The 264,400-nt window shown below is 41.4% G+C and overlaps 7 protein-coding genes across 13 annotated transcripts; 5 read left to right on the forward strand and 2 right to left on the reverse strand.

Moving 5' to 3' along the window:
• The first annotated feature begins 22,152 nt into the window (after positions 1-22,152).
• Positions 22,153-56,487, forward strand: LOC115787427 (F-BAR and double SH3 domains protein 1-like). Of its 3 annotated transcripts, XR_004020501.1 has the most exons (22): positions 22,153-22,273; positions 31,371-31,468; positions 31,632-31,677; positions 34,231-34,304; positions 35,392-35,536; positions 35,638-35,774; positions 36,501-36,564; positions 37,890-38,018; positions 38,416-38,538; positions 39,882-39,977; positions 41,587-41,703; positions 44,557-44,661; positions 45,990-46,145; positions 47,511-47,636; positions 50,954-51,037; positions 51,129-51,273; positions 51,658-51,758; positions 52,479-52,616; positions 52,707-52,866; positions 52,943-52,998; positions 53,078-54,851; positions 54,974-56,487. XR_004020501.1 is itself a non-coding variant. In XM_030740129.1 (21 exons), exons 1-21 carry the CDS (start codon positions 29,428-29,430, stop codon positions 55,022-55,024), a joined length of 2,151 nt encoding a protein of 716 aa, XP_030595989.1. In that variant the 5' UTR covers positions 29,339-29,427; the 3' UTR covers positions 55,025-56,487. The 3 variants fall into 3 exon arrangements, 1 of the variants encoding a protein (XP_030595989.1); XM_030740129.1 differs by lacking the exons at positions 22,153-22,273; positions 53,078-54,851 and adding an exon at positions 29,339-29,448 and having other exon boundaries at positions 52,500-52,616; XR_004020502.1 differs by lacking the exon at positions 22,153-22,273 and having other exon boundaries at positions 31,383-31,468; positions 35,466-35,536.
• A 198-nt stretch (positions 56,488-56,685) lies between these two features.
• Positions 56,686-75,132, reverse strand: rell2 (RELT like 2). Its single transcript, XM_030739144.1, has 7 exons — positions 74,999-75,132; positions 73,358-73,564; positions 72,299-72,361; positions 71,120-71,183; positions 69,823-69,999; positions 68,158-69,727; positions 56,686-59,718 (listed from the first exon to the last, which is right to left on the reverse strand). Exons 2-6 carry the CDS (start codon positions 73,548-73,550, stop codon positions 68,161-68,163), a joined length of 2,064 nt encoding a protein of 687 aa, XP_030595004.1. The 5' UTR covers positions 73,551-73,564; positions 74,999-75,132; the 3' UTR covers positions 56,686-59,718; positions 68,158-68,160.
• Positions 75,133-83,654: 8,522 nt separating this feature from the next.
• Positions 83,655-98,781, forward strand: trappc11 (trafficking protein particle complex subunit 11). Its single transcript, XM_030739836.1, has 30 exons — positions 83,655-83,997; positions 84,534-84,762; positions 84,949-85,118; positions 85,237-85,307; positions 85,464-85,578; positions 85,663-85,762; positions 86,802-86,875; positions 87,177-87,273; positions 88,307-88,440; positions 88,886-89,027; positions 89,216-89,309; positions 89,927-90,006; positions 91,381-91,459; positions 91,703-91,757; positions 91,982-92,127; positions 92,503-92,564; positions 92,779-92,911; positions 93,212-93,342; positions 93,819-93,944; positions 94,020-94,213; positions 94,297-94,445; positions 95,616-95,737; positions 95,825-95,944; positions 96,053-96,118; positions 96,705-96,861; positions 96,966-97,077; positions 97,166-97,257; positions 97,396-97,529; positions 98,185-98,352; positions 98,445-98,781. The coding sequence occupies exons 2-30, from the start codon at positions 84,559-84,561 to the stop codon at positions 98,487-98,489; spliced, it is 3,372 nt and encodes a 1,123-aa protein (XP_030595696.1). The 5' UTR covers positions 83,655-83,997; positions 84,534-84,558; the 3' UTR covers positions 98,490-98,781.
• A 7,436-nt stretch (positions 98,782-106,217) lies between these two features.
• spdl1 (spindle apparatus coiled-coil protein 1) lies at positions 106,218-118,152 on the forward strand. The gene is made up of 14 exons (XM_030739788.1): positions 106,218-106,351; positions 108,062-108,223; positions 108,368-108,544; positions 108,820-109,014; positions 109,504-109,653; positions 110,079-110,177; positions 110,328-110,438; positions 110,528-110,668; positions 114,041-114,147; positions 114,856-114,976; positions 115,972-116,038; positions 116,132-116,314; positions 116,436-116,511; positions 117,862-118,152. Exons 2-14 carry the CDS (start codon positions 108,062-108,064, stop codon positions 118,007-118,009), a joined length of 1,737 nt encoding a protein of 578 aa, XP_030595648.1. The 5' UTR covers positions 106,218-106,351; the 3' UTR covers positions 118,010-118,152.
• A 2,137-nt stretch (positions 118,153-120,289) lies between these two features.
• On the forward strand, positions 120,290-194,847 carry sil1 (SIL1 nucleotide exchange factor). Of its 3 annotated transcripts, XM_030739824.1 has the most exons (13): positions 120,290-120,422; positions 120,612-120,895; positions 121,086-121,189; positions 122,027-122,180; positions 122,721-122,826; positions 122,975-123,080; positions 123,229-123,315; positions 123,448-123,543; positions 123,965-124,086; positions 192,943-193,039; positions 193,141-193,305; positions 193,462-193,629; positions 193,708-194,847. In XM_030739824.1, exons 3-13 carry the CDS (start codon positions 121,091-121,093, stop codon positions 193,903-193,905), a joined length of 1,398 nt encoding a protein of 465 aa, XP_030595684.1. In that variant the 5' UTR covers positions 120,290-120,422; positions 120,612-120,895; positions 121,086-121,090; the 3' UTR covers positions 193,906-194,847. The 3 variants fall into 3 exon arrangements, with proteins under 3 accessions (XP_030595684.1, XP_030595686.1, XP_030595685.1); XM_030739826.1 differs by lacking the exon at positions 120,612-120,895 and having other exon boundaries at positions 120,319-120,422; XM_030739825.1 differs by lacking the exon at positions 120,290-120,422 and having other exon boundaries at positions 120,474-120,895.
• Positions 194,848-198,659: 3,812 nt separating this feature from the next.
• On the forward strand, positions 198,660-243,481 carry uvssa (UV-stimulated scaffold protein A). Of its 3 annotated transcripts, none has more exons than XM_030739444.1 (15): positions 198,660-198,905; positions 199,276-199,387; positions 200,187-200,340; positions 203,492-203,668; positions 205,807-205,927; positions 206,050-206,562; positions 208,458-208,567; positions 209,240-209,368; positions 225,386-225,497; positions 233,002-233,209; positions 233,542-233,673; positions 233,771-233,954; positions 234,050-234,161; positions 242,504-242,681; positions 243,065-243,481. In XM_030739444.1, the coding sequence occupies exons 2-15, from the start codon at positions 199,278-199,280 to the stop codon at positions 243,156-243,158; spliced, it is 2,334 nt and encodes a 777-aa protein (XP_030595304.1). In that variant the 5' UTR covers positions 198,660-198,905; positions 199,276-199,277; the 3' UTR covers positions 243,159-243,481. The 3 variants fall into 3 exon arrangements, with proteins under 3 accessions (XP_030595304.1, XP_030595306.1, XP_030595305.1); XM_030739446.1 differs by having other exon boundaries at positions 233,545-233,673; XM_030739445.1 differs by having other exon boundaries at positions 198,660-198,846.
• Positions 243,482-245,600: 2,119 nt separating this feature from the next.
• Positions 245,601-254,765, reverse strand: nkx1.2lb (NK1 transcription factor related 2-like,b). The gene is made up of 3 exons (XM_030739956.1): positions 254,030-254,765; positions 252,197-252,416; positions 245,601-246,813 (listed from the first exon to the last, which is right to left on the reverse strand). Exons 1-3 carry the CDS (start codon positions 254,348-254,350, stop codon positions 246,071-246,073), a joined length of 1,284 nt encoding a protein of 427 aa, XP_030595816.1. The 5' UTR covers positions 254,351-254,765; the 3' UTR covers positions 245,601-246,070.
• Positions 254,766-264,400: the final 9,635 nt, after the last annotated feature.

Below are 264,400 nucleotides of genomic sequence, written 5' to 3' on the forward strand. Positions count from 1 at the left end.
GTACTTGTAGTCACCATGAGGTACCATGGTAAAACCATGGTTATTGCATAAATAGGAAACCATAGTGAATTTTCATAAGGGGAGGTGCAACCTGGCAGCATAACATTGTTCACAGCTTCTCCAGACTCTTTCACGTCACATGAGCTCAGGCTGAACCTGCTCTCATCTCTGAAAACCACGGGGCACCAGTGGTGGATGTCAGGCCCTCAGGCCATCCACATGAAGAATGTTTCTGATTGTTTGGTTGGAGACGTTCACACCAGTGGCTGCTGGAGGTCATTTTGTTGCTCAGTCAGTGCTCATCCTGTTCCTCCTTGGACAAAGGAGCAGATGGGTTGAGGACCTTCTACAACCCTGTCCAGCCCTCCTAGAGTAACTGCCTGTCTCCTGGAATCTCCTCCATGCTCTTGAGACTGTGCTGGGAGACACAGCAAACCTTCTGGATATGGCACATATTGATGTGCCATCCTGGAGGAGTTGGACTACCTGTGAAACCCTTCCTGTTTTGGGGGTTGTCTCATTGTTGCCCCTCCTGTGCACCTGTTCTTAATTTCATTAACACCAAAGCAGCTCAAACTGATTAACAACCCCCCCCCCCCCCCCTCCCCTGCTACTTAATTGACCAGATCAATACTCTAGAAGTTAAATTAATACTTGATATCTTGATACACACACACACACATTCCAAGGTAAAATATTCTTAGTGTCACCCTTCTGACCTCCCACACTGGAACTCCCCCACCTGGATAAGTTACACACTGAAAAGGGGACTCTTAAGATTCCATATCATCAACGGTCTTTACTGCAAGCTCAGCGGTGAGGTTGTCCCATTACACTCATAGAAAGAGCAGTGGTAAGATAAGCTGCATTACTTCACATTCAGCTCAACATGAATAGTTCCTGATAAGATTGTGAAAATTGTGTGACTCTAAACCTGGAACATACTTAAAGTCAATTACATCACTCAAATCTTAAGAAACACCTGTACAGTCCTCAAGAATTTGAGTTTAGTTGTTAATGTATCTGTTACAACTGAGAGACACAAAGAAGGCAGTGGAAACACCTCAGATCTCAACAAGTTTAAAGACAGTGAGAAAGATATTTCTTGTGAAAAGAATTCACTGAACTGTGGATTGTTCAGAAGAACATTGTGATTTTTCACTTTCAGAAACAGACCGGTGGAAAACCTTGTGCTGCTGCGTTCAAACCAGATGAGATAAGACAACCCAGCTGCTCTCCTCTCTTCCTCTTCCTATCTCAACCATCACATTGGTCAGGCCACACAAATCCCTTTCCACCAATAAATTAGTCAACATTTCAGAACTGAGAAATAAAGACCTTTCTCACTTTTCAGATTGACTGACAAGTTTTTCTAAGGTGTTCCACAGTAGCTCAAATCCTGGAACAAGTCAGGCTTCTGGAGAAATAACAAAAATAGAGAGAAGACTGAATTTCAGTGAAAGGAAATAGGTTAGTTATCATGAATCTACTCTATACTGCCAGAATGAATGAAGGCATTTAACAAGGTTTAAGCTTCACTTCAAACATTTCAGCTGTGTTGCCAAGGACCACAGTGGGAAACTGTAATCACATCAATGGTCAGACATATTACATTTACTGGCACGCTTTAATAAATCCATCAATTTTCTTCCACTTATCCAATTCAGGGTTGCCGGGGGGGTGGCACTTATCCCAGCTGCCAAAGGGCGAGGGGCAGGGTACACCCAGCCTGTCGCAGGGCTAACACAGAGAGGCAGACAACCATTCACACCCATGAGCAATTCATAATCACCAGTTAACCTAACCCCACTAACTGCATGTCTTTGGACTGTGGGAGGAAGCCCCCACATACAGGGGGGTAATCCAAACTCTGCACAGAAAGGCCGTGGGAGCTTCCTGCTGTGAGGCAGCAATGCTAACCGCTGCACAGAAAGATTGGAAACTGACAGAATTCATTTCACTGAGTGCCTTTAAATTGAGACTGCAGACTTGTGTGGCTGATTCCATAACTTGTACTTGTTTCACTTAATTAATGTTTTAAAATTTTAATTCTTTTATGTTTTTGAACATGTATTTTAACTATGTAATTTTTCTAACTGTTTTACTTATATTCTGTTGCTGCCTATCTTGGCCAGGACTCCCTTGAAAAAGAGATTTTTAATCTCAACGGGACCTTCCTGGTTAAATAAAGTTTAAATAAATAAAAATAAATGGACCAATAAATTGTAACTGAGGTTACAATTCGCACAGGCTCACCAAAATTGGATGACAGAAGATTAATAAATGTTGCCTGGTCTGATGGTAAGGTCAGAATTTGGTGATTAGCATCATGGATGTGCAGCCAACAAATCAGCAGCAAATGTGTAAGACTATGATGCCAATGAGGATCAAAATCTCTGAGGGTGATAATAATCAAAGACAGTGAGACAGGAGGGGAAACAATACACTGGTAGCCCACCGGGTAACAAGGAAAAAAGACGTCCTCCAGAACTTCCTGATTTTCAGAGCTAAGATACCTAACTTGAAATTTTTTTTTTTTTTTAATTTTGACTTCTTAACCCAATATTTTTTGAGTTATGGATGGCAAGTGTTTTTTTTTTTCAGTGGTAGAAACAAGCTTCTGTAGGATGGGACAAGAAACACAGAGGCTCTAACACAATACCAAGAAAATACCAAGGAAAGACACAAAGATGAAAATGTAAACAATAAGCAAACTAAGAATCAAAAAGTAAATATCTCATAATAAAACAGAGAGAAATTAAAAAACAACACAGAGAAGTCTTAATCATAAACACTGGAATAACCTGTTGCTGATACTTTAGCAGTCATTTGATGAAATTTGAGATAAATTGAGATCTTGGATGTTTTGCTTTGATAAGCTGGGGTTGAAATCAGAAAGCACTGAGAGTAGATGACATATGGAAACTGTCTCTAGCACTATTGCATTGGTAATTAGAGCAAAATGAACCTTTTCTTCTGCCAATTATAACCTTATGATTCTTGACTGGTAACTTTGGCTCTATAAGTCTCCACCTTCCAGTCCTTCATAAAGTTAATTATCACCAGGGGTTAATTAACTAACTTTGCAGACGTTTCTCTGCCAACCAAAGCAACAAATGGCAATACAGTATAATTTGTGTCTTCTGATTTGCATCATTATGAGACTCGATTTTCTGTAATTGTGTAATTTGATGTTAAAACTTTGCAGACCTGCCACAAACAGACCCAGTTCTTCCTAACACTGTTTTCAGCTCTGAGGGTTAAAGTCAAGGACCCTCAGAAGGACAACTGAGGCACGGAGAACAATGTAGGCTGTTAAAACCATATGGGCAAACCATCAGGTTTTACACAGATTTACACATAAAGTTTGGATATTCACAGCAAAGTGTAAAATATACAAGTTTACTTCACTTTCAGATCTTTTCAGGTCTTTGGTGCTGGTCGGTGAGGCAAAGTATCCGCAGTAGTTTTCTTTCATCTTCCTGAGCATAACATAAAGACACGGTGCTATTTATAGTTACAGGCACACAGACTTGGTGAAACCCATACAGCCCAACTTGTTCTATGGACTGAAGGTGGGACGACTGCAGTCTGGCTCTGACAGGTCAGTTAGGGAGCTCATTTCAAACCTGACAAGCAACTCCAACTGGACAGTGTGGATGGGAGCAGCTCTGCTGGCCACAAGCCTCCAGACTCTGATGTGATTGATGGGAGATTTACAGGAACTTTCTTTCATTCACTTAATGGTTCCCAGAGTATTTATTGTCAAGACACATGGATTCTCAGTTTGTTCATCTTTTGGAACAACATCCTGAAAAATATGAAGTGAATTGAGACTCTTCCTTGGACCTACAAATTAAGCGAGGATTACGTTTTTATATTCTGACTGTCTGCAGAACGACAAAGCAAAGCCAGCTGAGAGAATTGTGAAAAGCAGCAGCCGATTTAAGACGCAGAAGAAAAGCAGATGATGGGCCTTTGCACAAGCAAATCCACCGTCACCCTGGAGCCCAGTGTTCACAGTACAGGCAGAGCCAGCAGAGCAGCAGCAGGGGGAGTCAGCCCTGAAAGGACCCCCATTTCGGATGATGGCATTCTGATGGTCCATCCCATCAAAAGCAAAGGTGATCGTGGAGGAGGGATAAAGAGTGATGCAGCGGTCAGCCTAACAGCCAAGGGTTACCTGGAGCTGGGCGGGAATAGAGGAGGAGAGGGGAAGGCCCAGACATCCCAGGGGGCCGAGGGGGAACATTTGGAGACGGAGGGTGATGAGGCGGAGGAGCTGCTCAACTTCTCTGACAGTGACAGCAGCCTGAGGAGTGAGGTCCTAGAGTAGAAATGAAAAAGATGAGAAGACAAAAGGAAAAAAGAGAAAGAGACTCATGTCTTTTTTTTTGTGTGTGTTAATCTGATAATTACTGAATGATTTAAATAAATTTGACTTTCTCCTGTGGTGCTGCAGATGTCTGAATCATTTTGTGCTTCATTCATTCACTGCTGAATTATATTTTCCTGCCTAAAACTGCCTTTCTATGCACTTCTATTGAATGTGTGCACATATAATTTTATTTACAATACAATCCAGCTTAACTCTTTCAAAGCAGCCATTAAATATTTGTTTAAAAGTGATGGCAGCCCCACTGCTGTTATAGCTTGGATGCAAATATCTCATAAGGAAGCTACTTCTTCTGGTTCTCCCTGGTTGATGTCTTAGGTTCTTTCCTCACATCTTTGCCAATTTATTTTGTATAACCACCTTTCAAATGCTTTCTTATTGTGTGTGTATTCCTTTTTTGCTTTCTGCTGTATATTGTGTAGTTTGTGTTCCAGTGGATGGAGCACAATTGGATATGTGCTTAAGAAAATGAACCAAACCACCGTCCAAAATTGCAGATTGTAGTTGTGAGAAGATGATTCAAACAAGGCAACAGCAATTAGGCTACAACTTCAAAGCAGGCTTATTTAGGTCGCGCTTTGCCTTGAACATAAATAGTGTTAAATCAAGAGATAACGTACTGTTGTGGCCTATATGTTATGAATTTCCCGCTGTTTGTTGTTTCCAATCATCAGTATTTTCATATATACTCATATATATCTCATATATAAAGAATTATAAACCAATAATGGGAGTTAAAAAATTCCCATTATTGCTGATAATTTTTTTTTTTTACTTTCACAGAGAAGCAAACATTTGATTGGTTTAGAAGAAGTGCCTAAAAGTGAAAATCAAGAGGAACAGCTCTTCCTCTGTTCAAAGTTAGCACACTCGAATTCAAACCCTCTTTAATATGACAAAGAATCCAGTGACTCCAAAGTTACCCAGAGCCTGAGTCAGCAAACGAATAAATAAATAAAATAATAATAATAATAATAAATCCAACATACTTTAGAGCTTATATGAAGTTCTTTCCCTAAAAAACTTTCTTGCTTTGCGAGAAACGTGTCTACTATACTGCCACCAAAATAAATAAATACTCTTTAATTTAACTTCACAGAGCACATTAAAGGACTTCCACTTCCTCTGTGTTCACTGGCAAGCCTTTTTCATATGTTCTAATGTTTTGGTCAAAGGCTTTTCCTGGTATGCTTCCTATCTTTTAGAGCTGTTTGGATATTGATGATATGACATACTTCAAAAGAAAACAAAAGCTCTCGTTGCCAGAGGTGTAAATAAGGCACGTGTCTCTTGACACACCCTCAGTATGCTGTTATTCTTGTTATTACGCTCACCTTAATCTTATATTATCATGTGAAATGTGAAATAATTGCAGTTTCTACTTAAACCTATTCAGATTATATAAAATTACTGCAAAACTGTGGTCATTGTCTTTATTATATCTCTATTATCTGCTGTTACTCTTTCAAAGAGGATAAAGTGTTAAGGCTACTTAGTTGTCCATTTTTGTAAAAGATAAATTTTCATTCCATTTGTGTTCCAAGAAATCAGAAATTCCAACTTCTGAATTTTCAACTGGAACATCCCTCCTCAAGTTGGATTTACAACTCACAAAGTTGGAGCAACCTGACCGCGTGGTATCTGCTCCTTTGTGAGAGCAGGAGCAGGATGAGCAGAGCAGAGCTACAAAATGACCTCCAACAGCCACCTGTGTGAATGTCTCTGACCAAACAATCAGAAACAGACTTCATGAAGGTGTCCTGAGGGCCCGACGTCCTCTACTGGGCCCTGTGTTCACTGCCCGGCACCGTGGTGCATGACTGGCATTTCCCATAGAATACCAGAATTGGCAGGTTCACCACTGGTGCCCTGTGCTTTTCACAGACAGAGAGTTCACCCTAAGTACATGTGACATCTGTGACATCTGTGACAGGGTCAGCAGAAGCCGTGGAGAGTGTTTTGCCTCATGTAGCGAGAAAATGCACAAAGAAGATGAAGTAACTGATCCCACTGAGTGGCCCCCACACTCGCCTGACCTAGAACATTTTCAGGCCATCCGATGCTGCCAGGTTGCCCCTCAGACTGTCCAGGAGCTCCGCGATGCTCTGGTCCAGATCTCCCAGGACACCATCCATCGTCTCATTAGGAGCACGCTCCGACACTGTCGGCATGCAAACCAGCACATGAGACTGCATCATTTTTTTTTCCACTTTGAATTCAAAGTGCCTTTGAATTCAGCCTCTGTAGGCTGATAATTTTTATTTTCATCAAACGATGTGGCATCCTTTCATTCCTAACACATTACCCAGTCTCAGTATAAAAATATAGCTCAATTTTTTCCCCATTGAGATCTGATGTGTTTTCAAAGAGTTGCTTTAATTTTTTCTTAAGTTAGCCAAATGTTAATGAAACAAATGTAAAACGCCTGAATGTCATCAACAGCAATCGCAGTAAGGACCTTTGTGTTTGTGCTCTGAAACCAGTTTAAATAAAAATCAAAGGGGCAACTTTAAGCTGTTTGTGTTTGCCACTTGCATGTGTTCTCTTCAATAGTGCGTGCCTACCAAGCCTTTTTCAAATTAATACATTGTAGCTCAGTTAGTAATATCAGCCCTGTCTCCCCTGATGGACATCACCTACTGAGATGAACAGGTCTGATCTTATCCTCTGACGCTGCGCAAAAAGTGGAAAAGAAGTATTTTCCCCCAAATGTCTAAACCAGCAGTGGAGGTTGCCTCTTACTCATTTCACATCCTTTTGTATTTATATAGCAGCACTTTCATGTTTGCTGGAAGAAGTGGTTAACCTCAGCTGAAAAATGAGGTGTGAATTACTCATAAGATTGTTTACAAAGTGTTTCTTCTACATGATGAATAATTTTGATGACCCCTTGACAAGGTGTCTTATAAAGAGTCCATGCCCTGGAGTTTTTCCTTGACCTTTCTTGTATCTGCAACATCAGACCAAAAGTTCCACATAAACAGAAGAATTTTCAATGTCTCGCGGAACATTTACAGTGGATTTGCAATAACGAAAGCCTCTGCAAATCAGAGAGCAAATCTAACACACATTTGCAAACTTTACTAGAAAACTCAACTTTCCTTTTGCTGAGTCGGAAACACAACTGCAAAGTTTTCCTTGGCTTTGCAGCAAGGCATAGGTGAGGTGTCGCTGCATGCTGATGATCTGGCTGTTGCTTTTTGAGCCATCATCTTCTACTATAAACAATCAAACTGTGGTGCACACAGTATACAGTTAGGACCTTACACATTTGTACAATTGTACAGTTTTTACACACAGACATTTTTATACTTAGTCCTCGTTTTCAGAGGCTCAAACAACTGACTGACATGGCAGATGAGGCCGGTTCCCTTGTTAGTCCAGGACAAATTAAACAGATAAAAGATCTGGAGTTGAACTTGCCTTTAGTAGCTTATCGCTCTTATAGGAGGTCAAAGAGATGTTGAGTGAAGGAGGCCGTAATTATGCCGAAAAAGCAATAGTACACAAAAAAGTTGGAGAAGCTGGTGGCAGTGTGCTTAATGAAAAGGACTATAACAGGAAGTTATTTGTCCACAGAGGTAACTGCATGCTTGGATAGTGACTGTTTGAATGTGACTTTTGAAGCAGATTCATGATAAAGTGGAATTCAATTCAATTTTATTTTATTTATATAGCGCCAAATCACAACAAACAGTTGCCTCAAGACCCTGAAATAAATAGAAACCCCAACAGTCAAAACGACCTGCTACGAGCAAGCGCGCTTGGTGACGGTGGGGAGGGAAAACTCGCTTTTAACAGGAAGAAACCTCCAGCAGAACCAGGCTCAGGGAGGGGCAGCCATCTGCTGTGACCGGCTGAGGCTGAAAGACGTGCTGTGGACTGAACTGAAATAAGCATTATACACCAGGAGATGTTGAGGAAATGCTAAAAATCAACTTGTTGACAGTGATGTTAGTAACGCGTTACTCTAATCTGACTACTTTTTCTCGGTAATGAGTAATCTAACGTTACCTTACGTTTGCAGTCCAGTAATCAGATTAAAGTATCGAGTCACTGCGTTACTGTTTTTGTCATCTTCCTCAGTATTCCTCGGTATTTGATTGCATGCAATCAAAAATAATTGCCTGTATTTAAACGGCTGTAAATGACTTGTTGACCTATAATCTGTAAAAGATGTATCAAACATATCTCTCATGAATGATATCAGGTCATTTTGAACGAGAAACAGCATTTCTATCACAATGTGGAAGCTGCACTCAGTTTTTGGCAAAGTGACTTTAATACATTTGTTTTTTTTTTTTAAATCAAGGTAAAAACTGTCACTGACATTAAAAATGTCTTTTTAAACAGAAATCTGGTTCAAAAAGCTGCAGAAATCTAATATATACTAATATAACATCACAGTTATATAAAGATATTTGAAGTGGCCTAAAAGCACTGGATTGATTATAATGTAGGTACAATAACACAGACTCCTAAAGATTGTTGAAAAACAGGTTATTTCTTCATTTTATATATAAGCCCTTCATAAATCATCCTGACTGCACTCTATTTACCAATATAAGACATTACACATAAAAACACACAGAAACATCTGAATGGCAGTCGATTACCGGCAGCTGTTGAATGTAACTAATAAAGTAACTTGTAATCTAACTTAGTTGCTTCTAAAATTAAGTAATCAGTAAAGTAACTAAGTTACTTTTAAAAGGAGTAATTAGTAATCAGATTACTTTTTCAAGGTAACTATGCCATCACTGGTTGCTGATGTTCTAACTACCACACAGCTGTCTGGCGGCTCCGCCTGCACAAAGTGCTAAATTGACTGCCCACCTCTGACCTAGAATATTTTAGGCTTATTTAAATTATCTTGCTGAACAAAATGTATGATAATTAGCTAATTATGATAAACTTCTATGTCCTACAGAGATATGGTATGTAGTTGTAAAGACCATGCGCCAACTCTGATACAAGATACATACAAGACAGAAGGTCACTGCAGTAAACAAACGTATTAGTTAGCGGTTAGCTTTTCTTTCTCCCACACCCTTTCTGGCGACTTTGTCAGCTCACCTCCCTGCCTCTTACATTCTGCAGCATGTTAGGGTGTTCCTTTGCCTTCCTTACTGTAAATGCAAACCTTTTAATTAATTGTATTCTTACTGCAATTTTTGTCTTTTTCTTTTGGCCTCCTTAACATTCATTATAGCTTCCAAAGCAGCCATTCTCACGATCATGATCAGACGGAGGATCCTATCTACACAACACAAAGACAACTTAAAAAGCTTTAGGAAGCCTGACTAAAATCTATTGTTGAAATAAACATAAAATAATGCTCTGCTTGTTTGGTGACACAAGTTTGTCACACCAGGGACAAACTTAGTGCTAAGGTAATGCGGGGTAGCCTCTGGGTTTCCCTACTTGATGTGCTCTTCCATTTTGCATCGCTCACTGATAAAGGAGTAAGTCTCAGATGTGGCGAGGCGGTTTTACTTTCTAAGAATCGCTGTTGTGTTCATCTGCGTCAGAAACTAACAATAGGTGAGGAAAAGCTTTTGATGTGAATATCTGCTAGATTTATCTGTTTGGCTTGCCGATGGCATGTTTCAGAAAATCATCTGTCTTTTTTTTTTGTCTTATTTGTTTCACAAGGTAACTAACAAAGCTTCAAAGGAAAATAAGTTTCTGCAATTTTACTCTTTTTTTTGTCGATGAGCAAAGGTCACAACGGAAAACAACGTAGTATTTTTATAAATTTAATTCATCAGTGGAATTCTGTACGAGGTTTGCACCCACATTCTCACCGTCTAGGTGTCTTGGTTGGTAATTCCAGGGGAATGGAATGGAATAATTGAACAGGACGACATCTTATGACAAAAATAATCATGACAAGCAATCAACCAATATGACACCTGAAGAGGAATATTTCCCTCTGGGTCCATCTTCGGTCTCAAGCTTGTTCAAAACCGCACCACACCCATCTTTGCTACACTATATTGGCTACCTGGTACTGAACTAATGGGAGATTATTTATTACTTTTACCTAACCCTAACCCTCCTAACTGTTCCCACAGCCCACCCCATTCCAAAACAGAAGACCCGAAATTATCAAACTCAATCCTTGCTTTCTCAAAATGTATTTCTACAGAAAGGCTTTTTACAGTAATATTTATTTTTAGTATTCACTCTTTTCTTTTATTGCATATTTCTAGAGTACTGACAGGGACCAGAAAGAGAGAGCATATTTCTCCCATACTGACTTCACTTTATTGGCTCCCTGTTAAATCCAGAAAATAAAATAAAATAAATTGTTAAACTTTATAATTTCCCCCCAAAACTTCAGTGAGTCTGAGTCTTTTCTCAGTTAAGGAACTACAACGTGGTACAAATAATGAAATGAAAATGGATTGTTGTTCACCCACCTTTACCTGACATGTTTTACCTTACCAAACAACAGCAAGTCAAGTGTCAGTCACTTACATCACTTTCCAGGGTGTTAATAGGCCAGATAAAAGGACAGGATTTCTCTTTTTTTTAACTCATCTCCACGATTTTCCTCATGACTCCTTTGGTCGTTTCATGGCTCGTACTGAGGCCCACACCGGGACTGGTGGCTTATGGCTGGCTCTGAGCTGTGGTTAGCTCAGCTTTAGCCATTTTCCCAATGTTAGCGTCTTTAGACCGGACACATTCAGCTGTGTGATGGTGATTTAAGTTTATCATTAGGCAAACTTTGCTTTGCTCACAGGTGACTGTGCAAGTGACTATTTTCTTGTGCTTCTGTGCACATGTTGCGTGCGTCGTGTGGCTTTAATGCTTCAGTGCAGTTAATGCTGAATATGCTGCATATGTCTTACTTTATGTATTTTATACTGGACGTTAAACATCACAGTTTAGTCTCACTCATGTTATAGAGCATTTGAGTCCTAACTGGCATTGTGAGCATCATGGCCGACCAGACAAAACCTCAGTCTCTGCACGACCTTGGTTTTCTCTGCTGCTGTCATGTTATCGGGTCTTCAACCCAATGCTTTGAGTTTGAAGTTGTGTTGGCTTTTACAATTTGAGCGTTGTTGTTTCTCATTACGCTCTGGTTGTCAGATTCCTTATTTAGTATTCAAACCGTTGCTTTTGATATTTTGTTTGCATTTATTATTTATGTTCTCAGGTCTTCTTAGTTTAATTTTCTGGGTTCTCTTCAGATTGAATTCTTTGTTGTGTCAAGTCTCTGTCTGATATTTTTTTATTTCCTGTTTTATTTTGCTGGCCTTTCGTCTTGTGTGCGCTGGGTTTAGTTTTGCTTCCACTGACTGAGTCTGTTCACCTGTTTGTTCTCCAGCTGTGTTGTGTTTACCTGATTGGTCTCCTGTGTATTTAAGGCCTTAGCTTTCAGGGCTTCTTTGTTGTGGCGTCTGTCGTTCTTGCTGTCAGTTAGGTCAGTCTGCCTGAGGCTAACCCCGGGGTCTGCTGTCCACTGGATTTCTGGACTGTTGAACTCATGTTAAGCATAAAACAAAGGTCAGTTTCTATTTAAATCCATTCCACTCTCTTAGCTGCATTTGGGGCCACATTTCCACCACACGATATGGCAGCTATACTGAAAAATACCAGACTGCTCATTCAGAACTGTGAAATCTGGGGATGGATCACAAAGAAGGCAGAAATCTATTACACAGAGGCAGAATATGATTCGTAATATAAAAAAATAAATAAAAACTTCTTGTGTCTTCAGTCTTGTGCCCATGTAGGTGCAGGTGAGGGGCCGTTCACCTGTGCCCAGTGATTATTGGTGGTTTCACAACGGCTACAAATGGTCACTCATTTAACCCACAACAGACCTATTCGGCCAAACTAGAAATACTGGACATGCCTAGCATAAGTGTCCTTATGTTCCCAGTTCTAGCACAGTGTTACACACCAGTCCCAGAACTGCTGGCAGGATAAAATTTATTTCAGTCCGCAGCCACTGAACAACAGAAGAGAAATTATCTCACTTATTTTCCTCTGTACAGTGACGGCTATGTCTTCAGAGTTGAGGAAATGCCGCGACAGTCATAAGCAATGAGATCGCGCTGATATGTGGCTAGCGTGAGTACAAACACTGCTGTATCAGACTTGCCACCATATCAGGGGCCTATTAAGGATATCCTGTGTGGTAGGATGAACTAATGGACAAAAAGTGTAGGGATTCCCCAAAAGTTTGGAAATGTCTCGACCTGGTGTATTAAAAAGCTGCAAACCTCTCGCGTATCCACTGACAAAGACTCAGGAGAAGGTTTATGCAACAAGACCTGAGGAAGACTGAGGGGGATAAACAATTAGCTGTACTTTTGCAGTGACCTAATCAGAGCTTGAAAATTCAGCTTAGATTAAAAAAAAAAATACTAATTTTGAATTAAAATATTGGCTAAAAATCTTATTTGGACCAAAATAATTGACTGTAAGCTAGCAGGTCTATCATTATCATCATGACTGGATCCTCCACCACCTCCTCTGCATGGATGCTCCTAATGCCTCTGGCACTTTTGATCTTTTCATCTCCCGGTCACATGTCACGTCTGCCCAGAGAGATCAATGAACTTCTGTCCACACAGATCATCAAGGAGTTGAAGGCTCTGGGGGTAAGACAACAAACCAGCAAACTGAAGATTAGTAGTGAGTCATTATATGTGGTGGCACTTAAGAGTTGTAAAGAGAGTCATCAAAATTATGCACCAGGCAAACTTTTTTTTAAAAAATCCAGTAAATTGCAGCAGGTTTTGTTTTCTCTTTCAAACTTAATCTTGTACATTTCAGCAGTTGTTGCAGTGTTTTAGTATGTCCAGGGTTAAACTTGGTTTGGAGAAATCAAAATCTTTATAGTGCCACTGACAAACACTGAAGGCTCTTCAGTGATTTTAGTTACAGCTACATAGAAAACTGATCATCTGTGTGGGTGAACTATGGAATAGAAATCTGATCAAGCAGCGTGCGTCGATGCTTTAAATGCATTTGACATTTAGGTTGTTTTTTAATGCTGCCGCTGATCTGATTGCACTCTTTCTCTTTTTGACAGAGGTGTTCAGAGGGTTTCAACAAAACTGTAAGTCTGCCCCTTTTTTTTTTTTTTTTGTTTTAATTTGACATCTTGTGCTGCTTAAAGCTTTTGACTTTTTCCACCACCTCCTCTGTTTCCTGTCGTCTTTCATTCATTAAATTAAAATTCACAAGCATGCAGAGCATCCGCTCTTTTTTTGTTTTGAACAATGTCTCTGCTCCTGCTTCCTGCGTTTTCATTGGCAACACAATTGCACTGCACTTACCTTCGTGAGGAACCACAGGAGAGATGATACTGAGCCATGAGTCGAATGCAATCGTAAGCATATTTATGGACAAATAATTATTTAAAAGCCTTAAACAGCTGTGGTATTTTCACGTGCTTCCATCTGCACGTTGTGATGTAAATGTTACATAATAAGAGGGAAGAGGTTGGACTGCACACAGATTGCTTTCAGATATAATTTTTACATATTTCTTTAAAAAAGAAAATTCTAAAATGTGAAAACAGAATATAGCATTAGGTTTCACACAAGGCAAATGTGGTGTATACTGTATATAGAAGAAGATAAACATACTCATACTTTTTTTGACTTTCACTAAAATTAAAAAAAAACAAAAAAACTCACAACTGCACTCTGTGTCATGCATGTACGACTTTGTTGCTCTTTTCTGCATCTTCACCACTTCCTCTTTGCTTGGCCCTTATCTGAACCAATTTCAGTTATTCATGCGAGGCTTTGTAGACTGGAGGATGCTGTCATTTTTTCTGTTTCCTTATAAAATGCGCACGTAACTTGTCCTCCTTTGCAGTAGGTGAAAGCAGTAAAACGAGCTATAATGCTTCAAATGTTCTTGAAAATATTTAATTGTGGAAGGGAACACGACAAATGCTGCTTTACTGATTCAAAAATCTGATGGCTCCTCACTGTTTTCTCCTCAGCACCAGCTCAACATCTCCGTACCACAATCGGTAAGTTAGAATTATCATTGACAAGTGTGATTATTTTCTTAGTTTTAGATGAGAAGAAGGATTATTTAGATCTCTGAGCAGAAACGGCAGGTCACTGGATGTTGGCGTGACCAGATCCCAAGAAATTAAATGTGAAACAAATTCCTGGAGGAATGAGAGCTAATTTATGAAGTGTCATCATTTAAAAAGTCCTGTCTGTGTTATTAGAGCAGCCCGCAGCTCTGCTGTTCTGTGACCCCAGGAAACACTGTCCCAACAAGTTTATGGTCTCGTAACTAGTTTCACATTTTGAGTGAAACAGGATGTTTGTTTTTCTCAGTTATAGTTCTCTTTAGGGTCCAAATGGAGCTGCTTTCAAAAATCTAAGATGATGTTAATGAGACTCCACTAACAAATGGGTGATGTTGTGGTGATAAAGAAAAGCAAAGAAATAAAAAAAAAAATGTACCAAGTTTAATCCCTGGAATAAACCAAATGAATAAATAAAATACATTTCAAAGAACAAAAACAATATGAGTAGGATTCCCAAAGTTTGTACTAATACTGGTGTTTCTCTGGAAAGGAATGTCCCTTTCCATATTTTATCGCAGGGATCAAGTCTATGAACTGCGAGTCTATGAAAATACTCACTGGGAATCTGCTCAGACGCCTGGAATTAGTGAACAACATGTGTCACGTAAGTCATCATGGCTGCTAATTTATGCAGAATCTAAAAAGAATTTATTTCACTTCATAACATGAATGTATGATTCCCCCACACCCCCCCCAGGTCTACAACAGCAGTGAATGGACTTACGAGCCGTTGATCACACGAGTCACACCACAAGATTTTCACAAGAGCCTGACAACCCTGGTGCAGCAGTACAAAAGCAGAACTACAACCTGGACAACCCTCAAGCACTGAAACCTTTGATATTTTGACATTTAGCTGGTTGCTGGAGAGCATCAGCATTTAGGAAAGATGCTCTCTCAATTTTACTGGCGTCCAGATAATTCTGAAATGTTTCTATTCCTGGAAAGTCTGGTAACTGAACTCGATTTTATAGCCATTTCCTGGAGCCTTTAATGTTAGCTTACAGAGGAGGAAATTGTGTTAAAACTACTTTTTCATAGAAAAATACAATTGTTAACACTTAAATTATATTTGCCTTTTCCACTATAATAGAGACCTGTCCACATATTTAAGTAGACTATGCTGTTTGGGAAAATAATGAGCTCCTGTGAAGACTTCTCTGCTATGAAGGAAAGAAAACAAGTAAACTGAACTGACCTGTAGGTCCCCGTACATCATCTATTAATCAGTAATTATTTAATCAGACACTATCTCAGTATTACTGGAATTCAACTTACTGACCTTACAGTTTGACCTGTTTTCAAATATGTTCTCATGTTGCTTCGTATTTATGCTATTTATTATTAATTTATTAAAGTATTAAAGAAACCTGTTCGCGAGTCATTCATTCTTTCTAATGTATAGAAATGTGCAACATTATTTGCTCTGGAGCAAATAATGTTGCACATACCCTGCTCAAAAACCCCATTTTATCTATTATTATGGTTTGTTGGCACTTCTTACCCCAACTAGCATTTACATGTACAGTAAATGACAGTTGATTTCAGAACGCATTAATGAGTTGGACCTAAATAAACCTAAATCTGATATAATAGAATTAAAATTGTAAGATCGCAATGAACAACGTAGGGTTTCCCCAGATGAAAACCTCTGGGGTGTATCTCAGACGCCTGGCTGTCTGAACATGAAAAGTAAAAAAATAAAACAAAGTCTTCTAGGAGAAAATCAACTCTTTTAAATGCGCTGCCTTTTTGTGAGGGAGACCTGCTGCTGCTTTCTACAGAAAACAGATATTCCTTGAAAGCATAACTGAGAATAATTTAGCTGTATGGGAATGCACCTTTTCATTCAGATTCAAATTTTGTGTGCTTTCTGGGACAGTACTTAATACTCATCATACTGTCTGTACAGCATCAGAGACTGACTGATGATGATCTCGTTCTTCCTGTCCAAAAAAGGCTGAAAAGAGGTGCTGGCTCCAGGACATGTGCATAGCAAACAAGCTCCAGACCTTGCTACAGTTACTAGACACTGTAAGTTAAACATGTGAAACAACAGAGGGGCTGGTAATAAAAATGTACCTTTCAAACCAGCATGCACACTGGACTCTGCTTCCCTCTATAGGCTTTCAAGACAAACCACAATCAGAAAGAGAGAGTTGCACATTAGTGAAACTACTAAAGAAGTGAGAGTGCACCACAGCTCAAACAAATGAATGGCAGAGAGCGGACACCATCAGCATCCAAACATGCAGCCACCACCTACAAAGGTGAGGTCACAGTAAATATCTAATGTAGATTAATGAATAAAGGAAGTGCTTACTGCTCACTCCTTTCATTTCTCTTGCATATGCTGACTTCTTAAGGTTGTTATTCATTTTCCTGAATAAATATCATATACAGTATCTTTGTTGTGTATATTGCATGCTATGTAGGGTGGTTCCACAGTGTAGTGGTTTACATTTGTGTTTGGTAAGCAAAGGTTTGTTGGTTCAATTCCAACTGGAGTCAGCGCCCCCCCCGCCAAATCTAACATTTCAAACTAGGATTTATGATTATAGTAAGCTTCATATATTTACACCAGAGGACTACAGTAACTTTGGCCTCCCTCTTGGCTCCCCTATGTGTACTCTTCCATTTTGCATCTCTCTCTGATAAAGCAGCACTGTAAGTCTCAGATGTGGCGAGGTGGTTTTACTTTCTAAGAATGGCAGCTGTGTTCACCTGCATCTTGTCACAAAGTAACAGTAAGTAAGAAAAGCCTTTAGCTGTGGAAATCTGCTCCTTTATCTTTTTTGTCAATATTATCTGCTTGAGAAAAAATATCGTTTGATATTAGCTATTAGTTTGCCTTAGCTCTTTGTCATGTTTGTTTTCCTGTGTGTTTTCCCCATTTGGATTCATGGACTTTAGCTTCAGCTGCCTTTTTTGGACTTCTGCACATCTAAATAAAGGTTCATCTAACTCTAAATGCATGTTGAATAATGCTTAAGGTATAGCTGCCACTACATTGTTAGTGCAGAGAGAAATGAAAATATCACAAATCAACTATCAAAATACAAATGTAAAATAATGCCAGTATTTGCGCTTCTTTAAATTTACTTACATTTTCCATAACAGCAATAAAGGATAAAGACATGTCTATATAGGATATCCTTAGTGTTGTAGTACTCGAGATCGGTCTTGGTCTCGAGACCGGTCTCGAGACCGCTTTTTGATGGTCTCGGTCTTGTCATGGACTCGACCGCATTTGGTCTCGGTCTTGTCATGGACTCGGACCTTGCGGACTCGGGATTTTATTTCAAGACCAGTCAAGACCACAGCTGTGGAAATATCACTAAATTGCCAGAATACTGTCCAATTTATTTGTTAACATCTTTGCTTTTATTGGATGCAAAACGTACTGATTCAAATCCCACAAATATTGCGCTCCTCTGCCTCTCAAAGGAGCGCACCTCACAGACTCCGCCCCGGCTAGGTCGCTGCTATTATCGCTGCTTACGCCTGTATCATTTCACCGCAGTTTGCAATCTACCACAGAGCACGGACAGTTTCATTCACAATGTGTATGTTTGATCTCACTATGGTCACGCGTGTGCTGCATAAATCGAAATAACCGCATGAACACGAAGAGAAGTAAGAGGGAAAATGAAGATCAAAGGAAAATTTCAGGCTTCCGATTCAACAAAAAAATCCCAGCATGAAAGGTAAATACCAACCTTCATGTATTTTGATACACAAACTAAAAATTTAATGCAAGTTTTAGGGCTGCAACGATTCTTGGAATAACGCAATTCGATTATTAAAAATCCTCGACACAAATTTGTTGCTTTGATGTTTGGTTTCAGCTCTGCAGCTCAGGTGTCTCCGTGTAAGCGGAGCATTTCCAAAAAAACAAAAACGAGCCTTTAACACGAGTGGATCGCTGAGATGTTTTTTCACGCCCCCACTTCTCTGTGCTGTGAGTGCGCATGTTTGAATGTGCGCGTGTTGTGCAGAGGATGTCAGCTGTTATTTTTTTCTTTACGTCAGCTGTAGCCACCAGAACAGATCTATAACCACAGTGTACTGGGGAAAGGGGGGCTGCCATTAGCACTAGCAATCGTTCGGTGCCCCCCCACCCCCTTCAGTACAGAGGGGCTCCTTCAAAATGTTTTTATCAACCACCTGATCAGCAACATGAAGAACAGAGAACTTTGTAGCTGCTCCATCCACCCTGTTTGTTTCACACAGAGAAACATCTGCAGTACGGAAGTTAAAATAAGCTGATGAGTTGTTAAAATGAAAAATTATTTCTTATCCAATTACTTGATTAATTGACGGAGTAATCAATTAAATACTTGATTACTAAAATAATTGATAGTTGCAGCCCTACTTGTATTCAGAAAGCCATAGTCAAACATTAATTTTCAGCACCAGTAGAGCTATGAGAGGCCTTCAAGAATAAAATACTACAGTTCCCAGCAAGATGATGTCACTTCCTATTGTTGCATTAAAAACATGATAGTTTATGCTCACAATATGGTGGCTGATATTCAAATGTAGGAAATGCTATTAGCAGCCGAGGAATCTGGATTATGTTTTTGTTGTATATTTTTTTATGTGATTTCTGCAAACACAGTGGAAGGAAACGGCACTCTGGGACACATTAAATGCGTGATGTATAAATGTAACTTTTCTGGATTATATGTAAAAATGATCATTCTATCAATCTAATAAGGCCTGATTTAGAGTTCTGCATTGATCCTTTGTGTATAACTGAAAATCCTCTCTGAAGCAAACCTGACATGCACCTCGAGAAATGTAACTACACGTCCAAAAAAACTGATTACTGCTTTCTGGTTACGTCTTAGACCCCATCACTCAATTAACAAGTGGGAGCGGCATTTAGTGGTTAGTATTAGCTTACTAATTAGCATTAGCATTAGTGCTGGGGTGAGAAATATTTCTTGCTAGAACCCGGAAGTTACCATGGCCACCACCACTGGTAACAGCAGAGAAGTAAGTAAGTTGTTTCTCCGCCATCAGTACATTGAGCTAGTGGTGGGCAGATTGATCCTGATATCGATAATATGGATGCCAACGTTGTATTGGTATTGATCAATATCAGTGTGATGAGATCGATACTTTGGCTTCAGTTTCTCTCCTGTATGCAGTGCTGCAGTATCATCAAAGATGCGAGCTGACTGTCTAAGTGTCGCTCCTGTCACAGCACAGAGCACTTTGCTCCTCCCCTCCCCACAGTGTTTTGTTATACTGTCATGTGATGTATAACATATTTTATTTGGGAAAAAAAAGGATTTTGCTATGAAACATTTAAATCAAATTTAAATGTAAATTTGTAGAAAATTAGTGAATGAAGGAACATTTTTTATAAAAAATTTTTATTATACTTTCTGAAAAATCTACCTGGAAAAAAGTTTGCATTTGTTCTTGAGTGATGATTTTGTACACTTAATTTATGAAAAAAAATTCCAGACATCAATGTATGGGGAAAATTGTTTTATTCTATTGTTTCAGAACAATAACTTTTATTTTGATAAAGTATTTTCTACTTACATATAAACTTTGCCCAATTCTATCCTGGGTTTTAACTAATTAATGATCCAAAGGAAAAAAATCTCAAACCAGTTAAACTTTATGGAAATTCTTCATAATTATTAAAAAGTATTGGTATCAGTATCGGTGATAATGGCCCTGTGGCATAGGATCGATACCAAATTATGAAGTGTTGCACACAACTACATTGAGCAGCAAACACCAGGAGTGATTGACAGTGCTAAGACCCTCCTCCTGGCTCTGACTGGTTGTTTTTGACTGGGAGCGGTTCAGGGAGGAGGTGGAGGAGCTCCATTTTTTTCGCAGATTATCGGTCTCATACTGTCTGACATGGTGACAGTTTTAACAAATATGTAAAAACCAGATTTTTTATAAAAGTTACATCCTGCAGCTTTAATCTGTATAAGATTAAAGGCTTTAGTTCTTACTGTCGATGAGTGTTTGCCATTTTTTCAGTTTTACACATTTAGCTATGTGGTTTTGAAAAAGCACCCATTTTTACAAAGGTTGTTGGTTTAAAAACAACACAACTTTATGCATAGTTTATGAAAGGCAGAGAATAGTTAAGACTATTGTGATGAACTATGAATAATTGTTTTACATTCTGTGATAAATGATCTTTATTTAATGCCCAGGAGTATTAAATAAAGATGGTTATATTTATTTGAGCTGTGAGTTTTTAATATCAGGGTAATTTTATGGGAATGCGGATCTTTCAGATGAATTTGAGAAGTGATTTTGATCATTTTTCACATTTTATTGTGTCATGTAGTGTCAGGCACTGGTCTTGGTCTTGTCTCGGTCTCGCCCCCCCTCGGTCTTGGTCTCGACTGGTCTCGGACCCTAAAAGTCTTGGTCTTGTCTCGGTCTCGATACCCTCTGGTCTTGGTCTTGTCTCGGTCTCGGGTTAGGTGGTCTTGACTACAACACTAGATATCCTACGTCTACATGATATGTGGTTGCACCAGCTATATACTAACACACAAACGTGGGCTTTACAACACCAACTTATCAAAATGTCACTAAAATATTTCTCTATAGGACTTCCGGGAAGGATATGAAGAGGACGGACGCATAAACTTGCAGTTCCACCAGACCCACCAACATATAGCCGACAAAGTAATGAAAAGTGATAAATGAGTACCAAACTGAAGGGAAAGGGCTCAAGAATACGGAGTTCTAGTCAGAAGTCAGAAAAGAACGACATGAAGGCAGGTAGAAAAGACGACGTTATAACAGGCTCCAAGCAGCTAACGTTAGCCGAAGCTACACCGTTGAAAGCTATGGGAGACGCCAGCGGGGAAACAGCGATGCTAATGGAATTAAGAAAACTTCGGCAGGAAAACACTGACTCATTTCGGGAGCTGAAGAGCTCTTTACACCGGGTAGAGTCATCTATGGAGGACTTGAAGAAACGAATGGAGGGGCTGGACAGAAGAGTGACTGAAGCGGAGGACAGAGTAAGTGCAACGGAGGACAGAAGCATACGGCAGGAGAGAGCACTGGGATATTTGCTGGAAAGAGAAGCTCTCCTCACGGCTAAATGTGACGACATGGAAAACAGACTCCGCCGTAATAACATCAGGCTGTATGGCGTTCCAGAGGGAGCGGAAAAGGAAGACATGATAAACTTTATCACAGACCTCCTGAGCACCTCTTTAGAGTTCCGAGAAGAAGTTGTTATTAAATTAGAAAGAGCACACAGAGCACCAGGTCCGAAGCCTAAAGCCGCAGCGGCGCCCCCAAGATCCATCATAGCCCGGTTTTTGGACTTTAGTGTAAAACAAAAAGTGCTTTCACAAGCTTGGAAGCAAAAAAACATACGGTACCAAGAGCACACGATTTATTTCGACCATGACTACTCACCGGACTTGCAGAAGAAGAGGAAAAAAGTCAGAGAAGTAATAAAAAAGCTAAAAGAAAAGAACATCAGGGCCCAGTCACCATACCCAGCCCAGCTGAAACTCTTCCTGAAGGAGGGCACAAGATTATTCCCCTCACTTTCAGCAGCGCATTCTACACTGAAAGAACTCGGCATTGAATCATCTTTGGAGGACGGAGAGATACTGGAACAGGAGTTGACACGAGACGGATGGACATCTCAGGGAAAGAAGAGAAAGAGCCAACAGCTGAACCCTGCTGAGATCAGAGCCATTATCCAAGGTGATAACAGAGAGAAGAGAGCCCCTTCCTGTGAATGAGATCGCCATATCAAGTCTAGAAGTGCATGAGAGGTAAATAGAAGCTAAATTTGTGATGAACAGTAAGGAAGATAATAGACAATAACAATAGAATAATAGTAAATAAGACTAGACATGCAAGGGAGTGTCATTTATCATAAAATATTGACTTCAACATATAGATTCAGGCTATAAAAGAAGTGTTGAAAAATAAGCTACGGGACGGTGGGGAAGGGAGGAAGAGGAGGACTGGATGAAGCAAATTTTACGATTATGGCGGTGTGAGGATACCTTGGGGACATCTTGGAGGACCATCGCCCAGGCACTTTGTGCACACCACCCAGAGAGCCCCATCTCTCTGCCCAAAGAAGATCGGGGGTGGGGACCCCCTGACTTTAGTTGTAGGGTTGTGTTTGTGTTCACCTCATTTCAGGGGCAAACCACCGGGTTATTGGAAGCTCACAGTTGTTTTTCATGTTCAGGAAAACTTTTTTGTTTCTTTACCATTTTGTGTCTCTCAGCAAACAATATTTTCTATGTAATTGCAACTTTTGACTTCACTCTGATTATAATTAAGTACAGTTACAAGGGATAAGCTACAAGAATGGATACATTAACAGTAATCACTTATAATATAAACGGAATAAATAATCCCGTGAAGAGAAAGAAAATTCTGACCCAGCTGAAAAGATTGAATTGTTCTATTGCAATGCTTCAGGAAACCCACCTTAATGAGACAGAACATAAAAAACTCAGAAGGGAGTGGGTGGGGCAGGTTTATAGTGCTTCATGTGAAAGGGGTAGAAAGAGAGGAGTTGCCATTTTGTGTCACAGATCACTAGGTTTTGCCTTAGAAGACATGTATGAAGACAAAAAGGGACGCTACATCTTGGCTGTGGGTACAATTAGAGGGGTGAAAATGTCCCTCTTAAACATCTATGCGCCTAATGAAGATGATCCTAGCTTCTTTAAGGATATTTCAGCCCTTTTGACAACCAAAGCGGAGGGATTTATAATAGCAGGAGGTGATTTTAACTGTGTGATGAACCACAGAATGGACAAACATCCTTGTGAACAAAGACCAGTGCCCCAGAAGGCTAAAATATTGCCTAGTTTGATTGAAGAATTGGGGCTGATAGATGTATGGCGTCAAAGTCACCCCAGGGAGCGTGATTACACCTTTTTTTCAAAGGTTCACGGAAGTTATTCCAGAATAGATCTCTTTTTTGTCTTAAGGAGAGATGTACATAAAGTCATAAATTGTCACATCAAACCAATAACAATATCAGACCACAGTCCAGTTGTCATGACAATAAACTTAGAAAATGATAAACAACCAAAACAGTGGAGAATGAATGTTTCGCTTCTGAACTGCCCAGAAGTAGTTCAAAGAATTAAAAAAGATTGGAACGAGTATATGGAAAAAAATGATAATGGGGAAGTATCAGTGTCTACTCTTTGGGAAGCTGCAAAGGCGGTAATGAGGGGCAAGCTCATTTCTCTGTCATCCCAAATTAAAAGAGAAGGCAATAAAAAACAGGTAGAATTAGAAAACCGCATTCAGCAATTGGAGGAAGAACATAAAAAGACAAATGATGAAACTATTTTAAAATCTCTCAGCGAATACAGGCAAACGCTAAATAACTTGTTGACATATAAGGCTGAGGGTGCATTACGGTTTGCTAACCAAAAGTACTATGAATCAGGTAATAGGGCTAGCAGGCTATTAGCATTTCAGTTGCGTAAGAAACAGGCAGATCGCACAGTGGAAAAGATAATGCATCCTTTTACAAAGAAAACACTGTCCCATCCTAAAGACATAGCAGAAGCTTTTTCAGCTTACTATGAGATGCTTTATGAATCAGAGGAGATAGACAATAAAATAGAGAAGATTAAGAAGGTACTGGGTAAAATTACGATACCAAAATTAATGGAAAATGACGCTAGAGCAATGAGGGATCCAATCACAAAAGAGGAAATTGAGGAAGCCATAAAAAATTTAAAAAACAACAAAGTGCCAGGAGCAGATGGGTTCCCTGGGGAATTTTATAAGTATTTTAAAACAGAAGTCACACCCCTATTACAAAGGGTATTTAATTATGCCCTCACAAATAAGGACCCCCCAAAGTCTTGGTCAGAAGCAATAATATCTATAATTCCCAAGGAAGGCAAAGACCCCACAAATTGTTCATCCTACAGACCAATAAGTTTGCTTAACTGTGATTTAAAAATTCTGACTACAATATTGGCAAATCGAATTCAAAAATGTATCCACACAATAATTAAACCGGACCAAATAGGATTTATAACGGGACGTCTAGGGATAAATAATATTAGGAGAACCTTAAATGTGATCTCTGTGGCAAAACAAAAACAGGACCCTTCAATGCTTCTCAGCCTTGATGCTGAAAAAGCATTTGATAGGGTTGACTGGCAGTACCTGAGACACACACTAGAAAAAATGGGATTTCATAGAGATTTTATTAATTGGATTACTGTGTTATATTCTGGACCCACATCCAAAGTACGGGTGAATGGATATTCCTCAAAGAATTTTAGTTTAAAAAGAGGGACTAGGCAGGGATGTCCTCTTTCGCCTCTACTATTTGTAATTAGTATCGAGCCCCTGGCGGAAAGCATACGGACAGACTCTAGAATTCATGGAGTAACAGCAGGAGGAGTCACTCATAAAATTTCATTATACGCGGATGACATTATTTTGTATATTTCTAACCCTCTGAGTTCGATCCCCAGGCTCATGACTGGTTTAAGAGATATTGGAGAAATCTCAGGCTACAAGATTAATGAAACCAAGTCAGAGGCTATGATGCTGGTGGGCAAATGGCCAAAAAGTTTAGATAAAGAGGTCACTTTTAATTGGCCCAAAAGGGGGTTTAAATACTTGGGTGTGATGATTACACCACAAACCTCGCAACTATTTAATGGAAATTATGGTAGACTAATCACACAAATAAAGTCGGACCTAACCAGATGGGAGATTCTTCCTCTGTCCTTATTGGGCAGAATAGAAACAGTGAGAATGAATTTTCTCCCACGATTAATGTATCTATTTCAGGCACTCCCTATTTGGATACCTGCCTCTGCTTTTAAAACTTTAGATAAAATGACTAATAACTTTATTTGGCAGAGGAAGAAGCCAAGGATTAGGCAGAAACTACTATTCAGCCCAAGAGAAAGAGGTGGTCTCGGTTTGCCTAATTTGAAGTTGTATTACTGGGCAGCACAACTTCGTGTCGTGGTCGAATGGCTTGTACAAGATGAGGAGACGAACTGGATTGGCCTGGAGAATAATGCGTGCCAGTTGGTACCTCTTGAAGGGATCCCATTTATGGAGGGAAAGAAATGGAAAGATTTAAAAGTTGAAAATGAGTGGATTATCTGTACGCACAGGGTTTGGTCCTTGGTGAGGAAAAAAATAGTTCATTACACAATGTCCAAGTGCACTCCCGACCAGTGGGGTGGCAATGTCACCCTCTGTGCAGCCATTGGTAACCACCACCTACATGTAGAGCCATACAACACTGGACATCTCCTCACATTCCTGGGTGGTCTACAGGACTGCTTGGAAATCTTTCCTCCAATATTAGGAATTCTGCTTGCGATCAAGGTGTGATCTTTGACTGAGTTACCACGGTAGTTCACTCATGCTACAACAGACAAATATTGCAAAAACTGTTTTAGTGTGTCCAGGGCAGGGTTATAATAGATTTGGATTTTACATTATCATTTAGTTTTAGTTATTTTTTACTTTTTTTTTCTCTAATTCAGTTAGTTTTAATTAGTTTTCAGAGTCTTTTTGCTCGTTTTTATTTTAGGTTTAATGCGTGGTTTTAGTTTAATTTCGTTAGTTTCAGTATTAGTTTTAGTTTTTCATACTTTGTCAGGTGCAAGATTCAAGGCACAAGAGTGACTATTGTGCAATAAAAACTCAACAAAAGATACATAAAGAAATATATTCAAGAACCAACAGTTCACAAGACAGCAGCACTACGTGCTAAATGTGTAATAATTAGGACACACATGAACATCAACAGGGAGAAACAAAGAAAAATATGGACTCCGAAACTCAATAAATTCTACAATAAACTCCCAATAAACTTCATCGTCAGTGCAGTAGATTAACAACACCTACATGTGGTGTGTCACAAAAACAAACTCTTTGAAGGAGTCAAAGCTCAAATCCAGCTGCATCCTGATGTTCTCACCACCTGATGCTGCTTCTGTTTTGGAGCTAGCTTGGTTAGATGCTCTAATTAGACTTGCAGGGTCTTTGCGGCCTCTATATACAACCTACAGAAGTGTCCGACCTCATGTCCACATTCATGCTTGTGTAGCTGGATTGTGTGTGTGTTAATTAGCTTGTGGTCGGTGCCGGCAGGGACTTTTTTTTTTGGTCCCAGCTCTTTGTGCTCAGTTGTTTTGGCTGCAAACATGTGTCCCTGTTTTTTCATTTTCTTCATTCCCTCACATCCATTCAACCCGCCAGGAATTTGCTGACATTTGTGAGTCCTTATACTGATGCTTTGATTATTAGTCCTGATTGTTATTCTCTGACTGATAAAGTAGCCAGAAACAAACAAGGACGGAACAGGTTAATCACAACCCTGCGGCTGCGTGGACCTGACGAATAGTCACATTTCTCCAGAGGTGAACATTAGGTTAAGTCGGTTCAGAGCGACTCTGCCGTTTTCTCGTGCACACGCAGGCACACAGCTGCCCGACGGCGCTCCCAGCTTAAACTCGGAGAGAGCGGAAAAATGATCGATCCACGAGGCTTTTAAATAAAATGACAAACAAGGAACAGGTAATTTTATCTATATTTTCAGTTAGTTTTTTAAACTCACATTACAGTTTTAGTTAGTTATCTTTTTTTCCTTTTAATTGTAGTTCTTATTTATTTCAGTTAACAACAATGTTTTTTCAGTTTCAGTTTTCGTTATTTCGTTCGTTTTTGTTAACTATAATAACCCTGGTCCAGGGTAAAACATGGTTTAGATCAATGCATCCATATCATTGAAATCAAAAGCTTTATAATGTCACTGACGGACACTAAAGACTCATCTCAGGCATTTTAGTTGGACCCTTCTCATGCAAGCTACAAAGAAAACTGATAACCTTGTGTGGGTGAGGTGTGGAATAGATAACTGATAAAGGAGCCTGTGTTCATGCTTTGAATGCATTTGACATTTAAGTCACTAGTTTTTCTTGCATTGCAGACAGTCTTTAGTGTCATGCTCTAGGACTGTTCAGGGTTTTTTCCCCCTCTTTTGCTCTCTCCTCTCACCTTCTAAAAGGAAGGGTATACCTTTCCTTTGCTCGTATGTGCAGCTGGGCATGTCCCACTGTGGGCTCCGTCCACCGGCAGTCTGCTGGTTTCCCACTCTTCAGCCAACTCACCTGTTCCTCATCAGTTCGTTGCCTACCAGCATTTATGGACCAGCTCGAGTTACACTCTTAACCAGACTATTGTGGTAATCAGGCTCTCTGATGCTAGTTGAAATCCTTAATGAACTTTCTGTGCTAACATCACTTCTGTCTCTGCTTCACAGCAGCCCACCCTATTCATGCAGGGTTATCAAACCAAGGTGTGTTGCTCGGCCAACATGATCAGAGCCCCGACTCTTTGCTGCTCTTTAGTCGAGCAGCAATGAGGGACTCATCAATGCCTCGATCAGATATGCAGTATGATCCAGTCAGTTCATGCTCAGCTGGCTGAAGCTCCCACAACTGAACGAGCTGCTCCAGCCTATTCATCAAATCTTCCATCATGTGACCTTCTGTTCCCCAGAGCCTTAAATTTACTGAGGAGTTTAAAAAAATCTTTGCTCATCCACTCTGTGAAGAAGATGCTGCCAAGAGTCTTTTAAATCTAAAATAAAAGTGCAGTGGACCTTTTTAGCAGAGACTGGGTGAAGTTTGAAAGCTTTGCAAGGGGCCTGCCTTCACTCACTAAACAAGCAAATAAAAGCAAATAGGCTTCCCACCTCCAATAAAGCTTTAGTGTCCCTGGTTATCGGAATTGATAATAATTGTTTTATGAGACAAATCGAGAAAAAATAACTACAAATCCTGACAGCACATGCTCACCTGTAGCTCTCCACTGACTTCTGCGGCTCGTTCCCCTGAGGTCTACCGCAGGACCTGCAGAGTCACACTCCCCCAGGGAAAGAGCGCAACGTGCAAGGCTGCCATTACTCATCTGACACAACCCATTTAACTTACTGTCTCAGGAAATCATGAGTACCTTAAGATCTCTCATTATCCTAGGTTACCCTTGTTAGAAAGAAAATCCTCATATCAACGGGTCAGACCAAATTTGCCACTTGGCAGATTGAGTCGCCCCATTGCAACTCTCCAGCTCAGAAAGTCTTGTTATTGGGTTGGAACCAGGCTCTAAGAAGCTGTCTCCTACATACATTAGTCCCTATGAAACTGAAACTGTAATTAGCCTCATTGCTGTTCACCTTAAACTTCTGTGACCCAGCAGCCACATTTCTTAATGCATGTTTATTCTAAATGTGCAACCATGTTTTGGAGGAACTGCTGCTGCTTTCTACACAAAACAGATTTTCCTTGAAAGCACAACTAAAAATACAGTTTAGCTGCATGGGAATTCACCTTGTTCTGTTCAGATTTTCTACTGTATCACAATACTCAGTACGCTCTATGCTGTATGCATAGCACAGAAGAGACTCGTGATTTCACTCTGTCCAAAAAGGCTGCAGAGATGCTGTTTTCTAAAGGTATTAAATGCGCATGATGATGGAAAACAAAATGCAGGCCTCAGTAAAACTACTAGTAGGATTTGATTGTCACAACTCATGTCAGAGCAAATAATCTAGACCAGGAAACAAGGCTGTTTTCTAATGAATAATCAAAAGAAAGATTAATACTTAGACTTAACTGAAGAGGTCCAATTTCAGAGTTTTAGTTCTTTTTCAGGGAGAGAACCCAGAACCTCTGCCAGGTCCAAGTTGGAACAAAATGACTTTTCAGACTAGTCTGGGCTCTGGACTCTGCTGCCCCCTATGGGTGTTCAAGACAAACCACAATCTGAGAGAGAGAGAGAGAGAGAGAGAGAGAGTTGCACATGTGCATTGGTGAGACTATTAAGGAAGTAACGGTGCACCACAACTGAAACAAACTAACGCCATAACGGAGAGAACGAACACTATCAGCATCCAAACATGCAGCCACCACCGAGAAAGGTAAGGTCATACTAAATATCTAATCAGCAAAACTGAAGATATTAACTCCGGCACTGTGATACTCCACTGCTTTGTTTCCTGTTGCATGAGAAATATTACATACACACATCATGACTCTCACAGACTACATTCACACCAACATGGAACTGGCACAGGTTAGTTTTTTGTTTGTTTTTTGTGAAAAATGTCACTTTTAATGTTATTTACTGTGTATATTACATGCCATGTCAGACCTTTGACATTTGAGACTTTTTATTTTTTGACAGACTTGGAGAACTGAATGTTTTTTTTGTTTTGTTTTGGGGATTTTTCTGCAACTCAAACCTAATGAAATGAGAGAGAAGCTGCGATACTACCTGGTTTCTTTGAGATGAGGTTGTTGACTCACAATTTTAAGTGTTAATAGTCACTTCAACATGTAACTAAGCTGACTGCTCAAACTCATAAACTTGCTGCTAGCCAGTAATGTGCATTACTTACTCATTTGTAACCTTTGATCCTACTTCCAATAATTGGAAATGTAAGTTAAGCTTACTAATACACTGCTCAAAAAAAAAAATAAAATAAAATAAAGGAACACATTTTAATCAGAGTTCAGCTTCAAGTCAGTTAAACGTCTGGGATATTGATCTGGCCAGTTCAGTAGCTAAGCAGCAGCAACCTGACTGCCATTAGGATGAAGTCCTTGGACCCACTGTCAGCCCCTAGGCTGGTGCAGTGGGTCCTGGGTTCCTCCTGGTGCACGACAATGCCCGGGCCTCATGTGAGGAGAGTATGCAGGCAGCTCCTGGAGGATGAAGGAACTGATGCCATTGAATGGCCCCCACACTCACCTGACCTAAATCCAGCAGAACACCTCTGGGACATGATGTTAGACTGTTAGGCATGCATACAAGCATGTGGGGGCCATACATACATACATACATACATACATACATACATACATACATACATACATACATACATACTACTGAGTACCAATTAGAGTTGCTGCAATGAAATTTCAGTAAAACAGACGAGGCTGCTGCATCATTTTTCACTTTAAATTTTAGGTGTCTTTGAATTCAGCCCTCTGTAAGTTGATCATTTTTATTTCATCATCCTTTCATTTCATCATATTTCATTTTTTTTAGCAGCACATTTGCTGTTGTTCATTGGTTATTTATTTATTTTTTTAATTCCTGAATATTAACATGCAGAGTACCGTCTGATACATTGAAAAGGTTACCACTGTAAAAGCTGTCACTTATGGATTATTAGCATGTTAAGAGTTATGCAGTATGCTCAGAAACAATTAAAACTGATGCATACTTTGCATACTCGTTTATAAAATCAGACAGTGATTCTTAGCAGTTAGCTCACCGTTGCACAGACTGTAGAAGAGGTTGCAGAAGATGAAGTAGCTAACAAACAGCCAGCTAGGATAGTTGCTTTGATATCTTCAGATAGAAGGTACTATACTTTTATAATTCTGAGCTTTTTTCTTTTATACAGCAAAAACAATTATATAAGCACAGGGCTACCAACAACCAAAAATGGCTGAACATTATTTAATAAGGTTTAGTTATCCAGTTCACACTGAGAGGCAGTTGTATTTATATGAACAGGAGCTTCTTGAAAAAAGCCTTATTCCCTGCAGCTTACTGTCTGTTTTAATAATCTCTAATATAGTGTTCTGTATGCAGTTTGGGTTATCACAGCATAACATGCAATAAAACAGCATGTCAGAGCAAATATTCTAGACTAGTGAACATGGCTGCTTTTGAATCATTAATATCTGGATTAATAATCAGACCAAAAACAAACACAAAAAATGCAAGTGAATCAAAACTGAATGACAGGATTCGGTTTGTTTGTTTTGTTTTTTTACCAATCAGTAAGATGTACTGTACAGCTGTCCCTGTGTGTGTGTGTGTGTGCAGGTAAAGGAGAGCCAGCAGATGAAAGTGGTGTTCTCAGAGCAGCTCAGCAAGCTGCAGACCAAACAGCATCAGGACACCGAGCTGCTGGAGGAGATCAGGTATTACACACTGTTTGTCTCACCAGACTGCATGAAGTCCTCCTGTGGGATCCTTTGGACAGAGGGTGATGAGCAGGGAGATCAATACAGAAATGCAGAGTGAAAGTGGGCATTACATTACACATGTGCTGTGTTTTTTTTTTTTTTTTGTGCCTTCCCTAAGGTCCTTCAGTAAGCAGCGTGCCGCTATAGAGAGAGAATATGGTCAGGTGAGTAAACATGATCTATTCTAGTCCTGTTTGGCTCTGTTACTGACACCTTTCATTGTTTACTGGAAATGCGCAAAATGTATTGATTTGAGGTCGCACATTAGCACCCGAGTGCTGGATTGTGTTTTGACTTGTGTGACTCCTACACTACAGCAGGTTTGTGAAAGAAAGAGCTTTATTTGTCACATATATATACATGCAGTGAAATTCAGTCTCTGCATTTAGCCCATCGCACATGGAGTATGTAGCAAGCACACGTAGCGCAACGTGGAGCAAGGGCGCAGCCAGAGGGTGCCCGGGGAGCAACCTGGGGGGGTGAGGGCCTTGCTCAGGGACCCACAGTGATGCCAGCCCAAGGATTCAAACCAGGGTTCTCTCAGTGATGAACCCTGCAGCTCACTGTCATTTTAGGCTGCAATAAATTATTCAATGTTTCACTGTTGCAACAACCATTATTTTTCCTCACAAACTGTTTTCCAACTGATTTGGAGAGAAACTGATTAAAGTGCTATTGACACAAGTCAGAGTGCAGTGCCCATCTTAAATTGTGATTGTCAGTGGAGTAAAAGATTTTTTTAGGTCATTGAGGTTTTAAAGCATCTACCTGGTGGCAGTAACTAACAGTAGTGTGGGTAGAAGGGGTGACTTGGTTAGGGGTTTGATGCTGAGGTGGTGACAAGAAGATACTTGTGTGACTCTAGCTCCGCTCAGCTCCTGCCTGACTGCACTGGTGACAGTCAGATAGGCCATGTCCCCTGGTATATGTCATTCCTTTACTACTGCTGCACTCTTGTTAACTTCTTAACATCTACCAGGTCGTCAGCAAACCACTCATGTGTTGGGGCAGGGTTGGGCTGTGTTTTAACTGCATGCTAAAGCACAGTTTCAGAATGAGATCTTACATCTATTTTGGCTCTGCAGGTCTATTGTCATAAGACTTACATGAGGGTATGCAGAATAGGTAATAAATCCATATAAATGTAAAATTAAATGAAGTTAGTCTAATAGATTAAGGTGTCTTCATTTACAGTAATCATTAACAACATGCTGGCCAGGCGTTCACACACTCTCTCTGTGCCTTTATACAGCACTGATGTAAAGGGAGCTAGCCTATAGCAGCTCCACACACTCTCAGAAACAAGTACACAGTAAAAGTCTTTTTCCCCCTACGGGTACAACCTACGTGCATGACTAATTACTAATCAAATAATAACTCAAGTCAATAACAGATGTCCAATAGTTTTTCTGCAATGTCATGTACAGATTTTAAGGTGCAATATCAGGTGGTGCAGCTCAGCATGAAGGTTCTGGCTTTCAACCTGCCTTTGTTGCAGCTGAATTACAAATGCCATTCCACTGTTTTTAATAAATAATATTTTTGTTTCATTAGATTAAGCTACAAAGTTGTGGCCAGATGTTCAAGGCTAGTCTCTGTAAGGCCGTGATTCTCAACTCCAGGCCTCGAGGTCCGGTGTCCTGCAGCTTTTAGATCTTTCCCTGATCCAACACACCTGAATCATATGGCTGAATGACCTCCTCAGTGTGCCGTCAAGTTCTCCAGAGTCCTGCTAATGACTTCTATATTTCATTCAGGTGTGTTGGATCAGGGACACATCTAAAAGCTGCAGGACACCGGACCTCGAGGCCTGGATTTGAGAATCACTACTGTAAGGTAAAACCACAAAAGTAGGTTTTGTGTGGATTGTCTCAGGATCGAGTCACTGACTGTTTGTGCTGAGAGCTTTGACATTGGTTACCATGGTTTCAGTAAAAAAAAATAACTGCTGAGAGCTTCATGTGTTTTTACACCATAGTGGAGAATGTTTCACAAATGTGTACATGACCATGTGTGTGTGTGTGTGTGTGTGTGTGTGTGCATGCCTTCCTGCCTTTGTAAGGGAGGACAAAGCTGCTGAAAAATGAACACTGATTATTGATCATCTTTCAGCATTTACAGCTTTTTAAAGCAACCTGAGCTGCCCAGTGGACACAGTTGTTAGGAGGCGTTGGAGCCAAAGGCAATGTGTGACAAATCTCACCAAGCTGGCTGCTTTTTGGATTTGCTCTGAACCGAAAACACAAACTGAAATTAGGAGCTCATCCGCCGTGCTGTACACTGACATTTATAAGAGATGTGAGTCGCTAGGGAAGTAATTATCTCCAGAGAGAGAGAGGTTGTTTCACCTTTTAATCGGAAGGTCGGTGGTTTGATCGCAGCTCATTCGTTCCACATACTAAACCCTGAATTACCCTGATGCATCCACTGGGGTGTGTGTGTGTGTTATAGTATTTAAAGGTATAGATTAAAGTGCTGTATGAATGCATGTATGAAGGGGTGAATGTGACATGTAGTAAAAAGCACTTTGAGTGCTCATTTAGTGTTCTGTATAAGTGCCAAGTAACAACAAAAAAAATATAAAGAGCCAAGTTTTATGAGATTCTTGTAGGATGGTAGTTGGTTAGTAAACTGTGTTTACAAAAACTCAGTTCTCAATAAATGACACTTTTTTGCTTTGGGTTGTAATGTGTGGTTTGTTTGTTTGTTTTTTTCAGGCTCTTCAGAGGTTAGCTATCCAGTACCAAAAGAAAGACTGGCAGAGAGGAAATACAGATGCTATCACTTCTGGGTAACTACGCAGCTTTACAGCACGCGGCCTTCTCAGCAGCTCTTACTGGTTTCTGAGAGTGATTTTAGTTTGAAAAACCAATCACTAGATTTTATCGTTTTGCTGTCAGTTTTGGTAAGTTTGGAAGTTACATCAGCAAAACAGTGGAAGTTAAACAGAATGCTGAGAAAAATGGAGGATTGTAAGAGTACTTATGCCAAAGTGTGTGTGTGTGTGGGTGAGTGGGTGTTGGTGGATGTGTACCATTAAGCAATGGCAAACCAAACACCAGGGCCATTTGAATTCAAATAGGGACACTTTATCCATCTCATCATCTGTTGTTCAGCTAATTAAGACGTGATATCTTGATATAGAACAAATTTAACTTGTTGGACATTTGGGGAACCGTGTTTGGATAACGTACGTAGGGCAGCATGAGTAATATTAGATGTAACTCTATCAACATACGAACAAAAGAAACAAGGTTACAAGGCCATCTCCAGCTCTCTACAAAGAAGATAGAGATAAAGAGCTACAGGGATACGTGACCATGGATGGAGGTTAGACCTGCTAGCCTGCTAGATGAGCCATAAACTGGATTTAAAAGAAAGATGTCACCACTGGTTCATTCCCAGGATGTCAAATACTGATTTGTCAAAGCCAGGGTGACTCACAGACATGGGCAGAGTGTTCTTTGGTGTTCATGCTGTGATGCTCTGGGTGTAGGTAGTGGAGAGACAGAAACCTTTTGGCATCACCGGTAAACGCACTGATGTTTGAAGCCTTCAGTGTTTGAAGCACTGCTGACCGCTTTGGTGTTACCACTGCCATCTCACAGCAAGAAGGTTCCTGGTTTGAACCCTGGCTGGTTCCTTTCTCTGTGAAGTTTGCATGTTCCAGCTTCTTAATGAGGACATTAATGCACTTTAAAATCTGTGCATTATGTGTCTGTGTTTATTAATGCTGTGGCTGGTGTGTCAGAGCATCAATACATGGTGGCACCCTGTGTGTGTGTTAGTAGTATTTGACACCCTGGGATTGGTGTCACGCCTGTAACTGAAAAGTGTGTGATGATTGTGATATGAATGCAGTGTGTGTGTGCTTTCAGGAGTGTGTTTAGTGTGTGGCGGTCTGTGGTCGATGCTACAGCTCAGACTGCCGCATCACGACTTTTTGCTGCAGAAGAATACCGCCGGCTGATTGGACAGGTCTCCAGAAGTCTCCACAATGCAAAAGATGTCCGGACTAAGAGAGTGAGTCAGCAGACACAGATTAAATACTTCAAATGTTCAGCTCATTAAGTGCATGAAATGGCTGAATGTATCACTTTGGGTTGTGTGCGTTTGTGTATTAGGGCCTGGAACAGCTCCAGAGAGTGCAGGCTGAAGTGGTGGATGCTCTACGGGAACTTCACAGGGTCAAAAAGTGTTACTACGACTTTAGTCACATTGCCAATGTGGCCCGTGAGAAAACTGCAGATGCGCAGACCAGGTCAGTGTTTCAGTAAGGAGGTCAGAGTTTCAGTAAGGTCAGTGTTTCAGTAAGGAGGTCAGTGTTTCAGTAAGGTCAGTGTTTCAGTAAGGAGGTCAGTGTTTCAGTAAGGAGGTCAGTCACTCTTATTGGCAAAATCAAATCATCTTCTGAGAGTGTTGGTGACATGACTTTTAACTGGCATTTAAACTCTGGATCTCACAGCTCATCCCATCTCGTTTCTTTCATCTAGCAAACACTGCAAAAGTGAAAGCTTTACTATCAACCAACAGCTTTTAATACACACTAATGTCCTCTAGATTATTAAAACTCCCTCCTCAGCCTTCACTAATGCATCTTCAGTTGGTCCAGAACAGCCAGGCTGCGTGATTATACATCATGTTTATTCTTGCCTCCCTTTATTGGCTTCCAGTGAAAAATTCAAATTAATTTTGGCATTTTGGCCAGGTCCCTGCAGCACATGTGCTCTGTAACAGCCACTGGCTTCTCCAGTCTGATAGAGACATTTAACTTTTCCTCCATTCTTCTTTTAAAATAGTTTAATAGTAATAGTACAGTAAGATGTGCTTGTTGTGCAAAAATATACACAACATGGTCTGGTGTAGAATAAATAGATGCAGCAGGTTTTGATATATATTTTTTTCTCTTTCAAAAATAATATTTCAGGGGTTGGGCATGGGTGGGTAGGGTGACCTGGCCTTAATCTGATTTGACTTTGTCTTCCAGAGCCAGAAAGAGTGAACATGGAATTTTTCACTTCAAAACAGGACTACATAAAATAACTACTAAGGTATGGATCTGAAATGAGCTGTTTGGTTTTTATTTTTCTGGTGAGCTGTGTACTGGTCTAAGTTGTTTTCTCCTCTGTTTATGAACAGCTGAAAAAGAGTTGTCACAGGATAATCTTCTACTATTCTGGGGGTCCTTTCCCCTCCAATTATATTCCAGTTTCTCCCAGATCAGACTAAATGTTTAACTTCTCGTGAGTTCTGGGTCTACTCTGGGTGGTGTCCTCTGGGATAGTCTGAGGTGTTCTACTGGATTTAGGTCAGGCGAGTGTGGGGGCCACTCAGAGGTATCAGTTGCTTCATCCTCCAGGAACTGCCTGCATACTCTTGCCACATGAGGCCAGTCACTGTCATGCACCACGAGGAACCCAGGAACCCACTGCACCAGTGTAGGTTCTGACAACAGGTCCAAGGATTTCATCCCGATATCTAATGGCAGTCAGGGTGCCGTTGCCTAGCCTGTAGAGATAGCAGGCACCGTAACGTTCTCCGTGGCTCCTCCAGACTCTTCCATGTCTGTCACATGTGCTCAGGGTGAATCTGCTCTGATCTTGTGAGGAGATCAGGGCCCCAGTGGTGAACCTGCCAATTCTGATATTCTATGGCAAATGCCAGGTAATGTGCACAGGGCCCACTAGGGGATGTCAGGCCCTTCTCGTGCTCCTGAGACTGTGCTGGGAGACACAGCAAACCTACTGGCAATGGCACGTATTGATGTGCCATCCTGGAGTAGCTGGACTACCTGTGCAACCTCTGTAGGGTCCAGGTATGACCTCATGCTACTAGTAGTGACACAGACCCTAGCCAAATGCAAAACTAGTGAAAAAACTGAAAAGACGAGAAGGAAAACTATGTCAGCGGCCTCCACCTGTAAAACCATTCCTGTTTTGGGGGTTGTCTCATTGTTGCCCCTCTTGTGCATTTTTTGTTAATTTTATTAAAACCAAAGAGCCTGAAACTGTTTACCAACCCCCTCTGCTACGTAACTGATCAGATCACTGTGCCAGAGGTTTAACTGACTTAACGCAATGCTCTGATTAAACGGGGTGCTGTGGCGGCTCAGCGGTTGAGCTGCATGGCTGTGGTGCAGGTGGCCCTCTCTCTCTCTCTCTCTCTCTCTCCCCACTTTTCTGTCTTCACTGTTCACTATCCAAAAAATATCTTTAAAAAAAAGTGTTTGACTTTTTTGAGCAGTGTATCAGAACATAATTTTCTAAGATTTACATTTATTGCTTTTAAATGAACCCATATGAATGTGATGTTTCATAGTTTCACTTGTTTACATCACTGTGTGTGTTTGTGTGTGTGCGTGTGTGTGTGTTTGCAGCTCACTGCCAGACTCAAAGAGTGTGAAGACCGTTTGGCTGAAGTTCGTAATGAGTATCTGCTGACACTAGCAGCAGTCAGCGCTCATCGACAGCACTACTACACAAATGACTTACCATTTATCATGCAGGTAACACGTATACACTAACACAGTCACAGGCCAGTACACTGACACACTTTTATTTCCTGAAATGTGACATTTTTGAAGATGGAATGGACCACAATCTCCTGATGCAACATGTTTGACAGCTTCTTCTTTTAATGAATGAGTGTCAACACAAAGTGCTTGATTGATGATTTTGCCGTGTGCAGTTTAGTCTGCTGTATTTGACAAGAACAGGGAGCCACAGAAAGCACACACACCGTTGGTGAATAGGGTTCAGTAGGGTCTTAATAGCAACATTTTGTCTCTGGAAAATGTTTATCTGGCAGTTCAAACTGAGTCATAACCATAGTGTTGAGAATATATGAACCAATTAGAATTTTTTTTTTAAAAACTGACTCTTGTCCCTTTCTTACCTCATCAGCAAATGGATGGTGATATTTATGAGGATCTGAAATGCCATTTCACCTTGCTGTGTGGGACCGAAATGGATTGCTGTCTGACTACACACAAACAGTACAGCAGAGTGTGGGACAGTGTTGCAAAGGTCGGTATTGTATATATGAATGCACACAAATGAGAGATGAAGGGTTCTCCCTCTACATATGCAGTATATTTACAGTGTGCAATTAGCTACAGAGGGATTCCTTGGTGATTATTCCCATTTAAAGTAGACCTATTCTGCTTTTCCTGGTTTTCTGTTATGTTATATATAATACAACAGTGTTGGATGGTCATACATGGCTTCTTAAAAATAGATTTTTATAAAGGTGTTGCCTTGTTTGGAAAATTACAGTGTGACTGTACCCTATAGGACTAATCAGGAACTGAGACACAGGCTGGGCAGAAGATGTGTTAAGGAGGGGGAAAGGAACTGAAGTGCCAGGGTTTGCTGTGTGCAGAGTGGGTGTAGTTTTGTGCACCCAAAGGCAGTTCACAGGAGGCAGAGGTTAGCATAAGGGAAGAGTCTTTAATGAAAGTGCAAAAATAAGGAAAATAAGTCAGAACAAAATGAAAACCAAAGCCAGCCAGGACTCACAAGGAATGATCACTTAACTGGGAAACACTCACAGCAATATGCAACAAGTCAACAAGGGCGAAGGGGAGACTGAGAGGGTAAATACAAGAGGTACCGAGGCATGTGATAACAGGCGAGGAACACAGCTGGGAAACATCGTGACAGACTCAAGATAAGAACCTTCTTGGTGTGAGGCAACAGTGTTTACCACACGTGTTTTGACCATCCAGATACTTGTACAAATAAGCTCACCATGTAACACACAATGGGAACGCAATTTACATGTAGATGTATAGAAATGACATAAACAGTGAAGTGTGTTGATGCTGTCTGCTAGTCTAATTTACAACCAAATAAAATCTCAATCAAATGTCATATAAACAATAAAAAAACTTCGATTAAATCACAGAAATTACACATTGTTTTAAAGGCTGGTCTCCCACAGTAGCTTTGAAACCAGACAGAGGACGTCCCTCACCTCTCTGGAGGAGGTGTGATTAGTGTAGACTGGTTACAGGGGGGGGGCAGAGTTTGGAGGGAAAGAAGGAGGGAGGTCAGGGCAAAGAGTTAAATGAGAGGCCTGTGTTTGATATTAAAGTTGTTCAGAGAGAAGCAGAGAAGATCACTAGTACACCCACAAGGCCAACCTCTAGAAGAAGCTGGAGTTTACAGAGAGAAGGTCAACAAATACACAAAATGTGTGAAGCAGCGGGAGAGTGCAGGCTAACGGGGACGCTTCCAGAGTTGTTCCCTGGACATTTTGAGCAGTTAACGGACATTTGACCTTTCATGTGTTCATGTTTTGTTCAAGTGGAAAGGGCCTTTCGGAGGTGTAAATGCTTTTGTTTAATTAGTTCTTGGTTGTGTTGCAGGTGACCAGAGAGAGAAATGTTCAGCAGTTTCTACAAGAATCAGTTTCTTTCAGCAAAACTCCTGAATTTACCTTCCAGCCTGCTCCGCGTGACAAGGTGTGTCTGTGTCAGAGTGAGCACACTTGTTAGCTTTGAGACACACCCTGGTTTTTATGGTCACACATTCAGGATAGAAGTGCCAAGTTTAGATTGTAGCAAGAAGTCTGGTAAGTTTTAGGGCATGCATACTGATGGAAAGTGCTGAAAGTGGACACTTCACACACTATAGTGGAGTTTTGTTGATGTTACAGCTCCATAGTGTAGTGATTCACATATTTACCTAAACAAGCAACATGCTGCTGGTTCAGTCCCAGGAGGGAACACAAATCCTGTTAGGGTTCTGTCAGGGAGAGCGTCCACTGTCAAGTCTGTCAATCCAAACACTAAAAAAAAATGTTTGATTTTGCAAACACTGGCAAAACAAATGCATATAAAGTATGAGAGCAGCTAAAAGTGGTTCTTTCTTCTTCTACAGTTGGTTAAATAAGGAGACGAGCTGCACTTGCCCTCTATCAGCTTTTTTTTCATTATAAGCCTCATCTGTCAACCTGTCCCCACCTTGAACCCACCTGTCACTCCTACAGCACACCTCACCACTGTCTCACTGTCCTCATACATGTCCTTCACCACCCTCAGATACTACTCCTGCTGACTCTCTCTATACTTCTCTATCAACACCTATGTTGTAAAGAAAATACTGCACCCGTAGTGCTGTGTGATGAAGCCATGCTGCTGTTCACTGATTGTTCTCACTCTTCAGTAACTCTCTCCCATAGCTTCATAGTATGGCTCAGCAATGTTATCCCTCTGTAGTCACTACAGCTCTGTGCATCACCCTTGTTCTTGAAAATCTGTATCAGTGCACTGCTTCTTCATTCCCGAGGCATCGTCTCACTCTCCAGCATTGTGTTAAACAATCTGGTTAAAAAGTCCACTGCCCTCTCTGTCCTAGATATTTCCACTCCTCCGTAGGTATGTCTTCTGGACCAACAGCATTTTCATTCTCTTCATAGCTGCCCTCATTTCCTCCTTCCTAATCCTCTACACTTCCTGATTTACTAACTGTCCTCCATCTGTCCTCTCTCTCTCTCATTTTCTACATTCATCATCTCCTCAAAGAACTTCTTCCATCTTCTCTCTTCTCTCGTTATTACATTTCCATCTCCATCCTTAATCACCGTAGCCTGCTGCACATCCGTTCCATCCTTTTTTGCAGTTTCCGTGGACATTTCTTCAGTTTCCACTATTTAATCCTTGCTTCTGCCGTCACTCACTTCTTCTTTTTGATTTCCAAAGTCATCCTACAGACTACCATCTGATGCTGCCTAGCTACATTCTCCCTGACACCACCTTGCTGTCTCACTTTCAGATTGCACCTTCTGCATCACCCCAGTTCTCTTCACCTACATTTACATAACACTGCATTTAAAAAGATTCTGTTCTGCAAAATCTCTTTCTTGTAATAAACTAGAAAATAAAGCTGTTAAACATTTAGTGAATTAGAAAGGGTTTTTTTTCACTGAAATGTAATAAACTGGAAGTATAAATAATACAAACTGAAAATACTGCAGTAAAGTACAATTACTTCAAAAGGTATCTGTGTACATTATCATTGTGGCCACCACCACAAATAAAGTATATGGATGTTTTGCATTCCTCTTCATAGGTGTCTACGCTGCAGGAAGTTTGTGCTTCAGAAGAGGAGGGCTGCCTGGTGAAGGAGGCTAAGAAATGGGCTGCCAAGGTGGCTAAAGATCACAAGATTGTTGTCCATGGAGAGAGGGTGAGAAACTGGTAGAGAAGTACTGTGATGATTGTGAAATAGTGGGCCCTCACTGGTTTTCTGTATTACTGTGTCTTTATTCTTTAGGCCTCCATCAATCCATCAACAGCTTTGCTTTAACGCTCAGCTTTTTTTTTTTTTTAACCACAACAGACCAGCACAGCGTCCGCATCACTGCAGGCACAGCCCCAATTGATCTGCCAATCTCCAACTCCCTTTCCCCCTCCCTATAATACTTTAACTGCTCCACTTGGGGCAGCAACTCATCCCCCACCTTTTTCCAGCTGAGGACCATGACCTCAGACTTAGAGGTGCAAATTCTCATACCTGCCACTTCACACGGCTGCAAACCGCTCCAGTGCGAGCTGGAGGTCACCACCTGATGAAGCCAACAAAACCACAAAAAAGCAGAGATGAGATTCTGAGGCCACCAAGGCAGAAATCTTCTACTTAGTTATGCCTAGAAATGAAATGTACATAAAACTTATGACTAGAATCTGTGACAAAGGGTCTAACACCCACCAGAAATGAGTAAGACTTACTGCCAGCAACACAGACCAAGCTCTCAGTGCAGTTGTACAGAGAATGAATGGCTCATAACAGTGGGCCAGACACCCCGTACTCCCACAGCACCTCCCACAGGATACTCTAAGGAACGTGGTCGAATGCCTTGTCAATGTCCATGAAACACATGTATACTGGCTGGGCAAACACACACTCAAATGTCCTCGAGAGGATAAAGAGCTGGTCCAGCATTCCTCTTGAGTCTGACTGATGAATGAACTCTCCTTTCCAACACCCTGGCATAGACCTCCCTGGCAAGGCTAAGCAGTTTGATCCCCCCGACAGCTGGAGCATACCCTCGTGAAGCTGGTGAACCACCACCCCAGTCTGCCAATCCAGATCTCACGTGATGCTGCAGAGGTGGGATTAAGGAGGTCCTCGAAGTATTCGTTCCTTCACCTGACAATATCCTCAGCTGAAGTTAGCAGCACTATACACCGTGTGGGTAGAGCACCGCTTTCCTGCTTTCCCCTCAGCCTGATGGTTTGCCAGAATTGCTTTGAGGCAGTCTGAAAGTGTTTTTTCACCAAACTCCTCCCACACCCGAGCTTTTGCTTCAGCCACCACCCAAGCCACATACCGCTTGGCCTGCTGGTACTCATCACCTGCCTCCAAAGTCCTACAGGCTAGCCAAGCCTAGTAGGACTCCTTCTTCAGCTTGATGGCTCCCTTCACCTTTGGTGTCCACCATCTGGTTCAGGGATTACCCCAGGGCAGGCGTGAACCACTTTGCAGCCGCAGCTCCAATGTAGCAGCCTCAACAATGGAGGTGTGGAACATGGTCCATTCAGACTCCATGTCCTCAGCCTTCCTGAAAGTTCTGTCGAATGTTCTGCTAGAGGTGGGAATTGAAGATCTCATGGATTAGGGCCTCTGCCAGGTGCTCCCAGTGCAACCTCACTATTTGTTTAGGTGCTCTAGATCTGTCCAGCCAGACAGACCAGGTGGTGATCAGTTGACAGCTCTGCTCCTATCTTCACCCAAGTGTCCAGAACATACAGCCACAGATCTGATGATACAATTACAAAATCAATCATCAACCTGTGACCTAAGGTATCCTGGTGCATGTGCACTTATGCACATCCTTATGTTCAAACATGGTTTTAACTATAAGACAAACTGTGGTTTGTACAGTAGTCCAATAACAAAACGCCACTGGGGTTCAGATCAGGCAGGTGTCATGCCCCACCAGGTCTCACTGTTTTTGCCCACTTTATGCCTATTTTAAAATATTTCATCTCTCATTAAATTTCCTCTAAAAGGTGAAATAAAAATTGATAGATCTTGGAGGTCAGGGGGCCTTATGGTGTTTGAAAGGATTTAAAGTGCCCTCCATAATTTTTGGGACAGTTTTTGTAGTTTTGCCTCTGTACACCACCACAGTGGATTGTAAAGCAAGAAATGAATATGTGACTGAAGTGCAGACTTTCAATTTTAATTCAAGGGGATATACAAAAATATTGCATTAACTATTTAAGAATTACAGCCATTTTTATACACAGGCCCATTTTCAGAGGTTCAAAATGAATGGGACAAACTAATATAAATTTAAAGACTTTTTAATACTTGGATGAAAAAAACCTTTGCAGACAATATTTGCTTGAAGTCTAGAACCAACAAACATCGCCAAATGTTTTGTTTCCTCCCTTGAGATGCTCTGCCAGGTCTTGTTTGTTGGTCTTTCTGAATTCAGTTTTGAATTAATAACTGAAAAGCATGCTCTATTTGGTTGAGATCAGGAGACTAACTTGTCCAGTGTAGAATATCCAGTTTCTTTACCTTGAGAAATACTTGGGTTACTTTTGCAGTATGCTTTGGGTCATTAATCTCACTGATTTAGAAGATCTTATTTAGCTTGGATAAGAGTTTGTTGCTCTATTTAAAAAAAAAAAAGCCCTCCTTAAAGTTATTCATCACTGACTGAAGAAACTAAGAACAACCCCCAGGTTTCTTTTCAGCACTGTAGCCAGGCTGACAGAGTCTGTCGTGGCTAGTGTGTGGCTGAAGCAGGGAGACCCCAAAATGCTGGACTCGGAGATGATGAGCTTCCCATATTTTATTAAGCTAAACATTTATGTTATACGAGGATAAATTTGCACCACTAAAATGTTATTTGAGGGAAAAACTGGAATCCATTTTAACAGATAGACGATAGAGAAGCTAGAGCTTAATGTACGATTGTTTATTATTAAAATAATTGCTCTTAAAGTCCAAAATAATGGTGTTTTAGGTTTGTACTGATCTTCTAATGAAGATGGTATCGTCTTTTCTTCTGTTTCACTGCGTCAGGCTCTACAGATGTTGGAGAGCCGGCTGAAGCTTTTGTCCGGGGAGACGGCGCTCAGTGTGGAGCAGAAGATGGCAGAGGTTCAGGACGGCGTCAGGAAGGCCAAGGTGCTTGTTTGTGAATGTGACTCCATCCTAAAGGTTCAAATCTAGCATTAGCCTTTCTCATTGTGTTTTGAACACACCGCTATTGTTCCTACACAAACTTCACTGCTAAAGATATTTTGTTACTGTGTTGATGCACGTCTCATCTGAGTCTCACAACTCATTTAAAGAGTTTGTGCTTTTGTCCATCAGACCTTCAGTATTTCACAACAGTGAGCACACCCCTCACATTTCTGCAAATATTTTATTATATCCTTTCATTCCTGTCATGAGACAACACCATAGAAATGAAACTTGGATATAACTTAGAGCAGCCAGTGTGAAAATAACTCAACAGACAGCCATTAAAGCCCAGAGAGTGACACTTCACAGTGAACACGTCCAAATTGTGTCCATAGTGTCAGTATTTTGTGTGGTCACTATTGTGATATTGTTAAACCCCGAGGGATTAGTGTGAACAGATCTTACCCATACAAATCAAATACAGTACCAGACCGCAACGCCCCATAGAAATGCAGCAGATCTTAGACATAAATATGAAAAGTGGCAAAAGTAGTAGAGTATGATTTTTTTTTAAAATGTTACTCATGTTTTATTTTCACTTGTCTTGCAGTGATCCATCCAGAGTTAAAAAACAAAGTAAAACTAAAAGTAGGCCGTGTGTGTCTGAAACCTCTCTGTGACTTTGCACAGCACAGAGCCACAGTCCTCCTCACAAACACACACAGTAATGGATTACAGCTGCAGCTGTTTGCAGTTGCTGCACATACATGTACACACCTCGCAGAGAAAAAGAGTACATATAGTTGAGTGCGTGGATGTGGTTAACACACTGTGGATCTGTCACCGAGAAAGCAGAAGCATCTTTCTTGTGGGTGTTTGATGATGACTCTGTACGTGACGCTACAGTTTTGGTTTCCTTTATTCTGTTCCGGTTATAGAAGTAGACAGTTGGCTTCATGCAGCAATTTTCTTTCACTTGATTATTTTAATATTAAAAAAAACTTTAAAGATATCACTTTTGTGCATGTTTTGCAGTCATGAAGGAGGGTTTTTCCCAATGATTTATATGTGATTTACAGGTGTGATGTTTAACAATAGCCTCTGGAAATCTATATCACACTGAAGCTGAAAATATGCACACTGTCATGTCTGTGTATTCAGATTTAACTCAGAAGGATTGTAATTTTTGGTGTTTATCGGCAGTTTAACTGAGGCACACATGGTCAGATTGCTTTCAGCTGTTGGCCAAATCAAATAGTATCAGCGTCATTTCTGAAAATACTGCAGATATGTCTGCCTGTGTGTAACTAAGTTTCCCGGTTTCTCAGCTGAGCAGGGCGAAGGCAGAGGCCCGCCTGGCACTGCTGTCAGAGAGCACGCCAGGAGCAGAACAATGGCTTCACAACACCATGAACCAGGTGGAGGAGGAGCTGGAGAGAGAGCGACATCTCAGCGAGCAGAGGAAGTCTACTGAAGACTTTTCAGTATGCAGACACACACACACACACACACACAGAAACAAACTGAGTGGTGTTTTTATCACAAAGATAAAAGATAACTTATATTTTAAAGATGATAGCTTCTGCACATTTCCAGCATTGTTTTCATTCCTGGCCTTAAATCTTTCTTATTATCTTATTCTTGGCCTCGGTGTAGCTGTCAGTTCATCCTCTGTGAAACATTTTAGCTACTCCTCCTTTAAAGGTACTTTTGTTATTGTGGGCAGCATTTTTTCCTGCTGGTGTGTCAGAGTGTGCTTGGTGTGCTCTAAAGCCACATTATAGATTACAGCATTCTTCATTACTGACCTAGTTAAATGAAGGTAACACTGTCTCGGTGCACCATCTTCTGGTACAGATAGGTACTACATGAACATACGCTCCATCTGTAGTTCAAATTCAGCAGAGCTCTTCAGTGTCTACCAAGGAGCACTTTTTAATCAGAGTATAGCATCAAGTTCTGGGTTACTGATCTGGTCAGTTTAGTAGCAGAGGGGGTTGCTAATCAGTTTCAGCTGAATTGTTGTTAATGAAAATAACTACAGGTGCAGTAGCGGAGCAACAATGAGACAACCTCCTAAACAGGAATGGGTTTACTGGTGGAGGCCTCTGACATCCTCATTTTTCTCACTGTTTTTTCACTAGTTTTGGTGGGGCTTCTGAAAAAATTAGGAATATCTCCCTTTTTTGACTTGAGGGGATTTCTTGCACATATCCTGACCTCACTGTTTGAAACTGTAGCATTGTTTATTATAAGCATCCACCACTGGAATAGTATATATGTGACAGAAAGTAAGGAAAAACAGAATACGTCGTCTTTAACCTGAACTTTGCCCTGACCTTAAACCCAGTCTTCAGCCTGTAAGAGTTACAAAGGGACTTGCTGTTTGTCTACAACAGGAGGACAAGTCCTCACAGTGTGACAGAAGTATGACCCCATACACACACACACACACACACACACACACACACACACACACACACACACACACACACTCACTGCTGTCTTGGTTCTGTCAAGCCAGTAAGAGTGACTCATTTTTAAAGATACCTGTCAAAATCGTTTTTTGGTTCCTTTATAAGTTTGTTGTTTAGCAGGATGTGGGGACTTTTCTACAAATCAGTTGTGCAATCTTGAATATATATTTAAGGCTGTTAGTCAATTTGTTATTTTGACATGAAGTATGAGGTTGGCCATGTTTTGTATTTGTCCAATTGTGAATAAAGGCATGTACTCTGTGGCTGTTAGCCTCAAGCCAAATGGTCTCTACTGTAGACATAAACCTTTAAAAAGGACCCACAAATGAAAAGAACTTAACTATTTTTCTCCAACAATACTTTGTTTTCCAGGAGGATGAGTTTGAGCTGACTGACTTTGAAGACTGTGGAGACAATGGAGACATCTTCACAGATCCAGTGTCAGCATCTGGAGTGTGTGTTTACCCTGCAGCCTGCAGAGTTATATACAGCTATCAGGTAGTGATCATTAGCACCCGCCACAGCACTTCAAATATTTGTATAGTTCTGTTAAAGTACGTGGAGGTATTGTGTTCAGACTAGGATGGTTGGACATACATAGTGACCAGCTAGCAACAAAAATCATTATGCCTCAACTGAAGGCCATTACTGGTGTGAAGGCATCTGTTAGTAGAAGCAGTTATTATGTTGCATACAGTCTGACAGGAGATTTACTGAAACTTACTGTGGCCCAGGGTAGCATAGGACAAGGGTGGGCTCAGCCCACCCAAATCTGATTCTTGCCCACCCAATCAAAATCTCCCATACCGCCTGTGGGCAGCGAAAGGTACTCCCATCAAGCTACGCCTACAATAGTTTTTATTTTCCACACTTTGACTTTCTCACACTCTGATTCAGGGCTGCACCCCCCTCGTTTCGTGGTTTTCCTTAATCTGGGTCACACTCTAGTTTCCATGTTAATATTTTTACTTCTTTTTACCATGAGCTTGTATCGTCTATCAGTAAATCTAGCACTGGGGTATCCCCAACAGCTCCCGTCCCGCTGCTGCCCATGCTGAAATATCTCCCCCTGAGCGGGTTACCTGCTCCGTCTCCTCCTCCTCTGTCCGATCAGCAGACAATCTGCTGACTAGTTTCTCTGCATGTAATAGCACAAGCACCCCTGATGCTAGTCCCACTCTAGCCACATCCCCAGACCCAAAGCAGGTCCTTCCTCTGGCCGTTTCAGCGCCAAGTCCTACCGTTGTGGACCTGAATAGCACTGTGCCCACACAGCCAGTGCTAGCTAACTATTGTGCCTTCGCCAATACGTTCCACACTAGACCTTGGCTGGAATACTCTGCGGCTCGGGACACATGTTTCTGCTTCCCGAATGAATTTGTCACAAAGTTTGCCCAAAAAAACGGAAGACTGATTCTGTAGTTTTTCACATTTTGCATTTTTTGCAGTTGCTGTTCTCTTTCTGTTGTACTGTTGTATAATAAAAAAAAAGAAAACAAAAATAATTAAAAAAAAAAAGTATATTCCAGCCACAGAAGGTCACAAATCTGTGTATTTTCTGTGATGTCCCAAACCCAGATAAATGGAGAGGGTATGTGTATATCTTTGTGTATTCAACTCCCAAAAAACAAACAAATATAGCCTAATATTTTGTGTCATATATATATATATACTTGCCCACCTACATTTTCAGTCTGCCCACCCAACTACAGTGGGCTAGAACCGGGCCTGCTGTGGCCCGTCACACACCTCCCCCCGGTGATTTAAAAGAAAAGTGTCCAGGCAGATTTAGAGGGTTTTGTAAAATCTACAACAAAAACATCTTCAGAAAAGTAGATTTTTTTTAAAGCCTGTCATGTAACATCTCATGTAACATTTTGTTTCCCGTGCTCATCATAACTATAATGAGAACTGCGCACAGTTGCAGTGTCTCCGTAACAGAGACGAACATGTAAGTGCAAGTCTTGCACATCTCATCATTAAAAACAGTATAAATTTAAAAGGAAAATTAATATATCAAATGATAAGATTGAGGGCTTAGAGCCAAGGGTGACGTTTCATCAACGTTACAGTAGAGCCAAAACAAAAAATGACCATAGTTTTCTCTTTTTTGATATACTGATTTTAGTGGGTTTTTTTAAGCATGTTTCTTTTTTATAAATTTATGACACAGTGCTTAATGAACAATAATCTTGTCTTTGTCATAAATGCACTTATGCCCTTTTGGCACCAATTTCTTGTGTGCATTCAGAGTTAAGTATTTTTGTTTTTTTGTTGAATAACTCTATTAATATTTTACTTCAGTAATATAAAATCTCTCTCAATTATGACCAAAATGTCAGCTACACCCCTCAATATATTACTTAGGATACAACATTAATTTTACTTTACTTTACGAGAGCATCTGGCCCTCACACTGTCTGCCCAGAAAAATTCTGGCCCTTGGACAAATGTAGTTGATGAGCCTGGACTTAAAATATCAACAGACCTCTATGAGATGTTGAGGTTTGGTCAAAATGAAGACCCAAATGCAGGACATGACAAGCATGTGCAACAAACAAAAAGCAAGCTTGAGCTTGTTACTGCCAGTGTTGCCAGCTTAGCAACTTTGTTGCTAGATTTAGCGACCTTTTAGACCACTTTTTAGTGGTTACTACTTAGAAGAGTTTAGGTTCAGTAGAATCCAGATGAAAGAGGTAATTTAAAAAAAAAGGCATCTATGCAAGGAAACACAAGATTTATATCCTTAAACTTAGTTGCAGCACTTTCAGAAGGGCATCTACTATAATGAAATTTATTCTCCACTGCAGTGTAATCCATTATTGTAAATTTAAATGTTAAGAAATGATCAGACAAAATAAGGTTTTCAGGGAATACTGTTAAATGTTTGGTTTCTATGTCATAGATCACAAGATCATTTTCAGTATCTCATATATAAGAGAGATAAGATAGTGTTTATTTGTCACATGCACAGTTATACACAGTACAATGCACAGTGAAATGTATTTTGTACCTGCAACCATATATACACACACATATAAATAAGAAGAATAAAAATAAAAAAAAGTAATTCACACTATACACTATACTCTATATACTATACACTATACACACTTTTTAAATTATAATATTTACATTGTGCAATAATGGTCCAGTTAGGGCTCAGAGTTGAGCAGACGGATGGCTTGTGGGTAAAAACTCTTCTTCAACCTTTCAGTCTTAGTCCTCAGGCAGCGGTAACGCCGGCCTGATGGGAGCAGGGAGAAGAGAGAGTGTCCGGGGTGGCTGGGCTGTTTTAGGATCTTCATGGCCCTCAGCCTGCACTGCTTGGTGTAAATGTCCTGCAGGTTGGGGAGGGTGGTTCTGATGGTCCGTTCAGCTGAACGAACCACCCTTTTTAGGGCCATGAAGTCCTGGTTGGTGCAGTTTCCCATCCAGGTGGTGATGCTCCCACGCATGATGCTCTCGATGGTGCAGGTGTAAAAGTTCCTGAGCACCTTGAGTGGGAGCTTGAAGTCTCTCAGCCGCCTGAGGAGGTAGAGACGCTGTCTGGCCTTCTTCACAGTGATGTTTATGTGATGAGTCCAGGACAGGTCCTGTGAGATGGTCACTCCCAGGTATTTGAAAGTGTCCACTCTTTCCACCTCAGCACCACTGATGACAAGTGGATGGTAATGACAAGTGGATCTCTCACTATATCATAGAGTAACATTGTTTTACATTCATACAGCTGTTTAATATCCTGCATTAACAGGTTTGAGGTTGAATAATAATTATTATATTTTAATGCCAAATGCCTGTTTTATCTCTTTTAGGCTAGCCAATCAGATGAGCTGTCAATCAAGGAAGGGGAGGAACTCCAAGTGATTGAAGATGGAGATATGGAGGACTGGCTGAAGGTAACAGCATCATTTTGCCATTTGAATTAGATAAAAATGCAATAGTGATTAACAACAAGACAGAAAAGTCACTGTGATGTGCTCTGTGCAGGTGTGTAACTCGTGCGGTCAGGTGGGATATGTTCCTGAACGGTATGTGCAGTTCCTGTGTCTACCAGCAGAGGACAGCACTCCGCTGGACAGTTCATACAGCTCCAACTTATCCACAGGGAATAAAGAGATGCCGAGGAGCAGAGGTCTGTGGATGTGTTTACACCTGCACCTACACTTGTTACTTACTGTACAGTTTATATGCCATTAGTGCTGCAGAGGGGACGTATTATCCATTATGTTGAAGGTGTGTTTACTCTTCCTCTGTCCCAGGCTGTAGAAATCCTTCCTAAAAGTTAGCTCAAGTCTATTTTCAACCAGTCAGTGAAATTCACAAGAAATAACTGAAAAACTAACATAAAATAAGAAGATTGCACTGATTAGCATGAATATTAAGATACTCTAATGTACCAGTGTGATCTGTTATGATGATGCTTTCAATGATATTTGTTTTAGATGTTTAAAAACTGAATACAAATGTACATGCTGATAAGATGATTATGTTCAGAACCAGCTCTGATGTGTCTCAGGTGTAGCCAGGGCTCTGTACTCCTACCAGGCTCAGAGCGCAGAGGAGCTTTCCTTCCCAGAGGGGGCACTAATCCACCTGATACGCCGTCCACGTGGAGAGGTGTGTGTGTTCTACGCTGCAGTGCATTTGCTTCGGAAATTGGATGTCACTCCCAAGTTTGAGCTCCCAAGTTTGTCTTTTTTAGCATGTTACATATGCACAACAGTGGCAGTACAGATGACAGGTTTTACAGTTTTGCTAATGATTATGTGCACTGCTGCCACCTTGGATCATGAAATCAAGGCTTCAAATTGCCGAGTTGGAAGTCTGTCTTGAGGGGGTGTTCCAGTTGAAAATTCTGACTGGGAGCTCTAAAATTCCAGCTTTGACTTCAAATTGAATGCTCCACCAATTCAAAGCTGTTTCTAAATAGGCCAAATATGCTCACAGAAAAACAGCCTTTCTTGACCACTGGGGAGAGCAGAACATGCTCCGCTGTCCTGTTAGCAGTCAGTGTGTAACGTCATCAACTCAAACCTAACACGACTCACCTGTGAGGTTTAGCTGTCAGTCTTAATTGTAACTGTTTAGACTGCGCTCTGCTTTCTGCCTCAGCTTGACATCAGTCTTCTGGTTCAACTGTTAAATGGTTCACATCAGAAAACATAATATCTCACAAGTACTCTTTCAAAGCTACACAGGAAGAGATGGGTCCACCTGCTTTTATCCATCAGCATTGTTCGTTAAACTTAAGTCCCTCAGGATGAAGGCTGTGAGAGATGCTTGGAAGGTCTGCAAAAATCTGAGTGAGTGAGTTTGCTGTGTTTTCCTGCTGTTTAGCCTGAGGGTGGCCTTTTTCAGGTGGATGATGGTTTTTGGGAGGGAGAGCTGAATGGATGTGTCGGTGTCTTCCCCTCACTGGTGGTAGAGCTCATTCGTGATGAAGGGGAAGAGAAGGAAGAAATTGAAGAGGATGCGGTGAGACTGGATTCTGGTCATCTGAATTCAAGATTCTGATTTTTTTTTTTTTTTTAGATCAGTTTTTCTGATGCTTATTTTTCTCTCCAGACTCTTCCAACTCCAACCATGCCCCCTTTCTCACCCCCCTTCCCCACCCCCTCAGCTCCTAGCTGTAATTCAGAACTGAGTGCTACTCCCCCTATCAGTGTGGATGACAAACAGCAGGCTGCTCCCATGGAAGGATCAAAGCTGGCAGGAAATCAATTAGGTAGACCGCAGTTTTGTATTTTCTCTCTAAAATGTGTTATTTGAGGTGTTTTACTCTGTGTCTGTTCCACCACCAGAAGCCGGAACCAGCAGCCACAGCTCTCCTGAACTCTCTAGCAATCGTCCAAGACCAGTAGGTGCTTTCAGAAAATAAATGCCTACCTCAAAATATATTTTTAAAAAAAAGTATTTATTGGAATATTTTTTCTGAGTTGAGGGTTGTGTCAGGTAGGGCATGTTTAGGGGGCAGCAAGAGACAAGGAAAGGCAGGAGTTTGGAGTGAGAGTAGGAACTTTGATTACGGGGACTATGACTGGTGAAGAGAGAAAGCAGGAGACCAGGTGTGAGGTGAGCAAGGCCAGGACCATTGGAACTGGTCCACCAGGTGTAGATAGGAAGATAAATGGAGTAAGGATAATGCTGAAGGAACAGCATTGTGGAAGTGAAGAGTGTCAGACAGGGCTGATGTTGAATGCTGTCAGTGTGTATGCCACAAAGGTTGGATGTGAGAAGAGAGAAATTCTGGAGTAAGTTGGATAAAGTGGTAAAGAAGGTACCGGGAAGGTGGGGGGGGGGGGGGGGTAGATTTTAATGGACATGAAGAGGTGTCAGGTAGGTATGGGGTTAAGGAGAGAAATACAGAAGGACAGATAGTAGTGGATTTTGTGAAAAGGATGGTGATGGCTGTAGTGAACATGTACTTCCAGAAGAGGGAGGATCATAGGGTCACGTATAGGAGTGGAAGAAGGTGACCACAGGTGCACTCTATCTTATGGAGAACATGCAGTCTCAAAGATAAAGGAGGGAAGCTTGAAGAGGGAAGAGTGTTGCACAAAGATCAGGGAGGAGCTGAGACAGGCTGAGTTACCAGAAGACTGAGAAAGTACAGCTGAGGGAAACTTCCAAGAAGGTGTTGGTGTATCCTCTGGACAGAGGATACACCGAGAGAACAACGAGACTTGGCAGTGAAATGAGGAAGTACAGGAAAGTATTCAAAGTAAGAGATTAGCAAAAAGTGGGATAGGGAAGATGAAGAAAGACAAAACAGTAGTCATGGGAGGCTAGGAATACAGCAGAGAGAGAGACAAGGCAAAGGAGACAGCTTATAGTGAGTTGTATGTGAGGCTGGACACTAAGGAAGGAGGAAAGGAGATGAGCTGGAAAGGATGGTTGTTAGGGTGGTTAAGGATAGATGGAAATGTAATAACGAGTAAAGAGAAGATGGAAGGAGTACTTCGAGGAGCTGATGAATGAAGAAACAGAGAGTGAGGACGACAGATGGGATGGAGAAGTCCTGGTACTGGTTTTCAACAAGGGTGCAGAGCTGCAGCAACCACAGAAGGATAAAGTTGATGAGCCATGCCATGAAGGTATGGGGACGAGTTGTTGAGGCTAGGCTAAGAAGAGAGGTGACGATCAGCGAGCAGCAGTGTGGTGAGAGATGTGGTGATGTTGATGGAGAAGTATAGAGTAGGTCAGACAGAGTGTGTCTTTATGGAGCTAGAGAAAGCATATGATAGGGTACCAAGAGAGGAACTGTGGTACTGAATGAGGAAGTCAGGAGCTGCAGAGAAGTATGTGAGGGTGGTGCAGGATATGTATGAGGACACCGAGACAGTGAAGAGGTGTGTGGTAGGAGTGACAGATGGATCCAAGGTGGGGGTGGGATTACATCAGGGATCGTCTCTGAGCCCCTTTTTGTTTGCCATGGTGAGAACAGGTTGATGAGGTCAGGCAGGAGTCTCCGTGCACTGGGATGTGATCAGTAGTGAGAGTAGGGAGTAGGTGGAAGAGAGCCTGGAGAGGTACAGGTATACAGGTATGCTCTGGAGAGAACAGGAATGAACATCAGTAGAAGACGTGTGAATGAGAGGGAGGCAGGCGGAAAGGTGAACATGCGAGGAGCAGAGAAAGCCAGGCAAGACAAAAAGAGGAAGACCACAGAAGATTCATAGATGTAGTGAAGGAGGCCATGCAGAGGATAGGGTGAGAAGAGCCACTGTAGTGCCCCCTAAAGGGAGCAGTCAAAGAAGGAGTTTGAATATTTTTGAGCTAAAAGGAATCAGTGCTTAATAACACACATTCATCATCTCTCTGCATTGTTTCAGTGTCGAGCACCCCCCCCTCCTCCAACACAGAAGTCTTCAACTCAGACTTGAGGCAGACTGGAGTCACAAGGGTCTTGTTGTAGCCAAAGCATTACTGATTTGCGCTATTTTGCCTGTTGGTTTCCTTGGTCATGTGGGGCATCACGCAAGTACAGTATTTGCTAATAGAAATGTGTGTATTACCCCCCCCTCTTCATATTATTACAGTCAGTAGGTTTGTAGCTTCAGCAGGTTATCAAGAAAGCATTGCAGCTTAGAGCCAAAGCAGTTTTTGTTTTGTCAAATATTGTGAAAACACCATTAGAAGGAATATTTTTTTAAAAAACAGCAAAATGCAAATTTTATTTAACCAACTAATAATAATAATAATCTTATCTTATTTACATATTTACAGGAGCTACTGCAAATCATGTAAAAATGAGGTGTAATACCACTGGTAAAAATTAAAGTTGGTGGCAAAAGTACAGACATTCTTAAGTAGAAGTACAGATACTTGGGTTAAGTACTGATTCAACTTCTTTACCAAAGTAAAAGTGAAAAAGTACAGGCTCTGAAATGTGAAAGTATGGAGATACTCTTTGGAAGGCATTTCTACCAGATATTTCTGTGCAAAACTTACTGAACCTTGTGCTATATTAATACAGTAATATTAATACCTGGGAAAACAAACTCTTTTTTTTCCAGTAGATTTTCTTTGTGTACCAGCTGTGATCAGCTGACCTGTGCTTTTTGTGGTTTTACTCAAATGAATTCAAGAAGATGGAAGCAGATGTTTGACAAGTTATCTGATTTCCACCATTCACTGTTTATACTGTCTTTATACTGACTGCATACAGCTGGTAAAAATGTTGAATTCAGAGAATGAATTTAAGCATCATCAACTTAAATTCAAATTTATCTCTGCTGCACTTGATGTAACCCATGAACACCACAGCCGCTGTGCACCAGCCCAGCACAGAGCTTTACAAGCAAACCTGTTCATCCTGCACTAACCTGCAGAGCATTTGAATAACACAAAGTTAGTGTACGTCAGTTTGTTTTGCAGGATGTTTCACAATATAAAAAAAAAAACACAACTTCACATCACATGAGGATCCAAGAAAATTCTACTCAAGTACAGTAATGAAGTATCTGATGACAAATGCTCACAAACCTCAATGACCTGAAGCAGCTTTGTAGAGCAGAGTGGGCCAAAACTTCTCCACCACACAGAGAAACAGTTACAGTTGTTGCTGCTAAAGGTGGTTCTACAAGCTACTGAATCATGAGGCCTACTTATACTTATAAAAAAAGCTTTTCACAGGCCTGCAGCCCTGTGAAAAGGGGCAGGTTTTGCAGGTTTTGCAACTGCTGAGGCAGTTGCAAAACCTGCAAATTCTATTCTTTATGCTGATAATATAATTCTATTCTTTATGCTGATAATATAATTCTATTCTTTATGCTGATAATATAATAATAATATGAGGCTTGTGTCATAAAATAAACTATTTGCTTCTGGATTTTTGAAGTACCCTCTTGTGTGTAACTGTTTTTGTACTGTATGTCGTTGTGGATTAAATGAAATTGCTAAAAGTGGAGGTTTGCTTGATTATATATGCAGCTCGTTACTACCCGAATCGCTGGTCTCATGTCGCAGTGCCGTCTAACAAGGAGGAAAAACACACGGAAATTTAAAAAAAAAAAAAAAAGCATAGACCAGAGGGTGGTTTTGTTTTCTTTAATTGCATCAGAATATATTAGTATACATCTGCTTATTTACACTTGTGGCTTCTTTAGTGTTTGTATAACAATACTCTACAAATATTCAAAGCTCACATCAGGACACATCTCTCAAATTCACAGCATACTCCCAAGATTTGCCCGAGCTATTAATAGTAATTATTTGGGCTTGGTTGTGTTTTTTTATGGTTATGCAGCTTTCAGTGGTAGCTCTTATCTCAATGAACCACACAGATTCTAAGAACTGGTTTTATCATCTTGTCAGCCTGAAAGCAGAAGGCAAAAAAAAAAAAAAATAGAAGCAAGTAAAGCGGGCAGTGGATGAGGGTAGGTCGTTAAAACTGGATTTGTCAGTATTTAGACACATGCTGTCTGTGGTACTCACTAAGATACAGCTGAGAAAACAAAGTCAGACTTGAGGCCATGGAGTTTAGACTTTAACGTGTTTGTATCCAGCTTCTCTCTAGTAACAAATATCAGCAGTAGACACAAAAATTGCAGTTGTTTATTGTTTATGTAAAGTAGACCTGCCATTATTCTGGTGAATAGATAATCTGACTCATGCATAGAAAGACAGCAATCTTTATAAGGTCACCTTCTGTGCTGAAGCTAGGAAAGAGATATTAGTTACAGATGTTTCTGAATAATTTAATTTAATGATGTAATACAGTAAACTTGACTCATGATTTCATTAAGCTATATGAACCTAAAACAGATTAAATGTTAACTAGTAACGTGCTAACTAGACTTTAGTTGTGGCCTCAGTGTTTGCGTCATTTCAAGTTCAAATGTAAGAATTTAGGAGCAGCTTTGTTCTCACTGAATACATTTATTTAATGAAGGCTTTACATTGAATTAAGTGTTGTCTTTATTTGGTGAATCATACTGTTATCGTCATAATCAGAATAGCTCTGACACACCATAAAACTACTTCTCTAGTTGAGTTCTATCTTTAGTTGTATCTAGTTTCAGTGGAAGGTTATAATGTTAGAGATAATTAAGAATTTGACGTTCTCATGTTCAGCCCATACCTCAACTTTAAAAATGAAGGAGGAACTAGAACATCAGTGAAGAGAAAACAGAGACCTATACGAAACAACATGGCTACCAATAGCTGCTCCATTAAGACAAATCATACAGTTTCATGTTGTTTTTTTATGTTTTCAGAGTATATAATGTATATGATTGTTTGAGTTAACGGTTATTGTCTATAGTGACTGTATAATAAGTAAAAAAGAAAACACAAAGTGTGTAGAACAAACAGACGCGAGCATGTCAAATATGTTAATACTGATCTAACAGTTTGCTGTACTGATGAAGGTGAATGATGGAAATACACATGAATATGCTGTGTGCTCATTCATCTACAGTGATGGATAACATAAATATTAATGGTGACACATGATGAAGACACAAGGAAGCCACCCAGCCAGAAGATGGAATGAAATGAGAAAGCATTGGGGGGGGGGGGGGACTGGGACAGCAGACCTCCTGGTTTGTTTCTCATGAGGACAGGAAATAATGTTGAACTCTGAAATGGACACAGTCTGAAGTGAGTCCCCAGGGATCAGGAGCACACATCTAAATACAGATTATAGCTACATCTCTGAGAGCTAAAAATGAGATGAAACCCCAGCATTTTATCCTACTTCTTATTTAGATTTGGTTTATCTCTGTTGCACCAATATGGTTTATGGAAACAAGCTGGTTAGCGTACAACCCATTCTCTTGTTCAAAGATGGCCAAAACACTTAACACTGTGGCTTAAGAACTAGTATGTTGTGCTTCCTCAGAAGAGGTGACTGTGCTTAAAAGGGAGAGCAGAAAGCTGTGTATTAACATTTCACATTCAGTTTTCCCGCCCGTTCTCCCTGCAGCTTTATGCTAGTGAGACCTTTGAGCCTTTATTGCGAGTTTTTTCTTTGTCAAAAGAAGCAGAAGGAGGTTTTGTATCTATTGAGAGAAGCAAGTTTGCTGTATCGAAAGTGGCATCATAATGTAGTCAGACAGTTACAGAAGCTTTGGTTATTTTTGCTCTGCCTATATTATTTTAGTGCCTGAGATGTAATTATATAATAATGGAACTAAGTTTGTAAAAGAAAAAGAAACTAAAAGCAAATAAAACCCATTCTGCCCTCTTGAATATCCAAGACTCTGTAATTGAAGCATGTAATGACCTTGTTACTAGCAGTAGTTATTAAATTACAGAATATGAAGCTATAAATGTTAAGTTATAAATTAATATTTAATGAATAACATTCTTCACCTTTATGACAAACAGCTTTTCCTGCATATGTTGCTAGTTTCACAGCTATGACACAGCAGTCACATCTTACAATCAGTAAGTGCAAACAAAAAAGCACATATCAATGGAGAGCTCCATTCATCACTTAAAATAATCCCTTTATTTTATGGGATGTAAAAACTATACACATTGAGGTTTAAAATTTCCATCACCTTTAAAATGTACTTTACATTGTTTATATTTTTATGGTTCATAGCCTTAAGTATAGTTTACTCGGTGGAAGTTTCATCACTGCAGTTTGATAGCATCTAGGGTTGCCACCTTTCGCCCACCACAGCTTCTCAGGACTATGACCAACACGAGCCAAGTCGCCCGACTCACATTTTGTGTTTTTTTTATAAACGGGTGATCGAGAAAGCAATAAGTCATACATAAAACTAAATACTTTTTTAGCAATGAAGACTTTATTGCTAAAGATTGCTGCATGTAAAGTGCTGTTAAATAAGGCTACATTATATGCATCCCTATTTAAAGACCTCACAGCTAGAATGACATCTAAAAAAGGTCTGGGTTCGATTCCACCTTGGCCCGGGTCTCTCTGTGTGGAGTCTGCATGTTCTCCCTGTTTCTGCGTGGGTTACCTCCAGGTACTCCGGTTTCCTCTCACAGTCCAAAGACATGCACTTAGGTTACTTGGGGGTTCTAAATTGCCCTTGAGTGTGAATGGTTGTCTGTCTCTCTGTGTCAGCCCTGCAACAGGCTGCAGACTGCCCCACCGACCCTGAACAGGATAGAGGATGGATGGATGAATGGATGGATATATCAAAGTGCAATGACACACAACTTGCACACAAGCTATTGCACAATTAACTTATTAAATGATATACTGTATGATCTGCAGCATGACAGTAGCACCATCAAAGTCAAGCTTTTAACTTTTCATTTTTTTTCTCTCTTTCATTTTTCTGAGATATTTCATATTTTAAAAAGGCTTTTAAACAGTTTTTCATCAAATCAAAATTATCGAATCTTGTCTTGGGACAAATCATTTTGCGGGTCATTTTATGATATGTGGGCATATCATATAAATTGCTAAATAAAAACCATGATATTTGTGCCAAAATCCCCCAGTTATGTTTTATGAACTTTTAAAATTAATATGCAAATGGAATTTGCACCTTTTTGGTGGGATATGATTTTGCCAAAGTCCCATGAATCAGAGGTTTACTCTTAATCTATTGGCATGATTTGTTCTTTCAATGGCCATATATGCTAATACTACTGTATATTCAATTAATGATCATTCAGACTCAACACCCTAAACTATGGAATTATATTTAGGTCAAAAGTCAGGCACGAGCAAAAACACAATCCGCGGAAATAATTTAATTTCACGGGCGCAGGAATGCATTCACATTCGCTCAATGAACTTCCGCGCGCCTAGAACTAGTAGCCACGCGAAAAAAAGAAGCCAGTGCGCATGCGAGACTGTCTGCTGTGCGCGCGCGCTGCAGCAGTTTCACGCGCCCGCACGCGGAACAAAATTCTACGCGAGTGAAGAAACAGACTTTTGACCATCCGGGGCGGAGCCCAAAGGATTCACAAGACCTCACATGATTGGTCACTTTTAAGTCGATCACGCCCACAAGGCGAGGGCCTTAACCTTGATTGACAGCAGTTGTTAGGTAACATTGCACAACTGTTTCTTCGAAACCAATACCATTTGTGAATGTTATAGAGGCCTGTAGTCAAAATAAAATATACTTATTTCATTAAACCTTATTTTTCTAGCCGAGGTGATATTGCTAGCAGTGGACGCTCATTACCTTATGGCGGTAATCCAACTTCGTCTTCCTGTAACAACTGCTGTCAATCAGTTAAGATCCCCACTGACGCTGTTCAGCCACAGATGTGCGTCTGCCCACTCACGTCTGTATCTTTGCATACGTTTTCGTTTCTGGGGGCGCGGTGGAGTGTCGGGTGTAGTAACGGACATTTTTAAAAGGCGCGGGTGTGTGACGTCTGTCGCTAGGAAACGGCCGGGGGCGGGGGGGAATGGAATGCCGGCAAGAACTGTTACGTCAGAATGCGGGCTTTGATGTCTCTGATGGGTTTTAGCTTTGAAGCGTAGCCCTTAACCCCTTAACTGGCAGCAAAAAAATCACCTGACAAAAACTACATAACGCCTTCTGGTTATTATTGGCTCTGAACAACCCATTTCATAGCCTATAAATCGGCTGCGTCTGGTCCGCGGGCCGAATGAAGTGCATTTATATGGCAGGCTAGACCCGCCCATTTTGACTGACACCTCATTCGGCCAATCATGTTAAGAAATGGGTTTCCCAGAGCCAATAATACTCAGAGGGCGTCACGTAGCTTTGTCAGGTGATTTGGTGCAGCCAGTTACATGATTGGCCGAATGACGTGTCAATAAAAATGGGAGGGTCTAGCCTGCCATATAAAAGGGACTACAAACGGCCCGTCACCGGGCCCTTGCCAGTTAAGGGGTTAAGTAGGGGAGCGCAAACAGTAGAATTCAGTTCAGCATCGAGTAACGAACATTTGGAAAGACTTGAATCCGTAGCAGTGAAGCAAAATAACAAAATGTCTCAACACTTAAGAAAGAGCAATAACGCCAACCTCTCTGACCGGGATGAGTCAGAAATCCCCCGTGAATGGGATGATTACCCCTTGTACACGGGTGAATGGGGTGATCTGCCAGAAATCCCCCTTGACCCGGAAGTCGACACCCATTACTGGGGTTTTCGGCAAGATGTCTCAGACGACACTGACGACAACCCCCATGACAGTGAAGATCAGCCTGAATCCATCAGAAGTGGATCACATCCCCTGCACACTGATCACAATATGCAGGAGGAGAAACGTCATGTTGACGAATATATGGGCAGCAAGCTCCAAGTCGCGGAGAGAAAAATCCAAGAGCTGCAATCCAAACTCCAAGACATGGAGAAAACAAAAGACAACTTGCAAGAAATGTTTAACGAAGTCCTGACAATAAACACACAGATGCTTGTACATCAGAAAAAACAGGATGCCAAATGCACAAACTTGGAATCACAGCTCCAAGGCATGGAAGAAGAAAATCAAAGCTTGCAAAAAATGCTTGAGCAAGCACTGGGCCAAAAAGCAAACATTCTGAAAGAGAAGAAGCAATTGAAAATGAAATACACAGAAGTGAATGCAAAACTTGAAGAGAGTGAAAGGAGGCACAGGGAGGTGCAGGCCGAATTAGAGGACACGATGGGACAAAATAAAAGCTTCCTTCACAAAGCCCAGCAAGGTAATGCTGATGTTCTGGAAGACAAAGAGGCTAAGTACAGATTATTGCTCCACAAGATGCAAGAAAAGCACACAAAGACCGAGTGCGAACTCCATGAAATGGAGAAAAAAAATGCACAAGTCCTGAAGGAGAATGAACAACTGACCAAATCGCAGATAAGGCTGCAAGATGTTCTCGAAGACTCCAAAAAGAGAAACATAGAACTCATGGAGAAAAGCAAAACACTGGAGCAATGCAAGGAAAGGTTGGAGAAAAAGTGTGCACTGATGCAGGGCAGGACGAACGCTATAATGAGCAGCAGTAAAGGACTGGAAAAGCTTGTCCAGCACAAAATAATTGAACTGCACAAGGAGAAGCGACGACAAGAGAAAATGCACGAAAACATGCTTCAACAAGTGCAGAGGCGATGTGAGCATTTACAAGACGTGAATCTCCACATGCATCAATGCAATGAATACATGCAGGAAGCGATGAAAATACAGGAAAGGAAATATAAACAACTGGAAGAAAAGCATGAGATAAGGTGCAAGAAACTTGAAGAGGAGAATGCAGAAAATATCAGAAATCTGCAAAGCATCATCCTGCAGCACAAAGAGCTCTTCGAGCGCTGCCTGAAGAAGAAAAAACACTTCAAGTTTCTCCAGAAGAACGCAGCTCCTTATACATCTCAAGGACAGGTCAACTTGTCTGCCACCAACTTTAATAAATTTCCTTGACTTTGACGTCTCCTCTAGCCATCCTCTCCATCAGCTTCCTCTTTCCCCCCTCCTTGTTCTTTTCCTTTCACCCCCCCAACCAGCCTTGGCAGATAGCTGCCCCTCCCTGAGCCTGGTTCTGCCGGAGGTTTCTTCCTGCTTAAAGGGAGTTTTTCCCTCCCCACAGTAGCCGAGTGCTTGCTCACAGGGGATTGTTGGGGGTTCTCTATCCCTTTCTTCTCTCTCCTTCCTTTCTCTCTCTTTTTTTTTTTTGTAATATAATTGGATACTCTAAATTTTAAGATAATAAAAAAGGCAATCATATTGTAATTGAATTTAATTGGATTCACTAAAATAATAATAAAGGCATTCATATGCCATCTAAAATTACTTCTGTTTGTGGATGTTCACTTATTTATTTTTGCTTACAGTCTCTGTGCAAGATTAGCCTAAATGTTTACCACACAAATATGAAAGTTGCATCAAACTTGTAACCACAAGTTTGATGCAACTTTGGACCAGAAAGCCAATATACCAAAACTGGTCCAAGGTGCACCCCACCCTGGCAGCAGGGATAGGCTCCAGTCGCCCTACGACCCTGCTTTAATATGCAGTAAGCACACGGGAAAATCAGTGTTTGGCGCTGAAGTCCGTGAATGATGGCTCTTGGAGGACGACTGTTGCCGTAAAATACAGAATCGTCTTTTATTTGGCAATTAAATGCTGCGTCCTATATTGAACCGATACGGGACATCATTTGTTCTGTATTTCCAAAAATCCTCACCTCTGTCACACACACACACACACACACACACACACACACACACACACACACACACACACATCAACACTAAATGTAACAATTAAGCACAGAATAAAATACAGGAAATACTAAGGCCAGCAAAATTGTTGTGAATGGCGCTGCTGTCACCGTTTCCTACCGACAGACGTCGCACACCTGCACCTCTTAAAAATGTCCGCTACTACTGAGCTACAGCTACTGGGTGGCTGTAGCTCAGTAGGTAGAGCAGGTCACCTACTGATCGGAAGGTCAGCGGTTCGAATCCTGGCTACTCCAGGCTACATGCCAATGTATCCTTGGGCAAGATACTTAACCCCAAGTTGCTCTCCGACCGTTCTGTTGGAGTATGAATGCGTGTGAATGTTAGTTAATTAAAAAGCACTTAGCTTCGTAAAAATGGAAGTGCTTGTATGAATGGGAGTGCATGGGTGAATGCACAGGTTGTATAAGCGCTTTGAGTGCTCATACTGAGTAGAAAAGCGCTATATAAGAACTAGTCCATTTACCATTTACTAGTATTTTAGGAAGAAAATACTGATTAGTCGTACGTTCATCTACTGCTCTGCTTATTGTTTTTGCATTTTCATGCAATTAGCAGCAGCATTCATTTTAATGTTGAAAATAATACGTTTGATATTTATGTATATGCATTAATATCAAAATCACAGAAAACTAAACCATGGTATGGGGTTGAAGAAGCTTGTATCTGCGCTGTGTGCTGTGGGAAGCTAATAAGGGATCAAGTCCTTAATGTGGCACTATTACTGACAGGGCACCTACAGAGGATTGTAGATCAGCAGAAGGCATCACTGACTCTCTAAGAAGGTTCTGCTCTCGTGGTTACAGCTTTTTGTTGTGCTGCTAATGAGTCACACACGCTCCCAAGAATTAGAGTTAGCGGTATCACATTAATGAATTTCCAGCTACCCACGGGGTCATTATGGCTCCATCTTACTTCACATTCTAATGGATGTGTTATAAATAATAATGGTTAGCAAATCCTTATTTCATCAATCAGTTAATCAATCTAACATCTATAGCTCAACTTACTAGCCAGCACACTGACCCACTGATCACATTAAAGCCATCAGTTAAAGGATATCACTTGTAAAAGAGATGGGTGTTGCATTAAGCCATACACTAATCTTGCTATAGCTATGGCTAACCCTAACCCTGGTCTTTAAGTCTGATGTCATTTCCGGGTCCAAAAGTTGAGGCAAACTTAAGTAAAATTGTTATACCACACAGAGTTCAACAACATAAAATTACAACTGCAGCACACATACAACCATTCTTTGTTTGAAGATCTATAGTAGTCAGTAGTGAGTTTTAGGCCATTAACAACAAATCATGACAAGATTTGCAGGCCATCTTCAAAATTTTGGATAGCTTTTGACTTAAGGTATTTATCAAACAACCATTTCTTTAATGTTCATTTCTACATGGTATGAAATCTTGAAACATTCTTGATTGTGTCAAGTAAGACACTAAACACCATCTGTTAATGCTGAATATAAAAGCAAACTTAAAATCACACAAGTCAACACTCTTCAAAAATTTGCAAATTACCTCTGAAGTCAAAGTACATCTGAAGCTAAAAGGAACATTGATTTAGTGTAGCAGCTAAGGAATTATAAACCACAATGTAAAAGAATGGCATTTTTTGACTTGATCATATCTAGAAAAACATAAATTATGTGCCAAAAATATCAAGGTAATCATTCTAAAATATATAGAAATTTCATTCAAGATCACAAATCTATGGAAGCTTGTTTCTGACGCTGAAAAAAAAAAAAGCCTTCCATAACCTGAAATTTCAAATTACTAAGTTGAAATTTTAAGAAAATAACTTGAAACTTCACGTTAGCTCTAACAATCAAGAAGCTCTGTGAAGGACTAGGGTTTAATCCCGGGATCCGGGATTCCCGGGAAATGCGATCAGAACCATTTCCCGTTTCCCGGGAAACGTTAGACGGGAAACCGGGAAAAAAGTCGCGCGCGTCGATTTGACTTTCAGAAAGAAAAGAAAGCTTCAGAAAGTTAAATTTAAGGAAATATTGAGAGAAGGGTTCGTTTAATGCGAAAAGCATTACTCTTCATTTCAGGCACGTTCAGCCTCCGTTTAAGGCTTCAGCCTTCATCTCAAGCGTTTTAATAGAGGTATTACACAGTTGTGCTTTTTTCCTCTTTAATTTGTTGAAATCGTAGGCAATGTGTTTACCCTAAGGTATTTTGTATTATATAATTTTATATTATTATATATTGTTATATTGCATTATATAGCCTATAAAATATGCCTGCCCTGAACAATAAAGAAATATCTGTTTAACTTCGAGTGTTTCTTTTCCTCGTTTGCAGCCGCTTACTAACAATCATGAATTAGGATACGGGCCTAATGTGTGAAGAAATTATCATGAAATAGATTGCTTTAACATATTTCGCTTTTAAAATGGAGTTGAGTAAAATGTATATTTTTTAGGCTATAAGGATTGGCCAGTTTTTCAAAAGACGATTCACAGCGAACCTACTTTAACCCTCAGACACGGTGTTATAAATTTGCTGTTGCCAGAATGGCAATGACCAAGTCGTAGTGCATTACTCGAGGCCCTGTGTTATGCCATATTATAGTGTAGTACGGTAGTTAACTTTTCAATGACTATTACAGCATTCCACTGGTGGAGATATATTGCAACAGATGTCGCCACAACAGCGTGGCTGAGCCTTTATCAATGCTGTGGAGATGAACCGTATTGTTTTGCACCAGCAGTTGTAAAATATCTTGGTATAATTCCATGTACAATGGAGGAATATTCTAATTATATTTGTTAAGGGAGTGTTGAGGAACGATACAACACCGCATAGCTCGAGCACTCGAATGTCGAGATGTAGGTTTTATTGCGTTAATCAAGCCGACGTTACCCCCTACTGGGCATAACAGGACATAGCTGGAAAGCTACCGCTACAATATCACAATAGGTTAAGGCCGACACAGGCTACAGAAGGCCTAATTAAAATAAATAAATAAATAAACTTTTTCCCGGGATTCCCGGGAAATGGCTCGTCATTTCCCGGGATTTGATTCATGTCATTTTCGGGAAAAATATTAAACCCTATGAAGGACCTCATTTCCTTGTTCCCCAGAAGCAGATGGCACAGACACATGCGCACTCAAAATCACATAATGACAGCATCAGTGAGCTTACAGGTAAACGGGCACAAATTGGTGACTGGCAGAGCTAACCCGAAATTTCAAGTTATTTTCTCAAAATTTTGAGTTATTAACTCAAAATTTCTCACAGATATGGATGCCATTTTTTTTTTTTTTCAAATGGGGGAAACAAGCTTCCATACAAAAGGAGATCCTCATTTTAGCTCTTAAAAAGAATAAGCATATGGCTAAAGTCATTAGGATTTATCATTTGGAAACCATAAATGTCTGACAAATGTATTGGGTGACTCTATCAAGCAAATGTAGAGACCTTGACGTGCTGGTGATACTAGAAATGCTTGAAATGCTAGGTCATCACCAAGTTATTGAGATTCATTCAGAGCTTCCCCATGAATGTCTGCACAAAATTAACAGAATGACTGATCCATCCAATTTTTATATAAATAATTTACTGGAAAATTGAAAAAAAAAAAAAAATTAACATAACATGACGTAAAACTTTTGAGAGTTTTGAGGTAAACTTGGCTGTTCACCTGTCATCTTTTGTGAGATTTCCAGCTAATACATTACTTCAAAGTTCTGTATTAGCTGGTCAGTGGTTGGTAATATAACATCACCTCTTGCTGTCCTTTATGTTTTTGTAACCCTGTTCCAACCACCTTAATTTCTCTTTACATTGTCTCACTGTGAGGTGGATACCTATTAGCGGGTTTAGAAAAATTGTTCGACAAGTTTTTTTATTTTTGAATGGTCAAAATCACGTCTTTACTTTGCTGTCAGTTCTCTTTACTGTGTTTTGTTCCATTTTGAGGGCCAATGTTAAGAGCTGTTGTTTGTATGGCTAATGTTTTACCAGTGCAACGTTCATTTCATTAAGCAAACAACATGAATCTATATCTAAATCACAAAATACCCACGCCAACCAAAGTTCCTATGTTGAGAGGTATGTACTCCTAGAGACCCTACAAACACAGATCTTGGGGATCTGTGTTTTGGGGATTGAGGATTGCATTTGGGGATATTAGATACTGAGGTATTTTAGTCTGGGCCAAAGTGGTGAACTGACCAACATGACATGCCTAAAAAAAAGAAAACAAAAAAAAAAAAGGTTTTGCAAGTGGTTATCTATTACCTAAAGAAGATGTAATTGGTGGCAAACGAAATGGTCTGTTCCTTATGTATTACTTATTCTACTTAGTGGTGGTAATAGTCATTTTGATAATCTTTAACTTGTCAACATTTTGCGACTTCACCTCTCAGTCCTTTTCCAACTGTGCTCCTTCCACCACCATCACCTTGCAGTCTCTAATATCTTCCATTTCCACCATGTCATCCTTCTCTTGACTCAGAGTTGGGATAACCTCTACTCCAGAAGTCTCTCCACTCTGACTTTCAGGTTGTCTAACACCTGGTACATAGACATTTCCTTCTTGATCAGCTGAACCAGTGACCCTGTTTTCCAGGTCAAACTCAAGTTCATAATTGTCTTCTTTCTCGTCTTCAGTAGTTGATTTCTCTTCCTCCACCATAGTGACAACAGAAAACTCCCTCTGGCTGTCAGGGCTGGCTTTAACAATGGTCACACTACTTACTCTGCCACCTTGAGGCGAGGATGGAGACAGGCTAGAAGGTGACAAAGGTAAACTGCTACATCTGTCTTTAAAATCAGAGGGAGAGGAAAGGGCAGAGCCTTTAGAGTTCCCTGCTGCAATTGGTAACAGTTTATCTTTTTTAAGGATTCCAGGTTTCTTAAATTCTGACTTTTCTTCACCTTTGGGCAATGGGGCTACTTCAAGCTCTTGTTCCAGAGATCGGGCTTGTGATGGACTAGAAGTTTGTCTAAAAGATGAATATGAAACAGGTGACTGTCTAGCCATTTCTTGGTGATGTGGGAGTTTGGGGCTTGGTGTGAGGGCATGTGGAAATTCTGCTCCTGCAGCTTCTGATAGTACATTTCTTGATCCAAGTTTGGGGCTTGCTGTCATTGCTAGGGGTGAGGTAGGAGTTTTTAATGAAGAGACTGAAGATGGGGTCTTGACTGGCAAGGACTGGTCAGGGGGAGTTTGAATAACTGGAAAATCTGTGCTGGAATAGGTGTCAAGCTGACCAGTATGGCTGACAGGAGTGAAACCTGGGATTGATGTGGGCATGGGTACAATGGGTGTAGACGTCTGTAATGGTCCAGATTCAGGTTTTATCCACATATCCTCAACATTTACTCTCTTCTCAAGTGGAATAGGCAGGGAATTTGGGGCAGAAGCTGCTGTACTCCCAGAGGATGACTGAAACGCAATCTTTGTGCCAGGTTCAGGACTGAGCCCAAGTTTAGTGCCTTCCTCAGGGCCAACGCTAGTGTGACAGGCCTCTTTCTTACTCTGAGAAGAAGGAGAATTAAGAGAATCTGATGTTTCAGTCTCATGTTGAAGCTCAGTTTCAAGCTTGGAATCTGCTTTAATAGCACGTTGAGGATCAACTTTAATGTTCTCAGTGGACACAGGCTCTCCCAGCACTGCAGGTTGCTGCTGAACAGCAGTTTTAACCCCTCCAGTGTCCCAACCTGTCCCCTCCCCTACCTTAATACCAACAGGGTCGCTGCCCCGCCTTAACCCAAATATGGTCACACTCTTTTTTTGTCTTCCCACATTTGCAGACACCCCACTGGCACTTTCTGAAGGTTGACGGACTTCCTTAAACATGCTTCTCAGGTTGTACCCGCCATCCTTCCGATCATCGCTATCTTGGGATTGGTCCAGCTGGTCCCCTGAAATGGCCATTGGATTAGAACTTCCATGGGACTTTTTATCAGTGTGTGTCACCCGGAACCTGAAGGGATTTTAATAAATTAATTATAAATCCTCTTACTGGTTGCTACTTTATTTCCGTGTATTTCACAAAATGACTCACTTCTGCGTTATTACCTGCCGACAGAGAAGACAGTCTGTTCCCCAGGTCGCTGTTTGGCACGGAGGGTTCTGCTTTGTCTGCGGCCCTTTTTAGATTTAATCTGGGCACAGAGGTGGCAGGAGTTGTGGTCGGTGCCAGAGTGGACTGTGTGGAGATGGGGAGGAATACCACCGATGGACTCCTTACGCAGCCTGGCCATCAACATCAGCAAGGTTTTGAAATTAGATTAAGTTGTAAGATGTTATAAGCCTGATCTTAATATGTCATAATTTTTTATCCTACCGAAGATTTAAAAAAAAAAAAAAAAAGGTGGTAAGATTAACTACAGTTAAAACACTGCTCAGCCAAATCAATATGGCCATATCTGCTGTTAATTCTCCCCCTGCACAGTTCAAACCTGTCAATAACTAGATTTTACAAGAGACCCGACGCTATCCTGTGGTATCTGACCCTAAGGTAACTACTGTAAATTCTGTAAGTTGTGTGATTGAGGTGCTGTGGATCAGACCTATTCTAGAACATCATCCAACACCATGTCACTATTTCAGTTTTCCCCTCCTTCAACTACTACTACAACCTTGCCCTTGAGGTTTTATGAAGATTTTATAACCCTATCATGAGGCTATACAAGTGTTTACACTTGGCCATTTTTTCAAGAATTTCCTCACAAGAACTTCACTAGACCAGAGTCTAACACTAGGTGTGATCTAAAGGTTCTATGACTTCACCTGTACAAAGGAAACACTGTAAATGATTTATATTTGGCTTCTATCTCCTTCAGGGGAAATCCACAGCTCCCTGTCATCATTAGTGGTGGGTTTCTGTTTTGTTTTTTTTTCCATTAAATTGTTCTCCCAAGTTTTGCCAATCAGGAAACAAAGAAAAGAATCATCCTGAGTGAAAAACATCAAAAACTATTAGCATTTTTCAAAGAGTCAGTTTTGTCTTTCTCCAAAATTTAGGGTTAGGGTAGGGTTAGGTTGACTTGGACATCAGAGGGTTAAAGCCAGATTGGACAGTAACATCCTCAGGCATCTGACAAAGCACATTTGATGCAAATTACCTGTGGTGTATGTACACTGAAAAGACTTGTTTTTAACTGCACCAAATGAAAGTTCAAAGTGCTGTTATAGACATGTCAGCGAACAAGTGTGCATCAAGATTTTCAAAAAACTTGACCTCTGACCTTTACCTTTAGGTCAGGGTCATTGGTGACATATCCATTAAAAAAAGTCAAGATTTCAAAATCAAATTCAGTTCCTTTCTGACATCATCGTGCAGTGTTACATAGGTTTAGCTGAACGACTATACCTGCGGTCATGGCGCACACAGACATTGTGGTTTCCCAACATCTCATTGAAGGCTTCCATATTTGCTGCAGGACAAAAAATAGAAGTAACTGGTAAACTGGTAAGATTAAAAGGACTATATGCATATGGTTTACACATTTGACACTTGTATGTATTGCTGGCATGAAAATGGTTAAATCCAGGAAAGGTTTTAAGCAGAGATTTTTACTCAAAATATATCTATATCTCAAGACAGCATATCAAAATATATATGATGGGAACATTTAAAGAGATGCTAAATTAAAAGACAGCTGAAGATTAGGTCAGATAAAGCTCTATAAAGTTGAATTTTAAAGGACATGTATCATGCTTTTAAAACCTTTTTTACATGTAAATCATTCACTTGTTGTCTATATAAAGTAGAACTGCAATGCTTTGGTATGAATTTCTCATTATTGTAGCTCCATAGACCCCTCTTTTACACCTTTTTTGAGGGGCGTCTTAGCGCAAACCGTTTTGGTGCGGTCTCTTTATATGTGAATGTGACATTTCATGCCCCGTCCCTCTGCAGGTCACACAGCGGTCAACTCCACCCCATTCTGACATTTTTGTAGTTTGATAGCAGCGATATGATTACGGGCGATACGACTACCGGCAGAGCAACCTTTTATTCACAAGTTTATCAACAACGTCAACAACGGAAGAGTTATCCATCCATCCCTATATGTTTGAGCCAGAGTCTGACCCAGAGCAGGAGAATGAAGATGACGAACCTACGTGCAATTTCGGCATAACGAAACTGAACTACAAAATCACTGCATGTAAAAAAAACAAACAAAAAAAAAAATTAATGGCGGATTCACGAGATTGGTTAGCCGGATGTCCATGCCCTTGTTTAGCAGTTCCACAGCAAGTACTGTGACGTCAGAGGACAGAAAACGTCACAGAGACTAGAGAAAACTGAACAGCCTGAAAAATATGACCCAAAAAGAATTTAAAGATATCTACGCAGCACCGGAACAGAATGCATTTAAATTTCCTGCACTGCTACACACTGAAAGTACACAACAAAATGTATTTAAGGGCTAAAAAAAAGTGGATTTTGCATGATATGTGTCATTTAAACTGAAATAAATTAAACCCAAATTTAAAAGAATTCATTCAAAAACATAACACAACTATTGATCACTTCTTTTGTCACCTTCATTTTCAATGATACATTTCAGAATCTGTTCCACTGTGTCCTGGTTCTCGTCATCGTCATCTGAAACAGAGTAAAACACATTCGGACAAATTAAATTCACCTTATTTACTCTGTTTATACTTCACTCTGCATTTAATCATTAGTTATTATTAATCTCTGGCTATCTTCCACAGCATATCTTTTGTCCGGTCTCCCTCCCCTCACCCCCAACCAGTCACAGCAGATGACTGCCCCTCCCTGAGCTGGTTCTGCTGGAGGTTTCTTCCAGTTAAAAGGGAGTTTTTCCTTCCCACTGTCGCTAAATGCTTGCTCAAAGGGGGTAATTTTGACTGTTGGATTTTCTCTGTATTATTGTAGGGTCTTTACTAAAATACAAAGCGCCTTCAGGCAACTGTTGTGATTTGGCACTATACAAATAAAATTGAATTATTTGAACTGAATTAAACTAATAGCTTCCAGAAAATGCAATGATCCCAAACACACCAACTGGGCAATGAAGGAGTGGCTCTGTAAGAAGCATTTCAAGGTCCTGGAGTGGCCTAGCCCGTCTCCAGACCTCAACCCCACAGAAAATTTGTGGAGGGAGTTGAAAGTCCGTGTTGCCCAGCGACAGCCCCAAAACATCACTGCTCTAGAGGAGATCTGCATGGAGGAATGAGCCAAAATACCAGCTACTGTGTGCGCAAACCTGGTGAAGACTTACAGGAAATGTTTGACCTTTGTCATTGCCAACAAAGGTTGTGTTACAAAGTATTGAGCTGAACTTTTGTTTTTGACCAATTACTGACCTCTCATCTTTCTATGTAGGAGAACTTACACAATCAGTGGCTCACTAAATACTTTTTTGCCCCGCTGTATGTTACCCACAGACTGTCATAAACATCAAAAATGCTGGATCATATACATACTCACAGTTCTCTTAAAGTAATCTTGTAAAAACATTAAAGAAACATATTTGTTGTCACATGCAAAATAATCTCTGAGGCCAACTTAAACCTTAGACATTTAACATTCTGTTAATTGATCTCCTTGATTTGATTTTTCTCCTCAACCCACCATCTGCATTTTCTCCAAGCTTCTCCTCCTCCTCCTCATCCTCCACGTCTGTTCGACAGTGGTAGCCCTTCTTCTTCAACAGGTGGCAGATGAGGAAGCCCAGCAGTCCCGTGAGGAAGAAGAGGAAGACCACCAGAAAGATTATGTAGGGCGGTGGATGCTCCCCTGTCCCCAAGGCTTCTAATTCAGTCATAATGTGGTTTTAACCTGAAACAAGACAGAATTCATGTCATCCTTTACCTCCACTGTTTGGGACAGTAATGATCTAAGCAAAATGTTTTGGAGGCAACAAAATTAAGTTAAAGTAAAGAGGATAATGAGATGCCTCTACAAGAATTAACTGAGTGAAACAGACCAGGAAGGAAAGTGCTGTCATACTATGTGCATGCCTCATCTGTATCAGTTAATGCTATGCTGTTTGGTTTTAAAAGATGAGAATGACAGGCAGCTAATACCACCCAAACATCACAATATTTCTGTAAGATCTCTAAGAAGAAGGCAAAATCTTGCTGTTGTCTTATGATAGTTAGACTGTGAAGCTTTCAGGGCTTCAGCATGACTATCATTTAACAGGGACTATGATTTATAAACATCTGTATGTTTACTATTGTTCATTAGTTAGTTTAAAATTCAAACAACCCCTGTGAGAGAAAGACAGTTCACCTTATCCAGAATAGGGTTACTGGTGCCCCACCCTGGAGCCAGGCCTGGGGAGGGTGCTCATAGAAGAGCGCCTTATAGTGGGCACATCTTTCTGTGATCACAGTGGAAACACTTTCACATGTAGTTTTTGTAACTAAACAGCAATAGTGTTTTACATGTGAACTTAGACATCTAGACATGCTTTTAATTTTCCACACATTTTCAGCCCTGTGTAGAAATCCTAGCATAACCACACCAGGCATTTTATTGGGGAAAAGAAATTGCATAATTGAAATGGACTCTATCCCAGGCCAGCTCTGGCCCCCTGGCCACAATTTTAACACCCTAAAGGACATCAGATCCAGCTATTTAGTTAAATATTGGCAACTGTGTACACCACAAGGCTGTGGTGCAGGCAGCCTGGGTTTGCAATCGACCTGTGGCCCTTTCTCTCTCTCCCCACGTTCCTGTCTCTCTTCGCTGTACACGATCTAATAAAGGCAAAAAAGGCCAAAAATATCTTTAAAAAAAAAACATTATGAAAGGGAGAGGAACATTTGAAGAGATCCTGTTTATTCCAGAAAAAGAAATCTCACACATGCATCCATGCAGTTCCTGAAAACTAGCTACAAAGCTGTGATTGGAAGGTCTTTGTTTCCTTTTTTTTTTTTTTTTACTATTCAGAAGACAGTTTCCCTGATTCACAATATGTCCAGTAGATCTGGTACAAACACCTTAAAGATGTTCACAATATACAGCAGCAACATATGACAGCATGCTCTTCAACAAAAGAAAGCCGTGTCACCGGCAAACATCTCAACCACTTTTAATTTTCATTTAACATACTTCTTGTTATTCTTCAATTATTTGATTTTAGTTATTATAAACCCTCTTAGCACTTTGCCCAAGCAACAATTTCACCTCCAAATGCACATGAGCCAGAGTGTAGATTCAGAATATTTCTTTTTGTCTGTTAGCCAACAAATAAATACTTCTTACCGGGTTTACTGCCTGCCAAGAGTGGACACATCGGAGCATGTGAAAGTCTGTAGTGTCATTATAAAGCATGCTAACAAAAACAAAGCAAAAAAAAAAAAAAGTTGTTGAGATTTAGCTGACAGACAATGTGAAAATGAAGGTGTTGGATAAGAAACTATCATACAGAGTGTACCCCTCCAGTCTGGTTTCCCTTTAGCCCCACCTTTTCTATCTCCAGACAGAGACGGAACCACATCCTTTACTACATATTATAAAGTCTTTTAAAAATAAGTTTAACACTGTAGTACAGCTCTTCCTTTACTTGTAGTTACAGTATAAACTGTATAATAGAGTAATTGAAAGATTCATGTATTTGTAGTATTATATATATATACTCCAATTAATATAATTATGAATAACATGCTTACATACACTCAGTGTATGGTGTAACATATGACTGCTTATCAGTGTGACCCTCCAGCTGGCTTATCAGCATCCAGTAACGCCCCTCACACTCACACACACACACACACACACACACACACTCACACACACACACACACACACACACACACACACACACACACACACACACACACACACACACACACACACACACACACACACACTTATCAGCATGTGTTCTCTTTGAAAATGTTTTTTGCAGTGATAGCAGTGATAGCAAATACCACCAGGAGCCTCTAAACAGCTTCAAAACAGCACATCTTTGTGAAGTACACGTTTCCATCACGGTGAATGGTCTGATGCTGCTCCCAACACTTTCAATACACAGAGGAAACCTCGGGTTAAATTAGCGAGTTGATAACCAGGTTTGTGTTTCTCCTGATTGCCAGATAATAAAAATATGAATAAACTATATGATAAACTAAACTACACAAAAATCTGTTTTTTTTCCAACAAAAGCCCCAGAAAGTAAAAAGTCTCTCTCATGCTTTTTTTTTTAAGTCCTTTTCCACTAAAGTTTCTTCCTTCCCTTCTCATGGAAATCTGTTTAACAGCTGTTTTTCAGAGTGAAAACTCCAGGGACTAAAAGGTTTATGTGTTTGTTTGTTTAACTAACTGAACTACTCATTCTGTTGATTTATCTGGCTCTCTCATCTTTTTCATGTAGAAAGATGTGCATTTAAGATGTACCATTACAACAGTCGATTACCCAGAGAAGACCATAAATGGAATAGAAAGATAAGATAAGATAAGATAAGATAAGATAAGATAAGATAGTGTTTATTTGTCACATGCACAGTTATACACAGTACAATGCACAGTGAAATGTATTTTGTACCTGCAACCTTATATACACACACATATAAATAAGAAGAATAAAAATAAAAAAAAGTAATTCACACTATACACTATACTCTATATACTATACACTATACACACTTTTTAAATTATAATATTTACATTGTGCAATAATAGTCCAGTTAGGGCTCAGAGTTGAGCAGACGGATGGCTTGTGGGTAAAAACTCTTCTTCAACCTTTCAGTCTTAGTCCTCAGGCAGCGGTAACGCCGGCCTGATGGGAGCAGGGAGAAGAGAGAGTGTCCGGGGTGGCTGGGCTGTTTTAGGATCTTCATGGCCCTCAGCCTGCACTGCTTGGTGTAAATGTCCTGCAGGTTGGGGAGGGTGGTTCTGATGGTCCGTTCAGCTGAACGAACCACCCTTTTTAGGGCCATGAAGTCCTGCTTGGTGCAGTTTCCCATCCAGGTGGTGATGCTCCCACGCATGATGCTCTCGATGGTGCAGGTGTAAAAGTTCCTGAGCACCTTGAGTGGGAGCTTGAAGTCTCTCAGCCACCTGAGGAGGTAGAGACGCTGTCTGGCCTTCTTCACAGTGATGTTTATGTGATGAGTCCAGGACAGGTCCTGTGAGATGGTCACTCCCAGGTATTTGAAAGTGTCCACTCTTTCCACCTCAGCACCACTGATGACAAGTGGATGGTAGTCCCTCTGCTGCTTCCTGCTGAAGTCCACGATCAGTTCCTTTGTTTTGCTGACGTTGAGCAGGAGGTGGTTCTCCTGGCACCAGTTCTCCAGGCGGGAGACCTCTCTCCTGTAGGCTGTCTCCTCATTGTGAGAGATTAGTCCCACAACAGCAGTGTCGTCAGCAAACTTGATGATGACGTTGGACTCTGACGTGGCCTCGCAGTCATGGGTGTACAGTGAGTACAGCAGAGGGCTGAGCACACAGCCTTGGGGGGATCCAGTGTTGAGGGAAATATTTGTGCACTGACACTGAATCCTGGGTGGAGACATCTATCTTAGGACAAGTTTTCTGTAGACAGCTGGACCTTCACTTGCTGCCAGCTATACTGTTGTAACCTTGTTTCAGTGTGGACTCAGTCGTGACATGGCCTTCCTGGATGAGAGATGCTTTTCCTCCTCAGTTGCTTTTTCTGAAGTTTCGACTATTTTTTTTTTCCTCCGTTAAATGGTTTTTTTTGGTGAATTTTTCATTATCAGAATGGAGCATCATGATTGTTCATAATTTTAGGATTTTGTTCAACATCTCATTTTGGTTTTGCAACATAACTGTCATGTCAGAGGAGTTTTAATATCCAACTTGACAACATAAACATCCATATACGCAGCTGAAAAGTTTTAGAGAATGTTTTTTTTTTTTTTAAATTGAGGTAAGAAACATAAAACTCACTCACACGGGCCGCTCCGTGGAAATTCAGTGAGTGCCTCCTACCCGACTCCCTCAGAATCAGCTGATTTTTTCAATGCTGTAACTAGATTTGATGAGCCACCTGTCCCACATGGTGGTATGACCCTTTAAAGGTTACATAAAAAGCACTACTCAGTTTTTCTCAGTTGAATTATCAAAAACCTGGATGACTGAGAACCTGCACAGAACAAAAAAAAAACAGATAAAACATCCATCCAGGTACCAATACTTGTTTCTGTTCCTCTACATCATAGACATTAAATTGGTACAGTCTTGCTATTAAAACTGTGACATATCCCATAATACTGATGCTCAAAGTCAGTCATGGACAAGTGTCCTGAAATCAGGTCATCTGATTCTGACGCTTGGAGTGGATGTAACATTAATTTGCTTTTTTACCAGAGCTTAAATTTGTTTTTCAGCCATAAAAATGTCCACGTGGCTTTCTCCTGTAATTAAGTTACAAGGTATACAAAATTCAGCAAAAATAAAAAGTACTCCTGTGTACTTTTAATCAATATTCATGGATAAAAAGGTCAACCTTGCGTGGCTTAATTATATGTACTGTACAAAAAAAAATTGTCACATTCTGAGCGCATCAGGTGGGACTTTTTCTCAGACTGATTTTTTCCTGTAGTGGACAAACGATCACACTAACAGCCTGTCTCCCCTCTCTTTTCCACCTTAAAGACACAAAGAGCTCAGAGAAGCAGAGCGATGACTCAGCATCATCATCACCTCCATCGGATCGCCTCCCTGTTTGTTTTTTATTATGCTTGCAGTGCTGCCGGTCCTTACGTCAAACAACTGTGACATCACCAGGATCTGTAACAGTTTGCATGTGTCACGCCAGCAGAGAAAGTGGGTGGGACTGGAGGAGGAGGAGGGACAGTTCTACACCACCGTTCTATTCTGCAAGGTTATTAGATTTTATCCAGTTAAATCACTTAGCTTTTAATTTGTTCATCTTTTGCAGGATAAGGTTGTAAAAACTATAAATGGTAATGCAAAACAAAACAAAAAAAAACCCAAATGAATGAAAACCAGCCGCCAGAACTCACAACAAACACCTATTATACATTATTTTAAAGCACCAAACAATAAACTGGCTCGTTTAAGGACTTCTCATTTATGTTGCAGAGCACACAAAGAAGAATTATGGAAAGCTGTTAAGGTCATAATTCTTCCCATTTTTCACTGCCACTCAGCAGTTAAATACCACCAACTGCTGTTTAAAAACACAGTTAAAAGCTGTTTTTGCTGCATGAAATCAGCAGCTGGCAACCTGCTTTCACTTTGCAGACCTAGAAATGATCTCAAACTTTTGTATAAAGTCCATCTTTCCAATATTTGAACTCACCAAAACATCATGCATTATCCTGCTAGAAACAGCCATTAGAATAATGAGTATTCAGCATCAACCTTTACATGAAGCTGCTATTTTGTCCAAACTCGATCTCAGGAATGCATATCACCTGGTCCGCTTCAGAGAAGGAGACTAATGGAGAACCGCTTTTACCACCCCGCTTGGTCATTTTGAGTATCTAGTGATTCCTGTCAGCCTGACCAATCCCCCTGCAGTTTTTCAGGCCCTGGTTAAAGATGTTCTCAGGGACTTTTTTAGGATACTTAAGAGTAGAATGAGAGGCAGAGCCTTCAGCTTTCAGGCCCCTCTCCTGTGGCACCAGCTCCCAGCTTGGATTCAGGAGACAGACACCCTCTCTATTTTTAAGATTAGGCTTAAAACGCTCCTTTTTGATAAAAACTTATAGTCAGGGCTGGATCAGGTGACCCTGAACCATCCCATAGTTATGCTCAAGGCATAACTATGGGGGGTTAAGGTCTCTGCCTATTTATTAAATCATTTACTTTTCTAAAAGGATTCAGGAGATTTTGGGTTAACCGCATTAGAAATACATTGTAATGCTTTTACTATGTATTTATTTAACTTTCTTTGCATTTACTCTGCACCTTCAACTCTGCACCTTCAACACGTTTTGTTTTACAACCAATTTTGCAGCCCCTCATTCCATTTTTAAAGAAACTGTTTTAATTTGGCCTGCCAAATATAATAAATACAATATTTTACAGCAGTCTGTTCTCCACTGAGCATTAATGCAATCTTTACTATTAAACACATTCTGCAGAGAAAAAGGTTTTAACTTGATGTGTTTAAAATATAATGAGTCTCATCCTGGACCTTTCTGGTACTCTCATCTTCAGTCCTGTTATCAGTACTAATATTAGTTATTAATAACTAAATACATAAAATGTTATGTGTGTATTCATTTGAGTAAAACTATATACTTGTTTAATGAGTTTAGTTTATTACATATTACAGGTATTGTACTGTGCTGCGTGTGCACTTTTATCTTATTTTTCTTTTGACTCATTGTCAGATTGGGGGACCTACCAAGCGCTTGCTCATAGGGGGTCGTTTTGATTGTTGGGGTTTTATTATTGTGGGATCTTTACCTTACAATATGAAGCACCTTGAGGTGCCTGATTTGGTCCTATATAAATAAAACTGAACTGAATCAATTTTGTCCAAACCCCTCTAACAACATCAAAAACATGCTCGACAGATCATCCGGATACTCCTGGAAAACTGACTCTGTATAAAGGTTTTACTGATGATTTTCCTTACACTTTTTAGACCCAGTAATGAACAGCTCATGGCAGCCATTTGGATTCATTCATTTACATCCAACTACTGTGTACACAGCCTGAACTATATCAGCATGAGTGCTGTCTGATAAATATTTGACTAACTTCCTGTGGAGACGCTGGGAATTCTCCCACTGCGATATTTTTTCCTCCGACAAAGCCCGATACTCTACATACAAGAGGAGGGGATTTATTATTTTGGACCCGAGAAATCATTAATCTTATCCTAAAGTCATTAGAGGCCCATTGGAGCTCACCTTTTAGCATCAACCACACCAATTTGCTGTTAGCACCGATTAATAACTACGCTCGGACATCGCCCTGTGACTGTAGTGGGGTCCACGAGAATCACACACCAAACATAATTCAGAAATGTTCAACTTTTAGACCGAGTGTTTGTTAGCACCCACTCCGGCCTTAGAAGAAAAACTCTGCAAATAGTTTGTTGAATCAAAGGCAACTGTCTTTTAATCGGCTTGCAGAGGATCCATATTCCTCGTTTGCGGAGTGTATCGCCAGCCCACTGCCCGAGAATAGTGCCTGTTTTGTGAATATTTGTAAAATAAATTTCACACTGAGATTAGAATATTTCATTGAAACAAAGTCAGCCGAATTCATAAGTGCTCTCAATACATCCCTAAAATGCCCTGTATTATATTTTAGTCAATAAGTGTACCATCTGACAAGACACAAAACTTTAAATTACTGTGATTCTTAATAGAGTTTGGCGTGTCGTGTTTTTAGGCATGATAGGGTGGGCTACAGTACGGCATGTTCGATACCGTCACCTACTGTAGCGCAGATTCACTCCATTATCCACTTCACCTGGTCTATAGCAGCAAAAGCACATCAGCGTCCTCATCACTACGAGCACACTGCGATAGCCCAGAGTACAGCGGTCCTCCCCATCCACCGCGAGGCGTCTCCTGAAGGTTAAATACTCAACGAGGCAGCATTTTAAGGTACCACAACACAGACACACCTAGTTAGGATCCTCACCTTTAGTCAGTCAGGCTGTGACACAGCCTGGTCCTCTCACAGTCAGTGTTCCCGCCGGTGGGATACTGTCCCATACTGCAGCCTTCTCTCCGTGTCCTCTGGCCCGAAGGAGAGGATGAGGGCTGCTGTCTGCCGAGGAGAGCAGAACGACAGGAAGCTCGGAGGCATCTGTCCGTGTGCTCCACAGGCAGCTAGTGCTGCAACTTTGAATTTAACCTTTGTGTATGCACGCAGAGTCAGCTCAGACGCAGGCTGCTTCAGATTGGCTCTTTATATTGTGGCTCTGATTTTTCGTTAGGTTTTTCTCCTTCTCCGCGTTTAGATACGTTATCAGGTGGGCACATTCTTTTATTATAGAGGAGAATGTTAAAAAAAAGTAGAAGGCCTAAAGTAAATACGATATACATACTTCCACAGCAAAAGGGTGTGACTGGCTTTCAAGGCAGTGAGCCAATCATCAGATCGGATAACAGCAATACCTGGGATCTCCTGATGGGCTGTCTTTCTTCACTCTGCAGCTGTTCCATCTCACTGTGTCTTCTTGTGTTGTATTATTATTGTATTATATGTATATATATATATACTATTAACACAGCTAAAGCTTCCAATAATGAGGTCCAGGTATCCAGGTATGTATCCAGGTATGTACATGTAATTCCTGTTAGCCAAAAGCTCAGGCTCTAAACACTCAGTGTCATTGTTTTTTTCCATCCTTGGCTATCAGTGAGAGCTGATATCCCAGTGTGATCCTGTCACATTTGATATTATACTGCCAAAAGTATTCCCTCATCCATCCTAATCATTGAATTCAGGTCTTCCAGACACTTCCATGGCCACAGATGTATAAACCAAGCACCTAGGCACATCATATTAAACTCTATGGATTAAGAATAGGATGTCACTCAAGTTCATATGTGTGTGAAGGCAGACGAGCAGATATTTTTGGCATTATACTGCAGCTCCAGTTAAAAGCATGCCCACCTTTTGTTTATGAGAAGCAGCCAATCAGAAGGGAGGGAATTAAAATGGCTCGCTTCAAACAGAGGATGAACTGATGGGCTGCACCAAGCCCCAGTATAAGATGAACAAGGATTATTTTCAACTGGGAATCAGGCAAACATTCTCAGTGTAGTTCAAGAATAGAATATGGAGCTGAAAATGAGCAGAATGGCTTAACTTTAATGATTTCGATGCTCTCTGTCACATTTACAGATTCCCTGAAAATATTATTTAAATCTGTTACCTTGTCAAGTTTCACTGGCACAAACCATGACCGATTTCTTTACTCTTGCTGTTGCCCGTGCAGCCATCTGAACCACTACCCTTCCCTTCCTATCCTTACCTGCACAGGAAATCCAAGAATCCCGCTCCACCTGAATATTGGCTCCTACAGATTTAGCTTTGCTGCTGCACCTCATTTAAGTTTAATTTATAAATGTGTCATGTGCTCCAAATTCTTCATCCCTCCAGGGGTCATCTCATCATCAACTGCTGAGGCTTTGGCTGACATGGGGAGATCCATTAGATTGTAAAAGTGATAATGTTTTGAGTTCTTCTTACAAAGGAAGTCCAACATAGTAGCTACTCTTTAGGCATAAAAAGTGAGGTCTATGTGAGCTATAAAAACAACAATAACAACCCCAGTCTGGCTAGAATCAATTAGAGCCTGTTCCAGTTTTAGGTAGTGCAGTGTAACAATAAGATTCTAAACATCATACTGTTAACATGTAACAGAGAAGTACGTATGTGGGGGTGACATGAATGAGGACAGTGGGACAGTGGTGAGGTTCAAGGTGGGGGCGGGATTGCATAGCACTGAACAGGAAGACAGGATCATAAATTAGAAATAAGAAAGCTCAGGTTGAGCGGTTTGGAGACAAATTTAGAGAAGCAAGCCTGAGCTGTTTTGGGAATGCACAGAGGATATATTGGGCAAAGGTGGAGCTGCCAAGCAGGAATAAAAGAGGAAGACCACAGAGAAGGTTTATGGATGTAGTGAGGGGGACATGCAGAGGTTTAACAGAAGGATGGAAGGGATAGGGCGAGAAGGAGAAAGATGATCTGTTGTGGTGACCTCTACAGCGAACAGGCGGAAAAAGAACAGCGTTATCATATAAAATATAATGCAAATAAAGTAGTTTATTTTCTTCAGCTAAAATGTTATTTTCTACTATAATATATAATTCGTTTGTATAGGTTTTGTAAAGAGTCATGATTGGTATCCTTAGATTAAGATTAATTCTTTTTCTCATTCGCTTTTCTTGTTAAAAGTCAGCAGTTTCTCAATGGAACTTTAATTTTGAAAAGTCAGACCGGAAGTGATATGGAACTTCTGGTAGACCGCTAATTGGATAGAGTTTGTTATTCCTTCAGCAATAGCTACTAAAGTAGCTGTTTTTTTCTAGTTTGTCGAGGTTGACACATCGTTTTCTTGTGGTGACCGGGGGAAGAATTTAGCTATAAAGAAGTCAAGCAGTGCGAAACGAAACCTGGTTGATGTGTACTCGGTACATTTGCAACCTCGCCCACTGCCTAGCTAACGCTAAGCTTTACCTTATTAGAAAACGCTAGCTTGCTATCAGTCCATGAAGTGCAGTTAGCTAATTCAACCAAGCTTCCTGAACTCAGCGCCGTTGCCAGTTTATTGGAAGTGATGCACTGAGGTATGCTGTCGATTCACGATTCTGCACAATCACAGTCTTTACTCCGGACGCTAAATGCACTGTCACTAGCATTAGCCGGGTTGTTTCAGTTCCGCTTTCGTACTATGGCGTCTGTATTTATGCATTTTCTGACTGTCAAAATGTATACAATGCCGATCGTATGTATAATCGATTATTTTTTATATAAATGAAAGACTTTTCTTTTTTCAAAAGCGTCGAGCTGCATTTAATATAGTGTAAACAGTCGAACTGTCACGAGCTGCTTATCTGAACTCTGCCGGGTCAGTGCTAAAGTCTTGTGATCTGCAGGTCAGAAGCTCCTGTGTTCATCTTCAGTGGGTCTTTTTGAATTTTGTTGCGATTGCGCAAAATCTGTTTAATTTTTTGTCAGAATACATTTTAAACTAATTCTGGAGATATCTTCCTACATCATCAAACTGTTAAAACACGACAGAGCATTGATAGGAAATTATTAACCATTATTGATCGAACTGTACGCTTGATGTATGAGGGTATTTGTTGCTATTTTTGTGTAGGTCTATCTATTGTTGAACCATCACAATGACAGGGTCCCAGTGGGAGCTTCCTCCGGAGCTATGTTGTCGGCCCATGGCTTTTGTAGCTTTGACTGGTCTGGATGTGGTGTACAATGCTGTGCACCGGGCCATCTGGGATGCCTTCTGCGCCAATCGCCGTGCTGACAGAGTCCCCATCTCCTTCAAAGTGCTCCCGGGAGACCACGAGTACCCAAAATGTCGCACTAAGGTGAGCTGCAGATTGAGAAATCTCTGAGAAGTTGAAGTTTACGCTCTATTATATTCCAACAAAATCCAACCTATCACTGAAAATTTCATTTTCAAACTACTGCTAAATAACAGCATCACTTAGAATGTAGAAAAGCACTAACAACCACCAACAATACTTTTTTTTTTGCTTTTTCTGTGTATCTAGCGAACATCATACGAGTGGTACATCCCTAAAGGCATCCTGAAAACAGGTTGGATGAATAAACATTTAAACCTGGTACCTGCTCTTGTAGTTCTGTTTTATGAATTGGACTGGGATGACCCACAGTGGAAAGAGAAACAATCTGAATGTGCAACTAAAGTGGAGATTGTCAGGTGGGTAATATCTGTGAAATGCTCCTTTTTTTTTTTTTTTTTTTTTTTTTTTTTTTTTTTTTTTTAAGGGAAATATGTAATACGTTTTATATGCTGCATTGCATTTGTGTGTCTTTAGGACCAGTCTTCAGAGCAGGAACACCAAAGTGGCCGTGGTTTTAATCCAGAAGAAAACTCCTCTGCCTCCAGGTAGAGGCCTCTGTAAAATCATAGTTAGAACTTATAAGAATATGTGCTTATGGGAGCTCTTTACATTTCACTGTCATGACTTCCAAGAGTACAAAAAAGCAAAACATGCTGTAGACATTACAGGGACCTGCAATCTGTTGTTCTCTTTTTTCACAGGAGAGGACCTGGTAGCATCAGAGAGAGCATCAGCTCTTTGTCATGCCTGTGATCTGTCTGGCAAGAGCCTCTTTGTTCTGCCTCATACTGACCACTTAGTGGGCTACATTATAAGGTACCTGCAACTGACTGAAGCAGGGGTGCCCTGATTTTAAAATGAGAACTGTGACTTGAATATTCTCTTGGTGTGATTCTAAAGGTTGGAGAATGCCTTCTATGAACATGCTCAGACCTACTATTACACTGAGATTCGACGTGTCAAATCTCACAAAGAGTTCCTCAACAAGACGACCCACCAGGTATGAACATGTGTGGCGCCCACAAACAGTGAGTGGACACTTGAAAGGCCCCAGACTGTAGAAAGTAAGATTTTGGTGTCTGATTTTATTATGCAGCAGGTGTAGGTGCTGTTTATACATATTAAAATGCTCAGTCCACAGAAAACTGCACATACAGGATGTATTCAGAAACTATACCTTTAAATATGCTGCCAGGTTTTTCAGTGTGATTCAGATTATCTGCTGAAGCGATATGTTTTATACATGCAACCTGTTGAACTGTATGCTGGAAATAAGCACTGAAGGAAGCCACGGAGTGAAGTCACAGCAGTGCAGTCTGTATGTGCCACATTGTCATATGTGTTCAGTTGGTGATGCAGAAACAGTATAAATATGTCTTGTGCTTTGTCCTGATTTACTGCCAAGTAGGCTTTACACTGTGAAAAGAGCAGTGATTAGAAAACTGATTCACTTTGATTTGATTTGACCAATAACCAAAGTTATTAACACACCTCATGTATTATGTGACAGTGTCAGTGACTTCTTGAGTATCAGGTTTAACTGCATCCATTTTAATGTTGTAGCAGCACTGCATTTTAACATAAATGTTTAAAAAAAAAAAAAAGGTTTTGTTGAGCCAGCTAACTCAAAGAAAGCCTGGATATTTTAAATCTAATTCCTAGTATACTCCTGGTAACACCATTGTAGGAAAACATTGTCCATAGTATAATGAAGCAACTTTTTTCCTGGCTGATCCGTGGCAGTGGCTTTGACAAAGAGGTGTCACATGAGAGGTAATAAGGCTTTAACGAGGGGCATCCAATCATTGTAGAATGAAAGATGATAGTTTGAACTGAGACCTGACAGATGCATCCTTGGGATGTGCAACACTTGAATTATCTTTCTAAAAAGATGTGTTCTGTGGGATCTTTAAATATTTCTTAAGATTGTCACAGTTTATAAATTTGCTCGGGATGAAAGGCAAACGCAGAGTTTAAGAATTAGCTTTAGACAAACTTTATAATGTCCCCTCTTTCTCTCCCTGTTTTGCTGTTCCCAGCTTCTGTTTGTCAGGCATCAATTTAAAACTGCTTTCTTCAGTGAGCTGAAGCAGGACACTCAGAATGCTCTCAAGTAAGTGTGTCCAGAGGTGATGCTGAGTATGTTTGCTGTTTGCTGTGGTAACACAGTAAGGCTTTTAGGAAAATTTCCAGAAACTCTCTGTCCTTTTTAATGACTCGTTGTAGTATTTCTGAAAAATAGAGCCACGCTCTTGGTAAACGTCCTAAATCTGACAACCTTGTTTCTTTTAATAGACAAAGCATTTAGTGGCTGGTAGATGAAGTTTGTAATGTTTCACGTGTCTGGTGGAGTGGACAGTTAGAGGGCTGGAGTTTGTCCTGATCAGTTTTGCTTTGTGTGTTGGTGTTTGTAGGTACTACAGAACTGCCTACAGTCTTGTGCATGAGCTCAGAGCACATGAAACAAACATGTTGGAGATCAAAACTATGGCTGGATTTATCAACTATAAGGTACATTTGTGCTTGCCTATATTTGTTAACTGAAAAACATCCTTTGATTAATGGCAGTGGATCTGACTTTTTCATGTCTTTAAATTAATCAACATTAGTAGGGGTACAAGCGTGTGTATTTGCATTAACCTAGTAGTGTGTGGCAAACAAACTGAGCAGCATAATCAGCTGTGTCTGCAGAGAGTCATCCTGTGAGTGACCTCTAACTCCACTGTCTTAGATTGCAGCTGCCAAGCTTGGCTTCGTAGCACATGAACTGGTTCGCCATCTAGTGCAGGTTATGGCCCTCCAGCTCACAGCTAATGTGAGCTAATGAGCAGAACAAGGACTGCTGTCATTGCTGCAGTCAAAGATGGTGGAGTTTGTGTGTACAGCCGAGAAGGATAACAGAGAGTGCCACAAAAGCAACCTACACCGATCAAGCGTAACATTATGACCGCTAACGTGAAGTGAATAACACTGATTATCTCTTCATCACGCCACCTGCTAGTGGGTGGGATATATTAGGGAGCACGTGAACATTTAGTCAGACAGTGACGCTGGAGAGTTCCACTGCTAACATACCTGCTAACATAATTTCCTTGTTCCACCGTGAGAATTAATCCGATGTTCAACGTTTGTCCCGCATGGCTTTTCTCCCAGGGCGCTTTCGCCCCACAGTTTGAGAAACACTGCTATAAACTAAGCTATATTATTTTGTGACACTGGAGATAAAGATACACAAGTGGACTACATCTTGCAGTATTATTCACAACACTATTTGAAAGCGAGTAGCACGATTTCTATTTTCATCAGTTTTGTAGCTGATGATTGTGAGAAGAGGTTCAGTTTGTGAAAATTTAGAGCTGGCTGTCGTGTGCTCATCTGTTAAGTGTTGCGATTTGACAAAATGTAATTCAAGTTGGGAAATTCTGATCTGATGATTTTAATTAGTAGGCAACTAAGAACCTAATGCATGTCTGCACATATTAGCCATGATAATTTACCATTTTTTCCTCTGTTCTCCCTTCATGTTCCTCTTCTCTCTCTGTAGATCTGCCGCCTGTGTTTCCAGCATAACACTCCTCTCGATGCTATAGCCCAATTTCGAAAGCACATTGACATGTGCAAGAAGAAGATCGGCAGCGCTGAACTAGCCTTTGAGCACTCTGCATGGATGTCTAAACAGTGAGATATGCTCATTGCAAATGAACACACATGAATTGGGCATATATGTGACGTGGTCATGAATAAATACCCATCACACTGTATGTAACAGCGTGTGATGGTATTTAGCAAGTTGTTGGGATCAAACCTTAGGAATAAAAATATATTAATTCACAATGGTGAAAATAAATGTTTTTGACTGAAAAACCCACACAGGGAACAGGAGAGATCATGTAAACTCCACACAGAAAGGCCCCAGCCAGCCAAGAGGTTCAAATCCAGAGTTTTCACATGTGCAAAAAAAAAAAAAAAAGGCTGTAATGTGAGCGCAGTTATCCTCAAAGGAATGTACATAAACACACAGTAACTTATACAAATGACACATTTACCCCGATTAAGGCAGACCTGTACTTTAATAATAAATGTCCATATACCATCACTGCAGATCTTGACTGTCTGTTCACAGGTTTCAGTCATTTGGGGAACTGTTTGATGAAGCCATAAAGTTGGGACTGACTGCCATCCAGACCCAGAACCCTGGATTTTACTACCAGCAGGCTGCCTGCTACAGTCAGGACAGGAAGCAGCTGGCACAGCAGCTCTGTCAGGTGATAGTGCTTCAGTTGTTTATACGCTGAGTGTACCAGCAATACGAAAGATGGCATCAGTTCCATGAACCTAAATCACGCTTGCTGTTTTAAAATGTGAATCATAATTTATCTTAGGAAGCTTGTATATTGCATGTTACATATAAAACACCACTCAAATGTTTTATTTTATTGGTCGGTTGTTCCAGGCTGGAGTAAATTACCCCTCCCCTGATCCTCTGGACACCCAAAGTGGAGGGCTGGATTTCTATGGCCAGAGACCTTGGAGACAGGGACACCAGAGTATGTTCACAGAAACAGGCACATACCTTTCTACACCCAGACATGGAATACACAACACTGCTGGCTTTAACCATGCTATGTTAGATTGTCACACGTAGACATAGAAAGTGATTGTATGAATGGTGAATGAGATGTGCTGTATAAAACTCATGTAGAGTAGAAAAGTGCTGAATAAGAACCAGTCCTTTTATGTCCGTCTTGCCTCTGAAAGCTTATGAAAGGATCGTGCTGCTGTCTGATGCCACATGTAGGCAATAAACTCAGAGAAAAGACTTCTCGAAACAGCTGGAAGCAGCAAATTAAGTTCACCTCCTATTAGTGTTTGTCAAAACTGTCTGAGAAACTCGGTGCTTGACAGAGCTGGCATGCTTTTAGATATGTTAAAGCTAGAAAGAGTGGTGTTTATACTTTTTATAGAAAAGCTGGAGTGCACCTTCAGACAGAGGCTGTCAGATTAACGAAAAGAAGTGCGTGTCTATAACAAGCTTATCACTGTGAGGACCGTTATTGCCATAATTTATTTTCATACCTCTATACTTAACTCAAGCCTGATTCCAACATGGACCCTAAAACCAAGTGTTTGTTCAGTAATCATGTCTGTATTATTTTACTTCCAGGTATTGATCCTCCAGATGCAGAGAAGGAGAAGACCGGGATTCTGGCCCTGCAGATTAAAGAGAGAGATGTTCCACATTCTGTAAGAGTGCACAACAGCGTTTCACTTTTTTAGGGTTCCAATTATTTTCAAGGAACTCGGATTAACCTGAGAAAAAAAACCCGTTATTAATCTTTAGGCATTTAGCATTGTACATAAGCTTGGATATGATTTTCCCAGCTATATTATTAGCACAGAAGGTACAGTTAGCCATTTGGCTGAAACTTAGCTACACTGTGTGGCTCCAGTCATGTTGAGTGGTGGTAGCTGATAAAATAATTTGAAAATGGCCGGCTTGGTTTGTGCAGTAGCGTTCCATGTTAGCATGCACACTGGCATTAGCTAACAGCTCACAGTGTTCAGCTCAGGGGCAGATTCAAACCCAGGCCTCTGCAATAGCTCTATGTATGAGTTGCCCGCTCAGCCTGGTACCCCATTGCTTGATACTCAACATAGCAGCTAGCTGGCTAATCTTATTGTGGGATTTATACTTCTGAGTTACATTGATATCTTAGCTATGTGATAACAGCAAACCCTGAAAGCCCCACACTGTAACCTGATGTGCACCTCCCTAGAAATGTCACTGCTCATCCTGTCCACTTAGCTGTGATTATCCTGTTTGGTACTGTCACCTCCTCCTACACATTTCCAGCTACTTTTTCTTCTGTTGCCATTTTTTCAAACTGACTGGAAGAGAATTGATCAAGTCAAAGACAGTTTTGGTTGTGTAATTGCAAAGAAACACAGGCACACCACGCACAGTAACTGCTGTCAGCAGTGTCGGCCACTTGTGTAAGCTGTTGTAGGCTTTACATACACTCAGTGCAGAAGGATAAATTGATCCGGATCCTTCACGTGCCCACAAAAGTCAGTCCACAGGCCTTAAGAACTTGGGAAGGTCATCCAGACATTGTCAGAAAATTTGTTCAATTCATGAAAAAATTTTACTTAACTCACCTTAAGGCAGCAGTTCTTTCAAATTAAATGTTTTTTTGTTTTTTGTTTTTTAAAGAATTAGCCAATTCCTATAAATAGCATCTGTTTTTGATACTGTCAAAGGTGGGGATATCAAAAATAAAGGCTTTATACACTCAAAGGTATAGAAGTGCCAGCAAGAAAATGTAGGAATTGTATGTACTTGCTTTGTGAGGATCTAAATATGTTCACACAGTCACATTGTGAGGACCTGCCTCCTTTTTTTTAGAGAGGAAAGTTGGTAGTTCTTTCCTGCATGTGGCGCATCACAGCAGCTTAAAGCAGAAAATGCTTCACACAGAACTGAAGACATAAGAACATTCAAAGCATTGATTCTTTGTTATCATGGTCCCATATTCAAAAATGTCTCAATCTGTCTGCTTCCTCTAGTTACCATCAGGTTGTGTTTAAACATGATTCTCTGTGTGTCTGCCACTACAGGAGCTGATAATAGCACTGCTCAGTAATGCTGTTGCCCAGTTTAAGAAGTACAAGTGTCCTCGAATGAAGAGTCACCTCAGTGCGTATAATTTGCATTTTATAGTCACTTATAGACTCTCCTCTTCATTATTGCATTATTGCTTTCTCACAGTCAGACATTTTCTTATCTTTAGTTTTCCCTTCTAGGATATAAAGAACATCGACACTGATGATTTTATATGAACACACAGCATAGTTCATGCAGCTCAAAACCACATTGTGTTGCATGGAAGGGTTTTATTTGCACGTTGTTACACGTTTGTCTCATCTTGTTCTTTTGTAGTGGTGCAGATGGGAGAGGAGTACTACCATGCAAAAGACTACACCAAAGCGCTGAAGTACGTCACACTCCATATTCACAGGACACTCCAGTCTCATTTTAATCTCAGACTTGGACACATTACAATCTTAAAGATTCTTCACACTGTACAGTTTGTCATAGTGTGTGTGTGTGTGTGTGTGTGTGTGTGTGTGTGTGTGTGTGTGTGTGTGTGTGTGTGTGTGTGTGTGTGTGTGTGTGTGTGTGTGTGTGTGTGTGTGTGTGTGTGTGTGTTCTTATCAGGCTGCTGGACTACGTGATGTGTGACTATCGCACAGAGCGATGGTGGGGTCTCCTGACAGCCATACTGACCACAGCTCTTCGCTGTGCTTATCTGATGGCCAGTATTAAGGACTACATCATATATTGCATGGAGCTGCTGGGCAGAGGTAAGCATCAGTTTTACACTCGGCCGCTTGTAGAAAACTGGGTGAAAAGAACGAAGCTTATTATTGATTACACAATAAAAACCTTCCGACGTTCTAGATATACGTTGATATTTTATTTAATTAGTAGTGTGGAATAACGTTCTCTTATCGACGCATGCAAAACATATTTTGGTGTCCCAAAATAATCACCTGAGCGAGCTGTAAAGCATAACACAAAATGAACAGTTAAAGAAGAAAACACACCGTCTTATTACTTTCACGTGATAAATCTGAAAAAAATGACTTTTCAACTCCTCTAAGATGTGAAAAATATTAAATATAAATATTGAATAAGATTAGATTGAAAAAATAATGCTGATATGTCGTCTGTTTTAGCGTCTACCTTAAAGGAGGAGCAAAAGTCGAGGATTGAGAAGAATCTCATCAAAGTCCTCTCAGTGAGTTGAAAGATTCAATCAAATGATCGTCTTTTGGATTTAAAACATTTCAATACTTGTGGGAAGATTAGTGTGTGCAGGAGGAGGAGGAATTAAATGCTTAGATGCTGCTGTTTGTGGTTGTGTTGTACAGCTCATACATCAGCTGCAGAGGTCAGCGAGGTCACACACCAAATCAAGTCCATGCATGTTTTTATTATCCTCTGGTTTTCAGAACGAGGTCCCAGATGCTGAGCCGGAGTGTGATCCGTCTTCTGCCAGTGCAGCCAGGTCACTGTGGAATGACCGCATGGCTCTGGCTGGATCAAATGAGCTAACGATAGAAGTGCAAGACTACATCCCATTCAGTTAGTAAAAAAAAGGTTTTAATTTTTCTGCTTTATCGTGTACATGGCAGGAAGTACAGGAGCGAGCCGTGTTGAACAGTGATGTAGAGTTTAAGAAGAGTTCAGTGTAAAGTGAACCTCTGGATCTTTTCTTTTCCTTTTTATTACAGTTTGGATTATTAAAATGGAAGCGTTCAAGGCTTTGGGCACGGGGTGAACGATTAACCTCTGTGCAGTGTTTGGTGTGGCATGTGTCCTCAAAAATAGTCTTTCTGCTGTCTCAAAGTGGGTTCTAATAACTGTTCTCCTTTCTTACTCCAGTCCAGTGTAAGGCCAAATTCCAGTCTCCCAGTTTCCACGTGGACCAGCCAATCCAGCTGCAGGTTTTCCTCCGAGCCGACTGCCCCCATCCCGTATCTTTCAACAAGCTGGCGGTCAGCCTCAGTAACCAGGTACACGCTACAGAAAAGGCAAATGGAAAATTCATCTACGGCACAGAAAGCTTCAGTGATTGTGTGTTTTGTGGTTGGTACTGGAGCCTGACTAATACAGGATTTTTAAGATGGTGACCAATATTGGCTGACTTAAAAATTCAATATATCTGCTGATTTTGTTTTTAAATAACTATACATAATAAAAGGTGAGTGTTGGACAGTCAAGACAAAGGTTTAACTAATCACGTTTTTGAATAATAAGACTGTAAACGTGAGTTTGAGGGACACATAAAGGACAAATGACAAAAACTGCATTTTATTTTAATTGCCTTTCAGATGTAAGAAATGTATTTCAAGTTTTATGTGTTTTATGTGTTTTTGTGGGAAATTGAACCAGATTTCTAACCAATTCCAAGGAAAAGGTGAACAGCTGTCAGGCAACACATCTGTAAGTTGCTGCAGCTGTATGTGACAAAGGTGTTTTGGTTTTTTAGGAGTATAACCAGTGGTGTGTGGTGGAGAGTTCAGGCCAGGACAGTATGACTGTGCTGCCAGGAAAAACCAAATGCTACAATTTCAGCTTTGTGGCAAAAACTGAAGATGTTGGTAAGAAGATAGAGGTAAGGTGGTTTGGTTTTGTTTTGGTAACTGTGTGTGAGAGAGAGAAACGGTGATTAACATGTTTGTTAACGTAGATGACGGGGATCGAGCTGATGCTGGGTAGCGACAGCGGCCGCTGTGTGTTTCTGAGCTGGAGAGGTGCAGGTGGAGACGCTGCCTCTGCACATGAAGCCTTGCAGGCCAGCAGGTCTTCACGGCGTTGGGGCCGCAGCATTGAGGCGCATCAGGAGCTGGACTGGGACAGCCTGACCACGCAGCACAGCACCATGTGAGTCAGAGTCATTACTAACCTGTCAGTTAGCATCCACACGGCGATCAAATCAGCACAAATGTTTCTTCACATGTGTTTAGGATCATCTCCAGAGTCCCAAAGATCTCTGTTCAGCTGAGCCACCAGCCTCCTGCACTCACCAATGAAATGTACTGCATCAGCCTCACTGTCCAATCACAGGAGGAGGCTGTGGCTAAGGATGTTAAACTAACAGCTGGCCTCAAACCAGGTACATCAATACGGCAGAAAAAAAAACAGCTTGTAACTTATCCCAGGGCCACAAGGTTTTTTATTTCCATCTCTTGCAAAATGTTATAGATTAATTTTTACACCGGTTAGCTAGATTACATCCTAATTCCTTACACAGATATGTACATGTGGCTGGGGCACCGGGGCTTGTGGGATGCATTTCAGCCACTAACATCTGCCATCTCTATGTTTTCAACTTATTCTTATATACTGTGTCAGTGTTTGTGCTGCTTTTTCATCTTCTTATGCAAAATATGCCAAAACTAGGTTACAGACAGTGTTTCTCAGGTGAGATGTTTTTACAATATTTAATTGGCGAGAACTTGTTTTATTTGAAATATCAAAAATAAGAATTTGTTCAGTTAAACTGACTTGATAAGCTTATTGTCTACTGACGCTAAGATAAGGCTGCCTTATATCAGGTAAACAAGGAATGAGCATTTCAAATGTAGCAATGTATCAGAAAGATGTTGAAAAGTATTATTGTTTTAAGTAGTCTCAGGTTATCAGAATTATCTGCGTTAAATTGGCACACGTTGCTCGTACATCGTTGTTCAGATGGACAAAGTTAGATTTGTGTTCTGCAGCCCTGAGGACACTTTGACTTAAACGACTCATTCAAAGCACTCATTTCAACTCAGACTGAAATATCAGGTTTTTATAGCAGTACATCACAAAAAAACAGCTGCACAATTTTAATATTAATTTTTTAACATTGTATTTTAGAATCTTACAGTTATTTAAACAGGAAAAGTATTTTGGTATAAAACCCTCTTTTTTTTTTTAATTACATTAGTATCCTTTATTATAAACAGTTTTGGTTGGAAAATCTAGTGTGTGTGTGTGTGTGTGTGTGTGTGTGTGTGTGTGTGTGTGTGCATGCATTCAGAGACCTGGTCTCATTCATGTATTGTTCAATGATCAGTGGATGACCGGTGCTGCACCTGTGGAGATTTTTATGCTATGCTAAGCTAACCGTGTGTAACGTAGGCTCTCTACTTAAACCACACAAGTGATGCACTGTTCACAACCACATTAACCACAATAGTCAGAGTAAAGCTCTCTGTCTGGTATAATTCTAATCATGTGTAATTCCACTCCATTAGCAAACAGGTACTAATTTAGTGTTCATCTTGGTTGGTCTGTTCAGGCCAGGATGCCAATCTAGGTCAGACCACTCACGTGACGCTCGATGGCTCAAAGGTTTGTGATGACGGTGCGCCTGCTTTGCTCCCTGATGTGCCTCTGGGAGAACTGAAACCCGGCGAAAAGGTGACACGTTCACAAAGAAATCTCTCAGTTTAGCGTACCACATGCCAATTGTGAGTTTTTGAACTTTGTGTGTGTGTTTGCCTCTAGTTGGAGAGATGTGTGTATGTCAAGTGTGTGTCGACCGGACCCAGGGTCTTCCTGTTCCACGTGGCCTACAGCATCGATACCGCAGTGGAAGGACGGCACATCGTGTGCAAGTGTCATAAGGTAGAAAGCTCATCAGCCCTGCTCGTACAGTCGGCTCAGTGACAAATGTGTGTTTGAATCACAGAAATCAGCCTCTGTTTTACTTCTGTCACTTTTTCTGTCCTCCAGGACCAGACGGTAACCATAGAGACGCTGGTTCCATTTGAAGTTTCGGTCAAGTTTGTATCCACCAAGGTGTGCAGTTACATTTACCAGGTTTAATGTTAGCTGGTGCGAGGGGATCTTTGAGGGGAGAGGAAAGGGCTGGAAGGTCAAGATCACTAAATACTACAGTAGTAAATGAGAAACACTTCAAGGGAAAGATGCATACGGTTTACTGATAAGCTTGAATTTATTGTCAAATGCAGGCCTCATAGAGCCTTCTCAAGCTGTTCAACCCTTGTTTGAAAAAAAAAAGCTTATATTTTATTAAATGCAAGCAATCACATTTATTATTTATGATTGTTGTACTGTGATTACAGTTAAAGTAAGCTACGTACAACCACCTCAACAACCTGACTGATGCTTTGAGTGTGGGGCGTTTAAACATAATCCATCTTGATGTTAAAGTAAAATAATGAATCTTTTGTTCCTGTGAAGACTAAGATTATGGTAGAACAGTTACAGAAATTCTGTTTTTAGAACGTCTGTGTAGTGGTTATTATTATTATTATTATTATTTTATATTGCTGATTGTACTATTTTCTTGCTGCTGTAACACATTTTCCTTGTGAGATTAATAAAGTATCTGTGGATCGTCTCTGCTCGTGTGCTGCTGCAGTTCGAGCCGTTGGACCGGGTATCGGTGGACATTCCCTTTCTGTTGATGACAGACATCCTGTCATCATCTCCGTGGCCTCTTCTGCTGACCTCGTCTTCTCTGCAGCTGCTTACTGTGACCAGCAACACGCCACGGCTTCAGTCACAGTTACAGGAAGGTGCCTGGATACTTACAGTACTCTAAAAATCATTGAAACGGAAAAGAAAGAGGAAAAAAAATAAACCACATGGCTGTAACATATTTGGTGTGTGTTGTGTTCAGTGGTTCTACAGACGGGAGAGTGTGCCGGTGAGTGCTTCTGTCTCCGATGCCCACCACAGACAAATATCAATAACACAGTGGCTACAGGACAGTACCTGATATCATGGAGGAGGTACGTACACAGAAATAGATAGTTTTGGTGCTGTTGGGCTTTCAGAGGGCCTCAACGGGCTTCTTAAGGTTTGAACTGTGTTTAACAGAAAGTCCTCCAGTCCAGACAGTCCTCTCATCCAGACTACAGTCACTCTGCCACATGTCGTCCTGGAGATGGTCCCTCTGTACATCCACGCTGGTCAGCATGCAAACAGCACACGCAGATGATATTTGGCTACGCTGTGTAGCATTTAAAAAATGTTCACATTATTTTCATTTGATATTTTTGAACCCTGGTAACCTCTGACCGTTGTTGCGTGTTTCTGTTTTGCTGTAGAGTTACCCTCCTTTGGGCGAGTCAGGGAGTCTCTTCCTGTGCGCTACCACATAGAGAACAGAACGGCTCTGGTGCAGGAGGTGGAGATGGCTGTGGAGCCGTCTGATGCCTTCATGTTTTCTGGACTCAAACAGGTAGAGCTACGCTAACTGTCAGGATCACGTTTTAAGGACTGATGGGTCCTGTTGATTGGACTGACTGCCTTGATTTGAGTACCATTTGATTGATCCATTAACATCAAATTATATTTCAGTGACACACACACAGAATTTACCAAGGCAGACCATACAGGCATATTAATGGCTGCACTTTTTTTATTTTTGGCTTTTTTGGCTGCAGTTGGTTCATGCAGAGCAGCACGACTGCTGTCACAAGCTGCAGTTCAAGATGGTGGAACTGGATAGGATGAGAGGCAACCGATTTATTGTTCTTACGATGGCAAATACTCTTTTAATCATTCCTTTTTGGATGAAATTCCTTTTGTGTGCACACTTGCAGCACCCCTACTAAATCACCACAAATTCAATTCTGATACACTTGGAAAAGGGGAGGAAAAGGATGCAAATCTTCTAAATGTATTTTAGTTTTACAAAGGCTTTCTTACTGTGTGGCCTCTGCTTTGAATGTGCCAGACAGTCCAGGGTCACCTTAACCTCATTCAGGCTTTATCTGGTCTACAGTATGTGGACCTTGCCTGATTTCAGACTGAGGTTTTGAATTTGAATAAAACTCTGTTGTGCACATGCCTCCAGATGACAAATGCATTTGTGTGTGTGTGTGTGCGCGCAGGTGCGTCTCCGTATCCTTCCCAGTTCGGAGCAGCAGGTGGTGTATAACTACTACCCACTGATGGCTGGTTACCAAACACTACCACAGCTCAACATCAGCCTGCCACGTTGTCCCAGCTTCAACACTCAAGCTCTGAGACGCTTCCTGCCTCAGCGTATTTTCGTCAAGGTAGCACAGACACACAAACCCATAAACACCACTAAGGTAGCACTCACTGTTCATGTTGGTATAAAGCATCGTGTGTGTGTCTCTCTCCACAGCCTCAGGGTCGACAGCCGGACGACGCCTCCATTGCTGCAGCTTGAGGAGAAAATTAAAGTGTTCCTTGTAAATAAAGAGAAAAAGCAACATTGTGTAGCTTGTTCTAGGTATGATACCAGAGATATTATTGACACTATTTACTTATTGTTCTGTAAACATGCAGAGAAGATCATCTGTTGACCGAATACCAGCAAGCACTGATCATATAACAGCTGAGATCTTGTGTGACTATGATGTCAGCTTTGTGGACTTAAAGTTTAATATATGAATAGGATGTAACGAAGCTTTGATTAAACTGAAGTGAGAAATCTGCCGTGTCCACAACAGTGGGAATGTGAGACTTACTTAAAAATGTATTCTGTCACTAAAGTAGAGCTTCATCTTAATGCTTGGGGGGGGGGTTTGTAGTTCACTTTTCATTGCTGTGAACATTCTGATTTAAAATATACAAAGACAATGAATTCTCAGCAGTAGTTGTTTATACCTGAGTACCAAATTTCATCACAATAGATGAAAAATTCAAATTTGCGGTGATCTTGACCTTTGACCTTGAAAATGTTCTTGGCCCCCTAAAGAATATTTCATCAATTTTGATTCAAAAATTTTGAAGTGATATTGCTAACAGACAAATGAACACGGGTGAAAACGTAACCTCCCTCCACCGTCAGTGGGCGAGCTAATAACTGATAGTGGAGATAAAAATGTTTTGGGTTGAATTGTCATTGTTAAGGGCATGGGAAAGTGGCTCTGTAGTGTACTGATTTACACATTGGCCTAACAAACAAAAGGTCCCCTCATCAGGTCTGGGAGGTGACAAATCCCTTTGGGCTTGCATCAGGAAGGACATCTGAGGCCTGGGTCCTGCACTATGAGGAAAGTTCAGCATACCCAGGGTATCTGTCCGTTATCTGGATTCACTTATCCTAACATTGGCAGTCGGAAGAAGCGCTCACATGAAGCTGCTTACCAAGTGGCTACGTTAACCCAGGGTTTCCCGATCTAAGTGTGAGTGCGTTCACAAAGGGAGAGGGTGGCACTGGCAACATCAGACCAGTCACACAGTGTTGAACTGGCAGCTGATTTTACCAAATAATATAACACAAGTGGTTACACTCATGAATGTGTGCGCGCGCTTTGAACGTTTGACTGGAAGAGAGACAATTACATGAAGAAATTGTTCAGTTGCCAATGTCTTTTGTTTCTTCACATTTCAATCATCCAATCCAATAAACTACATCAAGTCCGTAGCTGTTTGGCATTCGCAGACAAGATTTGCCAAGTTTTTCCATGAGTGCAACTCCTGCTCAACTCTGCTGCTCAACCCGTAAATGTGGCCCCATTTAAAGGGAAATAAATGTCCTTTCCAATCATAGAAGATTTATTGCCAACAAGTATTGTTACAACAAAGAAATGATTGGCTAAACACAGCCTTACTTCTTGTACTAAGTTTACTATATTAATAAAGTGTAGCCTCAGGATGAACACAACCAGCCAGACCACAGGTCTGTACTATGAAGAAGGGTTTTGGCTTATCCACGTAACTTTAGGCTTAAACCTGTATTTTCTGTACTTTGAAAGCAGTTCACTTTGTGCCCGGCTCAATCACCACAGTAAAAAGAGATCAGCAGGTATGAAATCACTGCCTACAACAGCTTTTTTCAGTAGCGTCTCAAGGCTTTGTGCTTCCCTGATGAGCATCAGTAATAAATATACATTCATTTTTTTAATCTGTTGCCAGCAATTTTATAATCCTAAAACAGGCCGCCTACACTGTACTTGCAAACCTCATATCACATTTGCACGTAGACTAAGCCTATGTTTGAAGTCTCTTTTTTTTCTTAATCTTTACTCTCACACAGCATTGACTGTCTGGAGCACGTCAGCGTCTCCTTTATCAGGCTGTGGGACGGTAACCTTAAATGTTTTAATGGACCCATTTTAAAGTTTCAGAGCTCTAATGTGCAGCCAGCACCTCAGAAATAAGCAGCAGCACCGAGAGATGAAGTAATTGACTGGAATTAAAATGCTTATTTTTTCTGCTCTGTGTGCTAAATCACCAGATTAATGACTTAATACAGCATTCATCTCACTGCATTTTACTGTTTATATATATATATATATATATATATATATATATATATATATATATATATATATATATTATATATATATATATATATATATTATATAATGTTGGTTATAGGTTTGTAATCACCATTTGATCATTTTTCTCTGGTGTTGGTGTCATAGGGATCAGGGATCGTCAGATCACCTGTCAAACATCCCTTTTCACAGTCACAACCATCGCAGTCATGCTGCTTACTTTCAGCGTTACTCGATGCACTGAGGTGTTTGTCGCTAGTAGTCAATTAGTTTATCTCCTCTGTCAAAAGTGTCTCAATACTGCAGTATGTATTTATTTAGAGGTGCAAAAACTGCCTATGTTGACAGGCAGGACACAATTATCACTGCATTTTTGGACTAAATGACAGTGGAAACAGCTCTCCCAGCCCCCACAAACACAGACATTCAACCCCAAACATTCCTTTTTAAATTTTGACATTTTTTCATCAGTGTGTCTTAAGATGCAGTAAACACCTGACGCCTAGCCTGGCTTTCATAAGACTGACAATAAATAAATTAGCACATTAATAATATCATTTATAAGGGTTATATAGATCTTCTATCACCAGTTTTACAAATCATTTATGGGCTGCATCATTTTAAAATGCAGTAAACTGCCTGCAACAAACCACATTCTTATTCTTTTAAATATAAACTGTGCACGCACAAAGCGGCGCTCAAAAAAACAAACAAAAAAAACAAAACAGTGTCCACACCTTTGGATAAAATCAGTTAATACTGCGTATCTCTGATAAATCATTACAGTCATTTTAAGGCAAAAAACTACCTTTACACACAGCTAAGAGTGTGAATAGTGAAATGTGAGAGCATGGACTCTACTCAGGAGAAATTGGCCGCAAAAAATTAAGCAACAAAAATTGAATATCAACTTGGAAAACCTTCAATTAGGGAATTCACGCAGTAGTTTAGATGCCATTTATTGCTCTTCTAATGTCCTGTTTTCTGGAAGGCACCATGAGCTTTGCCACCTTGGTCACATTTACAGTACAACCTTTTCCCTGCCTCCACAGCCATAAAGTTAGCACTGATCTAATCTGCTTTCATTTGGTGCTTCAGTACTCTGTCAACATCTCTAATTTCTTTATATTTAACAGGAAATAAATGCAGACATTTATTTAAAAGTGCAAGCATACATGGAAATACAGTTTATAAGGTTCAAAACGGACCTTGAAAATCACTATTTGGTATGACCACCTTTATTCTTCAGCAGTCTGAACTCTCTGAGGCAGCTTTCTCTAACCTCTTTCAGTAGTCTTCAGGAACACTTCTCCAGGCTTCTTGAAGCTCTTCTTTGGATGTTTCTGCCTTTTGTTCCCTTCTCTGTCACGATGCTCCCACGCTGCTTCAGTAATGTTGAAGTCTGGGCTCTGGGAGGCCACTCCAACACTGATAGTGTTCCAGTGTGTGTTTTTCTATGCAGCCATGTTTTTACTGCATTGGCAGCGTGTTTGGGACTTTTCTGTGATCAGAAATTCATTTTGACAACATCTCAAGCACCACTGGCTGTAATGCAGTGTATCGTGCAGTGCAAAATGTCTGAATGCTTAAACTGACTGTAAAGTTTTAGGCATCTACTTGACATTTTCAAGACATAACTTTGAGTAAGCTTTTATTTTTTTAGCAGGAGACAATATTTCTGCATAAAACCTATCAAAACAACTTCAAACTGTTCAAGTCAAAGTTTTTGTGAAGAAAGCGCCATCTCTTGGTGACACTCTGGACTCACCACACTGACTGATTTGACTTTGACTGATACACACACACACACACACACTCAAAAAAACAAACCAAAAAAAGGGCCAATGATGTATTAAAAGACTACCAACCAACAGATACCCCAGCCTGTAGCTGATAGCATAAATGATTTTTTTTCCTTTTTCAGTTTCCTGCCTGTTTACGCTGCATGCCCGGGGTACCTGTCAATTCTGACCTGAGTGACCTGGAGCGGTGAGCTCTAAAATGTACAGGCAGCTGGTGCAGGGAGGATAAAGCAGCAGGAATGTGTGCTCTCTCTTGGTGAAGCAGTTAAAAGCCGTGTGTCAGCATTTTGGTCCATCTGAGGAGGAGACAGGGAGGAGTGGCTAACACCAGCATACAGAGAGCTACAGTAATCCAGCAGAGTTGTCACAAAGCCACAGATCACTGCTTTAAAGAAAATGTTTTGTCTCAGCTGGAAGAAGCTGGATTTGACCCCTGCGCTGACCTGACCCTGCAACCTAAAACTGATCCATCATAACAATAATGGAGCTTGAGCTGTTTAAACTGAAGCTCTGAGCTTGAGCTGCTGCTGACAGGTTAGTTTGATCCTCTCAGCTGCAGACTGACTGCTGTTTGAGGGTTTCAGAGGAAACATGCTGAAATGTAAAAGTGAATTCAAACACAGGCACAGTGTGCACACACATCTGATCTGAGGTCAGCAGGTACAGGTGTTTTAGGATGAGATATTAATGGTTACAGAACAATAAAACAGTAAAAGTGTTTGCTGCCAGCAGAAGAAATACAAACATCAAGGATTAAAGTTGTGTCTAAAGTTGTGACTTTAGGCCCGTCTCCAAGCTACCATTTTTGTCAAAAATCCTGGAAAAGATTCTTTTCACCCAACTAAAGACTTTCCTGGATGAACATGCAATTCTGGAAGTGTTACTGTCTGGGTTTAAAACCCATCACAGCACTGAGTCCGCTCTGTTAAAGGTTTTTAACGATATTCTTTTAGCAACCGACTCTGGTGACTGTGTGGTACTTGTGTTATTAGACTTAACAGCTGCGTTTGACACTGTGGACCATGAGATCCTCATTTCCAGGCTGGAGCAGTGTGTGGGCATCACAGGTGCAGCGCTCCAGTGGTTTAAGTCGTACCTCTCAGATAGAAGTTTCTGTGTGTGCATTGATGATTTCGAGTCTGCCTCTGCTGCCCTCCCTTGGGGGGTTCCGCAGGGCTCCATTCTGGGACCTCTCCTGTTCTCTTTATATCTGCTGCCACTTGGAACTATTTTTCGGAAGCATGATATTTCTTTTCACTGTTACGCAGATGACTGTCAAGTGTATTTTCCACTGAAACACACTGGTTCACGCTCTGTCCAGCCTCTCCTTGAATGCCTTAGAGACATCAGGGGATGGATGTCATTAAATTTTCTGAGTTTGAGTGAGAAAAAGACAGAAATCATGTTGTTCAGACCCAGTGGCACCAGCAGTACCCCCTGTGTTGACCTTTCCTCCCTGGCCCCATATTAGAAATCCATTATCACTAATTTAGGTGTAAAAATGGACCCGACTTTAAGGCTTGATGCTCAGGTGAACGCAGTGGTGAAATCCTGCTTCTTTCAGCTGAGAAGACTGTCAAAAATCAAGCCTCTTCTTTCAAAACCTAATCTCGAAACAGTAATACATGCTTTTATAACATCTCGTCTTGATTACTGTAATGCACTTCTGACTGGAATTAGCCAGGCCTCCATTGCTCGCCTACAGCTGGTGCAAAATGCTGCTGCACGATTTTTATCTGGTACAAGCAAGTGAGAGCACATCACCCCAATTTTAGCTTCTCTTCGTTGGCTTCCGGTTCATTTACGAATCCATTTTAAAATTCTTTTATTTGTTTTTAAGTCTCTGAATGGTTGTGCCCTATTTTATCTATCTGAACTGCTGCACCCATATGTTCCATCTCGCTCCCTTAGGTCAGCAGACCAGATGCTTTTACTTGTTCCGAAGTCGCAACGAAAACTCAGAGGTGATCGAGCTTTGCGGCTCCAAAATTATGGAATGGTTTACCGCTGTATGTCAGACAGGCTCCTTCACTTGCTGTTTTTAAATCTCGTTTAAAAACACATTTTTATTCCTTGGCCTTTGACCCAGTGTGAGACTCTGACTTAAATCTTAACTTTAAGATTAACTTAATTAATTAATTAATTAAGTTAATCTCCTTCACATTTGTTTTATTTCTATATCTCATTGCCTTCTGACCTGTTTTTGGTCTTTTATGTGTGATGTTTTTGTACAGCACTTTGGTCAGCCCTGTTGTTTTTAAAAGTGTTCTATAAATAAAGTGGTATGGGTATGGTATGGTGTCTATGATACTAAAAAAGCTCAGAGCCTCCCAGCCAGGAGGACCTATCGATTCCAACCCATCCCCGAGCCGTACTGCCCCCAATGCCCACATCACCCCCAACCCACCCACAGATGCAAAAACGGAGCCCCCACACTGTCAACATGACACCTCCCCACCACCACTACCACCATATCAAGCCACCCCTCCGGAGAGACACGGACAGGTCCACCAGGCCAACATCTACCCTGGGGAACCACAGAGGACCGGACCCCACCAGCACCAGGGAGGAGAGAGACAGCAGGGGATAGGAAGAAGAGATGCAGGGGGCCGCAAGCACTGCCCCAAACCCCCCAAGAACCCCCCCACCCCCACCCAAAACCTAACCAGCCCACCTGCCACTCAACCCCTACCATAGTGTTAATCACCCATACATTCCTTTGAATATTAAATTAAATAATTATAATTTTTATATAAATTATAATTTTACCAATTATCATTACCAATCCAGCCTGCTCCCAACGCCTGTAGTGAGATATATAGTGCTCTACATAGATACAATTATTATGAATCTTATGTGTGTGTGTGCTAAGCTAGTGCTGTGCATTAAAAGAAGAGTGACAAGTGAAGCCAATCCGACCCTGGGGGGAGAACAGAGGGGAAGGGCAGCGCCAACAATGGTATTCGTTGACAGGCAAAAATCAGGATTAGAGTTATATTTAAAGAGTTAATGAATGGAAACCATGTTTCAATAAAATGTGTCATCCTGTTTTTTAGGGAGGCAGAAGCTCTTTCCATTGATATGTGCTCAATCAGGAGATTTAACCAGTGATTAATATTAATCAATTGTTTATCTTTCCAATTAACAAGTATTGTTTTCTTTGCGGTGACGAAAGCTGTGAGTGTGACTTTAGCTTGCTTGGTTGGAAGACTGGTTGAAGTTATTTCACCTAGCAAGCACAAACGAGGAGATAATGGGATTCTGCAGCCCAAGATAGAGGAAAGTTTTTGTGTAACTTCAAGCCAGAAGTTCTGGACGGTGAGCAGAGCCACAATGCATGAAAAAAATAAGTGTCTGTGGTGTTTTGAGTACACTGAGTACAAATCTCAGACTCTGAGAAGCCCATTTTATTCAACATGTGCTGTGTGAGGGTCGTGTTTATAGTAGAAGTAGACACGCCCACCTCTTCATCACCTACAGTAGCCTGAACAACTGGTATGGCTCATCAACTTTATCCCTCGTTAGTTGCTACAGCTCTGCACATTGTTCTTGAAAACTGGTACAGTACACTTCTCTATTCCTCAGCCATCCTCACACTCTCCAAAATTGTGTTAAACAATCTGATCAAAAAGTCCACTGCCCTCTCCCCTAGACATCTGTGGAGGAGGCAGGTAAGGCACGCAGTTAAAACTAAACATTGAATATTTGACTTTTAAAGAAATGTACAAAGATTTAATTACATGTACCTCACTGTGGTGTACAAACTATTGTAGATCTCTTTTCTTTTTTTTTATTACAAGTTAACATTAAAAAAAAAGTCAGTTTATCGCTTTGTATTCACACATTCCAACTGCCTGCTGAGAACTTCCGGGAACTATCATAGGTCATGAACCACGTGCACCAGCCTGACAAATCACCAAAAACTCTCGTTGAGCCAAGCTGTCGCGATAACTGGTGGGGTCTGGATTCAAATCGTGGCGGCTGGACTGATCGTTGACAAGGTATCTTAATGTTTTCCTTTGCTGCTGTCGGTGTTTCTATGTCATAGCCACTCTGGGATCTTCACCAAATGATGCTCAGAGTTATCTTGTTGCTAATCAAACGAAAGTGTCACTAGTTATCGGAGTTTGATATATTCAAATTCTTAACTCGGCAAATAATAGACTGTGTGGATGAATACAAGCAGGAGCTAGTTAGCGTAGCGTGATTTGTTGATCTTTTGTCGCTGATAACATTATGCTTTTACCAGCTGTTGTAGCAGTTGGATACTGTCCCTGTTCAGTGCCGACACCTTTGCTGCTATGGCAGTCGTTAAAATTGTTTAAAGGTGGAACGTTGGCTTTTAATTAATTTGAGGGAAGAAAGTTGTAGTTGTATTGTCTAACGCAGAGCTCTTCAACTCCAGGCCTCGAGAGCCCCAGTCCTGCAGGTTTTAGATGTGTCTCTGCTTCAACACACCTGAGTCAAATATAGAAGTCATAGCAGGACTCTGGAGAACTTGACTGCACACTGAGGAGGTAATTCAGCCATTTGATTCAGGTGTGTTGGATCAGGGACACATCTAAAACCTGCAGGACAGGGGCTCCCGAGGCCTGGAGTTGAAGAGCCCTGATCTAACACATAACTAATTCAAACACGATGTAAACACATCCTAAAGGGCTGTTTTTCTGCCTTTCGTGCAACAGACAGCAGGAGTCAACTATTTCAGATTACCTTTGTAGACTGTCACTCAGATGAGTCCAAGTCTTGTCATTTATTAATATCCCTGTTGTTTCTGAATTGAGCAGTGGAGCTTTTTCTCTTATAAAACATAAAATAAAAACCTAAGAAAGACTATATTGAAAATACAATCCCCCAAACAGAACCCTAATTTAACAGCAGCAAACCTGTTTTACACTGACAGGTTAAAAAAACCTGTGACCACTGAGACTAGACCAAGCACACCTGTAAGTTTGAGTTAGCCTTAATGCATGAACGTTATTCGGCTTCCTTCTTGGAGAATAAAGGATTTGGCTGCTGCTGTGCGGGTGAATTGTGATGGAGAACAACTTTAGTACAAGAACTTGGTTGCTATCTCAAAAATGTCTCATTATTATTAAAGATGATAATTTAGAATTAGGCTGCATGGCGGTGCAGTAAGAGCACAGCAAGAAGTTCCTGGGTTCGAATCCAGTCCGCGGAGCTTGCATGTTCTCCTTGCGCCTGCGTTGGTTCTCTCCTGGTACTCTGGCTTCCTCCCACAGTCCAAAGACATGTGTAGGGTTCTAGCCAGCGGTTGTCCAATCCTTCGATCCTCCAACCTCCTGCAACCATGAATTGGATACGTAGAAAGTGGATGGATGGAATTTAGAATAAAAACAATGTTGCCAAAATGTAAAATTCTGCCACTTTTACACTACAGTGAATGTCTCCATATGATGGTTACAAAATAAAAATATAAAAACACAAGCTCTGCTAAAGGAATTGTTCTCTCTGAGATAATTCACAGTAATTTTTAACAAAGTATGAATGCTGACGCTGAGCAGCTCCAATCTCGTATTGCCATTTGCTCTTAGATTTTAGAGGACCTGGAAATACATTCAGTAAATGGCTGTGAATGCCACCACTTAGCATTTGGGATGCAACTGTTAAGCTGTTGAGCTGCTGGGCTATTTCAGTGACGACTGAAGTGTAGCACAGGCTCTAACACATGTTTCTCTGTCCCTTTGCAGATGGCAGCAGAGGAGGAGATCAAGCTGCTGAGGATCCAGCTCAGAGAGAAGGAGGAGCAGGTCCATCAGGCTGCTCAAGCTGGCCTGGATCTCCTCAACCAGCAGATGGAGCTGCAAAACCGACTGGATGAACAAAGAGTAGAAATGACAAACGCTCTTGAGGTCTGTTCTTTGCTTTTGTGCCATCAACCAAATCCAGATCTTGGTGTCAACAGATAAAAAAAATTCTGCCTTGATGGTCATCAAACTAACTGGATCCTTGTTTCAAACCTCTCTGCCTGTCTTTGTATGATGCGTGCCCCACAGGCTCTTGAGCAAGACAAGTACTCCTTGCAGAAGGAAGTGGAGCTGAAGACTCGGATTCTGGAATCACTGCAGTCAGACTTCGAGTGTGTGAAGAACCAGCAGAAACGGCAGCTCCAAGAACAGCAAGAGCATCTGGAGAGGACTCATAGTATGGCACTCAGTGAGCTTCACAACAAGGTACAGCAGTGTGTGGTCTAATGTGAGACCTGTACTGTGGAGTGACATCAATGGGTGGAAGTATGTTGAACCTACAAAGTTTTCAGTGTTGCGGTGCCTGCTCCCTTTATCTGGATAAATGCACTGTGGTAGCTTACACTCACCAGTAAACTCCCAAATCCTCGAGTGTTTTTTTTTTTTTTGTATCAAAGAAGAGTCAAGTTACACACGCCTCTGTCTGATGAGGGTTGTTAATTAAAGCATAATTGCTGTGATTTTTGTTTGTGTTGTCTCAGATTCTGAGGTTGCACTCTGCTCTGGAGGAGTCCCAGCTGAATGAAAAACAGCTGAAACACAAACTGGAAATGCAGACTGAGACGCTGAACAACAAGCTGGAGGAGCTCCGAGCTCTAAATGAACACACACAGAGTTCCATGACGTCTGAGATGATGGAGGTGCAGGTGAAGATCACAGAGCTGGAGAACATTAAGGTGAGTGCAAAGGAAAGTTGTACAAAAGGCTCGTTCTCGCTGACTGTGTGATAGGACGTGATTTTTAATCGGCACCTTCCTGAGCTGAGCAGCAAGATTAGCAAGCTGCATGTTTGTTTGGCTTAGTTGAAAAGCAAGAAAATAGTTCCTGCGTTAAGCTGTTCACATCAAGGTTTGTGGATTTATTTATTTTTTTGACTAGCAAGGTCATAATTTACAGAAAGAGACAACGCTGTAAAGTTTGTCCAGATGTTTTTGATGCTTTGAGCAACACAAAGCCGGTGCCATCTGTTTTGATTGTGTTTTAGGGCAGACACATTTCCACAGCTGAAACAGGGCAGCTAACACCAGAAATATCTAGATGGATAAATGCCACGAAAGGCACGAAAAAAACCCCCAAAAACATCAATCTGACTTTGGGTGAACTTTACAGCTGAGCCTGTGTCGACTGTAGCTCTTCTTTTACAGTGAGCTGTTTTTGTCTGCCAGGATGAGCTGGAGCAGGAGCTGCAGGAATCTCAGTACAAGGAGCAGCAGCTGGAGCTGACCAACAGCAGCCTGCAGCGGCAGCTGGAGCGAATCACAGAGGAGAAGGAGGAAAGGGAGAGAGAGGCCGTCTCCTGGTTTAATGCATTAGAGGTAAGCTTGTTACCATATTTGTGGTGTTGAAATAAAAACTGTAAAATGTTGCAGTCCTTCTGTTGGTCTCTGTATTGTGTACACTTTTAAGCTGTTTTCTTCATGATGGCTAATAAAAGGCTGTTTTACTTATTTAAATTTAATTTACCTGTTTTGTTTTTTTCCCTTATTGTTTCTTATTTACATACTGTTGCAATCATGGACGCTTACATTAAACATAACCAAAGTTTAAAATAATGAGCTCGGTGTATAAATAATGATCACTTTAGTTTGTTTCAGTACGTTAACCACATCACTGAGCATTTTCCCCCATACAGTTACACTGTTACATTTTAATGTGGATTTCCACAGCAACAGAGTCATCAGCTTAGTTTAAAAAAAAAAAGTCAGTGTGTGTCGTTATGTCTTTGTCTCTGTAATGACAGAAATCTCGTGAGGCCAACAGGGATCTGCAGATCCAGTTGGATCAGGTTCTTCAGCAGGCCCAGGATCCAAACAGCAAAGGAAACTCTCTGTTTGCTGAGGTAAAAAAAAAAATGTCTGTGGAAAGCTTATATTACACCTTTCGTTGAGAGTAACTCTCTGAAAGTCCAGAGCTTTGCACCTGAGAACCTGATTTTAAATCGAACCTGAAAGCTCAGCAGGAATGTAACTGTGTCTGTGTGGTGCTGCAGTTAGAGGATAAACGGGCTGAGATGGAGAGACAGCTCATCAGTATGAAGGTCCAGTATCAGTCACTGCAGAAAATACATGCCTTCAGCAAACAGCAGATGCAGCGCATGAAGGTACTGTGTGATGGTACATTGGGCGTAAACATGGTCTGCTGTTCTGTAGAACTGGCTGGTGACAGTACGGACGTGCGTGTTTTGTGCAGGTGCAGATAGCCACTCTGATGCAGCTGCAGGGGTCCAGGGCTGACCCTGCACAGCTGGAGAGACTGCAGTCGATGCTGTCTGAGAAAAACGGAGAGATCCAGAATCTGATGACCAAACTGCAGAGACTGGAGAAGGTGGAGGTGAGAGAATAACTGAGACAGTGCAGTTGGTTAAAAAGCTGATTGCTAGATGATTCACAAAAACATGATGGTAACCTGACTTGCAGAATGACTTCATTTTCATAAATGATGAGGGCTGTTGGATCAAATCTATTGTCCACCATTGATGTAACATGCATGTGATTACAATGGAGAGTGTTCGTGAGAGAGACTTAACATCTGTCCTTTCACTTACGTGTGTTTCATAGATTTACACAGAATTTTTTTTTTTTTTAAAGATTTATTTCAAATGTTGCTCCGACTTACTAGAAAAAATCCAACCGGACAATTCAGAGGTGCCATCATAACCTTTATCAATTAGCTGTATATTTATAAGTCCATATTTCAAACTGCCAGGCCCAGATATACCTATATTTCTGGTAGTTGGTTGTCAATCCAGAATGGGTGGAAATAAAGGCTTTATATTGTGAAAAAACTGAGAAGTCATTTTAACATTAACTGCATTTTACAGATGCAGTACTCAAGAATTTTTCTATATATTGACAACTTTTGAATTTCACTCAAGGAAAAGTATTTAATTCTTCAAACAATAAAGAAACACTTTGAAACACATCAGATCTCAGTGGGGAAAAAATCATGCTGGATATATGTGCTGATATGGACCAAGTAATGTGTTAGGAACTAAATTATGCCACATCGTTTGATAGAAATGAAAATGATCAACGTACAGAGGCTGAATTCAAAGACACCCCAAAAATGAAAAATGATATGGGAGGCTAGTCCATTTTGCAGAAATTTGATTGGTACTCAGTATATCCTTCCTCCTCCACAAGACCCTTTCACACATAGACACTGGTAAGGGGAACTATGTGAGGGTGCTGTTTGTAGATTACAGCTCAGCATTCAACACCATAGTTCCCTCCAGGCTGGTCTCTAAGCTGCTGGACCTGGGCCTGGGCCCATCCCTGTGCAGGTGGGTTCACAGCTTCCTGACCAGCAGACCACAGGTGGTACGAGTGGGTCACCTCACCTCATCCTCCCTCACCCTCAACACTGGATCCCCCCAAGGCTGTGTGCTCAGCCCTCTGCTGTACTCACTGTACACCCATGACTGCGAGGCCACGTCAGAGTCCAACGTCATCATCAAGTTTGCTGACGACACTGCTGTTGTGGGACTAATCTCTCACAATGAGGAGACAGCCTACAGGAGAGAGGTCTCCCGCCTGGAGAACTGGTGCCAGGAGAACCACCTCCTGCTCAACGTCAGCAAAACAAAGGAACTGATCGTGGACTTCAGCAGGAAGCAGCAGAGGGACTACCATCCACTTGTCATCAGTGGTGCTGAGGTGGAAAGAGTGGACACCTTCAAATACCTGGGAGTGACCATCTCACAGGACCTGTCCTGGACTCATCACATAAACATCACTGTGAAGAAGGCCAGACAGCGTCTCTACCTCCTCAGGCGGCTGAGAGACTTCAAGCTCCCACTCAAGGGGCTCAGGAACTTTTACACCTGCACCATCGAGAGCATCATGCGTGGGAGCATCACCACCTGGATGGGAAACTGCACCAAGCAGGACTTCATGGCCCTAAAAAGGGTGGTTCGTTCAGCTGAACGGACCATCAGAACCACCCTCCCCAACCTGCAGGACATTTACACCAAGCAGTGCAGGCTGAGGGCCATGAAGATCCTAAAACAGCCCAGCCACCCCGGACACTCTCTCTTCTCCCTGCTCCCATCAGGCCGGCGTTACCGCTGCCTGAGGGCTAAGACTGAAAGGTTGAAGAAGAGTTTTTACCCACAAGCCATCCGTCTGCTCAACTCTGAGCCCTAACTGGACCATTATTGCACAATGTAAATATTGTAATTTAAAAAGTGTGTATAGTGTATAGTATATAGAGTATAGTGTATAGTGTGAATTACTTTTTTTTTTATTTTTATTCTTCTTATTTATATGTGTGTGTATATAAGGTTGCAGGTACAAAATACATTTCACTGTGCATTGTACTGTGTATAACTGTGCATGTGACAAATAAACACTATCTTATCTTATCTTATCTAGTTTGTACATCGCCCACGTTCTGATATACGTTCTGCTCCTAATGAGGCCACCAAACTGGTCGTACTGAACAATGTTAGAGGCAGCATAATGATCTCCACAGCTTCTCCAGATCCTTTCACGTCTGTCACACATGCTCAGGGTGAACCTGCTCTCATCTGTGAAACACTCAGGGCACCAGTGCTGGACCTGCCAGTTCTGGTATTATATAGCAAATGCCAATCAGGCTCCACGGTGAGCACACAACCCACTAGAGGACATTAAGGCCCTCAGGCCACCTTCATGAAGTTTGTTTCTGACTGTTTGGTCAGAGACATCGGTGGCCTGCTGGAGGTCATTTTGTAGCTCTGGCAGAAGCACATACCGGTTCTGCTGATGGGTTAAGGACCTTCTACGGCCCTGTCCAGCTTTCCTAGAGTAACTGCATATCTCCTGGAATCTCCTCCATGCTCTTGAGACTGTGCTGAGACACAGCAAACCTTCTGGCAGTGGCACGTATTGACGTGCCAGCCTGGAGGAGTTGGACTACCTGTGCAACCTCTTTAGGGTCCAGGTATCACCTCATACTACTGACCCTAGCCAAATGCAAAACTAGTGAAAAAACTGAAACGATGAGGAGGGAAAAATGTAATTGGGCTCCACCTGTGAAACCATTCCTGTTTTGGGGTTTTTCTCCTTGTTGCCCCTCTTTAATTAAAAGCAAAGCAGCTGAAACTGATTAACAACCCCCTCTGCTGCTTAACTGACCAGAATAATATCCCAGAAGTTTAACTGACTTAAAGCTAAACTCTGATTAGAAACAATATTTAGGGATTATCAAAATCCTTGAATTGGTCTACAACATCTTCTTTAGACTACTCAGAAAGTTGTACTGTAGAAAATATGATTTTGAGTTTCATGTTATCACTGAAGAGGGTTAATGCTTTTCTTTCATTATATGACATATAGGGAAAAGGGAATGATGTGGTATGCACCCCAAGATCCTGGCTTTCCTCCAGGAAGTTGGAACCTTCTTGTTATGAGAGTTCAAGTTTTAATCAGAGCTCTGTGGGAGTCTAAAATAACTATAGCTCACTACATGCATACATACACACTGACTGACTGGGAGCTCAGCTAAGCCTCTCACATAACTTTAGTCCAGCCTGTTGAGCTATTTTACTTGTGAAAGATGATACATGACATCGATATTCAGACACAAACTGAGTGGAGAATATTCAGGTCTATGTAATTAATACCCATCCTAGATTCAGGCACCGAGTCACGTATTGTCTTCTATCCTGTGTGTGTGTGTGTGTGTGTGTGTGTGTGTGTGTGTGTGTGTGTGTGTGTGTAGATGTTGTTAAAGTCTCAGCCAGCTAATCCAGCCACAGCTGACGGCGGTGATGGCCAGGATGAAACGTACTACACCGACCTGCTCAAAATGAAGCTCAGCAACACTGTGTGAGTTTGGCTGCTTCTCCTGTGTAGAGCAGCACCTCGCTTCACTCAGCTGGAGTCTGTCTGAGTCTGTTTTGTGGCAGAAATCCTTTTGAAAGGTGTCAAAAAGCAAATGAGCACGGGCCTTCTGCTGAGCCTAATCCACGTTTAAAAAGTATTCTACATGTTTTATTTTTGTATTATTGTGTAACATTCAGAAATTGTCACTTTTGCAGTGTGAAGTTGTTCTGTTAGTGTGTGCTCAAATATGGGACTTTGCTTTTTTAATATGTACAGTACCAGTCAAAGGTTGTGACACATTGCATATAATTTAACTAGCCAATATTGTTTGATGTATCTATAAGTAACCACATTAGATTCTGATACGTTATGATGGGAAGAAAAGCCGGTGAAAGTTTCAGGCTTTTATCTGTAAAAGATTTTAAAGTATGAAAAAAACACGCTGGAAATGAGTCGATGGGCCATAGAGCAGGGCATCTAATAATAGGAAGGCTGGTGGTTCGATCCCTGGCTGCTCCAGTATCCTTGGGCAAAATGCTGAACCCTGAGTTGCTCCCGATGTGTTCATCAGAGTGTGTGTGTGTGTGTGTGTGTGTGTGTGTTAGAAAGCACTTAGATGTAGAAAGTACTTGTGTGTTTAGAGCATTCCTCCAGTGTAATTCCTTTGACGTGATGGAGACACAACTCTGTGTGTGTGTGTGTGTTTCTTAGTAAGGATGCAGAGCGCCTGGGAGACGAGCTTTCCCTTCAGAGGATGAAGTCTTTGTCAGAGAGTCAGAGAGCTCTGGAGCTCGAGAGGAAACTCTTCACATCTGAACGGCTGCTCAAACAGGTAACGGGCTGCTGTGCCCACCACACTTTCCCAGCCTGTGTTTCACTAACTTAAGTAACTAAGTGCAGTTTCTCAGTCAGCATTTCTTTCACATTAGTCGACATTCACTTGCTTGCTGTTATTTGATTTGATTTATTAGGTTATTTACTCACATTATTATTTAACTGCACAATAAAGCGCACAGTATGTGTCACAGTGTGTGTCACCTGTAGAATAAAAACAAAAAGCAGCTGATTTAATAACCCTACAGTATTAAATATGTTTGATTAATCTAGCACTGTGTAGGAGTGCATCTCATTCTTCCATCTCAGCATGTAATAGTGATGTGAAATATCTGTTAATACATCACATGCTTAACAGCAGTGAACAATATAGTCTCAAGATTATATCAAGGATATTTCAAGGAAATTTGTAATGATATTTCTGGGAATTATTGGGGGGAAATACTGAATGGAAATACACACAGCATAAATGAAATATGTTTTGCAATATAACACAACTGCTTAGTTTAACAGCAGCAGTAACTACAGTAGCCTGCACAGTACTGTCACATAATAACATTAAAATCAAAAAAATATTTTCTACCTGGGATGTTGCAGCTCGAGTCGAGCTTTTTAACCAGTTTTTACCCCCATCAACCACATCAGTAGGTTCCATCCGTGGCTTCCTGTCATATGAAGGGCAGCTAGCGAGGTGTGTGCTTGTTGTTGGTTCTCCGTTGTGCTCTGCGTAGCTTCTTTCCTGACAGTCATCCTTGTGCCATCTCTTTTCTTTCCAGTGGAAGCAGAACAAATAAGACAAAATTTAGCTACATATTAGCCCTGATTTTTAGCCCCAAGCTAAAGAAAGTTAAAAGTATTCAGTCATGCAAACAGATGCAAATATAGCTGGTTGATGGAGCAGTGTCTGGATACTGTCGCACACTTAATGAGCTTTGTACAAGGACAAAGCATTTGTAGAGCTGTTTGATTGGATATTTCCATTTCCTGCTGCAGGCTCAGAGTGACAAAATCAAGTTGCAGTTGCGAGTTGAGGAGCTCCAACACAAATATGAGCCAAAAGGTATGTAGAATAGCAAGCTCACTCTTTGCCCATTGTGCGCCTGTGTTGTTTCAGCTCTGTAAGTGTGCTGTTTTCTTCCATTTCTGCCTGCAGAGGCAAAGAAGAATCTCATCCAGAAGAGGAAGAAAGAGAAACTTCCCGTTGACATCACACCATCCTTGGAGGAGACACCGCTCGGCAGGGCCGAGCAGGTCGTTGCTGTGATGACGGATGCAGCTGGTTGTGAGACTGCAGACCCTGAGGCTGACACATGTCCTCCACGGAGCTCCACAGCAGGTGTGTAGGCTGGGAATCGGTCACAGTGACATAAAAACAAGTCTTGGAATTTAGTTCAGTACCATTTCCGTATTCTCTCTACAAGGACATTAAATGACAGAAGCATCATTCACTGTTGCAGGTCCAGAGGCTGAGCCGCGGCCTGCCAAGTGTGTGAAGATCAGTGGAAACGAACCTATTGTGATTCCCAACCCCAGGTATGTACTGTCAACACTGGGAAGCAGTACAGGGTGGATGATGCTCCCAGGATATGATGCTTGGGAAGGTAGCTTTGGCTTTAGCCGTGGCTTCTCACAGACATCGAGGTAGTTCATGTCTTACTTTGGTACGTCACTGCCAGCTGGAGCCATATTTATTTATTTTGTTTCCTGGTAAAAACTGTAGGAGAGATTTTGAGTTTGAATTTGGCTTATGAAGTAAAAATACTTTCATTTCCATTCTTTTGTTAGTCCCTCATTTAACTGATCTTTACTTGATGTCCATATGTGACATAAATGATGCTCCTCCTGCATGCTGCAGCCCGACTGCACTGATCCAAAATGGTGAATCAAGTGCTTTTTGTGATTTAGGTGTCAAAGAGCTACAGTTTTCCAATCATATCCCGTGTTGTGATTCCTCTTTTTAATCTTTTTGTTTCCTTCTGGAGACGTCAGCTGGAGTTTATCGCTCAGTAACATTTCCTTTGGTTGGAACAGCTTAAAGTTCCATGTGTTGGTGAGTCCCTGCTTAACTGAAGAAAAGACTTTTGGGATCATTCACTTCACTATAAAATCTATTGTGCCTCACTTGCTGTGTACTCTACATACTCTATGACAAAAATCTCTAAGCATTAATATATATTTAGTAAAAATTAATGATTATTGCACATTTATTGCACTTGTTGTTTAGTTTAGGTGAAATGAGTAAAATATGTTATGTCCAGTCAGTTCTCTGGGAAAATAGTGTCAGAGACCATCTGATGTGTTGGATCTGAGAATTTGATTAAAAATGTTCCACAAATGAATAAATTCTTTAGCTCAGTTCAGTGATAGTTTGGTTGATGTAACTCACAATAGACTAGGATCTATTTGATTAGATATTCTGCTGATGTGCTGAGAAATAGTGTTGGGAGTTCAGTGCTTCTGGTCCACAGTGTGATTCTTGCTTTATTGTATTGATGGGGCAAATTTGGGTTTCTTGATTATTTTTTTTTTCTTTTATAGCAGAGGGCAGGAGTTGAAGTGACCACCTGCATAAGGACTTTGTGCTGTTTGTTGTATTCCTTTCATTTCATGTTCTGTCATATTGCTGCAGTGAACGTAAGGACTGGGAGAGGGGGCGTCTTTGTCTGGTTCCTGGTGAATTGTGAAACTTTGATTATTGTGATCCGAGGTGAAACGCGCGGTGTTCTTATTTGTGGAGGGTGCTGGATGGAAATGTCCTGTTTACTTTGTCAAATGATTTTTCTTCGTCTGATGATCGTTTAGGTGACTAAATAGAGACAAAACTGTAACATCAGGTGCCGAGCGAGCGGTAACTGGATCGTGTTTGTGTGTTTGTGTTCTCAGCTCTCCTTCAAGCGACTGTAAGGAGAAAGAGACGGAGGAGAACCAGCAGCAGAATAACCGAGAGGAGAGGAGGAGGAAACAGAAAGCAGTTGAGATGATCCACGTCAGTTCTAACAGCAGTATGGAGAACCAGTGCGCTCAGCAGTAGGACTCGTCTGGCCCGTACTCGATACTATAACACATGTAGATGCTGCTGCTGTAACAGCTGATATTCTTTTAAATCTGTTCTTACCAATAACATGTTTTTGTTCTACAGTTGTATCCACACATTTAACTCTATTAAAACAGTTTCCAGCATACGTGATCTGAATTTTTTCCAAAACATTATCTTCTAATTTATGTTTAACTTCAATAAGGATATCCTCACATCATCTTCTCACTTTATTATGCAGCGCTCATAGCTGAGTCAGTGACTGTAATGCTGAAGTACCTCAGAGCAGGATGTTTCCAGCAGTGTGCTTCAGTTTCCATGAAGCTCTTCTAAACACTAACTGGTCCGCCCAACAGTTAAATGATACATTTTAAAGCCTCAGGTATGAATTTATATAAATGTGAGTTAATGCCAATTCACCAAACTCGTCTAACAGGCATACCTATAAAATCCACTGAGAAATATTTAGGACTCCATGTATCCAAAGATTCTGTTGAAGGGGAAAATAGTGTGGAAAGTCATGGATAACTGCCAATCCAAACTCAACTCTTGGTCATTACGTGATATCAGCTTACGAGGTAGAATCTTTCTAACTGAAACAGAAGGTATTTTAAATTGTATCTACACATCATATCAATGGTAATCTGTAAGAGAGCCATCCAAAGACTTACTCGGGTAAGTTTTGATGGTATTTGGAGAAAGAAAGCTCACATAAAGTATTGTTAACCAAGGAATATAAGAAAGGGGGCCTGAAAGCTACTGACTTTGATTTTATGAACAGAAAACAAAGTGGTCAAGACCCTTTTTAAACACATGACCTTTGTTGACCTCTGTGTGATTTCATGATTCAGAAGCTCCTTATTAAATGACCTCTCTTTCACCAGCAGGTCCTTCTATATGGGAAACTTCTTTACCCCTCATAATACACCATCACGGAACAATAAACACGAGATACAGTATGTTACTGTCAGGGGCAGATTGCTGTACAACAAAGAATGAATAGATAAAGGCATGTAGTCATCAGTTATTTGACAGCACTTTAATATCCCACAGTCCTGTCTCTCCTCATCCTCCAGTAATCTTAATCAGAGGCCGAAGTCACAGCCTTCAAACAGAACACTCACAAATGTCTTCATCACGTCTCACAAAAGCTCAATCTCACAGAGCTCTCCCAAAAGTGCAATTTATATTTTATGGACTAAAAACCTGAAAGCTCCAGTTTCCCCAAAAGCAAAAGAAATTAATTTAAACATATTAAATGGAATATATCTGTTCAGTGACTTGTTGCACCTGCAAGATGAAAAAGATTATTTTTTGGTGAACATTATTCTGATTCCAAGGAAAACACACAAATCCAAACTTATGAACTTGATCCCCAAATTCTGTGCAAGTTTCAATGAGTTTCTATCATATATGTTAAACTGTTAAATACTCCACGTATGTTAGAGCACAGGCATCAAACCAGTGTATTTCTAATGTTTTTACAGCTAACGATGTTTGTAATTGTTGCTGTGATGATAAATGTCTACAATAACCAGATCCTGACATGCAGATATAACATCTGCAGGTTTCTGAATTAAAAACATTTTTTAAATCAATTTAAGTATTATTGATGGCAATGTTTAAGACAAAAAGAGCAAAGTTTGCAAACCAAAAAAATATACTGCAATAGACACTGATCTGCTTCATTTTCTTTTCTTTTTTCTTCGTTTACTAAAATTATAGATTCATGTTTTAGTTTTTATATATATATATATATATATATATATATATATATATATATATATATATAAAAGCTATTTCCAACTTTTGTGAAGTGCTTTCTTTATAAATTAAAAACAAAAACAAGGAGGGCAAGAAGCACAAATGCAAAAAGAGACTGATGAGCAGACAGCGGGCAAACAGAAGGGCTGGAAGATCAATCAGTCTTTATTTGTACGGCACCAAATCACTTGTCACAAGTACACTGAGAGCTCACCCTGACGCTGACTGGCAGATACAACGCTCAGCTGATCTGATGAGCTTTACTGCACCCTCAGGAGGAATCATCAGCCCTCTTTTTTGTTTTTTTAATTATTATTTTTTAGCGTGATCAAGTTATGCGGGTACAGCATCAGGCAGCAAACTACCACGACACGCACGGCTTTTTCAATACTTGGCAAACAACAAACCCTGAGATCTAAATATGAGCATTCGCCACAGGGTATGTATGTATGTCCAAGTACATGTACAAGTTAAAAAAAAAATAAATAAAAGAACGAAATAACAAAACAACGGAAATGTTTCCGGGGAGACAATAACGTGACGGAACAGCTGCGGAAGAAGGACTGCGCTCATCTATGACTGCGCTGAGATACACGTAAAAGAAGCGGAGGGTTCTTCAGTGTTGTGAGGGGAAAACAAGATGCAGGTGATGCTGTTTTGTGCTCTTGTTTGTTAGTTTTTGAAGCGTTTTTTTTTTTTTTTTAATTGGCCGGGGCTTTCTTTAGTGCGTGTGTCCCCTCAGGGCCACCGTATTTTGCCTTTATGGTCATAGCAAACTGCGGTTTTAGCTTAATGTTCTTTTTTCTTTTCTTTTTTTCTTTCCTATGTTGAACAGACTTGTGCCGTCTCCGTCTGACTGTAGGCCACCAACAGCTGCGGTATCATATTACATATTACACTGTGTAGATATATAACACTGGACATCAGCAGGTGTCATAAATACTGCAGCGCAAAGAAGACAGCTTTACGTGGACCAATGAGCATTAAGCGCAAAGTGGCAGAAGCTTTCGGATGTGTGCGGGAACTGTCAGAGTGACTGCGTGGGTTAAAGGGGGTAAAGATAGCGAAAGCAACGCGCATCGCTTCTGTTTCGCTGTGACCCTTTAAACACCAGAACAGGTGCGTTTATGCTAACCTCAAACTGTGTCGGGAACAGTTAACTGTCAGCTTATAGTATTACTTATGTACTTGTGTGTGTCGCTTAGTTATATTTGGTAGCCAGTCTGTGATCTCGCCGCTCACGCACAGCCCTGTCATATGAGGACAGCTGAAAGTAGCTGTAATACTGACATGTTTTCCTGTGTTTCAGTCACCATGACGCTGATATCCTCACATGCTGGAGGAGCCTCATTCATCATCGTGTTCCTCGTAGTGCTGCATTGCTGTCACATAGCTAGCATCCTTGGCCAAAAGGTACGTTAAACAGATATTCAGGAGGATGTCATGTAAAAGTAGACAGAGACATCACCTGATTCTCTGCACCTGATTTGGCAACAGGCCACAGTTAACCCCGGTATTCTCACATGAGGGTAAAATCTGAGCTGCTGGGTCAAAGCTGGGTTGTAGAAAAAACTTTAATGTGCACCTGCACACTTGATTCAGCTGCAGCTTGGATCTGACTGAATTTTCTAGTATGATTAAAGCTGTTACCTTTTAACTGAGATCGCTCTCACTGGTAACAACCAACTGCAGAAGTGGAGTCATGAGTGTTTTCTATCCCAGAACAGCCCAGTATACCATACACAGGAAACATTTCTCAACAGTGAACCCTTCAAAGCTGTTCTTGCAGAGTCAAAGAATAAAAATAAGAAGATGCAAATGAGCAGAATGTGTCTCCTTGTTTTGATCATGTCTTTTGTTCTGTGCACTGGGTTTCAACCTCATGGCAGCCTGAGGCCTTACTGGTCCGAGCTGCGTGTTCTCCATGTACTCATGTGGGTTCTCTCTGGTTCCTCCAGCTTCCTCCAATAGATCAGTCACATGCTTGTTAGATTATTTGGTGACCAAACTGGAATTACATGTGAAAGGGAGATGGAAAATCCCTGAGACTAAAATGCCATACATGCTTGTGTCTGTGTGTGAAAAGGTAGATGTGACTTGTATTTTGAGTTGCTTTGAGTGATTAGTAACACTAGAAAAGTGCTCTACTTCATTCCCATGAAGTCTACAAATGAAGCATGCAGACTCTTTGCTTGTCATTAAACCAAGGAGGTGCTTAATTTTCTTCCCATCCTGTCTCTCTGTTTCTAGTCTGGAGGTGCTTTAATTGTGGTGGAGAACACAGAACATGAGGGCAAAGGAGGTGATGAAGAGGAGGAGGTGACAGTCGGTGATAGTGATGATGATGACGAAGGGGATTTAGAGGTGGTCCAACCTACTGAGCAGTGGCAGACACTTAAACCAGGTAATGTCCTCAGTTTTTTTTTTTTTTTCTGTTCATTTCACTTTATTCTCTGGTTCTGAAACCTGCCATTCAATTCTAAAGTAGATAAAACTCTGTATAATCCAGTGATCCACATAAAGATCGACCATATGTGTGAAATTTGCTTGTGCTTTCATGTAACCTCACTATAAGATTTTCATTTTCTCTGATATTATGATTTAATATAGTTTAATGCCAGTGTTTGTGACAACAGTATGTGCCAGTTTGCCCATATTGCTGTTCCATTAGTGGTCACTTTAGGCTGGTTCCTAAAGCAGCAGTCCCAGTGACTGTCTCCATACACATCCATGTTACTATTTAAAATTGGTTCTTTGCTAAGTTGTAAAATGATGGGGAAAAAAAAAAATCCAAAAATGATGATGCTGCTTACTTATGCTGTCCATTTTCTACTGCTTATCTGGGTGGCAGAAGTCTAAGAGCTTATAAATATGACAGTCTTCAGCAGTTGTGTAGTTATTTTGAGTAACCTGCAATTTTAGACTTTTGTGTACACACACACAGGTCAGGCAGTGCCACCAGGTTCCCATGTGAGGCTCAATCTGCAGACGGGTGAGAGGGAGGTCAGACTGGGAGAAGAGCAGCTCAAATATTGGACACAGGAGCACAGGTGGGAGTTCAGGCTCACTCTGAAGATAAAAATGACCAGAGGAGGTAGTTTATTCAGCTGTGCTTCTCCCAGCAAAGTGCGCTCAGTAGGAGATAGTGGCAGGAAAAGACAAAATAGGAATGCTGGCAGTAAAAGTGTTTGTTTGCAGGGAGAGAGAGGAGATCCAGTCTGCCATAAATCCTGATGAGCTGAAACGAGCCATGAAGAAGATAAAGGAGGACTTGAAGCTTGCAAGCAAAGACACAGACCAGAAGGTAGCAGCACAGCTCATGAAGGAAATGCCGCTGTTATACTTCTGCTTATGTGTTGGCAGCAGCTTTTAGAAGGAGAAGTAACAACACATGCACCTTTGCACATATGATACTTAACTATGTGTCTCCTCCACTTGCTGTGTGTTTGTAGGACTCTGTGGCTTCTCAGTTTCGTACAGTGGAGGAGTTAAAGAAGGACATGGCTCAGCTGGACCTGCTGATGGAGACGGATGTTCAGGTACACCAGTAGGATATAGGATTATAGGATCTTATGTATGTTTGTGATGTGATTTTTGAGAGTGCTTTTATTGTGAAAAGTTACTGCATTTAGTTTCTGCTCCAGTCAAATGAAGTGTGTTGCACTGTTTAGATAATGAGGCGCCTGCTGGACCAGTTCAACAGCAGCAACTCCACTACTGAACAGAGACTGAGCATCCTGATGGAGCTGGAATACCTGGTGCACCAGGTAACACACACACACACACACACACACACACACACACACACACACACACACACACACACACACACACACACACACACACACACACACACACAAGTGTGTTTTTCTATCTTTGTGGGGACTTTCCATTGACTTCCATTCATTTCTACAGCCTAAACCTTACCTTTACCCTTTTCCTAACCCTAACCATCACATACCTAACCCTAACCTAAACTCAATTCATACCTTAGCCCTAACTCTGACCCCTGACCCAAAAACAGTCCCCACAAGTAGCAATTTCCTGACATATACTACGTTGTGGGGACCAAATTGTCCCCACAAGGTATTATAAACATACACACACACACACACACACAGTGATCCTTCCCATTACGTTTAACTTCCAAGTCTCTAACCCTGTATACATGCTTCTGTGTGTGTGTAGGTGGATAATGCTCAGACCCTGTGCTCCATGGGGGGGCTCAAATTCATCCTAGAAGGTCTGAACAGCTCTGACTTCAGATTACAGGAAGGCTCCGCCTTTGTCCTGGGCTCTGCTTTGGCCAGGTAGGATTTTTAGAGTCGGCTGAGCTCAATGCTCCGAATGCATCACTCTTTCCAGAGGAAGCAGTTTATGTAGCCGTACAGTGGGATCTAATATATGATCCCATCACTCAAGCTTTTAAAATCAAAACGGCTAGGTTTATGTTTTGATTTTTTTTTTTTTTTTTTTTTTTTTTTTTTTTTAGCCTGTCATGTCTGGTAGATCTTGCAAGCAGAACTGTGATCTGAATGCGTTGTTGTGCCAAACATATTTGCTATTTCAAGATGAGCTCTATAGGTTCTCAATAGGCTCTTCTTGTTGTTGTTTTAACCCTTTATTTTATTTATCTGAGTTATTTTTCCACATACTATGTAACAGCCAGAGCTGACAGGCTGAAGAAGAGGAAAATAAAGAGAAGAAAAAGGGAGAGAGAAAGGGAGCAAAAAAAAAAAAAAAAAAAAATTAAAGCCGCAAGCGGCGATGAGCGGGCCCTCGCACCCGGCGCGCGTCGACCCCTGGCGCGCTCCAGCCAAGCCGCGCGTCGACCCGTGGCACGCTCCAGCCGAACCGCGCTCGGAGGTTCTCGCAGACGAGAGAGTAGCTGGCTCACCCGGCTGCTGACGGCTCAGCAGGCTAGCCGTACTTCGCGTCGATCGTCTCCCGCTTCCAGTAGGTGGCGTCGGTGAGTGCCCACTAATTAATATGTCACAATGCTCTATGTAATGCCTGCAGCCATCAATGAAACTGTAATGACCATAGGATGATGAGTATCAGTGTCCTACTGATTTCCTGTTGCCACTAGGTGGCGTTATGAGTGTGAAACAAAGCTGATAGAGGGGTGTGTCCGGTCTCCCTTACCCTCCCATTAAGCCTGTGAAGTTTGAGGCAGATCGGACAATGTATGTCAGAGATGTAACAATTTGGTGCACTGTGGTATATGAGTAAAATCCCACATTTAGAGGGTTGCTACGGCAACACCGTTCAATATTCTACAAAACCATGAATATCTTTTGATGGGCTACTTGTGTAGATGATCTGGAGCCATTTTGGTGTGACTGGATGAAAAGCTGTAGTAGAAGATGATTCAAATAGCAGGCCTGAAAAATGTGAAAAATGCTGCAAAAATGACACCTTAATTAGAACATGTCAGGCTTCCTGTTGGATTTCGGCTATCGGTCCAAGAGACTTTTTTGTACGTCTTAGGATGTTACTTCAGCATGCACGATTTCAGGTACACAGACCAAGCACTGCCCTGGGGCTGATGTTTAGAACCTATCTGGGCCTGAAATGGAAAAAAAGTCCAAATTCAGAGGGTTGCTACGGCAACAGCGTTCAATATTCTACAAAACCATGAATATCTTTTGATGGGCTACTTGTGTGGATGATCTGGAGCCATTTTGGTCTCACTGGGTCAAATGCCCTAGGAGGAGTTGAGGCAAAAAGGCCTGAAAAAGGCGAAAAATGCTGCAAAAATGACACTTTAAAGTGAACGTGGCTGACTTCCTGTTGGGTTTCGGCTATCGGTCCAAGAGACTTTTTTGTAGATGTTAGCATCTTACATCAGCAGGCACATTTTCAGATACACAGAGAAAGCACAGCCCAGGGGCTGATGTTTAGAATCTCTGTGAATTTGAAATTGAAAAAAGTCCAAATTCAGAGGGTTGCCATGGAAACACCGTTCAATATTCTACAAAACCATGAATAACTTTTGATGGGCTACTTGTGTAGATGATCTGGAGCCAATTTGGTGTCAGTGGGTGAAATGCCCTAGGACAAGTTCGTTCAAATAGCAGGCGTGGAAATCGCAAAAATTGACACCTTCAAGTGAAGATGGCCGACTTCCTGTAGGGTTTGGGGTATGGGTCCAAGAGACTTTTTTGTACGTCTTAGTATGTTACATGAGCATGTACATTTTCATACATGTAGATAAAACGTAGCTCCGGGGCTACTCAAAAAACTTGCTATTTTAAGATATTCCGAGCTGCCACTAGGCGGCGCTCTAACGTTTATGGACTTTATGCATATGAGTGTGTTCAGGACAGGGTGCTTATCACACCACTGAAGTTTGAGCCAGATTGGGCAAGTTGGCTTTGAGTTACAGCCATTTTTGTGTTCATGGCGAATCATCGAACTTTGCCGTCCCATAAGGGTCACGCCCTTTTGTCAAAAACTCACAGTTTTGAAAACACAGTAAGTCCAACTTCTTAAGGCTTTCCAGGTGAAATTTGTGATAGGTTCTGCTAAACCACCTTGGAGCTGGACCTCCAAGTGTAAAATATGACATTTCCTGTTCCCACTAGGTGGCGCTGCGACTGATATTAAATATTGTCATATGTATGTGTTCAGGGGGGCACCCTCATCCTACTGGAGAAGTTTGATGCACATTGGATCATGTAGGTATGAATGAGAGGCAATCAAAATTTCATGGCGAATGATCAAAGTTCAAAGGGGCATAAGGACCCCTCCCCCTTGGCAAAAACTCACCATTTTCGAGATTTAGATTCCCCTGGGGGTGTAGGTTAGACAAACCAAATATGAAGATGATAACGTCTAAAACCTCTGAGTTATTAGAAAAAGTGTGAGGGCTGCAAATCGCCAAATTTGCATAATTAATTCAAAATGGCGGACTTCCTGTTGGGTTTAGGGCATGGCTCCAAGAGGATTTTTTGTGCGCCTGGACATGATATACATGTGTATGAAGTTTCATTCATGTACGTGAAACACAGCGGTGGGGCTCCAGTTTAGGGGGCGCTAGCGAGCCATTTGGGCGCGCCCTTGCCCGAGCCCATTAAAATACTTAAATTTTCACCAGGTGTGACGCATGTGCAAAGTTTCATGAGTTTTTGAATATGATAAAGCCCCCAAAAAGCCAATTCATTTGCCTGAATAATAATAAAAAAAAAAAAAAAAAAATTAAAACCGCAAGCGGTGATATCGGGCCCTCGCACTCCCTGCGCGTCGACCCGTGGCGCTCGTCGACCCGTGCCGCACTCGGAGGTCTTGTGATCGTGATGGTGTACAGAAGGTCTGTAGAAAGTTGAATTCTTTTATAGGAAAAGATATCTTTTGCTCTCGGCATAGACGCAATGGAATATTTGGGGGTGGGGTCACGGCTCCAGCATGCAAAATAGGGCATGGGTCTGATAGACTGTTTTGATCAGGATGATGTCAAGAATGTTGAAACACATTTTCATACATTTCCGAGAAACTAAGTTTGTGGATGCTATACAAAATTTCATTTGCTTCTGTAGGGGGCGCTCTTGCAGCTACGTATAGCCTTGAATCCATAGTTATGGGTTCAGAGTGGCTGTGTACATGAGTGATTACATTTTCAGGCAGATCGGGCAAAGCATGTACGAACACGTGCCCAAACAATTTTGGTCGCCATTGAGAAAAATGAAAGCCAACTTCAATGGCCTGGTGTGACAACACCGTTTAATATTTTGTCAAGATTTCCACAATATTTGATGGGCTGTTGATCTAGATGATCTGGAGCCAATTTGGTCTCACTGGCTGAAATGCCCTAGGAGGAGTTCATTCAAATAGCAGGCCTGAAAATGGCAAAATTGACAAAATTGACACTTTCAATTGAAGATGCTGGACTTCCTGTAGGGTTTGGAGTATGGCTCCAAGAGACTTTTTTGTATGTCTTAGGATGTTACATGAGTGTGCAAAATTTCAGAGCTGTAGATAAAATGTAACTCAGGGGCTAGCTAAAAAACATGGTATATTATGATATTTAAAGCTGCCAGTAGGGGGCGCTCTAACGTTTATGGACTTTATGCATATCAATGTGTTCAGGGCAGGAGGCTTATCAAATAGATGAGGATTTTGTAAGGAATGGTGAAAGATATTTCATGTATTTCAGAGCAAAACTAATTCTGTGGACGGTCATACAAATTTTCATTTGCTTCTGTAGGGGGCGCTATTGCGCCTACAGTCTTGAATCTGTAGTTATGGATTCAGCCTGGGTGTGTACATGAGTGATTAAATTTTCAGCCTGATCAGACAAAGCATGTGCGAACAAGTGCACAAACAATTTTGGTGGTGAGGGAGAAAAACAAAGGCCAAATTTAATGGCCTGGTGTGACAAGGCCGTTTAATATTTTGTAAAGATTTCCACAATATTTGATGGGCTACTTGTGTAGATGATCTGGAGCCAATTTGGTGTCAGTGGGTGAAATGCCCTAGGACGAGTTCGTTCAAATAGCAGGCGTGGAAATCGCAAAAATTGACACCTTCAATTGAAGATGGCCGACTTCCTGTAGGGTTTGGGGTATGGGTCCAAGAGACTTTTTTGTACGTCTTAGTATGTTACATGAGCCTGTACATTTTCATACATGTAGATAAAACGTAGCTCCGGGGCTACTCAAAAAACTTGCTATTTTAAGATATTCCGAGCTGCCACTAGGCGGCGCTCTAACGTTTATGGACTTTATGCATATGAATGTGTTCAGGGCAGCATGCTTATCACACCACTGAAGTTTGAGCCAGATTGGGCAAGTTGGCTTTGAGTTACAGCCATTTTTGTGTTCATGGCGAATCATCGAACTTTGCCGTCCCATAAGGGTCACGCCCTTTTGTCAAAAACTCACAGTTTTGAAAACACAGTAAGTCCAACTTCTTAAGGCTTTCCAGGTGAAATTTGAGATGGTTCTGCTAAACCACCTTGGAGCTGGACCTCCAAGTGTAAAATATGACATTTCCTGTTCCCACTAGGTGGCGCTGCGACTGATATTAAATATTGTCATATGTATGTGTTCAGGGGGGCACCCTCATCCTACTGGAGAAGTTTGATGCACATTGGATCATGTAGGTATGAATGAGAGGCAATCAAAATTTCATGGCGAATGATCAAAGTTCAAAGGGGCATAAGGACCCCTCCCCCTTGGCAAAAACTCACCATTTTCGAGATTTAGATTCCCCTGGGGGTGTAGGTTAGACAAACCAAATATGAAGATGATAACGTCTAAAACCTCTGAGTTATTAGAAAAAGTGTGAGGGCTGCAAATCGCCAAATTTGCATAATTAATTCAAAATGGCGGACTTCCTGTTGGGTTTAGGGCATGGCTCCAAGAGGATTTTTTGTGCGCCTGGACATGATATACATGTGTATGAAGTTTCATTCATGTACGTGAAACACAGCGGTGGGGCTCCAGTTTAGGGGGCGCTAGCGAGCCATTTGGGCGCGCCCTTGCCCGAGCCCATTAAAATACTTAAATTTTCACCAGGTGTGACGCATGTGCAAAGTTTCATGAGTTTTTGAATATGATAAAGCCCCCAAAAAGCCAATTCATTTGCCTGAATAATAATAATAATAATAATAAAAAAAAAAAAAAAAATAATAATAATAAACGAAGCAATTACAATAGGGCCTTCGCACAGTTCGTGCTCGGGCCCTAATAATTAAAGCCGCAAGCGGCGATGAGCGGGCCCTCGCACCCGGCGCGCGTCGACCCCTGGCGCGCTCCAGCCAAGCCGCGCGTCGACCCGTGGCACGCTCCAGCCGAACCGCGCTCGGAGGTTCTCGCAGACGAGAGAGTAGCTGGCTCACCCGGCTGCTGACAGCTCAGCAGGCTAGCCGTACTTCGCGTCGATCGTCTCCCGCTTCCACTAGGTGGCGTCGGTGAGTGCCCACTAATTAATATGTCACAATGCTCTATGTAATGCCTGCAGCCATCAATGAAACTGTAATGACCATAGGATGATGAGTATCAGTGTCCTACTGATTTCCTGTTGCCACTAGGTGGCGTTATGAGTGTGAAACAAAGCTGATAGAGGGGTGTGTCCAGTCTCCCTTACCCTCCCATTAAGCCTGTGAAGTTTGAGGCAGATCGGACAATGTATGTCAGAGATGTAACAATTTGGTGCACTGTGGTATATGAGTAAAATCCCACATTTAGAGGGTTGCTACGGCAACACCGTTCAATATTCTACAAAACCATGAATATCTTTTGATGGGCTACTTGTGTAGATGATCTGGAGCCATTTTGGTGTGACTGGATGAAAAGCTGTAGTAGAAGATGATTCAAATAGCAGGCCTGAAAAATGTGAAAAATGCTGCAAAAATGACACCTTAATTAGAACATGTCAGGCTTCCTGTTGGATTTCGGCTATCGGTCCAAGAGACTTTTTTGTACGTCTTAGGATGTTACTTCAGCATGCACGATTTCAGGTACACAGACCAAGCACTGCCCTGGGGCTGATGTTTAGAACCTATCTGGGCCTGAAATGGAAAAAAAGTCCAAATTCAGAGGGTTGCTACGGCAACACCGTTCAATATTCTACAAAACCATGAATATCTTTTGATGGGCTACTTGTGTGGATGATCTGGAGCCATTTTGGTCTCACTGGGTCAAATGCCCTAGGAGGAGTTGAGGCAAAAAGGCCTGGAAAAGGCGAAAAATGCTGCAAAAATGACACTTTAAAGTGAACGTGGCTGACTTCCTGTTGTGTTTCGGCTATCGGTCCAAGAGACTTTTTTGTAGATGTTAGCATTTTACATCAGCAGGCACATTTTCAGGTACATAGAGAAAGCACAGCCCAGGGGCTGATGTTTAGAATCTCTGTGAATTTGAAATTGAAAAAAGTCCAAATTCAGAGGGTTGCCATGGCAACACCGTTCAATATTCTACAAAACCCTGAATAACTTTTGATGGGCTACTTGTGTAGATGATCTGGAGCCAATTTGGTGTCACTGGGTGAAATGCCCTAGGACAAGTTCGTTCAAATAGCAGGCGTGGAAATCGCAAAAATTGACACCTTCAATTGAAGATGGCCGACTTCCTGTAGGGTTTGGGGTATGGGTCCAAGAGACTTTTTTGTACGTCTTAGTATGTTACACGAGCATGTACATTTTCATACATGTAGATAAAACGTAGCTCCGGGGCTACTCAAAAAACTTGCTATTTTAAGATATTCCGAGCTGCCACTAGGCGGCGCTCTAACGTTTATGGACTTTATGCATATGAGTGTGTTCAGGGCAGCATGCTTATCACACCACTGAAGTTTGAGCCAGATTGGGCAAGTTGGCTTTGAGTTACAGCCATTTTTGTGTTCATGGCGAATCATCGAACTTTGCCGTCCCATAAGGGTCACGCCCTTTTGTCAAAAACTCACAGTTTTGAAAACACAGTAAGTCCAACTTCTTAAGGCTTTCCAGGTGAAATTTGAGATGGTTCTGCTAAACCACCTTGGAGCTGGACCTCCAAGTGTAAAATATGACATTTCCTGTTCCCACTAGGTGGCGCTGCGACTGATATTAAATATTGTCATATGTATGTGTTCAGGGGGGCACCCTCATCCTACTGGAGAAGTTTGATGCACATTGGATCATGTAGGTATGAATGAGAGGCAATCAAATTTCATGGCGAATGATCAAAGTTCAAAGGGGCATAAGGACCCCTCCCCCTTGGCAAAAACTCACCATTTTCGAGATTTAGATTCCCCTGGGGGTGTAGGTTAGACAAACCAAATATGAAGATGATAACGTCTAAAACCTCTGAGTTATTAGAGAAAGTGTGAGGGCTGCAAATCGCCAAATTTGCATAATTAATTCAAAATGGCGGACTTCCTGTTGGGTTTAGGGCATGGCTCCAAGAGGATTTTTTGTGCGCGTGGACATGATATACATGTGTATGAAGTTTCATTCATGTACGTGAAACACAGCGGTGGGGCTCCAGTTTAGGGGGCGCTAGCGAGCCATTTGGGCGCGCCCTTGCCCGAGCCCATTAAAATACTTAAATTTTCACCAGGTGTGATGCATGTGCAAAGTTTCATGAGTTTTTGAATATGATAAAGCCCCCAAAAAGCCAATTCATTTGCCTGAATAATAATAATAATAAAAAATTAAAGCCGCAAGCGGCGATGAGCGGGCCCTCGCACCCGGCGCGCGTCGACCCCTGGCGCGCTCCAGCCAAGCCGCGCGTCGACCCGTGGCACGCTCCAGCCGAACCGCGCTCGGAGGTTCTCGCAGACGAGAGAGTAGCTGGCTCACCCGGCTGCTGACGGCTCAGCAGGCTAGCCGTACTTCGCGTCGATCGTCTCCCGCTTCCACTAGGTGGCGTCGGTGAGTGCCCACTAATTAATATGTCACAATGCTCTATGTAATGCCTGCAGCCATCAATGAAACTGTAATGACCATAGGATGATGAGTATCAGTGTCCTACTGATTTCCTGTTGCCACTAGGTGGCGTTATGAGTGTGAAACAAAGCTGATAGAGGGGTGTGTCCGGTCTCCCTTACCCTCCCATTAAGCCTGTGAAGTTTGAGGCAGATCGGACAATGTATGTCAGAGATGTAACAATTTGGTGCACTGTGGTATATGAGTAAAATCCCACATTTAGAGGGTTGCTACGGCAACACCGTTCAATATTCTACAAAACCATGAATATCTTTTGATGGGCTACTTGTGTAGATGATCTGGAGCCATTTTGGTGTGACTGGATGAAAAGCTGTAGTAGAAGATGATTCAAATAGCAGGCCTGAAAAATGTGAAAAATGCTGCAAAAATGACACCTTAATTAGAACATGTCAGGCTTCCTGTTGGATTTCGGCTATCGGTCCAAGAGACTTTTTTGTACGTGTTAGGATGTTACTTCAGCATGCACGATTTCAGGTACACAGACCAAGCACTGCCCTGGGGCTGATGTTTAGAACCTATCTGGGCCTGAAATGGAAAAAAAGTCCAAATTCAGAGGGTTGCTACGGCAACACCGTTCAATATTCTACAAAACCATGAATATCTTTTGATGGGCTACTTGTGTGGATGATCTGGAGCCATTTTGGTCTCACTGGGTCAAATGCCCTAGGAGGAGTTGAGGCAAAAAGGCCTGAAAAAGGCGAAAAATGCTGCAAAAATGACACTTTAAAGTAAACGTGGCTGACTTCCTGTTGGGTTTGGGCTATCGGTCCAAGAGAGTTTTTTGTAGATGTTAGCATCTTACATCAGCAGGCACATTTTCAGGTACATAGAGAAAGCACAGCCCAGGGGCTGATGTTTAGAATCTCTGTGAATTTGAAATTGAAAAAAGTCCAAATTCAGAGGGTTGCCATGGCAACACCGTTCAATATTCTACAAAACCCTGAATAACTTTTGATGGGCTACTTGTGTAGATGATCTGGAGCCAATTTGGTGTCACTGGGTGAAATGCCCTAGGACAAGTTCGTTCAAATAGCAGGCGTGGAAATCGCAAAAATTGACACCTTCAATTGAAGATGGCCGACTTCCTGTAGGGTTTAGGGTATGGGTCCAAGAGACTTTTTTGTACGTCTTAGTATGTTACATGAGCATGTACATTTTCATACATGTAGATAAAACGTAGCTCCGGGGCTACTCAAAAAACTTGCTATTTTAAGATATTCCGAGCTGCCACTAGGCGGCGCTCTAACGTTTATGGACTTTATGCATATGAGTGTGTTCAGGGCAGCATGCTTATCACACCACTGAAGTTTGAGCCAGATTGGGCAAGTTGGCTTTGAGTTACAGCCATTTTTGTGTTCATGGCGAATCATCGAACTTTGCCGTCCCATAAGGGTCACGCCCTTTTGTCAAAAACTCACAGTTTTGAAAACACAGTAAGTCCAACTTCTTAAGGCTTTCCAGGTGAAATTTGAGATGGTTCTGCTAAACCACCTTGGAGCTGGACCTCCAAGTGTAAAATATGACATTTCCTGTTCCCACTAGGTGGCGCTGCGACTGATATTAAATATTGTCATATGTATGTGTTCAGGGGGGCACCCTCATCCTACTGGAGAAGTTTGATGCACATTGGATCATGTAGGTATGAATGAGAGGCAATCAAAATTTCATGGCGAATGATCAAAGTTCAAAGGGGCATAAGGACCCCTCCCCCTTGGCAAAAACTCACCATTTTCGAGATTTAGATTCCCCTGGGGGTGTAGGTTAGACAAACCAAATATGAAGATGATAACGTCTAAAACCTCTGAGTTATTAGAAAAAGTGTGAGGGCTGCAAATCGCCAAATTTGCATAATTAATTCAAAATGGCGGACTTCCTGTTGGGTTTAGGGCATGGCTCCAAGAGGATTTTTTGTGCGCCTGGACATGATATACATGTGTATGAAGTTTCATTCATGTACGTGAAACACAGCGGTGGGGCTCCAGTTTAGGGGGCGCTAGCGAGCCATTTGGGCGCGCCCTTGCCCGAGCCCATTAAAATACTTAAATTTTCACCAGGTGTGACGCATGTGCAAAGTTTCATGAGTTTTTGAATATGATAAAGCCCCCAAAAAGCCAATTCATTTGCCTGAATAATAATAATAATAATTAAAGCCGCAAGCGGCGATGAGCGGGCCCTCGCACCCGGCGCGCGTCGACCCCTGGCGCGCTCCAGCCAAGCCGCGCGTCGACCCGTGGCACGCTCCAGCCGAACCGCGCTCGGAGGTTCTCGCAGACGAGAGAGTAGCTGGCTCACCCGGCTGCTGACGGCTCAGCAGGCTAGCCGTACTTCGCGTCGATCGTCTCCCGCTTCCACTAGGTGGCGTCGGTGAGTGCCCACTAATTAATATGTCACAATGCTCTATGTAATGCCTGCAGCCATCAATGAAACTGTAATGACCATAGGATGATGAGTATCAGTGTCCTACTGATTTCCTGTTGCCACTAGGTGGCGTTATGAGTGTGAAACAAAGCTGATAGAGGGGTGTGTCCGGTCTCCCTTACCCTCCCATTAAGCCTGTGAAGTTTGAGGCAGATCGGACAATGTATGTCAGAGATGTAACAATTTGGTGCACTGTGGTATATGAGTAAAATCCCACATTTAGAGGGTTGCTACGGCAACACCGTTCAATATTCTACAAAACCATGAATATCTTTTGATGGGCTACTTGTGTAGATGATCTGGAGCCATTTTGGTGTGACTGGATGAAAAGCTGTAGTAGAAGATGATTCAAATAGCAGGCCTGAAAAATGTGAAAAATGCTGCAAAAATGACACCTTAATTAGAACATGTCAGGCTTCCTGTTGGATTTCGGCTATCGGTCCAAGAGACTTTTTTGTACGTCTTAGGATGTTACTTCAGCATGCACGATTTCAGGTACACAGACCAAGCACTGCCCTGGGGCTGATGTTTAGAACCTATCTGGGCCTGAAATGGAAAAAAAGTCCAAATTCAGAGGGTTGCTACGGCAACACCGTTCAATATTCTACAAAACCATGAATATCTTTTGATGGGCTACTTGTGTGGATGATCTGGAGCCATTTTGGTCTCACTGGGTCAAATGCCCTAGGAGGAGTTGAGGCAAAAAGGCCTGAAAAAGGCGAAAAATGCTGCAAAAATGACACTTTAAAGTGAACGTGGCTGACTTCCTGTTGGGTTTCGGCTATCGGTCCAAGAGACTTTTTTGTAGATGTTAGCATCTTACATCAGCAGGCACATTTTCAGGTACATAGAGAAAGCACAGCCCAGGGGCTGATGTTTAGAATCTCTGTGAATTTGAAATTGAAAAAAGTCCAAATTCAGAGGGTTGCCATGGCAACACCGTTCAATATTCTACAAAACCATGAATAACTTTTGATGGGCTACTTGTGTAGATGATCTGGAGCCAATTTGGTGTCACTGGGTGAAATGCCCTAGGACAAGTTCGTTCAAATAGCAGGCGTGGAAATCGCAAAAATTGACACCTTCAATTGAAGATGGCCGACTTCCTGTAGGGTTTAGGGTATGGGTCCAAGAGACTTTTTTGTACGTCTTAGTATGTTACATGAGCATGTACATTTTCATACATGTAGATAAAACGTAGCTCCGGGGCTACTCAAAAAACTTGCTATTTTAAGATATTCCGAGCTGCCACTAGGCGGCGCTCTAACGTTTATGGACTTTATGCATATGAGTGTGTTCAGGGCAGCATGCTTATCACACCACTGAAGTTTGAGCCAGATTGGGCAAGTTGGCTTTGAGTTACAGCCATTTTTGTGTTCATGGCGAATCATCGAACTTTGCCGTCCCATAAGGGTCACGCCCTTTTGTCAAAAACTCACAGTTTTGAAAACACAGTAAGTCCAACTTCTTAAGGCTTTCCAGGTGAAATTTGAGATGGTTCTGCTAAACCACCTTGGAGCTGGACCTCCAAGTGTAAAATATGACATTTCCTGTTCCCACTAGGTGGCGCTGCGACTGATATTAAATATTGTCATATGTATGTGTTCAGGGGGGCACCCTCATCCTACTGGAGAAGTTTGATGCACATTGGATCATGTAGGTATGAATGAGAGGCAATCAAAATTTCATGGCGAATGATCAAAGTTCAAAGGGGCATAAGGACCCCTCCCCCTTGGCAAAAACTCACCATTTTCGAGATTTAGATTCCCCTGGGGGTGTAGGTTAGACAAACCAAATATGAAGATGATAACGTCTAAAACCTCTGAGTTATTAGAAAAAGTGTGAGGGCTGCAAATCGCCAAATTTGCATAATTAATTCAAAATGGCGGACTTCCTGTTGGGTTTAGGGCATGGCTCCAAGAGGATTTTTTGTGCGCCTGGACATGATATACATGTGTATGAAGTTTCATTCATGTACGTGAAACACAGCGGTGGGGCTCCAGTTTAGGGGGCGCTAGCGAGCCATTTGGGCGCGCCCTTGCCCGAGCCCATTAAAATACTTAAATTTTCACCAGGTGTGACGCATGTGCAAAGTTTCATGAGTTTTTGAATATGATAAAGCCCCCAAAAAGCCAATTCATTTGCCTGAATAATAATAATAATAATAATAATAATAATAAACGAAGCAATTACAATAGGGCCTTCGCACAGTTCGTGCTCGGGCCCTAATAATAATAATAATAATAATAATAATAATAAACGAAGCAATTACAATAGGGCCTTCGCACAGTTCGTGCTCGGGCCCTAATAATAATAAAAATAATAAACGAAGCAATTACAATAGGGCCTTCGCACAGTTCGTGCTCGGGCCCTAATAATTAAAGCCGCAAGCGGCGTTTTACGGCCCTCGCTGCCTGCGCGACCGCCAAACCCAGCGCGAGCCGCCAGTGAGCCCCCGCGAACCCCCAGCGAGTCACCTACGAGCTCCGCAAATCTCCAGCCAGCCACCTGCGAGCCCCGCAAACCCCACTGCATGCCGCCTGAGAGCCGCTGCTCCTGCAACCTGCGACCTGCCTTCCCTGCGAACAACCTGGCCTGCAAACAGCCTGCGAGCCACCTGCGAGCCACCTGAGATCCCCCTTCAAGCTGTCAGAGAGCCACCTGTTCTGCCAAATGTAATCCCCACTGGCAAAAGATGAAAATCTGGGCAAGGACGGACATGATAACACTGTTGAATCTATCTATTTGACTGTTGCGAAGTTTTCTAGCTTTTTTCATGCATATCAGAAAACCTAAATGTGATTCTCACCATCTAATGCTTTTGTTCTATCTGTAGGGGGCACTAGTGCACTTGTTGCTCTGAATCCACAAATCTAAATTAAGTCTTGTCCAGTACATAAGGGAAAGGAAATTGCAAGCAAAGTGCAGAAAGAGTGCGTGAGTGATTGCGCAATACGTGTGACAAGGTTGTGGTTTCTCCATAGTGACGTCATCTTGATATTGGGGTGGTGGTCACGGCTGCAGCGTGCAAAATAGGGCATAGGTCTGATTGACTTTTCTGATCAGGAGTATCTGAAGAACATGTAAAAAAATTTTCATGCAATTCAAAGAAACTAATGCGGTGGGCCTCCATACAAAATTGCAGTTTCTTCTGTAGGGGGCGCAATTGCAGCAATCGCCATTGTTTCTCCACTTATGGATTCAGTGTAGGTGTGTTCATAAATGATTCCATTTTGGGGCAGATCGGGCAAAGCACGTGCGTTTGATGGCAGGAAAGAGGACGGGAATTTTTGGTCAAACGAACGCCAAATTCAGGGGCCTCATGTGACAAGCCCGTTGAATTGAATACGAAGCCTTCGATAACTTTGGATGCCCTATGTCTCTAGATGATGCTGAGCCATTTTGGGTTTAGTGGGTCAAATGCCCTAGGAGAAGTTCGCGCAAATACGAGGTGTCCAACAGTGCAAAATTGGCAAAAACAGAATTTCAAGCCAAGCTAGCGGATTTCCTGTGGGAATGTGGACATGGGTGTCATTGACTTTTTTGATCGTGCTGGGGTAAAGAATGTTTGTCTCGAATTGCATGCATGTCTGAGAAAGTAAATTGTTGGCTCCCCATATAAACGCAACGCACATTTGCGGTGTGGTGGCGCGTGTGGCGTGCAAAATTGGGCATAGGTCTGATTGCCTTTTCTGACCAGGAGGATCTGAGGATTGTGTACAAAAATTTTCATGCATACCAGAGAAACTAATTTTGTGGACCCCCATACAAATTTTCATTTTGTTCTGTAGGGGGCGCTATGGCATCAATCGACGTGGTTTCTGCACTTATGGATTCAGTGTAGGTGTGTTCATAAATGATTCCATTTTGGGGCAGATCGGGCAAAGCATGTGCGATTGATGGCAGGAAAGAGGACCGGAATTATTGGTCAAACGAAGGCCAACTTCAGGGGCCTAGTGTGACAAGACAATTGAAATGAATACAAAGCCTTCGATAACTTTAGATGCCCTATGTCTCTAAATGATGCTGAGCCATTTTGGTGTTTGTGGGTCAAATGCTGTAGGAGAAGTTCGCGCAAATACAAGGTGAGCGAAATTGCTGACTCGGCAAAAGCCAAATTTCAAGTGAACCTGGTGGATTTCCTGTGGGTCATGCAGGGGTGCCTCAAGAGGATTTTTTGTTTGTCCTGACATGATCTATGTGTGACGAGAATTTCATGAATCTAGGGCAAACTTGAATTTGGCCTCTCCCATAGGGGCCCGAAAAATGAAATTTCCAGGGGGCGCAGTGTAGCCGTGTTTTTGAGTTAGTTTGTGGCGACATTAAAATACGTAATTTTTCGCCAGACCTGACCACCATGCAAAAAATGGTGACTTTTCGCGCATGTTCAGGGGGTCAAAATTGGGTTCAAAGAGAGAGAAAGTATAATAATAATAATAAAGAAAAATAATAATAATAAAGAATAATGGAGAATTCGAGCAAAAACAATTAGGCGTTTTCCCAGTCACCCCAACGCATACCTTTTCGGAAACGTCTCGACCTGACCCACGTCCCTATGAGGTCAGGGCTCACTGGCGACCGCGTCCCATGCGACCGTGGGGATTTTAACGCATTTTGGGGTATGTGGCATAGTGAATCCAATAGGCTCCTCGCCGAGACTTCGTCGGCTCGGGCCTAATTAAAACCGCAAGCGGTGATATCGGGCCCTCGCACTCCCTGCGCGTCGACCCGTGGCGCTCGTCGACCCGTGCCACACTCGGAGGTCTTGTGATCGTGATGGTGTACAGAAGGTCTGTAGAAAGTTGAATTCTTTTTTAGGAAAAGATATCTTTTGCTCTCGGCATAGACGCAATGGAATATTTGGGGGTGGGGTCACGGCTCCAGCATGCAAAATAGGGCATGGGTCTGATAGACTGTTTTGATCAGGATGATGTCAAGAATGTTGAAACACATTTTCATACATTTCCGAGAAACTAAGTTTGTGGATGCTATACAAAATTTCATTTGCTTCTGTAGGGGGCGCTCTTGCAGCTACGTATAGCCTTGAATCCATAGTTATGGGTTCAGAGTGGCTGTGTACATGAGTGATTACATTTTCAGGCAGATCGGGCAAAGCATGTACGAACACGTGCCCAAACAATTTTGGTCGCCATTGAGAAAAATGAAAGCCAACTTCAATGGCCTGGTGTGACAACACCATTTAATATTTTGTCAAGATTTCCACAATATTTGATGGGCTGTTTGTCTAGATGATCTGGAGCCAATTTGGTCTCACTGGCTGAAATGCCCTAGGAGGAGTTCATTCAAATAGCAGGCCTGAAAATGGCAAAAATTGACACTTTCAATTGAAGATGCTGGACTTCCTGTAGGGTTTGGAGTATGGCTCCAAGAGACTTTTTTGTATGTCTTAGGATGTTACATGAGTGTGCAAAATTTCAGAGCTGTAGATAAAATGTAACTCAGGGGCTAGCTAAAAAACATGGTATATTATGATATTTAAAGCTGCCAGTAGGTGGCGCTGTAACATTTATGGACTTTATGCATATCAATGTGTTCAGGGCAGGAGGCTTATCAAATTGATGAGGATTTCGTAAGGAATGGTGAAAGATAGTTTCATGCATTTCAGAGCAAAACTAATTATGTGGACGGTCATACAAATATTCATTTGCTTCTGTAGGGGGCGCTATTGCGCCTACAGTCTTGAATCTGTAGTTATGGATTCAGCCTGGGTGTGTACATGAGTGATTAAATTTTCAGCCTGATCAGACAAAGCATGTGCGAACAAGTGCACAAACAATTTTGGTGGTGAGGGAGAAAAACGAAGGCCAACTTCAATGGCCTGGTGTGATAAGGCCATTTAATATTTTGTAAAGATTTCCACAATATTTGATGGGCTACTTGTGTAGATGATGTGGAGCAAATTTGGTCTCACTGGGTCAAATGCCCTAGGACAAGTTCGTTCAAATAGCAGGCGTGGAAATGGCAAAAATTGACACCTTCAATTGAAGATGGCCGACTTCCTGTAGGGTTTGGGGTATGGGTCCAAGAGACTTTTTTGTACGTCTTAGGATGTTACATGAGCCTGTACATTTTCATACATGTAGATAAAACGTAGCTCCGGGGCTACTCAAAAAACTTGCTATTTTAAGATATTCCGAGCTGCCACTAGGCGGCGCTCTACCGTTTATGGACTTTTTGCATATGAGTGTGTTCAGGACAGGGTGCTTATCACACCACTGAAGTTTGAGCCAGATTGGGCAAGTTGGGTTTGAGTTACAGCCATTTTTGTGTTCATGGCGAATCATCGAACTTTGCCGTCCCATAAGGGTCACGCCCTTTTGTCAAAAACTCACAGTTTTGAAAACACAGTAAGTCCAACTTCTTAAGGCTTTCCAGGTGAAATTTGAGATGGTTCTGCTAAACCACCTTGGAGCTGGACCTCCAAGTGTAAAATATGACATTTCCTGTTCCCACTAGGTGGCGCTGCGACTGATATTAAATATTGTCATATGTATGTGTTCAGGGGGGCACCCTCATCCTACTGGAGAAGTTTGATGCACATTGGATCATGTAGGTATGAATGAGAGGCAATCAAAATTTCATGGCGAATGATCAAAGTTCAAAGGGGCATAAGGACCCCTCCCCCTTGGCAAAAACTCACCATTTTCGAGATTTAGATTCCCCTGGGGGTGTAGGTTAGACAAACCAAATATGAAGATGATAACGTCTAAAACCTCTGAGTTATTAGAAAAAGTGTGAGGGCTGCAAATCGCCAAATTTGCATAATTAATTCAAAATGGCGGACTTCCTGTTGGGTTTAGGGCATGGCTCCAAGAGGATTTTTTGTGCGCCTGGACATGATATACATGTGTATGAAGTTTCATTCATGTACGTGAAACACAGCGGTGGGGCTCCAGTTTAGGGGGCGCTAGCGAGCCATTTGGGCGCGCCCTTGCCCGAGCCCATTAAAATACTTAAATTTTCACCAGGTGTGACGCATGTGCCAAGTTTCATGAGTTTTTGAATATGATAAAGCCCCCAAAAAGCCAATTCATTTGCCTGAATAATAAAAAAAAAAAAAAAAAAAAAAAAAAAAAATAATAATTAAAACCGCAAGCGGTGATATCGGGCCCTCGCACTCCCTGCGCGTCGACCCGTGGCGCTCGTCGACCCGTGCCGCACTCGGAGGTCTTGTGATCGTGATGGTGTACAGAAGGTCTGTAGAAAGTTGAATTCTTTTATAGGAAAAGATATCTTTTGCTCTGGGCATAGACGCAATGGAATATTTGGGGGTGGGGTCACGGCTCCAGCATGCAAAATAGGGCATGGGTGTGATAGACTGTTTTGATCAGGATGATGTCAAGAATGTTGAAACACATTTTCATACATTTCCGAGAAACTAAGTTTGTGGATGCTATACAAAATTTCATTTGCTTCTGTAGGGGGCGCTCTTGCAGCTACGTATAGCCTTGAATCCATAGTTATGGGTTCAGAGTGGCTGTGTACATGAGTGATTACATTTTCAGGCAGATTGGGCAAAGCATGTACGAACACGTGCCCAAACAATTTTGGTTGTGATTGAGAAAAATGAAGGCCAACTTCAATGGCTTGGTGTGACAACACCATTTAATATTTTGTCAAGATTTCCACACTTTTAGATGGGCTGTTTGTCTAGATGATCTGGAGCCAATTTGGTCTCACTGGGTGACAAGTACATAATGTTTTAGGTCAGACTGTTTCTACTATGTCACCATTATATCAATAACAGATGCAAGGACTCCTCAGTGGAGTGGTCAACAAGACTAAACATGATAAAGGAATTGCTGGAGGGAGAAGCAAGTGTGGAATCCTTTTTCTCTGTATTGCACATTTCTTGTTTTGAATAATGAGGTCATCAAGACTGATAATGCTGTGACTATATGAAACTGTAAGATGAAGTAGAATGTGCCACTACTTCATGCTATGTTACATGGGCATGGCATCCAGTGTGACCTAGATATCTGTAAACATTTTGAAATGGTTGTATTAAAGTTAATACAGATGCAGCCACCTAATGTTGCCGCATCCAGCCAGACGTCGGCCAGCTGAAGTCCAGCTCCCAGCTGGCCGACGTCCGGCTGTCGTCGGGCTGGAAGTCCCCCTCCTTCTCCTGGGCGTATCTACTTTCCAGCATGAACACACCCCTTTCCCTCAATTGTAGACTGTCACCAAAAGGTGGCGCCTTCTTAACAAAAACGTTGAGTTCTGTGATTCAAAAAAGTTTTGGTGAAGTATCAAGTTTTGAAAACCTAAAATAGATGCCTAAAATTTTTGTCAGTATGACCTTTCGCACATTTCCATTGCGAATCACCAAAAGATTCTTTTGTTTCACTTCATCTTTTAACTAAGTAAGTAAATAAATACAGTAGGTTAAAAAAGAAGCTGTGCTGCGCTGAGCCAACCCGGTCTCACGGCAGTTCGTGCAGTAGTCACGAAATGTAATCTATTGATTCGTGCTCATGAACACGAATTCCCTCTTTTTTTCGTGTTACTCGGCACGACTTCTATTCTGCCTGAAAGGCAGTGGGATAAAGTTCGTGCCTCTGAGCACGGCTTCTAAGCTGCAGTATAGTTTTTTTTTTTTTGCCCCTGTCCCCCTTTTTTCCCCCCTTTTCTTTTGAACTGGAAGCTCAGAAGCTGAATTATGCCTTTAATTGCGATCCTTAAGCGCCACTTTTCCTTTTGACATGAATTTCTCCTTGTTTCATTTAATGTGGGGTGCTGCTTATGGTTGTAACGATGACATTTGTGGGGCTTTTTAGGTCTAAATTTATATTTACGTGTTTATGGTTAGTGCTATATTCGGTGTCCAATTTTTTCTGTGAGTTCCGTGGTCTGAAGCCGTTTTTCCTCTGTGTTAAATCCATGAACCAACGATGAATAAATAAATGAACTACAGTACCCATCACCCCATCGGCCGTAACCGTGGTCACGCGTATTCCCGTTGCTGTCCAGGTAAATTGCATTAGTTCACCCGCTTCGGGTGTTATCAGGTAATTACTGACTTTATTAGCGGTTTTCAGGCCTGTAGATATGGGCCAGCAAGGGCCGTCTGCACCTCGTAGTCAGTCGAGAAGGTAGTTATCGTTCTAACGGAGGATCACTGACAGAGGGATGAAGGACTGCAGACGAAGGACTATAGAAGCCATGCTCGCTGACTTCCGGCGGATGCTGCAGTGTTCAGGTAAGAGGATTTCAATGGACAGCGTTTATATAGTGATATTATTACGGCAGTGAGTTCAATAAGCACTTGAAATTAGATTAATGTGGTGTAAGAGAGCGCTGATATCCCAACTCTGAGATGCATTTGTAGAGATTATTGCGGGTTTTGCCGTCTTTGAGACGCTAGCTTAAATTTTCTGTGCAAATGTTAGCGGATATCGTAGGAAAGCGTTCACTATTTAAACAATGTTATGACAGAAATATGAGCTTCTGGACTTACTAGTTAAGTAAAATGATTATTTTCAGCCACAGATTCCAAATAAATATCCTGATGAGCTTCAGTGCATCCATATGCAATATCTGCGAGTACAGTGCTTCATTTAATCTGCACTGAACTGACCCAGGGTTATCACAATGTAAAATAAAATGATACTGGTCTGAACACAGTTGCTGGATCAGGTGACCCTGAAGCCTCTCTTAGTTATGCTGCTATAGGCCTAGACTGCTGGGGAGGTTCCCGTGATTTCTTTATATTCACTGTAAACAAACCTTATATTAGCAAGTTTCTTATATTCACTATTTAAACAAAGAGCAGTCTGTTTATACTTCAGACTGCTGGCTTACTTGTGGTTCCTATGATACTTAAGAGTAGAATGGGATGCAGAGCCTTCAGCTCTTCTGTGGAAAGAGCCTTGAGGTGACTGTTGTGATTTGGCGCTATACACATAAAACTGAAAGTCTGGCTGCCTTTAATCCTCTGTGACAAACACGAGGATCCATGAAACCTGCCAGCACCTGAGAATGAGCTGAAACTTACAGTGTATTACATTCCCATCATGGAGAAGCTTCCAGACTCTGGGAATCCTGTCAGTGAGCAGGGACTGATTCACTGTCCTCAGCTTTAAACAAACCCAGTCTCCATCTCAGGTTTTGACTCAGCCTGCTTTGGAGTCACTAATCTAGAAGCATCAGGCTACTTACTTTCAACACCATAATTTTGTTACTGATTCAGTTTATAAACCTGTTTAGTGCTGCAGCAACAATCAAACATTTCCGCTTCATACATCATTGTAGTTTGTGTCTTTACTCTTTCAGTACTGAATTGGAAATCCAAAGGTGCTGCAAAGCTTCTTCTCCAACCCTCAAAGCCAAACTTCACCCATGAGAGCTGACAGCATGCAATCATTTTGAGAAGTGACACTCTCATAAATAAAGGTGAGCAATGATACTTAATGTGTACTTTTTGATTATCATGTTTAAAGGTTTGTCATTGCTCACAGTGGCCTTGTATTCATTAGGCATTTCCAGAATAGTATCCAGCAGTTTCTTGTGAGCTGAGCTGAATCATTTTTCTTTTAATACATGTTTAACATTCACTTGAGTATTACTTGTTGTACATAACTGTGGCTCTGAAACAAAGGCTCTCCTGAAGGAGAAGAAGAGAGCCTTTAGATCAGGAAATAAGGAGGAGCTGAGAGCTGTGCAGAAGGATCTCAGAAGGAAAATCAGGGATGGAAAAAACACCTACAGAAAGAAGATGGAGGACCAGCTACTGCAGAGCAACACCAGTGGAGTTTGAAGAAGCTTGAACTCAAGTTCAGGTCACAAACCAAGCCCTAAGGATTTAGGCGACTGTTGTAGGAGGAGTGGGTGAACAACTTGGACCACTAGAACTACCAGCATTTTCACACTACTCCTTTTTCTACCAAGCGCCTCCAAATGGCAGTTTACATCTCATCAGGCCACCTTTTGTTATGTACACGGGGCCAGTAGATCGGAATGTGTGTGGGATGGGTGTGGGGGTGGGGATGGGTTACCACTGATGACCCAGGGTCGCCAGGTGTATAAAAAGCCAGGTCACAACACATATTTCACCTTTAATAAGAACATATTTGTAATTGAGATCCCAGATTTGGAAGAGATGTTTTGTGTTCTCCGTGCTTCAGGTTCACAGCAGATGGAAGGAAACTCAAACAGCCACTAATGTAGCCTTTGTGCTGACTGTAGACTGAGGGATCTCTTCAAATTGTTGTATTCCTCCTCTTCCTCGTCACCCACTGCTTCAGATCTTGCTGTCACCATCAGACTGCAGCAGTTATGCTATTTAGCCATGAAACATGTCGTCACCCTCCCTTGATTTTTTTCAGGCTTTTCAGAAAACACAAAAAACTGAACCGAATGTTGAAAATTTAATTTAGACAAAAATAAAATTTTAAAAATGTCTTTGACCATTTTTTTAGGAGGGTGACGATATATAACCTTGTTCAGCCTGTTTAGGAATGCACTGAGATCAATAACCTAATTTCCAACGCAGATCTGGAGAAACAGCAAAAACCAACGGGACCCTAATCAGCCACAGATGCTGCTCCAGAACTAGAAGTTCTAAACCATAAACACCAACCTGGGAAACTTGCTAAGTGTGACAGGTCCAACGTAACCCCAGATACAGCCCAGCCACAGGGTGAACCAAATCTTTCAGATAATGACAACAGAGAACCAAACGCACCTCCCTCCTAAACTCAGCAGCTGCACCAACCTGACATTTCTCCTCCCTGAGTTAAATAGATGAATGGAAGTTAAGTGGTTACAAACATAAAAACCACGGGTCCACAGACAGGATCAGTGAGCTGAAATCAACACAAAGCTACCTGACAGGCTGTATTGAACTACTATATATAATTTAATCATTTGTCCTGACTGGATTCACCTCAGATGTTCTTTCTCCTTTTGGTAGATTTCTCCCACCTCTGTTTTGATGCCAAGAAGAAGAAGAAGCTGCTTCAGAGAAGTGGGCTTCATGGTCTCAGTGCACAGCAACATGTGTTTTCACTGCCACAATCAAAACATTGAATAAAATCTCTGTATTGTTGTTTGGAAATGTGTCACATTACTACATGCTAAGGTGTGTTATTAAAGAAAAAAATGAGTTCTATTTTTCTGCTTTGATGATATCCCAAGCTTTTGTTTCAAAACGTTTATTTTCCACTGGACAAAATATTTACTGTTGCACATTTATTTCTCATAGGGATTTTTTTTTCTTTCCATATTTCAGTCTCTGGTTCTTGAGAGTCATGGCTCTGTCTGGTCTCTGACAGAGATCCTTAAAAATATTATTGGAAAGTACCTATAAATTTTACTTTCAAACAGCTTTATGTGAATGTTATCTTTTCATTTATAATTTTTAATATATTGATCACAGTGTAGTGTACAGTAGAGGCATCCAACAATGATGAGACTGGGCTGCTTGTGTGTGATTTGGAAGGTTTGTGTCTGTCTGTGACTCTGCAGAGGTTAAAGCTGTGATCCAGTCTCAGTCTCTGACTGAAGGTTGCTGAGACTCTGATTAGATACACAATGTGAAGTTCACAATTCTCTAAACAAATAAAATGGTAATGACAAACATGAACAGCTGTACTTATTTCAGAGACATGAATGTTTACAAACATAATATTTATTTTAAGGATTGGACTTCATAAAGCGCACTGATGTTAGAGTGTGTGTTCATATTTAAATCATTTTGTAGGCTGAAATTGTAACGGTGGACCTGAGATGGTCCAGAGAAAGTAAACACATGTTAATTGGAGTAATACCAACAACAGACTGAGACAGACAGCTGTGAAATGCGCACACAATGACGTCACCTCATTCACTGCTAGCTACACTGCTAGCTACATCGTATCATTCATGATCATCTATGTAAACAATGTTTAAAGAAGCCGCCACAGCTCTGCGGCTGTAACTGTTTCAAATCATATATTTTTGCTCGTTTGAACTCTGAGGATGTTTTTAAAACGGTCTTAAAAGGCTGTTTCTATGGTGGTTGTCACGGACGCCTCAGTAGCTTCTTAGGCTAACCTGGCGCGTCCGGTTCCTGCTGCTAGCTGTCTGCCGCAGGAAGGCTGCGTCCCATTTCAAGGAGCCGCCGCTCCGCCTTAACTGTGGCTCAAACACCACTTTATCCTTTAAGAAAAGGCCTTTTATAGCCACTGATGACACACACACACTAATGCACGTCACTGTCACAGTGTGACTTCACTAAAACCTCTAAAGTATTGTTTATAAAATGGAAAATGAACCGGGCAGGGCTCTGATGATGGGGGCTCTGCAGCTGACGTTTCACAATCCTGATTGACTCGCTGTACATTCGTATAATTAATCAGAGCAGAGTTTAGACTGCACAGTGCGCTGAGCTCACTGTTACTGTGTCAGCTGCTGCCTTCATATATGTTTACTGCTGAGGTTTGATGAAGCAGGTGGAGGAGAGTCAAAGAAGTAAATATTAATCCACTTATTATGCAATTACTAACCCTAACCGTAGCTCAGCATACAATAACGACTGCCGGTATTATTAGTTTGGGAAGGAGTCATTTTGGTCGCAGTTTTGATTATAAAATAAAAGGGAAAATATAAACAAACAAAAAGCTTAACATTGTGAAGACTTGGAAGAACAATGTGACACTGATGAGAAGATTAGGCTTCCCAGGTCATTGCCAGGCCAAACCGGCTGGTGATCAGAATTATTTTAATTATTTTTTTACCCAGTTTCTCTGTCGGTGCAGCGCTCACAGCCTGTCCGAGGTCACGGGCTGAACTTCAAGCCCAGCCCGTCCCTCCAGACAATACTCACCGCTCCACTATAATGACCGCTTTACTCTCATCTTTCTATTGTTTTTAATGGACAGTTCCGCTTACAATTACAGTTCAATGATGTGAGGATCCCTGGTACAGTATACAGCGGGCTGCAAATGAATGCGCTTCCACTATTACTGCTCCTCCTGGTGGATAAACAAGACATTACCACCATTTTCCCCAAATGCTGCTTAGGGGCGTTCCCACCAGTGGCCGGAATTCCTACGTCATTAGCGGGGGATCGCGTTTAGGCCGAGGTTCGGCCACGAATCGGCCAAGGACCGGCCAAGGTCGCGTCACGGATCGGCCGGAAATTTTCAGTGGCTGCATCTGTAATAGGATTTCTTATTCTGTTGTATTGTCTTATTCCTGTTTGATAAATGAACATTTGGGAGCCTGGGGAGATAAGTTTTTTTGTTTAGGTTTCTTCAGGAGAGACATTCTGACAGTGTCCTGTGGTGCTCTGGTAAAAAAAGAAAAAGAGAGATTAAAAGAAAAAGAAACAGTTCCTGTGAGGCATGGGACAGTGAAAGGTTTTGTTTTTTTTTCTCAGCAAGTATCCTGTGAGCAAGATGTTATCTCTCTTGTGAACGTATTCACATGTTAATGTGTCAGATGGGGAAGGAAGTAACTTGTCACTGTTGTTAGGATGAAAGGAGTTCAAGGTGCTAACACTTAGTCAGCAAGAGAAATTGTTTTAATTGTTGTTGACTCAACAGGAGAAAAATGTGTCAAAGTAACTGTTGCCAGAAAATGTGTTTTTATTTTTTTATCAAGAGAATATAGAAAACTGTTCACATTATATGCATTTTCCATTGCTTACATAGCGTCTGGAATGCTTCTTTTTTAAACATATAAAACACTGTACAAATATAAGAAAAAAAAAAACAAAACAAAAAACAAAGAAAAAAGAAAAAATAAAAAAAAAAAAAAATAGAGAAGTGCTGGGGGTGGGGCTTAAAGGGAAAAGGGTATTTCACATGTTATTCTTCAGGGTCTTCAGTTTGGGTACCAGCATCAGTCACATCTGTTGTGATATATAGAGAAAAAAATTAGTCATGTTTTCAATGATTATGCATTTCGTAGTGTTACAAAGTTCATTTCCAGTGATACAGTTATAGTAATCATTTTATGTGCTTTGTTAATAATTATTATTTGTTATGTCATCAGTACTAATATTCCTGAACTGTATCTTACTGAAATATATAACAATCACGTTTTTGTAAGTACACACTCTGTCTTACCATCTTTTGCATATGCAAGTGATGCTTGCAGAACTTCTGTTTGTTCCTTCGCATGTGTAAGGAGTTGGTTTTTTTCCCTGAGCTCCTTTTCCAGAAAGTCGACCTTTTTTTCTGCTCTTCTCTTTAATCGTATTTGTCTAACAATGAATGACATTGCTTGGTTGTGAAGAAGAATGGCATTTTCGTAGAGCTCATCCCTTGGGAATTGTGGATCTCGACATTGGTACTTTGCATAAAGAACAGGGAAACAGAAATCAAGTAGAATAAGGTAAGTGAATGAGAGGCTTCACAGCTTAGAAATGATGATATTGTGAAAAGCATTCAGTGAAAAAAAGAGGAAAATTGTATTGTGTACTTACAGCTGACAGTTGAAAGTTCTGTCGTAAGGCATCCACTTCAGGATCATCAATTTTGGGGTATTTATTTGGTGACGAATAAGCCATTTCTATGATAATGAAGAAGTCAAATTAATTGATTTGTAAACAGTCAAACAGTTTCTTAAAATCATGTGAAATGTATTTTTTTGTGAAAGTGATATTAATAAAGTATAAGCATGTTTTATAAAAAAAGAACAAACAATCTTTTGATATGTTACTTTGTGCTTGACAAAAGGAATAAAGTAAAACATACATTTTAAATCAGAAATGTATGTTTAGGAAGTAACAGAAAATAACAGTTATATTATCAGAGTGAATGGCTCCATAATAATTAATCTGTGAATGTTGAAAAAATGGGAATGACTTCTGTAAGTTGAAATCATTCATCTTCCTCAAATCCATCAAATTCCTCATCTTCAGTGTCTGAGTTGAACAGCTGGGCGAGTTCGGCATCAAGCATGCCGGGTTGCCTCTCGTCATTAACCGAGTCAATTTCATTATTTTGACCGTTTTGTTTTGTTTGCGGGACATAGCAACCACTCAATTATTAATAAAAGGGCAAGTGTTCGCTATTTTATTGAATATCTCAACAGACGCTACAATATATTGTTTATTGATGAGGGTAAAAACAAGTAATTTCTTCATTTTATATATAAGTCCTTCATAGATCCCGTGCACCAGTATATTTACCGATAAAAGCAAAGAATAAATATTAAAAAAAATAAATAAATAAAAAAAAGGAAATCCCCTTTTTTGAGTCTACACCGGAAACGTGAAAACTCCGCTGTGACCGTGTTTTGTGTACATACAGCGCTTGTACTGTGTTCCTTAATACACTCTTCCGTCGCCCGGACCTGTCTTTGGCACCGCGGGGGACAGGCCCGGACTTCGATTTGTGCTTTAGCAAGTGTTCGGACAGAATACAGCCAGTTTTGTTACATAAAAGTTGCCAACAACGGCGCCCGGCGATCGCCAGATTACGCACAAATATCTGGGCCAGCATAGATGAAAATAGACCAAATTCATCATTGTTTTCTCCAGTTTACTGTGTACACTTTCCATTTTTCGAACAATGCTTTCAGTAATTGATGAATTTATCTCCGCCGGCTTCGGTTGCTTTCCACACCTAGTGTGCTGCACTCACAGCTTGTTTCTGTCTAATATTGTGAGTAAAGTCATTTTGTGAATCTATGATGGATTATTTTAGAGAATTCAATGAGGACTTTGAACTGATCCGGCAGAACTGAGGCTATATCACTGCAGACCATGCAATGGTTCAGTGGTGTGGATTTCTCGGCCATCGGTGATCAGACGGCAGAGCTCAAATGTGAAAAGCGTACGCTGGGTGTTACCCCCCTCACCCGTTGTACGGTTACGCTCTGGAAAATGTCGATATTTATGAAACCTCCCTCGCCAAAGTCACACTAAAACATTTCGACAGATTTTTGAGCACAGTGTACAATATATATTTGTTTCAAGGTCAGTAAGCACAACAAGAAATCACACATAAGGCGAACCGGATTTTAACGGACACTGCCGATTTTTCAGGCAATTGAAGGATTTTAACTGTGCCTTATAGGCCGAAAAATACAATAGTTAAAGACAAGAAAATACAGCAAAGAGTACTCACCAGAGGTTGGAGGTTTTCAGTTACTTCAACACAGTGATCTGTTGGTTGGCTTTTATAGGCAGGGTTGTCCCTTGGTGTTTCCAGAGGTGTGAAGTTTGAGACATCATGTGGTTGTTTTGCAAATGAAGGGAGCCAGCAATCTTGTAGCGGTTAACAACATATTTGTAATGTTTTTTTTGGGGGGGGGGGGACAAAGACTCAAAATATTTATAAGAAATCTGTTTTATAACTGTTCAAATGCTGTGTAATCATTAAAATAAATGTACATGTTCCTAAGAAATGATCAGACAGGAGGGGGCTTTCAGGGAATACTGTTAAATTGTCAGTTTCAAAGCCATATGTCAGGATCAGAGTATGAAGAAAGTGGTGGGTGGGGTCCTTTACATTTTGAGATAAGCCAATGGAATATAGTAATAGATTAAATGCACTGTTGAGGCTGTCATTTTCACCATCTACATGGATGTTAAAATCACCCACTATAATGATTTTATCTGAACTGAGGACTAAATCAGATAAAAAGTCTGAGAAATCAGACAGAAACTCTGAGTAAGAAGTACCTGGATGATAGATAACAAATAAAACAGGTTTTTGAGTTTGCCAATTAGGATGGACAAGACTAAGAGTCAGTCTTTTAAAAGAATTAAAACTTTGTCTTGGTCTGTGATTAATTAATAAGCTTGAATTGAAGATTACAGCTAATCCTCCCACTGGAATTCTGTTTTAAGCATTCTGATAATTAGTGTTACTTTAGGGTGTTGATTCAGTTAAACCAACATATTCATTGTACTGTAACCAGGTTTTTGTAAGGAAGAATAAATCAATATGTTAATCAATTATTAAATCATGTACTAACAGGGATTTGGAACAGACACCTAATGTTTAATAATCCACATTTAATAGTTTTACTCTTCAGTTCAGATGAAGAGTAAATTATATTTTTATTTTTATTGTTTTGGAATTTTTGTTGGTTAAATTATTTTTTGCTGATTTTAGCTTTGTTTTTTGGTAGTGTGGTTAACAGGCGACAGTGAAGGGCACAGAAGAAGGAACTGATAAGCTGTTACATGCTTGTATATTTCAATAACTGTGTAATTCTGTCTAAGTCTGTGTATAAAAGTTGAATTAAGATAGAGAGCGGTGTCAGACTTGTGTGAAGCTGCACTGACTGCATCAGACAGCTGCGACAACTCTGAACCAGATTAATCTGTAAACTGTTTGAAATGGCTTTATTAAACTTGATAATTGGACTCCTTATTCAGATTGTCTTATGTCATTCCTGTTCGATGAAACGAACACGCAGAAATTTAAAGGCTTAAACAGCAACAGCAATACACACACTCTTATTATTTTAAATTTCTTCATAACAAAATTGGTAAGCTCTGAGTACAAGAAACCTGGGCTAACTGACGACAGTAACAGACCTTGTGCCCTGACTTCTTTTTATCAAAGAGTAATGATTTCCAGTGTGATTCATATTAATCTGTAATCTGTGTAAAGTGGCTAATGAAATGTAAAAGTTGAATTATGACTTCCATGTGCTTTGTGTAATTCCTGGTTGCTTCACAAGCATGCAGAAACCAAGTGAAAATGAGGTGATTGTTAGGTTTCAGCGTTACACAGAAATAAAGACAAACAGAAGGCCTCTTAGATACAGGGGAGTCGTGTTTCCATGATGCAAATGTATGTTTTAACACTACACTGCCAGTCTCAATCAAATGCAAATTGGATAGACCTGAAATGTCCTGCAAAAGGAAGTATCAACATCAAACAATTCATTTAATCAGAATCAGAATTAGAATCAGGTTTATTTTGGCCAAGTATGTTTACAGACACAAGTTCCGTGTAATTTAAGAAATATATAATATTGTAAATGTAATAAATAAAAACTGAAATAAGGTGTAGTGTGTGTTGTAGTGTAACAACAAAGTTTGTAACATTGAGGCAATTTTGTAGAGATCAGTGTCATTTATCACCTGTTAATGAGTGTGATGGCATGAGGAAGGAATGTGTTTGAGTGTCTGGTGGTTTTTGTGTACAGTAATCTGTATCTCCTGCCTGAGGGAAGGAGCTGAAATAAACTGTGTATAGATATGGTGTGAGGAGTCTGTGAGGATTTTATTTGTCTGTTTCCTGGTTCTAAAAGTGAACAAGTTCTGGAGATTTGGCAGAGGAGTACCAATGTTTTTCTCAGCAGTTCTAATAGTTTTCTGCAGTCTGTTCCTGTCCTGTTTTGTTGCTGCACCAAACCAGATTGTAATAGAAGAGCACAAGACAGGTTCAACAACTGCAGAGTAGAGCTGCCTCAATAGCTCCTGTGGTACACCATAATTCTTCAGTTGGCGCAGGACTGTCAAGGTGTTGTGGGATGTTGTGCAGTCCCATGTTAACAGCATCATCCATTGACCTGTTTGTTTGGTAGGCAAACTGCAGGGGGTCCAGCAGAAGTCCTGTGATATTCTTCAGGTGAGCCAACACCAGATGTTCAAAAGACTTAATTACTAAAGACATCAGTGCGACAGGCCTGTAGTCATTTAGTCCTGTGATGCAGGGTTTCTTGGGTACTGGAATGATGATTGAGTTTTTTGAAGCAGGAATGGACTTCACACAGTTGTAAGGATTTATTGAAGATCTGCGTGAAGACTGGAGCCAACTGGTCAGCACAGGTTTTGAGGCAGGAGGGGGAGACACCGTCTGAGCCTGGTGCCTTCCTGATCTTTTGTGTTCTGAAAAGCTGGCTCACCTCCTTTTCATGTATTGTCATTCCAGTAGATTGACTGATAATAGTTTGATCAGGGAGAGAGAGTAAGGGTGTGAAGAGGGCATTTGTTGTCTGGCTTGAGTGAGTGGGAGATGTGGACTTCTGTGTATCAAAGCTGCAGTAGTAGGTCATGAGATCATCAGCAGGTCTTTGTTTGCCTTAGTAGGGGGTAGTGGACTCTTGTAGTTTGTGATGATTTTAAGGTCTTTCCACACTGATGCTGGGTCGTTTGCTGAGAACCTGTTTTTTAGTTTCTCTGTGTATGTTCTTTTTGCCCGTCTGATCTCTTTTTGTCAGTGTAAAGTTGCAAGTGACATGTGTCAGTTGAATGTGTGTAGTGCAAATGAGGAAACAGCATTGTGTAGTTGAAGGAAAAGAATGAACATAGACTGTGAAGGAAGTGAGTTTTTATGAAGCTTGAAAGATAATCATGATATGCATTTTATTAGTCTCACATTTCATAAATCTGTAATATTGTTTTAATTCATGTAGAGGGAGAGAAATTATGTCTGACAATTGAATATACAATATAGAATGGCATTCGGTTTAATCTTGGTTTCACAGGGGATGTTTGTAAAGTTGTGCATTCAGAATCCTGCACTTTATTCTACCATCCTCTATGTGGCAAGTCTGTTTCACATTTGCTAGATTTTCATGTAATGCCAAACTGGACTCCACTGTATACTGATCATTCAAAAGAAAAAGGGGAAGAACTAAAGAAATGTGTATGATGGATGCTTTGTAATATGCAGGGTAATGATGTCTTCTATCTTTCAAGAATTAACATGGCATATGTTGTGTTGTGATAATGAAACCATTGACATTGTATACTTGTTGAGGTTATGTAAATAAGTAAATGTCTGACTTGGGTGTGAATCATTGTTGTATTACTGTTAAAATGTTTTATGGATTTGTGTGATATTTTTATTTTCAAATGTAAATTCCACCACAGTTGTAAAAAACTAAAATGAAGGCCACATTTGTCAACCTTCTGGAAATCTAGTTCTAGGGAATGTATTTTACAAATGTGACAATACTGGTATATAAACACAGAGAATGAAAAGATATGAATTAAAAAGAAATGTCTAGATTATGTCGATTTAAGCATAAGGAAAGGATGATACAGGGTTTCATAATCCAGTGCTACCTGTAAGTTTGATTAAAAAGGAATGTTTAAGCCTAATTTTAAAGGTGAAGAGGGTGTCTGTCTTGGGGATTTAAAGTGGGAGGTGGTTGCACAGAACAAACAAACAAATGCTTGTCACAGAAAAACCATAAGTATGACTCACAAACCGTTTACATTGTGAGCACCAGGAGGATGTACCGAAGAAGTACATATATTTATTATCTCTGTATCTGTTAAAATGACTGAGAAATGACAGTGTAAAAATTGCCTCTATTTTGGTTTTCCCCTGAGGACAGGGGAAAATTTAACATGGGAGTCTATGAGAGACTGCCAGGGCACAGCCCACAGTCTGAGACTTCTAGTTTAAATTCTGTAAATGCCATAGTTTTGAGCAGGACAATTTCTGAAAGAGCACAAGCGTAGCTGGAATTTGAAGTATATATTGTGGGGGTGCAACAACTTTTGCCGAAGTAAAAAGAGCTGTAATTGAAAAAGAGTTGAAAAGTAACACAGCAACATGATGTCACCTGCTCTAAGGTTTTCCCATTCCTTAGAGCAGGGTCAAAAAAACTCACAAAAAATTAATAATAAAAAAAAACAAAAATTACAAACACGAAAAGAAATATAATAAATCTGCAGAAGAAGCTTAATGGTTTGATACCAGAATGGTTTTTATAGCACAAATGGTGCATGAGATAGTGACCCAAAAACATATGTAAGAACATATAATAACTAGAAAATGAATTTTTTGAACAAAATGCAACTGTGAATGCTTGCAGAAAAGACATCGGAGCTGAAAAGCGCTGAAATGTTTAAAAATACAAAGGAGAGTATTTTCACCGAATCTGAGAATTGAACCACTGATGTTCACATTCCCAAGCCTACACTTAACAAACTGAGCCAACACCGGATTTTGTTAGTGAGGACGCTCATTTTCCTGGTCACGTGTTGTCCGGTATGTAGTGTATTGTATATTGAGATGCTAGACCCTCCCATTTTGATTGATTCTTCAGTCGGCCAATCATATTAAGCAATGTGTTTTCCAGAGCCTATCCGGTCTTTAAGTGATGACCTAGAATTCCATTTCCGTGTCCAAACTCTCCTGTGTTCAATACTCAGCAATGCTGTGTCCCTCCTTGTTTTGACCGATCCGAATGTAATAGTGAACAGTCACTGGGCTGCCATTGCCGTCCATTTATGGGTATCTGGACCCAGAAGTGATGTCGGACTTAAAGACCGGATAATCACAACGTAGCTTTTCGGTTGATTTAGGCCCAAGCAGTTACACGATTTGCCGAATGAAGTGTCAATCAAAAGAGGAGGGTCTCGCGTACATCCGTCCCGCTTACCGGACATGGTCGAATTCACCAATCAAATGCTGCTAATTACTGTGCTGCCAGCATTTGTTTGGTGGATTTGCGTCAGGTCACTCCCCTACAGCTGTGATTGGTTCAGTTCAAATATCCAGGCGGTGCCGCTAAACTCAAATACAGGTAACTGTTCTGCGATCTTTGTCTTTGCTCATCGGAGACTCCCGGAGATAAAGTAATTGTGCTTTGGCGTGTTTACTCAATTTCTGGACTACTTAGAGAGATTATTTTTGGACATTCCAGACCAGTATCTGAGCCTGCAGTGTGCGTGACTTTGGGTGAGTTTGGGCTTTCTTTTCTTTCTTTGTTCAGTAATGGTTCTGTAATTCGGTTCTTTGCAAGTAAAATGTATTTCAATTTTAAAGAATTTTTATGCCCATACAAAACAGTAAAAATCAAATTGAACTGAGGGAGTTGTGCTTGTAACAAAGGCTTGTCAGTGACTCTGGTGAGTACTGTACAGTGGTACAGAGGCTGCAGCTTTGAACTAGTTAGCACTGAATGGTGTGTATTACCTGAGAAAAGCGATGTGGTTTTTTTAAGGTGTGAATTAGGTTGGGCTCTAAGGTTGAACTTTCTGCTTTGTATCAGTTCATATCACAGATAAAAGAACACAACGTGCGTACTTGTCGATTTGCTCTAATCGCTGTCTGTGTTTACGTCTGTGTTGCACACAGATGCTGCAGTAATTTGTTTGGACCGTAAAGCGTATTTGCAGCACAAGAAAGGGGAGCGTGTTCTCTCACGTTTCTGCGCTTTGGCTTTTGTGTCCAGAGGAGGACCCGCCCACACTCATATGTAAAGGAGCAGTTCACAAAGCGCGGTGGAAACGCCGGCAAGTTATTTGCTGTTAGAAGTAGTGCTAGTTTATTGTTTGGTAAAGTGATTTTGCTGAAATATCAGGTTTTAGTTTAAATTTAATTGATTTATCCTGAACTCTACATGTGTTACCCGTGGTTGGTTAAAAGTCATTTCAGAGCAATGTCCTTTCAAAACCACATTTTGAAACAGTGATCCATGCCTTCATTACATCTGGGCTTGACTACTGTAATGCTCTTGACCTTGGAATTAGTCAATCCTCCCTTCAGTGCCTTCAGCTCATTTAGAATGCTGTTGCGCAGCTTCTGATGGGGGCCAGAAGGAGAGAGCATATCACACCTATTCTGGTTTCACTACACTGGTTACCAGTGCATTTTAGAGTTCATTTTAAGATTCTCTTATTTGTTTTTAAATGTTTACATGGTCTTGCTCCATCTTATCTCTGTGAGTTATTAAACCCATACCTCCCAGCTCGGTGCCTCAGGTCAGCTGATCACCTGCTCCTAGAGGTACCAAGGTCGAAGTTGAAGCTCAGGGGTGACAGAGCTTTTAGTGTTGCTGGTCCTAAACTATGGAACAACTTGCTGTTACATATTAGGAGCGCTCCTTTATTGTCGGCTTTTAAAACTTAAGACACATTTTTATTCCCTGGCTTTTAATACATGCTGAGACTCATTTTATTCGTTGTATTGTGTTGCTTCTTATTGTCATTATTGTCATTGTTATGTGTATTGGTTTATTTGACTTGTATCTGTACAGCCCTTTGTTGCAATTGCTGTTGGTTTAAGGTGCTTTATAAATAAAGTAGTATTAGTAGCAACATGTAGGCCTGCAGTGTGCGTTAAATTGGGTGAGTTGGGACTATATTTTTTCTTTGTTCAGTAATGGTTCTGTAATTTGGTTCTCTGCTAGAAAACTGTATTTACAATTTAAATAACTTTTTTTTTGGTACAAAACAGTAAAAAATAAAGCTGAACTAAGAGAGCTGTGCTTGTAATAAAGCTTAGATTGAATTCATTTATCCTGACCTCTATATGTGTCAGCCATGGTTAGTTAAAGGAGCATGTAAAAGTGGGCAATCCAATGATTATAGCTGTATGACAGATCTGAGAGTTTCTGTATTTCATGGGAAACTTTAATGGTTTGACTGTGCCTTACATCAGTACAGTGACAAGTACCAGCTGACTAATGTTGTACTTGGTAGTAAATACTGTACATGAGTCAAAATAGCTACATGGATCTGCAGGGAAAAGTGCAAGATAAGGCACTGGTGAAAAAGCCGTTGTCTGAAACCCTGGGTGACTTGTATTATCTGTGATTTTAAGCAACATTTTATCTATGCATGCATCTAGATTATTTATACATTTCTTGTGTACATTTGAATATAATTACAGGTTCATTTGGATAAACTCATTTACAGTACGGTGTTTATCCAGAAATTCTCGATCAGTAATAAAGTAATATGCATTCAATAATTTTTAGCTTTTATACTATAGTGTACCTTTAATCCTGCTCTGCACAGTATAACATAATGTATTTGTCTACCTTTTTAATGTTCTGACAATAGTTCAATTGTGTGTTTGTCTTTCTTTTGTGCTAAGAGAACAAATCTTCAGACGAACACAACCTGCTCCATCTTCAAGACCCCCCTTTGAGCTGCATCTCCTAGGAGATATCAAGGTCAGTCTTTTTAACATTTGTGTGTAATAATATTTTTGACAAATGTATCCCCTTGGGTTACTGCTGTCAGTGTTTACAATTAAAAACGTCAGCATTTAATTTGGCAATGTAGACAATATAGTAGGCTTGATTTATTAGAACAGAAATAGAGTTTGGAGCATCATCCTGAAAAAGATTTGTCTATACTTTCAGAATGCCACGTGGGAAGTCGTACCGACGCTCTCAAGCACTAAAGAGGAGAGCAGCAGAGCAGATGTCTGTTCCTGTGCGCTCTCTCTTGGCTACGGATGAAGTCCCCACACGTATGTTACCTGTTCTGTTTTTGAATACTGTGAATTCAAATTACTACTGAGTTTCCAAAGTGTCATGTCTGTCTTTTAAGGACGTGGCACTGGATACCGTCGCTGTGGGGGACAATGGCCAAAGTCCCCGTTCACTGGAAAAAGGCACAAATTGGTCATCCCACCAGAGTTCACAGACGGCAAGGTACGATGGCTGTTCAACAGTTAAAAAAACTATAGGAAGTAAATATGTGACACATAGTGTGATTAATATCAAAAATTCCACCATTTCTCAGTTTGTACTAGTTGTTGGGGACTCCCATCTGCGCAACTTTGTGGATGGAATTGTGGCGTTGCCAGAGGGATGCCTGTCCTTTGCGATCAGCTCTACACTCGGCGCAACTGCGGCACAGCTTGAGAAAGAGATCGTGAACATTCAGCTGGATCCTTCTCTTGTTGTTCTCATCGCTCCCTCCAACAACCTGACTGCCAGCAGAACAGTCACCGAGGCTGCAGCTGACTTTGGTCAGTATCTTGCTACAGTCTGTAGCCGCTGGCAGAAGGTATGCAAAATGTATTTTTCTATCTATTTTGAAAATATTCAATTTCTGGAGAGTCTCATTTGAAACTAACAATATGTGATATTGTTTATAGGTTGTTGTCCTGGACTTTCCGCCTCGCCTCACTGTCGAGGTGGAACTGCAGACCCTTTTGAGCCAGGAGTATCATCGTGTTGCAGCACGGATGAGTATGTAAACCTTAACTTCAAGATCTTCCATGAACTTCTAGTGGAACAAATAAAACAATGTGTTATCAAGTGTTCTGCTAACCATAGTTGTTGTTTTCCTGAAGGTGTCAAGTATTACTCAGTTGCTGAACACTTCCCGATGGACCGACTGCACCTGTGGGCTAGAGATGGGGTGAGTAACATTGCTTATGTGATTTATGTCAATTCAAAAATAAGCATAAAACACACTGAATATAATTTTTCTCTTGTATTGTCTCTTGCAGGTCCATCTGAGTGATACAGACGGAATGGACACCCTTGGTCAGCTGATTTGGATTGTCTCATTCCTGCAGCTTTCTGAGACACCACCCCCTCCAACCCCACCCACAGTGTCTCAGAAGGCCCGGCCTGTCAGAAGGGTTACGCCCAAGGTGGTTGTGACAGGACCCGATCCTCTGCCACGGCCACGCCCTTCTGAGTGGACGCTTGTCGGACACGGCAAGAACGTGAGAGTTACACCTGGTGCAATTGCTAGTCATGTTTATTAATGTACACATAATTAATAAAACCTTATTGTTTTGTCCTTACAAAAGAAGCGGCCCGGGAGCCCTACCCACTCCACTGGGGACCCCAAGAGGAGGCTGCTTCAAGACCAGCAGGTTTGTTAAATGTGTATTTCATTTTAGTTTAAGTATTGTAAAGTGTTTGGTTCATTTTAATCAATAATGTCTGAATTTTGTCAGGGGGATACAGATTTCTCCATCCCTCTGTGCCCTGTCCACTTCAGCGCTGACATTTTGGAGGAGATGGACAAGGTGTCTCCATCAGACCTTGTCTCTGTGGAGTTCACTGCCAACTTTCCTACTGGAAAGAAGGTGAGTTCTTCAGCATCCCATGAAAGTATGGAACTTATTTTAAAAGTTAAAACTTTTATTCAGAATATTTGTTTGTTTTATCTCTTGCCAGGCGCCCCGTGTGAGATGCCAAAAAGCTGTTGCCTCCAGGAGAAGCCAGCCAAAGCGGCAGGTTTGTAAAATTGTAACTGAAATGGAAATTCCAATGTTGTTCTGGGCTGTTGCAAGATAAAATGAATGAATAAAAACTGTCTCAGGTGGAGGCAGGAGCCAGTGTTGTGGAGGTGAATGCCGGATCACCCACCAGTCCTTCACCTGTGGTGGTGTCAGACCAGGTGTGTGCAGTTTCAGTATTCTTAAAGAAGTCGAGAATAAAAACTCAGTCAGCTGTAATTCACCCTCAACAAGATACTGTATGTTCTGTGCTCATGTTTTGGAAGCACTGGTGACTTAAAAATAACAGCAGTTTTTGTATCTGCGCAGATGGATGTCGAGGCTGTGGAGGTGACACCTGGACCACCTACCAGTGCAGCAATCCAGGACACCGTGGAGGATCAGGTTGGTGTCTTTTCATATTAAATGTAGTATCACAAGTTCCTGGTAGATTTTATCAATTTAAGATTTGTTATCCCATATCTTTTTCTAGGTGGAGGCAGGTTTTGTGGGGGTGCCACCTGCGTTGCCTACCAGTGCTGAGGTGGACGAGTGCACACCAGGAGTCTCCAAAGATAAGAGCAATGCTAACCCCAGTCTTTGCATGTCTCCACAGGATAGTCAAGCATCAGTTGTCAATAGTGATGGTAACCGTTCCACTACTTTTAGTAAGAGTGTGAGAGGGTCATTTCATCAGGGTGATGATAGATTTCAGTATGGTGGAGTTCAATGTATGGCTATCAGTTTGGTTACCTTAGCAAAGCACACAATTGATAGTGTCTTTTCATGGCAGACAAAAGATGTAGACAGAGTTGTACTTTTAGGTGACAAGTTGTACACAGATTTGAGAGATGGGGACATGATCAGTGGCTCAGCCAGTTATCTGTGTGTGCCTGATTTGCCCAGAAATGCATGTATTGATGGGCAGCAGTTTGAGTTTGAGTTTGGAGATTTTGTGACTGGAGACGTTGATGTTGTTGAAGGTGAATTCATTGAGGCTGGTGTCTACACTAGCTTAGAGAGTGGGCTGCAAAAGATTTTTGCAGACTATGTTACATGTCTTCTGACATTGTGTGGCAGCACTTGTGCAGTCATTTGTCAAAATGGAGAGTATGCAGTGTTTGACTCTCATGCACGCAGTGCTGATGGTATGGTCAGTGAAAAGGGAAGAAGTGTTCTGTTGTATTTTAGTTCACTTGAAGATGTGTTCAGTCACATTTGCTGCCTGGCTACTGCCCTCAGTAAGGAGCAAAAGCCTTTTGAAATAGCTGGTGTTTGTGTTAAGCAAGTCAAGGGCTCAGAAAGTGTGAGACTCACAGAGAGTACAAGTGAGGAATCTGCTTGTGTTTCAGGCCAGGAGGCAAGAAGAAAACGCAAGATTTCTTTGAGTCATTGTAAAGCAAAGAAATTAAAACAGTATGATGTAGCTCAGCTTAATTCAGATGTTGAATTTGTTGGTGAAATAGTGAACAGCAATCTGGTGTTTAGTCCTATTCGTGAGCAGGTTTGTAGGGCCTTGTGCACACAGTTGAATGTGGAGTTTGAAAAGACCAGTGTACCAGTGTCTGCACGTGTTGGTCTGTTAGGTGCACCGTGCAAAAAAGAGAGTATAGTTGCGGATGGGAACTGTTTCTTCAGAGCTATTTCTCAAGCTGTGAGTGGCACACAAAAGCATCATCGCAAAGTAAGACTTGCTATTGTTAAAGAGTTGAAAAAGAATGCTGTAACATATAGCAACATTTTGAGACCCGAGTATTCATCTGTGTCGGACTATATTGAGAAGTCTAAAATGAGAAACGTTAACAGCTGGGCTACAGAAGTCGAAATACAAGTAACTGCAGATTATTTAGGAGTTGATGTATTTACATTTTATGATGGCCGTTGGTTGAAGTACAGTTGTAATGGTAAGCTGTTTTCAAAAGACGGCATCTATTTAGAAAATTGCAGTGGAAATCATTATGAAACAGTGGTTTGTGTTCATGAGCCTGAACTGCACAGTTGTTATGGTTACTGTAAAACCAGTGCATTGTTTGACAAAGGGTACAATACTAGATCTCAAAGTAAGGATAATAGTACTTTTTCTTTCAAACACACCATGCAGCATGCTAAAGATCACACACAGGATCACACATTTTGTGCAGATACAGCAGTATTAGATACAGATGCTTCCGATGAGGTTGTGAATGACAGTCGGGTGACTTTTAGCTTTAATCCACTCTCTAGTGAAGTTGCACAAACTTTATGCTGTAAATTTAATGTTGATTTTGAAAAGCAGGCTGTCAAAGTACACTCTGTATCTGGGGATTTAGGTGGTGTTTGTAAGACAGACAAGGTTGTAGAGGATGGTAATAGTTTCTTTAGAGCTTTATCTCAGGTAATCAGTGGTTCTCAGAAAAGCCATCGTAAGATTAGGCTTGCTGTTGTTAAGTATATGGAGAATCACAGTGAAGAACACATGACATTAGTGGGAAATGAATATGCTTCTGTATCAGAGTATGTTGCAAAGTCACAGATGAAGTATGTTGGGCATTGTGCTACTGAGACAGAATTTCAGGCAGCAGCAAATGCTTTAGGTTTGGACATATTTATCTGTAATGGTGACAAATGGCAAAAATACAGCTGCATGAATACAGCATTGGCAAATGAAGGGATCTACTTAAACTGTGAAAATGGTCATTTTGAACCAGCAATTTGTGTGCAACATTTTGATAAGAATGTTTGTTTTGGTTTATGCAAAGACACACATTTGTCTACACAACAGTACATATCCAGAAGAAAAACAAAAGAAAAGGGTCATGGTACTTCTAATGTCTTTAGTACAGTAGGCAACTACTGTTTTTCTAAGTATTTAAAAAAGAAGCGATATTTTCAAAATCAGACTACATACCAGGAAAATGTGTTTCATAAGGAAAAGTTAAAGGCAAAGAGCATTAAAAAATATCAAGACCATGTACTGCATAGGCAAAAATTGAAGGAAAGTAACATCAGGAAATATAAACAAAATGTCCTCTATAGGGAAAGGTTAAAGGAAATGAGCATCAGGAAATATAAACAAAATGTCCTCCATAGGGAAAGGTTAAAGGAAATGGGCATCAGGAAATATAAACAAAATGTCCTCTATAGGGAAAGGTTAAAGGAAATGAGCATCAGGAAATATAAACAAAATGTCCTCCATAGGGAAAGGTTAAAGGAAATGGGCATCAGGAAATATAAACAAAATGTCCTCTATAGGAAAAGGTTAAAGGAAATGGGCATCAGGAAATATAAACAAAATGTCCTCTATAGGAAAAGGTTAAAGGAAATGAGCATCAGGAAATATAAACAAAATGTCCTCTATAGGGAAAGGTTAAAGGAAATGGGCATCAGGAAATATAAACAAAATGTCCTCTATAGGGAAAGGTTAAAGGAAATGGGCATCAGGAAATATAAACAAAATGTCCTCTATAGGGAAAGGTTAAAGGAAATGGGCATCAGGAAATATAAACAAAATGTCCTCCATAGGGAAAGGTTAAAGGAAATGAGCATCAGGAAATATAAACAAAATGTCCTCCATAGGGAAAGGTTAAAGGAAATGAGCATCAGGAAATATAAACAAAATGTCCTCCATAGGGAAAGGTTAAAGGAAATGAGCATTAGAAAATACAGATCAAATGAGCTGCATAGGCAAAACGTAAAAGTAGTGAGTACAAGAAAGTATCATGGAAATCCAGAACACAAAAGGCGTGTTGTAGCAGGTGTCAGTTTGAAAAGGAAACAAATGAAAGAAAAGGCTGAGCAATTTGATTTTGTTATGAGTAATTTTTTGGATAAAGTAAAAGATGGGCCAGATTTTGTGTGTTGTGTCTGCCATAGGTTGTTGTTTAGACATCAGGTGCTGAATTGTGAAAAGAGCCATTATAATATGACTCAAGCTATTGCGGTGATTGCCGATAGATGTTTAACTGAAGATTATTTACATAAATGTAATGAAGACTGTGTCAGTCCGTGTCACTGGTTGGACACACCTAGAGGTAAACTGTGGATCTGTTATACGTGTCATTATAAGATTAATAAAGGTGAAGTCCCTCCTGAGTCTGCAACCAATAATTTGGAAGTTCATTATATTCCACCTGAATTGGCATGTTTGAATAGCTTAGAGCAACATTTAATTGCTTTACACATACCATTCATGAAAATGCTAGCTTTGCCTAAAGGTGGGCAAAATGGAGTACATGGACCAGTGACTTGTGTGCCAGCAAACATTGTGCAAACTACCAATGTTTTGCCCCGTTCTAGTATGGAAGGATCTTTGTTGCCTGTAAAACTAAAGCGCAAATTAACTTATAAAGGCCATTATGAATACCAATTTGTTGACACTATGCACATAAGGCAGGCTTTGCAGTATTTAAAAAATACAAATGTGCATTATAAAGATATAGAATTCAATGAATCTTGGCAAAATGAGTTTTGCATGCAACAAGATGAGGTTTTAGTAAGAGAGTTTGATGAAAATGTAACTGGTGGTGCATCTTCAAATGCTGATGAAGATGAGCTTTTGCATGATAGACAGCAGCATTGTATGTTTCAGGACACGTGTCTTATGCCTGTTGACATTGGTCAGGAAGCCTTAGATCAGTATTTTGTTGATGTATTAAATCTGGCTCCAGCAGAGGGCAGTAATCCTGTCAAATTGCTTTCTGATCATGCAAATGAAGCCAAATGCTTCCCGGTGTTGTTTCCACGTGGATTTAATACATACCATGAAAGTAGAGAGAGGCACTTGACATTGTCCCGTTATTTTAACAATAGAATTTTACATGCTGATGGCAGGTTTGCACAAAATGTAGAGTATATCTTTTTTGCTCAGTACATGTCTGAGATTGAACAAGTTGTTTCCAATGTTTCTATAGCGTTACGGAAAGGAAAAGCTGGTTGTAAATCTCAAAAAGTCAGTGCTGACTTGTTGAAAGATGAGGAATCTTTGAAAAAATTGTTGGAGTTTGATGATGGGTATCGTTTTCTTAAGCCTATTAGAGGAACCCCAGCTTTTTGGCAGGCAGCACAGCGTGACCTCTTAGCTTGTGTTCGTCAGCTCGGTATCCCTACTTGGTTTTGTTCATTTTCATCTGCTGATATGAGATGGACCAATCTTCTTTATAGTATTCTGAAACAGGAAGGTAGAACAGAAACTGTTGAGCAGTTGGAGTGGGCAGACAGGTGTGATTTGCTGCGTCGCAATCCTGTAACTGCAGCGAGAATGTTTGACTTTCGGTGGCATTGCTTTTTGAGGGAGGTGCTTATGTCTCCATTGCACCCAATTGGTAAAATTAAGGATTACTTTTACAGAGTGGAATTTCAGCAACGTGGTTCACCTCATGTGCATTGTCTGTTTTGGATTGAGAATGCTCCACAAATTGATAAAAATACAGATGAAGAGGTAATTCAGTTTATTGACAAGTATGTAACATGTGAATTACCTTCAGAAGATCAGGCTTTATTGGAAACTGTAACATCTGTACAGCAGCATTCAAAGAGGCATTCAAAAACTTGTAAAAAGAAGAACACAGTTTGCCGTTTTAATTTCCCCAGGCCTGCATCTGCTCGAACATTTATATGTCGTAGGAAAAGCGATGAAGTTTGTAAAATGTGCAAATGTCAGATAGATAATACAGGTGCTAATTTACAACAGTGTGAATGTGTGAATAAGGGTCAGGAGAAAGCTAATAGAATGAAAAAAGAGCAGGCCTGTGATATTTTAACATCTATTAAAGAGGCTCTTTCAGATGAGAGCAGGAACTTTGACAGTGTGGAGCATTTGTTTCAGAGCTTGGGTATAAGTCAATCCACTTTTGAAGAAGCATATACACGGTTCAGTCGAAATACACATGTTGTGTTGAAAAGGCAGGTTAATGAGGTTTGGATCAATCAGTATAGCAAGCCACTGTTGAAATGCTACAATGCCAATTTAGATGTCCAATTTGTCATTGATGCTTATGCGTGCTGTGTTTATATAATTTCTTATTTATCTAAATCCGAGAAAGAGATGGGATTGTTGTTAAGTAATGCCCAGAGGGAGGCATATAAAGATGGCAATGTTAACGCCAGGGAGGCATTAAAATCACTAGGTAGTGTTTACCTCCATAACCGAGATGTTTCTTCCCAGGAAGCTGTGTACAGGTTAACAAATATGCATTTGAAAGAATGTTCTAGAAAGGTTGTATTTGTGCCAACAGGGGACAATATAGTCAAAATGAGTTTGCCTTTAAAAGTGTTAAAACAAAAGGCAACATCAGAGGATTTTGCAGCAGAGGATATGTGGATGATGAGTATTGTCGATCGGTACAAGAACAGGCCAAATGATAGTGTTTTTGATGATATGTGTATGGCCACATTTGCTTCTGAATATCGTGTTTTGAGTAAAAATGAAAAATCACGTAAGCCGATTCAGTTGAACAATAGATGTGGTTTTGTCACAAAAAGAACACGATCCCAACCTGCGGTTGTTCGTTATGTGCGGTTTTCTGAGACCAGAAACCCTGAATCATTTTATCAGAGCATTCTTCAGCTGTTTTTGCCTTATCGTGTAGATCAGGAGCTTAAGCCTCCTAACTATGAAACATTTGAGCAGTTTTACAGTAACGGTTTTGTGAGATTTAGTGATGGGTGTCAGCATTCAGTAAAGTTTGTTGTTGATGCGAACAGAAGTCAGTTTGAAATTAATGCTGATAAGCTGGATAGTATTCAAAATGCCATTGATGAGCACGGTGTATTAGAAGATGCGTGGTGTGAGCTGTGTCCTGAATTAGAGTTGGAGCGTTTAGAGTGTCAGCAGGAACGGAAGGACAAAGAGCAAGTTGTGGAAGAAGATGAGAATATTCCAGACTTGGCTGTGTGTAGCGAAGTGTCACGTGTGGAAAAGCGAAATACCATTATGTGCAGAAGTGATGGTTTGGCTTTGATTAGATCTCTGAATGAGACACAGCTTTCGGTTTTTTATCAGATTCGGCAGTGGTGTGTGGACAAGGTAATGGGAAAAAACCCAGATCCATTGCATGTATTTATTACAGGTGGTGCAGGAACAGGAAAAAGTCATTTAGTTAAAGCAATTCAGTATGAAGCACAGAGGTTATTGTCACCAATGTGTCATCATCCTGATAATATTTGTGTTTTATTAACTGCACCCACTGGCATTGCTGCCTACAATTTACACGCATCAACAATTCACAATACATTTAGTATCGGGAAAGATGTCCGCTTGCCTTACACACCTTTGGGGGAGGAAAAGTTGAATTGTTTGCGCACTAAATATTGTGATCTGCAGATCTTGGTAATTGATGAAATTTCTATGGTAGATCAGAATTTGATGGCGTATATTCACGGTAGACTAAGGCAAATTAAACATACTGGAGACTTTTCCCCTTTTGGAAATGTGAGTGTGATTGCTGTTGGAGACTTTTTTCAGTTGCCTCCAGTTAAAGGGAAGCCTCTTTATGCTGATGATGTTGGTATGAATTTGTGGTCTGGTCTATTTACTGTTGTAGAGCTTACGAAAATAGTTAGGCAGAGTGATGTTCAGTTTGCAGAATTACTGAACAGGATAAGAAGTCATGTTAAAGGGGCTCCAATATTACAAAGTGATATTGAAATGTTGAAACGTTGTGAAACTGGTGAAGTCAGCTCAGCTTTACACATATTCCCAACAAACAAACAAGTAAATGAGCATAATGTGCAGCAGTTGTTTAAGACATGTTCTGATTATGTAGAAATATTTGCTCAGGATTTTGTCAATAGTAAAAAATCTGGAAACCTGGTGCGAAAAACTGGACATCATGAAAGAACATATAACACGTGTTTAGATGAGAAGCTGCTCTTGGGGAAAGATGCCCGTGTAATGCTGTGTAAAAATGTAGATGTCATGGATGGTCTTGTTAATGGTGTGTGTGGTACTGTTACACATATAGTTTATTCTAGCAAAGATGAGAAGTTTCCTCAAATGGTGTATGTCAAATTTGATGACAGTCAGATAGGTGCACAAAGGAGGAGAAACTGTGTGTATTCCCCAGCAGTTGCAGTAGGTTCTACAGGCATTGGACCAGAAGAGGAAAAGGTCACTAAAAAAGGTGGAATGCGGCGGCAATTTCCACTAAAACTTGCGTGGGCTTGTACAGTACATAAAGTACAAGGACTCACTGTTGATGAAGCTGTAGTGTGTCTTAAGAATGTGTTTGCACCAGGACAGGCTTATGTTGCATTAAGTCGTGTTAGAAGTTTGTCGGGTTTGATCATTCAAGATTTTGGTGAGAAAGCTGTATACTGTAAAGATGGTGTTCAGAATGCCGTACAAAGAATGCCCCCATTTTTGTTAGAAAATATGCATGCATGCAGAAATATCCATGATTTCCGCATTGTGTTAATGAATGTACAAAATTTAAGCCTACATGTATCTGATTTGGCACTCTGCACGCAGCATTTGCAGCCTAACTGTATTGCTGTTACAGAGACATGGATGTCTGTAGCTTCATCATTAGAAACTGTAAAAATTGATGGTTATAGTTTCCAGCATAATCCAAGAAGTGCATCTTACTGTAGCAGTAATCCAACCTTAGTAGAAATACAAAACCAGCAGCATGGTGGTGTTGGCTTCTATACTGTAGACAGTTTGACAGCTGAATTTATACAAGCACCAGATGCCAATTTAGAATGTTTGGTTTGCAGAGTTTCTACATATAATATGCTAATAGCAGTTATTTATCGTCCACCGTCTTACACCATGGCTCTGTTTAAAAGAAATCTAGGAAAGTTACTTGATTGGCTTGATAAAGAAAGCGAGACAGTAGTTGTAATGGGAGATTTCAATGATAATATTCTGAAATCTTCAAGCATTTGCAATTTTGTAACAGACAAAGGATTCATTCAACATGTTACACAGCCCACAACAGAGAGAGGCACATTAATAGATCATGTTTATGTGAAAACAACACATTATGATGTAGAAGCAATAGTTTTCCCAACATATTTTAGTGACCACGAGGGCATTCTTTGTTCATTTATGTCTAGGACTCCTAATGGTGGGGGAGAAGTGATGTAGAGGTTGATGGTATTAGTTGATTTGTATTACTTTATTGTTGCGTGTAGTGGAATGGTTACCAAACCCACAGGTATCATGTTCTTGAGATAAAAGTTTTTGTCTGGTATGTTCTTTGTTTGTGTGTGTTTGTTGTTTACAGCAGCATCAAGTGTTCAGCCAAATAGTAGACAAATCAGGTTTTGAAAAAATTAATAAAGAGATTATTCTGTTAGATTGATTGGGCAAACAAACTGCATAAAAGCCAGCTTGGTATTAAAGTGGTTTCTTTTCCTGCATTTGCAACTGCAATTATACATGGAGTTTATATTAACATGGATATAGTCACCACGAACTAACACATTAATTTTTGAAGCAGTAAATTGAAATTTTACCTAGCCAACATGTCCACAGAAGGCGAAGTTTTACATACACTTCTATAGAATCATGTGTTTTTTTTCATCCCCAAAGTCACCACACATCATGCAATGACCTAGAGGCTATCTGCATCATTTACATGCCATCTGTGCATAATTATGTAGAAAACTAATCAGTTTGATTACAACTTGTTCAAAATGACACAAAGTATTCATTTTCTGTAAATCAAATGTAAAATGTGGTACCATGATATAGAATATTCACTCACATAGTGTTGCTAATGCAGGTTTTGCTTTATCCATTTAGCCTTAAAAAGCAAAAGACACTGGTAATGGTACTCCTGGTTTACCGGGATTGGGTTCAATTCCCAGCGGTGTCCTTGCTTTCTGGCTTTAATAAATACAAACCTGCCACACAACAGGAACTCACAATTTGTATACTACTGGAACATTGTCTGAAAGTCATCCTGATTCACATTTGAGGTGGATGTTGTAAACCATCTAGGAGCAGTATATGTCTTCTCCTATTCCCACAAGGTGGTGCTGTAACTCAATGAATATTGACATGCACTTGTTTTTAGGCTAGTAATCTTATAGATCTGAAGTTTGTGTCAGTGGTGGAATTCCTATCTTACAATCTTGTAGAAGGTGCACTAAAACTATTTTGCACTCTCCATGTACAGCACTGATGAAATATCTAAATTCTTTCTAGTCGTATCACATGGAAAAGCCTGACTGGTGTTTATTGTTACACAAATTAACTACTCACTTCCTCTACCTAGTAGGTCCCTCTGGAGAATGGCTGCTTATGTTATGGTCAGAGGTGGGAAGTACCAGAGTACAAAAACTTTGTAAGTGTGCTTAAATAGAATTTCCAGGTATCTGTACATGAATATTTATTTATCTGACAATGTTTTTCTTTTACTCCCAATATTTTAACACAAATATTTGTGCTTTCTTTTCTTTCCAAAACAGACTCATTACTTTAGGTTTAAGAGGGATGTTTTTATTCCCAGGCACCTTCAGACATCAAACCAATCAGCCTAAATAGAGGAGCAATAACACATTAAAGGAAATGGTATAGGTGTAGCCTGCAACACCGGGGCTTATTGCATACAAAAATGTGAAATAGACAAAAACATATCTGTCTTGGCCTTGCAACAGGCTGTCGACCTGTACAGGGTGTACCCTGCCTCTCACTCTGACAACTGGGACAGGCACCAGTCTCGTCATGATGCTGAAGAGGATGGATAGATGTACTCAGGAGTTACAATAGGCCACAGTGAGTGCAGATGTCCATAAGTTGTGATTGTGGTACTTCAGGATCTAGCTAATGGTACTGAAGAGCAGTGAGTAAACACACAAACTGTGTGCAGTTTGCCCCACAGTGAGTCTGAATGCCAAAGATAGAGCTGCTGTTTCCTAGAATGAGAGAAAACTTCACTCTGATGGACAAAGAAGAAAGGAGAGGGGAAAAGGGGTCAGTGACAAATGTGATTAGTTTTTTTTCATTTTGTGAAACATCCTACAAAACAAATTGAATAACATAAATTTAGTATATTAGAGCAGCAGTAAAGGTCAGCTGATCAGAGCCTGGGCACAAAGAAAAGCTGATGTCAATCACAATAGAATTTACTGTGATTCTTTTACCCATGCAGAGCCACTACATCTGATTTTAGGGTTGTCCCACCTTCTGAATGGCACTGTAACCCCCGAGTATCCTCATTTTTGTGTTTAGGTCTTAGAGCAATCACCCTCTACAATGTAGGCAACATTAATGAATTCCTTTCAGGTGCTTTTATGTGTGAGATTCAAGCTGAGTACATTCTTTAGAATTAGAATTTATACTGGAATAAGATGCATTCTTGTGTAATATTTTATTATTTTATGATTAGAGCACAGAGTTCAGTTCACTTTGCACAACAATGAGCTACTGTAACTTTCTTACTTTTGAGGACATTTAAGAGTACATTTGTACTCAGTGCTTCAACTTTTACCAGAATATTTCTCAACACAAGTATCAGCACTTGTACTTAAGTAAAGAATGCCAATATTTTTAGCCCCTCTGGTTGTGGTCATGGTCATGTGTAAATCGCATAATTGGATAATGTTTACAACCTACTGGTGATTTCCTTTTGCCACTCAAGCACTAGAAGGGTGATCTAAAAGTGGAACATAGATGTCAGACTTCGGCTGCCATCAACCATGTGAACTGCTGGACAGAATGTTGCAATTTTATCTGTCAGTGATGCTTTTGTGTGCTATCACAGACGTGTATTTCTGTATTCTGGAGGAGAGCAGCAGGCCTAAAAAGATAACTTGTAGCATGTATGTTTCATTATTGATATGCCAGCTTCCCGCACTTGTTTATACAGCTGTTTACTGTATGACACTTAATGGCAACAAAAGAATAGTTTGTCTTTATATTGTAATAGATGTTGAGAAGTGAAGTCACAAGAACTTCAAAGGCACCTCTTTCTCATCATGTTCTGACTCATATTTCCTGTCAAAGACAGCAGAAGGGAGTGCTCCTGCGAGCCATTTTGCACCATGACTCACTAAATGTAAAGGCTCCCATGCATGTAAATAAAACTGAGTGCAGTGTGTGTTCCTGGACTTTGATGATTTTTCTAACATCTGCTCTAATCTTTATGAGCTGTTAGTTAAAATACAAGAACAGAGAGGAAGACACAGAGCGACAGATGAGGATTCAAACCGGCGCAGCCTGCTTCTTCCCTCTCGGCATACAGGATCACGTGCTCTACCAGTGAGCCACCCAGCCCTGAACTCTGTTTTTTCAGAGCACTTTTGAGGTGAATAGAGTAAAACCTGTCTGAGCAGTACATCAGACATGTAAAATATATTTCATATTTGCAGTTCAAAGTAGGTGGAGCTCCAACAAACTGTCTGTTGTGTCATTTGGGCACTGAATATCCCCCATGCCCACTAGGTGGCATTAACAAGTGCCCACTAATTACATAATGCTGTATGTACTGCCTGCCCCATCAATGAAAGTTTAACAGTCACGCGATGATGATTATAAGTCTACTGCTGATTTCCTGACGCCACTAGGTGGAGTTATGAGTGTGATACAAAGCTGGTAGATGGGTGTGTCCTGACTCAGTCACCCTCTCATTAAACATGTGAAGTTTGGGACAGATTGGACAATGTGTGAGAGAGATGTGACAATTTGGTGCACTGTGGTATAATAGTAAAATCCCACATTCAGCGGGTTGCTACGGCAACACTGTTGAAGATTCTATAAAACCATGAATATTTTTTGATGGGCTACTTGTGTAGATGATCTGGAGCCATTTTGGTCTCACTGGGTCAAATGCCCTAGGAGGAGTTGAGGCAAAAATGAGGCCTGAAAAAGGCGAAAAATGCTGTAAAAATAAGACCTTTATTTGAACATGTCAGGCTCCCTGTTGGGTTTTGGTATGGGTCAAAGAGACTTTTTTGTACGTCTTTGAGTGTTATGTCAGCATGCATAATTTCAGATACACAGACCAAGCACAGCCCTGGGGCTGATGTTTAGAACCTATCTGGGCCTGAAATTGAAAAAAGTCCAAATTCAGAGGGTTGCCATGGCAACACCGTTCAATATTCTACAAAACCATGAATATCTTTTGATGGGCTACTTGTGTAGATGATCTGGAGCCATTTTGGTGTGACTGCCTGCAATCCTTAAGTAGAAGATGATTCAAATAGCAGGCCCGAAAAAGGCGAAAAATTCTGCAAGAATGACACATTAACTTTAAAATGCTGGACTTTCTGTTGAGTTTTGAGTATGTGTCCAAGAGACTTTTTTGTACGTCTTAGGATGTTACTTCAGCATGCACGATTTCAGGTACACAGACCAAGCACTGCCCTGGGGCTGATGTTTAGAACCTATCTGGGCCTGAAATGGAAAAAAAGTCCAAATTCAGAGGGTTGCTACGGCAACACCGTTCAATATTCTACAAAACCATGAATATCTTTTGATGGGCTACTTGTGTGGATGATCTGGAGCCGTTTTGGTCTCACTGGGTCAAATGCCCTAGGAGGAGTTGAGGCAAAAAGGCCTGAAAAAGGCGAAAAATGCTGCAAAAATTACACTTTAAAGTGAACGTGGCTGACTTCCTGTTGGGTTTCGGCTATCGGTCCAAGAGACTTTTTTGTAGATGTTAGCATCTTACATCAGCAGGCACATTTTCAGATACACAGAGAAAGCACAGCCCAGGGGCTGATGTTTAGAATCTCTGTGAATTTGAAATTGAAAAAAGTCCAAATTCAGAGGGTTGCCATGGAAACACCGTTCAATATTCTACAAAACCATGAATAACTTTTGATGGGCTACTTGTGTAGATGATCTGGAGCCAATTTGGTGTCACTGCGTGAAATGCCCTAGGACAAGTTCGTTCAAATAGCAGGCGTGGAAATCGCAAAAATTGACACCTTCAATTGAAGATGGGCGACTTCCTGTAGGGTTTGGGGTATGGGTCCAAGAGACTTTTTTGTACGTCTTAGTATGTTACATGAGCATGTACATTTTCATACATGTAGATAAAACGTAGCTCCGGGGCTACTCAAAAAACTTGCTATTTTAAGATATTCCGAGCTGCCACTAGGCGGCGCTCTAACGTTTATGGACTTTATGCATATGAGTGTGTTCAGGACAGGGTGCTTATCACACCACTGAAGTTTGAGCCAGATTGGGCAAGTTGGCTTTGAGTTACAGCCATTTTTGTGTTCATGGCGAATCATCGAACTTTGCCGTCCCATAAGGGTCACGCCCTTTTGTCAAAAAGTCACAGTTTTGAAAACACAGTAAGTCCAACTTCTTAAGGCTTTCCAGGTGAAATTTGAGATGGTTCTGCTAAACCACCTTGGAGCTGGACCTCCAAGTGTAAAATATGACATTTCCTGTTCCCACTAGGTGGCGCTGCGACTGATATTAAATATTGTCATATGTATGTGTTCAGGGGGGCACCCTCATCCTACTGGAGAAGTTTGATGCACATTGGATCATGTAGGTATGAATGAGAGGCAATCAAAATGTCATGGTGAATGATCAAAGTTCAAAGGGCCATAAGGACCCCTCCCCCTTGGCAGAAACTCACCATTTTCGAGATTTAGATTCCCCTGGGGGTGTAGGTTAGACAAACCAAATATGAAGATGATAACGTCTAAAACCTGTGAGTTATTAGGAAAAGTGTGAGGGCTGCAAATCGCCAAATTTGCATAATTAATTAAAAATGGCGGACTTCCTTTTGGGTTTAGGGCATGGCTCCCAGAGGATTTTTTGTGCGCCTGGACATGATATACATGTGTATGAAGTTTCATTCATGTACGTGAAACACAGCGGTGGGGCAGTTGAATTCTTTTATAGGAAAAGGTATCTTTTGCTCTCGGCATAGACGCAATGGAATATTTGGGGGTGTGGTCACGGCTCCAGCATGCAAAATAGGGCATGGGTCTGCTTGACTTTTTTGATGGGCTGTTTGTCTAGATGATGTGGAGCCAATTTGGTCTCACTGGGTGAAATGCCCTAGGAGGAGTTCATTCAAATAGCAGGCCTGAAAATGGCAAAAATTGACACTTTCAATTGAAGATGCTGGACTTCCTGTAGGGTTTGGAGTATGGCTCCAAGAGACTTTTTTGTATGTCTTAGGATGTTACATGAGTGTGCAAAATTTCAGAGCTGTAGATAAAATGTAACTCAGGGGCTAGCTAAAAAACATGGTATATTATGATATTTAAAGCTGCCAGTAGGGGGCGCTCTAACGTTTATGGACTTTATGCATATCAATGTGTTCAGGGCAGGAGGCTTATCAAATAGATGAGGATTTTGTAAGGAATGGTGAAAGATATTTCATGTATTTCAGAGCAAAACTAATTCTGTGGACGGTCATACAAATTTTCATTTGCTTCTGTAGGGGGCGCTATTGCGCGTACAGTCTTGAATGTGTAGTTATGGATTCAGCCTGGGTGTGTACATGAGTGATTAAATTTTCAGCCTGATCAGACAAAGCATGTGCGAACAAGTGCACAAACAATTTTGGTGGTGAGGGAGAAAAACAAAGGCCAAATGTAATGGCCTGGTGTGACAAGGCCGTTTAATATTTTTTAAAGATTTCCACAATATTTGATGGGCTACTTGTGTAGATGATCTGGAGCCAATTTGGTGTCAGTGGGTGAAATGCCCTAGGACGAGTTCGTTCAAATAGCAGGCGTGGAAATCGCAAAAATTGACACCTTCAATTGAAGATGGCCGACTTCCTGTAGGGTTTGGGGTATGGGTCCAAGAGACTTTTTTGTACGTCTTAGTATGCTACATGAGCCTGTACATTTTCATACATGTAGATAAAACGTAGCTCCGGGGCTACTCAAAAAACATGCTATTTTAAGATATTCCGAGCTGCCACTAGGCGGCGCTCTAACGTTTATGGACTTTATGCATATGAATGTGTTCAGGGCAGCATGCTTATCACACCACTGAAGTTTGAGCCAGATTGGGCAAGTTGGCTTTGAGTTACAGCCATTTTTGTGTTCATGGCGAATCATCGAATTTTGCCGTCCCATAAGGGTCACGCCCTTTTGTCAAAAAGTCACAGTTTTGAAAACACAGTAAGTCCAACTTCTTAAGGCTTTCCAGGTGAAATTTGAGATGGTTCTGCTAAACCACCTTGGAGCTGGACCTCCAAGTGTAAAATATGACATTTCCTGTTCCCACTAGGTGGCGCTGCGACTGATATTAAATATTGTCATATGTATGTGTTCAGGGGGGCACCGTCATCCTACTGGAGAAGTTTGATGCACATTGGATCATGTAGGTATGAATGAGAGGCAATCAAAATTTCATGGCGAATGATCAAAGTTCAAAGGGGCATAAGGACCCCTCCCCCTTGGCAAAAACTCACCATTTTCGAGATTTAGATTCCCCTGGGGGTGTAGGTTAGACAAACCAAATATGAAGATGATAACGTCTAAAACCTCTGAGTTATTAGAAAAAGTGTGAGGGCTGCAAATCGCCAAATTTGCATAATTAATTCAAAATGGCGGACTTCCTGTTGGGTTTAGGGCATGGCTCCAAGAGGATTTTTTGTGCGCCTGGACATGATATACATGTGTATGAAGTTTCATTCATGTACGTGAAACACAGCGGTGGGGCTCCAGTTTAGGGGGCGCTAGCGAGCCATTTGGGCGCGCCCTTGCCCGAGCCCATTAAAATACTTAAATTTTCACCAGGTGTGACGCATGTGCAAAGGTTCATGAGTTTTTGAATATGATAAAGCCCCCAAAAAGCCAATTCATTTGCCTGAATAATAAAAATAATAAAAAAAAAAAAAAAAAAAATAAAAATAAAAAAAACAAAAAAAAAAAAAAAAAAATAATAATAAACGAAGCAATTACAATAGGGCCTTCGCACAGTTCGTGCTCGGGCCCTAATTAAAACCGCAAGCGGTGATATCGGGCCCTCGCACTCCGCGCGCGTCGACCTGTGGCGCTCGTCGACCCGTGGCGCACTCGGAGGTTTTGTGATCGTGATGGGTCTCTAGAAAGTTGAATTCTTTTATAGGAAAAGGTATCTTTTGCTCTCGGCATAGACGCAATGGAATATTTGGGGGTGTGGTCACGGCTCCAGCATGCAAAATAGGGCATGGGTCTGATTGACTTTTGTGATGGGCTGTTTGTCTAGATGATGTGGAGCCAATTTGGTCTCACTGGGTGAAATGCCCTAGGAGGAGTTCATTCAAATAGCAGGCCTGAAAATGGCAAAAATTGACACTTTCAATTGAAGATGCTGGACTTCCTGTAGGGTTTGGAGTATGGCTCCAAGAGACTTTTTTGTATGTCTTAGGATGTTACATGAGTGTGCAAAATTTCAGAGCTGTAGATAAAATGTAACTCAGGGGCTAGCTAAAAAACATGGTATATTATGATATTTAAAGCTGCCAGTAGGGGGCGCTCTAACGTTTATGGACTTTATGCATATCAATGTGTTCAGGGCAGGAGGCTTATCAAATAGATGAGGATTTTGTAAGGAATGGTGAAAGATATTTCATGTATTTCAGAGCAAAACTAATTCTGTGGACGGTCATACAAATTTTCATTTGCTTCTGTAGGGGGCGCTATTGCGCCTACAGTCTTGAATCTGTAGTTATGGATTCAGCCTGGGTGTGTACATGAGTGATTAAATTTTCAGCCTGATCAGACAAAGCATGTGCGAACAAGTGCACAAACAATTTTGGTGGTGAGGGAGAAAAACAAAGGCCAAATTTAATGGCCTGGTGTGACAAGGCCGTTTAATATTTTGTAAAGATTTCCACAATATTTGATGGGCTACTTGTGTAGATGATCTGGAGCCAATTTGGTGTCAGTGGGTGAAATGCCCTAGGACGAGTTCGTTCAAATAGCAGGCGTGGAAATCGCAAAAATTGACACCTTCAATTGAAGATGGCCGACTTCCTGTAGGGTTTGGGGTATGGGTCCAAGAGACTTTTTTGTACGTCTTAGTATGTTACATGAGCCTGTACATTTTCATACATGTAGATAAAACGTAGCTCCGGGGCTACTCAAAAAACATGCTATTTTAAGATATTCCGAGCTGCCACTAGGCGGCGCTCTACCGTTTATGGACTTTATGCATATGAGTGTGTTCAGGGCAGCATGCTTATCACACCACTGAAGTTTGAGCCAGATTGGGCAAGTTGGCTTGGAGTTACAGCCATTTTTGTGTTCATGGCGAATCATCGAACTTTGCCGTCCCATAAGGGTCACGCCCTTTTGTCAAAAAGTCACAGTTTTGAAAACACAGTAAGTCCAACTTCTTAAGGCTTTCCAGGTGAAATTTGAGATGGTTCTGCTAAACCACCTTGGAGCTGGACCTCCAAGTGTAAAATATGACATTTCCTGTTCCCACTAGGTGGCGCTGCGACTGATATTAAATATTGTCATATGTATGTGTTCAGGGGGGCACCCTCATCCTACTGGAGAAGTTTGATGCACATTGGATCATGTAGGTATGAATGAGAGGCAATCAAAATTTCATGGCGAATGATCAAAGTTCAAAGGGGCATAAGGACCCCTCCCCCTTGGCAAAAACTCACCATTTTCGAGATTTAGATTCCCCTGGGGGTGTAGGTTAGACAAACCAAATATGAAGATGATAACGTCTAAAACCTCTGAGTTATTAGAAAAAGTGTGAGGGCTGCAAATCGCCAAATTTGCATAATTAATTCAAAATGGCGGACTTCCTGTTGGGTTTAGGGCATGGCTCCCAGAGGATTTTTTGTGCGCGTGGACATGATATACATGTGTATGAAGTTTCATTCATGTACGTGAAACACAGCGGTGGGGCTCCAGTTTAGGGGGCGCTAGCGAGCCATTTGGGCGCGCCCTTGCCCGAGCCCATTAAAATACTTAAATTTTCACCAGGTGTGACGCATGTGCAAAGTTTCATGAGTTTTTGAATATGATAAAGCCCCCAAAAAGCCAATTCATTTGCCTGAATAATAATAATAAAAAAAAAAAAAAAAAAAAAAAAAAAAAAAAAAAAAAAAAAAAATAATAATTAAAACCGCAAGCGGTGATATCGGGCCCTCGCACTCCGCGCGCGTCGACCTGTGGCGCTCGTCGACCCGTGCCGCACTCGGAGGTTTTGTGATCGTGATGGGTCTCTAGAAAGTTGAATTCTTTTATAGGAAAAGGTATCTTTTGCTCTCGGCATAGACGCAATGGAATATTTGGGGGTGTGGTCACGGCTCCAGCATGCAAAATAGGGCATGGGTCTGATTGACTTTTTTGATGGGCTGTTTGTCTAGATGATGTGGAGCCAATTTGGTCTCACTGGGTGAAATGCCCTAGGAGGAGTTCATTCAAATAGCAGGCCTGAAAATGGCAAAAATTGACACTTTCAATTGAAGATGCTGGACTTCCTGTAGGGTTTGGAGTATGGCTCCAAGAGACTTTTTTGTATGTCTTAGGATGTTACATGAGTGTGCAAAATTTCAGAGCTGTAGATAAAATGTAACTCAGGGGCTAGCTAAAAAACATGGTATATTATGATATTTAAAGCTGCCAGTAGGGGGCGCTCTAACGTTTATGGACTTTATGCATATCAATGTGTTCAGGGCAGGAGGCTTATCAAATAGATGAGGATTTTGTAAGGAATGGTGAAAGATATTTCATGTATTTCAGAGCAAAACTAATTCTGTGGACGGTCATACAAATTTTCATTTGCTTCTGTAGGGGGCGCTATTGCGCCTACAGTCTTGAATCTGTAGTTATGGATTCAGCCTGGGTGTGTACATGAGTGATTAAATTTTCAGCCTGATCAGACAAAGCATGTGCGAACAAGTGCACAAACAATTTTGGTGGTGAGGGAGAAAAACAAAGGCCAAATTTAATGGCCTGGTGTGACAAGGCCGTTTAATATTTTGTAAAGATTTCCACAATATTTGATGGGCTACTTGTGTAGATGATCTGGAGCCAATTTGGTGTCAGTGGGTGAAATGCCCTAGGACGAGTTCGTTCAAATAGCAGGCGTGGAAATGGCAAAAATTGACACCTTCAATTGAAGATGGCCGACTTCCTGTAGGGTTTGGGGTATGGGTCCAAGAGACTTTTTTGTACGTCTTAGTATGTTACATGAGCCTGTACATTTTCATACATGTAGATAAAACGTAGCTCCGGGGCTACTCAAAAAACTTGCTATTTTAAGATATTCCGAGCTGCCACTAGGCGGCGCTCTAACGTTTATGGACTTTATGCATATGAATGTGTTCAGGGCAGCATGCTTATCACACCACTGAAGTTTGAGCCAGATTGGGCAAGTTGGCTTTGAGTTACAGCCATTTTTGTGTTCATGGCGAATCATCGAACTTTGCCGTCCCATAAGGGTCACGCCCTTTTGTCAAAAAGTCACAGTTTTGAAAACACAGTAAGTCCAACTTCTTAAGGCTTTCCAGGTGAAATTTGAGATGGTTCTGCTAAACCACCTTGGAGCTGGACCTCCAAGTGTAAAATATGACATTTCCTGTTCCCACTAGGTGGCGCTGCGACTGATATGAAATATTGTCATATGTATGTGTTCAGGGGGGCACCCTCATCCTACTGGAGAAGTTTGATGCACATTGGATCATGTAGGTATGAATGAGAGGCAATCAAAATTTCATGGCGAATGATCAAAGTTCAAAGGGGCATAAGGACCCCTCCCCCTTGGCAAAAACTCACCATTTTCGAGATTTAGATTCCCCTGGGGGTGTAGGTTAGACAAACCAAATATGAAGATGATAACGTCTAAAACCTCTGAGTTATTAGAAAAAGTGTGAGGGCTGCAAATCGCCAAATTTGCATAATTAATTCAAAATGGCGGACTTCCTGTTGGGTTTAGGGCATGGCTCCAAGAGGATTTTTTGTGCGCCTGGACATGATATACATGTGTATGAAGTTTCATTCATGTACGTGAAACACAGCGGTGGGGCTCCAGTTTAGGGGGCGCTAGCGAGCCATTTGGGCGCGCCCTTGCCCGAGCCCATTAAAATACTTAAATTTTCACCAGGTGTGACGCATGTGCAAAGTTTCATGAGTTTTTGAATATGATAAAGCCCCCAAAAAGCCAATTCATTTGCCTGAATAATAAAAAAAAAAAAAAAAAAAAAAAAAAAATAATAATAATTAAAGCCGCAAGCGGCGATGAGCGGGCCCTCGCACCCGGCGCGCGTCGACCCCTGGCGCGCTCCAGCCAAGCCGCGCGTCGACCCGTGGCACGCTCCAGCCGAACCGCGCTCGGAGGTTCTCGCAGACGAGAGAGTAGCTGGCTCACCCGGCTGCTGACGGCTCAGCAGGCTAGCCGTACTTCGCGTCGATCGTCTCCCGCTTCCACTAGGTGGCGTCGGTGAGTGCCCACTAATTAATATGTCACAATGCTCTATGTAATGCCTGCAGCCATCAATGAAACTGTAATGACCATAGGATGATGAGTATCAGTGTCCTACTGATTTCCTGTTGCCACTAGGTGGCGTTATGAGTGTGAAACAAAGCTGATAGAGGGGTGTGTCCGGTCTCCCTTACCCTCCCATTAAGCCTGTGAAGTTTGAGGCACATCGGACAATGTATGTCAGAGATGTAACAATTTGGTGCACTGTGGTATATGAGTAAAATCCCACATTTAGAGGGTTGCTACGGCAACACCGTTCAATATTCTACAAAACCATGAATATCTTTTGATGGGCTACTTGTGTAGATGATCTGGAGCCATTTTGGTGTGACTGGATGAAAAGCTGTAGTAGAAGATGATTCAAATAGCAGGCCTGAAAAATGTGAAAAATGCTGCAAAAATGACACCTTAATTAGAACATGTCAGGCTTCCTGTTGGATTTCGGCTATCGGTCCAAGAGACTTTTTTGTACGTCTTAGGATGTTACTTCAGCATGCACGATTTCAGGTACACAGACCAAGCACTGCCCTGGGGCTGATGTTTAGAACCTATCTGGGCCTGAAATGGAAAAAAAGTCCAAATTCAGAGGGTTGCTACGGCAACACCGTTCAATATTCTACAAAACCATGAATATCTTTTGATGGGCTACTTGTGTGGATGATCTGGAGCCATTTTGGTCTCACTGGGTCAAATGCCCTAGGAGGAGTTGAGGCAAAAAGGCCTGAAAAAGGCGAAAAATGCTGCAAAAATGACACTTTAAAGTGAACGTGGCTGACTTCCTGTTGGGTTTCGGCTATCGGTCCAAGAGAGTTTTTTGTAGATGTTAGCATCTTACATCAGCAGGCACATTTTCAGGTACATAGAGAAAGCACAGCCCAGGGGCTGATGTTTAGAATCTCTGTGAATTTGAAATTGAAAAAAGTCCAAATTCAGAGGGTTGCCATGGCAACACCGTTCAATATTCTACAAAACCCTGAATAACTTTTGATGGGCTACTTGTGTAGATGATCTGGAGCCAATTTGGTGTCAGTGGGTGAAATGCCCTAGGACAAGTTCGTTCAAATAGCAGGCGTGGAAATCGCAAAAATTGACACCTTCAATTGAAGATGGCCGACTTCCTGTAGGGTTTAGGGTATGGGTCCAAGAGACTTTTTTGTACGTCTTAGTATGTTACATGAGCATGTACATTTTCATACATGTAGATAAAACGTAGCTCCGGGGCTACTCAAAAAACTTGCTATTTTAAGATATTCCGAGCTGCCACTAGGCGGCGCTCTAACGTTTATGGACTTTATGCATATGAGTGTGTTCAGGGCAGCATGCTTATCACACCACTGAAGTTTGAGCCAGATTGGGCAAGTTGGCTTTGAGTTACAGCCATTTTTGTGTTCATGGCGAATCATCGAACTTTGCCGTCCCATAAGGGTCACGCCCTTTTGTCAAAAACTCACAGTTTTGAAAACACAGTAAGTCCAACTTCTTAAGGCTTTCCAGGTGAAATTTGAGATGGTTCTGCTAAACCACCTTGGAGCTGGACCTCCAAGTGTAAAATATGACATTTCCTGTTCCCACTAGGTGGCGCTGCGACTGATATTAAATATTGTCATATGTATGTGTTCAGGGGGGCACCCTCATCCTACTGGAGAAGTTTGATGCACATTGGATCATGTAGGTATGAATGAGAGGCAATCAAAATTTCATGGCGAATGATCAAAGTTCAAAGGGGCATAAGGACCCCTCCCCCTTGGCAAAAACTCACCATTTTCGAGATTTAGATTCCCCTGGGGGGTGTAGGTTAGACAAACCAAATATGAAGATGATAACATCTAAAACCTCTGAGTTATTAGAAAAAGTGTGAGGGCTGCAAATCGCCAAATTTGCATAATTAATTCAAAATGGCGGACTTCCTGTTGGGTTTAGGGCATGGCTCCAAGAGGATTTTTTGTGCGCGTGGACATGATATACATGTGTATGAAGTTTCATTCATGTACGTGAAACACAGCGGTGGGGCTCCAGTTTAGGGGGCGCTAGCGAGCCATTTGGGCGCGCCCTTGCCCGAGCCCATTAAAATACTTAAATTTTCACCAGGTGTGATGCATGTGCAAAGTTTCATGAGTTTTTGAATATGATAAAGCCCCCAAAAAGCCAATTCATTTGCCTGAATAATAATAAAAATAAAAATAAAAATAATTAAAGCCGCAAGCGGCGATGAGCGGGCCCTCGCACCCGGCGCGCGTCGACCTGTGGCGCGCTCCAGCCAAGCCGCGCGTCGACCCGTGGCACGCTCCAGCCGAGCCGCGCTCTGAGTTTCTCGCAGACGAGAGAGTAGTGGGCTCACCCGGCTGCTGACGGCTCAGCAGGCTAGCTGTACCTCCCGTCGTTCGTCTCCCGCTTCCAGTAGGTGGCGTCGGTGAGTGCCCACTAATGAAAGTATCACAATGCTCTATGTAATGCCCGCAGCCATCAATGAAATTATAATGATCATAGCATAATGGTTATCAGTATTCTACTGATTTCATGTCACCACTAGGTGGCGTTATGAGTGTGAAACAAAGCTGATAGATGGGTGTGTCCAGTCTCCCTTACCCTCCCATTAAGCCTGTGAAGTTTGAGGCACATCGGACAATGTATGTCAGAGATGTAACAATTTGGTGCACTGTGGTATATGAGTAAAATCCCACATTTAGAGGGTTGCTACGGCAACACCGTTCAATGTTCTACAAAACCATGAATATCTTTTGATGGGCTACTTGTGTAGATGATCTGGAGCCGTTTTGGTGTGACTGGATGAAAAGCTGTAGTAGAAGATGATTCAAATAGCAGGCCTGAAAAATGTGAAAAATGCTGCAAAAATGACACCTTAATTAGAACATGTCAGGCTTCCTGTTGGATTTCGGCTATCGGTCCAAGAGACTTTTTTGTACGTCTTAGGATGTTACTTCAGCATGCACGATTTCAGGTACACAGACCAAGCACTGCCCTGGGGCTGATGTTTAGAACCTATCTGGGCCTGAAATGGAAAAAAAGTCCAAATTCAGAGGGTTGCTACGGCAACACCGTTCAATATTCTACAAAACCATGAATATCATTTGAAGGGCTACTTGTGTGGATGATCTGGAGCCATTTTGGTCTCACTGGGTCAAATGCCCTAGGAGGAGTTGAGGCAAAAAGGCCTGAAAAAGGCGAAAAATGCTGCAAAAATGACACTTTAAAGTGAACGTGGCTGACTTCCTGTTGGGTTTCGGCTATCGGTCCAAGAGACTTTTTTGTAGATGTTAGCATCTTACATCAGCAGGCACATTTTCAGATACACAGAGAAAGCACAGCCCAGGGGCTGATGTTTAGAATCTCTGTGAATTTGAAATTGAAAAAAGTCCAAATTCAGAGGGTTGCCATGGCAACACCGTTCAATATTCTACAAAACCATGAATAACTTTTGATGGGCTACTTGTGTAGATGATCTGGAGCCAATTTGGTGTCACTGGGTGAAATGCCCTAGGACAAGTTCGTTCAAATAGCAGGCGTGGAAATCGCAAAAATTGACACCTTCAATTGAAGATGGCCGACTTCCTGTAGGGTTTGGGGTATGGGTCCAAGAGACTTTTTTGTACGTCTTAGTATGTTACACGAGCATGTACATTTTCATACATGTAGATAAAACGTAGGTCCGGGGCTACTCAAAAAACTTGCTATTTTAAGATATTCCGAGCTGCCACTAGGCGGCGCTCTACCGTTTATGGACTTTATGCATATGAGTGTGTTCAGGACAGGGTGCTTATCACACCACTGAAGTTTGAGCCAGATTGGGCAAGTTGGCTTTGAGTTACAGCCATTTTTGTGTTCATGGCGAATCATCGAACTTTGCCGTCCCATAAGGGTCACGCCCTTTTGTCAAAAACTCACAGTTTTGAAAACACAGTAAGTCCAACTTCTTAAGGCTTTCCAGGTGAAATTTGAGATGGTTCTGCTAAAGCACCTTGGAGCTGGACCTCCAAGTGTAAAATATGACATTTCCTGTTCCCACTAGGTGGCGCTGCGACTGATATTAAATATTGTCATATGTATGTGTTCAGGGGGGCACCCTCATCCTACTGGAGAAGTTTGATGCACATTGGATCATGTAGGTATGAATGAGAGGCAGTCAAAATTTAATGGCGAATGATCAAAGTTCAAAGGGGCATAAGGACCCCTCCCCCTTGGCAAAAACTCACCATTTTCGAGACTTAGATTCCCCTGGGGGTGTAGGTTAGACAAACCAAATATGAAGATGATAACGTCTAAAACCTCTGAGTTATTAGAAAAAGTGTGAGGACTGCAAATCGTCAAATTTGCATAATTAATTAAAAATGGCGGACTTCCTGTTGGGTTTAGGGCATGGCTCCAAGAGGGTTTTTTGTGCGCCTGGACATGATATACATGTGTAGGAAGTTTCATTCATGTACGTGAAACACAGCGGTGGGGCTCCAGTTTAGGGGGCGCTAGCGAGCCATTTGGGGGCGCCCTTGCCCGAGCCCATTAAAATACTTAAATTTTCACCAGGTGTGACGCATGTGCAAAGTTTCATGAGTTTTTGAATATGATAAAGCCCCCAAAAAGCCAATTCATTTGCCTGAATAATAATAATAAAAAAAAAAATAATAAACGAAGCAATTACAATAGGGCCTTCGCACAGTTCGTGCTCGGGCCCTAATTAAAACCGCAAGCGGTGATATCGGGCCCTCGCACTCCGCGCGCGTCGACCTGTGGCGCTCGTCGACCCGTGCCGCACTCTGAGGTTTTGTGATCGTGATGGGTCTCTAGAAAGTTGAATTCTTTTATAGGAAAAGGTATCTTTTGCTCTCGGCATAGACGCAATGGAATATTTGGGGGTGTGGTCACGGCTCCAGCATGCAAAATAGGGCATGGGTCTGATTGACTTTTTTGATGGGCTGTTTGTCTAGATGATGTGGAGCCAATTTGGTCTCACTGGCTGAAATGCCCTAGGAGGAGTTCATTCAAATAGCAGGCCTGAAAATGGCAAAAATTGACACTTTCAATTGAAGATGCTGGACTTCCTGTAGGGTTTGGAGTATGGCTCCAAGAGACTTTTTTGTATGTCTTAGGATGTTACATGAGTGTGCAAAATTTCAGAGCTGTAGATAAAATGTAACTCAGGGGCTAGCTAAAAAACATGGTATATTATGATATTTAAAGCTGCCAGTAGGGGGCGCTCTAACGTTTATGGACTTTATGCATATCAATGTGTTCAGGGCAGGAGGCTTATCAAATAGATGAGGATTTTGTAAGGAATGGTGAAAGATATTTCATGTATTTCAGAGCAAAACTAATTCTGTGGACGGTCATACAAATTTTCATTTGCTTCTGTAGGGGGCGCTATTGCGCCTACAGTCTTGAATCTGTAGTTATGGATTCAGCCTGGGTGTGTACATGAGTGATTAAATTTTCAGCCTGATCAGACAAAGCATGTGCGAACAAGTGCACAAACAATTTTGGTGGTGAGGGAGAAAAACGAAGGCCAACTTCAATGGCCTGGTGTGATAAGGCCATTTAATATTTTGTAAAGATTTCCACAATATTTGATGGGCTCCTTGTCTAGATGATGTGGAGCAAATTTGGTCTCACTGGGTCAAATGCCCTAGGACAAGTTCGTTCAAATAGCAGGCGTGGAAATGGCAAAAATTGACACCTTCAATTGAAGATGGCCGACTTCCTGTAGGGTTTGGGGTATGGGTCCAAGAGACTTTTTTGTACGTCTTAGGATGTTACATGAGCCTGTACATTTTCATACATGTAGATAAAATGTAGCTCCGGGGCTACTCAAAAAACATGCTATTTTAAGATATTCGGAGCTGCCACTAGGCGGCGCTCTACCGTTTATGGACTTTATGCATATGCGTGTGTTCAGGGCAGCATGCTTATCACACCACAGAAGTTTGAGCCAGATTGGGCAAGTTGGCTTGGAGTTACAGCCATTTTTGTGTTCATGGCGAATCATCGAACTTTGCCGTCCCATAAGGGTCACGCCCTTTTGTCAAAAACTCACAGTTTTGAAAACACAGTAAGTCGAACTTCTTAAGGCTTTCCAGGTGAAATTTGAGATGGTTCTGCTAAACCACCTTGGAGCTGGACCTCCAAGTGTAAAATATGACATTTCCTGTTCCCACTAGGTGGCGCTGCGACTGATATTAAATATTGTCATATGTATGTGTTCAGGGGGGCACCCTCATCCTACTGGAGAAGTTTGATGCACATTGGATCATGTAGGTATGAATGAGAGGCAATCAAAATTTCATGGCGAATGATCAAAGTTCAAAGGGGCATAAGGACCCCTCCCCCTTGGCAAAAACTCACCATTTTCGAGATTTAGATTCCCCTGGGGGTGTAGGTTAGACAAACCAAATATGAAGATGATAACGTCTAAAACCTCTGAGTTATTAGAAAAAGTGTGAGGGCTGCAAATCGCCAAATTTGCATAATTAATTCAAAATGGCGGACTTCCTGTTGGGTTTAGGGCATGGCTCCAAGAGGATTTTTTGTGCGCCTGGACATGATATACATGTGTATGAAGTTTCATTCATGTACGTGAAACACAGCGGTGGGGCTCCAGTTTAGGGGGCGCTAGCGAGCCATTTGGGCGCGCCCTTGCCCGAGCCCATTAAAATACTTAAATTTTCACCAGGTGTGACGCATGTGCAAAGTTTCATGAGTTTTTGAATATGATAAAGCCCCCAAAAAGCCAATTCATTTGCCTGAATAATAATAATAATAAAAAAAAAAAAAAAAAAAAAAAAAAAAAAAAAATAATAATAAACGAAGCAATTACAATAGGGCCTTCGCACAGTTCGTGCTCGGGCCCTAATAAACGAAGCAATTACAATAGGGCCTTCGCACAGTTCGTGCTCGGGCCCTAATAATAATAATAAACGAAGCAATTACAATAGGGCCTTCGCACAGTTCGTGCTCGGGCCCTAATTAAAACCGCAAGCGGTGATATCGGGCCCTCGCACTCCGCGCGCGTCGACCTGTGGCGCTCGTCGACCCGTGCCGCACTCGGAGGTTTTGTGATCATGATGGGTCTCTAGAAAGTTGAATTCTTTTATAGGAAAAGGTATCTTTTGCTCTCGGCATAGACGCAATGGAATATTTGGGGGTGTGGTCACGGCTCCAGCATGCAAAATAGGGCATGGGTCTGATTGACTTTTTTGATGGGCTGTTTGTCTAGATGATGTGGAGCCAATTTGGTCTCACTGGGTGAAATGCCCTAGGAGGAGTTCATTCAAATAGCAGGCCTGAAAATGGCAAAAATTGACACTTTCAATTGAAGATGCTGGACTTCCTGTAGGGTTTGGAGTATGGCTCCAAGAGACTTTTTTGTATGTCTTAGGATGTTACATGAGTGTGCAAAATTTCAGAGCTGTAGATAAAATGTAACTCAGGGGCTAGCTAAAAAACATGGTATATTATGATATTTAAAGCTGCCAGTAGGGGGCGCTCTAACGTTTATGGACTTTATGCATATCAATGTGTTCAGGGCAGGAGGCTTATCAAATAGATGAGGATTTTGTAAGGAATGGTGAAAGATATTTCATGTATTTCAGAGCAAAACTAATTCTGTGGACGGTCATACAAATTTTCATTTGCTTCTGTAGGGGGCGCTATTGCGCCTACAGTCTTGAATCTGTAGTTATGGATTCAGCCTGGGTGTGTACATGAGTGATTAAATTTTCAGCCTGATCAGACAAAGCATGTGCGAACAAGTGCACAAACAATTTTGTTGGTGAGGGAGAAAAACAAAGACCAAATTTAATGGCCTGGTGTGACAAGGCCGTTTAATATTTTGTAAAGATTTCCACAATATTTGATGGGCTACTTGTGTAGATGATCTGGAGCCAATTTGGTGTCAGTGGGTGAAATGCCCTAGGACGAGTTCGTTCAAATAGCAGGCTTGGAAATCGCAAAAATTGACACCTTCAATTGAAGATGGCCGACTTCCTGTAGGGTTTGGGGTATGGGTCCAAGAGACTTTTTTGTACGTCTTAGTATGTTACATGAGCCTGTACATTTTCATACATGTAGATAAAACGTAGCTCCGGGGCTACTCAAAAAACATGCTATTTTAAGATATTCCGAGCTGCCACTAGGCGGCGCTCTAACGTTTATGGACTTTATGCATATGAATGTGTTCAGGGCAGCATGCTTATCACACCACTGAAGTTTGAGCCAGATTGGGCAAGTTGGCTTTGAGTTACAGCCATTTTTGTGTTCATGGCGAATCATCGAACTTTGCCGTCCCATAAGGGTCACGCCCTTTTGTCAAAAAGTCACAGTTTTGAAAACACAGTAAGTCCAACTTCTTAAGGCTTTCCAGGTGAAATTTGAGATGGTTCTGCTAAACCACCTTGGAGCTGGACCTCCAAGTGTAAAATATGACATTTCCTGTTCCCACTAGGTGGCGCTGCGACTGATATTAAATATTGTCATATGTATGTGTTCAGGGGGGCACCCTTATCCTACTGGAGAAGTTTGATGCACATTGGATCATGTAGGTATGAATGAGAGGCAATCAAAATTTCATGGCGAATGATCAAAGTTCAAAGGGGCATAAGGACCCCTCCCCCTTGGCAAAAACTCACCATTTTCGAGATTTAGATTCCCCTGGGGGTGTAGGTTAGACAAACCAAATATGAAGATGATAACGTCTAAAACCTCTGAGTTATTAGAAAAAGCGTGAGGGCTGCAAATCGCCAAATTTGCATAATTAATTCAAAATGGCGGGCTTCCTGTTGGGTTTAGGGCATGGCTCCAAGAGGATTTTTTGTGCGCCTGGACATGATATACATGTGTATGAAGTTTCATTCATGTACGTGAAACACAGCGGTGGGGCTCCAGTTTAGGGGGCGCTAGCGAGCCATTTGGGCGCGCCCTTGCCCGAGCCCATTAAAATACTTAAATTTTCACCAGGTGTGACGCATGTGCAAAGTTTCATGAGTTTTTGAATATGATAAAGCCCCCAAAAAGCCAATTCATTTGCCTGAATAATAATAATAATAATAAAAAAAAAAAAAAAAAAATAATAATAAACGAAGCAATTACAATAGGGCCTTCGCACAGTTCGTGCTCGGGCCCTAATAAACGAAGCAATTACAATAGGGCCTTCGCACAGTTCGTGCTCGGGCCCTAAAAAAGGGGAAAGAGCACAAGTCTATTAATCAGATACTTCATCACTTTAACATATAAAAAAATACTATCAATACTTGCAAAAATAAATTTGTGTGTGAAAAACAAAACTAACAAAGCATGTTACGCATATGTTTTGATTTTTAATTTTCTACAAATTGTGCACCACATTGTATTTCATTGATGTTGTTGACTGAATTGTATTGTGATAACCCTGAATATAATAACACCACACGACTCTAACCTGGCTGCAGCCAGTGTCCACAAGCAAATCCGATAAATCATAAAATGATGCAGGACATGTGGTAACTCAGTCCCAACCAAGCAGCAACTTCCAGGTTTGAAAAATGACAAATATGGAAGTGCCACGAGCTGCAGAGAATTAAAAACTTGTTTACAGCCTGGTGCAAAAAGAGTTTAGGACTTTATAAATGATTTCCCTCTTCATAATAACTGAATTATGGGGGATTTTTTTTTTTTTTTTTTTTTAGAACAGATGTGATGAGCAAGGGTTAGGTCTGAGTGTGAAGCTACACACTTATCGAGTAACAACTTGTGAGTCTTCATAGCCTCGATAATGGGTCTGGGTCTTAGAATGACTGTAATTTACAAAATAAGCCTTGTGTTTTATTCAGTGTGACCTGACACGAGTGGCAGGAAAGTGTTCAGAGAAGTCAGGGCTGTTCTCCTCAGACTTCTGTAGAGATGGGAGTATTTTTTAAACTACAGTTGCTTTTTAAACAAAATGCGAGTTAAAGGGACTTCCACGTGGGTAAAGGAGAGAGAGGGAAACGCACACCTTTTTCTCTCCTTGCGTTCAGTATAGCTCCTACTGTACTTGCAGGCCTAACGTGCTGCTGTTTCTTATATTGCAAGTATTTGTGTGTCTGTGCGGACGGCACTCTGTGCATTAGTATGCCTGTCAGCTTTGTCACTCTGTGTCCTGCAGCAATCCTGCAGTTCAGGTGGAAGCTGTGGAGAATGGCGCTTTGCAGACTCTGTTAACCACACTGGCCACTGCTCAGCAGCTCAGAGTCAAAAAGAAGGTATGCACACCCACCCGCCTTAAAATTTACATGCAGAAAGTTTGATACAAACACACAGTTCAGCTGTAATGTGTGTGTTTGTGTGTCTGCACTCCCATTAGGTTCTGTTTGCAGTGGCTTCCCTCTTACGTCACTTCCCCTATGCACAGCATCACTTTCTGACCCATGGTGGGCTGCAGGTCCTGTCAGAGCTGTTCAGGGCCGATGATGGTGGAATTCTGCGTACACGCATCGTCGCCATGTTGTACGACATAATTACTGAGAAGGTACATCCTGTAACTTAACCTCGTAGGCTCCTGCTCCTAAATGACAGGCTCAGTCGAGCGTATCTCTAAAGTTGGTATCATAAGAAAGTTGGGCTATAAGCTTTCTAGGGCCCTGCTTAAGGGATGATTCTCATGCTGACTTCTCTCCTCCTCCAGGAGCTGATCTCCCAGGCAGGTCTGGACCCAGGACTGGCCGCCTCCTCCCATGATGAGCGGCGGCGTCAGTACTCCAAGGTGTCCCTGAAGGAAGAGCTGTTGGAGAAGGGGTGGTGCACTCTGGTCCCACGGCTCCTGGAGGCTGCTGAGCATGACTACAGAGAGAAGGTGGGCTGCTTCACCTATTGTAGATAACAGCGTGTTTAAAATGAGCTTGTTTTAAGAGTTGGTGCTGTATTTTTGCAGGCTCTCCGGGCTTTGCTGGCGATGGCTCCTGTGTGTTTGGATCATTACCGTTCAGACAGCTCTCTGCAGGCTTCTCTGCACTCTCTGAAGCAGCAGTATCAGGAAATGAGCCAGTCAGAAATGATTCTTGGAGAAGAGAACAGCTACTTTGCAGAGATTGTAGAGCTCATAGATGCACTGCAAGTCAAAATGAAATGACCAGAGGGTAATACTTTATGAACACGGCACACAAAGAAGAGCTGACACACTTAGTCTGTCGGGGTGAAACAATCAATTGCAGATAGACCGAGAGCACCGCAAGGAAATAAAGGACAAAAAGCACACCTTTGTGGACGTACTCATTGAACTGACCCTGAATGAGATGGATCTGTGGTTAGTCAGTGTGAACTCAACCAACTAATACTTCATGGGTGTTTTCCACAGTTCTGAAGGGGTTTGTATGGAGCCTCTGAGAGGTCGCAATCAGACTGTTGCTGTGAACCATTTTACCTTAAAATAACTTTGCATTTTTCCTGATCACTATGGACACTTGGTGTTGGTCTCGTCCAGTTCCAGATGCTTTAGGTGATGTGCACAAGTTTATTTACTCCTCAGCACCTATTTTAAACAAAATATAGGTTGTAGAGCAGTGAGTGCAACGCTGAGACAGCACAGCCACCACTGCACACATACGACTGATCCCTGTGAACAGTGATTCCTACGCTGTATGTAGTCTCTTCTGGCTGCCATTACAAATGAATGTAACCGATTTCACAGTCACGGTGGCACAGTGATAGCCTATGGTGTCGTCCCCAAGCTACAATTTAGACGGCAGCTGGGGCATCAAGTTCACCATACCCAGGATATCCTTTCCTGAACTGGCTTCACTTAACCTAACATTAGCCGTGAGGTTAAGTGCTCACAATGAAAGTGGATATTAAGCCAGGATTTCCCAATCTAGCTGTAAGTGTGATTTTTATGAAGACCACAGAGCTGTAACATCAGCTCTGTTGTGCAGCTGAAGCAACACAACAGTTGTATCCACAGCAGCAGTGTGTGAGTGAGGGATGGAGTGATGTACATGTTTGAATGTGTTTAAGCACTTTGGTGAGTCAGACTGAATAAAGTCTAACTGAAGCCAGGACAGATGGACTGTAAGGTTATCAGTGTCACGGCTCTGTCATTAAGATGCAGGAGGATCTGATTCTAATTGCAGTTATTTTCTTAATATATTTGTCAGATGTTTGTGAGAGTTTTATTTTTTTCAATTGCAGCCCTCAGTGTCTGAGAGCAAGTCAAGAACCAGTATAAACAGAATTTACACGGGCTTAGCATACCTGCAGATTTATATAAGGTCAACTAGTACAAAGCTAATGTTATAAAAATAAAACTGTTTTAAAATTAGAAAACACCAAAAAACAAAGGGGGGGGGGGGGGGGGGGGATAAACTGGAGTAAAATTGCTTTTGGGAATCTGGATTTCTTATTAATACTCATCAGATAACGACAGTAATCAGAAAGTCATCTGCACACTGAAGGCTCAGGAATCTCTCAGGAATGCTTTTTTTTCCCCACCCCAGAGATTTGATTGGTCAGTAGGCAGTGTGAGGTGTCTGCTGGTCTCAAACATAACCTGCTCTGGAACAGGTTAGGTCTACAGCTGAAGTTGCCCTGGCAGTGTACCCCTAAGAACTCAATGACCTTTCCAAAGCTGAAAACTCAGGTTCACCTTAAGGTGCCTTGTGTAGCCCCAGGTCCTGCTTTGTAGGCCTCAGCCATGGAACCTGAGGGACCTGATAAATGACAATATAACCTTGAAACCACCCATTCTCAGATTTTATTTTGGGTTGATCATTTTATATATAAATTTATTTTTAAAACATGGTTTCTATAAATGTATGTTGGAGTAAATGACTTATGGCCACACAGCCAAAGCTGTACTTTAAACTTGATTTTAAATGCTTTATTTCAGGAGCTGATCGCTCGAGGTCAGTCTTCTAAATTAATCTGTTAAAGGATTCAAAAAGATCCCGTCTGTAAAAACCCTCTGCACGCTGTCCGAACAGAAACCCATACGCAGACACACATTTGCAGTACAATAAATGGCACTGAATGGAGAGGAGTTGTCACCCACTGTAAACGTGCTCTGTGCAGTCCTCCAAAATCCCATCTGCACGTTGCTAGACATGGATGACCTATGTGTTGGTTGAATACTGACTGGGTGACAAGTGGGCCGGAAAAAGGAAGGAGTAAACCAGGAATGGGAAAAAACCATCAAAGGTCAAAAATCCTGCAGTGGAAACTTTTCATTGTTTTTAACACTCAGCTTCACTTCAGCTTTTTGTATAAGTTCACTCTTCTCCACGGATGGATGATGGACCAACAACAGCACAAGCAAGAGTAGCCCACAGGCCAGTTGTAGCACACATTTTTGACACTGTCCCGTCAACAACAGACGCTCTGTGCAGATAGACGAGTGGTGTAATGTGTATAACTTCTGTTCCCTGAAGGAGAGGAACAAAGTACACAGTATGGGATGTCACACCCCTGCGTGTCCTGGATGAAAACACCTCTATTCACACCTTTAAAGCAGATGTTCTCTGATGACATATGTGTGGCCCCACCTGCATATATACACGCCTGTCACCACAATCATCCCTCAGTTCAATAGATGCTTTTCATCGAGCTCAGCCGCATGGCAGGGCAGCCTGGTGTTATACCTCATTCCTCTCCTTCAGGGATCGAACTTATAGACATAATACTTCCTTTTCAGTCGATTCACTTGGTACAACCCTTATAGTATGGGGAAATATATACACATCCCACAGAGCAGCCACCGAGCTGGAGTCGGTCCACCGTCACGCAGGTAGACGCAACAAAAAGGACAATGGAACGTGAACGCCCAGAAGAAAGTGGAGATTATAGTGGACTTTAGGAAGCACACAGCCCCACTACCCTCCATCATCCTGACTGGTACCCCCATCACCACAGTGGACTCATTTCGCTTCCTGGGAACTACCATCACCCAGGACCTCAAGTGGGAGCCCACCATCACTTCTGTTGTCAAAAAGGCCCAGCAGAGGATGTACTTCCTGCGGCAGCTGAAGAAATTCAACTTGCCAGCAAGGACCATGGTGCAGTTCTATACTGCCATCATCGAGTCCGTCCTCACCTCCTCCATCACTGTGTGGTACGCTGGAGCCACCACTAGGCACTAACAGAGACTACAGCGCGTTGTGCACTCTACTGAGAAGGTGATTGGCTGTAACCTCCCATCTCTCACAGCCGACCACTCTCACCCTGGGCGCAGACTTTTTGACCCTCTCCCCTCAGGCAGGAGGCTACGGTCCATTTGGACCAGAACCTCCCACCATAAGAACAGTTTCTTCCCCTCTGCTGTTGGACTCATGAACAATAACTCTAAGACTGTTACCACCACCCTCCACAAACGCAGATGACCTTATATTTATGCACCTGTTTGCACTGATCACTGCACTGTCATGTACATATTACTGGACTATAGTTTACATTCTTTTATCTTTTAATTATTCTCTGCACTGTAGATTTTGTAATATTGTGTTATAGTTTTCTAATATCTCTGTATATTTGTAATTTGTATATTTGTAATATTGTCTTATAGTTTTTATACTTATTTGTTTTTATGTAAGCATGAAGTACCGCAGCAATTTCCTAATGCTGTGAACCTGTTCACCCATATGGCAATAAAAACCTTCTGATTCTGATTCTGAAAAACTCATATTCAGTCCATTATGGTGTAGTGTGTTATCAGTGGTGTTCTTGGTAACTGTGGTCCCACCTGCCTTTACATCATTAACAAGCTCCTGAGCAGTGTCACTGAGGTACACTAGGTTTGTGTTATTTAAAAGTTGATTGAAAATACTGCAGTTTAGTGCAGGATGAGCAGGTCGTGTAATTTCATGTAAATTCATGTTGGTGAATTTACAGTGAAGCTCTGTGTTTGACTGGTGCACAGCAGCTGTGGTGTTCATGGTCAGAGTTACAGGTTACATCAAGTCTAGCAGAGATGAATTTTAATTTAAGCTGATGATGCTTAGATTCATTCACTGAATTTAACTTTTATACCAACTGCGACCTGTACAGGGTGTACCCTGCCTCTCGCCCTGTAACAGCTGGGATAGCCTCCAGCCCCCCACAAGATAACTTGTGAAATCAGTGGGTTATCTTGTTGAATTCAGCTGTTTAAATCCACAAAGAGCAGTAAACCTCAGTCAGCTGATCAAAGCCTGTAAACACACATGCACACAAAATCTACTAGAGCTCACAACAGAAATTATTGTGAGTTGTGATGTTTTTTAATCGAATCCCCCTGATTACTCATTTTTCTGTTTAGATTTGGAGGCCAAGGGAAAAAGTTTGTATTCCCTTACACTAATATTATTTTATTATTATATTAATAGAGTTCAGTTAGCTTTGCACAAAAATAGTTGGTAGAAATGTCCTTCAAGGAGCGATTTTTTTACTTTCTTACAGTAAATACATTTGAGAGCCTGTACTTTTACCCGAGTAAAGAAGTTTTTTTTGTTTTTTAAATCGCAAAGTGATTTGAGCCCAATGCCCCCCTATCAAAGTTGGTTGCTCGCCCAGTTCATGTGGTCTGCTGCCGACCCTGACCGAGTGAATCCACTGAAAGGGAACAAGCATTATTCGGAGGGGGCCACCACAGATGTTTGCATGTTTGAGTTGGCAGATACTTTATTTTTTTACACCGGAAATCCTTCTTGACCCAAACTACAACTCATGTTTAAGAACTTTATTTTATGAAAAAAGATGCTTGTTGTTGCCCACTCAGTTAATCCAAGGACAACAGGCTAGTGAGACCCCTTAACTAGTCAGTAAAATTACTACAAAGCAAAATCAACGCAAACACGTTTTATTGTTGTTGTGGTGGATTTTAAGGCTCTTATTCTGAAAAGTTCAACCGGTAGTACATGCTTTCAGGAAATGCAAGACATTTAATTCTTTGAAGCCGTATAACTGTGTTGTTGTATATAACCAGGATAAAACGGCCGCTGTTCCCTTATTAACCTTTGTCATGAAAAGCAGGGCTCACAGAGGTCACACGGCGCTGACGGCTGTAAAACCTCTCGGAGTTCAGTGTTTTTAAAGAAGCTGGCAGCCGGTAATTGGCTAACCGACGGATACCGTTGTGTTGATATTTGTTAGCATTATTGCAGCTAGGTGGGTTCTAGCCTTAAATGACTGCATGAAATTTTGGGATTTTTTTTTTTTTTTTTTTTTTAGCTAGTGAGCTTAAAGCTTACAGATACAGGATTATTTTCTTCTATATTACTAGTTGAGTGCTAACGTGTTATGATAGTGGTGCCTTAAAAAATGGGCAGATCATTTACTTAGAATAACAGAGTACCCTATGATATACCTAAAATGCTAATAGGTTTTCTATAACAGCATTTTCATTTGTCCGATTTTACACCCCTCATTAACTTGACAGGTTTTAATTCAGGGTACAGGTTTAACATTTTGTAACATGTCTTTTGTCACATCCTGTTAGTTAAAAGTCTGTTCGTGTTGTTTGTGTGCTGATGAACAGTGATGGAGTTGTCTCAGAGGGAGCGTCTGTCGGAGCTGGTGGAGGAACTGACCACATCGGGACAGCTACAGCTCAACCAAGACAAAATGCGGGAGGTCAAAAAGCTGTGCAAGTATGGTGTCATTGTTTACACAGGGTTTATTTAGTTATAGGTGTACCATGTAAGGGCAAGCAGGCTTTTATTTGGCCGAGCATAGTCCCTGTTGTGGAACTGTGAAACAAAGACTGCAGGGCTCCAAAGTGTCTTTTTATATTACTTATGTCAGTCCTTTGCAAAGGGGTCAGATATTGACAGAGTCAGGTCTGTAGGTATCTGACAACAAAGAAAGGGAGACCCTCAACCTTTAAAGCATGCCTAACACATGCACAGAATGCCTCAAGAGTAAAACAAGGTTTACTTAGCACACCACAGAGGGCATAAACCAGGATGTACTCCTTCTCCCAAAATTTCCCATGTGCTGATAAAGAAAGTTCATACACAAGTCAAGTAATGTTTACACAAAGAGCAAATGAAAAGAGTTGCTTAGAAGCAAAGTACATTTGTAGACAGTTATACAACTATTATTAACTTGATGTTTTCCTACAACATCCCTGCTGAGTGCAAAATGACAGCATTTACTGACAGTTGCTGCATGTTTGCAGAGCTGAAGAAATAGGAATGCTCCAGATTAAAACATGTTAGAATGAGAGAGAGATGCTTCACAGATGTTTGATTGATAGCTATGAAATGCTAGTCACATACAGTGATTGTATCATCTCTGTTGGTTGGTTGAACCCTTTAAATGTGAACACCTAACATTGATTTAAAACAGACAAAAGCTACAAGTTATGAGATTGCTTTTCATAACATTATAAAAAAGCAATCTCTGGTTTAATTCTCAATATCTCCATCTGTCCTCCGTTCCTCCCAGAGTGTCTAATGACTGCATAGACCACGTGTACCACTCAGTGATGTCCCAGCTGAACCAAGAACATGCTGAGATCCGGCTATCTGCCTTCCAGATAGCCAGTGAGCTCTTCTCCAGATCACACCATTTCAGGATGCTGCTAGTGGACAACTTTCAGGTAAATCAACAACCTGTAATCATCTGAGAGCATTCAGTCCACACCAAACACTGCAGCACCTGTGTTTTTACTGATTTACTACTCATTCAGGTGAGAATAATGATGGCATTTTATAGCAATCACCATATTGCTACAGTACTGTACAAAAGTATTGAACCATGCCTCTTCCATCAGTTTTGAAGAGCTCCCCAACACCACAGGCTGAAATGCAGCCCCACGAGAGAGTGTCCAGCATATTTTACAGATGGCTTTAGATACTCACTTCTGTATCTCTCTCTTGACCTATTTTTCCACTTTGCTCAAATTCTGTAAGGAAACACTGCACACCATGCAGAGTTATCAAGTTATCTGCTAATAGCTCTTTGGAAATGGCCTTGTTGGTGCGAAAATACAGTTTTATGCCTGTCAAACTGTGTTATCTTTTTTTTGTAGATACAGCTAAAGAAATGGGAATAAATAATGTATTTTTGCCACAGGCTGCTAGTAAAAAAGTACCTTTGAGTTTGGTGCCTTTTTATGCTTGAATTACTCATAAGTCAGTGTTAAATGGTTTAACAAATAAAAAAAAAACATTCCACTGAAAATGAGTGAAAAGGCAGAAAAACTTGGAGAACTGCTCAATATCTGTTTAAAAAATTGCCTGGCTCCTTGGAAGCAAAATATAAAGAAATGATGGGTGGCTCAAGACTTTTGCACCATGCTGTAATAGTGTGTGTGTCAGGGGTCTTTCTGTGTGCTATGTGCATGTTTTCCAATGAAAGAAATGCATGCTTGGATGTGAGTAGCTGTGAGTGTGGTTGTCTGTCTCTCTGTTGATCCTCTAACCCTGTGACAGTCAGGATAGTTGGCAAAAGCAGTTAGAACAATGGATTGCTGCTCTGAGATAGGTCAGTTAGCAGTTTGGTAGATGGCTATGAAATGCTAATCATGAACACTGATTATATTTGTAAGCTGGCTTCTGCTGAGCCTGAAAATCAGGGATTTTATAGACAAAAGTTCCAACCTTTAATTTAAAGCTGCTGTGAGGCTAATGTACCTTGCTAGCTGGAAGTGGGAAATAAACTCCCCAGTTTTTTTTTTTTTTTCTATCACACCCACTGTGTGTTTCACAGAAGTGGCAACAGCTACTGCGCCTGTTTGGTTTTGCCACACACTCAGCATCACAGCAAGACTACAGCGCTACATTAATCCAGGCCAGCATCACTCCCTCCTTGTCTCAGCTCCTGGGCTCTCACAACAACTTTGCTGGTGGAAATCCTGCCTTCTAAGTAATAAAGTTAGATCACTTTATAAACTGTTGCTACATTAGCATTGATTTTTACCAGTCTGGAACAAATGTTCAGCACTGTCATTTATTCCTACTGCTACTACAGTGTCTACTCTCCTCTTGTTACCATTTCTTTTCTTTGCAACTGAACAGGATTCTTTAATTCATCATTCTTACTGATAATGGTAACTTTCCAGGTACTTAAACACATTGTTTGCTATCCCACTATTCACTAGAATGCTTGCAATTACATTATCTTGCTACACCGCCCTACTGTTCATCTGGTCATCTTTCCAGACGAACAGGTTTTACCTTCCTGGTCTCTAGACTGGTCAAAACCTTTATTGTCATTTCAGCTATTTGTGATGGCCTTTTGGCTGTCTTACAGTAATGTCAGCATGAGAATAATCACTGCCAAGAATAGAAACAGAAACACCTTAACTTGATTTTGTGTGGTTCATTGATCTGTGTGTGATTAATGTGTCGGTGATGGTAATAGAGGTCTGTCAGTGTCAAAAACCTGTCAGTATGACTTCAGTCAGTGTTTAAAGAAATCCAATAGGACGTGAGATGTTTATGTTAAATCTGTTGCAGTGTTTTCAAAAGATGGGACTGTGATTGTGTTTATGAATACTGCGTGATGGTGAATTTATTCATTTTTATTAAGATACAATATTACAAGATACAAGATACAAGATACAATAGTCGGTTTCTCTTTTTGGAATAACCTCCCCGGCTTTTGAGAAAATCCTTTCACGTGGTCCTGAGGAGGCGGGGCTGCACACGTACCCCACAGCACACCTGTACAGGCTTTGATACACACACCTCTGCCTGTGATACCTATAGATGAGGTGCTGCTGTTCTACCCCAGCTGCAAACACTTCACCATGGAATGAAAAAAAAAAAGATTTTATATATAATATAATTATATATTATAGTAGTAACACATTTGATTATCTATAGGTATATTATGTGTGATACCTCACTGGAGAGATCAGCTCACAGTGTTGCCATGAAGGGGAAACCCTTCACCTTTTAGCAGCTCCACTGAAACCAGCTCCTCTGTGTCACAGCAAGCTGGTGAAACTCCAACATGAACAAATTTTGTAGGGATCCATTGTGTTCTCATAAATCACGCCAACACTCAAAACACTACCTGAACCAGCGAGGCTTCAGACGTCATCAGTGACTTCACTCGCCCCTTAACAAAGCAAGCCTTGAGGCATGCTTCATAAAAAATCTTCCTGGATTTCTCAGCATGAGCCCTGAAGCCTCAGCACAGCAGTCCCATCACTGCTATAGACTCCAAAACCACAAGGAGTTGAGCCATGAAACTGGACATGTTCTTTACTCTTCACAGACGTGCAACACGATATTCATATCACTGGATGTTTAGTACCATTTGTACACTTTGGCTGTATTTATCTGAACTGGAGTAAACAACACAGAGGATTTCAGGCTGCTAATGCTATGATAATATATGCTACTAATATGTAGCTTTTTTCTCATGCCTAATTGGCTCAGTCTAATCATGGCTATACCATATGACCATTATTGACTGAAATGGAGAAAGTGGGGATTCCCCATATCTAGCAGCTGACCCAGGCCGCTGAACAGCTGGCAGTAGTTAGATGGTGGTGGAATCCCACATTCCTATATAAAGAGCCAGTCTATCTATAGTAACATCAGTTCTTCTGTAATTCAAATATTCTCTCAGACTCAGTCAAGTCTGAGTGCACAGCATGAAATGCATTCTCCAATGAATGATGATGTTAACGGCATCATTAATAATTGTCCACAAATCCACTAAGAAACAAATTCTGTTCATAAAGAAAGGATATGTCTGTCTTCCTGTGTTCTCACCCACGTCTCTTCTTTCGGCAGGAGTTCTTGGAGCTGACGGTGGAGACAGATTCCAAACTGCCCCTCCCTCCTCCTAAAGAAGTAGCCAGGAAACTGAGGGCGCTGGCCATCCAGACTGTGCAATCATGGCAAACGTCTTATGGCTCTGCTTATAAGAAGCTGGCACTGGGCTACCACTTTCTCAAACAGGTTAAAAAGGTGAGAGAGAGATTTTATCAGTGAGTTTGATTGGAAACAACTAAAAGCAGCACCAGCTAAATCCTAAAAGCTGGTCATGTTGTTTTGGTTGCGCACAGAAAGAGAAATGGACACTTTTTTTAAAGCAAGAAAGAACAGCAAATGGTGCCAGTTTAGCTCACCGAGCAGGTGACCTGCTTATAGGCTGTAAGGTGACTGTAGAGGACCAGAGTCGAATCTGCCCCAAGGTTGTTTACTGCATGTCTGATCTTTCTCCTAACTTTCCTGTCTCCTCTCCACTGTCCTATCACAGTAAAGGCTTAAAATCTATTAAAAAATCTATTAAAGAAAAAGAAAGGAGCATAAAAATTTGATAGCTGTTGATATTAGCTATTTGCTGATATGTCGTATCAGCATTTATAGAGCTCGGGAATCGCAGTGCATTCTGGGGAGTGGCTGTGATGATGTTCATGCGAAACCAAAGACAATAAAGGAGGAAAACACACTCCTGAGCACTGAAGAAACATCTAAATCGCTGGTGAGAAGATCATCAACACAATGCAATACAGACAGAAGCTAAAAAAAGAAGGCAAAGGAGTGTTATCATAATACATAAGATACATACATAAGAACACAAAGAAGTTCCTCGACATTTTGTCAGAATGTGTTTCTGATGAGCACCTACACATCAAACTAGTTAAGAATTATAAATGGCTTCAAGCTCACATTCATGTGTGTGTGACTCACACTCAGAGCCCCTGAAGCTCTGATACATGAAGACAAATGCTTTTGGCATCTCTTACCCTGCAAAGACACTTTGTATACAGTTTATTTTACTGAAAATGAAATGTCATTCAGATGTGAAGTGGTTTTGTCATTTATTATGACACACTGTTTCATTGCAACACTTCTTGCTCCAGCGCATCAGCAGGTGCTGCAGTTTGAGGTCTCTTTGTTCACCTCTGGTGAAGGTCCGAGGTATAACGATGGTAACCAGTCAGGAACACGTTGTGGCGTTTCAGAAGCTGGTTTGCGTAAAACAGAAGAACGATGCAGTTTGCGTGAGCTGAGTTGCAGCAGCCTGTTGGCCTGTCACCATGTAACAGTCAAATGTGAGCCTGAAGCGTGATGATAGCACCCAGTCAGGACCACACTGTCTCATTTCAAAAGCTGTTCTTTAAAAAAACAAAAGCATAAAGATTTTCTTTGATTCTGGTTATGTTGCCATGTAGCTACAGCCAAGAAAACTGCCACATCTAAAGGTGTGTAATGTAGCAACAGCTCTGCAACATGTAACTACAAGCGTTAAATGTATTGTAATTATAACTTAGCAGTATGACAGTGCTGATCACAAGAGCAATGTTGTGATTTTTTTTTTTCTTCTTCCAACTGTTACCCAATCCATGCGTTGTTGCCTCCACAACCTCAGCTTCCTGTTTGCTGCTTCCAAGTTGGAAAGTGCATAAATATTCCTCCATTCCATAAAGGGTCATATGTGTGATGGTATCATTTTACAACACAGCAGCTCATCATTCTGATGAGTTTCTAATGGCCACAATTTACCTTCAGACTTGATGAACAGTGTCCCATAATGCACTGCATTGTTGGTGTCATGGTCCAGAGAAACACCCTTCAGCCATGTTACGAGTGTTCATGTTGCATAGTTTGGCCACCAGAGGGCACTCTTCAGTTTCCCTGTGAAAGTATATTTAATTCTTGAAATGTAAAGTGCATGAAGGCAGTAATCTATAAAGACATGTTAAAGAGCCATACATGCTTACATACGACTCATATTATTTTGACCTTGTGAATGAGGAACTACCGTAAAGGCCGTTGTGATTAGTGTTCATCTCTGTGTGTATGGGAAGATTTTGTCAGCACAATAGCATCACAACTGTTCAAGCTGCAGTCATGAAACTTTGCATGTGTGTAGTTGGCTCAGAGTAAAGAGTTTGAAGGTGGGGGTGGGTTTAAGAATTTGCTGCTGTCGTGGCAGGGGTGACGGCTCCTAAGTGCTTAAATGGAGAAGATTGCCTAGTTGGAAGTTTGACCTCATGTCAGCATGTTTCAGTAGAATCCACAGCTGTCAGCAGCAGAGTTGGTATATGGTGAAGTTTTCTGGTTTTCATGTAAATGCAATGAGGTGTGCATGTTTTCAGGTGGACTTCCAGGATGCTGAGGCGAGAACGGTAGCAGAGAGGAGGAGGGAGGATGAGAGACAGAGGAGAATGGAGAGGATCTACAAGGAGAAAGTGGAAGCAGCAGCTAAAGACATGGAGGGTAAAAACTGTATTGCATTATTCTCTGCTTCTAATGGTAATGCCATAGTGCAGAAAAACAGTGGGTTTGAAGACTTTTCTAGTGTTTTTTTTTTTTTTTAACAAAGTTTATGTCTTTGTTAGAGTCGTGCCAAGAAATAGAAGCAACACTGGCAGAGATGGAATCCTGTATGAGGCTGCTTTTCCCTGAAGTTGGCCTCTCAGACATCCAAACAGCCAATAGCAGCCCCAACTCCCAACCAGCCAATGAGTGTCCTTCAGATGATGATCAGCCCTGCTGCAGCAAAGACCTGAGAGCTGATGGCAGAGAGGGAAAGATACAAGAAAGAGAGGAAAAGAAAGGAGACAGAGGAATGACAAAGGAGAACAGGAATAACAGGGAGGAGAAAAGTGAGAGGGAAAAAGAGAAGAAAGGGTCTGAAGGTTTGGAGGGGAAGGACGGGAATAAGCAGGAAATGAACAAGTGTAAGGAAGGTGAAATTAGTGGAGAGAAGAAGGGAGACGTGGAGGCAGAGCAAGAAGAAGAGGAAGGAAGTAGTGCGGGAGATGAAGAGGAAGAGGCCAATTATGAAGACTTTATCAGGAACTCCGGGCTCATCTCTCACTCCTACAGTCTGGACCTGAACTTCAGTCCTGGTGGGTAGAACACACACACGCGCACACACACACACACACACACATGTGGAGACGTGACACTGAAATTCCAGTGAATGAAATAATAGTGACACCTTTGAACACACTACAACCCCCCCCCCAAACAAAAAAACAAACGAAAAAAAAACAACCAAACAGAAACAGTTTTTCTATGAACTTACAGCAGTTGTGTCAGCATGATTTGGGATATGTGGTATAGTTTGTCTAACTTGCTTTTTGGCCATTTGGCTGATGAGGAGCAGTGACAGTCAAAAACCCCTTTTATTCTAGTAGATATTAAAGAGCTGTTTTTGTATCTGAACTGAATATAGTGCTCAAAGTGCACACGCCCCAAATGATAGTAATACATTTATTGAAGGCTGAGGGCTTATTTAGCGAAATGAAGAAGAGGGTTTGCAAGCCAAAGACTTTCACTTTTGTCAGAGTAAAGTACTAAAAAGTATTATGTATGACTGCAGAAACTACACTCATTAGCATTTAAACATTACTCTAGCCTTACAGTGGCCTTTTTAGTAGTATAGATGGTATGCAGACAGTGTCAGGACAGCTAACACTATTTAGACACAAGGCAGGTGATGGGTAATTAGAGTAGATGATGCTCCACTTGTGCCTTTTGATTGTTTTCACACGTGTTTAATTAAAGCCTATAAATAGGTGATTGTACTACAAATATGTTTGAGTCTAATGTAACTCATAGCTTCATATGCAGATTTCCAAATATTGATAATCATGAGGTTCCTATGAGCAGGGCACTGAGCATGTCTGGGCTCCAGATGTGAGGTCAGCAACATCCGCAGTAAATTTATCATATTTTTACTGAGCGTAAAGCAACCGCTTTGAAAAGGTTTCTCAAACCAGGGCTCTAATAGTCCATCTTGTTAATGTGTTAGCACAACCAATTAAGTGACATAAGTTCACCTTAATTAAATTCAATCAGTTTTATTTGTATAGTGCCAAATCACAACAACCGTCACCTCAAGGCGAAAACCCCAGCAATCAGATGACTCCCTATGAGCAGCACTTGGTGACAGTGAGAAGGAAAAACTCTCTTTTAACAGGAAGAAACCTCCAGCAGAACCAGGCTCAGGGAGGGGCAGTTATTTGCTGAGACTGGTTGGTGCTGAGGGGAGAGAAAGACATGCTGTGGAAGAGAGCCAGAGATTAATAATAACTAATGATTAAATGCAGAGTAGGGTATAAACACATAGAGCGAAAAGAGGTGAATGAAAAGGAATGCTCATGGTAAGCCCCCAGCAGCCTAGGCCTATTGCAGCATAACTAAGGGAGGGTTCAGGCTCACCTGATCCAGCCCTAACTATAAGCTTGATCATAAAGGAAAGTTTTAAGCCTAATCTTAAAAATAGAGAGGGTGTCTGTCTCCAGAATCCAAGCTGGGAGCTGGTTCCACAGAAGAGGGGCCTGAAAGCTGAGGGCTCTGCCTCCCATTCTACTCTTAAGTATTTTAGGAACCACAAGAGAGCAAAGTGCTTTATTAGGGTGATATGGCACCATGAGATAAGACAGGGCCTGATGATTCAAGGCCTTTTATGTGAGAAGAAGGATTTTAAATTGTATTCTGAATTTAACAGGGAGTCAACATGGAGGAAATCTGGTCCCTCTTTCTAGTCCCTGTCAGTACTCTCATCACAGCATTTTGGATCAGCTTAAATGCAAAAGGTCCCCAGTTTGATTCCCCGGGAGGAGACACAAACCCAGCTGCAGGAGGTCATGACCTATTGTACCCCAAGTCTGGATAAAAGGGAGGGTTGTGCCAGGAAGGGCATGTTGAAATACTGTTTCTTAGTAATCAAACAGCTGGGTTAATTGTGAGCGTACTGTAAGGTAAACTCTGCTTTTCTCTTCTGCTTTACTACCAGGTCTTCATGTGAAAGAGACAGAGGATAATGAGCCAGTGGTTTCCACTGTGATAGACCTTCATAAACTGATAACAAGCAAATACCTGCCAGCTGTGCAGAGCTGGGTTCAGGTCAGCACACACACACACACACACACACACACACACACACACACACACACACACACACACACACACACACACACACTTGAGGATATTTGGTAATTCTGATACTAACCACATCAGCAGCAGCAGTGGGCACGAGTGAGCTCAGCTCATCCAATCAAGACTTAAGGAAAAAAACTGTTTTATTTTTTCAACCAATGGAAAATGGCATAGAAAAGAATGCTAACTTTACTCACAGTTTATTTTAGCTTTAGAGGACTAAGAGGATTTTTCCTTTTGATGTGCATATATTTGTATCTGCAGCAGGATATGTAAGAAGGATTCTGACAGACAAAGAAAAGGTGGCCAGCTTTTGCTCTGAGACTTTGGAGAGAGCCTGCCTGTGTGTTAAACTGCACTTTAGAGAAAAAGGCATCTCAGGAAGAGGAGACCCCAGCATCTTAACAGGGGCTCAAACCACCAAACCAAACATAGCAGGTCTAGAACCAGCCCCTCATATCACTCCCTCTGCTGCTGGCATATCTGTGATTTACTTGTTTTGTGACAACCCATCGGCACTGTACAATCTATTCTTTTCTTTGCATCTGTTTCTAATTTCTACTCAGACCGGCTGTCTGAGTAACAATTTGGCCATCTTACCTGTATTTCTGGTTTACCTGTGCCCGTGTGTGTGTGCAGGTCTTCACTAAGTCAGGTGCTGAGCAGCAGCTGTTGAGAAGAGCACTCAATCTGAAGAGGTCTTTGGAAGCTGCACTGCAGAAACACAAGGAGCTTCACATTGACTACAAGACCAGGGTCCGCAAAGTGGTGAGTTACAGACATTTTTACAGCTTATAGTAAAGCAGAAGTGAGTTTTTTTTAAAGCAGTGTTTTAGAATATTGTCATTAAAATCAGACTCAACACTTTGTTTTTGTTGGTTTGGTTGCATTTAACGTGCCTGAGAATGAGCAGATTTAATTGGTTGCTCATATAGAGTATAACCAGCAGATGGCAGCATTCCATTGTAAGTCAAAGTGGGGAGCCATACATGATGGTACAGGAGTGATGCAGTTTGATAGAACAGCTGTTGCTGAATGCTTTGTTGATAACTGGCTGCCTGATTTCATCAGCCTGGAGTGACTGATGTAAAAAAGCATCCTGTTTCTCTAAATTTTACTGCATTCTCCTGTGGCAGCAACTTGAGTATGTTTATAGAGGAACACTTATTCCTCAACCAAAACTCACATTAAAATAAATTGCTTTTTAAGCCTTCCTTGTATTTTGAGAGAGAAGTTTAATGGAGTCCCATAGAAGAAGAGTTTTCTTGAGTCAGCACTGTCATTTCTCGAAGGACACTCAAAATGTCATCAACTCCCTTTAAAAGGTTTTTCTTTTACATCGAGGAATGTACATCAGGACCTAAATTGGGTCCTTGTGTTTGTTTGATTTTTGCTGTACCTGGCAAAGAATCAGCCTTGTCGGTGGATGGCTGCAGCCAGCTGAATATGGCCACGCTTCTGATTCAAGCCTCACTCTCAGCAATGTTAACATCACATCACAGTGAAATATCTTGTGTGTAAAAGTTTTTCCAAACCCAAGAGCATATGGAATACAATTTACATTTACATTTACATTCAAATATACATGCAAAATCGACATTGATGCAATCTACTACAGTGGGGAAAATAATTATCTGATCCCCTGCTGAGTTTGTAAGTTTGCTCACTTCTAAAGAAATGAACAGTCTCTCATTTTTATGGTCATTTCATTTAAAAGGAGATAGCCTGAATATGTATATATGTGAAATAAGTATTTGATCCCCAAGCAAAACATGACTTAGTACTTGGTGGTGGAACCCTTGTTGACAAGCACAGTAGTAACATGTTTCTTGTAGTTGGTCACCAGGTTTGCACACATCTCAGGAGGGATTTTGGCCCACTCCTCTTTACAGAAGCTCTCTAAATCCTTCAGGTTTCCTGGCTGACGCTTTGCAACTCGAAGCTTCAGCTCCCTCCATAGATTTTCTATAGGATTGAGGTCTGGAGAAGCCACTCCACTCCACCTTATAGTGCCTCTTCTTTAGCCACTCCTTTGTTGTCTTGGCAGTATGTTTTGAGTCATTGTCATGCTGGAAGACCCATCCACAACCCATCTTCAGTGTTCTGGCTGAGGGAAAGAGGTTCTTCCCTACTTCCCTCAGCCAGGTCCAAAATTTTACAGTACATGCCCTTGTCCCTCGTCCCTCAACGCGGTGAAGTCATTCTGTACCCTTATCAGAAAAACAGCCCCAAAGCATGTTTCCTCCTCCCTGCTTGACTGTGGAGATGGTGTTCTTTGAGTCATACTCAGCATTTCTCTTTCTCCAAACGTGGTGGGACGAGTTGATGCCAAACAGCTCGATTTTGGTTTTATTTGGCCACAAGCCTGCTCTGAATCATTTAGGTGTTCACTGGCAAACTTAAGATGGGCCTGCCCATGTGCCTTGTTGGATTTCAGTCCATTACAGTAGAGTTTGTTACCAATGATGTTCTTGGTGACTGTGCTGCATTCAGCTCATTAACAATTTTTAGGCTGATCCACCATCTTTCTCATGATCATCCTCACCTCATGAGGCAAGGTCTTGCATGGAGCTCCAGACTGAGGGTGATTGATGGTCATTTTATATTTCTTCCATTTCTGAATAATGGCACCAGCAGTTGTCACCTTCTCACCAAGCTTCTTGCTGAGGGTCTTGTTGTGCAGGTCTACAGTCGTGTTTCTGACATGCTTTGACAGCTCTTTGGTCTTGTCCCATCGAGGTAGAGAGTTTGGTATGGAAGAAACAGATTTTGTGGACAGATGTGCTTTATACACATAATGGGTTGAGATCACAAGTATCTGTTTTTGATTGATTGATTGCTACCTGCTCATGTGGCACACAGATTGCAGTCTGTGGGAACCAGAATTCAGGCTGGGTTATAGGGGATCAAATACTTATTTCACTCAATGATGTGCAAATCAATTTATAACTTTATGTGTTTTTTTTTTGTTTTGTTTTTTTTTCTGGATTTTTGGTTCATATTCTGTCTCCATTAAAATGAAATGACTGTTCATTTTTTTGTAAGTCAGAAAACTTACTAATTCACCTGGGGATAACAGGGGCTCAAATAATTATTTCCCTCACTGTCTGTGTGTGTGTGTGTGTGTGTGTGTGCGTGTGCGCGCGCACACACACACACACACACAGATAAGGCATGACATTATGACAACTGACGTGAAGTGAATAACACTGATTATCTCTTCATCATGGCACCTGTTAGTGGGTGGGATATATCAGGGAGCAAGTGAACATTTTGTCCTCTTAGTAGGCATAAGAATTTGAGCAATTATGATAAGGGCCAAATTGTGATGGCTAGAAAACTGGGTCAGAGTAGCTCCCAAACTGCAGTTATTGTGGGGTGTTCCTGGTCTGCAGTGGTCAGTATCTATCAAAAGTGGTCCAAAGAAGGAACAGTGATGAACCAGCGACAGGGTCATGGGTGGCCAGGGCTCATTGATTGATGCATGTGGGGAGCGAAGGCTGCCCTGTGTAGTCCAACCCAACAGATGAGCTACTGTAGCTGCTAAAAAAAGTTCATGCTGGTTCTGATAGAAAGGTGTCAGAATACACAGTGCATCACAGTTTGTTGTGTATGGGGCTGCACAGCTGCAGACCAGTCAGGGGGCTCATGCTGATGTCTGTCCACCACCGAAAACGCCAGCAACGGAGACATGAACATGAAAACTGGACCACCGAGCAATGGAAGAAGGTGGCCTGTTCTGGTGAATCATGTTTTCTTTTACGTCACATGGATGGCTGGGTGTGTGTGCATCACTTACCTGGGGACCACCTGGCACCAGGATGCACTATAGGAAGCTGGCAGAGGCAGCTTTGGGCAATGTTCTGGTGGGAAACCTTGGGTCCTTCCATCCATGTGGATGTTAATTTGACACGTACCACATACTAAGCATCATTGCAGACCATGTACATGGTTTAGGAATGGTTTGAGGAGCACAACAACGAGTTCGAGGTTTTCACTTTGGAATGTCCCTCAAGAAGACCGGAGAACTTTTCCTGATTCCCCAGAGCTCAGTCCATTCAAGCGTGTGTGTGATATTCTGGGAAAACAAGTCCGATCCATGGAGGCCCCACCTCGCAACTTAAGGATCTTTTGCTAACATCTCGGTGCAGATACCACAGCACACCTTCAGTGGAGTCTAGTGGAGTCCATGCCTCAGTGGGTCAGGGCTGTTTTGACAGCAAAATATGAAATGTAAATAAAAGCATGATATTTAGAGTGTCCTTAAAAAATTTGAGGGAACTGGATGAGCTGAGGACAAAAGAAGAAGTGGGCTAGAAATGGATTGGCCTCCCCAGAGCTCAGACCTCTGAAGCAGGGTGGGATCATCTTGACAGAGAACAGATCAAAAGGCCAACAGGAAGTTTGGAATGTCCTTCAAGTAGCCTCGAGAGCTTTTCCTGAAGACTACTTTCCTGAAGATATTCAAGAAAGTTTGCCTATGCGAGTTCAGGTTATGCGGCAGAGTAAAGTTTTTCATACCAAATATTGACTTTCAAGCTCGTTAGAGTATTAACTCTGACCTTACATTATTCTGTATTTCCGTGTATGTTTGCACATTTCAATAAAAGCCTGCACCTATTTCCCATTTTCCCAGCAAAATGAAAATAAGCAGTACTGTAGCAGTGCACACACTTATAAATATATGCATATATGACACTGAAATACTGAAATACTGAAACTCAGCCCATAATCTGATCGATTTTAATGGCTGATGGCAGTTTGAAAATAGGAGTATGTAGATGATTACTTTGTATTAGTCCTAGAAGGACTCCAGCTTCCATCAACGCATCGCTATCTAGTGGTCAGAAGAAGAGGTGCAGCTTCACATGCACCCATCCCCACTGAGTCGTGAAGTCAGTCAGAGAGGCTTTTAAGCTGTAGAAAACTTTAAAGGTAGCATCTTCTATAGTCTGAAATGATACCTCCTTAGCGTGTAGCTAACATGCTACCTACCCTTCATCACTCAGAGGTTAGCTGGTGATCTGGTAGATAAGCGTTTAAAGATATGTGTATACATATTCTGTGAAAGTCTGTCCTTCCTTAAGTGTTTGTGTAAAGTTTAGATGCACAGTTAAACACAGGTTAGTATGTACTCTGTAAATGAGGCCCATTATTTGACCTTTTTGTCATGTAGATGCTCTTCATGGATTTATTATGTTCTTTTTGCATTTATGCAAAGGTCCCTTTGGGTCCGAGCGGTATAAAATTTGTCACAGGAGAGCGAGGGTGAGGTGCTGTGGGTTGCTTCCAGGTTTTTGTGGCTGCACATCTGCTACATTGTAAGCATGCAGAGAGAAGCACTATCAGGACAGGTCATGTGTCTGCAGCTGCCTGTGTCCTGTGTCCATGTCAAGCAAGTCTAATCTTGACCTCAGGCTAGCTTAAGCACATCATCATTGGTTTTTGATTTTAATGTGCATGGCTGTAAAATGTCCTCCTTTTTTTTTCCTTCTTCTTTCCATACCTGGGCCTCTAGAGGCAAGTCTTATGAGAGGTAGAGAGAGCAAGGATGGAAATATTAATAGTAGAGACATTTGGGAGAGGTGTGATAGGAGCAAGGCACGACCATAATGCATAATGCATTAGAGGAGAGAGAAGAAATTGGGGAGCAAGGGGGAGGATGTACCCATTCATTCACTTCACTACCACTAATGTGCCCCATGGCTTGATAGCTGATAGGTCTATCTTGTTGCCTCTGTATCTGGCTTAGCATCACCGTTCTGCTGCTGTTTGAGCAAGAAGGGCAGGAAAACCAGCCCCTCCGACCAGAATAAATGTCATATCATGAGAGCCCTTATTCATATTGTTTGAAATGGTTTAATGATGAACACTTAAGTGTTGTAGAGATGAGTGCTTGCAGCATACTTGCAGCGCAGGTAATTTATAAAAGAAACAAAGAAAAATCCCAGAGAAATCAACTGCAGGCTGCCATTTCAGGTGTTAAAGGATCAATGAATGCAAAGTACATTATGTGTTTGGGGGGGGGGGGGGGGGGGGGGGTATACAATTTGTAGCATCTGAATCCATCTTTAACTGAACAGAGTGGCAGAGTGACAGTGACAGAGCACTGGGCGTCTTGCTCTGCCTGGTTATCACTGTCGGGGACCAGTCTGCTGCACCAGCAGGCCCAGCACTGTGATAACCACACAACTTACAGCCCCTTTATCATAATTAGCTTTTCCTTTTTAACCTTAAAAGGCCTTCCATTACTGGGTCCTTCTCTGTCGGGCTGCTGACACACCGCGCGATTGGTTTCTTTCTCAACGGGCCTCTCAATATAGTCTCCCATAACGGGTGAACTGTGGAGAGAGAAGAGCAGTTTTATGGAGGCAGAAAGAGGTGCTTGTTTACTAAATGAGGGAAAACGATGAAAAAAGAATTTGGGATGGTTGAGTGAAGAATTTGCATTGTGCTTGGAAAGTAATGAAACTATGCTCAGAACAACAGTTGGGGGAAAAAAAACTGCCCTGTGTGTCTGTAAGCTTTAATTTTTGGTGCTTAAACAGGCTAACATGTAAATAAACAGACTAGTAGGCGGAGCTTGATAGGACTCTGCTATTGTGCCGTACATTAGACTCTTGTTAGTGCTTAATTTGTTTCTGGCATCCAAAGACTTCTTATTAGATTTTGCTCAGAATGCAGCCACCTCGGATTTTTAGGACACTGTTACTTGCAAGTTATCACCACAGATGTGTCCACATGTTATGAACCTTTTTGTATGTTTGATTTCTGTGGTGACAGAGGTGGCTGTAACTATTTGGCAATGTAGCCTGTATAGGAGAAGTGAGTGTCTGGGGCTGAACAATGAAGCCAGTGTGGAGGTTCTAAAAACTGCAGTTCCTCAAATGGCCACTTGAGGCTGACTCTGATTGCAAATCAGTTGCATTTAAAAGTTGGATGTAGGTACTGTGGCATCCTCTGTTGGTTTTACATGTTGAAGCTGCAGTGTTAGAGATCTGGATGCTAACATGTTGGTTTTTTAGAGTTTTCCATGTTAAGTTTCAGCAGAATGCTGTGGGTTGGTATAAAAACGGCTGCAGTCGCTATGACGTTTAATCTTTAGTGACACCTCAGTGTTCACATTAAGACACTATTGTTCAGTATCTTCAGTATGTTTTGTTTTATGTTTGTGCATTTTTGATATAAGACACTGAAATAAATATAAGCAACTATAGCATCCAAACTGAATCAGATCTGTGCAAATCTGAAACACATTTCCAGTCACCTCCATATGTCCACATACTGCACTTGGATTTGCAAATATCAACATTACATGTTTTTGCTGTTTAGGGTTTCTGTAATAAATTGAGATACAATCCAGATTTGACCCCCCAAAAAAACAAAAACCAAAGCAAAAAAACCAGGTTTGGACTGGCCGTAGCTGAGGACAATACAGAAAAAAGACAGAAGGCTGGAAATGATCTTAAATAATTCCGTCATGCAGTTTAAACAGTGGATCCTCTTGTTATCCCAAAGATTAAAACTCTGACAGCTCCGGGCCAGCCTGCCACCCCTGATGTCTGGAGCGTGAACAAATAGACTTCATGTGAAGTTTGTGGCATCCTGTTGGAGGGTGCACCTTCAGTCTGCCATTTCATCCCAAACATTAGCTGTGAGTTAGGGAGACCCAGCAGAGGATTACACCAGTCTTTCCGGGCTCTTTAGATGTAGGGCAGATGGTCATAACCAGCTAGTGTTACAGAGCTTGGATTACTGTATTGCCTCTCAGACTGATGGTCACCAACCAGTCCACTGTTATCACTTGCCAAGGGCACTGCTTCAGGGCTTTATGGGGACAGTTTCCATTCTGCTCTTAGGTTATATGATGTATACATTAATATATGTTGTCCTTTTGTCAGATGTCCTTCGGGGGGGGGCATTAAGGCCTATGGCTGCTATGACTGCTTCCCTCTTGGCTGATCCCTTGTTTAGCTGCCAAACACATCTTGGGACCTGTATCCATGCATGGAATTTTCTTTGTTGTCTCATTTGAATTTGTTTGTCTGCTAATGAAGGCTGTGACATGGGGTTAAAAAAACAAATGAAAATATATTTATTTTATATTGTAAGCCATTAATACCGGACATGATTTTACTGCTGTGAAATTGCAGATGTGAGGCAGATGCTATTTAGCTAGTAAAAAAAAAAAAAAAAAAAAAATCTGTTTTCACGTGGAGTCACTTTGCTATAAATAATTGTCAGCATTTTAGTGCTGTCTCCTGTAGCATCTTCCGCAGTACCTTGCACACTTTTTAGAACAGTGACTGCTTGAAATGAGTTTTCAGTGAGAGCTATGACACGAGAATCCTATATGCATCTGTTGAGTCCTGCAAACTGAAAACATGGGCTAATGTTTAGGAGAGGATAAGACATGCAGACTTATTTAAACATATCTGTTTTTAAGAGTGTATTCAGTCACTCCGGACTCCATTCATACAGGCCAGGGCCTTGTTTACTGCTGATAACCCATCTTATCACAGCACAATGGATATGGCTGCCTGTTTCTCACTGGAGATAAACAAAGAAAGACTATCTCTCTATTTCTCTTCCAACCCTCCCTCTTTCTCCTGTGTGCATCCATTCTCTGAATGGCCCAGCCTCTCTCAGTTCTATACTTAACACAGACACCAAAAGTTGCTTGGCTCAGTACCTTTGTGAATTTGCCTACTTGATTTGGCCATAAGGGTTTAATATAAGTCCTGAGGACAGGGAGTGTGCTGGCCTCATGTGGGATCAGGAATCAACCAGACAAATACTATCAATAAAACATGGAGGTTGTGGATCCCTTTGCAGAGTGGCACTCACCTTTCATTGTTGTTCATTCTTTTATGACCAGTCAAAAACCCATTAGAACAGTTGATTGTATCCTGTTGTGCACATAAACTGTCTATAAAAGACGGATGTTTCCTGTGGTTTGCAAAGTCCCATTTGAAGACTCAGTCTTATCATTTTGGCCACTGCTAAAAAAATTTTTGTTTGTTTTTTGGAGCCATATGAACAAAAGGGTGGTGTAGACAGACTGCAGTTGCATCTATTGCAGTCTGTCCTAAAAATCTGAGTTTATAAACAAATTTGGGGGGAAAAAAGTCTAATTAGAAGCCTATACTGTATATAGCTAGGAGCAAATTAAGCAGGAACAAGAATTTCATTATAAGGTAATGTTCTGCATTGGCTTAATTTCTCAGTCCTTGAAGTTGCTGCTTGGTACTGCACAGGTTCAATGCTCATCAGTATCATTTTATGGGAAATGAATGCAGTTTGGAGTTTTATAGGCCATACATGGCATTGCACAAAAAGGTGACTACTGAGAAAGTTTGTACACCAGCTCACTTTAAGGTGGTGTAACTGTGAACAGAATTTGGTGATTCAGAGACTGTGGATCGTCATGATGTGTCAAATGTGATTGGATGGAAATGGACTCATAAATGAGGGTAGTTCTGCTTCTGGAGTATAATGTAGTAAATCGGAGCGGACAGAGTCTGGCTTCATCAAGGCGCTCTGACAGTGTGAAAAAAGAAGGTTTCCAAATTGGAACTGATGGATCCACCGGGATTGTCGTGGTGTGTTTGGAGGGACTCACTGACCACAGGACCAAACCGGGCTCCACAAGCCCTTCTCAATGACTTCTGCTCCTTTTCAGGGCATTCTGCGTGTCCTGCCAGAGCTTTCAGGTAAAATAGAACAGCAGGGTCATTTCACGATGGTGAGAATGTATAATAATGACTGTTTTGATCACAGATTGAGACAGACTGGGAGGGGGAAGTGAACTAGACAGTTGAGAATAAGCTTGCTGACAGGGGAAGGTTTGAGAGGCTTCGGGCTGGCTAATAGACCTGCCAGGCTAGGTTAGTGAAATAAAGATGTCACCATATACATCATATAAGCTGACTGCTCTCCAGAGACAAAGGCTGCATCCGTGTGTGTGTGTGTGTGTGTGTGTGTGTGTGTGTGTGCTTGGAGGAGGTGGTGGTGGTGTGTGAGTATAATAGGGGTAAAGCAGCAGAGAGGAGACTACAGAGAGAGGGAGAGGGGAGTGGAAAGCTTTTTCTCATTAGATGGATCCCATGGGATCCTTTCTAGGTAGTAATGAATAGAAGTGCAAGATGGTAATAGAGATGTGGGATGTTGTGGCAAATCAAGCCCCAAATAGGTCAGGCTCCACTGCAAGCTTTAGGCCTAATTAGTTTGTAAATATGTTGGAATCAATCAGAGGCAGCAGACTTCAGTTCTCCTCAGCAGAGCAAATATGAAAAAGTAATATCTTGTGGTAATGATTGAAACAGGTTCTCACAGATGGATTATCTGCATTTTTATAAGTAAATGCAGTTAATGATTAAGAAATCAAAGATGGCAGTTGACCCCCACCCCTGCCTCCAGAGAGCCAATTAGCAGGCGAATTGGGAAACACGTGAGCCAGTTGTGTCGTTGAGCTGACGCATGTGCAGAATGCACGAGTTTCAGCTGTGTGGTAGCGGGTATATCTATGCATAGTAAGTGTAGTTATTCAGTTGTAATATGTGTAGTTATTGTTTTTCTGGATTTCCTGCATCCATAACCTGCTTAACCACAGTATTTGTTCAGAGTGGTGGGATTCACCCTCTGGAGCAAGCTTTTTGTGTGCTTTAGTGCATATGCTGTTTAGAACTATAACTTGCTGGGAAAAAAAGCTCTTTACATTTTATTTTAATTCCACATCTCCAAACTGGATTGGCCGGCGATTCTGTATTTGTAGCTGTAATGTTCCAGTGACCAATCATATCAGAGTTATGGCTTACTTAGACAGGAACTTCCTAAAAGTGCCTACAGTATATGAATAAATGCTCAGTCTTTCTAGCATTTAACTGGCTTCTAAAAGGACTTTGCTTTAAGGTGCTATTGATAAATATCATGTTCTAGACTCACTGGTAAAGGCCTGCTGACACACTGGTTAGCTCTTTGATTCTGGTTAGTAGGATAAAATGGCACAGTATCAGTTCTGGACTCCAAAGTGGGGTCAAAGGTCATGCCAAGTAGAGTTACACAGAAGCCTAAGCTGTGCCCACGCAGCATCCATATTCCATGTTATTCCTTTACACACCAACTTCTCATATCTGCACAGATATGCATGTAATTTATGTGTAATATTCCGTGGAAGATGACTACGTGTTTATAAAAGCATTTGTGTGATGTGTTCATTAAGCTAACTGTTTCTCGCTTGCCCTCTCTTAAAGGAAATGCCTTGTGATAATGGTGGCATTAGAGACCGTCAGTATTCCCAAAAGACATTTTCCATTTCAGCCTCAAATGTACAATGAAATTATCTAGTCACTGAGTGTGTATATAGCCTGCTGGAGAGCTATATATAACTTGTCTGCACAGACACTGTAGACATCTTTTAAGGCTTTTTCACCTCCTTGTTCTCTCCTCTTTCCTTCTCCTTCTCCCTTTCACTTCCTCCTCCTCTCACTCTTTTTCTCGCCCTCCATGTGTGTCTGCGTGCTGGTTAACCTGCCCCTCTCTCTGCCATACACCTGACTTATGGCTGTGCAGTAATAATTTGCCAGACCTTGGCAGGCTGAGTGTACATTAGCATATAAATAGCAGATGCACTGAGTGCCCATCACAGTCGACTACATTTAATTTTTGGTTTATAAGATTGAATGGGTTTTTAAACGCAGCGCCATCAAACTTGCCAAGAGACAAATGAAGTCAGGGGAGCAGTTGTCCAAGGCGGCGCCCTCACATCATTTTTATAAAGGATAAGAGTCTTAACAGAGAGGAGGGGGAGGATAGAGGGTGCGATGCTATAGAAGCTGAATAAGCAAGACACCTGTGGAGGTAGGAGCATACTTTAGTTTCTAGTCCTGTTCCATTTTCCCCACAGCTGGTAATCTGATGCAGATACTTCACATGTATGTGGACAGCTTAATGCATGCGGTTACTGTAACGACCTTCACTCCTTGAGTTTCAAGCTTAACATCGTGTGTTGGGTTTTGCTGCCTGACTAAAGCGAATTCTTGAGATTTTGGTGGAAAAGACCTGATTCAGTCACCAGCCCAGTTATCAGCTGAACCCCGGGTGGAGTTCGGGTCAGGGCTCTGTCAGGTCTAGCTCTCTGTGGATTGTTGTAGTGAAATCACAAAGGTCCTATCTCCAGATTGTTATTGAAACTAAGGTGCTTAGACCAAACCAAAGCCATGTTTACACAGGATCTGTTCTGCTCATTTCCACCTCCATATTTTTAATTTCTGAGTGCTGCTGCATTAGCTTCAAAGCAGTTTGCATTTATAGTACACAGATCCAAGAGTCGAAAACTTTTCCAAACCTGAGTTGCGGAACCATCTGAAGCCCGAGCTTTGCATCACTGGGGTTACTTCGTTGCCTTTACCGAAAGCAAATAAAATCTAAAGATGGCAAAAATGTAACTTTTAACTGCCGACAATTTTCTGATGGTGTTGCATCAGCTGTGATGTCAGTGATTCTTGGACCTCCCCATCGTCAAACTTGACCTTCATATTTATATAAGTACACGCCTGTGAATTTTTGTAACTGCATCTTGGCACTGCTGGGGGCAGATTACTTTAGTTCTGCCCAACAGCAATAAGATTCCATCTGTTTCTCAGTTTAGTTGATTGTGCTCTAAATTCTTTCTCCTGGACACACAGTGCACGTCAGTGGCACGTTTACATCTTAGAATTTGGTATTTAATGTTTTTATAGACTAATTGATTACTTGGGAAAATAATTGACTATTTAGTAGAAAGAAGTGAGTCTTTGGGTAGTTGCAGGTAGTTGCCGGTGTAGACGCGCTCAGTTTGCTTTATTGCACAAGCAATGAATGGTCTCAACTTTAGAAACCAATTTCAACAGATCTCTTTTTATTTGCTTGTTAAGGAACTGCTTATTTTTCTTCCTTCCCTAGTTCCCTGCAGGAATCTGCTTTATTTTATCTGTGAGTAAACATTGCCATTACAGTAACACATAGCCCTGCTTTACTTAAACAACTTTTTATTTATTCTGCTCTGTTCAGGAGCTATTTTTATTTCTATCTGGGTCTGTTTTTAATGTGAAAGTTACCAATATTTGTTTTGTCCTTTTCCTATTACAGTGACATATGGCTCCGCTTTACTTAAACTATCACTTCTAATTTGTCTGCTAGATCTAGAGTTCCAGTTAAAGAAGCAGTTTTTATCTCCCGTGGGGAACTCTGCATTATTGTGTGATTTTCTGTGTGTTCGTGTGTGTGTGTGTGTGTGTGTGTGCGTGTCCCGGGGAATAAACCAAAGCTCTGTTAAAATGCAAAGCAGCCCCCCGTGCAGCCATGTGGGGGAATAGAGGCCATATTTTAGCCGCTCTGCCCGTCAGCAAAATGTTTCTGGAGGAAAGCTAATTCTACTGTGAGACTTACAGCTCTGCCAGGCTGGCCGACAGCACTCGATGCTATCAGGATTAAATTAAGGTGAATTAGAGACAAAGAGGCAGAAAGAGGGGGAAAAGGGATGATGTTAGGGCAGGATTTTCCTCCAGCTGGGTGATCACTTCTTAGTTTTAGGTCATTGATCAGAACAGAATAAACCAGCTGGGATTAAAGTAGACAAGCACAAAACCTATAGAGACTATATCTGTGTGTAAATGTGTGTGCACATGTGCTGCGTGTGGATCCATTGTCCTCCGAGGATGAATAAGTGTAGCAGCAGAGTGGCGTAATGGAGAAAGTTTGGGGTTTAAAATGTTACCCTTGTGTTTAACGGTATTCTTTCAGCTTTTGTTTGGGTTATAAAAAAATAAATAAATCAGTGTCTCAGGCTTTTTGTTCATTCTGTGCAACATCTGTTCTTTGAATAAACGGATCGTTTGGAATAATGATCGCTCTCGTGGGAAATGTGCTCCTTCTGCGGTGTTACACGCTGATAGGTGTTTAATTTTTTATAGATGAATTTGGTTTCACGTGTGATTTAGATCTAGATCTAAGAAAAAATTTGTGCAATCAGTGACATGGAGTCTGAAGTATACTCTCACACATCCTTAGCAGATGGGTTCACTGAAGCCACAACCGCCCAGGTTTTAAAAAAGTGCTGAAAACCCACCTGGCAGGTGATCCGTTTGCTGAAAGGCTGCAGGGGTCTGGGCCTGGCTTTCCTGTGTGTCATTTTTCCCTTGCTCTCTCTGTTTTCCTGTCTACTCTCTGCTATCCCTGTCCAATAAAGGTGAAAAATGCCCCCAAAAAAATAAGAAGAAGAAAACAAAACAAAACGAGACAACAATTGCCACTTCAGACTGGCTCCAAAAGTGAGTTAGTCCACAAAGACTCCCATGTTAAAATGTCCAGTTTTAGCTCTGAAAATGACATGTTGGATGAATTATTATATAACTAGCCTGTTTTAATGTTAGCATGGCTCAAAATAATGGGCATGGCAGCTTTGATTCACGGGTATGCTGAAGCAGGCAGCTTTAGCTGTCTGCTAATTTCAAGAAGGAAAAAAAAAAAAAACATGGCGGTGGCCAAAACGCCAGCTCTGAGGCTTAAACTGTGAAGCCCAGGAATAAGTGTTGCCATCACAGTGGCTCAAAACCCTCTTTTATTCTGACAGTCAGTGAGCACAGAATAAACAAACATGGAAAATAAAAGATCGATGAATTAATTAACTGCATATGTGCTTTCACATTAGGATGATTTGCACTGTGAGGGTCATTCCAAACTACCGTAAACACAGCAGCCACTTATTTCTGTTAAATAGCAGGCAGGTCAGCTCACAAGGTATCAGCGTTTCATCACCCTCATTGATTTCAAGTTTTTAATAAAAGACAAAAAAACTGAACCAAACGTTGAAAATATGATAATTTAGGCCAAAATGAAACTGACTTAGGCCATTATTTTAAGTGGGTGATGGTTTGCAATAATTTCTCATAATATTTAACTCTTGCAGAAAGTACGCCTTTCTCTGTGATGTTTGTCCCCTCTCTTTGACACCAAACAGTGAATTATAATCCTAAAGTAAGGTGCTGTACATTTATTTCACAGACCTTTTATAGACATTTTAATCCACTTATGCAGTATTTGCTCTTATGTCATAAATGGGTCTAATTTCTCTCCCTCTCAAACCTTCTTCCACAATATGTCAGCCTTTGTGGCCACATTAATGAGAGGTAATTAGGCTTTAATTGTTTAGTTGCTTGTTAACTGAATGTTGAGTATTGTAATATGAAGTGTTTTAATTGGTGTCTGTGTAGTGGATCAAGAGGTGTGTATACAGCTTTGTGACACGGTTAACTGACTCTGTCCTGTGGTTCAGCTGTAAATGTGTGTGTGTATATGTTGGGGGGGGAGGGACACGTTGGTAATTATTCAAGGACTCATTATTTGTAAACCAATTCTAACATTTTAATGGGCTTTATCAGCGGTAACGCAGCAGCCTTCTATCGCTCTCACACACACAATCAGGTGTTACACGCTAATGAAAAGAGGCTTTTGGGAATTAGAGGTTAGTTTAATGTTAGGTTTTACTGCCCCTCATAACACTAATCACTGTGATTATTATACTGCTGGGCTTTAGTGTGTGACTGTGTGTGTGTGTGTGCCTCCTCAGCTGTTAAACTCATAAGGCCACCACATGCAAATGTATGCACACACACAGAGTTGTGTCATGGAACGACACACACACACACAATCATTGTCATTCCTCTCCCGTTACCTGAGGTGAACACACAGCTCTTTGCAGGAGAGTAACATGATGGGTGAATCCAGTGACCGACTTGTGTATGCTGCCATCTAGTTCATAGCTCAAAACCAATTCATGCCCCACACACCTTATTTTATTGTCATTAAATTAGAACGCTGCTTCAGTTCTTTGAGGTTTGCGGGAATTCGTTTAAGGTCCTGCCACAGCATTTCAATCAGGTTAAGATCTGGAACAACTTTCAACCATTCTGTCATAGATTTGCTGCTGTGCTTGGGAGCATGACCCAATGTCAGCTAAGGTTTTACTGTTAGACAGACAACCTCTCATTTGGTTCTAAAATACTGGGGTATACAGAGGAGTTTGCGATCAAGTCAATGACTGTGAATCCTGTGGTTGCAAAACAAGCCCAAATCATCACCCTTCCACCACCGTGCTTGACAGTTGGTACGATGTGTTTGCGCTGATATGCTGTGTTTGGTTTTTGCCAAATGTGCCACTAAGCATTATGATTAGACATCTTCACTTTGGTCTTGTCTGTCCAGAGGACATTGTTCCAGAAGTCTTGTGAGTTGTTTGGATACAACTTCTAAGCCATGCTGCCATGTTCTTTTTAGGGAGAAGAGGCTTTCTCCTGGCAACTCTCTCCAAACAAGCCATACTTGTTCAGTCTTTTTCTAACTCTACTGTCATGAACATTAACATGCTATATGAGGCCTGTAGAGTCTGTAGCTCTTGGGTTTTTTGCAGTTTCTCTGAGCTTTGCACAGTCTGACTTTAGGGTGAATTTGCTGGGACGTCCACTCCAGGGAAAATTGTGACATTATGCTAACGCACATGCTTGAATGCTCCAGGCAAGCTAACTACTAAGACTTTTATAGAGGTGGTCACACTAGCTGATGATCAGTTAATCAAGTGCATTTGATTATTAGCACCTGGCTGCTACTGACCCTCTTCATTTTTTTATTGAAGTAGTAAGGGTGTACTTAGTTTATCACAGTCCTGTGACATCATTTTCAGGAAATAAGCCAACATATTTTTTTTCACATTTAAACGATTAAAAAGCTAAAGATTCTCCCCTTCCTCAGATGAAGGTCTCTTCAGATGGAGAGGAAGATGACGATGACGATGATTTTGATGAAGTTCCAGAGAAAGAGGGTTATGAGCCGCACATTCCAGAGCATCTGCGTGCCGAGTATGGTGAGTTTATGTACACAAACAGGCGTGCATATGCACCTCAAATCTAGACACGTGCACAAATACTGAGGTTAAGCTACAAAAGAAGATCCGCTGCTGCCCTGATCTCCTGAGATCCACACGCGTGCTCTACAAACAAACAGTCACACTTGAAAGAAGCAGTCTTTGGCAGCTGCTGAAGTGCAGGTAATGCCCTTCTTAAGCGGGTTTATTTATGTATGTGTGTCCACAAAGGGAAAGGAATCAACATGAGGCCTTTTGGGCTTTTGTTCAAAAGTTTTCTTTAATTAATATAATGGAATTTGAGTGAAACATTCATGTCATTTTGAATTATTATCACACTGGTTGTCCAAAAAAAAGTCCTCAAAAAAAAAAGAATTCAGAAGCTTTAGAGGACATCTCCCTTCATACAGTTAGTTTGGTAACTTGATGGACAAAGATACAATTTATGTAGTTTTGCTTCTGCAAACCTCCACAGTGGATTTAAAATTAAATGATCAATATGTCACTGCAGATTTTCAGCTTTAATTTAAGGGGTATTAACTGTTTAGGATTTACAGACATTTTTGTACGCATTCCCCCATCAAAATTAGACAATTGACTGATGAGCAGTTTGATGGTGAGTTGAGGCCTGTTCTCTTGTCATTATATGACAAGAGAACAGTATCTGAGATGGAAATGTGAAGGATAGTCACATCAGCAAAAAAATGCAAGATCTGCCTTCCATTCTGCATCTGAGAGCTCTGGAATCGCCTTCCTTTCTTCTCATTAAACTCTGGAGGTCCCATAAAGCTCACACGTTGAGTGAGGTGGACCAACCTGGTATTACAGCCTTGTAATGGCAACACTTTCTTTTCTGCAAGTATTTTCTTGTATGTCTTCAATGGATATCCTCATTTACTATCTAGTAATATATAAGCTAGTTGTCACTAGCTTACATATGAATGTTAGAGTCCTGTTCCCAGTTATGCTATGGCTGCATTGGACTTTATATGGATGATGTCTAGCCTACAGGCAGCACTCTGGGTTAGAGGTCAAATGTTCAGGTCAATAACCAGCTGCCTGTTCATTTTATTGCTATGTCAGCGACATAACATTTTTTATTTTTATTTTTTGTAAATATAAGTTGCAGTTTGACTGTTGTTAATATGAGGTACAAGCTCCAGGCAACATTAAACACTAAAACCCACTCAGTGCTGCTCTGTCAGCCACAGGCAACCAATCCTCCATCACTCATGGATTCATATGTGGAGTTGCGTACCTTTTTTTGTGTGTGTGTGTGTGTGTGAGAGAGGCTGTATTTATGTGTCAGTGTTAATGACATAATAACAGAGCATGTTGTTGCCCAGGCAGTTATTGCTGGCTCAGCCATGTAGCCACACAGCCATGTAAGCTGCAGGGTGGCCTTTGACCCCCGGCAAGTGATTGACACCACCTTCCTGAGTCATTATATTCACACTGAGCCTCTTCTTTTACCTGCGAGTCCATCCCTGTCCACTTCCACCTCCCTCCACTACTAATCAGTGAGATGTTAGAGTAATTAGATTATATCTAATGGGCCCAAAACAGCTGTGTGTGTGTGTGTGACAGGGTGATTAGTGGGCTAGGTAATGATCTAGAGGGGCCATACCAAATTAACAATGCAACCTCTTTAATGAGCCCCTATTAGCCCTGAACCCTGATTCTACCACCCATCCTCAAATACACACACACACACACACACACACACACACACACACACACACACACACACACACACACACACACACACACACACACACTGCTGCCATCTTGTTTAAAATAAAAATAAATAATCTTGTTTCACTCTGACAGCTTTGGACAGTGACACAGTTTTTGTAGTTTTGTCTGTAATCCTCGGTCAGTGATACCTTAAAGGTAGAGCCCGTGGATGTCACCAAATGTTGCATTTCCTCCCTTGAGACGCTCTGCAAGGCAGCCGCCTTCATCTCCTCTTTGGTGTTTCTCTGCTTTTACTAAATGAAAAGCATGCTCTGCTGGGTCGCGTACCTCCTTAATGCTCTTGACTTGATTAGATGTGAAGTTGTTTTTCTTAACCATGGAAACAATTCTGCCATCATGCTCTTCAGTAGTCTTTCATGGCCTTTCAGGCCTTTGGTGCTGCTCAGCTGACCAGTTCATTCCTCCTTTTTTTTAAGAATGGCAGCTTATTTTCTCAACATTATCGAGCACCGACTCTTCAAACTCTGTCACCACGGGCCTTTCCCTGACATCTGCAAGTTACATCTTTATATTAATCTCTGTAAGTGAAGTCTCCACATGATACTGATTTCTTCAGTTAGAATTGAAAAGGCTGCTGATCTTCCTATAACACATGGGAATATCAGGCCTTGCAGGATCAAAAGTCGAGTTTGATTTTAAAAGTCTGATCAATGGATGGCTGAGAGTTTGTCATTGTTCCTCTCCCTATCATATTCATTCTTCTTTTCTCTTCTAATTTCTCTGATCACGATAGCATTTCAGCTCCACTCACTCTGTTCATCTCTGCAAGTGGATCACATTTATCATTTTTTAAACATTTCCTCTTCTTTCTTTTCATTTCTTCCTGAGTTCATCCATTCCCTCTTCTATTTCCTGTCTTCCTCTGACCCCCTTCTCTTCTCTCACTCATTCCAGCGCTCCGTCCTGTTCCGTCATCCTGATTATCAGTCCTCTTATCCCTCTCTCTGCTGTCAGTACACTATCGCTCTCTTTCTCAAATTAACATTTTAATTACAGGCCCTGCTTAACCTGGGAAAATCAATACCTCTTTCTGTCTTTCCTCTTTCTCATTCACTCTTTTTTTTCTTGCACCCTGTTAACCCCCCCACATTTCTGTCTCTTTCTCTAACAACCCAGACACACACGCGCACACACACACACACACACACACACACACACACACACACACACACACACACACACACACACACACACACACACACACACACACACATTTCCTCCCATTGATCTGTGTGTCTTAACATACACAACAAGCAGACTAACCTCTTCCATTTGGTGCTCTGAAAAGAGCAGATTGGTGTGTGTGTGTGTGTGTGGGGGGGGGGGGGGGGGGGGGGGGGGTTTGAGGTAGACTAAAGTTGGGTTAATAGGAAGTCATTTGACTATTTACATATTTAGTTGTGTATAAGTGGACAGTAACTGTACTCACTGTCATGAGTCTTACAGAGACCACCATTTTAATATGTCCTGAAGAATTTTACTGACAGGTTTTTAAAAGCCTGTATAGCCCATAATCACATCCTTTACCACATGTAGAAAACAAAACCAATAAAAGTTTGTTTTTTTTATCTGCTCACCTGATATAAAGTGGGAGGAGATTGTTGTCGTGCTGTCCATCTATCCATCCGTCCATCCAGGTGTCTGTCTGTGAGGTTTTACCTTTCTGGTCTACAGACTCTAAAACTACAAGGAGTGGAGCCCTGAAATCTGGCATGTGTGTTTTTACTGTTCAAAGATGTGCAATACAATATTCATGTTCCTGAAAGTACCCTTTGTACACATCGGCTGTATTTATCTGAAGTGGAGAGTAAAGGACATGGAGGATTAAATTAGGGCAGAACAGTTTTGCAGGAGGTGCTGCAGATGTTTGCTGAAGGGTTTTCTGTTATGAATGGGGCTGTAATGTTATCCAGACTTCTAAATACATTTTATATTTCAGTAATCGTGGGAGGAAATCCCCATCAGTGGTGGTTCTTGGGTTTTTTGTTTTTTTTATTCCTTTGTTTTCTCCTCCACACTTCCAGGAGTACAGTTCCTAAAACTGCTCTCATATTTGCATGTTATTAATCCGGGTACTGAGCAGCGTTTCCACTGAAGGAACCTTTGAAGAAGGAAGTCTGTTTTCTACTGCAGGGACCAGCACAAGAAATTAAGTTCTATGAGAAGGATTTGAGGTCAGTAGTGCCACATCCTTCTAGAAGCTACTTGGCAGCTATCTTGGTAATGCCTCCAGGTAGGCATTTTCCAGGTCTTAAACCTGCATTATTTCTGATGTCCAGCAGGTGGCTACTTAAAACGGAGTCTCATTGTATTGAAATCTTTGACTCCTTTGTTCTGTGATCTCAGTAAAAACCTTTTCTGATGCTACTACCTTTGAGTCTTATTGAAAATAGCATGATGTCTATTTGATACTCCCCATTCATGTCCAGAATGGTGATAAAGCAGGATGTGCTCAGGGCAGTGCTACAATGAGCATGCAGTGTTTTTCAGGTTCTCAGTCAGATTCAGCCATTGCAGTTCCAGATTAAAAAGTGCACGAAGGTGACTGAAAATGATCAGATTGAGGCTTTAAGACAGAACTTTACTAATCACAGGGTGATGTCACAGTGGCTATAGCCATCTTTTATACACATTCTGCTTGAATGAGCTGAAACTACTATTTTTGATCTTTTTTTTAATTCATTATGATCGTAGACACTGGAACAGTGTATAACCTTTGTTATAACATTTATTCTGACAGAAATATTTGCAATATGAATTCCATGAATGTTGTGATTGTGGCAGACTGATGAAAGCAGATGCCCCATAAAGACCTGTTTTTAGTTCAATTCAGAGATTAAAAAACTGCATTGCTTTTGTCTTTTCTAAGCTCTGACAGTTTAACCTGTTGATTGTAGACAGAAGTTGACTGGTTTGATTTTTCTAGTTCAAATGTTTTGTGATTAAAGAAGAAGAAGAAGTAGAAATATTTGAAGTTAGATTGTCCTGCTGTGTGAATCACTCCTGTCAGACTCTTGTGTCAGTGACTGAATCTCCGGAGCACTCAGGTCAGTCCTAATAATGTTTGGGATCAGCATGTTGGCAGCTCTTGGCTTACTCCATCCCTCTGATCTCACTTGCTTGTGTGTGTGCATGGTGTGTGTTTAAGTCCTGTTCAATCCCCAGAGACTCCAGTTGATATTGTGCTTCACCCCCCCCTCCAGTGTGCATATCTATGTGTGCATGTACACACATGCTAATCACTGATCTTTGCCCTCCTTCTTTCCGTTGCTCATTGAGCCTCAGGGTGCTGGACTTTGAGACCCCTGTGCACTGTGAGGAGTTTTTTTTTGTGTTTTGACATCAGTGACATCTCTCTCCTCCTGTGGTCAGTTTGTTATTCCAGCTGGGCATCTGATGACCGGTAGTGCATATGTATTGATGGCTTAGCTCTTATTCCTACCGTTCATCTGGCTTCTCAGCACCTGTCTTACCTTCTGGAGGTATTTGGCTCTGGTTGACATTTGTGCATCTTTATCATGGTTCCCATTGTTGCTGTCCTGTATGTTGCCATTCTGCCGTCTGGCAACTTCACCCCTTCAGTCCAGATCACCTGGACTCTTTGCAACCATTTGTCCACACTTATCCAGTCTGAATGACACCCCAGTGTCTTTGCTGTAGATCCTGGTAAGGTGGATCAGTGAGTCAATGTCTTGCTCACTCCTGGCGTAGAGCTTGATGTCAACCATGTACGTGAGGTGGCCAGTGGTCACTTCACTCCTGAATCTATATCCTCCACTCTCAGTGGCTTAGGTGTTTGAGGCTAATGCAGAACAGCAGTGGGTACAGTGCATCACCTTGGTATATTCTGTAGTTGATGGTAACGTGTGTAACGCAGGTGTTCAAGGAGTGTCTTCAGTTAGTAGACATGGATCATGTCAGGTCTGTCTAACTCTTCATTCTAGGGTCTTGTTGGATGTCTGCCTTTGTGGTGTTGACTGGCTCTTGCTCTGGGAGGTCATTGTGGTATGCCCTTAGGGCCACCAGCCACTTGTCGTTGTCGTGGGGGGGGTGTCACCGCTTTCTCCCAGTAGTTCTTGCTGTGTTGCTCAGTTTCAGCTCTTGGTAGGTCTGTCCTTGTGCTATTATTATTGTAACTGAGGGTACACCCTGGATGGATGTTTATAGAACATGCCATTTATTCTCTTGGCCTCTGCTTCTCTTGCATATCTCTTCAGCCTGGTGGCCACAGCTATGAGCCTTTGTTTGGCAGTTTCTAGAGCCTCAGTTATAGACCTCAGTTATTGGCTTCTTCTTCATGGGGGGCTTCTTAGGGTTACTTGTTTTCAGTGAGACTGGTAGTGGGAATGGCACGTCGAGCAGTGTTCGCATCTGTAAGCATCCCCTTTGATGGGACTCTGTCAGTGAGCCATCACATAGATTACCAGTCAGAAGGGTGTGGCTCAGGAGATAGAGTGGGTTGTCTACCAGTTGGAAAGTTGGTGGATCAGTTCCCTGGATACTCCAGTCTTGCATGTCAAAGGATCCTTGAGTAAGATACTGAACCCCAGCTTGCCCCTGATGGCATCCGTTGTTGTCAGAGTGTGTGCACGAATATCAGACAATGCACTTAGGGATAGAAAAAAGGTGAATGAATGTGTGTGATTAGGTGAATGAGCCTTGTGGTAAAAAGTGCTCAGAGCAGTAAACAAGCATGCGCTATAGTACCAGTCCATTTTACCAAAAGTCTTAAACCATCCCTTACTGTCTCATCTGCTAGGAAAAGAGAAAATAGGTGCAGCAGTAGTTTGTTGAAATACTGGATATAAGGCAAAAAAAGACTTTGTACAGTTGTCTGTGTAGGTTCTCAGTCATCCAGGTCGTGGTAGTCTCTGGAGCTTGAAAAGGCAAATGGACTTCTTTAAGTTTCTTGAAGATGTTTCACGTCTCATGCGAAAGGCTTCTTCAGTTCTAAGAACCAAAAGGTGGAGAGACCCAGGTATTTGAACCCTAGTGGGGGTGTTCCTCGGAGGTGGTCATTGACCCACTATTGCTCATGTGCATAATCACATGAGCCAAGGTTTGAAAAAAGGCATTTCACAGATGTACAGAGGTGCCTTGTCCTGTCAAGGTGGCTCCTCTATGTTGTGCCATACGTTTGTAGAGTGTCTGTTTGGTTTCTCCAATTTAGAGGTCCAAGCACTCCTCACTGCACTGCATACACTATGTTGGTTAGCTTTTGTTTGGGAGTTTGGTCCTTGGGATGAACCAGTTTTTGTCTGAAGTATTGAAGTAGTCTGAAGTAGTACACATAGGGCTTAACATTGTTGTTCTGTTTGTCATTCTTCTTCTCCCTAGTTGGTGTCGGGCCTCAGTTTCTTGCTAAGTTATCTGTTAAATGTAGACACAGCACTGGTTCATCCCTTGAGTTAGGAGCCTTTTTTTTTTTATCATTAAATGGCTCATAGGTGTTAAGTGGCTTAACAAACAAACAATCAAAAACATTCCTTTTTTTTTTTTTTTGTTTCCACCCTGTTGAACTGCACAGCTTGCTGGTGGATTCAGACAGATGTGACACCGTTTCACTGACAAAGTGGGCACGCTTCTCAGTTAACATTAATGAGCTACAACTGGTGTTAAATATTACCATTGATATTGGCCATTTTAATCAGAGAAAGGACCGGTGACCACCAGCAGCATGTTTTCACCATTAGCTCTTGGAAATGAACCCAGGTATCAGAACCAATCCACCTCTCTGTGTTTGCAGGTTTGGATCCCTCTCCTTCCACCTCAACAGGAGCAGTCACAGAAAAGAAACCTTCCGCTAAAAAACCTGCAGCTGGTCCTCCTTCATCCTCCTCCTTTTCTTCAATCAGGCAGTTAAAGCGGCTTGAAGAAGAGGCGCAGGATCCAACCTCTGCTGCTGCCACACTTTGCCTCCTTAGACAGAAGATCCCAATGCCCACAGAATCCAGGTGAATAGAATCCACTTTACCCTTTAACCCCCCCCCCCCACACACACACACACACACTCATCTCCCACCCTCTCTTTGCTCTTGATTGCAACATTATATTATACTTGTATTAGAATCACATAGTAACACTACTATACTCTGTCTCATTGACCTCATACAGGTCCAGAACTGTTCTAAACATAAATGAGTGATTAGAAGCCTGAGCCTTTGTGCATTCATTGATCTCATTATTAGAAACAGGTCCCTTTAAACACAGTTCATCATTCTTTTGCTGTTTGTGTGTTTTGTAACTTGAAAATATTTTCAATTGCCTTCAAATGTGTTCCCTTTAGCAGCGGCTCCTCAGGCCCCAGTTCATCTCAGCCCAGTTCAGACAAGAACAGTGTGGAGGTTCCAGTGGTTCCATTTGGTTTGGACATATTCTACTGGGGTCAGGAACAGCCCAGTGCTGGCAAGATCATTAAGTATGTAATAAACACTTATTGTGCTAAATGATTAATTAGGCTGAGTGTGGGTTCTGGGTGTAGTTTCTGACTTGTGTCATATTCTTTCTCCCTGCAGGTCAGCCTCTCAGCATCAGTTCTGGGTTCCTGCAGCGGTGGAGGAGGAGGTGGAGAACCAAGAGATGTTGGCAGAGAGCAGGAGCAGATACATCTCCTTCCCTGGGAGCTTCATTCCTGTCAGCCATTTCTGCAGAGCTCCAATGAGTAATGGAAAGCTGTGTCAGCGACAGGACCGCTTCAAGGTAACAGGAAAAAACTCCAGGTCTCTTCTGACGTGACGGAAACTGTACGTCTCCTTCTGGTTGTTCAAACTGAGCTAGAACTCTGTCTCCTCCAGTGTCCTTTCCACGGCCCCATTATTCCACGAGACCAGGAGGGTCGACCCTGCAGGCAGGAGGACCGACTGAGGGAGGAGCAGGAGGAAAGGAGGAAGAGAGAGCAGGAGCCCGGTGAGAAGTGAAAAAACACAAATAGATTTGAGCAGAATTACACAAAAGAAATGTCCTCATAGGGCTGCACAATAAAGGAACAATGTATTTTAAGAGTAGCAGAGAAGGTCAGAATGAGGTGCGCTGTGTCAGACTCAGCTTTATTGTCATATGAGACATAATGTGAACGAAATATAGTTTGTCAGGTCTCGGTGGATGTGGTAGGTCAAACATAGAATTAGAATAATAAATTAAATAGAATTTAAATAAATAAATAAGTAAACTAGAAAAAAAATAGAATAAGAATACAATTAAACTAAACTAAACTAAAACAGGTATAGCATTGTTCTACTGTACCAGCAATAACTTGAAATGGTTTAATGGTTTACCACTGTGCACCCAGCGTACCACACAGTGAGGCAGGTGATCATGACACTCTCCACCAACCAGCTGTAAAAGCAGCTGAGGATGACTGTCTTTAGGCCTGCCCTCTTCAGCTTCCTCGGGAAGTACAGGCGTTGGTGGGTTTTCTTAATGACAGCTGTGGTGTTGGTGCGCCGGGTGAGTGTGTTGGTGAGGTGTACACAGAGGTACTTGATGGAAGGGACCATTTCCACCGCCCTTCCCTCGATGTAGAGAGAATGAGGTGCTGCAGCAGGCCTACAAAAATCCACCACCATTTCCTTGGTCTTCTGGACGCTGAAGATGAGGTTGTTGTCTTTGCACCAGTGTGTCAGATCTTCTGCTATAGAACTGAAGTCCAGGAATAGCAACCGCAAGTAGGACTCCTTGTTCTCCAGGGTGGTAGGTCACAGCCGCAATGGTGTTAGCTGTGGGCCGGTTCCACCTGTATGTGTACTGGTGGGAGTCTAATGCCGCATCGGTGGTCTGCCTCAGGTAACTCATCACCAACCTCTCGAAGCACTTCATGGTGACAGGGGCCAATGCAATGGGGCGGTAATCACTGAGGCACAACATTGAAGAGGCTTTTGGCATGAGGATGATGGTTCATGTCTTAAGGCATGATGGGACTCTTACCTGGGACAGCAAGGTGTTGAATATATCTGTCAGGACCTCAGACAGCTGGTGTGCACAGTCTCTAAGAACTCTGCCTGGGACCCCATCAGGGCCGGAGGCCTTCCGGGGTTTGACCCTCTGAAGTGTTCTTCTCGCCTCTGCAGTTGTTACTCTGATGGCTCGAGGTTTGTCAGGGGAGGGGGTGAGTTGGGAGATTGAGGCCTTGAAGCGAGCATAAAAAGCTTTCAGGGTGTTGTGGAGCGCTGGGTCATCGGGGCACTGTGTGTCCCTCTTCTTTGTAGTCCATAATGCACCTGATGCCTTTCCACATGCTTTGTGGGTCATTTGTGTTGATATAACCCAGGATCGTGAGATATGTGGACTTTGCTCTCTTTATGCCTGCCAACAGGTTTTTCCAGGCTGCTCTGAGTGCTGCTGTGTCCTGATGCCGTCTTGAACGCGGCATCACAGGTTCTCAGCAGGGAGCGCACCTTTGCATTCAGCCAAGGCTTCTGGTTAGACCTGATGGTGATGGTTTAGAGGTGGTCACTTCCTCCATGCACATCCTGATGTAGCCCAGGGCAGATGATGAGTCAGAGTAGGGAGCAGGTAGAAGAGAGCCTGGTGTGGTGGAGGTATGCACTGGAGAAGAAGGGATTAAAAGTCAGTCTAAGCAAGCCAGAATACCGGTGTATCAATGAGAAGGAGGCAGGTGTAGTGATGAAGATGCATGGAGCAGAGGTAGCGATGGTGGGCGAGTTAAAATACCTGGGGTCAACCATCCCAAGCAACAGACAGTGCAGAAGAGAGGTGAAGAAGAGAGTGCTGGCAGGGTGGAGCAGGTGAAGATGTGTGTCAGGAGTGATGTGTGACAGAAGGATAGCAGCGAGAGTGAAAGAGAAGGTTTATAAGATGGCAGTGAGACCTGCTATGATGTTTGGGGACTGTGGCACTGATGAAAGGACAGGACGTGGAGCTGACGGTGGCAGGGCTGAAGATGCTCAGGTTTTCCCTGGGAGTAACCAGGAGGGTCAGAATTAGACATGAGTGTGTCAGAGGGACAGCTCAGGCTGAGCAGTTGTGTGTCCACAACAGAGGGAGCCACCAATCTGCAGGATGTCCACCAGCTGCCTGCAGTGACTTGTTAACCAGCAGCTCTGTGTGCGTATGTGTGAGAGAGCGTGTGTGCGGCTGTAGCATACAGTCCAGTGAGTTGTGAAATAGCATCTTTTGTTACCAACTACACTATTGATCCAAGAGTCAGTCTTACACACACATCAGTCTCACAGTAGGGGGTTACGGTGGCCTGAATGAGCTGATAAACTGTTGGTCTCAGCTGCTTTTACCTGCTCAAACATTCAGCAGCACATACAGTGAGCTTAAACAGCCAGTAATGGACACAGTAAAGGTCTCTCACGCCACTTCCTATAGTAGCAGCTTTGCTCGCACTTTATATTTTTTACTTAATTATTCCCTTATATTGACAGCCAGGATTGCCCATAATAACCACAGCTGCAGAACTGTGGACCACTCCCAGCCAATTAATAGGGGGTTGATTGACTGTAACTTTAATTGTAACAGTACATTTACAGCTGCATAAAGGTGTGTTACCAAAAGGTTCTGTTAGCCTCACCATATGTAATGTTACCAATATTTCATCTGTCAGGAGTCTGAATCCTCTCTGAATGCACTCAGAAAAAGGCTTTGAGTGGATAAGAAGTACTTTTCATGTTAGTGAATCAAGAAACGCTTTAAAACGAAGACACAAAAAGAGCATATCGTGGTTATTAATCACAGATCTGTGCTCTCTCTCATTCCTTCTGACAGGTTTCTCTTGCTGAGCTCATTGTGTGTCACACATTTTCTCCAGGCTCTCATTCTTCAGTAGAAATGTGGACTTGAGTAGAACTTGTTCTCTAGAATTGTAGGTTACCTTTCAATCACCTAATCAATTAATTGTTGCCACCTTGTTGCAAATTCTTTAAACCATCTTCTGTCATAGTGAAATTATGCCTGCCTTTATTTTTTATGGGTATATTAATCTTGTAATGTGGTAATACAGTGTATACTGTCCACAAAGCAAAAGCCGAACGTCCCAGCTTAATTGCATCCAGTTGACCACAAGTCCACTGAGTACAATAGTGTGAGCTAGTTGAAGTGAAGCTGGTGTGGATTAATGTGACTCTGCCTGGTCATGCAGTCAGTACTGCAGCAGTGAGGGATTTCTGGATGGAGTCTGAAGCTGATCACTGACAGATGAGAAGCAGCAGGTGTTCAAATCCTCGAGAGTAAGCACATAGCTGCCCTCAGCTTTAACAAGACAGAAAGAGCCTAAATAATTATAAACAAAATAATCACTCCTTTAAACATTATTAAGAATCTGAATTTGAGGAAAATACAGACATGAAGTGGCACCTGCACAAAGGGGTTTAGTCCAGGTGGGTGTAAATGAGGCAGGGGAAATATTGAGGGTGCACAGCTGCTGTATGGTATAGAGGAATTTCAGGTTCCATAAGTTAATGCAAATGTAGAGAAATATACTATATTATAGTGTGTGTGTGTGTGTGATAAATTGTATACTTTTGCGTTTCTTGTCTGATTTCATATGAATATGATTATGTCATTCACATGAGATGAGAAAGAATCATCATCTCTCTGTAATCTGAATCTGTCATTCCAGATGAAACAAGACTGTCGGCTTCAACTCATACAATTAAAAACTATCATAGTTTCAATGAGTGGACCAACTATCTGTCATATTCAGGTGGCCACAGGTCCACTTTATACAGCCTTGTGTTGAATTTGTCAGTTGTCATTATGCTCTATGATTAATTGTCATTAGAGTTCTGCTCAGGTTAGCTAGCTTGATAGATCTCAGTAGCTCATACTTTTGACTGGTGAATTTCATGAGATATGGAAGTCCAGTCACTCTTAAGAAGCCAGTATTTGGATATATTATGGTAAATTATGTGTTATCCATATTATTATCTATACCAGTATGAAATTTGGCAGTACCAGGACTGAAAACTGGAAATGGAAATCTATTGAGACAAACAGACCCACAGGACAAAATGCATTTAGGGAATGTAGGTAATCATAAAAAACTATGAATATCCACGTTTTTATTAAAACCATTAGGTGTCAAAGCATTGAATAAAAGCTGAACCAAACACAGAAAGTCCTGTAAGCTACAGGCTGTAAATAATTGTGGGTTATTTTTAAGTGTGTTGGTAGCTACTGCAGTTTTGTTAAGCTATTGTGAGGCATCTGTTGGTCCGGTCATGCGGTTCTGCGTGCCCCTGTTAGTGAAATGTGAATCTGAAATGTGCTACTGCTGTATCATCACGTGAGAAAGAGTTTTCACATGCAGTCGTGTGAAGAACTAAGGACACTTTTTCTGCTTCCACAGGACTTTAGTAGCAGCCAGCTGCTGTTAATTAAATGTACTTGATTAACTGTTCATCAGCAAGTGTAAAAAAGCAGAAGTTCTGGAGCATTCAGGTGTGTGTTAACACAATGCTAAGGGTGAAAGACATCAGCAATGATCTTAATCAATTGTTGCTGCCCATCAAAGGGTTACGAGGTCATTTCCAGACAATTTGACGCCCACAGTGTGAAGGATTATTCACAAGTGGAAGCATTCCAGACAGTTAACATTCTTCCCAGGAGTGGACATCCCAGCAAATGCACCCAAAGATCAGACTATGCTCAGAAAAACTGCAAAAAATCATAACGTTAGACGGTACAGTGAGAAAAACAGCCATAGTTTGGAAGGGTTGCCCGGTGAAGGCCTCACCTCTTCTCTCTAAAAGGAGTGTTCAAACCTAAAGACCTCTAGAACAATGTCCTTTCAACAGATGAGACTAAAGTGGAGCTGTTGGGCCATAATGCACTGCAGCATATTTGCCAAAAAGTTAATGCCAAAAGGTTCATGCTGCCAAAGGCACTTCTGCAGTTTATTGAATGATGGGATATACTTTGATTCTCAAATGACTGCATAGAGTCCTGTGGAAACCTTTTTTCCGTGACTGTATTTGGAAGGCTTTGTCTTTCTCGCTGTGTTACTCGGGTTGTCAGAGTGGATGAGGAGAAGTATCCAAATCACAATCACAGGATTTTGTTGCTGACCTCTGCTCCCATCTAATATTAACAAGTGTTTAAATGTTCTGCAAGCTGTGTTATGGGTCTTATTCAGACTCTCTCTTTCTCTCTCTCACTCACTCACTCATACACACACACACACACACACACACACACACACACACACACACACACACACACACACACTGTAATACCCAAGAAGTCCATTCAGGTGACTGACAGGGAGGAGAGGAATGGATGCTATGCTACTCTGTCACACACATGCAGGCTCCTTGTGTTAAGTGATGCGTAGCTGAGTTACATTTGAACCAACCAGAGAGCCCAGATGTCTGTGTGTGTGTGTGTGTGTGTGTGTGTGTGTGTGTGTGTGTGTGTGTGTGTGTGTGTGTGTGTGTGTGTGTGTGTGTGTGTGTGTGTGTGTGGCCAGGCTCCTGCCCTCACACAGTCTCACTCACAGACCCCAGCTGGATGGACTAAGAGGTGTTGACAGAGAAAAGAGCCCTGCTGCAACACTGATTAAATTCAGTGTTATTCTCCCTCATCCCTCTTTCTCCTTTCTTTTTCTTCTTCTTTCGTCTCTTCTTTCTGTTCTTTATTTTCTCTTCTTAAACTTGCAACAACAAAGTAACAGAGGACACACACTTTGAACACACACACACACACACACACACACACACACACACACACACACACACACACACAAAACCCCGAATGTAAATGCAGCTGCTCCTCTTTTAGCAGTAATGATTCCCCTAAATACACCAGCTGCTTTTCAATTACGGCTTGTCTGCCTGTGTGTGTGTGTGTGTGTGTAATGAGGGATAGTTGAAGGTCCAGTCTGACCCAGGGTCAGACCAGCTGATTAATAACCCTACATACACACTGGCTCTGAGCTGGGGGCAGTGTTTTGACAGAGCATTGAATGCGGCTTCAGTCCCATCACAATCACAGTGTAATTACTTTGCATTACTGCAGGTTTATCTGGGATTCCACTGCAGTACATCATTAAGTAGAAATGTCTCTTCGTTTAGACCAACATTACTCTGCATTACAGACGCTTTTGCTTTATCGGCCAGAATTATGACATTACAGTTTTCATTAACACCAGAATTGCATTCAAATGAGCCTGTAGGACACACTGTTTACTACCCGTGCTCTGTAAAGCTGGCCACTGAGAGCTCATTTACATTATCAGCTCTAATTACTTCATTACACTTCTCAGTCAAATGACTTTTTGTTCAAGTTTTAGGCTGTAATAGCAGCACATACAGGGAGTACTTAATTACATACAGATGATGTGAACTCACACACACACACCAAGCCTCGATGATTGAAAACACAAAGCAAGTGAAGTCTGGGAGCAGAGAGAAGTTGATCCTTCCGAGTGAATAGCCACTTTTTTAAATTGCAGCTATAACAAAGGTGGCTGTTTATTTGTTCACTGCTTGATTTGTTTTTTTTCTGCACCCCAGTTTAAGGCTTCAGCCTTAATCTTAAGCTTAGCACACAGGCTGTATAGAAAAGATGGACATCGCTTTTGGGTCAGGAAAAAGTGCCTTAAACCAGCATTCTTTTAAATAATGCCTGTGAGACTAAAAACAGGCCCAGTGTGCAGAAGCCTGTGAGAAAATGGCTCTCAGCTCCACTGGTCTGTGAGCTCAGTGAACACTTTCCTGGTGGCTTTATTGGATTAACTGCTAGTTTTACGTCTTACTGAATACAGCATGATGCTCATTTTGTAAATACTGGTCATCATAGGGATTTGGGGCAGCATGTCAGTGTTTATGCTAGCATGAGTAGATCCAATGTGAGCAGGTATTTCACCTAATCCCATAGCTGTGCTGCTGTAGGCCGTCACAGTTATGCTGGACTCATCGTTGTTTGTGTGAATTGTGACATTAACGCAACTCTGTAACCATTCGTACTCAAGTTTTACTCACTGACCACTGACATGTTTTTCAAACCTCTGATCTTTTCCAGCTGTTACAGCATCTCACTCTGTGTCACCTGGCAGATCTTTGCTCCTGCACTGATACAATATGTAGACAAAAGTACTGGACAGGTGTTTTCAGTGCCATTGCCACAGGTGTATAAATCGAGCACCTAGCCATGCAGTATGTCTTTGCAAACATTTGTGAAAGAATGGGGAAGCTTGGTACTACAATAGGATATCACCATTGCAGTAAGTCATTTTATATCATTTCTTCTCTAGTAGATTTTCCATGATCAGCTGCAAGTGGTATTATTTCAAAGTGGCAGTGTTTAAGAACCACCTTAGCCACAAAGTGGCAGACCACATAAAGTTGCAGAGCAGTGTTGCAGAGTGCTGAGGTGCATAGTGAATAAAGTTGCCAACAAGCTGCTGACTCAGTGTTGGAGTATGAATGTGTGTGAATGTTAGATAGAAAGTACTTGGCTGTAGAAAGAAGTGATTGTGTGAATAGGTGAATGAGGCATGTTGCGTAAAATGCTTTGAGTTGAAGAGCGCTATATAAGAACCAGTCCATGTACCATTCCTCCAAACCTCCTCTGGCATCGACATCAGCAGTCTGTGCACCAGAAGCTACACTCATGCCCTGAGCTCAGCCGCCATCTGCATGTGCAAGGTTACAAAAATCCGGCGGTGCATGGCTATCTGAAACTATATCGAAGGATGGTGCATGCCAGTATTTGTGATGTAAGTTTTGGCACATACCACTATCCACAAGGATCCCCTCCCAGAGGCTGGTTCTGATGGGTCTCTTCCTGTTAAAAGGGGTTTCTTCCACACCGCTGTTGCCAAGTGAACGTTCATTAAGGTGCTCTCTCTAATACTGTAGAGTTTTTAATCTTACTGCGTAAAGGGCTTTGAGCAAATTGAATTTGAATAAACTGGGAGTGACCGTTATTTAAAAAAGTCAGTGCAAGCTGAGGAACAGCTTAACAAGATAATATACAGACTATAAGCAGATACAACAAACAGTGAAGCAGTGCCACCTTGGTTCAGTCTTCCGGTGGTGTTTTGGTCCTTTAAATCTGCAGCTACATTCCCAACTTGTGTTCATAAGTACAAACTGGCAGCTTATCAGATGCAGTAGTGGATTCTTCATGGCAGTGGAAGCTGGAAAACTGAAAGGGCTGCTTCAGTACCTGAGCCTACTGTTCTGCTTGAGCACTGGATGTTAAATCAGTTTTCTGTGTATGACAGAAGTGAGTCTCCTGAATCTCCTCCAGGCAGCAGAATAACCTTTCTCTTTCTGTTGTAGACTGGCGAGATGCAGAGCTGATGCGAGACATCGAGGCAGCGACGGGAGAGGACCTGGGCTCTGCCCGTTTGGGTGGTAAAAAAGGCAAAGGGAAGAAGAAGAAATACCCCAACCTCAGTGACCTGAAGCAGAGTACCAACACGTCCCGCTGCAGACTGGAGAAAAAAGTCTTCAACAAGTATGAATCCTAATTTCACCAGTTGCATAAAATGATATTTTTGCACCATCAGGGTGATTCCCAAAGTCCTGTTAGCTGAAAGCGTGCCGTATCACAGCATGGCGTGCAGGTCGGCTTCTGAGTGGAGGACAATAATTGGCGGGCCTAAAAAAAACTGCAGATGCTGATGAATAGTGATGATAGGTGATCATACCAAATACTTTCACTTTGAGTTTAAACTTGTCTTACAAGTGGTCTAAGAATAAAAAGAGTAAAATTCAAGTAACTAGACAATAAAAAAATGATTCTTTAAGTGGAGCTGTTCCTTATTTTCTGTCACAGACACAGATAAATAATTATGAATTTGAATTTTTAACCTCTCTGCTCTGTGCTGTCTTCTCCAGGAGTTCCCTGCGCAGAGTGGCTCAGTTAATGAACAAAGCTGACAAGAGAAAACACGACAAGTTCTCCAACCAGTTCAACTACGCTCTCAACTAACCTGCACGTGCCTTTAACTCCAGAGTGTTTCTATCAGTAACCACTGAACACCTGTCAAAGGATCATTCCTGTGTGTATCATAGTTATGTGAATATGAATGTGACACATGATAGAGATGATATAAGAGTTTGAAGCAGCGTGAAGGAAAAGCTTTTCATGAAGCAGGTGCTCATCCGTATGAGTGTGTTCTACCTCTGTGACTGCTTTCTCACACTGGATGGATCGCAGCCAAACTACCAGACATGAAACTTGTTTCTTGCAGTCTCACTCACACCAGTTGCTTTCAGTGGATTTTTTTTTTTTTTTTTTTTTACACTTTTTATATTCTTGTTAATTTTGTTTTTGTGTGATTGAAGGGTTTAAAAATGTGTTGATGTACAGATTAAAATGAGAAGAAAATTGGAAACGTTTGCCAGTCTCCTCGTCCTTTTTAGAGATTTGTTCAGCACAAAGATCTGCAACACAACAGTGACTGTGGGAAAGTTTTAGCATAAAGCATATATGTTGGCATTTAAAAAAAGTGGCACATCACTACTGTACAGAATATTTTGATCAGAATAGCAGACATTCAGCTGCATAAGATAAAATATTTCCTTCTTTTCTCATTCTGTGATGCTCTACAGCTAAAGGACAACGCCAACAGTTTAGTGTTGCATTTCCATCGAGTTCCATGTTTCACACAGGAGATGTAAAAAAAACAAAAAACAAGTTGAAATATTATCCCGCCTCAGCAACACAAGAGCCTACATTTCCCATAATACAACTAACAACTCCTGCTAGGGGCAGCAGGCGGTGCAGTGGGTAGCACTGCTGCCTCACAGCAACCTGGGTTCAAACCTAATGAGGCCTTTCTGGGTGGAGTTTGCGTGTTTTTCCCGTGTCTGTGTGGGTTCTCTCTGGGTACTCCGGCTTCCTCCCACATTCAGTTAGGTCCACTAAGTGCACGTCTTTAGGTATCATAGGTGTGGGGTCCAGGCTGCACCCCGTCTCTTGCCCTTTGATAGCTGGGATAGGCTCCAGCCCCATCCTCCCCCGTGACTCTTAATTAGATAAGTAGAAGAGAATGGATGGAAAAATAATCCATAGTGTGGGTGATTTTTTTTTTATTTATTTATTTTTTATTTAACTCACCAGTTTGAATTTTAAGGCTTAAATTTAAGGCGTGGCTGTTTTGACGGTGTGCTGACAGGTAGCTGCAGACAGGCCTCATCTCTGCTAACCGGACTCATTACGCTGGACTTTCCACTGTGTTTGTGGTGCTGGTGCCTTTTAGGTCATTTTTAACACAATTATCTCACAAATAAAACGCCCAGCAGACCGAGCAAGAAGCTTGCACTTCAGTTTGTTCTTCTGTTGATTTAAATGATATTTTATTTTTAATTTACAAATATTTTTGTATTATTTATTTTGTGTCAGAAGTTGACCGTGATAAATGTGCCGTATTTATAGTTATTTATATAAATGTAGGTATTTCTAATAAACTGACATCTTAATTTTGACCGTTCAAAAGCTTCAAGTGTTACAGTAAAACACAAAGAAAACAGAAAACTAAATTCTTTGGTCAGTTCCAAATAAATAAAACATAATAAATTCTTTACAATTTTTACTGTATCATAGAAAAAGAAAACAAACGAGAGAAATGTTCATCGCTTAAATCCGAAATTTTCGATTGTGCTCCCCGGCGTCTTTCACAATAAAGTGCCCTGAATAATATTACTGTACCTCCTCACTTTTACCGTAAGGGATGGTCCGGGAGAAAGCGCCCGGGACCGTGAAGTCTTCTCCGTGTGTGCTGCACTGTGCAAGGATGGCGCAGATGGGGAAGACGGTGTGGGGTTGCATTTGCGGGAAACGCGCTCTGGGCGCAGTTACAGTGCAATGCTCCGCTGCTTTGTCGGACTTTAAATTCTCCAAATCTCTCTACGCACTACCGACTCTCGCGGACTCTCTTCTCGTCTTTTGACCGTCGGGGTGAGACTGCAGTTGGCCAAACATTAGCACAGGTGCTGCTGCACTCTCACCCCTGCGCCCTGCGCTGCAACCTGACCTGATGATGTGGTTCATGCAGCCTCATGGTTCTCATTGTCTTTGGCCTTTCGTGCTGTCAGTAAAAACACGGACGGAACAAGCTTATCGATTTCATATCGATCATTTCTTAAATTTAAACGCTATTTTGGGATAATTATCTTTATCGTTCTATCTTCCAGCCCTATATCCCATAAATATTTTCCAAATATAACGTGCTTCTTGCCACTTTAATATTAATTAATTTTTTTTATCAGGTTGTTTTTTGAGCAGTTGAAATCTAAGCTATTCAACCAACCAAACCTAAACCCACCATTGAATTTACCAACCTCTGAGGCACTGCACCACTCAACACTTCAGGTTACTGTCATTAAAAAAAAGATCACCAGGCTACTGTTGTCAGTTTAATTGGCATCATTTTAATATCAAAGGACAATACCATGTTGAGCTGAGGACTCAGTACATCCAAGGATTTCATGGAAACTGTCAACCAACTCAATAAATAACAGAAATGAAAACGATCACAGCTGGAGTTACATGGTACTGACAATAGATCAAGCAATTCCTCAAGTCTTAAATAAACATTCAATATTTTTACAGACTTTAGAAAAAAACAAAGAAATCAACTATTTGTCTATTACAGTGTTTAAAACAGCATTCAGAATAGGGAGCTAGAACATAGATTTATGTACAGTTCTGCAAGATATTAACATTCTATCAAAATAAAATTAAAGCCTTTAAATGCTGGTAGTAAAAAAGGGGGAAGAGCTGAATGCTGCACTGCAGTTCATACAGGAATATTTCAGTCTGTGTGTGTGTGTCTGTATGTCTGTGTGTCTCTGTGTGTATGTGTGTGCACACACATCTACAGGTGTGTGTGTGTGTATCTACAGGTGTGTGCTATAGAATGCGGGTGCAGCGTAACTCTGTGTCCCTAGCATGAAGGGAGACAGGACGTGGCTGGCGGTGAGGAAAGGCAGCTGGACCAGGCTCCCAGCAGGGGGGTGATGGTGGCTGGCGTAGCCTGTGTGCATGGCCAGGTGCCCACTGACCGGAGGGGACGGACTCAGAGGGCTGAGGCTCCCCAGGCCTCCCGCTCCTCCCCCTGTGCCTCCTGTGCCTCCTGCTCCTCCCGTGCCAGTGGGGGCTGAGGTGTCGGCTCCAGGGTTCTGCTTCTTCCACTTGGTCCGCCGGTTCTGGAACCAGATCTTGACTTGGGTCTCAGTGAGGGAGAGGGACAGGGCCAGGTTGAGGCGCTCACACACTGACAGGTAGCGTGTGGACTTGAACTTGTTCTCCAGTGCCACCAGTTGCTCGTAGGTGAAGGCAGTCCGGGCTCTGCGGGGCTTCCCCGACTTGGAGTCTGAGCCAGAACGTTTCCTCTTGGGCTTGGCGCCCTGGCCCCCATTGGTTTGGGCATTGGTGATCTGGCTCGTGGGGCCTCCATTAGGGGTCTTTGTGTCTCTGCTGGGGTCCTGGTGGCTGTGCTGGCCGAGCTCTCTGTCTCCATTACTGGGAAGAGCTGAGCTGCTCTCCTCGCTGCTGTAGGGCCCGTCTGCAGCCTCTGAGTCTGGGGTCCCAGATCTGTGGTAGTCCTCCTCATCTGGACTTCTGTATACAAAGCCCTCCTCTAGAAAAACACACACAGCAAAGAGTTCAACTGCATGTAGCATCCAAGACATTTTCCATCCCAAATGATTATGCAGGTGGTTTGTTCCTATAACTGACAGCAGCTTTTATGAAGTCACAGCATAAAGGTTTGGGTAGATTTAGGCATAGCAAGCACATGTTTAGGTTTATGTAAGTGGTTCTCTACTTGGGGGGCACACCCCTTAAAGTATTTGGCCAGGCTAAATAAAAAATGACCCATGGTTCTGTTTTGGTAGCAAGTCAAGTTTGTCACAGGTTTGTCACAGCTACTAAAGCAAAGACAACAACATGTGGCAACGCATATCTCAGTCTCAGCTGGACTGTGTGGTGGATAGTGAGGAGGGAGCTTTGTTTTAATAGTTTATTTATTAGCTTCTGACAGTTTGCATCTGAACATCTAGGCTTGGACATCTTTACCTGCAAAGGAAACCCTACAGAAAAACTTTAGGAACTACTGGTTTATGTAAAGATTGTAGCTTGGCTTAAAATAAGTACTTTGTTAAGGTTGCAGTAATAAATTGGTAGTGCAGATTGTGGAACAGTTACAGGTTAAAAAATAAATAAACAAACAACAAACATATACTGAACCTTCTTAAAGACAGGATAGCCCGAGCCTAACCAGAGAAAACCGCTCAAGAGCCAGAGGGCAAGAATGAGCTGCTGATGTTGAACTCTCAGCTCTCCATCAGTATTAATCACTGTCATTTGGTATCCATCATCATTTTTGCTATGTGCTGCAGAAACTGGAGTTTACTCATTAGAATATTACTGCATCATAAGTTTGTGCTGTCTTACTTCATTTGTGGCTAAATGAGTGAAGGCAATATTCAGAAATTTAGCATAAAATCAATAGAAATCAAGAAGGTGCTGAAAACAGTGCCTTCAGATTTAAGCTGTGGATATCAAACAAACTGATATGAAATAAATGACCATACACTGATCACCATATATTATTCCTGCCACTTTGGGGTTGCAGTAAAGTACACTATATTGCCCAAAGTATTCACTCACCCATCCACATCACTGAACTCAGGTGTTCCAATCACTTCCACGGCCACAGGTGTATAAAGCCAAGAATGTAGGCATGCGGACTGCTTCTACAAACATTTGTGAGCTCAGTAACTTCAATTCAGTTTTATTTATATAGCGCCAAATTACAACAGTCACCTCAAGGTGCATTATATTGTAAGGTAAAGACCCTACAATAATTACAGACAAAACCCAACAGTCAAAAAGACCCCCTATGAGCAAACACTTGGTGACAGTGGGAAGGAAAAACTCCCTTTAACAGGAAGAAACCTCCAGCAGAACCAGGCTCAGGGAGGGGCAGCCATCTGCGACTGGTTGGGGCTGAGGTGAGAGACAGGACAAAAGACACACTGTGAAAGAGAGCCAGAGATTAATAATAACTCATATTCCAGTGTGGTACTGTGATAGGATGCAACAAGTCCAGTCATGAAATTTCCTTGCTACTAAATATTTGAGTCAGCTGTTAGTATAATTATAACAAAGTGGAAACCATTGGGAACGACAGCAATTCAGCCACAAAGTGGTAGACCACGAAAAATCACAGAGTGGGGTCAGCAGACGCTGAGGTGCATAGTGAGGTCACCAACTTTCTGCAGAGTCAATCGCTACAGACCTCCAACCTTCATGTGGCCTTCAGGTTAACTCAAGAACAGTGTGTAGAGAGCTTCATGGAACAGGTTTCCATGGCCGAGCAGCTGCATCCAAGCCTTACATCACCAAGTGCAATGCAAAGCATTGGATGCAGTCTGGCAATCTGTCTGGCAATCTGATGGATGAGTTTGGGTTTGGTGGTTGCCAGGAGAACGGTACCTGTCCAACCGCATTGTGCCAAGTGTAAAGTTTGGTGGTGGGGGGATTATGGTGTGGTGTTGCTTTCAGGAGTTGGGCTCAGCCCCTTAGTTCCAGTGAGAGGGACTCTTAATGCTTCAGCATACCAAGACATCTTGGACAATTTCATTCTCCTAAATTTGTGGCAACAGTTTGGGGATGGCCCCTTGCTGTTCCAACATGACTGCACACCAGTGCACAAAGCAGCTCCATAAAGACAGGGATGAGCCAGTTTGGTGTAGAAGAACTTGACTGGCCTGCACAGAGTCCTGACCTCAACCTGACAGAACACCTTTGGGGTGAATTAAAGCAGAGACCACGAGCCAGGCCTCCTCATCCAACATCAGTGTCTGACCTCACAAATGCACTTCTGGAAGAATGGTCTAATATTCCCATAAACACTCCTAAACCTTGTGGAAAGCCTTCCCAGAAGAGTTGAAGCTGTTATAGCTGCAAAGGGTGAACCCACATCATATTAAACCCTCCGGATTAAGAATGGGACGTCACTCAGGGTAATTTGTGTGTGACTTTTGGCAACATAGTGTAGACTGTATGATTATTAGGTAAAAGATTTGTGTTTCTGTACTAACAGTGTGGTATAATAACAATACAGCCATGGATTATGGTGGATTTAAAAGCACCACATCACCAGAAAAAAGCTAATAGGCAGTGTTGGAATGTCACTGAACCCTACCTCTTAAATGTCCAATTAAATCATTTAGCTGCAAATCGACTCCTTTTACATCCGCCTTTCAGAGGAGCACATAGTGCTTTAGTCTTTAATGAAACTATAACTCTCTCTGAGTTGTTATCATCCAAACATTTAGAGACTGTTGGTGGAGTCATACTGAAAAATGAAGCATTTACAAGTGGAATCCAAAATGCCAGGTTACTTTGTACTCAGTGCTGCAGTAATACATTAGAGACAAAAATGAGCTGGAGGCTCACACTAAGCCTTCATTACAGTATGTGCATAGTGCACGTACATGTCACATTTACTGTTCACCTTTACATGTACAGCACACATGTGCTTGTAGCCTTGCAAAAGCCACTTTGTGCGCTTCATTCATGTTATTAGTTTGACTATTTTTTGACCCATTTATTCTGTTCCTCTTGTCCATATAATACCAGTTTTTACAGTGTTAAAGCTGAACTACATCCTGAATAATACAATCTTATAATAATCTTTTCATCTCAGGTTTTAGTGCATTAGGATTATATTCCCAAACAAATGATCAGGAGCAAAGCATAAAGAATACAGTAAAGTTGCAGGATAAATGCAGCTTTAAAACAAAAAAATTTCCCCCCAAATATAAGAAAGTAAAAGCATTAAGAAAGATCATTGTTTATTAAATCCATGACAAATCCACCTGCATGATTTCCACTGAAAACGAACACTGAGCATGTGTTTCATGTGGAGGATGATTGTGTAGTTTGATAAAATCAGAGAAAATGTATTTATGAACCTTTTAATGAACACGTTTCTGGGTTGGTTTAGCTTTGAGGATTTAAACAAAAGAGCCTGAGAGAAAAAAGAAAGAACAGGCATATTTTACAGGTTTGTAGAGGCTGAAAAAAAGACAAAATAATAATGTGTTGCATGTGAAAATATTATTATAATTTATCGTAATTATAAAAATAATTAAGAATCCAGGACACGTGATGCTGAATGAGAATGAATAAATCTTTACGGGGCTGAAATTGTTTTCTTTCTTTTCCATGTTCCAAAAAACCAGGATAAAAATTTTAACATCATCACATTTTGTTTGTTGCTGGTTCATTTTTAAATTTTTATTTTGAAAAACAGAAGGCCTGATTTTAAAGCAGTTAAAAATAAATTTCTTTCCTCCATTTATTTAATTTTTGCTGTGCAGATTTCATTGTGTTTTTATTGTGATGATTTTATTGGCAGTGTGTACAATGCAAACTCTAATTTTTGAACCAAAAACCACAGAGAACATATATATCATACAAATCAGAATAATCTGTTGTGTTGATTTTTACGATTTTCTTTTCTTTATTTTTCTTTTGCACTGAGGTGGGCTTTTGTGCTTGTAGTCCAGCTCAGATATCTCTCAGATACTGGGCTTCATCATTCTCACTGGAAACAGCATTTAAAATGAAAAACTCGAGCTTGTTATTTGCATGATAAGAATCAGCATGATTTTACATTTTCAGCTAAACATGATGGCCTTTATTACAAAATATTACCTTGGAGAAAACAAAACAAAACAGTGGATTATAATAAACGTGTGATTCTGATTTCCTCTCCAGTATTATCTTTGCCACATTTTTATTAGCATTTTTCACTAGATTTTGTCAGTTTACATTTAAATTCTACTCACGCTATTTATGATTTAAGGCACATGCCGCATATATTTCTGGGGGGGGGGGGGGGGGGGGGGGGGGGGGGGATGATATTTAAAACTTACAGTTAGAATTTTGTTGATCTGCTATAAGGAAATCTTTAAAATGAGAGAAAATGTAATGAAAAGAAACGAGAGATTTAAAGAAAAGGAAACAAACATGACGAGAAAAAAAAAGGAAACCGGGCAAAATAAGTGGAAGAATAAGGCGGCCGGTGCCGGTGTAAAATACGAGAGCTGGGGTCCGTGCGCGCTGCTCCTGAAACCGACCAACACCGACCACACGCGCACTAACGGCAGCCAATTACCGCGCGCCTTTTTTTTCTCTCTTTTAAACTCTGATTCAAAGACAGATGCGGTTTTTGTCTTAAAGAGCTCGTTTTCGAAAAGGGGCCGTTTTAGCCTTTATGTCAGAAACACCCAAATCAGAGTTTTTTCTCCATTCTTAAAAAAAGTTTAACACTCGGGTTTGACGTCCCGGTTCCCGTCACTGTTCTGATCTCTAACACCATCATAAGATTATTCTTATTAATAACTGGCCCGGAGCACAGCCTTCTGTGTGAATACAGATCGAAAATCTTCCATGAATACAGACGGATCCATCCAGAGGACAGAAATGCCCTAACATGGTTGGCGAGCTACACAGAAAAATACAGTGCACTTAAAAATATGAACATAATTAAAAAAAGGCCTTCTTGCTTAATAATATTCCAGCATCTGAAACGCCTATTTACAATATTTATTTATATGCAAATAGTGTAAATAAGCCGCATTAAAGTCTTTTTTCGAAATTAGGGCCCTACACAGAAAATAAACACCATAAATGCCAAACACACACACACACACACACACACACACACACACACACACACACACACACACACACACACACACACACACACACACACACACACACACACAAACACTTTAATAGTATAAAAAGACCAAAGAGGTCTGTTTTAAAAGGATGTTACAGAATCATTAAAATCAGCTCCAGGGAAAATACTTCAGTAACAGACGCAGTTAGAACAGCTGATCGCGGCTGTTTAAAGACGCTCGAACAGGAGGAGACATTACCGAGAGAATGGCGAATTATCAAGTAACGGACTCAGTTTGAAGTCCATGTAAACTCCCACTTACTGCTCTGATATTCGTCTGCATCGTAGCAGCCCTTACTGGGCTCGAGGCTGGGCTCGCGGTCCCCGCCGCCTCCTCTCCGGTTCTCCGCTCCGTACACGCTCTGCTCGCGGTCGCCGCGGTGGCTCACGTGCTGCTGCTGGTGTCTCCGGCTGCTCGTGAACTTGTTGGGGTCCAGGATGTCCAGCACGGAGAAAGAGGTTGTCCGGTGCCCGGTGGGGCCCTGGAGAGTAACGAATCGGAATTATTTATTTAATTAAAAAACAAAATAAAAAAAAAAGTACTTTAAATATGATTTTAATTATTATTATTGCTTGCCCCCTTTTTTTCCCGGCTTAATTTACTCTAATCTTTTTTTTTTAATTTACATTTTCCACGCATTTTAGCAGCTATATATTTATTTATATTATTAATAATGAACAAAATAATAACATACTGCATGTGAATTTATTATTATATTACTTGTTGTAAGCAGTGTTAAAGTAAGAGAGTGAAGTAAGTAAGACAAAGCCTAGTGTTAGGTGTTGGCGGAACACATCACATGCAATAAAACGGACGGTAAAGTGTATTCATAAAGCAAACACGCACAACATGAACACAAATCAACAGCATTTCCTGCACAGGCGGTCAATAGGCTATCAGAAAACAAACGAATCAATCCCGTTTTCTGTAGTGTGGTGTTCAAAGAAAAGCAGTGAGTAGATTAAAAATCTTCAAGTTTACATTTCTACACGGAATTCGCTGTAAAACACGCGGATTCAAGGGAACATTTCCATTTAGGCTGAAGGACGGGAGTCCCTTTGAACCTGCACGTGTGTTTAATGTTTACTGTGTGATTTAGAAATGTTCAGACTTTTTATATCGTAATTTATGTGGAGTCAAAAAGGTAGCCAAGTGTGTTAGGCAGATAAAAGGTGGCGCAGTGACTCTCTTTCCACCCCTCCCTGCACTACATCCCGATTAGGATCATTCATTTATTAATGAGGCCAGTCTTGATCATGTCGACATGAATAATCCTACATTAATATTATAATTCTCTCTTTAAATAATCCCAGGGAGCATCCAGAGAAAGACCCAGGGGCCTATTAACAGCCAGTGATAAGAATAATCGAAAAATATCACGATCAGAGGTGCGATTAAGCACAATCATCCTTTATTTAAGAGTACTTTATTTAAGAATGGTGGAAAAAAATTACCCTGTTTCCCAGGTTAAAAAATAGCCCTTTGCACGAGGGATTTCCCCGTTACTAATAAGCCTATATTAAATTATTTTTAAACCAATACTTTTCGTTCAGAAATTGAAAACAAAATTAATTCGCTTTTTTACAATAAAATAGCATAATAACAAATAACTGCTTCAAAGGCATGCCGGCTTCCTTCTGAACCTTTACGGAAACGAATTTTAAAGGTACATTTAGAACTTTTTATTTTCTCGTTCCGGTCACATTCTCGCAACAGGGCGGTAATTTTATAGCTTCAATTTATTAAAGGCCTCATCTTCATATTGTGACCCATAACATGACAACACAGTTTACAAAACGAAGCATCACCGTCGTCATAATAATACAAAACAAAGCGAACAAATAATTGCATTTTTCCTCAGTTTTCGGCGCTTCATCTGCTCCCTCTAAGCCTTTACTTTTCCGGTAACCCTCTATTTTAAGGTAACATTTTTATGTCTCACGCGCCTGTTTTTTTCATGCTACTCTGGTCCAGTTGTGCCATGTCCACTGATCTATACAGCCGGTAAAAGTACCGTGTTACTGCCTGCTGCTACGATTACGCACTTCTCCGGAGATGCTTCAGGAAGTTTGCTCCCGTCTCCGTATCGCCTACCTGCTGTGGCTGTGGCAATACCGGGTTCGTCGGCGGAGGTTCCGAGTGGTTCTCCACAGCCTGAGCATCTCTGCCTCCGGCAGTCGCGCTGGAGAAGAGCCGCTTCTCTCCTCCGGCGCCTCCTTCTAGCAAGTCTCCGCTGTCCGGGCACACCACCGTTTGGACGCCGTCCCCGCCGCTGGGCGCCGGTAGCGCTCTGTCCCGGCTCATGACGGACTGTACCGCGTCCGTCACTGGCCCCGCCGCAGCTCTGTCCCGGCTTATCACGGTCTGGGCCCCGTCCGCTCCGGGCCCCGGTACCGCTCTGTCCCGGTTCATCATTTTACTCTCCCTTTCCCATATAATAAGAATCCGTAAGAGGTGAAAAATTAAAGAAACAGATCAAGACCAAACCGTTTCAGAGAGCTGGTGTGATGCTCATATCAAAATAAGAAGTTCACACTGCAGGCCGGTTCATGAGTCCCGTCAGCATTCTGCCTCAAGTGATGATGTGTTCGGCCAGTTAAAGTTTTCCATTGGCATCCGGAGAGTCTGGACAGAATAAGAGCTTTAACTGGATTCTCGCTTCCGTCAAACTTTAATCTTCTCTCTGGCCGTTCATCCTCGGCATCCGCCGCTGCAACTCAACGTCTCCGGCGATCTTTTGTCTGTCCGTCTCGTACGGCGCCGTTATCCCGTGTGGACACGCACACATGAACAGCGCTCGGCGTTCCGACCTCCAGCCTCGCGCGCTCTGGAAGCCTGACAGGAGTTGAAGGCGGGACAGACTGATCTATCTCTCTAATAGTTAAAACTAGCTGGCGCCCCCCTCTCTTGCTCCCCCCCCCCCCCCCCCCCCCCCCCCCCCATTAGTTAAGTGAAGAACCCTTTCTCTTCCCCATCGTTCTCCCTCTCTTGCTCTCTCCCTCAGCTCTCAACTCCTTTTTTGGCTTTTAGCGGGCCACTCGAAGCCCCTCCATCACACATTTGTCCCTGTGTGTGCAGGCCTATGTGTCGCCATCTCCTTCCTTATTTATGCATTCTTATTCAACTCTATTGGTTGTAATTGGCTACAAATTAATCCCACTTGCACTAATAGGCTATTATCTCGAGGCTGCAAGCGCGCGGGTGGTGCTGTGCGGCCCGGGCCAATTCGCTATCAGAGCACGCGGAGGAATGGAGACGGAGCGGGAAGCGCGCGGGCTCTCCTCAGTTTCCAGCGCGCCTCGCAGACCTTATGATGATAATTTATCTGGGCTGCACATCGAGTGAAATGCTCGCTGCTTTTGTAAGCCAACAGGTGAAGTAAATATGTGTAGCAGGTGCACAGATAGTTGGACAGCCGTTACAGCGGTCAGTTATTAGTTCTTGAATTAGCGTTAACCAGCGAGTTACATTAGTGTTCTGAGGTTAACAGCCGTGTGCTCTAATTTATGTCTAGCTGATGTATAATATGCCGCCTCGCTCCCACTTTACTTGTGCATCCACATGAAAGGGAGCGCTTATCTTTAATGCAGATTCCAGGGCAGGGCCTCTCCTCAAAACTCAATTACGGCCTGAATAAAGCCGGTAATGTCCCCGCTGCAGTGAAATATTGATTCCTAATCCTTGGCAGTCATTACTATGCCAGAAAATAATAGACCACAGAATTGGATTTTGATTTAACACACGACGTGTTTATTCTAATACTAGGGACTTAATATTCCGTTGACTCTCATTTTCAGCCACAGAGGAGAGGGGGATAGTGATGGAGGCTCTGACGCCACACTTTTTTATATTGTTGTGGAAAATATAAAAAAAGAAAAAAGAAGAAAGAAAGCGAGGTGATGGGACATCTTTCCTGTCCTCCTCCCCGGCCCTAATACACAAGGTCAGCTCCATGTAATTGCCTTGCTCAATGATCCTTGGGAGGAAGAAATTAAAAGTTGAGTAAAATAATGACTGAAACAATGGGACATGATTAGCCAATCAGAGAGCTGAACCCATTTGATCTACTTCCTGCTTCCACCCCGAGGCTTTATGGCTTTATTTTAAAATAGTCAATATATTAACTATATTAAATATCACTGCAGCTTATTTACCTTGGAAAATATTTGCATTTTAACTATGGTGGTGGGAAACTATAAAGCAGTGCCTTCACGCTGCACAGCGCTACAGAGAGGAAGTGGAAGGGCGATTCAGCCAAGTGAACATGGTAAAGTATTATTATTATTATTATTCATTCTGCAGATGAAGTCCAGTCAAGCACCCTTTCTGCATTTCACTTAAGATATATACCAGGTTTAATATGTCAGATTGGAGGTATTTAACTGCTGGACTCTGAAAAAGATGTTTTTCAGAGCAGTCTTGACACCTGACTGTAATGAGCTGCACTTTCTGGCCTTTGACCCTTACATACATTTAATGCAATTTGTAGAGCTGCTCTGTTATACCTAGAGAGGAAGAAGCCAGAAAAACAACAGAAGTAATGATAATAACAATGTCAATTAGAATGTAGTACTGACATGAATTAATACTATATAAAAATCATATATAAAATATAAAAAGAAAATTATTGAGAATTTGCAAATGGTGCACCCTTTCTGTCTAATTTTATAATTGCTATGAAGGCATTTACTTCTCACTGTGACAGTAAGACACACACACACACACACACACACACACACACACACACACACACACACACACACACACACACACACACACACACACACACACACACACACACACACACACACACACGCAGTGGCAGTCCTGCTTCCCTCGGTGTGTGCCAACAGACGCTGTGGGAGAACTCTCTTTCCCTGTCACCAGTCAGCACACATGTGTATGTGAGCATGTGTGTGTCTTGTGTCTATAATTATTCTAATGAAGGTTAATGAGCTCTGCTCAGCCTCCTCTTTATTAAATTAATCTCAGCCAGTAATGAATCATAATTACTATAATTAGCAGCTTGAGCAGCCCGATCTCATGCCAGTAGCTGGTCAGAGCAAGGTGTGACACAGAGGCTTTCATCATACTCAACCTTCATCTTCATCCCTCCCCTGTCTCCACTGGTTCATGCTCATGCTGAACATTATGGAAACAGTCTTTTAGTGTAGAGTCTCCACCTTGGATTTGTGATTTGATGAACTTAACTGATTATATTTTATTGTAACATCCATCAGAATAATTGTGTCAGTCAGGATCAATAATCAAAGCTGCTGTGCAGCATACTAGTCACACTGGTGAGTTTACTTTATCGCTATCTAAATGCTCTGTTTGAGGCCTCTCAGAGGTTGACAGGCCTGACAAAAAGCGCTGTGTTGAGAAACAGCAATACTTTAATCCAGGTTTCAAAAATGTAAGAATAAAGAGTGCTGAAAAAATATGTCTACTATCAATAAACCTGACACCTGTCCAAATCCACTGGATTTCAACACCTCCAGCAGCACAGCCTTATTTCTTAGTGTTGTACATGTAGTTCCACCGATTTTTTTCTTCCATCCATCTCTGCTTCCTCCATTCCTCCTGTTTTTCTATTTTGTGTCTTTTCAAGGTTCTATGTTTTAGATTAGCCCTCCTCCTCTTCCCAATTACAGGAGTAAAGGGCCCCCCATCCTCCACTCAGACACAGAGGCAGAGTCCTCCCACCATACACACCTCACAGTTAGACACTCTGATAGCATCTGACCTGAAGAATTAATTAAATATGATAGCTGATTAAAAATAGCATAACTAATAGTGTAATATCTCAAGCTGTCGTCTTTAATAGTCAACATTGTGAGTGTGTGTCTTATCTACCGCAGACAGACGCTCTCACTATTGATTCCTGTTCATTTCAGTTGTCAGGCAGACCACTCAGCTCATCTGGAATCATTAAACTCTCTGTCTCCCTCTATGTTTCTCTGCCTGTCTCCTACCTGATTTTCTTACCTTTGTCCATTTATATTTAATTTATTTCAATTCCACCACTCTCTATAATCACAGCATTACCCACAAAGGTAATATTGCAAGCAGTTAAATAAAGCTATTACACAAATATATATATATATATGTACATGTTTGCTAAGACTGCAATGAATATTCTTTCTCCTTATCCCTGATAGCATAATACTATCCTTAAACCTACAGGAATCAACTGTCAGAGGTTTAATTGTATTTGCCCCTTCACAATAAAAGCCCCCTCCCCCTCTGTTAGTGTTGTAGTGATCTATGTATTCATTCAGAGGTCTTATGGGCAGGTCTGTGGGTGTTTGCCTTTACTCACAGTGTGAGCTCTGACTCCTCTGAGGGCTATTCAATCAAAAGACTTAAGTCATAACAGATGAAGAATAACACACTGACTCTTATTTTGTCACACTGAGTCACTTGTGATGCTGCATTATTTTGTGAAATGTTGATGCTAAAGAAACTCAAGCAGGTCTGAAATCAACAACGGCAATAAAAATTACACAATTTTGGTGCATTTCTATTTAAATGACTACATTCATGTCATCCTTTTCCTCTGGTTAACTATTGCATCACTCATTATTCTGTAGGCTAAGAGATGTCATTTTTGAATTGTGGAAAGCGTCTTTAAATCATTTGAGTTTAAACAGTGGATGAATGGATTGACAGGCAGAGTGACAGAAGGGTGACTTCACCCTTGCTTCCCCACCTGACTAGAGGTCATTTTAGTGATCCCCGTGGAAACCCCAAGGCTGGAGGGAAGCTGTGGGGCCAGATGAGTTTTTATTGGTGGAAGTCACAGCTCAGTGATCTGTGTGTGTGTGTGTGTGTGTGTGTGTGTGTGTGTGTGTGTGTGTGTGTGTGTGTGTGTGTGTGTGTGTGTGTGTGTGTTTTCGAGCAGTTAGTTCAGCTGAAGGCACTGTATGCCTTTGAAATAAATACCCTGCACTATGACACACTGTCTGTTAATGTGACATACATAAATGTGGACATTCTGTTTGCACTGACCACAAGAAGATGTCTATATCTCAGTGTAAGAAAAAGTTAATAAAATAGACATAGTCAGTCCTAAAATTTAATTATTTAATATTTTAGTGGAAAAGCCGTCTGGCGGCTTTATTATAGTAGTGATAGAACTGTAGCAAACTGTGGTAGGATGGCTGTAGAAAACGCTGAACTTTTTGACAGTCTGCCATATATTTCATTAGCATTAAGTAACTTTAGCCTATTTATCAAGACCTCTAAAAAGTATCCTTATCATGCCTTCAGCATGTTCCCTTGACCTTCAGCTCACCATATATGTTGAAAAGTGTGCTTACTAAATTAACTTACTAAGATCTTGTCCTGATGGTGACGCTATAGAAAAGACAACATGTCAAGCACCAGATGTCTGTGTACATTATTTTCTTGTCTAAATGTAGTCATCCAGCTATAGCCTTTATTCAGTCCAAAACAGCTGAAAATCAGACTGGATTTATTCTATAGATTTGGTACCCAAGATGGGTTTTCTTTTTTAGATGAAATATAACCATAATGTGGCTATACTAACTAGAGCGCGTGTTTGGCAGATATCTCGGAAACCTTGAAATCTTAAAAGTCTTCCTTTTATTGCTAAATTTCATTAAAAAGTCTTAGGTGAAAAGAGATAATTTCAGATAATGATCTCTACATTTCTTTAAAAAGTGAAAGGTTAAATGATGTCTTGTCAGGTCATTAAAAAGATGCCTTTTAATGTATGAATGTATTTTTTGTTCAAATTTGTTAAACTGCTTGGCTCCATTAATATTTCTAGTCTTTGGGGACAAGGCGATCTGTGGTTATGCTCAGTCTAGCAAAGACATTCAAACTGCTGGCCTGCACTGTGATGACCAACAAATCAATCTTTATGAGCTATCATGTTCTTGGCAAAGAAAGAAAAATATGGCAGCCAGTGCATTGCAAAGTTCAGGAATACAATTTTATTAGCTTGTAATTGAAAATCAATTAATTGTCATCATCATCACCAGCTTCTAGAAATGATTACAAAACTGCTGCACCACAATCTTACTTAGTTCCTGGACCCCCAACCTTCACTGGCCCATATCACTTGGTTTGTTGTAATGTGGTTAACTGTGAGTTATCTAGTTTGATGCTAAATAACAACAGATTATCAGATATGCAGTAGGAATTAAAGAGCAAATTTGCTAGTAAATACTTGTCTTCATGCATTAAAAAAATCATTCCAAATATAACACATAGCATTAATTCAGGCAGGCTTTAAGTCTGACTCAGTCAGTTTGGGCAAAGCAGTTGATCTTATTGCCAGCCCTCATCAGCTCATGGCTCATGGCTCAGTTCTACGCATGCGACTGGCTATCTTATAAAAACCACATTATTTATGCTGCTTTAGCCTGTGTGCAGTTGCTTCGTGTCTGCAAGCTGCTTTGCAGCCCATCTCCACCCAAACTCCTCGGTTGATGCTTTCCTAATTTTCATATCTTCTGTGATTGATACATGTTCTATTCTGTGTTATGGATCTGTGCGATAGCACTTGGAAAGCACTTGGAAGCTTGACTCACGCTTCTCTGTCTGACAATCCGATGGATGAGACTGGGTTTGGCAGTTGCAAGGAGAAAGGTACTTGTCTGACTGCACTGTGCCAAGTGTAAAGTTTGGTGCACTTAGCTTGAGAGTTGAGGTGTTTGAAAAGCTGTTTGTCAGGAGTTGGGCTCGGCCCCTTAGTTCCAGTGAAAGGAACTCAATGCATTTTGGACAATTCATGCTCCTAAATTTGTGGGACCAGTTTGGGGATGGCCTCTTCTTGTTCCAACATGACTGCTCACCAGTGTACAAAGCAGGCCCATAAAGACATGGATGAGCGAGTTTGGTGTGGAAGAACTTGACTGACCTGCACGGACTCCTGACCTCAACCTGACAGAACACCTTTGGGGTGAGTTATAGTGAAGACTGTGAGCCAGGCCTTCTCATCCAGCATCAGTGTCTGACCTCATAGATGGTCAAAAATTTCATAAACACTCCTAAACCTTGTGGAAAGCCTTCCCAGAAGAGTTGAAGCTGTTATAGCTGCAAATGGATTTAGAATGTGATGCCACTGAATCACAGGACACAAATATACACGTGAAGGCAGATGAGCAAATACTTTCGGCAATATAGCCTGCCTGCCAATAAAATCTGCCTTTGTGCCTATGATGTTAATAAAAGTCCTATTAGATCCAACCAATCTGGGATACACTGATTCTGGACCAACATCAACGTATAAAATGAAGATTTGGTTGATGGTGTTGACACCAGTGTTTTTTATTTGTTTCTTTTTTGTACTGGTAATCATTCTTAATTTTTACCAGTACTTATCATACATGATGACCTATTTTAATGCCTTTCAATAATAATAATTATTAATAATATTAATAATAAAATACAGTAATCAATGATTATTACCTACCTTTTCCATATCCTTCAGACACTTGGAAACTCTGAAGTGTTTAACAATAAAATGAGACGTTTGACAAAAAAATAGTTATTAGACATGCGCATCTGCACCAATCATCATGCTTTAGTAAACACTCAACTCCAGTGTCCACAGTGTTTCACTGCAATGAAGTAATACATAAAAAAAAAGCCATAAAAATTACTGGCGAATGGATTTCTGCACAAAACATTAACAATGTATGCTGGTAGAAGAGCCCTTTAAAAACGAGAAGGTTGTGAGGTGATGAGAGCGGCTGTCCTGCTTTAAAAAGCTGGGATCGCTTTAAGGTCTTTGTGGGTCTTCAGGGCTAAAATGGCCAGACATAACACTTTATTCTCATAGAGGCTCTTTCACACTGTAGCAATGATATCTCTGCTGCACAGTCCTTCGTGTGAGTGAGTGCGTGTGTGTCAGTGATTGGTTTCTGTTTTATGGACTGGCTAGCAGAGTGCTAGTAATCCGTAGAAATAAATCTGTTTTATTTGACCTTAGTGTTAACTCCAATAAAATACACTTTACTGCTGGAAGGACACACACACACACACACACACACACACACACACACACACACACACACACACACACACACACACACACACACACACACACACACCATGGCCAGCTAATCAGGTCATAGCTGGCCACTTGACAACATTTATAAGGACACAGAGGGAAAGCTTCTCTTCACCGGAGTCCACTCGCAGTCTTTCAGCTAATGAAAGACACTTTGTGGCAGGAACACTGTGAGAGGTAATCACATGCACTTGAGAGTGTAGCATCTTTGCAGGATTCTGTATTTATTTATTACATCGCATATTATATATTAGAATTTGCACCTGCTTGAAACACCACACGGAAAAGCTTTTAATAAAAAAAGCTGTACTGCCCAAAGTGTACAAAATTTTATTTGAAATGTCACAAATTGTAGGTTCTGAAAATCTACCTATTTAGCATGTGGTTAAAATCAAATGGAGGCTAAGAGATTAGGTATTATCATAATGCATAATGCAAGTAGGTCTGATTATGACCTGGTGCTGAAATCACATTTCTTAGAACTTTAATTTTTCAACACCCATGGTTACATGTTGATTACAGTAACACAAATCACTGAGTTCATACAAAATGACTCTTTATTGGTCAGTGGGAGTAACAAAAGTAGCTTTCAGATGATTTTGAGATGATGTTGCCACTGTCATTATTACAGGTCCAAATGATGTAAGCCCAGCCCAATACACAGCCATGTGAAAAAGAAAGCACACCTGCTTTCAGTTCATAGGTTTTATATGTCAGGACATAACAAATCTCCTCTTGTCCATACCAGGTTCTACAGTCTCAGATGAGGCTGTATTTAAATTCTTCTTTACAATGTTTGCGGGCATTTGTTATGCACCGCTCTCTTAAGGTTCCACCTCAAAGCAAGTCATAGTATTTGCCAGATAATTCCAGCGACACTGCTAACACAGTTAACAGGTCCTGTTCAGTAGCAAATAGTGGCGGTGAAGCCTAGCAGTCAGGATGTGGCTACAGCTCTCTGTGTCAGTGCACTTGTCAATCAAAGCAGCTGCTGCCCCACCTTTAAGACTTAATGAGATCCAAATGGGTAAACTATTAAAATAAATCAGTAAAGATGCTTTTTAAAGCTGTTAACATGGGCCAGATACCTGCAGAAAGTTACAGAGAGGACAATTAGACACGAATTAGACAAGAATGAACTATGGGAAAAAGAAGACAAAAAGCTAATGATAGCATTAAATGAATGGGCAGTGAAAAAGAGGAAGTTCATTAAATAAAGGAAGGTCTCCAAGCAGCCAGATAATTCCAGCCCACATTGCAATGGGCCCACATTGCAGCAACTAAGGGATAATTCTAGGTCATCAAATCCACCCCTTATTTTAGCCTTTTATCCAAAAGGCAGATTTTAAGTCTTTTTGGCTCATAAGTGCTGACACAGTGCTACAAAACTAGACCTCTAGGCTGTATTTGGGGTGTTGGTGACTTCTGGTGCATTTAAATGCAATTTTTCTTATTGGTTTGAACAATCCTTTCAAGGAGTTTGTGATTGGTGAGTAAAACAGGCTAATTTATTTGTAGTATATTAGTTAGCACATATTAGCAGGTATCTGTGTATGTGTGATGCACCCGTAACACCTGTGGATAGCTAACCTTGACCAAACTTGCTAGCTAAAAACTTGTCACTCCACCCATGTCATCTAGACGTGGTCAGTCTGACCCCCAAAACCAAGATGGCTATGGCCATTATGCTATAAAGTGATGTCACTGATCATTTTTCATATACAGCTGTCCATCCCTATATCACGGCTCACTTACTGCAGCTTCGCTGTCTTGCAGATTTAAAAAAAAAAAAAAAAAAAAATCTAATTGTTTTGCTGAGTCTTCACTATATTGCGAGATTTTGGAGTATATAGGTATTTCTGTAACACCCCATAACTATGTTCATGACTCGGACAAAGAGATAAGATATGCCTTCGCCTTTAGCGGGAGTAGAAGTAACGGCCGAGGGCGAAGATACTTCACCACCTTCATTGCCATCAGTACTGCACAGCTACATAATTCATCATCTTCATCATTCAAGTTGTAGTAAGAGAGTGGGAAAGGATGATAGAAGTGTGGGAAGGGTTTATAAAGCCTTAAAATATATCTAAATAATAAAATAAATATATAATAAATATTGCACTGCTTCTTCGTGGATTTTCACCTATCACGGGGGTCTCTGGAACATAACCCCCGCGATAGGTGAGGGATCACTGTACTGTACATCTTGTTTCAAGACTTTCATTTCATCAGTTTTGTTTCATATCCACAAAAGTTAAGTTAGCAGAGAGTGAATCTGGGTCTAGGTAGTAATCCAGCAATAATCTGGTCCTAACAAGTGCTGATCCAGATTAACATTGTCATGACTTTTGTGTATATTAGTTACATCTTTGGGTATTTTTGCAATTTTTAAAGGGTGTTGGTACTGATTTACAAAGTTT

Source organism: Archocentrus centrarchus, chromosome 10 (assembly GCF_007364275.1).
Source record: "Archocentrus centrarchus isolate MPI-CPG fArcCen1 chromosome 10, fArcCen1, whole genome shotgun sequence".
NCBI classification, from domain to species: domain Eukaryota; kingdom Metazoa; phylum Chordata; class Actinopteri; order Cichliformes; family Cichlidae; genus Archocentrus; species Archocentrus centrarchus.

Coding starts and splice junctions, on each gene's coding strand:
- nkx1.2lb (XM_030739956.1), bottom strand. CDS start 254,350: ATGATGAACCGGGACAGAGCGGTACCGGGGCCCGGAGCGGACGGGGCC. Junction 252,417..254,029: donor TATTGCCACAGCCACAGCAG/GTAGGCGATACG, acceptor GTTACTCTCCAG/GGCCCCACCGGGCACCGGAC. Junction 246,814..252,196: donor TGCAGACGAATATCAGAGCA/GTAAGTGGGAGT, acceptor GTGTTTTTCTAG/AGGAGGGCTTTGTATACAGA.
- LOC115787427 (XM_030740129.1), top strand. CDS start 29,428: ATGCAGCCACCACCGAGAAAG. Junction 36,565..37,889: donor TACATAAAATAACTACTAAG/GTATGGATCTGA, acceptor GTGTGTTTGCAG/CTCACTGCCAGACTCAAAGA. Junction 41,704..44,556: donor TTGTTGTCCATGGAGAGAGG/GTGAGAAACTGG, acceptor TCACTGCGTCAG/GCTCTACAGATGTTGGAGAG.
- rell2 (XM_030739144.1), bottom strand. CDS start 73,550: ATGACTGAATTAGAAGCCTTGGGGACAGGGGAGCATCCACCGCCCTAC. Junction 72,362..73,357: donor GCTTGGAGAAAATGCAGATG/GTGGGTTGAGGA, acceptor ACTCTGTTTCAG/ATGACGATGACGAGAACCAG. Junction 70,000..71,119: donor TGTGTGCGCCATGACCGCAG/GTATAGTCGTTC, acceptor GTTGATGGCCAG/GCTGCGTAAGGAGTCCATCG.
- sil1 (XM_030739824.1), top strand. CDS start 121,091: ATGACGCTGATATCCTCACATGCTGGAGGAGCCTCATTCATCATCGTG. Junction 123,544..123,964: donor TGGAATACCTGGTGCACCAG/GTAACACACACA, acceptor GTGTGTGTGTAG/GTGGATAATGCTCAGACCCT. Junction 193,630..193,707: donor AGCATGACTACAGAGAGAAG/GTGGGCTGCTTC, acceptor GTATTTTTGCAG/GCTCTCCGGGCTTTGCTGGC.
- trappc11 (XM_030739836.1), top strand. CDS start 84,559: ATGACAGGGTCCCAGTGGGAGCTTCCTCCGGAGCTATGTTGTCGGCCC. Junction 95,945..96,052: donor TCGTGTGCAAGTGTCATAAG/GTAGAAAGCTCA, acceptor TCTGTCCTCCAG/GACCAGACGGTAACCATAGA. Junction 97,078..97,165: donor TACCTGATATCATGGAGGAG/GTACGTACACAG, acceptor TGTGTTTAACAG/AAAGTCCTCCAGTCCAGACA.
- uvssa (XM_030739444.1), top strand. CDS start 199,278: ATGGAGTTGTCTCAGAGGGAGCGTCTGTCGGAGCTGGTGGAGGAACTG. Junction 233,955..234,049: donor AGCGACAGGACCGCTTCAAG/GTAACAGGAAAA, acceptor TGTCTCCTCCAG/TGTCCTTTCCACGGCCCCAT. Junction 242,682..243,064: donor GAGAAAAAAGTCTTCAACAA/GTATGAATCCTA, acceptor TGTCTTCTCCAG/GAGTTCCCTGCGCAGAGTGG.
- spdl1 (XM_030739788.1), top strand. CDS start 108,062: ATGGCAGCAGAGGAGGAGATCAAGCTGCTGAGGATCCAGCTCAGAGAG. Junction 109,015..109,503: donor CAGAGCTGGAGAACATTAAG/GTGAGTGCAAAG, acceptor TTTGTCTGCCAG/GATGAGCTGGAGCAGGAGCT. Junction 110,178..110,327: donor GAAACTCTCTGTTTGCTGAG/GTAAAAAAAAAA, acceptor GTGGTGCTGCAG/TTAGAGGATAAACGGGCTGA.